This window comes from Sus scrofa, chromosome 3 (genome assembly GCF_000003025.6).
Source record: "Sus scrofa isolate TJ Tabasco breed Duroc chromosome 3, Sscrofa11.1, whole genome shotgun sequence".
Taxonomy (NCBI): domain Eukaryota; kingdom Metazoa; phylum Chordata; class Mammalia; order Artiodactyla; family Suidae; genus Sus; species Sus scrofa.
In genome coordinates this window covers 49,055,477-49,328,859 of record NC_010445.4, presented here as the reverse complement: position 1 = coordinate 49,328,859, position 273,383 = coordinate 49,055,477, and the positions used below count along the sequence as shown (strand labels likewise).

General features: G+C 48.4%; 1 protein-coding gene and 1 long non-coding RNA gene across 18 annotated transcripts; one reads left to right on the top strand and one right to left on the bottom strand.

Moving 5' to 3' along the window:
* Positions 106,586-265,047, top strand: NCK2 (NCK adaptor protein 2). 17 transcript variants are annotated; one of them, XM_021085591.1, is made up of 5 exons: positions 106,586-106,607; positions 193,118-193,303; positions 219,664-219,905; positions 241,653-242,362; positions 263,632-265,047. In XM_021085591.1, the coding sequence occupies exons 3-5, from the start codon at positions 219,680-219,682 to the stop codon at positions 263,824-263,826; spliced, it is 1,131 nt and encodes a 376-aa protein (XP_020941250.1). In that variant the 5' UTR covers positions 106,586-106,607; positions 193,118-193,303; positions 219,664-219,679; the 3' UTR covers positions 263,827-265,047. The 17 variants fall into 17 exon arrangements, with proteins under 17 accessions (XP_020941250.1, XP_020941249.1, XP_020941238.1 ...); XM_021085590.1 differs by lacking the exon at positions 106,586-106,607 and adding an exon at positions 129,744-129,766; XM_021085579.1 differs by lacking the exon at positions 106,586-106,607 and adding an exon at positions 130,013-130,067.
* LOC106509743 lies at positions 250,199-251,923 on the bottom strand. The gene is made up of 2 exons (XR_001307565.2): positions 251,780-251,923; positions 250,199-250,858 (listed from the first exon to the last, which is right to left on the bottom strand). It is a non-coding gene; the product is annotated as an uncharacterized LOC106509743 (long non-coding RNA).

The window sequence follows — 273,383 nt, the reverse complement described above, 5'->3', positions numbered from 1 at the left end:
GCAGGTGGGTCCTGGGCCCACCACTGTTTTTATTCTTTTTCTTTTTTTTCCCCTTTCCTTTTCTTCCTTCCCTCCCTCTTTCACTCTTTCTTTCTTTCTCATTTTATAGCCACACCAAGAGCATATAGAAGTTTCCAGGCTAGGGGCTGAATCAGAGCTGTAGCTGAGGCCAGGGTTCGAACCCACATCCTCATGGATACTAGTTGGGTTCTTAACTACTGAGTCACAACAGGAACTCCCTCTTTTTCGTTTCATTTTCCTTTTCCCCCATCATCCTGCAGCTGCATCTCTTCCTTGAAGGCAGGGAAGACATCTGTCAGGACATGCTGGGCGATGCTCTTTTCATCAGGAACTGTCTCACTCCACAATGGAGAAAGCAGACAAAGGCATCCTTTGGAAATAAGAATCACCTGGAGCAAATTTGACAAGATTAGTGGGTTTTCCACACTCTGTCCCTTTGTGGGTAAAGTTTTGAGGGAAAAAGCGCTGTGCACTGGCAGCTGTTGCCTGACCCAGGGATTTGCCTCTGGTTGCCTTGTTTTTTTGTAGGGATTTTTGGCTTTTTTTTTTTTTTTTTGTCTTTTCTAGGGCCACACCTGCGGCACATGGAGGTTCCCAGGCTAGGGGTCCAATCGGAGCTGCAGCTGCCGGCCTATATCACAGTCACAGCAATGCAGGATTCGGGCCATGTCTGCAACCTACACCACAGCTCACGGCAACGCCAAATCCTTAACCCACTGAGCGAGGCCAGGGATTGAACCCAAAACCTCATGGTTCCTAGTTGGATTCGTTAACCACTGAGCCACGATGGGAACTCCCTGGTTGCACACTGGGGCGCAGGCTGGAATCCGCCCTCTTCTTCTCATTCCTCACATCTCATCCGACACCGATTCCCGTCTTTCTAAGTCCTAGAGGTCTGTTGGTCTGTGCCATCTCTCCACCCGCCCTATGAGATCAGAGTTAAGGTCCGAGGCCCAGTGCTTGCCCGTGACCCTGCCGCCACAACTTGGAAGCATGGATAACAAGACACTGAAAAAGCAGGACGAGAACCATGGACTCCGTGACCCACCACGAAGGCACCTCTGGGAAGAAGATTTCCTTTGCTGCGAAAGGCTGGCTTTCAGATTCCCCCATGTAGCTAGCTCTCCTGGGAAGTGCAGACCCGAAATCTTACCTCCTTCAGTCATCACCACCCACAAGGCATACACACTAATCGCAGTTGAACAATGAGAGGGTGGCTCCCTGGAGGCTGAGGCTGGGACTCTGGCAGTGGAGATCCACCCCCCGGGGGTTGGGGAGGACCTGGAGCCTCAGCCCCTTCTCTGCCTGTGTGGTCAGCATGGCAAAGGGGTCTTGGGATGCAGTCAACACAGGGGCAACGTGTAGATCAGGGCGGGGCCCAGAATGGACACTCGGTAACTTCCTGCTTGTTATCGCTTCTAAACAACCCAGATAGATTTGGGTGCAGCAGGCTAGGAGCCAAAAACACCTGCCCTCAGCTTGGTGCACAAACCTGATTCAAGACATAGAGCTGAGTGAGCTCACCTCAGGGCAGTGAGAGGCCTGGAGCTAAAACCACTGTATCCCCTTGCATTTTACTTAGGTGGAAAACTTTTCTCCTTGGCTGCTAGGAAACTCCTTGGACTTGTGCTTAATCAGGAACACAGTTCCTGTGGGGAACACCAAGAGTTTTTGCTGCACTCATATCTTCATTGCGTTCCTTTTGGCCACACACATTCCCCCTCTTGCCTTGGTGTGTTGTCATTGCTACATGAGGCAATGAGCTGGGACATTTCATCTCTAATATATCTGATGTGAAGTACTACTAAAAAATGTTGGAATGCTTTTAATTCCCTATTATCTCTTTAGATGGGTCCTTTATCAAGTTCCTGAGTGTCTTCAAGACATTCTTAAAGGATGGAGACAGCGGAGGGAACTAGTTGGGATTCTGGCTTCATGGCTGCTTCTCAATCATGAGCACTTGGGCAGCTCCAGCTCAGGACACCGCAGGCCAGACGCTGAGGGTACAGAGAACTCATGTGTAACCCCCAGTACAGCCCTTGCAAGCAGAATGTCCTTAAAATGATAACATCGTTACTTTTCATAAGCTTTCTGACTCTACTATTTTGTTTTGTTTGTTCGTTTTGTCTTTTTAGGGCCGCATCCACGGCATATGGAGGTTCCCAGGCTAGGGGTGGGATCAGAGCTGCAGCTGCCGGCCTACACCACAGCCACAGCAATGCCAGATCCTTCACCCACTGAGCAAGTCCAGGGATTGAACCACGTCCTCATGGATACTAGTTAGATTCGTTTCCACTGAGCCACCACGACAGCAACGCCCCTATTTTGTTTTTCTTGTTATTCTTTCAGTCTCTCTAAATAGAAGGAGCTAAGTTGTGGAGGGGACCCTGAGGCTGTTGTCTGAAGCCCTCTCACCCTATGACACACTTTGATTCTTTTTCTTCCTCCTTTTTCATGATTCAGTTCAGCCCCTGCCTGGAGCCTTCTCTGGGGAGCAGATTTGCAACATTGACGTGGGTGCCATCTCCTGGCCATCTCAGGAACAAGCAAAGTCAAGCATTCCTGCTTCCTGGCTTTTAGAGCAATAGGCAGGGTCCCAAATTCTTTGTATCTTGGCATCTTTGTTTAAACTTACTGCAATCCCATGGATGAGAGAGGAAAGTTTCCTGGACCAGAAAAAGGCATCAGGAGAAAAAAAGTGGAGGGATCGGGGCAGAGTCCGTTGTTTATTTGATGGTGTTGTAGCCATGTTTCCCTCTTGGTTTTGACACTTGGACCGTGGTTTTGTGAGCTGTTCGCATTCAGGGGCTGAGTCAAGGAGGCATGGGATTTCTCTGTATTATCTTTGCAATTCTAAGTCTCAAATTATTTCAAAATAAAAAGTTTTTTAAAAAATCAAGCAGTAGACACAGAACCAAAGGAGAGCCAGATACTGCAGTTATTCTGGTTTTATTTTTACTTTTTTTTGGTCTTTGTGTCTTTTTAGGGCCGTGTCTGAAGCATATGGAAATTCCTAGGCTGGGTTCGAATTGGAGCTACAGCTGCCGGCCTACACCACAGCCACAGCAACTCAGGATCCGAGCCGCGTCTGTGACCTACACAACAGCTCACAGCAGCGCCAGATCTTTAACCCCCTGAGTGAGGCCAGGGATTGAACCTGCATCCTCATGGATGCTAGTTGGGTTCATTAATTGCTGAGCCGTGACGGGAACTCCCTGCTCTGGTTTTAAAATAACCAGGAATAAAATGTCATGAAATTAGAACATAAGATGAAGAACATAGACAACTGGAAGCTATAAAAAATGAATTAGACGGAAACATCTGAACTGAAAAGGACAGGAGCTAAAATGAATGAATAGCTAAAACTCAGTGGATGGATCTGACAATAGATGAGACAAATGTGTATAAAATCATTCAGGAGAGAGAAAAAGGGACAAAAAAAATAGGAAAGAGATGTACTATTTCAGATGTAGTAGGAAAACAACCGAATGTATGTGAAGTTTCACAAAACAGCCTTCCCTTCATCCCCACAGTCCACCTTCCCCACCCCCACCCACATAGGGACCTGTCTTCAGTCATCCTCAATTCCAGGGAAAAATTAGAATTTAAATATATAAAAAAAATGTGCACACAGATAGATGCTATTTATTAAAAATGTTCTGTGGAAGTTTCCGCTGTGGTGCAGTAGGTTAAGAATCTGACTGCAGTGGCTTGGGTTGCTGGAGGCGCAGGTTCAATCCCTGACCAGGCGCAGTGGCTTAAAGGATCTGGCCTTGCTGCAGCTGCAGAGTAGGTAGCAACCGTGGCTCAGATTCGATCGCTGGCCCGGGAACTCCGTGGGTATGGCCAAAAGAAAGAAAAAAAAAAGAAAGAAAGAAAATGTGCTGTAACCTGGGTGGAACTAGAGACTCTCATACGGAGCGAAGTCCGTCAGAAAGAGAAAGACAAATATCACATGATGTCACATATCTGGAATCTAATATATGGCACAAATGGACCTTTCCACAGAAAAGAAACTCATGGACTTGGAGAACAGGCTTGGGGTTGCCAAGGGGGAGGGGGAGGGAGTGGGATGGGTTGGGAATCTGGGGTTAATAGATGCAAACTATTGCCTTTGGAGTGGATAAGCAATGGGATCCTGCTGTATAGCACTGGGAACTCTATCTAGTGACTTATGATGAAACATGATGGAGGATAATGTGAGAAAAAGAATGTGTATATATGTATATGAATATATGACTGGGTCATTTTGCTGTACAGCAGAAATTGACAGGACATTATAAAATCAACTATAAAAAATTTTAAAAAATGTGCTGTAAGTGCTGGGCGCTTTTGGGAGGTGCTTAATGTGTGAAAGCTAGCAATTATTGAGCACCTACTGTGTACCAGGCACTACTGGTAAAGCCCTTTGATTCTCTTGGCAGCCTCAGGATGTGCCCTGCCCCTCCGATGTCACAGGGGCCACCAGGCCAGGGAGATTTGTGCCAACAGGAAGACTGGTCACCCCCACGTCTCAGAAGGAAAAACGTAGAAGTCAAAGCCATCCAGCTATTCACCCCAGAGAGCACCGTTGGTTGTAGGCTACGCTGGCTCCAGCTCCTACTCTCCACGGCACACGGGGTATCTGAGCCCAAACCTATGACCGATGCTCTGGGCTGGAGCTGAATTAAGCTCCTGGCCATCCTGCTACCCTTAGTGGATGGATAGCATGTTCTTGGGGCCTCTCGTGGAACGAATGCCTACATGGGGGTCTAAACGATAACCCACACAGGGAGGAAATGGGGAGCTGGCAACAGCAGCAGAGCATCAGTTAGATGCCTGGAGCATGTGGGGCCTCCCTGGGGGAGGGGGTGAAGCGACCTCTATTCTCTCCTGGAAAGGCCTGGCCACCACGTAAAACCAAAGCCTCGGACAACACGTGCTGCTGAGACAAAAATCGGGTTCACTGAGGACGAAGGAGGTCCTGGGGCTCCCCCTTTCCCCCAGCCTCTCATGAGGCCCATCTTCGGCCCCTTCCATCTTAAGCCCCTTCCATCTTAAGCCTGTTTATTGAATTTTGCTATAACAACAGCAAAAGCCACCCTTCACCCTTAAATAGAAAGTGATTTCTCAGCAGCCTCAGGCTGAGTTCTTTTCTCCAACACATCCTTAATAAAACGTGTGCTGCAGCCACGCAGTCCTCTCACCATCCCGAGTGACTTGTTTTACAGGTGGAGGGAGGACTCTGGCCTTTGGGCAAGTAAGGTGTGATGGTCTATGGTTATGCACACCTGTCGGAGCACAGAGAGCTCACTCACCTTGACGGTACAGAGCCAGGGCTAATGTCCTGGCTGGACCAGGTGAGAACTGCTCTCCCAGCTGCAGAGTTGCCATGAGCTTCTGTCTGGGACAGGGGGTGTGGGTTCACTTGGGAGGAACAGAGACCAAGACAGTGGGGGCTACGGCCCCATGGAAACAGCTGGTTTGCTGACTCTGCATCACCAGGGCCTGGCAGGCCTAGGACCAAGGCTCCCAAAATTTAGTGCACCTTGGAATTTCCAGGGAAGCTCATTCAAGTGCACTGTGTGTCCTACCTTCAGAAATGGTGATGCCGTCGTTCTTGGGGGAGGCTCCCCTTTGGCGATGCCCAGGACCCTTGGCCGGGGAGGGGTTGGGGGTGTCTGCAGGAGGGCAGCAATCTCCCATGGGTGTCCAGCAGAACTCTGTCTTCAACAGGGCATTCTGAGCACAGGGCCCTGTGTGACTGCATAGGTTTCCTACCTGTTAAGACAGCCGACATGACCAGGTGCAGTAAAAGAAAAATGGCCAAGTAGAAATTTACTACTGTCAGCACATCAGACCTAAGTTCCATGATGGCTCGTCATTGAGTAAAGCTCACACAGCCAAATCAATGCTTGTTGGATGTCAAGATGACCATAGCTTGTCAAATCAATTATTTACCAATTTGGTTTATACTCTAAAATTTGCTCAGAGCAGTTTCTATAAAAGGAGACAAAAATAACAACCAAAATGTAAATTTATTCCATTTTAGTCTCTTGTATAATTTTACTGTATGTTCAGTGCCTCAAACAGATGATGCAGCTATCGTAAAAATAAAGTGGGTGTGTATCGGTGCTTTTTCTCTGGTTGGAATTTTTAAAACTTACTTGGACATAGATTTCCATCAAATTCTTGAAAATAATGTTTTTCTTCTTCTAAAGAAAAACACGAACACCCTTGATCAACACAATACAAATGAAAAGTAAGATGCTGGTTTTTAGAGTCACCTTGGCTCTAGGAAAAACAAAACATTTTTATGGGGGCAAAAATCATCTCTGTTAATAGAGGGAAAAAAATCCTTATCTAATAATATTTAGTAGGAAATGGAAAATTTCTCATTTCCCCCTGTCAAATGCTATTGACAGCTCTTCAACAAAAGGAGAAAAGCATGTCTATGAAGACTACGTGAGAATTTTCACCAGCTATTGTCTGAGAATTGCCCTGGTTCACTGTAGAACCCTCTTTCAAAAGGCAGAAAAATGGTTTTCAGGGGTGAGGCTAACCCAAATTTGGAATGCCCTATTCCTCAGTCAGGTGAACTGACTCCTTATAATAAAGATGGAAAAGTAGTTTTCCTAGTTGAATAAGCTTGAGAAATGCTAGGTTGGATAATGGGAACACTCTTGCTGCAAGACTTTTCAGAGACTTCAGGACATCAATGGGTATTATTTTAGCCTTCCCAAACTTGGTTGACTAAGATCTACTTTTCATGCACTGTCACTTAGTCCAGCATCCTTAAGAAGCACTTACCCACAATGTGCAGGGGTCCCCTAGGGGTTTTCAGGTTGGGAGACCCATGAGAAGTACCTGGCTGAACCTATACACTCAGAACCTGTAAAGCAAGCCTGAGCTCAAAGACTGAAGGGCTGAGGCCATCCTTTGAACTAGTGCTGTGCCTGGGCCCTGGGCTTGGGGGCTGACTTAAAGCTTGTGTTGAATGCACAGCTGGCTGGGCTTCATGGAAATTTCCAAAAGCACAACTTAGCCGTTATAGCTCATCCGTGTTCCCAGGGAATTGAAAACTGAGGACTCAAGGCTCATTCCTTGATTTCCAGAAATCAAGGAAATGTCTAGCAATTTCCAGGAATGTGCTATGGAATGACACCATTGTCAGACAAGCCTTTTCTATAGAAGTGGCTGCACATGGAAGCTGGAGCTCAGTAGGGGAGTGGAAGGTCGAGTCGAGAATGTCTTTTGCAAAAAGCAGCATGGAGGCATCAGGCATTGGTGGGAGGCAGGGTTCTGGGACCATCAGTCCTGCAGGAGGCAGCAGAGGGGGAGCAGTGTGGACGGAGGGAAGATCAATCAGCTTGCGTACCTTTCAACTATTAACGAAAAAATTGAAATCATAAAATCAAAAAAAGAAAAAGCCTGCGTGCCTGATGGCACTGTCTTTCTCAAGGGAGCTAGCCTCAGTCTTGTAATATGTCAGTTTACATATCTTATCTCATTAAAGCCGCAGAACCCCTCTCTGTTCCATGATGGGAAAACCGAAGCTCAGAGAGACAGTGTGACTTGCCTAAGGATGTAGGAAGTTTGGATGGCATGTTAATAAGCTTGATCTGTTAAATAATGTTTACTTTTACCGACTCTACCACCTGTGTCAGGAAATAAGAAACAGATGGCATTCTCAAACTAGGGTAATTCAAGGAGGTTTCTTTACACAGAGACCACCGACAATGGGGCAGGTGGGCACAGCTCCTGCTTCATAGCAGCCAGGCTATAATCAATGAGACAGGCTGAGGACAGCAGCTGCCTGAGCCCAGAAGGAGGGGGCTGCACAGAGCAGCTGCCTGCAGAGGAGACACAGCAGCCCTGCAGGGTTGGGGGTGGGGAATGGAGGGTGGGAGGTGTGGAGAGTGGGGTGGGGTGGGGATGGGGGTGGAGGAGCCCCTGGGACCCCCCCTGCCTTCGCCCTTCCAGCTCCCTCTCCCCACCCCAAGCAGAAGCCAGGGAAATGGGCGCCCTTCAGGCGGTTCCCTGAGGTCAGCCCTGGGGCAGAGTGCAAGGTGGAGGAGGGTGAGAAGCAAAAATTAGCCCAGACCCAGGACATAAAATCTGCCTGGCTGGTCATTATTCTGGGGACTATAAACAGACGTGGCAGCCGAGACATTGGCAGGGTTCTTCCCAAGAACACACACTGCTACTCCATGTTGAGAACAGGCTGCACAATCGTCTTTGTCTTGCCCAAGCCAGGGACCCGACCCAGGAGGCCGCTAGTGTCCTTCACTGCCTTCCTGCTGTCTGGGGAAGGGGAAGCAGCCCTGGAACCCTGCTCGGGGTGTTGTGCCTAAGTCTTGCTGCGCAGTGGAGGCTGGTTCCTGAGGTTGGCAGGCCGCCTCTCCCCCCCCGCCCTGACCCACAGCCCTCGACCAGCGCCCTTGTGTTTCCTTATAAATCAGTGGGATTCTAACTCCTAAACTCTCAGAGAAATTGTCCCTTTCCAGTGCCTGCTATCAGAGGTACTGATTCTGTCCTGCAGGTTTAAGCCCAGCCAATGGCACATCCAGGTGACATCTTTCAGCTTGGATGCCACGAAGCAAGAGCCTCCCTCTCTGCCCCCTCGCCCCTGCCCTGGGAGGTAGCTGGGCAGCCCAAACCCCGGAGAATGAGGGACACAGCCAGAGTTTCCCAGGTGGCTGTGTGGACAGGAAGGCCACAGTGCAGCTCCAGACCATCTCTGCGTGCCTGGTAGTTCCAAATGCTCGTGATAGGGGTCTGAGAGTGCTCCCAGATGGGGGCTCCTCAGGGGGCTTCAGAGGGTAGCAGTTGACTTGATTTTAGTTAGTTTTATTTAAGACTATTGTGGAAACATATACATAATATTTACCCTCATTGATTTTCAAGTGTACATTTCAGTAGTGTTCAGTACACTCACCTTGTACAACCACCCCCACCCCCATCCCTACCCCCACCCCATCCCTACTGTCCATTCTCACCCCCATCTCCACCCCCATCGCCACCATAATCCCCACCCCCATCCCCACCAAACATCCCCTTCAGAACTTGTTCATCTTCCCCAACTGAAGCACTTGTCCCCATTAAACAGCAACCTCCTCCCCCTCCTCCAGCCCCCAGCCCCACCATCTACTTTCTGCCTCTGGATTTCACTCCTCTAGGGACCTCACATGAGTGAAATCATACAGTATTTGCCCTTTTGTGTCTGAGTTGTTTCATTGAGCATAATGTCCTCAAAGTCCACCATCCATGTCATAGCAGGTGTCAGAATTTCCTTCCTTTTCAAGGCTGAATAATATTCCATGATGTGGATGGACCACATTTTGCTTATCCATTGTCCATCAATGGATCCCGAGCTGCTGCCACCCCTGGGCTGTTGAGAATAAAGCATCTGTGAACCTGGGTCTGCATGTATCTCCTTGGTGTCGAGTTTTTGACATGTGTCAATCAAAGCACATCCCCCGATGTCTATAGATCAGAAGGGACTGAATGAGGAGCTCGTGCATCAGCAAACTGAAGAGAACTTTCCAGTGGCGTGGGAGCTGAAGAACCCCAGTCTCTGAGGGTCTGATAGAGCATGTTTGTGGGGGAGGTTTCTATTGTATGACCCTAAAGACAACCAAAAAAGTAGGCAAGTCAGCGCCCTTCCCCATAGAAACCACAGGAGCTCACTCAGGCTGGGGATCCCGGCTTCCTGCTGCGTTGCCTTGGGGAGCTGTGCAACTGTGCTAATTTCTCTAAATGGCCTTTGCCATCTCAGCAGGAAGAAGTGAGCCTGTCTGTCTCCTGTCCATGACTATCCCAGGGGGTCCCGAGCTGCCATGGGAATCTGTGATGGGATTCCTGAGGGACGTGTAGCCTCAATAGCAGCCCATCAACGTCCTGGCAATCTGTGATGGTTTCTGGCTGTCACTGATGTTGGTATTTGAGATGGACCCTGGTACTTGACCCGCGAGGGGCCCCTCTCTCTCCTTCAACCACTGTTCTCAGCCATCCCTGGGACTAGAAGGTGTGGAGCCCACAGAAAAATCCCATGGCAGCTGCACCCCGACTCTGCATTGGCTGCCTGATGTGCCCCCACACTGTGCGTCTTCTCTTGTGTGCTCTGAGCCCTCATGTGGGTGCAGGCATCGCAGACCACACCTGACTGCCCGGCAGGAGGGCAGGCTATTTTGGAGAACGTGGCAACAGGCTCGAGTCATTCAGCTCAAAGGCAGTATTAGAACTCCCACTATTCCTGACCCTAAACAGACACCTTCCTTGCCTATCCCTGCGGCCTGGCTCTGCAAGGGAGTGCTCATCCTACTTCCCCCTTCAGATAGCTCTGCCCTGATTTTGAGCCATTGAAGATGAAACGAAGCCAACTGTGAGAAAATGACCCAGAAGGGGAGACTAGGATGGGGCAGCTGATCCAGCTGCACATGTCCCATGGGTGTGCTATGGCAACAGCAGCGCTGTGGCTTATTTTAATCTAAAAGGCCAGAGTCAGTGGGGCGGGGCTGTTTTCTGGGGCTCTTAGCACAGAAGTATAGACCATGACAATGCGCGGAGATCCTGGGAAACCCTGGCTCCTCTGCTCATGGGCTCTGAGACCTGAGGCTCGGTAATGACATTTCTGGATGTTGGCCAGCCCATCTATCAAGTGAGGAGGATGCCTGCCTTGGGGATTGCTCCCTCCAGTGGGATCAGGACTCAGGTGCCCAGACAGCGCCTGGCTTTCCCCTGGCCTGGTCCACCAGCCCATTCTGATGAGCACATGCTACTTCCCCACCCCTGGTGTCCCCCACTCCCTTCATTTGGCTGTCCAACAGCCAACATCCCTTCTGGCCACAGACGCTGCAACCGCAAGTGCCCCGGGATGATGTAGATGGATCAGGGATTCAGTCTAGCCATTTCCAGAGCGTCTGGGCTGGGAATTGGCTTGAATTGTCTTTTTGATCCAGCCCCACCCCCCGCCGACCAAACCAAGCCAAACCCCATAGGGAAGGCTCCCCTCCCCCTCCCCACACCCTAGTCTGCCCCTATTCTTGGTCAGGACTTCAGGGAAGCAGCCTCTGCTATGGGAGGAAGGCTCCCCACACAGCCCCTAAGGGCAGCCCTCTTGCCTGGGTGGGTTTTGTTGCACTAGGTGCTCAGGCCAGGAGACAGGGCACCAGAGCTGATGCCCATGAACACAGCAGCCCCTGTGGGCTGGATGGACCTCAGAAAAGGGCCCCATGCCCCTCACTGCCCACTACACAGTGTCTGAGACCAGTTGTATACATCAGGGTGATACTCCTTCCAAAGAGCTGACTGCCCTGCCTTTGAGTCTGCCTGGAAAACACATTGACGGAAGGCTTCTCATTCTCTCTGGTGGCTCCTAAGCACTTTGGTGTGTTGTAGTGAACAGCAGAGAAAACAGTGCCCCTGGGGCCCAGCCCAGAGATGCTGAGCTAATCCATCAGGTTGGCTCCAGCTCCTGGACTGGTCCCCGCCCCCAGCATCTCTAACAAAGACCAAGGTGGGGACTAGTACATTTGATAGACTGGACCTCAAAGTCCCAGTCCTTGGCTAGTTGTGGAATCTTGGTGAAATCATTACACTTCTCCAAACCTCGATTTCCTCGTCTGTGAAAGGGTGGATGTAATATTGACCCCAGAGCCTTGTCCTGAGGATAGAGTCAAGGTACAGGAAGTGTCTTCCATGCCTTAGAAGGCAGGTATATGACAAAGCTGAAAGTGATGCAAGGTGATGCCTGTGATGCTGGTGGTGCAGGTGATGTAAGTGATGCTGAAGGTGATGCAAGTGATGCTGCACGGTGGGTGACAGGTCCTCTGGGAGGAGTGGTCAGGAGAGCCTTCGGCATATTTAGATTGGAGCCCATTGGTTGCCATGTCTAGTGCTTCCCCATCCCCTCCTACCCACCCCTCACTGCTCTCCCCCCATCTCCAGGTTGAACCATGCATTCTGCACCACCTGCATCACCAGCATCACCTTCATCATCTGCATCGCCTGCACCACTTGCACTACCTGCATCACCTTCAGCATTAGCATCACCTGCACCACCAGCATCACTTGCAACACCTTCAGCATCAGCATCACCTGCACCACCAGTATCACCTGCATTCAGCCTCACAGGCTGGAGAAAGATGGAATACTTTGAGGGGCTGAGTTCATTGTTTCCAAACAGTTCAAGTCCCTAGATCTCCAGTTATTCATCTCCTCAGGGTCATGTACCTTCAATAATCTGATGACCTTCCCAAGAAAAGGCACCTCAAAAGCACTTGGAATACAGCCTCAAGCCTGTGTATTGGGCCACAGAGCCCGTCACTAACCCCATGCTAAGAGGGCCAGAGCTGAAGGAACCTAATGCAATTCTTAGGCGGAGAATAACACAATCCTGGTCAGAGGTGGTGGTGGAGCTGGGAAGAAGGTTCAGACTTCCTCTCCCGTTTCGCTGGACTGAGGATTCATGTTACCCTGCCCTTCGCAAAGGACGGAGATAAAAGAGAGAGCTCAGAGCACATTGTACTTGATCTTTTAATCATGAACTAGGGGTACAGGAAAAATGCTTACAGGGAGACCCCCAGCTCCGGTTAACTGCCCCATCCACATGTTCCCAGGGACCCCTGGGGTGCCCCCGGGGGCAGTCCACTCCCCTGGGCCATTTGCTGTCACTAGTCTGTCTCCAACATTGCAAGGCCCCCTGAGGGCTAGGGACACATCTGTCCTGTTTGCCACGTGGCCCTGGGGACCTGGCCCAAGTTAGATAATCATAAACATTTATGGAGTGAATGAATAAATGGATATAAGACCAAACAAACAAGGGCAGTTAAAATACATATGTATGGTTAATTGAATTAAGCATTCAGCACAGTATCTGTCCAAATTCTGAATTTTCATTGAATTTTTTTTTTTTTTTTTGGTCTTTTCAGGGCCATACCCGCAGCATATGGAGGTTCCCGGGCTAGGGGTCAAATTGGAGCTGCAGCTGCCAGCCATAGCCACAGCCACAGCCACATCCACAGCAACACCAGATCCAAGCCTCGTCTGTGACCTACACCACAGCTCAGAGCAACACCAGATCCTTAACCCACTCATCAACGCCAGGGATCAAACCTGCAGCTTCATGGAAACGCATAGGATTCTTAGCCCACTGAGCCACATCGGGAACTTCCTTGGAAATATTTAAATAATTAGATGTAAATCAGCTTCATTTCTGCCTTCTCTCATTGCCCCCATGTCTTCTGTTTCCCAGGATGAAGTGGGAGCCAGAGAGTTCAACATAGACATGAGCCTGCCAATCCCAACCCCAGGGATTCAAGCAACAATATGGGGGGACGACGACGGGCTTCTGGAATATTTTTAAACTCTCCTCCTAGGGAGCATCACCTGCCCAGCACTGGGTGGCGGAGAGCTTGTCTTTGCGCTCTCTCCAGGAGCTGTGCTCATGAATACTCATTCTCCAACCTCAGAATAAATGACACCCCTGTGGACTTTGTCCCCAAACCACAGAGATGCCGGCGCCTATGCAAGGCCCATGGATGTGGAAGGGTCTGGACAGTGCAGAGCGGGAGTGGGGCATCTTTGAGACTCAAGCAAACACCAGGATTTGAGAAGCGCTTTTGCTGTTTGGAGATGAGAAGGGAGGCCAGGGAAGCCAGGAAGCCCAAAGCAAAGTCCAGACAAGCCTGCAGAGAAGCCTCTGCGCCCTGTGCACCCACGTCCACCACCAGCTCTTTCTCAGAGCGGAGGCCGCCCCTTGCAGACGCTGTTTGTCGTGACTGACCTACTTTTTCAGTTGAAAGAGATGCTCACTGAAGTGTTCCCCCGCCGCCCCCAGCTGAGTGTGGTTGTGGAGTCTTCTTTTTCTAGCTCTGACATAGCCCTGCTGGAGACTAGGACACACCGACCAAGGAGAGTGAACTACGCCAGGGCGGTGCCCTAGAACGTTCTGTGATGATGCGATGAATACACTGGACCACAGGACCAGCCCATGTATCTGCTGGACCCTTGGAATGTGGTGGCTAGCACGGCTGAGGAACTGAATATTATCCCTTTTAAAACATCGAAATCTAGTTCATGTACAATATTCTGTAAGCTACAGGTGAACTGAATTTTAGGTTTAATTTAATTTAATTTAATTTAATTTTTTGTATTTTTAGGGCTGTGCCCATGGCATATGGAAGTTCCCAGGCTAGGGGTCAAATCAGAGCTGCAGCTGCTGGCCTAACTACAGCCACAGCAATGCGGGATCCTTAACCCACTGAGTGAGGCCATGGATTGAACCTGCGTCCTCACGGATGCTAGTCAGATTCGTTTCCACTGAGCCACGATGGGAACACCAGTTTTATTTAATTTTAATTAATTTATTCTTAGCCACACATAGCTCAGGGCCATAGACCAGATCAATACATACTGGATCGAAAGAGTTCCTGGTTGAATTGTCAAAGTGAAAAAAAAAAAAGAAAGAAAGAAAGCAAATTTCAGTACTGTGTATTTAGTGTAACCCCTTTATGAAAACACAGTCATCTCAAATAAAACACATTTACATTCGTGCATTTAAATGTTTTCGGGAGTTCTCTTCATGGCTCAGCGGTAATGAGCCTGCCAGAGATGAAGATGCAGGTTTGATCCCTGGCCTCGCTCAGTGGGTTAAGGATCTGGTGTTGCCTCGAGCTGTGATGTAGGCCACAGACTTGGCTTGGATCCTGAGTTGCCATAACTGTGGCGTAGGTTGGTGGCTGAAGTTCCAATTCGACCCCTAGCCTGGGAACTTCCACATGCCGCAGGTGCAGCCCTAAAAAGTAAAAGGAAAAGAAAGGAAAAGAAAAGAAAAGAAAAGAAAAGAAAAGAAAAGAAAAGAAAAGAAAAAGCTTTCAAATGCATAGAAAATGGCTGAAATTATACCCAACAGACCAAGAGCATAATCCCTTCCCTAGAAGAGGAAAGGAAAGAAAGCAGGGAGGTCTGTTGCTTCATCAACTTTTGAATTTTTTAAAATGAAAATGCATTCATGTGTTATTTATATAATGCAATATAGAAAGGAGAACACTAAAGAGATGTTTTCTTGCCTGATGTATTTGAAGTTATTTTTTCTTTCAGTCTAGGGCTGGTGGTAAGTCCACCTGAGTCTGGTACCTTATAGCAGAGGAACCTGGGAACAGGTGGAGGAGCTGCAAGATGCTCTTTCTGACGAGCCCAGGACTGGGGGGCAAGTGAAGAAACCCACAAACCACATGGTGTGCACCAAGGAACACGGAATATCTACTCAAAGCCCCGAGTGTAGACATACAAGCTCCAGATCCCTCCTTTCTTTTTCCTGAGCTGGGTTCCCCCACTTGTAACCAGAGTGTTGTTGTCAGAGGCCCCCTGCCATCATCATCACAGCTCTGTGCTATGTACCTGGGCTGCCTGACATCCTCCCTGAGCCCCGCAAGGGGGACCCTCAGCACCGGGAGTGACAGGAGACTTATGCTGCTGAGCCGCCACCTAAATAACTGCTTGGTGATGTTGCCCAAATCATAGCCTCTTGGAACAGCTCATGTCTTTTTTTTCATGTGGTTTCCAAGCAGGGAGCAAAGTTGGCACCTCTGTGCTGGGTGACTGACTCAGCAGGACCAGGCCAGGGGCAGGAGGGGGCGAGGGGGTGAGGGGGCTGGGGCCCTGCAAGAGCACCCCCTACCCCTCCAGGTTTCAATGCACCTCCCAGAGGAAGTGTCCCACTATTTCTCTAGGCCAAGACTTTGCCTCAGAAAACTGGGCAGGGCACTCCTGGGGGGATGCGGGGAGGGGACAGAAATTATGTTTGCAAATTAATCTGGCAAGACCTTGCTCCTAGGGCAGCAATTAGTCCTGCCTAGACAAGGAAGCACATTATCTTCTGACGCATAACCCTTGATCCTGATGGAAAAAAATTAGATTGTTGGCGAACTTTGGAGTTTCCAACCCATGCACTGTGGAACCTGTTTCATCTCTCTGGTCCCCTTAAAGCCTCGTGAGGATTCCTGCAGAGTTTGTGCTCTGCCCTAGCCTGAGGGCTCACTTGTAGGGAGACAGAACACACATACACCCCTCATTTCCTTTCTCCTGCAAACTGCCTGCCTCCACCCGAACGAGGAGGTGCCCTTCCAGCCAGACTCGGGCCCCCTCCATGTGCGAGGACCCCGCTGCCCGACTCCCAGGAGACCCAGAAATCCTTTTCTCAGCCCCCACCCTCTTTTTCTGACACTTCCCTGCAGAGGGTTGGGTGTCAAGCTGGCAGGTCCAGGATGCATCCTTGAGAATGGCTGCTAACATTGGCTGCCTTTCATAGTGTGACTTCAGCATGTATGTTTGGGAAAAGGCCAGAGCTCCTTTAGGGGTGAGGGTGGAGAGGGCAAGGGTTATGGCAAACCCTTGCAGAAAACCCGTCCCGCCCACTGAATCGGAGCCTGGGGACAAGGACGTCTCTATCATGGCCTCACTTCTCTCCCAGGCCTCAGTGGACCCTACAAAAACTGTTCATGTGCTCAGCCCAGGCTCCTGCAGCTGCAATGCTGATCACAGGGCAGGCCAGTGGCTCCCAAAATGGGCACCTCAGTGTCACCTGGGAGCTTGTTAAAACCCAGACAGCTAGACCCCACCCCGAGCTGCTTCTTCCTTTTTGGTCTTTTTAGGGCTGCTCCCTCGGCATATGGAGGTTCCCAGGCTAGGGGTCAAATCAGAGGTGTAGCCACCGGCCTATACCACAGCTACAGCAACACAGGATCCTTAACCCACTGAGCGAGGCCAGGGATCAAACCTGTATCCTCATGGATCCTAGTCAGATGCATATCCACTGTTCCACGACAGGAACTCCCACCCTGAGTGGCTGATTCAACAAGCCTGGGGGTGCGGCCCAGGAATCTGCATGGTTAACAGGAGGCCAAGTGGTGCTGATGCTGCAGGTCCAGGGACCTCCCTGGGACAAGAGGTGATGCCCAAAGTCAGTGAGCTAAAGGGCTGGGATGTTTGACCCCTGCTTTGAATTGTCCAGTTGGAGGCAGCTCACTGTGGCTGCTCCTCCTCCAGTCTCTGGACCTCCCACCTGAATTTCCCTTTGCTAAGAACTGTGGGATCTGAGACTGACCTTGCTTGCCAGCTCACCTGTTAGCCTGCCAGGTTCACAGACGCTGGCAGGAGCAGGATGTCACGTCAGAGGTGCAGGAGGTTTACAAGTCACAGCTAGAGCCAGAGCTGAGCATCAGCACTGTTGCCAAGTCCCTAAGCACCTCCAGCTACAGGCCGCTCCTCCGTCTCCTTCTGAATGTCACCTTATAAGGACACCAGCCATACTGGATTGGGAGCCCCCAGCACTCCACTGAAAAGGAGCAGCTTGGGATGGGTTTCACTGTGCCCTCGCCTCGACCAACCCCCTCTGCAAGACCCTGTTTTCAAGCAAGATCCCAAGCGGGGGTCCTGGGAACAAACATTTCCACATAACTGGGGGGGACATGATTCAACTCACAACACACAACAAAAGGGACTTAAAGTGGCTAATTAACTACCTTAAACAGGCAGATTATCCTAGGTCACTGGGGCAGGACTGGTGTGAGCACAGATTTCCTTAAAAGTGGAGGAGGGGGAGTTCCCGTAATGGCTCAGTGGTTAATGAATCTGACTAGTATCCCTGAGGACTAGGGTTCGATCCCTGGCTTTGCTCAGTGGGTTAAGGATCCGGCGTTGCTGTGAGCTGTGGAGTAGGTCACAGATGAGGCTCGGGTCCCTAGCTGCTGTGGCTGTGGTGTAGGCCGGCAGCTACAGCTCTGATTCAGCCCTTAGCCTGGGAACCTCCATATGCCATGTGTGGCCCTAAATAGACAAAAAGACAAAAAAAAAAAGTGGAGGAGGGAAGCCAAAGAGGAGGTCAGAGTGATGGTAAGTGAGAAGGATTCAACCTGCCATCGCTGGCTTTTTTTTTTGGCCACCCTGCTTATGGAGTTCCTGGGCCATGGAACTCCAGATCCTTTCCTTGAACCCACTGTCCCGGGCAGGGGATCAAACCTGCATCCTAGCACTGCTGAGACGCCACCTATCTCCTGCCCTTATCAGGAACTCCCTGTCATTGCCGGCTTTGAAGAGGAGGATGGGGTCATGAGCCAGCAAGAGGGGCTGCTCCCTAGAAGCTGGAAAATGCACAAAAGACCTTTCTTTAGAGAGGAACTCAGCCCTGCCTCTGCTGGACTCTAACCTTCAGAAAGGTGCGATGACGAATCTGGCTTGTTTCTGGAACGTGTTGCGGCAGCGGGAGGCAATGACAGAGCCATCCGGCCCCACACACTTGACAGGACAGGACTTCAATGCCCAGGCTATGCACTTGTCATGTTGACACACTTCCCGAGGTCACTGTGGGCCACTTTCTATCCTGGGATCCCGTGTCGATAACTGTTTCTGAATCCTGGAAAGAAGGGCTTTTGCTCAGAAAACCTCTTTCTATCTGGAGCCCTCTTTCTGTTGGGTTGGGAGTTTTGTGCCCCTTCCAGGGTACCGGCTTCACAACGCCCCTCTGTATGAGGCTCTGGCTGTGTTATTCAATTAAAATTTTCTGTTGGCAGAAAAGAGAAGGAGAGCTTTCTTGTTGAACGTCTGTTTATCTAGCTTGATGAGGCCGTGTTTGTATAACAGCTCAGAAGATGAGTCAATATTTCTGATGAAACGACACCTTTCTCCTCATTGTGACTAGGAGTGACTGGGGCAGTCGAAGGCATTTGCCTGTGACAACTGCTCTGGCCACTTATTGTCTGTGTCAGACATGCCTTGAAGGGAGGCCCTGGCTCTTAGTCACCCAGGAGTCTCAAACCGGTGGCGTCTTCTACAGGGTAAACGCTCGCTAAATAATGGCAACATTTCCACACGGGGATATTTGCTTTCTGGAGATGTTTCTTCATGTTCCTGCAGCTTTAATATCCTGTGTCTCTTTATTGTTTTCTGCTTCCCTGGCAGCCCTCCATCCCTCGCCTCATCCTTCGGTAACTGCGCTTCCTGAAGCGGGACAAAGTCTGTCAGGTTTGGGCAGCTCTGAATCTCTGAGCTGTGAGGTCAGGCTTCTCTCCAGAACGATGCCTTGTTCTCACCTGGCAAACGCACACCCTTCACTCCCTTCCAGGGCGCTGCCAGCTCCTTCGGAAAATAGAACAAGAAACCCACCTAAAGGCACCATGTGTTTCTACCAGAAGCTAAGAATATTCCCTTGGGGCTTCAAAGTTCTCATGCTCTTGGATTGCAAAACACAGATGGACACTTGAGTTTATCTTGTATTTATTAATGTATTTATTTGCTTTTTAGGGCCACACCTGCGGCATACAGTTGTTCCCAGGCTAGGGGTTGAATCGGAGCTACAGCTGCCGGCCTACACCACAGCCACAGCAATGCAGGATCCAAGCCACATGTGCGACCTACACCGCAGCTGGAGACAAAGCCAGATCCTTAACCCACTGAGCGAGGCCAGGGATGGAACCCGCGTCCTCATGGCTACTTGTTGGGTTCATAACCTGCTGAGCTACAAAAGAAAGTCCTGAGTTTATAACATTCTCCTGGAACAGCACCCCTACTTTTGAATGTGACCCATTTCAAGGCAGGATGCTTCTGGAAAGAACCCCCCTCCCAGAGGGCGAGGCTTTTAAAAGGGCATCCAGAATGACCTCAGTGAAATCGGACTGGGAAATGTTGCCACTCCAGGGTCATTTTTCTGGGAGACTCAAGTAATTCCTGGCAAATATCAGAGGACAAATGTTTCCTGAACCCTGAGGATGTGGGGGTGTCAGTGGAAGCACCCCACTTAGCATGACCCAGAACCAGGCAGGCCAATGGCCTGGAGGCACATGAGGGAGGAGAACCAGCTTGGCATTGAAGTTTCCAGCAAAGCTGAGGAGCTAGGCTCAGCCTGGAGTGGACAACACTCAACTGCTGAGGCTGCAACATTGTGAGAAAATTCCTGCGTACATTCTGGCAGGGAACCTGAACCCGGGCTGTCTTTCATCTGGGTGTGAAGGCTGCCTGGCTGTTGCTAATGCCTTCAACACACTCTGGGGGTGCCCTTGGATCTGAAAACACCAGTTTCAAGGCTCCCTTCTTTGTCCTGCGGGCACAAGCATATGCTTTTTAACTCATCAGAGTCTTCCAAAGAGCTGCTCGTTATGATGAAGGAAATCCCGCTGGCAGGACATGTGGGAAAGGACACTGGGCAAGGCAGGACACTGGGCAAAGCCATGAGCCGTGCGCTAGGCAGACACTTAGTTTGAGATTCAGGCCAGGCTGGATTCAGCCCTTCTTTCTTGGATGTTCAGATGCCTTTGCACGACAGACAAGTGAAAACATAATTTGTAGCCTCTTGTGACCTTGACAGCCTGATGTGGCCATGGAGGATACCAAGGCTAGCAGGACTGGTTAAAGGGAGTGGGTTGCCTCTTCGCTGTGCCAAACCGTAGCAGAGAACGAGGTGCCAGGAAAGTCAGTCAGACTGTCCTACCCGGTCTTTATTTAAAATTGTCACATTTTTGTTCACTGTGGACTTCGGCATTCACTGTGATTTTTTTTTTTTTTTTTTTTTTTTAGGGCCGCCCTGGCAGCATATGGCAGTTCCCAGGCTAGGGGTTGAATTGGAGCTATAGTTGCCGGCCTGAGCCACAGCCACAGCCATGTGGGATCCAAGCAGTGTCTGCGACCTACACCGCAGCTCACGGCAACGCCGGATCCTTAACCCACTGAAAGAGGTCAGGGATGGAACCTGAGTCCTCATGGATGCTAGTTGGATTCATTTTCACTGAGCCACAAGGGGAACTCCCTCATTCTGATTTATTGAAAGAGTGCATTGAACATTATTTGTCTTGATGATGGAGTTTTCAGTGCCCCTTAAATTCTGCCACCAAGATGAGGTGTCTTCATCTTGGCACAGGACTGGACATAAGCACAGGATCTGTCCTCTCTCTTTTTAAAAAATAAATAAATAAATTTCATTGTCATATAGTTGATTTAGAAAGTTGTATTAGTTTCAGGTAAAGAGCTAAGTGAATCAGTTACAAACACATTTCTTTTCAGATGCTTTTCCCATGTAGGTTATTACGCAGTATCGAGGCGAACTCCCTGTGTACAGGAGGTCCTGGTTAGTTATCTACCATATACAGTAGTGTGGGTAAGTCAGTCCCAGCCCCCTGGTTAATCCCTACTGCCTCACATTTCCCACCGAGGCATCTTTGCTGGATCCTTCAAGGCCATGAGCTCACAGAGACAGAGCATTGGAGATGAGCTGCAGGGGCCTGAAGGGGACCAGGCAGATGCCTCCTTTAAGAACCAGCTGGATCCAGCAGCTGCTGGAGGTTTACTTTCCAGAGAGAGTAACCGGGGGCTGTCTGGACCTGGAGCATGGGGCACAGCTGAGGGAAGGGTCTGGAACCCAGGAGAGAGAGGATCATTCACAGGTAAATATTCAAAACTCCAGCCTCTTTCCCATTTAGAATGAGGACACTGACAACCAGCCATAGACCCTCCAAGCAGAGGATTGGAGGGGATGAGAAATATCTATTGAAGATGCTGACCCCTGACCCCAAAGGAAGTGGCCTGAGCATCTTACAGTGGAGACCATGGTAACAAGCCCTACAGCTTCCAGTCTGGCCCCAGCAGGACCAGTGTGACTGACCCGACCACCACTGGGCGAGACGATAGGGGAAAGTACCTCCCTGCGCCTCCCTCACCTGTGATGGAGAGCAGAGCCATCAGGAAAGGAGTGGATTGCCTAAGCTGAGACCACTCAGAAAGAAATGGAGAATAAGAATAGCCTCCAAGTAGTTCCTGTCGTGGCTCAGTGGAAAGGAATCTGACTAGCATCATGAAGACAGAGGTTCAATCCTCGACCTCAATCAGTGGGTTAAGGATCTGGCATTGCTGTGAACTATGGTGTAGGTCACAGAACAGTTCGGATCTGACGTTGCTATGGCTGTGATGTAGGCTGTCAGCTGTAGCTCCTATTCCACCCCTAGCCTGGGGACCTCCATAGGCTGCAAGTGTGGCCCTAAAAAGACAAAAAACAAACAAACAAAAAAAGAATAGCCTCCGAGAGATAAGAGAAGATGCTGCACCTGTCAAATAACAAGAGGCTCTTATATGAAAGGATCTTTGAGGGGCCAGGAAAATCTTAGAAAATAAAAGTGTGAGTGCTGAATCAGAAAAGCCAGTGAGAAAGTTGAAAGATGATGTTGAAGAAATCTTCCAGAAAGTGGAGTAAAAAGACTGAGAAATTGGAGAGGAAAAAATAAGAAAATAAGAATCCATCCAGGTACTATGAAACCAACAAGCAAATCATAGGAGGGAAAACAGGACTCAGTGGGGAGGACACTACTTAAGAAATAGCAGAGGGCTGTTTCCCAGAACTGAAGGATAGTGTTTTCTAGATTAATTTCTAGTATTTTCTAGACCCTGTCCAAAATATGAAAATGAGCCACACCGAGGACATTGCTGCAGAATTTTAGGACCCCTGAGATAAGAAAAGACCCCAAACACTTCCAGGGACGAGCAAGTAGTTCCCAGATACATGGGACATTTAAGGACAGATTGTTGCTGATTAGAGAACCTTTGTCTTGATCCTGGAGGCTGGGAGACACGGAAGCAAAGCTTTTCAATATTCTGAGAAGAAATGATGTCTATCCCGGGCTTCTGCCCCCAGCCAGAAAATCAAATCAACCAAGTGTGAGGATGGGATAAAACCTTGTCAGGACACGCAAGATTTCCAGAAATGTGTGTCCAGAAGAAATAGGGCAGGAAGCTATTGTCTAAAACAGAGAATGGAACTGTGGAAAGAAAACTGGGATTCAGAAAACCAGGGTAGGACCAGGGCATTTCTTAAGAAAGAATGAGCAGACAGATGCCCTGGCATGTTTACTATAGAAAGGGGAGATTTTCACTCCAGGGCAAAGTTTGAATGCACAGAAGTAATAAATACAGAGAATTAAGCATACACACACCTACACACACACACACACACTCACACACACACAACCCTGGTGCATTGCTAAGCAGCAGGGAAAATAAAATGTTGTACAAGAAAGGGAAGGAAAACATACGATTGTGCAAACAAGAAAAAGCCACTGTGCTTCACTGTGACTCGGCTGTGAACAGCCTTTACGAGCGTGATTCTGTAAACACTCCATGGCAGTAACCAAACCATGTGGTGACTTTATTGATCAGCATCTTCAGGAAGGGGAGCCGGAGACGGCGCCTGGAACGGGACCCTCTGGGCAGAGGCGCCGAAACATGCTGTTTGGAGATGGGAAAGGAAACAGCCCAGTGTGTGCGAAGCTGGTGCCGATGGGCTGACCCCCGAAGCGGAAAACGCCCAGGAGGCTCTGCTACTTTTCTTTTCCTAAAAAGCCAGTAAGAGGATGTGACTTTACAACCTGTGCATACGTGATTGGGATAGGAAAAGCACACAGCTAAATTAGGAAAGAAAGAGGACCTTGCTCTCTGAGCTCGGCCACAGGGAGGAGGCGAGGGCTGAGACAGGGCAGGTGTGGCAGGTGACTCAGGTATGGGCTCCACCGTCGAAGCGACAATGTCGCCTCCTTCCCCCCCGCTCCCCCCGCCAGGGTCCTGCAGACAGACCTGCTCTGGGAAACTGGACATTCTGCTGAGGAACAGCTGCTTTCCAACCGCACCGCTGCTCTCCTGCTGCAGTAAAAGAAAAGGCTAACGGCATGTTTCTAGGGTAGGATCTATGGATAATAATTTGAATTAACAAGTGAAGATTCTGACGTTAGCCTGGGTAGCAGGAGAATTCATTACCCATTTGATGAAAGAGATTCGAGTTCATTAAAAGTTAAATGGTTCTCATTCCTGCGGAATGATCTCAGTCAGTAAAACGATGGTTGCTGTTCCTCGGCGCGTCCTGCGCAAGGTCCCTGGGCTGAAGCTAAAGCAGGTTAAGTACCGCCTCTGTCTCCCTGGCTTTCAGGCATCCTAGGAGTCATGCTCAATTTTCATGGTGAGATCGTATTAATCTTCCCCTTCCCCGCAGGCCTGCTGCGAATTTTTAATTAAGTCAAATGGATGATTGTATATGCATTTCTATGTTCTCTCAGATTCAGATGGTTTTTCTGTGTCTCTTTGGACGGTCTTTTCCATCCAGGCCTGGGGTAAATCTCTGTGAGAGATGAAAATACAAAAGAGCTGTTCCCTTTGTGGCTCAGCAGGTTAAGAATCCAACTAGTATCCATGAGGACACAGGTTTGATCCCTGGCCTCGCTCAGTGGATTAAGGATCCAGCATTGCCATGAACGTCTGTGGTGTAGGTTGCAGATGAGGCTCTGATCTGGTGTTGCTGTGGTGTAGGCCAGCAGCTGCAAGTCTGATTCAACCCCTAGCCTGGGAACTGCCATATCTATGCTTTTTAGGGTGCAGCCCTATAAAGACCAAAAAAAAAAAAAAGTATAAAAGAAAGTTCACTACAAAAGAGGTGTTTGCCATAGTCAACATTAACAGAAACCAGGGCTCCGGGACAAAGCCGAGTTTTAGCATTTGCTGGTTATTTCCAGGTGCCCCATCCATAGCCTTGTTTTCTGCTTTCCCCCACTCTTTGTACTCCAGGAGCTAAGCTTTCTTGACCAAAGCCCTTGACCTCCGGAGAGGCTCTAGGGTCAGCAGAGGAGGCCAGGTGGGCAGTGGTTGCAGGTCTCCAATGGGAGTCCCTGCATATTCCCTCCCCCATCCCTCCAGCTCCCAGACAGCAGTCACCATGGCTGTTGTGTCCACAAAACCCCTCCACCCCCTCTGAACATTTGCTTAATTAAACCCACTTCACCTGGACTTTCGAATTGTGCCTTCTGCTTTCTGCCGAGACCCTGACTAATGAGATCTGGTTTTAGCCCTGTCATCTATTTGTTTCCTGGTCTCCCCACCAACTTATGAGTCCCTGACTTGCAGTGGCTCTGACTCACTTCCCTGAGGGTCCCAGGATCCGGGAGACAGCCTGGTTTCCACGAGCATCCAGTGCACACTTGACGAATGAAACAAAGCACTTGTAAGTGAACTTCTGTAGGTGGTGCTGAGTTTCAGAGAAAACCTGCTGTTCTTTCCCATGTATAGACAAGGAGACGAGTCGAGACTGTGTCTGGGAGAGGAAGCTCCACCACTGTTGCTGGTTTACAGCCATCGGTTATTTAAGTCGAGCCCCCTCCCGCATCTGACATGAATGTCAAGCTTAGAGGCCTCCAGAACCTCCTTCCCAGACGCTTTCATCTGAAGATACAGTTAGACAAACAGAAGCTGTAACACATGCACCTGAGATGGTTTGGACGGCAGGTCATCATTGCAGATGCTCTCAGCCATTAGCAGGATGTTCCACTTCTAGGAGCTTCAACAATGAAGTTCCTCATTAGCTCATACACATCTGGGGGGCTCCGGGTCCTTCTCTGCCACCTCATGAGGTTGGCTTTTGTCCTTGCCCCCCGCCCCTCCCCCTCCCCACCTGCACCCCCAGCCACAACACAGCAGCCACTGGCCCAGGACCATCTTCACACAGTCCACCCAAGACAGGAGAGGAGGTTCTTCTCACCGGCTTGGTTTTCTTGGGGGGCCTTCAGCAGATGCAGCCTCTTGTCCATGGGCCTTGACTGGCTCTCGGGCCCAGGCCTGGCTGCAAGACAGGCAGGGGAGTGATGGCCTGGTATTTTTAGCCTCCACGAGGGGAAGCCACCTCTACCAGCATGAAAGAAGGGGCTGAGGCAAAGCTGTTGGGTCAACAACCAAGTGTCAGTAACAGAAACCAAAGAAGCAGGAGAGAAAAGATGCCAGCTTCTTGGAGGGTTTGAGGGAATTATTTTGTAGACACGTTTATGTCTGCTCTTCATGTGGGTTGATTTATTTGAGCAGAGACACTCCAAGGACAGAAGCACGCTGACTTCAGTCTGTCCCTCCTGAGGGATGGGCTGATATTCACCTGGGCTCACAGGGAAACGCAGGGGACAAGGACATGGTTCTAAGGGCTTTATGAGAACCACAGCTGAATGCTGTCACAAGTCTGAACACACACACCTGACATGCTTCTCACTTTATTCCCAGTTGTAGTTTCATGGTTTGTTAAATGTACTTGTGTTTTGTAATAAAGACACCAGACACACCAAAAAAGGGAATGGTTGTCAGCGATTTTGCTGTAGGTCTTCTTTTAGCTAAAGAGCTGCTTAAGCAATAAAAGTGGTCTCCGGGTTAGAGCTTATGGTAAAATGTCACAAAAAGTGAGGCACTAGTATTCTTTCCATTAATGAAAAGAAACTTTAAAAGAAACGGAGGGAGGAGAGAACAAACATTTGTCAGGTTCCAGGGAACATCTATCAGGTCCCTTCTGCAGGCTACACATTCTTTTTTTAAATTTTTTTATTTTTTTACTCTTTTTTTTCTTTTTGTCTTTTTGCCGTTTCTTGGGCCGCTCCCGAGACATATAGAGGTTCCCAGGCTAGGGGTCCAATCGGAGCTGTAGCTGCTGGCCTACACCACAGCCACAGCAACGCGGGATCCGGGCCACGTCTGTGACCTACACCACAGCTCACGGCAACACCGGATCCTTAACCCATGGTGAGCAAGGCCAGGAATCGAACCCGCAACCTCATGGTTCCTAGTCGGATTCGTTAACCGCTGTGCCACGATGGGAACTCCCAGGCTACACATTCTAACACGTAACTACACAGGCCCTCATAGCAACCCTGTGTGGAGGGTGTGTGTATGTGTGTGCTATGTATGTGTGTGTTGTGTATGGTATGTGTGTGGGCTGTGTATAGTTATATATGTATGTGGTGAGTGTGTATGTGTGTGTTATGTGTATGGTGTTTTTATGTTGTGTGGTGTGTGTATGTGTGTGCTGTGTATTGTGTGTGGTGTGTGTATGGTGTTTGTATGTTATGTGGTGTATGCATGTGTGTGATGTGTGTGTGTGGTTTGTATGTGTGTCTACGTGTGCCATGTGTGTGGAGTGTGTGTGGTGGGAGGTAGGTGTGTGTGTGTGTGCATACATGTGCTTTTCTTACCGGTGCTGTGCTATTTCCCCAGCACCCAGTGCTCACGGGCAGGTAGCCATCTCCATGGCATCTCAGGTGCAGCCAAGCCAGCCTTGCAGGTAGCCATGGCCCCTGAGCCCTCACACCACACTCCATGTGCACAACCCCATTGAGTGCTTTTGGAAACATGGGGATGTGGTGTTGTTACCTGTGTCCTACAGACAAAAAGAGTAAGGACTGGAATATAGAGCCTCTCACTCTCAAATCTTCGGGTTTTTCCCTCATTGTCTTTACAGCCAGAGAGGTATTGCAAAGGTGGGAAGTAACTGAGGTGCCATGGGGCCCACGAGGAGCTGGACACTGCAGAATCAAACACAGATTTAGATCCAATGTTTAACAACTGCTTTGCGAATGTAGCCAAGATTGTTAACTCATGGGTCCTCTGACTCAGCCATGCCACCTTTAGGAATTTATCCTACAGAATACTCTGAGGGGTTATCAATCAGATACTGGCTGAATAAATGTTGGTATATCTGTATAAAGGATTACTATGCAGCTATTAAAAAAATGACACGGCTTTTTTTCTTTTTTTTTAAACCTGATTAAAAAAAGGGCAAAAGACGTGAATGGACATTTTCTAAAGAAAACATACAGAAAGCCAATGGGTACATGAAAAGATGCTCAACATCACTGGTCACTGGAGAAATGCAAATTAAAACCACAATGGATATCATCTCACACCTGTCAGAATGGCTATCCTCAAAAAGAACACAAATAACAAATGCTGCTGAGGGTGTGAAGAAAAGAGAACCCTGAACACTGTTGGAGGGAATGTACATTGGTATAGCCGCTGTGGAAAACAGTATGGCCATTTCTCAACAAACTGAAAATAGAGCTACTCTATGACTCAGCATTTCCATCCCTGGGTAGATATCTGAAAAAAAAATGAAAACACTAATTTAAAAAGATAATGCACCCCAATGTTCACAGCAGTACTATTCACAATAGCCAAGATATGGAAGCAACCTAAGTGTCCAACAACAGAAAGACAGATACAGAAGATGTGGTACATATGCACAATGGAATATTACACAGCTATGAAAAGATGATGGTTTTTTGTTTGTTTGTTTGTTTGTTTTTTTGCATCTTAGGGCCACACCTGCAGCATATGGAAGTCCCCAGGCTAGGGGTCCAATTGGAGCTACAGCTGCTGGCCTATGCCAGATCTGAGCCCTGTCTGTGACTTACACCACAGCTCACAGCAACACCAGATCCTTAACCCACTGAGCGAGGCCGGGGCTTGAACCCACATCCTCATCGGTACTAGTTGGGTTTGTTACCTCTGAGCCATAGTGGAAACTCCCCAAAAAAGATGAAATTTGGCCATTTGCAGCATGGATGGACTTGGAAGACATTAAGCTGAGTAAAATAAGTCAGACAGAGAAACAAATACTGCATGAGATCCCTTATATGTGGAATCTCTCTGGTCCCCCTGCCTTCCCACTGTGACATACCCCAAGGAACCAGAGCTTGGGATTTGAACAAAGTCATCAATGCTAAGAAACAACAACAAGAAAAGAGAAACAAGTGGTTAAGAACCAGCATAAGGTGCTACTGAATGACAAAGCTCAGGCCAAAAATGTCCCTGGGCAGGTGACATTCGGTTGGGCCTTGGCAGCATCACTGTGAGAAGGATGGACAAGGAGGCCTCAGAATTGTCTCCGTGGGGTCTCTCCCCTTTGAGCAGCCCCCAGATCTGGGCACACCCGGGAGCTGGCTGCACAGAGGCCACTGGAGGGAACCTCAGGTGAAACAGCCCCCAGATACTTTAGTGCTTAAGGCCATGGGCCACTTTGCTTGGCAGGAGGGCCTGGGGGAAGGGCTGTGGCTGTCCCCACCCCCAGCCCCAGGACATGGCAACGTGGTGCCAGATGAGGGCTGGTGGTTGGAGGCTGGTCTGTCTGGCCCCAGGGGAGTGAGCCCACGCCCCTCACTGGCCGGGTGGCTGTCTCCCTACTGCTTTCTTCCTCCCTTTGCTTCTGAAGCAGGTACAGTAGAAGCTGAACCAGGGTCCCTCTCCCCTCTGCACGCCCGGCTCCACCACGTGGAGGGCCCCACAGAAGCTACCAGAACAGTGAAATGGATCCGAACTACAGCATACTGGCCCTGTTCTCTCTTGGGGACCTGACTGCTGTCACAGGATTTAATGACAACAGCGCGAGGCGGCAAGGCAGAGGGTCACATGTGATGGGATGAACTTCCCTGCTCATTCCCTGAGTGGCGCTGTGCTGAGGATTCCCTGATGTGTGTGAGGACTTGGTCTCCTGGATAATGCTGGACCAGGGACTGTCACCTGGGCACGAGAAAGCCTGATGGGCTGGTCATATGTGCCTTGGATACTCAGCTCCCTGGACCTTAACTTCCTCATCCATAAAACCATAACGTGATACTCTCTAAGGTTTTCCAGCCCCCAAATTCTAGAATGTTCTAATGAGATCATGTACGAAAGATGCAAAACATCACGGGCTTGGATCCTAGTTGGTTGGTTACTGCTGAGCCAACATCATGTGTTATTATTTTTCTTTTTTGTAAATTGAAGTATTGTTGATTTACAATGTTGTATTAATTTCTGCTGTATGGCAAAGTAATTCAGTTACACATATACACATTCTTTTTTAAAAATGTTCTTTTTCATCATGGTTTTTCATAGGACATTGAATATGTTTCTCTGTGCCGTAGAGTAAGACCTTGTTTTTTTGTTCACTTTTTTTTTTTTTTTTTTGTCATTTGTCCTTTTAGGGCTGCACCCGCAGCATATGGAGGTTCCCAGGTAGGAGTTGAATCGGAACTGTTGCTCCTGGCCTACACCACAGCCCACGGCAACGCCGGATTCTTAACCCACTGAGCAAGGCCAGGGATTGAACCTGCGACCTCATGGTTCCTAGTTGGATTCATTTCCACAGCTCCACGACAAGAATTCCTGTTTGCCTTTTTGTTTTTGGTTGTGCCTACGGCATACAGAACTTCCTGGGCCAGGGACCGAACCCGTGCCACAGCTGTCATGAGAGCCACAGCAGTGACAACACCAGGTCCTTAACCTCTAGGCCAGCAGGGAACTTCAGGACCTTGTTCTTTATCCCTTCCACGTAGAATAGCTTCCATTTGCCAACCCCAGTCTCCCAGTCCCTCCCTCCACAACCCCCGCACCCCAGCAACCAGGAGTCTGCTCTCTAGGACATTATTATGTGATTGCTACCTCCGGCAATCAGGATCTCATAGAGGAAGTGGAATTTGAACCTGGCCTTGAAGGACCAGCAGGGCTTGGATGGAGGCAAAGCTGGACAAGGGCAGCAGGGGGAGAGAACGGTCAGGGACCCCAGCACTTGCTGGAGGAGGAGCCGATTCCAGTGGGGAAGGGGTGTGGTTGTGACATGAGGGTTATCCGGACCTGAGCCAGGCTCACAGGGGGTCACCTCCGGGACCCTGACCGAAGCCTCAGAGGCCACGCTTCCCTGTGGCAACTTGTTGTCGTGAAGGGAGCTAGAACACAGACTGAGGTCCATCACCAACCCCGCCCCCCCAACCCCTGCCAGAAAGAGTCTGAAAAGAGACTGTGAGGTTTGGGCTGCCTGTGTTGTTAGTTTTTGTTTTGGGTTTTTTTTTTTTTTTTTTTTGCTTTCTAAGGCCACACCCGCAGCATATGGAAGTTCCCAGGCTAGGGGGCAAATCAGAGCTGCTGCCGCCAGCCTATACCACAGCCACAGCCATGTGGGATCCGAGCCATGTCTGCGACCTACACCACAGCTGAGGTCAAAGCCGGATCCCCAACCCATTGAGTGAGACCATGAATCGAACCCACATCCTCATGGATCCTAGTCAGGTACATTACTGCTAGGCCATGATGGGAACTCCCTGTGCTGGTTGCTTTAACCTTGAGCCATGCCCTCCCCCATGTCTGCTAGGGCTCTGACTTTTTGGGATGGAAGCCACTTCCCTGAGTGGCAGTGGCCATGGCAGAAACGGCCGTGGCAGAAATGACTGCTTTTATGGAAGTCCGTGGGCCTGAGAGGTTCCGGGGCCTCGCTGCATTGAAGAAGTCACCAGCCACATTGCTGACGCTGCCTCATGAATGTCACTTGAGGGAGGCTGTCCAGCCCGGGAGGTACCCACGTGTAATTATCATCCACAGATACCCTCAAAACTTTGCTTGTTGTAATTATCATCCACAGATATCCTCAAAACTTTGCTTGAGCTCTTGCTTCTGGCTGCTTCTAAAACAAAGTCTTGTGATGATTTTGTGTGTGTGTGTGTGTACCCATCTTGCTTTCATGGAGCTAGTTTATCTAAAGAAATGAGTGGCATGGAGTGGATGCACTCTTTTCCTGGCCCGCTGTGCAGTTACTCGTTGGGGCGATGGGGTGGTGATCACACTTGGGTGAGCCTGGCAGGTCTCAGGCAGTCACTGTGCACTTCACACCAGACACCCAGAGGCATGGGCTCCAGGATGCTCTCTAGCCTGGGACCGGGAGGTGTGGTGTTCCCAGGATCTCAGGCCCCTTGGTCATCACCTCCGAGCTGGAGCTGTTCGAGCCGCAGCTGGTGTGGTCCAAGGAGGACACATGCAGAGTTCAGCCAGTCCTGGGGAGGAGACAGGCAGGATGTAATGACCCACCCTATTCAGGCCATTTCTTCCCAACATCATCCTACAGATGAAGCTGTCACGGGCAGAAGGGCCACAGGTGCCGGGTAGTAACACCCCTTTTTTTGTCTTTTTGCCATTTCTTGGGCCGCTCCCACGGCATATGGAGGTTCCCAGGCTAGGGGTTGAATCAGAGCTGTAGCCACTGGCCTATGCCAGAGCCACAGCAACGCGGGATCTGAGCCGCGTCTGCAACCTACACCACAGCTCATGGCAATGCCGGATCCTTAACCCACTGAGCAAGGGCAGGGATCGAACCCGCAACCTCATGGTTCCTAGTTGGATTTGTTAACCTCTGAGACCCTCCAGGGTCTCCAGACTCTGCTGGGATGCACAGGAGCGCAGTGGTGCCTCCAGAGCTGTCAGGGCAGGGACATGGCAGACATGACACCTGTACCAAGTACCTCCTTCCCAGGATGTTAATGGAAAGGCATTTCCTGTGACGTCATGTTCCTGTTAAACCATAGAGACACTGTGAAAATGGTTTGAACTGAAAATGCACGAGTTCTGGAGTTCATATCGTGGCTCAGCCGTAACGAACAGACTAGGAACCAGGAAGATGTGGTTTCGATATGTGGCCTCGCTAAGTGGGTTTAAGGATCCAGCATTGCCGTGAGCTGTGGCATAGGTCACAGACGTGGCTTGGATCTTGTGTTGCTGTGGCTGTGGTGTAGGCTGGCAGCTGCAGCTCCAATTGGACCCCTAGCCTGGGAACTTCCACATGCTGTGGGTGCCCGCAGTGCTGCCCCAAGATAAGAAAGAAGTGAGAGAAGAGGAATGTCAGGATGAGTGTCTAATCCCTAACCTGGGCGCCCAGGAGCACCTGCGTCCTGGCAGGGCAACCCCATGGAAGGTCCTGTGCTGTGGACACAGATCATTATGAAACAGCCCTCCTCTGTCAGGTCACTGCCAGCCTTTAATTTGTGATTTGGTGACTGTCAAAAAAGCAGATCTCTGTGGAGTGTTTTCTAGAACCCGGTGCCAGGGAAAAGCCTTCAAGATGCATGCCATCTGTCCCTTTTTGGGTCCTTCAGCAGAGGGACCACCTGCCACTCAGAGGGCCAAGCCCTCCCCCAATCCATCTCTCCACTTCTGCCTTGTGACATGCTGTCACCCTGGAAGCTTCTACCATCCGAATAATCCGATTAAGTTGTCCCCGGCCAGCCATCATTAAAGTGAAAGCCCAGTACCTGGGAAGAAACGAATGAATTAATCCATCCGCAGTCCCCACAGCAGGCATGGAGGGGAGGATGGGGCCACCCTGAGGCTACAGGACTGGGAAGGGACACCGCTGGAGAGGTGAGGGAGGAACAGCAGCCATCAGGGAGACAGCAGGAGAGGGAAGCAGACTCACTGATGTGACAATTTCCCGGGAGCCAGCCCTGCATCTCACTTTCCCAGAAAAGATCCTGTGGCCAAGCAGGCAGGCTATTTGTCATTTGCGGGGCTTTGTAAACACTTGTGGTTGTGGCTGTGGCTGGGCCTTTTGCCCTGGAGTCACCTCTCTTTCCAATGGAAAACCCCTCTGGCTCCAGTGGGTGCTGAGATCCTCTGAGACTCAAGGTGTGGAAGCTCCATTTCTGCCCAGTCCCACGGGCTGACCATCTGAGCAGCTCAGCTTCCCCGAGGACACAGAGGCCTCTGCAGTTTCTACCTCTAGGACTCTCCCTTTACTGATTAGAACTCTACCAGTTTATCTCCTTACATTCCTGTGTAATTTTTTCTTTTCTTTTTTGCCCTTTTTTTGTTTTTTTTTTTTTTTGCTATTTTAGGGCCACACCCACGGCATATGGAAGTTCCAAGGCTAGGGGCAGAATTGGAGCTGCTGCTGGTCACAGCAATGCAGGATCTGAGCCGTGTCTGTGACCTACACCACAGCTCAAGACTGTGACACAGTGGGAACTCCTTATTTAATTTTTTTCTTGAAGGGGAATAGGGGAAGCCATCCTGTCAGTACCTCAAGCTGCAAGTGAGAGGCCAGGTTCCTCTTCCTCCCAGGCCCTCTCAGCTCCGCACCCCAGGCACACTGGAGGGGCTGGGCTGACTGGAATAGTTCTGCGCTGAGTGGCATCCTCCTGGTGAGGGAACCCCCTAACCCCCACCCTGGGTGTCTGTTTTCTCATTTATAAACTGAAAGTGCTCACTCAGATGCACTCCCAAGTTGTCTCATGTTTTGAAATTTTATTTCAAGATTGGGGGAATACAGAGTTTCCGTCATGGCTCAGTGGTAACGAATCTGACTAGTATCCATGAGGATGCAGGTTCAATCCCTGGCCTCGCTCAGTGGATTAAGGATCTGGTGTTGCCACGAGCTGCAGTATAGTCAAAGACTCCCCTCGAAACCTACATTGCTGTGGCTGTGATGTAGGCCAGCAGCTGCAGCTCTGATTTGACCCCTAGCCTGGGAACTTCCATAGGGCGCAGGTGCAGCCCTAAAAAGCAAAAAAAAGAAAAGAAAAGAAAAGAAAAAGAAAAAGTCAACACAATTGAGTCAAAGAAGAAAATAAAAACGATCACCCTTGTTTCTCTTCACAGCTTTACAGGGTTCACTGGTCGAACCAGGGACGAATCTTGATAATCCCACATGGCACTGTAACCAGTGGATAACAGGTTCTCCATTTCTCACCCCTGCGGTGGAGATGGACGCCTTGGTCCATGGTGGCCAAGGCATCTTCTCTCCAAGGGCACCCTGGTCCTCAGAGCAGTTCTTGCTGAAGGGAAGGCAAGCTCGGGGAACGGCACGATCGCCACGTCAGGACGGAGGTTTGAGGCGTTAACATCGTTAGTGCCGAGGCTATGATTCTATAATTTGAAACATCTTCAGTCAGCGAAATTCCTCCTCAAACACAATCAGATGCAGAAAGCCTGGGCATCAAGTAGAAAAGTGTAGAATCTCTGATGGAAGGGACCTTGTGGAGAATGGCCAGGAGGGGAAGAGGGTGAGTTCCATGCAGTTCAGCTTGTTCCCTGGTTCCCCGGGGGCACTTGGGCAGCCCTGCCTGGATCCTGTCATCAGAGGTGCTTATCCTGTGCTGCCCACTCTGCTTTTGGGGAGCAAAAGAGAAGGCAGCTGCCTTGATTTGCTCTAGCTGGAAAGCTGAGAAGTGACAGGTCTTTTTGTTTTGTTTTGTTTTGTTTTGTTTTCTTGCTTTTTAGGGCTGCACCTGTGCCCTATGGAGGTTCCCAGGCTAGGGGTCGAATCAGAGCTGCAGCTGCTGGCCTACAGCACAGCCACAGCAACGCCAGATCCAAGCTGTGTCTGCAAACTACATGACAGCTCATGGCAACACCGGATCCCTAACCCACTGAGTGAGGCCAGGGATCGAACCCACATCCTCATGGATACTAGTCGGATTCATTTCTGCTATGCCACAATACGAACTCCTTAACAGGTCTTTTTATATAGATAGAAACTGATATTATAGAGAAGCAGAGGGATGATGCTTTTATTCTTTCCTAGAGTTTGTTGTTTTTATTCTTTTTTTTGGTCTTTTTTTCTAGGGCTGCTCCCGGGGCATATGGAAGTTCCCAGGCTAGGGGTCTAATCCAAGCTGTAGCTGCCGGCCTTCACCACAGCCATAGAAACGCGAGATCCCAGCCGTGCCTGCAACCTACACCACAGCTCACAGCAATGCCGGATCCTTAACCCACTGAGCAAAATCAGGGATCGAACCTGCAACCTCATGGTTCCTAGTCAGATTTGTTAACCACTGTACCACGACGGGAACTCCTATTCTTTGTTTTTAAAAAAAAAAAAATTGAAGTATACTTGATTTATAATGTATAGCCAAGTGATTCAGTTAGATAGATGACTAGATAGATTCAGTTAGATGTATAACTGTATATATATTAATATATGTACCTATACATCTAATCCAAAATTTCTAATTTATCCCTCCCCCCTACCTCTTTGGTAACGATAAGTTTGTTTCCTATGTCTGTGAGTCTTTCTGTTTTGTAAATGAGTTCTTTTGTATCTTTTTCGTAGATTCCACATTAAAGTGATAGCATGTATTAGTCTTTGATTTACTTAGCATGATCATCTCTAGGTCCATCCACATGGCTGCAACAGGCATGACTGAAGTGTTTTTTTATGGCTGAGTTCATCAGTCTACTTGTTGATGTTATAAACCCACTAGCACATATGCACACCGAAAACAAAAGCAGCTTTTTAAACACTATGTCACCAGGAGACTTGAGTTAGAGCCACCCAAGAGCCCAAGTTTGTATTTGTATGAAGTACAATTTAGACGGACGGTGGAGATGCCAGGACAGGACACCAGTCTGCTAATGGAAGCTGCTCAACTTCCAGGAACTTGCCAAGACAACCTTAACCAGTGACATTATTAAAAATTAAACTGTGTATCCAGCCACCACACCCCTTGGCATTTCTCCCACCGAGCTGAAAACCTGTGCCCAGATGTTTACGGTTGCTTTATTTATAATCACCTAAACTTTGACGCCCCGCACCAAGAGGCCCTTCAGCAGGTGTGACTAAATAAAAATGTGGAGCATCCAGACAATGAAATATTCTTCCGCACTAAAAAGAAGTGAGTTTCAAGCCGTGGAAAGACAGGGAGGAAACCTAAATGCATTTTACTAAAGGAAAGAAGTTAATACGAAGAGCCTGCCAGCTATGTGATTCCAACTCTATGACATCCTGGAAAAGGCAAAACTAGGGAGACAGTAAAAAGGTCGGTGGATGCGGGGCGAGGGGGAGGGAGGGGTGACCAGACAGAGCAGAGGATGTTCAGGGCAGTGGAACTCCTCAGTGTGACACTGTAGTGGGCGATCCATGTCATCTGTATGTGTCCAAACCCAGAGATTACAAAACACAAGTGAAGCCAAAAGTAAAGTATGGGCTTTGGGTGATGGTCTGTCCATCCAGGTTCATCAGTCCTAACAAACATACCCCCTGGTGGAGGATGTTGACAGTGGGGTGCTGTGAAAGTGGGGTGGGGGCAGAGGATGTATGGGAATCTCTGTACCTTCCTCTCAGTTTCCCTGTGACACTAAAAGCGCTCTAAAAAATAAAGCCCATTAAAAATTAAACGATATAGGGAGTTCTTGTTGTGGCTCAGCAGGCTAAGAACCCAACTAGTAGCCATGAGGACGCGGGTTGCATCCCTGGCCTCGCTCCGTGGGTTAAGGATCTGGCGTTGAGGTGAGCTGTGGTGTAGGTCATAGATGCGGCTCGGATCCCCTGTTGCTGTGGCTGTGGTGTAGGCTGGCATCTGTGGCTCCAATTCGACCCCTAGCCTGGGAACTTCCACATGCTGCACATGCAGCCCTAAAAAGCAAAAACGAAACAAAGCAAAAATGAAACAAACCAAAACACCCCCCAACTATATACATTGTAATTAATAGGGCATATTAAAATCAGAGGCGATAAACACCCAAACTCATCAGGTCCTCCTTATTTATTACGTAAGACTACTATGATCTCCATTCTTAGTTTACTCACATCGGTGGTATGGGCAGAGTGGAATTATCCTGTGATGGATGCTACTGGGCTGCTCTTTCTAAGTCTGTGATAAGCGGCCTCAATTTGGGAGCTTGAAATTACACTGGCTGTAGTGGAAATACTTAGACAATAGAGATCACTAAGTACCAGGACTTTATCCCCAGGAGAGTTGGTTATTAAATATCTCCAGCACACCACTAATACCGTGTACCATTATGGGCTCAACTATTAGGACCAGGAACACACAGACATCTGAGGATGTTCATCAAAGTAAAGCTTTTGGAAAAAGATGATGGAAAAAGAGATCTTCGTATCTGATTATGTAATTCACTCTGAAGTCGTCCAAACACCTCGTTAAAATGATTCCAAGAATTCTCTTTCTTGGAAGCCAGGAAATCTAACCAATCTAAAGAATTAAATCCCTCCAATTTGAAGAAGAAAAATATGCCTTGGGAGCAGCTCTCCTGCCATCAGGATCACTCAGATCTTGTTCTGAGTGATAGAATTTAATTGCCAAACTGTTTACCGTAATTAAGTCTAGCAGCATGGTTTTCTCCTGATGAAAATAAAGATTGGTATAGTATATCTTTTGCAAAAGGGTCTTTCATCTCCCTTAAATTAGAAATCTATGAGTCAATCTAAACATGATTTTCTTCCTCGAGAATATGAAGGACTTAAAAAAATTAATATTGCCCACGAGAGAGAAGCCAGTGGCAGGCACCATTATTTGGCTACCAACACTGTCATATCCTGGGACATCTCATCAAGATTATTTAAGGATGTCTGCAGAATACATCTTTCACCAGCCTTTCCTTTCACTGATAAACTAAGCAATTGTGAAATAGAGTTGAGTCGGCAATGCCTCTTCAATTAGTGTGGTGGTACCACCAGGGGAGTGAGAGATGGGGGGAGGGCTCTGACCTAGAACTGATGGGAACACAGCTGCTCCCTCTTAGTCCAGCACCTCCCCGCCCTGGCTACCCATCAGCATCACTGGATGGGGCAGGAGATGTGTGTTTAAGGAAGTTCTGAAGGTCAGGCCACATTCCCAGAGATTCTGATTTCACTGGGCTGAGGGCATAAATTGCAAAAGCTTCCCAGGTGATTCTCATACACAAGGAGGATTAAGAACCATTATTTGGAATCTAATAAAAAACGATACAGGAGGTCCCACTGTGGCTCAGCAGTAACTCAATTCCTGGCCTCACTCAGTGGGTAAGGATCTGGCATGGCCGTGAACTGTGGTGTAGGTTGCAGATGTCGCTTGGATCCCGTGTTGCTGTGGCTGTGGTGTGGGCCAGCAGCTGCAGCGCTAATTGGACCCCTAGCCTTGGAACCTCCATATGCCACAGGTGTGGCCCTAAAAAGACAAAAAAAGATGCGAAAGAACTTATTCACAAAACAAAAACAGATGCAAAGATTCTGAAATCAAATTTATAATTGCAGAAGGGGAAATTTTGCGAGGAGGGAAAATTAGGAGGTTGGGATTAACATAGACACACTATTATATATAAAATAAATAACAAGCACCTACTGTAGAGCACAGGGAAATCTACTCAATATTGTGTAATAACCTATATGAAAAAAGAATCTGTAAAGAAATGGATACATGTATGTATGTAACAGATTTACTTTGCTGTACACCTGAAACTAACACAACATGGTAAGTCAACTGTACTGTCCAATGAAATTGTTTTTCAAAGGAACCACTCTTGGAACCAATATAAAAAGTATTTGATATGGTTGGTGTGGATTCACCATTTGTCCACCTGATATACAGGGAAGCAAGTCATCCTTCACGAGGTCATGATTTCACCATGTTCTTGTTTGTCAACTGGCTAATGAAAACAGGAGTGGCCATGGAGCAGTAGGTAAAGACTCTGACTGTAGCAGCTCAGGTTGCTACAGAGGCACAGGTTCGATCCCCAGCCCAGTGCAGCACGTTAAGGCTCTGGCATTGCTGCAGCTGTGGCATAGGTTGAAGGTGCAGCTGGGGTTCAGCCCCTGGCCTGGGAATTCCATATGCCACGGGTGCAGCCAAAAAAACAAAACAAAACAAAACAAAAAAACAAACAAACCCCCAATGTCTACAAACCAGTAAGATGTAGACATACCAAGAGAGAAACAGGCAAAGGGTATAAATGGGAAAAACACAGAAAAGGAAAACTGTTGTATGGATATATACACATATTTTTTTCACCAGTAATCAGGAAAATAATTAAATCGCGAGTTAGTTTATAGTCAAAAAGAATTGATGACCATGTAGAGAAATGGGAACTCCGCCGCTGCTGGCAGAAGCCTAAGTCAGCTTATCAACTTTAAAGAGCACACCTGGGCCAAGTTTGGTCCAGGTGAAGATGCATAAATATTCGCCCAGCCAGCAATGTTGCCGGTAGGGTACTATCGTGGGGAAACTCACATGTGTGTGATGGAATATGGGTAAACAGGGTCATTGTACAGTGTCTATATCAGCAAAAGAAAGGACAGATCTCAGTGTCTGTCAACAGGAAATGGATAGTTTGCTGTATGTTTACGTAGTGGAATATTACATATCCTCCATGGGAGTGAAAGCTAATGGAACATGCATCCATCACTAATGAATGCCAAAACAATAATGCCAAGTTCAAGATTACATCACTTAAATCAATACCAATGACTCCAAATCACTCCAAACAATAGTTTTTATAGGAAAAAAACCCACAAAAATGTAGTCAGGAAGGGCAGTCCCTACACTGGGGGAGTGTTTACCTCCAGTGCGGGAAGGACGGGAGTGAGAACAGGGAGCCACAGGCAATTAAATTATGTCTGTAATTTCTGCTCCAAGCTGGCGGAGGCGGGGATGTTATATTATTGCCTGCACTGGTCCTGTCACATTTTAAATAGTTTTTGTTAATAAGAGCCCCACCTTGGCTCTCTTCCCCCTCAGCTAAGATACTGCTTTGAAAGTTCTCATGCCCAGACGTGTTATTATTTCAGGGGCCACCCTGAAGCTTTTCACTCTGTAATCTTTCTTGCTTCAGGTAGGAGGCACCCGCCCCAGCCCCTGTAACGCCTGGCCAAGCGGCCATGGGGGCAGAGCTCATGCCATGATTCCCAGCCTGCCCCCTCTTCCTCATCCTGGTAATCCACAGAGGCCGAGGTGTCTGTGGCAATGGCAGCCCGTGGCTTCCTCATCACCTGTTTGCTCAGCCCTGATACTGTCTCTGCACAAGGACTCTCAGCTGAATGTGCTACCTGCTGGTGTTTGCCCCACCTGTTTGCTCACTCTCTTCTTCCCTTCATCCAGCTGACTTTCCTGCCTTTGGCTCCTCTCTCTCCTGGCATTTGGTTGCCCACCCTCTAATATTATGAACATGTTCTGTTTTATTATCCATGTTACTGAGGATGCTGTCCACAGAGGATGGAGGATGGACATCTCAGTGACCCCCTCTCCATCCCCAGCCTTTCCCAGAACAGGTGAGTCATCACCTACTGAGAATATTTCTCAGATATGGCCATCATTTGTGTGCCTCTCATAGTTGTGAAACACAATATATTGCTGTATTTACATCTCTACTGTCTGTCATTATCCATCCATCCATCCACCCATCCATCCATCTTAGTGTCACACTACAGTAGCAATCAAAAATAATGATTTTCGAGAAGAGATAGATAGTAGAAATAGCTTTATTTAAAGGATAATAAAGGTCACATATTTTTGGTGACCATATTTTCAGCAGCACTTGGAAGCTGGAACAGGCAGGAATGTCCCCAAGATGGCATCTCGTGTCCCTTGTCATCTATGGGCCTCTCAGGCATTCCCCTCCCAGTGCTTCTGCCTGGTGAGGCAGCCACAGCTTGGTGTGGGGTGGGCGGAGTTTGACGTGCAGGCTGAGCATACGTGTGACGTGCTCAGGCTTTGGACTTGCTGAGGCAGGGCTGGGGGTGGAAAGAGATGGGAGCAGCGGGCTGTCCCTTCATTGTCATGTGCCCGCACCGATGGCTGAGGAAGCCAAGCTCTCAGGGTGGAAAGTGGCCTCCCAGGTGGATAGAGAGGTGAAAGACTAGCATCAACTTCACAGCTTGATTTAGGAATTAAGTGTGCAGACATATGCCCATGCTCATGGTCCCCTGGACCAGCAAATAGAAAAGGGAGAATGACATCCCTGTGTGTTCAATGTTTGTGCCTCTAGTTCCCTGGCAAGATTTGCAGATTGACTGGGAAAGTGTGTATTTCCAAGGTCAACTTTAAGATTTGCGAGTTTGAGCACAACCCTGTGTTTTAAATACCTGTACTTGAATCACACTTTGCAGATTAGGAAGAGTTTTCAAGTACAGACGACCCCCTTAAATAACAGTCTCAACTGTGTGGGTTTTTCTCACTAAATCTGCACTGCGGTAGGACACGCTCCTTGGTCGGCCAAACCCAAGGACACCGCACTGCAGATAAGGAGCTCGGACCGTAAGGTTACACTAGGATTTTCGACTGCACAGGGATTGGTGCCCTAACCCACAAAGTGTTCAAGGGTCAACTGTGTATCAACTTTGTATCAGCAAAGCTCTTCTGCATCTTGGGAAGACAGTCGTTTTCTCTCTTTACACAGAAGGCATGTCGAGGTTCAGCCAGGTGGACGGGCTGTGCCCATCCGTCCTCCAGGGTCCCTCTGAACATTCCCCATGTGGCTTTTTACTGCTGTTGTTTAGTACCATCCTCACGATAGTGGTCCTGGGGTTTTCATGATGGTGAGCCCTTCTGAAATATATTCTAGGATGGCCTGGTGGGAATTGCTAGCAGCTGTTTCTAATTGTACCTTTACTTATTACTGCTTGTAGCTGTGTGACTCGTGCAAATGACTTTACTTCTCAGCATGAGTTTCCAGGTAATCCAGTCCCCCTCAGATCCATTCCATTGGGCTGCATTTTCTCAGAAGACCCTCTCCAAAAGCAGGTAAGAAGCTGAGGGGTGATTCTCCTCAAAACTGATGGTAAGAAGGGGACACTGAAACACCATGAACTTCCCAGGTCCCAGTAACATTGAAATACTAACAAGCAAATAATGCAGACATTTAATCCCCCGAGTCCTTCACTTCCTGCCAAGTGATGGGAAAGGTGTTGTGATCTGGCACAGGCCACAAGGGAACTCAGGAGTTTGTCTTTATTTTTAGGGCTGCACCTGTGGCATATGGAAGTTCCAGGCTAGGGGTTGAATCGGAGCAACAGCTGCCAGCCTACACCACAGCCACAGCAACACAGGATCTGAGCCACATCTGCGACCACAGCTCACAGTAACGCTGGATCCTTAACCCACTGAGCAAGGCCAGGGATCGAACCCACATCCTCATGGATATGAGTTGGGTTCTTAACCCACTGAGCCGCAAGGGGAACTCTGTGACTTTTTCTTTAGGCCTTTTTTTAATCTCACCTCCTCCTCCTCAATCAGGGTTTCCTTCCCTTCTTGGCCCCAGGCCCCTCGTTCCTAGGTTACCCAAGCTCTGACATTCTCCACCTTTCCATAAGACCAGCAGATCCTATGCCTCTGCAGCAAGGACTGTGGGAAGGGCCTGTGCAACAAATCCATCAGGGTGGGCACAGGGGCCAGAAGCTCACGCGGAGCTTTACCCTCGAGGCTTTGACTCCCCACTGTCAGAGAGAACCACAGGGAGCAGTGTCTTCCTGAGTCACCTCTAGCCCTGCCCTTTCTCCTGAACATGGGGAACATCCCTGTATAATCCTCTTAACCCATCTGCAGCAACATGGATGGAACTAGAGACTCTCCCACTAAGCCAGGTAAGTCAGCGAGACAAATACCACATGATATCACTTATATCTGGAATCTAACATATGGCACAAAAGAACCTTTCCACAGAAAAGAAACTCATGGACTTGGAGAACAGACTTGGGGTTGCCAAGGAGGAGGGCAGGGGGAGGGGGAGGGACTGGGAATCTGGGATTAATAGATCCAAACTATTGCATTTGGAATGGATAAGCAGTGAGATCCTGCTGTCTAGCACAGGGAACTCTATCTAGCCACTAGTGATGGAGCATGATGGAGGAGAATGTGAGAAAAAGAATATGTATATGTGTGCGACTGGGTCACTTTGCTGTACAGTAGAAATTGACAGAACACTGTAAACCAACTATAATGGAAAAAATCATAGAAATAAATCAAACAAAGAAGTAAAAATAATGCAGAAATGTAGCAGAGAAGAATAAGAACGATAGAAATTTTAAGAAACAAAGAATAGAACAGGAAGGTCCATACCATGTCTAGCAGATGTTTAAGAAGAAGAAAGAAAGTGGGAGGAGGTAGTATTTAAAAGTATAAAGACTCAGCATGTTTCCACAATTGATAAAAGAAGAATCTATAGATTCATAAAACACCAATATTAGGTTTGCTAATGAAATTACGATATTTAATTAAATCTAAGACACCATCTCCCTATCATCATGTAACACTCGGTGAAAATAAACTGATGATTAGCTAACAACAGCAACAACAATTCTCTTAACTCAGGGCTACATTCTTTTCGCAGAGGTTTTAAGCAGGCTTAGTCCCCCAGCGGCTCCCTCCTCCCCCACAGCAGTGGTCTCTGTCTTTATTTAGAAAGGATGCATGGCTGCCTCTCCTTGGGCCTCAGGGACCCAGCCCTGTCTCTGGCTGGAAGCGGCCCGGGATGAACCGGCCGGGGGAGGGTTCGAACAGCGCTTAGGAATGAGACCAAACACCATGTTTTTCTCAAGACATCCCGGAGACCTTGGAGGGGGGAGGGGCTGCTGACCTCTCTGTTCCTGAGGAGGCCCAGGGCTGTCCCAGGAGGGACCACTGCCCCATCATCACCCCTCCTCCTCTGTGCTCCCCGCAGCCCACTCCTTGCACACGATGCTACTCCAAGTGCCCGTGGCCACAGACCCCGAGGAGGGCTGAGAAGAGACCAGGGATGTGCATGGGGTGGCCCTGGGAGGGGCGAGGTTTGGGAAGCAGCCAGATTCCTGTGTGAGTGGACGCTGTTTGGCTGACTGGCCACTTGACCTTGGCCCGAGCCCCTGGGAAAGCTCACCCTCCTCTCTTTCATTTTATTTCTGGCTTCATGCACGCTTCCTATTTATGTTAACTTTCTGACAGAAGAGGGCTTTCGTTAGGGCGGATACTGAAACCCGAGGATCCTAAACCCTCTGCGTGACCAGCTGTCGCTCTTGCAGGCCTGTCACTCTGCCTGCATCTCACCCGCTTTCAAGGTCTTTCCATTTGTGCTTTTAAATTTTAAATATGCTGGGATATCTGGTGCTCAAAGCCTTCTGTGATACAGAGTCCCACCCATTTGGATGACTGTTAATTATGAGCAGGATATAGCTGAACCCATGTAATGGATATTTCCTCCTGCTCAGGCTTTGTACACAGCCAGGAAAATAGCAATGTGTGAGGTGGGCTTTGTGACTTTCCTAGAAAAACAGCGAGTCTAAAACCAGCTTCACTGAACCCTGGATCACTGAGGTGAGATTTCCAAAGGACAGGTTTTTAACTGTAACCGGCAGAAACAGCGAGAGGCAGGAGTGGCGGAGGCTAGCGTGCAGGACAAATCATGATAAAAAGAAACCAAATTCATACAGGATGATAAAGGCTTCTGTTTGAAATGGAAATGACCTTGGTCTGAGCTTCGCTCCAGCCCTGTGAGCAGAGGGGCCTCCAGAGGCACCAGAACTGCGTGGCACAGGAACACGTGGCCACAGAGGTGAACTCAAGACACTGCCCTCTGATGAAAAGTCCCAGAGGCCAAATCTGAGGTTCCCATGTTTCATTTTCGAGGAGCCGCTGAGTGTTAGGAGGGGAACGTGGGAAGAACGTGGAACCTCAGCAAAGCGCCGAGGCCACCCTGGGGACGGAGGCCCCAGCGCTGATCGTGCTCCTGGGAGACGAGGGTCCACAGGCAGAGCCCCTCCTCGGGCAGGTGGCCTCCTATGCCCACAGACGCGGTGGAGGACAGCGTTTCCCCTGCAGGGAGAGTTTGGTTGACTTGAGCATTTTGTCGCGAGCGCTGGGCAAAGCGGGGGGTGGTCACATGGACTCAGGTCCTTCTGCCCCTGTGCTGCAGGGAGGGGCACCAAGGGAGGAGGAGCCTGCCTCAGTGTTAAATTAGAGACACAAAGCACCTGGGCAAAGAGTTCAGTGAGATGCGTGAAGTCTTCAGGCTGTGTGTCCTGGATGTCGCTCCTGGTCCCTGCCCCACCTTGGTTCTTTGCGCCTGCGCGGTGGTGGACGCGCAGGGTCTAGGGATCAACCCTTTAGATCCGGAAAAGCATTGTCTACATCAACCTGTCAGACTGCGCCTTCCATCCCTCAAGGTCTCCAAGAAGAGAGTCAGAGGTAAATAGAAGGAAAAAGATGATGTAAAGACCAGGAAAAGTGTCTTCAGAGCTGGTCATAAATGAATGCAATCCAACGCAGGCCAGTCTGGTTACCAGGGCAAAGAGAGCCACATCTAAAAAGCAAAAAACAATATCCAAACCCCACCAATGAAGGACATACCCAAATTTCTTAGCCAGGCGACATTTTTGAAACACAGACCGTGGAAGCATTCCTTTTCAAAGGAAATAGAATGCCCCCTTTTTTTTCTTTTTTCTTTTTTTTTTTTTTTTTTTTTTTGGTCTTTTTGCCTTTTCTAGGGCTGCACTCACGGCATATGGAGGTTCCCAGGCTAGGGGTCTAATCCGAGCTGTACACCAGATCCACAGCAATGCAGGACCGGAGATGCATCTGTGACCTACACCACAGCTCACTGGCAACACTGGATCGTTAATTCACGGAGCGAGGCCAGGGATCGAACCCGCAACCTCATGGTTCCTAGTTGGATTCGTTACCCACTGAGCCACGATGGGAACTCCTCATATTTGACTTATAAAATTTCCATATGTTTTAGCAATAATGTAATACTGAATCTCTTGAAGTATACAGGGGTTCAAGAGTTTTCAGTAAGGGTACAACTTTTTGGAAAACAATTATTTCATAGGTTCATCTTTAATCTTCAGGTGGCCCTATTGGTTGTAAGGAGGCTGCTTGTCAAGGCTGATAGTTCCATGAACTTGCAGGGGGTGAGACCTGCTTTAGTCACTCACTGACCCGCAAACACTGGGGCTGATGAGGCCCAGACGGCCTTAACTTTTTTCTTAAATACCCAGTGGCATTTGGGCAAATGATTTCAGATTTTAAACCTTAGGCTGGTGTCCCCAGGAAACATGTCTCCAAGGCAGGCTTTGACAATCTGGCTTTGGAATAGGACACATGCTTCTCAGGCAACTGTGTTAAAAAAGAGAGAGTAGAAATCAAGATGGGATGAACAGGAGTTCCTGCTATGGCTCAGTGGGTTAGGAACCCAACACAGTATCCGTGAGGATGGGGATTCAATCCCTGGCCTGGCTCAGTGGGTTTAGGATCCAGCATTGCCAGAAGGTGCAGTGTAAGTCACAGACGAGGCTCTGATCTGGCATCACTATAGCTGTGGCCTAGGCCAGCAGCTGCAGCTCTGATTTGATCCTTAGCCTCGGAACCATGGGGGTAGCCATAAAGTTTTTTTTTTTTAAAGATGGCATGAACAGTTTTGATTTTTAAGGCTGCACTCAGACATTTAAAGGCTATGCAGGAACCACACCATTCTTTGTTGGGTAGGATGTCCTTTGGACAGTGATTCTTAAACTGGTCAAGTCCTCCTAATTTGGTGACATCCTGCTGTGGCTCAGAGGTTAATGAACCCAACTGGTATCCATGAGGATGTGGGATTGATCCGTGGCCTCGCTCAGTGGGTTGAGGATCTGGCATGGCTGTGGCTGTGGTGTGGGCTGGCAGCTACAGCTCTGATTCGACTCTTAGCCTGGGAACTTCTATATGCCACAGGTGCAGCCCTAAAAAGACAAAAAAAAAAAAAAAAAAAAAATCCTCCTAATTCACAAACCCCAGGTAGGGATGGCAAGGTTGATGAACCCTCAGAGCGGGAGGCATTCTGTGCTCAGCTCCCTGAGGTTTCCCACGTGGAAGCTGACACACGGGCCTACCACCTTCCCCAGTGGTTTCACCTTCTCCCCCAAATCACAGCTTCCATAGATCTTTAGCCCATAACTACATCTCTAGCTGCTGAGGACCTGAGATCTTGGTTGGATGCAAATCCAGGTGCTAGAGGCAGTCCTTTGGGATGAAACTCCTAGTTGGTTCTCAGGATCCTGAGGGAGTAAGTCAAATAAGCCCAACACTGAGATGCCACCAGTCACGGCCTTCTATTTTTCTATAGTATTTGCAGCTATACAGACTTGGCGTGATTCTGTCGCAACGGTGAGCAAGGCCATCATGGAGCAAGATTTCTAGGTCGAACCTCAGGTCATGACAGCCTCGCCCATGGACGTGGACATGGACATGGGCATGGGCAGGAAGCCTGGGCTGTGCCTTCTATGAAGAAAGTCTACAGTTGGCTGTTTTTATTCTGACACTTCACTCCGAGCCTGCCCGATGTCAGTGTTTAATGACTGTTCACACGGAACTGGGGGCTCCCTGTCTGGTCTTGTTGTGGATACTGCAAAAACCATGGCAGCGGAAGGAGGCAAACGGCACTCGGAGATATGGAAAAGCAAGGTTTATTCAGCACCGCTGTGGGCTCAGAGGAGTCACCTCTAGAGTCTGAGCACCAGGTCTTTGTTCTCAGCAACTTTTGTACATTACAAGGTCTCGATTTTCCCATGTAAGCATCCTGGACCTCCCCCCTTCCCAGAGAAGACAGTGCTCCTCCCTAAGAAATGGAGCAAGTAAGGTTACAGAAGCCGAACTGATAAGCAGTGCTGGGGACATGATTATCAGGGCTGCTGGCTTGGACATAGGGCACACAGTTGCTACATTATTACAAGAAGGGTGGTATGAGGCGAGCATAGCTGGAAAGGTTTATGGCTGCCGTGGGGGGTTGTTCCTTAGTTAAAACTTATTTCAGTATAACCTGTTCCATGTCTCTTCCTCCATCACCATGCTTGTTAATCATCCTGACATGTCGCAGATGAGAAAGATACAGTCTCTCAACCTGGCCTTGAAAGCCCCTATTTCAAGCCTTAGAACCTGCTCTTCTCCCTGACCTGTTTTGTCATTAATTCTGCAGGTGTATCCGAGGGCCTCCCACACACCTGCAGGGGCACCTCCTGATGAGGGCAGCACTCCCCACCTCCATGGGCCCCACTGTGGACTCTTAACCTGATGCTGCAAATGGCATGAAAAGGGCACAAAGGAGGGCGGGAAGGATAAAGGGCTTGGACCCCGAGTCACCCACCTCAGAGATGCCCCTTCTTTCACTCTTGGACTGAACTCACATCTGTTCCTGGCCTTGCACAGCATGCTGTGAGGATAACAGTGCTATGTACAGAGGCAGCTCTGGTGAAAAAGCAGAGTGGTGCCTGGATGTTACAATATGGTGGCTTCTTGGAGGAGGCTGAGCAGAGGGGCACAGATTCCACAGTGCTGGCAGGGACTTGGAAGTTTTGGTGGTGTACACATGTGGGCACTGTGCTACCCCCAGTACCAGGACTGCGTCTTAAGACACCCACCATCAATGTGCTGTTATGAGATGAAGCATGATGGAGGATAATGGGAGAAAAAGAATGTATATACGTATGTATGACTGGGGCACTTTGCTGTACAGTAGAAAATTGACATAACACTAAACTAACTATGATGGAAAAAATAAACATCTTTTAAAATAAAAATAAAAAAGTCACATCAACCCCCAAGGCTGTGTGTCCTGCAAGTGCACCTTCATGCCGGCGGCGGGGGGGGGGGTCCCCTCCCTCCGGAGCCCGGCTGTCTCAGCCATGCGGGGTGGGGGGCTTTGCCTTTTCTGCTTATGTCATGTCTACCTTGGACTCACAAAACACCCTGGGAAAATGAAGTAGACAACAGCTCATGCCTCTTCCACTCTGTTCTGAGCCAGTCTGGAAAGATGGCCTGACAGCCAGGCTATGCCACTGTCTAGTCACAAAGCTGCACGGCACTTTTAAGAAAACTGAGGGGGTCGGGCCTCCCGCTGTCAGGCTGGAATCTGCTTGGGGTGTGTCTGGGCTTGTTTGCTGTCTGGTTCAGGAGGCAGTCCTTTTGTTTCTTGATTAACTTCTAGATTGTTTTCATTTCCTTACTGTCGGGAGGGACAGAAGCAAGTCTCCACACACATCCTCACGAATCACAGAGAAATGTACAGGCGTGGGGGGTGGGAGGTGGAGAGTGGGGGTTGGCTTTGTAGTTTCACCCCCTGCAGTTTCTGGGCTTTGGCTTCACATCATATCAGGCTGAGGACTTTAGGGGCCAGACAACTTGTAAAGGTTTGGGTCTTCTCTCCTTTAACAGCTCCAAGCTGAGCTGTCACCAAGGTACCCTTCGTCTTTTGTCTTTTTTTTTAGGGTCGCACTCACAGCATATGGAGGTTCCCAGGCTAGGGGTCTAATCAGAACTGTCGCTGCCAGCCTACACCATAGCCACAGCAACACCAGATCTGAGCCGCATCTACAACTTATACCACAGCTCACGGCAACGCCGGATCCTTAACCCACTGAAAGAGGCCAGGGATCGAACCTGCAACCTCATGGTTCCTAGTCAGATTCGTTTCCCCTGCGCCATAACAGGAACTCCCCAAGGTACTGTTTAGATTGCATTTTCTTTAAGGCTAGTCTTAGCTCAGGCCTCCCTAACAAAATACTATGGACCAGGTGACTTAAACAACAGGCAGTTATTTCCCACAGGTCTGGAGGCTGAGTCCCAGATCAAGGAGCCGGTGGATTTTGTTCCTGGTGAGACTGCTCTTGCTGGTTTGCCCAGGTCTGTCTGCTGTGTCCTCATGGGGCCCAGAGGCAAGTTCTCTGATGTCTCTTCTCGTAGGGTCGCCAGTCCCCACATAGGGGCCCCACGCTCACAACCTCCTCCAACCCCAGGGACCTTCCAAAGGCTCCATCTCCAAATCATCACATTGGGAATTAAGGTTATAATACACACATCTGGGGAGACCTCATTTAACTGGAGCAAGGCTCAGAGCACCTTGGAGAGTTACAGTTTCAGTGTGCAGGCTTTCACGTTGAACTCAGCCAATCAGAGCATCCACATTAAGATGTGTCACATTGAACTCAGCCAATCGCAGCATCCACATTGAGATGGCGTCACATTGGACTCAGCCAATCAGAGCATCCACATGCAGATGGCTTCTTTTGCCCCTTGGAGGAGGGAGCCATGCCTTTCCTTGCCCGATGATGTATAGACAAGGAGATGACTAAGTGTGACCAGGTTCTTCCTGATTTCATCAACACTGGCCTTTCCTCCTGCTCCTTGGTTGCCCTGCTGTGTGTGTGCCTTCATTCCAGGACACGGTCAGAGCAGGCCTCTGAGGCCCATCTCCCCCCAGGTCCCAGGAGTGACAGGTGTGGGAGAGGCTTCCAGCCCTAAGGGGCTGTTGAGTTCTCACACCAGCAACTGGCCCTCGGCTGCCGTCCTTCCCAGGGTGTCTGCACCTGAGATGCTCAGTATAGGCTGCCGGGTGGACCTGGCCCCTCACCTGGGTTTAGAGCACCTCCAAAGCGCCCCCCACCCCAACCCGCTCTGCCCTGAGATCCCTCTGCTGCCTGATCCCGCCCTCACTCCCCACAGACATTGTTCCCCAGAGCACCCCCAACAAAGCCTCTCAAGGAATCTGAGCCTGGGGTCTGTTTCCAGGGATCTAGACCCATGACAACCACTAAGTAGGCTTCCCCTCAGCCTCAGCTGGGTCCCCACCCCACCCTCCACAGCCTAAGACAAGAGATTAGCAGAAGTAAGCCAGACTTCTCTCCACCAAGGCCGTGACTTCAGTAAAACATACTTCAATTAAATCTGAAGGTATTTGACATTTGAGCGAGAAAGAGATGAGATGGCAGGTTGCACCCACACATTTTATCTTCTCTCCTTGCAGAGACCCCAACACAATGATAGGAAAAGTATAAACCATATGTAAATGCAAAATTAAGGAAGAGCATCACTAACAGACAAGACACTTCAACAAAGTGCTGGGAGAAGGGAAACAGAGGCGGGGGCGGGTGTGGGAGCAGGAAGAGCAGGCTGGCCTGTCCCAGGAAGGGGGAGGAGGAGAAGGGCACCCAGCAGACCAGGCTGCTCAGGGGTGGCCCCGGCCAGAATGGAGCAGATGGCACATGGCCAAACACCCGAGAGGGTCTTGGGGGCTGTAAGCGAGTTTGTTCACCCATTGCCCCTTTCCATTACAACTTCCCAGTGCTGTTTGCCTTTTATTTGAAATTGTCTGCATGTATCCCAGTTAAATAACAGCACAACAGCCAGGGAACTCATCTCACTTCCCTGGTGGTCTGGAAGGCCTCAAGCAGGTGATAGAGAAGCAGGGGCCATGGTGTCTCCACTGCTGGATTCTCCCTCTCCACCTGCCAGACTCCCCCAGACAGTTCTGTGAGACCCCGGGGCTCCGGCAACCAGAGTTTGAGAACCATGGCATAAACTAGGAAACAGAAATGCCACCTGCCTTTAGGAGGTTGGGTTCCTTGGGGGCAGTTGACAATTTCTCAGCCCTCTGGTTCCTGGGCCCGCTTCTAACCCCAGCAGCCCCCTAATCACTGTCTCATCTGAAACCAGAGGCCTTAAGGACCCACGTGAAACAGCACATCACAGCCCGAAATAATTCTCAGACGGAAATCGCCTTGAGATGTGCCTGGGGTTTGTGAAGCTTGTGAGTTTTTTTGTTCTGTTTTGGGGGTTTTAGGCCACACCCTCGGCCTGTGGAAATTCCCCTGGCCGGGGATGGAACCCACGATAGAGCTGGGACAACTCTGGATCCTTAACCCACTGAGCCACCAGGGGACTCCTTGAGAGTATTCTTCAAAATCAGTGAAACCAGAAGCCCTGGCCACACTCCAGAGGACACTGCTGGAGGGACTTTCCATCCCAAACATCCTTCGCTCTGTGGAGAGCTGTGCTGGGCAAGGAGCTGGTGAGAAAACAGCGCATCGATGGATGAAGACATTCAAAATGATGACAAGGGGCTGTGGAGGTGATTTCCTGAGAGCCAGTTTACCGACGCTCTGGAACCACACAGGGAAATTTGGGGCTGGGAGCAGCCAGTCTGTCACCCCCAGTGGGTGTGGGGGAAACAAGCACAGTCCTTCTGAGCCTCCCGGGCAGGCAGAGGTGGGCGGAGAGGACGCTGAGGGAGACAGGGAGAGAGGAGAAATGCAGGCGATGCTCAGTGAGTGGAGAAATCCATTCTCTGGCTCAGCCAACAGCACCTTGGTCGACTTAAGGCATCTTTTCATAGCCTTATTCCAAAGAAACCATCAAGGCTGGATGCAGCAAGCTACCCGTGACCTTTCGAGGGGCAGCAGGCCTCGGTGAACCTGTCACCCCCCTCCCCCACTCCCTGGGTCCTGCGCTGGGCAGGGAGTGACACGTTTTTACTAGGTTCCCTGACTCCCAGGGAGGTCGGCCTGGCGGCCTGGCGGGTGGTCTCCTTATCTTAGTGGGGGAGGGGAAGCAGGATAGTTTAGTGACAGCAGCAGGCAGGGAGGCCAGGTTCTTCCCCCACCCCGGCTGCAGGATTGGTGCTTTAACAGCCTGCAGCTGACTGTGACACCACCCAAGCTGGGGAGTTGTCCCCCCATCCCTGCTCAGATCCCTGCGTGGGGGGGGGCGGTGCGGCTGGGTTAAAGGCCCTCCAGGTGATTCTAATGGCACTTAAGGCCAGAAGGTCCTGACTCTGGCTTGAAACGACAAGCCCTTCCAGAAGTTGGATGGAGGGGGATCAGAGGAAGCCGGGAAAACAGAAAGTTGTTTTAAACACACCCAGGATTTTGTTCTCAGCAGGACTGGTAAGATGACAACCAGGAGGCCAAGGGACGAAGACAACTTATTACTCACAGTTCCCAAGGGGGCGGGGGCCCCACGGGGAAGCACCAGGGCCCAGTGGTGGCAGAGGAGCGGGGGCAGGGCAAAGGGCCAGAGACTTTTCTGTGGGTTTCTTGGTAAAAGGTGGGCTAGGCTGGGTTGGTAGGCTGAGTCAGCTCAGGAATGGAGAATCTGAATAATGTCAGTGGGTTCTGGGCTACAGGGGTGGTCCCTGGCTATCTGGGACTCTGGGGGCTTCAAGGCAGGGGGCCTATTGGCCTGGGGTTGTGAGTTTGATGGAAGAGGTGGTTGGACTGGTTGGTTACTCATCAAGCGTTTGCTTCTTTAGGAAATAACTAAGCAGGGCAGGGGCAGTCCCTTCCCAGATCCACAAGGCCCTGAGATGTCAAAGCATCACAAAATAGTTCAAAACCTAAAACAGAATCAACACAGAAGTCAAGCACCACAGACCAGGTTGGCCCTTCCCAGCTTCTGAATGTGACTTCTCAGTGTCTCTAAATCCAAGAGGATGCACCTGTTTCAGGTGGCAGAACCAGCATTTAAGCAGGGAGAGGAAAATGAAAACGCACCACAGAGCAATGGACTTAGAACCGCATGGAGCTTAGGAGCAGTGGTCCCAGTAGAAGTCACAGAAAGCTACAGCCTGGGACAGAGGTGGGTACAGGCAGGGAATAGAAGGAGCAGTAAAGGTCACATCCCAGAGGGAGCCCACCAGGGGCCGGAAAAAGGGATGCAGTAAAGCAGAGATGGTGAGTGTCTGAGGCCAGAGAAAGGAGCTTCAGGGAGATGGGGACAGAGCCCTGGTCCAAGGAGACCCCTCACCGTTCTCTGAGCACCTTCGAAACAAATCTAAAATGGTCTGTCTCCCTCCTCTCAAGCCACCTGGCTGACTGAGTCCAGGTCGAGATGCTCTTATTCCCTTTTGCATTTACATGATGAAGCCCAACAGGATGCAGCATTCGGTTCTTGATTTCTAACTGAATTAGATTGGGACTCAGACCCTCTAGGCATTTTGCTCTGCTTAGGAAAGTGATTTAAACTGAGGGGCAACATTAAAGCAAGCTTTCATTCCTCTTCATTGTCTGTGTGTGTGTGTGTGTGTGTGTGTGTGTGTGTGTGTGTGTTAGTGGGTTTACAGCAAAAAATATAACAGGTGCCATAGAAGCCATGGACAAAACACACAAAAAGGAGGCTGGGCCCACCTTCCCCAGAAGCACAGTCTGACAGAAGCCACAGGCCCAACTTCTGGAGCAGGGGTGGCATCTAATGGTGGGGCCTGGAGTGTGCCCCCCCATTCCATCATTGTGTTAACATTCTCCCTAAACAGATGCTCTGGGAATAGATAGGCTGTGCTGAAGCTGCTGGGCTTGGTGATGAAAATTGGAATTGTCTCAGCTGTAGCTATTTGAAAAAAATCTTATGGCGTGGGCATTATTAATTTCACTTGGGAGGGCCATGTTGGTTTCCTGTGGCTACTGTTGGAAATGAGCCCTGGAGTTCCTATTGTGGCAAAATGGAAACGAACCTGACTGGTATCCATATCTGGTGTTGCTGTGGCTGTGGTGTAGGCCAGCAGCTGTAGCTCCAATTCGACCCCAAGCCTGGGAACCTCCATATGCTGCGGATGCAGCCCTAAAAAGACAAAATAACAAAAGAAAGCAAGATAGAAAGAAATGGGCCCAAACTTGGAGTTTTGAAAGAACGCCTCGTTATCCCCCAGAGTTCCCCGGTCCGTCCACCGTGGGTCTCATGGGAGAAGAGCAGGGTGTCGCCTGTCCTTCAGAGCATCGGGGGAAGCATCCACCCCTTGCCTCTTCCAGCCTCCAGAACCCACCTGGCTCCCCCCGCTAATGGCCCCTCCTCCACTGTCACACCCCTCCTTCCCTGTCACTTCCCTCAGGCTCTGACTTCTGCCTCCTCCCCCTCAGGACTCATGCAGGGCACAAGGTGACTACGCTGGGACCAGGCAGGATTGTCGCCCCGCTTCAGTGTCTTTAAGTGACTCACACCACAAGGTCCTTACGCCCCATAAGGTACCAACTCATAGGCTGTGGGAATTAGCATGTGAGTGTCTTTGGGGCTGGCGGGGGTGGGAGGGCACTCATTCTGCCTTCTCGGAAGGAGGAAGACACACACACACACACACATAATCTTTAATTTTTCTTTGAAGTTCTTAGCTAGCTGGGCATTCCACGCACCACTGTTGATGTCATCTATGATGTTGTGAGGGTGGTGGCCATCAACATTGCAGCCCACAGACTGGGCAGTCCACAGGATTTCTTTAAGAGTTCCAGAAAGTTCTCTAGCTAAAGGTTGATGCCGCATCTGTTGGGCAATGAAAGCCCTGGAGCCCAGAAGGGGTGTGACCCCAGCCTTGAGGCCTCATTGGGAAAACCAAGGCCAGAGCTGGGTGAGAAGCCCGAGAGTTTGGGTTGAGAGGGGGGGTTCGTGGGCAGGGGGGCAGGTGGTGGGGAGAGCAGTGCACTTGGAAGCCTCTCTGCAGAGTGAAGGGGATGAAAGTCCATTGTGCGTTGTGGATTTTTGCTGCGTTGCCTCGTGCCCTGTATCCCAGGAGGACAGCCCACCCACTGCCATCACTGGGCCACCCTTGCTCTTCCTGAGGGTGACAGGCCCATGCTTCCTCAGCCTAAGGATGCCCCCAGGGATGAAGGCCAAGGTCAGGCCCTCTGTGTACAGCTGAGCTGCTGCCCAGGGCATCCCTGTGTCTTGGCTGCATGTTTCCTGCCCCCAGAGCACCAGCATTCCACCTGCTCTCCATTGGGCTAACATTATCCTCTTTGGGTGGCACATTTAATATATCCGAAAAGAAAATTAAAACCAATGACACTGCCTGCATTGGAAAGCAATGGCCCTACCTTGGGAAGGAGGTGGGCACCTTGTCTCTGGGGACTAGTGGGGAAGAAGAGTGGAGATCAGGACAAGGAGCATCCAGGACACCTAGTCCCTGAGAGTCTTGTGCTGGCTGGACACTTGCTTCACACACTCATTAAGTCTCTTCCCCAGCCCTGGGCCTGGGTGTTGCTCTTCCCAGTTTTCAGACAAGAACCAAATCTCAAGAGGCCTCAACACACACACATGAGGCATATTTCCTGGTTCTGTCCCAGACCTTCTGTGGGGATGAGCCTGTCACGCTGCCCATCTCAGAGAGTCTGTAACTCCTGAGTTCAAGGAGCTCTGCCACTCCCTCTGGGTGCCCAGGATGAGGCCAGCAGAGGTTAATAATCTAACTCCAGTCCCTAGGACTGGCTGGCTGGCCTCAGAACCTGAAAAACCCCTTGTGTAGAAAATGCAAACCCAACCTGTGTGGTATAAGTAGCGCCTTTTGCTATTTGAATGTTATTCAAATAAAGGATTAGGAACCCCAGGCAGCTTACATTACCATCTCCACAGGCAAAACAAAAAAGATCTATGTTTAGGACCAGGGATTTGTTATTTGACCACAAAGAAGAAAAGCCTCTTTCTCTTTTAATGTAAAATAATGGAACTCCAGTGTGGCCGGCATGGCTGGGGACATTCTAGACTAATCCCTCACCCAGCCCCACCTCCCTCACTCAGAGCCCCCACCCCCACCAGGCGGCAGCTCCTAGTCAGATGGTAGAAGAAAATGATTAACATTTTAACAGTGTGGGGAGAAGCTGCCTAGGCTGACTCCTCATCCCTCCGCTCTGGCCCTTCTCTTCCAGGAAGGTCATCTGTATTATCATCCTATTGCTGCTGTAACAAATTAGCACCAATCTAGTGACTTACCAGTTTCTACCTTACATTCTGGGGGTCAGAAGTGCAGGATGGGTTTCACAAGCCACAGGTAGGGTACCTGTAGACTGTTTCTTCTGGAAGATCCTGTCCCTTTGCCAGCATTTAGAGGCCCCCTCTGTCCTAGCTCATGGCCCCTTCCTCCACCTTCACAGCCAGCACTGTAGCACTCACCAATCTCTCCGACCCTGCCACCTCCCTCCATCACCTACAGGGGCCTTTGTGGTGACCTTGTCCCACCCAGGTGACCCAGGATCATGTCCCCAATCATGCCTCCAGAGTTCTTTTTTCCCTATAAGGTGACTTATTTATGAGAATATTGTCCCCGTCTGTGCATGTGGGTTGGAAGAAGAATTTCCAGTCACAGAGTGAGGTGAAGAGAAAGAAGAGTTTATTGAGATAAGAAATGCTGCTAGTGCAGCAGGAAACGCCTTCCTGATGATCAGGGAGAGCTACCCTGGGCACATGGTCATGTCTGCTTCTACGGCCCAGGGAGAGGGGAGGTCTCAGGATATATCGGCTGACCTGCTGATTAGTTGGGGAAAGAGGGGCCTTATGATACACTTGCTCATTTGTTGGGGACATGAGGAGTGGGCCTCATACCTTTCCTCGTAGGGGGCAGGTGGCTCAAGGTGGGGGAGGGGCATTACAATGAGCCAGGTGGGGCAATGTTAAGGGTCTGGTCATTCTTGGCTTGGCCAAAGGCTTTGAGTTCAATCTCCTTGAAGAGGCTCTGAAGCCCCACAAACACATCCAGGGATTAGGCCCTGGATCTCTTTGGGGGCCATGACTCTTTTTACTGCACAAGCTCAACCCTGGTTTGAAAGGCAAGCTGGGGGAATTCCAAGCAGACCTCCAACCACCTTACCCCCTGTGAAAGAGACACTAGGCTTCTCTCAGATTTATGGTGATTTCATGTCACTTCAAACTAGCTATTTTCTCACGGTTCTGGTGTATCTGTGGATATGTTGCCATTTAATTATGTGCCACACCAACACCTTGAGCCTCTCACCCAGTGCAGGGAGGGGAGTCAGGCAAGGTCTTCTTGCAAGAGACATCCAGAGACTTGGAGCAGGTGAAAGAGACGAGTCTTTCCCCATTTAAGGAAAGCAGTGAGCTCCACTTACAAAGGCTGCATTTCCCTTGCAAAAGAGTCTCATCACCAGCTTCTTTTATGATTTCCTCTCAGCCAGAGTGAGCTGCTTTCTGAGGCACTGCCTCCTTGCAGACAACTGTCTGAGCCCTGAATTAGGTTCTCATCTCGAGCCACATTTAATTAGGAGGTTTGCCGGGAGGTTGTGAGTGAGCACGATGAAAGGAGCTGTCAGGTCCCCTGAGGTTTCTCTCAACTAAATATGTACCCTGGATTTATGGAAAATATTCTTTTAACCTATTTTATTTATCCTCAGTATTAAACCTATTCATGCCAGGCTTGTAATTATTAAGAAACTTTATCAAGTGGCTTGGCTCAAGCTAAAATCAAAACCAAAGAATGGAAAAGTCTGAGTCTCCTGAGGGTATGTGTGACTTGGTTATTAAAACACCACTCTGGACAGACATCATTCTACAGAATAGCTCATGTGCTTAGGGGAGTTTCTTTTTTTCCTGTTTTTTCCTACAATGAAATGGATAGAAAATTTGTTTTAAATTACAACATTTTCAAGTTTCAAGCTGTCTTCTTCTGTATACCCTCAACATAAAAATAGATAATGAGGGAGTTCCCATTGTGGTACAGTGGAAACGAATCCATGAGGATGCAGGTTCGATCCCTGGCATCGCTCAGTGGGTCAGGGATCTGGCGTTGCTGTGAGCTATGGTGTAGGTTGCAGATGTGTAGGGTTGGATCCCGCGTTGCTGTGGCTATGGTGTAGGCTGGCAGCTGCAGATCCGATTCGACCCTTGGCCTGGGAAATTCCATATGCAGCAGGTGCGGCCCTAAAAAGCAAAAAAAAAAAAAAGTGCAAAAAAAAGATAATGAGAATGTATTAATCGTTTACTAAATAAGAAATTATCAATAAACATATATAGCAAGACCAAAGTCACCCATAAGGAAGTCTCATGCAAATCTAAACAAGTGACAATTGTCCATCCATTAAAGTGATAAATAGTATTCGTGGTGTAATATTTAACTAATGTTGAGAGAGGAGCATGCAAAGAGACACACTCAGAGTTGCTGGTTGGTGAGTGAATGGGATGTTCTTGTGACGGGAACTTTAGCTACATGCGGAAGCACCTTGAGTGCTTTATGTCTTCAGAAATTGATCCTGAGGCACTTCAGCAGCTGCTTAAGTCAAAGAATTCTACGCAAGGATGGTCAATGAAGATTTTTACACAGTGAACAATTGGGAACCCAATGTCCCATCGTAAGGGAAAAACAATTAAATGGAAATTAGGTGAAATACTATTAGGGCAGTTTTTAAAACTCGTGTTTTGGGGAGTTCCCGTTGTGGCTTAGTGGTTAACGAACCTGACTAGGATCCATAAGGATGAGGGTTTGATCCCTGGTCTTGCTCAGTGGGTTAAGGATCTGGTGTTGCCGTGAGCTGTGGTATAGGTTGCAGACGTGGCTTGGATCTGGCGTTGCTGTGGCTGTGGTGTAGACTGGCAGCTACAGCTCCGATTCCACCCCTAGCCTGGGAACTTCCATATGCTGCAGGTGCAGCCTTTAAAAAAAAGCAAAAAAATAAAAATAAAATAAAATGTGTTTTGGAACAATGGGCAAGATTAATCAAACCACTGTGATATACTCTGTTACCCACCAGACTAGTAAAAATCTAAAACATCTCACAGCAGTGATGTGAAGCTATGTGAATTCAATGCACAACTTCTGGGAATAAAGCTGTACAAACACTTTAGGTGAAGTTGGCAAGACAGCTGTACCTGCTTATCCTTGGGGGTTTTGGTCCAAGGCCCCCAGTGCAAGCCTGATAGTACCACACCCTCCCATGTCAATATGTGTACACACAAGCACACACATACACACACACACACAACACATAGTTTTACTCATTACCTCTAAGCACTGGGATTATGAATGATATTCATTCATTTCTTCTCACATTTGTGCCTCTCTAAATTAAACATCCTCTTTCTATCACCGGAAAATACAATTTTTATTGAAATATTTTGACTATTTGATGGAGTTCCCATTGTGGCACAGCAGAAACAAATCCGACTAGGAACCATGAGGATGTGGGTTTGATCCCTGGACTCATTCCGTGGGTTAAGGATCTGGTGTTGCTATGAACTGTGGTGTAGGTCGCAGGTGTGGCTTGGATCTGGCGTTTCTGTGGCTGTGATATAGACCGGCAGCTCTAGCTCCAATCAACCCCTAGCCTGGGAACCTCCATATGCTATGAGTGCAGCCCCCTAAAAAAGAAAAAAACAAAAACAAAAAAAAGCAAAAAACCCCGGACAAATGGAAAAGATACATTTCGACTATTTGAAACATTTATTGAATATTGAAATATCCTATGGGGCGTTTGATTACCGTGTGTTTTCATCACAGTTTCAGGTTAAATTGCCTTCTTCCTGGGAGCGCTCTGGAGAGGTCTATTAGGGTAGAGCTGGAAGGTTGCAGAAGCATCTTGCAGGGCCTCAGTTACAAAGTAATCTCCCCTTGGAGAGGAAAATCATCCTTGTGGTCAGAGCCAGTGCGAGTCTCCTGTTAGTAGTTATGAGCCGTGGAAAAGCCATGCACTGAGCAGAGAGACAAGTGTGTCAGAGGGAGAAGGAAAGAAGCTGATGTGTTAAACACCTGCACATGTTCCAGGAAAGACGCTTCTGAAAACTGCCTTGCCCAGTTCATATTTGGGACTCTACCAATTGAAGGGAGTATTTTTTCTATTAATTAATAGTTGATTAATTAATATAAATTTTTATTTTTCTATTATAGTTGATGTACAATATTCTGTCAATTTCTGCTGTATAGCACAAAGTGAGCCAGTCATACATATATATACATTCTTTTTCTCACATTAGCCTCCATCCTGCTCCCTCACAAGTGACTAGATGGAGTTCCCAGGGCTATACAGCAGGATCTCATTGTGCATCCACTCCAAAGGCAATAGTTTGCATCTACTAACCCCAGACTCCCAGTCCATCCTACTCCCTCCCCCTCCCTCTTAGCAGCCACAAGTCTGTTCTTCATGTCTGCGAGCTTGTTTCCTTTCTGTAGATAGGTTCATTTGTGCCATATATTATTCCAGATATAAGTGACATCATATGGTATTTGTCTTTCTCTACCTGGTTTTCCATTTTTCTTTAACATCTATTCTCCAGAAAGCTTTCACACATGGGAGAATTTCAGAACACAGAGGAAACTCACAGTCGGGGGCTCTGTGGGGTGAGGGGAGGGAGGCCTGGAACCCCATCTTGGGAGCAACATGGATTCGGATGCGGGAGGCTATGCTCAGAGGCCTGAGATGCAGTGATTCAGTGACCTCCCGCATCTGCTGGTTCAGCACCAAAACCTTCCTCCAGAATTCTGTCTCAGACCACGTGGGCCACGCAAACGAGCAGAATAATAGGATTCCGCTAGCTCTGCTTATCAACCGCAGACATTCCCGGCAAGCAAGAAATGTGCCATAAATAATTGAGTGCTTTGCTTTAAAACCTAAGCTAGTGATACCTGAGATTTATATTCTTGGCATACTGACAGTATTCCCCTTGAACTGGTCTGGTGTGGTCCCCTTTCTCTGTGACCTTACCTGTGGTCCCAGTGGGCTTTACCTTGGGTTCACTGGGAGCCTGGGTCTGAACTTTGAGATGGGGCAGCCAGCCGTGCGTCCATTGACACAAGGGGTCCAGCTAAAGAACAAGACAGGAACCAAACAAGATTTTCATGAATGCTGGTGATGCTCTAAAGGTAAAAGTGACACTCTGTTTATTTTTCTGCATCTTATTGAAGTATAACAAAGTGGGCAATGACACATATCATTACTACACAGCTCAGTTCATCTTCACAGGGAGGCCCGAGGGTTTATGTGAGGCTATATGTGATGAGGCAGTATTCATCTTTCCCTTTTTTTCTTCCTGTAAAAGCACAAACTCTTTTAAAATCATACCCAGGAAGCATAAGCTAGAGCTGAGATCAAAGTAAAACTCTAAGTTAGATAAGCTTAGAGCAGCCTAGATGAAAACAGATCCACAAAACCCTTCTCGGTGGTCTGGGTGCAGAATGCCGAGCCAGCCGCAGGGACCCACGCCTCTCGGCAGATCCCACAGCCCTTGCAGGCTTCCCCGTGGTTGCCCGGCCCCCCTCCACTTCAGCCCTGCCTGGGAGACGATGGCTGCAGGGAGCAGGGTGGTGACCTGACTGTGCAGCAGCCGCCCAGGTGTGGTGGAGGTGCTGGGGTGGGCGGTTCCCTGCCCAGCCTCCTTCCTCGGTGCCTGTCTCCTCCCTGCTGAACCTCCCCCTTTCCTGCTGGCCTGAGTGGGAACAGCCATGGGACGACGTGGCCTCTTGAGTCTGTGGTGACAGTCTTTCCATGAGATGTCGAAGGTGGCAAATCTCTTTATTATCATTTCCCCAGCTGGACTTTGGGCAAATAGAAGTGGTCAAAAGCAGAGAGGGTGGTGGGATGGTAGAGCCATCAGGAATGAAGGAATGAGTGAGTCAAGGAATGAGTGAGTGATGGAATGAGTAAGTGAAGAAATGAGTGAAGGAATGAGTGAGTGAATGAGGAATGAGTGAAGGAATGAATGAGTGAAGATATGAGTGAATGAATGAATGAGTGATGGAATGAATGAGTGAGTGAATGAAGGAATGAGTGAAGGAATGAATGAGTGAAGATATGAGTGAAGGAATGAGTGAGTGAAGGAATGAGTGAGTGATGGAATGAGTGAGTGATGGAATGAGTGACTGGAAGCAGCACAAGCCTAAGCCATCTGGGAATGTGGGGGTGGGGGGGGGTAGGGGCGGGGTGCTGAGGCGTGATTCTGCCTAACCCTACACTGCTGTCTGTAAGAGACACTGAGAGCTCCACCCTGGTCCCCTGACCTGGCTCCACTCAGGGCTGCGTGAGCACCAGCCCTCAGCAGACGACCGACAATGAGAGGGTATCAGCGCAGCGCTAGCAGAGATGCTGGCGCTGATGCTGGTTGTGGACCATGCTCAGTGAGGAGGTGCTGGCTTATCTCTTGCTGAGATTGCTGCAGGGTGTGATGGCTAAAACCTGAGAAGGAGGACCCTTGAGGAGTAAAGTGACACCAGCTGCAGTAAGAGGTAGGTCCTGAATCTCAGGGGCTAAACAGACAGAAGTCTGTCTCCTCATGCTGTGAAGAGCATGTGGGGCGGGGGTCCAGGGGGTCCTTCAGGGACTCAGGCTGATGGAGACTGTGGGCTCCTTTACACGAAGCTGTCAAGCAGCCCTGGGCCTTGAGGGGTGGGGCAGCTGGGGAGGAAGCGCTGGGAGGGGCCCAGCAGTGGCCTGGGGGTGACATGCCTCTCTTCTGTGCCTCCGTCAGGAACCTGTCTGGTGTCTGCCTGCTGCCCTTGTGTAGAAGTGAGATCGTTTTTTACACCAGCAGGACACTAGAGAGAAGCGGACAGTGTTAGGAAGCAGGATTCCAAAGTGTGTTTGGACAGAAGCAAATATCACCCACTGTCCTAATTTCATGCTCGGAAACCTTGTACTGCGTTTTCACACTCGGGTTCTGAGCTGTGACTGCCTGTAGCAAATTCTCCTTAAAGGTTTTGTCTTCAGAGGGCAGATATCACCCCCCTGATATCTGCTGAAAGGGGAATTTTCTCGGAGCAGACCACCTGAGGAGTTGGGGGGGGTGTGTAAGGCTGAGAGCAGAGCCCCCTTGGGGGCTCTGCTGCCTATTTGGAGCTGCCTGGCCCCCTGGTCATCCACGGCCAGTAGTGCTTGAGAAGGACTTGTTTTGCGTTCTGTTTTATAAATGTGCTCTTGGTTTGCAATGCAAAAAGTTATTGCCTTCAGTGCCTCCAGATCATTATTTTTTTCTCCATTCTCTTCGCCCAACTTGTTTTTCCACTAACCGCCCCCCCCTTTTTAATCCTGCTCACAAATTGATATCTCTGGTACCAAGTCTTCATTTCAAAAGTACATGAACTTACTAAACTTACAGCCAAAATACGGACACCCATGCACCTCTCCCAACCCCCACATGCCATCATGGTGAGAGGGCCACAGCCTTATGGCTCTTTTCCGGAGGAAATTTCCAGAGTTCCCGTGGTGGCGCAGTGGTTAACGAATCTGACTAGGAACCATGAGGTTGCGGGTTCGATCCCTGCCCTTGTTCCGTGGGTTAATGATCCATTGTTGCGGTGAGCCATTGTTGCGGTGAGCTGTAGTGTAGGTCGCAGATGCGGCTCGGATCCTGCGCTGCTGTGGCTCTGGTGTAGGCCAGCGGCTATAGCTGCGATTCGACCCCAGCCTGGGAACCTCCATATGCCGCAGGAGCGAACCCCCCCAAAGAAGAATATGGAGGAAATTTCCTCAGCCGTCAGTCCACAGACTGTCAAGGGGCCTCTGAGAAATATGTTCATCTTCTAGAAGGATAATTTTGCCATAGTTATAGCGCAAACATCCATCTTTGGGTAGTAATTGTTGTGATTTTTATGATGAACATTTGGCAGCTCATCCATTTATTCATTTGCTTACTTATTCATCCCAGACGTTAGGGTTTCTGCATCTCATTATGAGACTTCGCTAATGCCTGTCAAAAGTGCAAGCCGTCTTGCTGGAGCAGAGCATCAAAGAGCCATAGAAAAATAAACAGAGTGTGAAAGAATGGCCTTTCTAATGCGGAGGGTCAACAGAGAGTTAAAGGGAGGAAAGAAAAACTGAAGAGAAACCTGAAGTCAAATTCCTCTTCAGATGTGAGTGATGGAAGACCCCCAGCCCGGCCCCACTCACGCGGCTGGCTGGCTGGACCAGCCCTCACTCTCCATCCCCTGTAAAACACACAGGCTTAGGCCCAGGGGCGAGGGCTTGTGCTGAAGGCCCCCAGGTCTCTCTGGGGTCCATGGTATGGTTGCCCCACCAGTGGACCAGATGTGCCCCAGGAGCAAGGCTTCTTTGTTTCCAACCTTATTTATGTCCTTTCCTAAAACTGTTCCTGTACGTTCAGCATAACATTGTATAATTTGCTTGAACATTAACTAAACCAAGGGACTACGAACACAAAAGGAAAGAAAGTGGTAGCTTGACTGCAAAGGAGGCTGAATGCTTTGGAAAGCATCAGGGCTGGAACCTTCCGGAACCCACGATTAACTTATATTTACAATTAGGAGATATTACAAGCAGACAGTCCAGAGTCTTTTATTAAAAAGTCAACTAAAATAAATAAGTAAAGAAATAAAATTAAAAAGTAATTTAAAAAAGGAGTTCCCATCATGACTCAGTGGTTAACGAACCCGACTAGTATCCATGAGGACACGGGTTCGATCCCTGGCCTCGCTCAGTGGATGAAGGATCCAGCATTGCCATGAGCCGTGGTGTAGATCGCAGACATGGCTTGGACCTGGCATTGCTGTGGCTGCGGTGTAGGCTGGCAGCTACATATCTCATTCAACCCCTAGCCCGAGAACTCCATATGCCACCAGTAGGGCCCTAAAAAGACAAAATATAAATAATAAAAGGTTTAAAAAAAGTGTTAAGATCTTTTAAAGGGGGTAAAGGTTAATAACATTCATAACATATGCAAATGACAAGAACCAGTTCATAAAAGGAGCCTGCATGTACAGCACATGGAAACGTTCATCCTAAGTGGTTATCACCGATATGCAGATTAAAACTGGAATTTACTGTTCCCCATAAAATTGGCAGATGAAAAATCAAATAAGATTCAGTGCTACACATGATGATGACAGGGTCATTTTCATTCACGCTCCAGAAGAGTCTGTGCTGGAAAAGTTTCCTTAAAAACACTTGGTTTATATGCATTAAGAGCCTCACAGACTGAGAATTCTGTTAAACTTAGTGTTACCACTTCTAGTATTTTATTCTAAATAATCAGATAGATGGTATGCACATAGACATTACCATAGCATTATTACAGTAAAAGATTTGAATCCACCTAAACATGCTAAATTAGCAGAAATACTAATTTAATAGTAGTATCTATTAGTATTAGTATTATCTATAGTATCTAATAATTAGCGATGTTGAGCATCTTTTATATTTGTGTGCATATGTATATGGAAATTATATAACCACTAAAGATCAGATGCTTGAACAACAGGACATGATATGTGGAGTTGCTTACTTTATAATTTTGAGAGAAAAAAGCTTACAAAGTTACATATAAAATGATGATTTTTTTGGTTTAAAAATTATCCAACATATTCATATTTATGAACTGGATAAAAAAAGAATGAGGAAATACACCAGACTGTTGACTAGGCTGTTGAGATTATTTTCTTCTTCAATATTTTTATTTACTTTTCTAATTTTCTGCAGTGAAGATATGCGTATCATATTACATTTATAAGAAAAATATTTTTTATATTTTCCTTTTATTAAAGTATAGTTGATTTACAATGTTGTGCCAATTTCTGCGTATAGTAAGATGACTCAAGCGCATATATATACATATATATTCTTTTTAAAATATTATTTTCCATCATGGTCTATTCCAGGTGATTGGATATAGTTCCCTGTGCTGTACAGTAGGACCTTGTTGTTTATCCATTCTAAATATAATAATTGGCATCTACTAACCCCAAATACCTTGTCCATCCCACCTCCTCCCCCTCCTGTTTGGCAACCACAAGTCTATTCTTGATGTCTTGTGAGTCAGTTTCTATTTCGTAGATAGGTTCATTTGTGCTATATTTTAGATTCCACATATATCATATAGTATTTGTCTTTATCTTTCTGATTTCACTTAGTATGATAATCTCTAGTTGCACCCATGTTGCTGCAAATGGCATTAGTTTGATTTTTTATGGCTGAGTAGTATTCCATTGTAAATATGTACTACATCTTCTTAATCCATTCATCTGTCAATGGACATTTAGGTTGTTACCACGTCTTGGCTATTGGGAATAGTGCTGCCATGAACATAAGGGTGCATATATCTTTTTGAATTATAGTTTTGTCCAGATATATGCCCAGGAGTGGGATTGCTGGATCATATGGTAGTTCTATACTTAGTTTTCTGAGGAACTTCTGTACTGTTCTCCATAGCGGTTGTACCAATTTACATTCCCACTAATGGTGTAGGACAGTTCCCTTTCTCCACCATTTGTTGTTTGTAGACTTATTAATGATGGCCATTCTGACCTGTGAGGTACAATGGTACCTCATTGTAGTTTTGATTTGCATTTTTCTAATAATTAGTGATGTTGACATCTTTTATAAGAAAAATATTTTACATTTTCAAAGGTACTAATAAGAAGCAAAACGCAAAATGTCACACATGCACACTCCAAGAATCCCAAATGCAGCCCTGGCACTTTAAAATGACAGGTGTCAGAGAAAAGGCTCATTTGTGTGGCTCTAATCTAGGTGACCACGTGATTTGACAAATAGTTCCAAAGGTTCTTCCAGCTGAATTCATGTTCTATAAAGAAAAACACATATGACTGGGTTTATAGAACAACATGTTTAAAGCCAGTTATTTGATGGTTGGGTAGGTGAACACTACCTCATATTTCACTGGCAGCGAGGGCTAAATTCCACCAGATGCTCCAGCATGGACCTGATGGTGGGCACACTTTTCCTTACAAACCACGCCACCGCGCCTCTGGTCCTAATGACGTCAGCTAGCCAGCTGGAGGAAGAAGGCCTCGCCATGCTTCTCAGGGTTAAACCCAGCCTAGGGCTGATAATGAAGTCCCAGGATGACTGGTTTCTATTTAAATCCCTACAAATCCCTAAATAAGCAGTGTACCAAAAAAGTACAGATGGATTTGAAAATGTCTGCAAACCCAATACTGCAAAACTTCATCTGTAAATCTCATAATTAACTTTGTTTCCAATTAAGCGAGCAGAAGGCACCTGAATGATCATCCCAACCAAAGTCTTAATTACTCAGAGTTCCTTTGCTCAAATTACCCCAGTTTTCCCAAACACCACAGTCCGATCTATTTGGAATAATCTACACACTAGAGAATGAGAAATGAGCAGGCAGAATATAGATTCATCCTTTTTTTTTGGGGGGGGAGGGTGCACCCACAGTCTGTGGAATTTCCTGGGCCAGGGATAGATTGAACTGTTGCCACAGCAGTGACAATGCCAGATCCTTAACCTGCTGAGCCACAAGGGAACTCCCTATAAATTTGTCTTTAATTCAGAGTTCTAAAGATCACAACTCCCACTTCTCCGTATAGACAATACATTGTTTTAAGAAATGAAAGTACTTAAAAATGGTTCTTTTTTATGAAGTTAAAGTATTATTCAAGCAACTTAATATTGAGAAGTATACTCCTAATAAAATTTCCTGTTTAAAAAACACACGCTTTTAAAATTAATGATCTGTGGGAATTAGTCAATGTGATTCAATAAAAATTTAAATTAGCTAAAATAATGTTTGTTGACAGAACTGAGGAAGCAACTTGGCTTTCTCTCTGAAAAGGGAAGGGTGGTTTTAGAAAACCATATGTTTATTTGGAACTAAAAATGGGTCATGGCTGCCCCCCCAAAAACTGGTGTACTTCTAAGCTGCATTAATAAGAGGGCAGTGTTCTTTGCAAGGGCGAGAATTGTCCCAACTGTTCTGTGCTCTGGCTGGGGCACAGCCCATCTGGGGCATTGCAGCTGGGGCTGACCAATGAGGTGGCCTGGTGTCTGGACAGCACGGAAAGTGACCAGCAGATTGGGGCTGCACGAGGCTGCCAGGACGTGGGGTGGCCAGTGAAGTCGGTCTTCCAGCCTCTGAAGAGGTGTTCTGGGAGAGGCAGAGTCAGTTGAATAGGTGGCTTCAAAAGGCAGAGCTTAAAGCCACGGATGGAATTTACAAGAGGGGACGATTCCAGGTCCTGGGGTTCAAGAAGCACCCCCCATCGGGGGCAGGATGGGGCAACGCCAAGTTCAGGTGACAGGACTCTTTTCTCACAAGAAGGGAAATACAAGTGCACAGCAGCAGAGTTTTGGTGTTTCAGAGACCTTCATGGGCAGTGACAAGGAGAGGTGGCTAGAGGCTGGCCCTTCCTAGTGGTGGGGACAGTGTCCTTGCACAAAGACAAGGCTTCTCTGCTTTATTTGCGCTGGTAATAGACACTGTATGTATCTCCACCTCAAGTACTGATGTGGGAAGTGGGTTGGATGGCAGGTTGGAAGAGGAACAGATTCCCTGGTTGGGTGTGGTTGGAAAGTCTCTGAAGTTCCTGATATTTGCAGAGCAGTAACATGACAAGAAAAGGTCACCAACTCCTGACACTGAAGAGTTTCTCTCTGAGTGGAAAGAAGAGAAAACACATAAAGCGAAAATAATCCCATGGTGAGGCAATTATGCGAGTCAAATAGTTGGTGTGGGTCCATCTCTCTGGGAATTCTGAGGAAGAGAGGCTGTGCCAGAAGATGCAGGACCTGAAGGCCAAGTAAGATGCCAGGAGGTGAGAGGGAGGGAGGGGGAAGTGGCCCACCCTTCCCAGTCAGAGGGGCTGGTGTCAGTTGGACACGCTCCTGGGAGGCAGCTCACTCTGGGTGTAGACCGCTGAACAAGCAGTCCTGCCTTCCACGTTGGCCCCTTCCCAGCATGGCTTCCCTGAGACCCCTGGCAGAGGGCTGGCACTTTGCCCAGGATGGTTGGACAGCTGGGGATCCCATGGGGGGCGTGGGGAGTGGGTTCGCTTCAGGGCAGGAGAGAGAGGGGTTCCTGGTCACGTTTTCTGGGAAGAGATTGCTGCAGGATGCTTTGTGAGACTTCAGAAACTCAAATTTCCCACGTTGTTGCTTCGTGGCAAAACTCACAGAGCCCATCAGACCCAGGGCCCCTGAGGCTCAGTCAGGGAAAGCCACAGAGGGGCCACCAGTATGTCTTAGTTAGAAAGAGCCTCGGAGGCAAAGGAAAGAATAAATGACAGTCTGAAAGCCAGGTAGGTGGAATGACTGATCAGGAATGTAGCTCCCTGCTTTGCCCAGCTTCCTTCTGTCTCTGCGTAATTACAACAAGAGCAGAGCCCATGAGTTTGGGATCACGCAGGCTGCCTCTCTTATGGGGTTACATTTTCTTTTTCTTTCTTTTTTTCTTTCTTTCTTTTTTTTTTTTTTTTTTTTTTTTTTGTCCTTTTGCCTTTTCTAGGGCCGCTCCCGCTGCATACAGAGGTTCCCAGGCTAGGGGTCTAATCCAAACTGTAGCCACCGGCCTACACCACAGCCATAGCAACGTGGGATCCGAGCCGCGTCTGCAACCTATACCACAGCTCAACAACGCCAGATCCTTAACCCACTGAGCAAGGCCAGGGATCGAACCCTCAACCTCATGGTTCCTTGTCGGAGTCATTAACCACTGAGCCATGACGGGAACTCCGGGTTACATCTTCTTTATTCCCAACCGAGGGCACAGGGACCGCCCCCTCCACCTGCCCAGCATCAGGAGGAGATCGCAGGAATCATTGATCAAGGTTTCAGCTGGTTTTCAGAGCAGAAGGCCCGGTGACTGTAAAATAGCTGCGAGCGGGAAGGGAGGTCCTGCCAACGAACACCAACCATCCAGGGGCTCGGATGAACAACGTCCCCTCCCACGCCCCTGCCTGGCCGAGCACAGGTGTTCTTCAGGCAAAGGTGGCATTTTTAGTTCCAGAAACACATTTTTGAAAGACAGGGGTCTTGCTTACAACCCCGCGTGGTGCAGACTCAGGCCCCCTAGCCTGAGTCTCTATGCAATGCACTTCGTGTTAATCCTCTAAGGACACAGCGATGGTTTATTCAGGGACAATCGAAACCACAGTCCCAGTAGGGTCCTGAGTCCAGGGAGAGAGAGCTCTGTTCTGGTCCCCTGTCCGCAGGCTGACCACAGCAGGGGAAATTAATGACATTTCTGCAAACTCCGGGGAGGGGAAATTTCCCGTTTTTGCTGCACAGAAAGCTCTGCTGGGAGATTTCTTTATTGCAAATGAATCCATTCTGCCCCAGGAATGCTGCTTTAGCAAGCCCGGGATGCAGACAGCCCAGGAGGCCAAGGAGAGGGGCCCCGCGTGCAAAAGTCTCTTTGTGCCGTGTTCTTGAGGACAAAACAAGCCAGCCCAGTCCTGGCAACCTGGTGAACTGGATGCAGATCCCACCTGCTCATGCCCTAAATGCTCCTGAAGACTCCATGGGCTTCCCTGTCTGGGGTGAGTTACAGCCTGAGACCGGGCAGGAGGGCAGAGCGGGTCAGGGACGGCAGCTGGGCCCCAATGGAAAAGGCCGGATCCCCACCATGAGACCCTGGTACAGAACAGCACCTCACGCACAGCAGGTGTTTCACTCAAACAAAATAACATCAACCAGGAAGGCAGAAAAAGTCATATTTTTAGAGAAAAGCAAACAAAATACCAAGCCTGAGGACTCCCCGACTTGGCTTCTTTCCTAAGAGAGGTTTTCTCTTTCTGCAGCTGTCCCCAGTTTGGGGCACATGTTTCTGGCCTGTGGCCCTGGCTCCCCTCAGCTGAGCCCCCCAGCTCTGCTGGCCACCCCCACCTAAGGAGCATCTCTTCAAGCCCGTGAAACATGGGACTCGGAGGAGGAACAGGCTGGCTGGTCCAGGCTGCACCTTGTACCTTTGGGCACAAGAAAAGCAGCACATTTTATTTGTGCCCATGTCTTTCAGGAGGAGAGGAGACCCAGGATCCCGGACCCTCCTCACCCTCCCTGCACCCTCATCTAGAGCTCACCTATTGTTTACAAGGGCTTGTAACAGAAGCCACAGTAGAGCGGGCTGAGCTAGGCCTCCCACCCCTCAGGGAGTCGGAGTCCGAGGCCTCCCCTCCCAGCGCAGGGAGCGCTGACAGCCCTGTTATCTTCAGCATTAGCCATGGCATCGTTTCCAAGCCTTGACACAATAGAAAGCCCCCCTCAGATGGGGTACATGGCCAGTCACCCCCTCCACAGGGCGCACTTGTCACCCCCACACCTGTCAGCTGTTCAGGGACCTGCATCTTTTTAACTGTCTCGGGAGAGAAAGGAAATGTGTTAAGAAAGCAGAATTCTGTCCTCACCATCTGTAAAAACTGGGGAAGAAATTATTCAGAGATGCTGTCTTTTGATCAGACAGCTCTCATCTTTTCCTTAGCTTTTAAAATCAGCACCATGGAGTTCCTGTTGTGGTCCATCAGAAAAAAATCCAATTAGGAACCATAAGGACGCAGGTTCCATCCCTGACCTCACTCAGTGGGTTAAGGGTCCGGAGTTGCTGTGAGCTGTGGTGTAGGTTGCAGATGAGGCTTGGATCTGGTGGTGTTGTGGCTGCGGTATAGACTGGCAGCTGAGGCTCCAATTCAACCCCTAGCCTGGGAACTTCCATATGCTGTGGGTGCAGCCTTAAAAAGAATAAATTAAATTAAATTAAATAAGCACCACAGTCTCACGTCTGCCTCCAATGTCAGATGAGAGACGTGAGTTCTCAGACACCTGTTATTCTGGGAGCAGAGTTTCCAGGCCCAGCACCCTCCCTAGAGCATCAGTTCCCAGGAGGCCAGGTAAGGAGGCAGGCTCAGGCATCTCTGGGTTTCCATTTGCTATGCCTGGTGCGTGGGAATAAATAACGAGTGACGAAATCACGGGATACACGCATGACTAGGTCGGTTGTCCTAAAACAAAGACAGAATCCAACAGCAGCGCCAACACCCTGGCCCATCAGAGACAGGAGGTGTCAAGTCGGCCCATATGCCTCTTGAACTATGCACCTACTATGTGCAGGACGAGTGGTCCCAAAAGGCTTCCCAGGTTCCTCCTCACAGTTCAGACCTAAGTTTTCCAAAAACAGCATTTCTCTCCCCTGGTTCTCACGGTGGCCTTGGAGAGGGTGTTTCTGTAACATGTGCGAGGACAGGCAAGGAGGTCAGGACAGTCACTGCCGAGTCAGTCCTCTGTTAATGGGTCTCTTCTAAAGCCTCTGTGGACTGAATACGGCTGCGTCTCCCTAGCTCTGAGCTCACTTGCTAGTACCCGTGAAATGAACATTCTTGGCTCTCCCCTCTTGTCCCTTGGGGAGACGCCTCCACGTCCGCTGTTATTTCAGCAGCAGGTGTGTAAACAGATCGATGGCGTGACAGATGCCACCGGGAGCTGTGTGCCATCCGTCGGCCTCTCAGGGCAGCAGGGAGCTCTGACGTAGCCTGTCCCTCAGGAGCCCACAGGTCTCCAGGGCCCAGATGATGGATAAAAGCCTGGAGTGTTTAAGATGGGCAGAAAGGACTCAGCAGCTTTGCTAAAATGAGAGCTGGCAATGGCCATTCCGCATCTGCTGAGAAGATCTGCCTCTGAGGAGAAAACTATCGATCTGTTTGGAGAGTGTGGCTTCCATTTATTGTCGGTCCTTGGCTGTGGGTCTTCAAGCTCAGTTCAGGGCCAAGAGGAGTGGCGCGGATCCCTAAGGCTTAGAACCGCTTGGCACGAGGGCTCCGGGGGTCCGCCTCCAATGGGGCCTCTCCACCTTCGATCTGTGTATTGGAAAGTGTCTCAAATTTCCAGATTCGTTGGAAAATGGGAAGGGGAGAGGGCTCTGCCTGCAGCACAGATGTGTTGAGCCGACAACTTACAGTCAACCTGGGTGTCCCATGCCCCTAAAGGATGCTATTTGGTCTAGCACAGTGGTTTCTAGGCTATGTGCACCCCAGGAACCATGCAGGGCCCTGTAAAAACACCAAGCGTGGGCTCCTCACCCTTGGTCAACTCAGCTGGTCTGGGGTGCGGCTGAGAGCCCACCCTTCTGACAAGCTCCCAGGAGAAGTTGCCGCAGCTGGTCCAGGACCCACTATAGAGGCACCCCAGGTCCAGGCGGTTTGGAGGAGTGAGGCCGGTGACCCTGGCTGAGGTCTGGCTTCTCTGCTCCTGGGTGTGAGCCTGGCTAGCTTTCTTTTCTCTCCAAGGCTGTATCCTGTCTGCCTCCCAGAATAGCAGAGAATCAAATGAAGAACATCAGGAGGATTGTGGAGCCCAGCTCTGCTTGGAGTCCTCACCCCCTGACCCAGCCACGTTTCTTTCCTGCCCACAACTGAGTTCTAGCATCGCTCACGGAGGTGGCTCCTGAGCCAGGAGTGGGAGGGAACAGAGTCGGGGTCTCCGGTTGGTGAGACTTAGGATAGTGGATGATAAGATGCTGGGCAGGGTGACAAAAACAGAGGGCCCAGCAAGGAGTAGGTGGGAGTCCCTGGGAACCCAGCCACATGTCCGCCAAGGACCATAGCCTCGGGGTTCAGGAGGCCGGGCTCTGGCCCCAGCCTGATGTTGGCCGCTGTATACCCTCAGATCCCCTCAAGTCTCTGGACATAATTTGCTCATTCACAAGCAGTGAAGTTGGGATGGATGACCTCTTAGCCTCTGTAGTTCTAAAAGTCAAACACGGGAGTTCCCTTCATGGCTCAGTGGTTAGCTAACCCAACTAGGATCCATGAGGATGCGGGTTCGATCCCTGGCCTGGCTCAATGGGTTAAGGATCCGGCGTTGCCGTGAGCTGTGGTGTAGGTCACAGACAAGGCTGGAATCTGGTGTTGCTGTGACTGTGGTATAGGCCAGCAGCTGTAGCTCTGATTCAACCCCTAGCCTGGGAACCTCCATATGCTGCAGGTGCAGACCTTAAAAAAGTGAAGTAAAAAATAAAAATAAAAAATAAAAGTCAAACACTGAGTGCCCAGCTGGAGCACCTGAGCGGTGTGCAGGACAGGGATGGGCAACTCCTGAGATGGAGGTGAGGCTATGGGGCAGGGAGGGAAGCAGCGAGGGGCGGGGCCCAGAGGTTGGAGGGAAACTTTCTTCTTGATACATGTGGTGGCAGCACACTAGAGGGCAAATTCAGGGGAAAGGGAGTCACAGCATTCGTGGAGAGGATTCTTTTTGTTCTTCTGCACAGGAGAAAGGATATGGTGGCCCTCACAGGTTTGCGTGGTCCCCAGAGGGCCCCTTCCATCCCGGGAGCCCCTGAGGTTAGGTTGGATGTGCCCAGAGACAACAGAGGGTTGAGACATAACAGCAGTAGAGGGAGTTCTCTTCGTGGCTCAGCAGTTAACAAACTTGACTAGTGTCCATGAGGATGTGGATTCAATCTCCGGCCTCGCTCAGTGGGTTAAAAATCCCACTGTAGGTCACAGTGCAGCTCAGATCTGCATTGCCGTGGCTGTGGTGTAGGCTGGCAGCTGTAGCTCCAATTCGACCCCTAGCCTGGCAACTTCCATATGATGCGGGTGCAGCCCTAAAAAGCAAAAAAGAAAAAGAAAAAAAAAAGCAGCAGTAGCAATTTGCGATTTCTCAAAATGATTGCCATGATGGTTCAATCTTGCCTTTCTTTCTGATGGAGAAAGACGTGCCATGTGCGCTCATAAACACACAGGCCGTGGATTAGCAACACTTCACCCTTAAGTCATGCGTAGGTGACAATAAGGCATCTTTGGGGATGAAAAAAGGACTCCAGAAAGACTTCCTTCCAATTCAAATGGAAACTGGCTGAGCTGGGTGCTTCCTCCAGCGGCTGAAACTGCTGAAGGGCTCCAGTGACAGACAGGTGTCCTTCTGGGAGGGGTGAGGGAGGGGTGGGAGGGAGAGCACCTGGCAGCTTCCACAACACCGATGGGAGTTAGGGGTCCAGATGGAGGAGGGGAAGCTGGAGCAGCTGGCAAATGGGGACGTCAGGACGGGGAAGGGTCTTCCTAAGACTGCTGTCACAGCCCACCTGGACTGACCCTAACTGGAGAGTAAGACAGCTCACCCTTCCTGTGTCGCTGAACACATACCATTAGCTCTTGAGACATAAACGGAGCCCATCTTTATTATCCCAACTTCAGGACAAGGAAAAGAAGACACAAAGAGGCTGGGAGACGTGCCCACATGGCAGGAGCAGGCTGGTTCCAGGGCCCCTGCTCTTCCTACCAAGCCAGACCCTGGCCTTCCAGGTGGGCCGCTGGGAGAAGATCACCAGGGATGCTTGTGACTGCTGACTCACTCCCTGGGCCCCTAGCCATCAGGAAGCCCCTCGCCCCAGGGCCTGTGATGAACTGGAGCCTACACGGTTGGATTATCCACGGGAGAAGCTTTTGCTATTAATCCGCTGCTTTAAAATCCTTTGCTCACACGCCAGAGGGGGGCCTGTAGTGTAGTCAGCTGGGAGCCAACTGTAGTAAAACCCAGGCTGGGCATGGGGAGGGGTGGACAGCTTATTAAAAAGCAGGTAAATCATTATCTTGCTTTAAGCACCTGCCTGCCCTGTGCACTTGATCAAGCAAATTACAGAGAAGCTTTGTTAGGGAACAGCCAGGAAAGACCCAACCTGTCCCTGACCCCGAACCTTCCTGGGCGGGGAGGCCAGAACCTCCAGGAAGGGGCAGTGACAGCAGGGGGGCCAGGACACATGCAGGCCTCCCTCTCCTGGCCCCTTCCACCCCGGGGAGGACACCTGGCACTGGGGCCCCAGCCTGCAAGTAGTTCTCCCCATGGAGCCAGATAATCAGCCTGCCTCCTTTATGGAAGAACCCGGGGCTGGGGAACGGGGGGGGGGGGGCGGGGGAGGATGCATGGGTTTCTCTCTATCCATCATCTATTTCCATCTAGCTAGCTAGCTGTCTAATCTATAGATGGTATAGATAATCAGTCATCTATCGATCCTCATCACCTATCCTCTCTCTGCCCTGGGGACCCCTCCCCCCTCCCCACGCTTCACCTCGGTTCCTGTTCCTTCGGGGGCACTGATTCCTATATTTAGAAAAGCTTCAGACGGATTCGTCACAACCAAATCCATGTGAAAGACCCTGAAACTAAATCCTGTTAATCATTTTCTCTAAAGTCTTCATCCGACGCCTTCCACCCTGTCTGCCTTCCTAGCATTCTGGGACAGATGGTTTCCCCTCCTCAGGCCTCGGGGAACTTCTACCCCCCGACCCCAGGCCATGCAGACATGCCTCCCGAGGTCCCTAGCCCCAGGCAGCCGCACGTGGCCAGCTCACCCCTTGCTCTCAGTCTCTGGGTCTGGAATATTTGCATGGACACCCAGACTACCTGTTTGCTGTGCCACTGCCACAGCAATGTGGGATCCAAGCTGCATCTGTGACCTACACCCCAGCCTCAGCAACGCCGGATCCTTAACCCTCTGAGTGAGGCCAGGGATAGAACCTGCATCCTCATGGATACTAGTCGAGTTCATGCTCCAGCCACTTTCCATCTGCTAATCACCCAGCACAGTCATCCCTGGGGAGAGGCGTCTTGGGGACACCAGCAGGTACTGTCCTTGTGCTTTTGTCTGGGAGCACACGGTTCACTCTTTGGTAAATACCGTCCTGTCTCTCTCTTTACCCAGCTCCCCGATCCCCAGCACCCTGACATCCTGGCTGGTGGAGAGGTCACTGTCTTATCTGGTGGTTGTTTCATGTGAGTGTCTGTTACTTAACCAGCGGGGCTATGAGTTCCTCTCGGGCTTTACTTTCCCAGAGCTAGTGCACATGTGAAAAATGGTGATCATAAAATACTATAGCAGCTGGATAAATAAATTGAGGTCCATCCGTACTGGAAGATTATTCAGCACTGAAAAAAAAAAACTATCAGGCCATGAAAAGACATGGAGGAGACTTCAATGCGTTTTACTAAGTAAAAGAGGCCAATCCGAAAAGGCTACAGACTATGAGATTCCAACCAAATGATATTCTGGAAAAAAGGCAAAACTACAGAGACAAGGAAAGGATGAGTGAGGGCTCATGGTAAGGAGAGGGGTGAGCTGGCAGAGCGCAGAGGGGTTTTAGGGCACTGAAACTACTCTGATTGATGAAGTAACAGTGGATACAGGTCTATATCCACTCAGAGATTGTCCCACAGAAACAGCTTTTTTTTTTTTTTTTTTTTTTTTTTTTTTTGTCTTTTTGTTTTTTGTTGTTGTTGTTGTTGCTATCTCTTGGGCCGCTTCCTCGGCATATGGAGGTTCCCAGGCTAGGGGTTGAATCGGAGCTGTAGCCACCGGCCTACGCCAGAGCCACAGCAACGCGGGATCCGAGCCGCGTCTGCGACCTACACCACAGCTCACGGCAACGCCGGATCGTTAACCCACTGAGCAAGGGCAGGGACCGAACCCTCGACCTCATGGTTCCTAGTCGGATTCGTTAACCACTGCGCCACGACAGGAACTCCAGAAACAGCTTTTACAAACAGAGACCCTAGGCTCAGAGAGGTTTAGAAACTTGCTCATCATCACACAGAAAGTCCCGGCCCCACAGGCTAGGAAAAATAGCCTTCTTTTCAGAAAAGTCCCCTGGGCCAGCGTTGAGATGGCAGGAGATCCCAGAAGGCTTTGCCCCTGCTCTGCATGTGTGACCGGCGGCCGACTGGGCCATCACCGTGGGATGCAGATGAGGCTTATTATAGAAAATCGAGAGTGTCTACTCCTTGACACCGGTAAACAGTGAGTCACTGGCTGGAGCGCAAAGCCAGTGAATCATTGGGCTCCTCTCTGCAAACACCTCCTCTGTCTGGAGGGGCTGCGAGGGGAGATTCTCGCCCCCAGACCAGACCTGGTTTTCTCCCCACTCCCCTGTCCTCTGCTCTCCCTCTGGTTAGGGTAAACAGCTCCGTAGGCGGTGTAGCCGGCTCCTGATTGTTTCTGAGAGGCGTTTTGTCCTGTGTGTCTTGGCACTGGAACTGTACCCCTAAGTGTGTTCTGCAAATGGGTCTTAGTTTTACATAGTGTGCATACGTGCATATAGGGTGTATGTGTGCGTTATAAAGTTTATATAGTCTGTGGATGTGCATGTACCCTATATGGTGTGTGTGTATGTATATGTGTGTGTGTGTGTGTGTGGTGTGTGTTATATAGTTTATATAGAGTGTGGATGCGTGTGTTATACAGTTTGTATAGTGTGTGGGTGTGTGTATAGTTTATATGGTATGTGTGTGTATATGGGTGTGCATATGGTGCGTGTTATACAGTTTATATAGGATGCGGATGTGTGTGTTATAGGGTTTCTATAGTGTGTTATACAGTTTGTATAGTGTGTGGATGTGTATGTTACACAGTTAATATAACGTGTGAATATGTGTGTTATGCAGTTAATATAATGTGTGGATATGTGTGTTATATGGTTTGTATAGTGTGTGGATGTGTGTGTAGTTTGTATGGTGTGTGGGTATATAGAGTGTGTGTGTATGTGTGTATGTGGTTTGTGTTGTAGGTTATATAGCATGTGGACATGTGTGTGTAGTTTATATGGTATGTGTATATAGAGTGTATGTATGTGTGTATATGGTGTGTGTTACATGGTTTTTGCAGTGAATGGATGTGTATGTATAATTTACATGGTATATGTGTAGGTATAGTGTGTACGTGGTATGTGTTATGCAGATTTATAGTGTGTGGATATGTGTCATATAGTTCGTACAATGTACACGTGAGTGTTACACAGCTTCTATGGTGTGTGGGTGTGTATGGTGTGGGCAGTTGGGCAGTGGGTCAGTCTATAGGGACCTATATAGGGTGCGGCTGCAGCCCCTGGGAAGTGGATTTCTGGAACTGAGAGCCGGAACCTGCTAGAAATATGCAGCAGCCTGAGGCCTAGGAAGATAAGGGGTCAAACCAAGCGTGCTCTGGGGCAGCCAGTGCAGGAAGCAGACATGGTCTCTGCAGAGGCAGGAAACCAGATCCAGACCAAATGACTTGTGAGACAGTCTGTGGGCTTAAAAACAGAAATGGCAAAGACACCGTGAGTTGGCAGACCACCCCTCCCTCCACCGAACAGTGGTAAACATCGGTCTGAACCTAATTTTTTTTTTCTTTTAGTCTTGGCATATGGAGATTCCCAGGCTAGGGGTCGAATTGGAGCTGTAGCTGCCGCCCTGCACCACAGCCACAGCAACACCGGATCCTTAACCCACTGAGCAAGGCCAGGGATTGAACCTGCAACCTTGTAGTTCCTAGCTGGGTTCTTTAACAAAGGAAACTCCAAATCCAATTTTTTTTAAGGCAAATGTTTGGTGGTTCTCTCATCATCCAAAAATATAACATTATCAGAAACAAGGATCCTTGCGTGCTGGAATGTCACATGATGGCTGAGAGGGTATTTTGTTTACAACTGTTTGCTATTTTGTTTGTTGTTGTTGTTACATCTACTTGTAGAGATTCTTCTTGATTTTGAAATGGAAGTCTACAAATGCCAAATCTATTTTTGGTGACAAATGTCAGAAAAATCTGGCTGCTGTAATTCATCTCTTAGTTGGGGAGCAACATGCAGCCTTGAGGAGGACTCAAGTGGGTAAAACCCAGCTTTGTTTATGCAAATCCACCTGGCTTATGAGATAGTCACATGACATCATGACCAGAGGCTGCAAACTGGATTTTTTCTTTTTTTTTTTTTTTTTTTTTTTTGGTTTTTAGGGTCGCACCTTCAGCATATGGAGGTTCCCTGACTAGGGGTCGAATTGGAGCTGCAGCTGCTGGCCTATACCACAGCCATAGCAATGTGGGATCTGAGCCGTGTCTGCAATCTACACCACAGCTCATGGCAACACCGGATCCTTAACCCACTGAGCAAGGCCAGGGATCGATCCTGCAACCTCATGGATCCTAGTCGAATTGTTTCCACTGCACTACAACCGGAGCCCTGGATTTCTTTCTTTTCTTTTCTTTTTTTTTTTTTAATGTCCACACCCATTGCATATGGAAGTTCCTGGGCCAGGGATTGAATCCAAGCCTCCACTTCGACCTAGGTAGGCTGCAGCTTCGGCAACACCAGGCTGTGCTTAACCCACTGTGCCAGGCCAGGGACTGAACCTGCACTTCTCCCTCTGCATCAACCCCAGATGCTACATGGGATGGGTTCTTAACCCACTGCACCGCAGCAGAAACTGCTGGAGTTTTAAGATGTATTTTTTTGTGAAAGTCTTAATATTTGTAGAAAGTCTTTGTAATTATGTGATCAAAGAAGAAAGTCCCTTTGCTTTCATTGTGGCTTTGGGAATTTTGACACAAAATTTCCAATGCCATTTTGCATCGTCCTACATGTGGGTAAAAAGAAAAATCTCATCTTAGTGTGACTTCATCATCCCTGACTTAAGTCTTTGTTCTGCGGTTGTATTTGATAAATAATATTTTCTATTAATATATCTCATTTATTTTCTGAAAACTTTACCTATGCTTTTGAATGTTAATTAAATACAAGGGTAAGCATATAGTTAAGTATTTGGAAATATGCGTAACTCATAATTATTTAAAAAAATTATTTCCATAATTTTCCTGCCACACTTTCCTTGAAGGGCATTTTAAAAAGGAATGTTATGGAGTTCCCGTTGTGACTCAGTGGGAACAAATATAACTAGCATCCATAAGGGTGCAGGTTCAATCCCCGGCCTCACTCAGTGGCTTAAGGATCCAGTGTTGCCATGAGCTGTGATGTAGGTCACAGATGTGGCTTGGATCCTGCATTGCTGTGGCTGTGGTGTAGCTCCAATTTGACCCCTAGCCTGGGAACCTCCATATGCCACAGGTGTGGCCGTAAAAAAATGCAAAAGAGGAATGAAAGAAAGAAAGAAAGAAAGAAAGAAAGAAAGAAAGAAAGAAAGAAAGAAAGAAAGGAAGAAAGAAAGGAAGAGAAAGAAGTGCTATGTTTTATTTATTTGTTTATTTATTTTTGTCTTGTTAGGGCTGGACCTGCGGCATATGGAGGTTCCCAGGCTAGGGGTCGAATCGGAGCCACAGCTGCTGGCCTACACCACAGCCACTGGCCTACACCACAGCCACAGCAACGTCAGATCCTTATCCCACTGAGCAAGGCCAGGGATCCAACCCGAATTCTCATGGAGCCTTGTTGGATTTGTTACCGTTGAGCTGCGACAGGAACTCCAAAAAGGAATACTATGTTTTAATTCAGTAAGTAAATAAACATAAAATATATTTTAAAAAAATAAATCTCCAGAATTCCCATCATGGCGCAGTGGCTAATGAATCCGACTAGGAACGATGAGGTTGTGGGTTTGATCCCTGGCTTGCTCAGTGGGTTGGGGATCCGGCGTTGCAATGGGCTGTGGTGTGGGTAGAAGATGCAACTCATATCCCATGTTGCTGTGGCTCTGGTGTAGGCTGGCGGCTACAGCTCCGATTGGACCCCTAGCCTGGGAACCTCCATATGCCATGGGAGCAGCCCAAGAAATGGCAAAAAGACAAAATAAATAAATCAATCTCCGAGATCCATAATAATGTTTTTTTTAAAAGCAACTTCTCAAATCTACTTAATATGAATTTCATGCTAGCAAAACACCATAACAACAGGAAGGTTAGCCCTTCTTCTTTTAAAAAATATATTTACCTTAACATTATAATTAAATGGGAACCCCCCCTCCCCAGATTCCGTGCTGAAATCAAATCCCCAGTGTGACAGTACTAGGAGGTGAGGTCTTAGGGAGGCGATTAGGTCATGAGGGTGGAGCCCTCAGAAATGGGCTTTTTTTTTATTACTCAGTGAATTTTATTACCTTTATAGTTGGGCAACGATCATCACAACCAAATTTTATAGCATTTCCATACCAAACCCTCAGTGTATCCCCATACCCCCCAACCTGTCTCCTTTGGAAACTGTAAGTCTTTCAAAGTCTGTGAGTCAGTATCTGTTCTGCAAAGAAGTTCATTGTGTCCTTTTTAGATTCCACATGTAAGTGATAGCATTTGATGTTGGTGTTTCACTGTCTGACTGACTTCACTTAGCATGATAGTTTCTAGGTCAACCCATGTTGCTGCAAGGGCCATTATTTCTTTCCTTTTAATGGCTTAGTAATATTCCATTGTGTATATGTACCATACCTTCTTGATCCACACCTCTGTTGATGGACATTTGGGTTGTTTCCATGTCTTGGCTATTGCATATAGTGCTGCAGTGAACATTGGGGTACATGTATCTTTTCGAGTCCTGGCTTTCTCTGGGTAGATGCCCAGGAGTGGGATTGCTGGATCAAATGCAAAACTAAAAGTAGTTTTAAAAAGAGACCTCAGGAGTTCCCATCGTGGTGCAGTGGTTAACGAACCCGACTAGGAACCGTGAGGTTGCGGGTTCGATCCCTGCCCTTGCTCAGTGGGTTAGGGATCCGGCGTTGCCGTGAGCTGTGGTGTAGGTTGCAGACACGGCTCGGATCCCGCGTTGCTGTGGCTCTGGCGTAGGCTGGTGGCTACAGCTCCGATTCGACCCCTAGTCTGGGAACCTCCATATGCCGCGGGAGCGGCCCAAGAAAATGGCAGAAAGACAAAAAAAAAAAAAAAAAAAAAAAAAAAAAAAAAGAATACCTGTCAATAATCATTAAAAAAAAAAAAAAAAAAGATAAAAAGAGACCTCAGAGAGCCCCCTTCCTCTTCCGCAAGTGAGGACACAGTGAGGAGCCTGTGAATGGGAATGTGAGCTTTCACCAGACCCCGAATCTACTGGCACCTCAATCTTGAACTGCCAGCCTCCAGCACTATGAGAAATAAATTTCTGTTGGTTATAAGTCACCCAGTCGATTTGTGTTTTGTTTTAGAGCTTGAGTGGACTAAGATAGTATTTGAATTTCACGTTTCCCTGTTCTATCGCGCAAATAGAGGTGGGTAGTGAGCAGCAGTGTGTTTGTTGGCTTCTGAGAGGAGAAAAAAAAATCAGTTCACATACTCTGGAATTACTTGCTGGAAAGACTTTTTTAAAAGGATTTTTATTTTTTCCATTATAGTTGATTTACAATGTTCTGTCAATTTCTACTCTACAGCAAAGTGACCCAGCCAAATATGTATATATACACACATATATACATTCTTTTTCTCACATTCTCCTCCATCATGCTCCATCACTAGTGACTAGATAGAGTTCCCAGTATTATACAGCAGGATCTCATTTGCTTATCCACTCCAGAGGCAATAGTTTGCATCTAGTAACCCCAGATTCCCAGTCTGTCCTACTCCCTCTCCTTCCCCCTCCCCCTCGGCAACCACAAGTCTGTACTGCAAGTCCATGAATTTCTTTTCTGTGGAAAGCTTCATTTGTGCCGTCTTTTGACTTTTCCAAAAAGGTTGGGAAGTGGTTTTGTGTAGTGGGGCCTCAGATGCCCTCACCCCCAATCTCTCAGCCCCCAGACTTGGAAGTTTTCGCCAATGAGATGCTGGAACATAATGGTCTCTACCTTCTTTGGGGTTAAATGATTATTTTCTATCTTCAATTTAAATTCCTCTGTGGGTTTTCTAATCATCTTGCCATCTATTATCTTTGTAGTTGTTTGTCCAGAGAACACAATATACACCATTTGCTTCTCACTGTCTGCAGAGAGTAATATTGTAACACTTGTCCTAAAGTGTGAGAAATGTTGAACAGTATAATTTCCCTTTTGCCCCTTTCCCTTGTGCTGTTGGTGTCATATATTTTGCATCTCCGTAAAATAAAAGCCTCAATGTCGTACTCTGATTTTTCTTTTAAACAATCTGTTCCCCCCCTTTCTTTTTTTAAGTTGAGGGAAAACTGTCTCTTTTTTCAACAAATTTACTATTTCCAGGGTTCTTCATGATTTCCTACAGAACTGAGTCCCATGTGGTATCACATCTCAATAGGCTGAAGGAATATTTTTTTTTTTTTGGTCTTTTTGTCTTTTTTTTGGTCTTTTTTTTTTGGTCTTTTTGTCTTTTTTTTCACCCACGGCATATGGAGTTTCCCAGGCTAGGGGTCAAATCGGAGCTGCAGCTGCCAGCCTACACCACAGCCACAGCAACACAGAATCTGAGCTGCATCTGCGGCCAACACCATGGCTTGAGGCAATGCCAGATCCTTAACCCACTGAGTGGGGCCAGAGATAGAACCTGCATCCTCAAGGATACTAGTTGGGTTCATTAACCACTGAGCCATGATGGGAACTCCTGAAGGACTTTTTTTTTGGTGTTTCTTATACTATAAGTTTACTGGCAACAAATTCTCTGGGTCTTCATTTTCCTAGACACGTTTTTTTATTTCACGCTATTTCGTAAAAGAATTTTTTTTGGCTAGATATAGAATGTTGTTTGCAATTGCCTTTCTTCCCCCTTTTAGCACTTAAACATGCAGTTTCACTGTGTTGTGGTTTTACTGTTACTTATGAAAAGTCATCTACAGGTGATATAGCCTCTCAACTAGCTGCTTCCAAGAGTTTATCTTTAGTTTTCAGCAGTTTGACTACGATGTGTTTGCATGTGGTTTTGGGGGTATGTTTATCTTGCTTAGTTTTCCATGACATTCTCGGGACTCTAAGTTGATGTTTTTCACCGAAGTTGAGGTATTTTCAGCTGTTATTTCTTCAAATACTTTTTTGGCTCATCTTCTCTCCCTTCCTTTGGAGGCTCCAATAATATGCATCTTGGATGGCTTCACTATGTCCCACAGGTCACCAAGATTCTGCTCATTTCTCTCCATCTTTTGTCTTTCTGTTTTTTTTGATTGGATAATTATTATTTATCTGTCTATAAACTTCTGATAATAGCATTCACTGAATTTTTTCATCTTAGATATTTTAGTTTTCAGCTATAGAATTTCTGGGCATTTTTTTGTTTGTTTGTTTGTTTGTTTTGCTTTTTTGCTTTTTAGGGCCACACCAATGGCATATGGAAGTTCCTGGGCTAGGGGTTGAATCAAAGGTATAGCTGCCAGCCTATACCACTGCAATGCCAGATCCTTAGCTCATTGAGCAAGGCCAGGGATTGAACCCACATCCTCATGGATTCTGGTTGGGTTTGCTATCACCAAGCCACAACTGGAACTCCCTATTTTTTTTTTTTTTTTTTTTTGGCCATACCATGGCATATGGAATTTCCTGAACTAGGAATCAAATCCTAGCTACAACTGGACCCAAGCCACTGCAGAGACAATGACAGATCCTTAACCCACTGTGCTACAGCAGGAATTCCTGCTCTATTTTTTTAGTTCACACTTTTCTGCTGAAATTCTCCATCCATTCACTCATCACTCACTAAGACCTCCTTTGAGCTCCTTGAACAGCTTTAGAAGAACAGTTTTAAAGTTCAGCTAAAGCTAAGCCATCCCATGTTCCCTTTCTGTTGACTAGTTTTGCTCTTGAATGTGGTTCACAATTTTCTGTTTTTGCACATGTTGAGCACTTTTTCAAATTTTTGTATTAAACATTTGTAGAGGGCACAATGCAGAGATTCTGAGTATTTTGTTCTAAAGAGGGTTGGGGGACCTTTTATTTTATTTGGGGGTGAGTTGGCTGTGTCCATGTCACGTGGAAATTCTCAAGCCAGGGATTGAACTGGCGCCACAGCAGTGACCCAAGATGCAGCAGTGACAACACCAGATTCTTAACCCACGGAGCCACGAGGGAACTCCTAAAGAGTGTTGGTTTTGTCGTAACAGGCAATTAGTGGTGAGCCACCTTGACTTTTTAAGACCTGGTTTTTGGTTCCATTGTAGTGTATCTACTATGGTTTTTCCTTTAGCACCAGGGTGAACTCTTTAGTCTTGGGACAGAGAATTTATTCCTAAGTCGCGGCCTTCCTGGGGTTCAGTGGAAAGCTCAGGCTGTCTACCAAACCAACATGTGTCAGGACAGTCCCATGGTTTGTGGTTAGGGACAGGGGAGAGTCAGTGCCTCCTTAGTGGCGGATATTATAGGAAGACACACAGAGGACATCCGGTCTTAAAGGATGAGCAGAGGGGCCCAGGGGGCAGGCTAGGAGACCTCCTGGTTCTGTCTAGATGGAGCAGTGAGCACAGAGGCAGGAAGGCCTAGGAAACATTTTCATCAACCTGCAAGCCCTCCATTGTGACCCAGATGAAAAATCAACATGGGGAGGTGATAGAAAATCATTTCAGGAGGGCAGGAGGCTGAAGAGTTGGCTCTTTCCAGGAGAGAACTGTGTTGGCCCTGAGCCATGGGGGTGGGATGGTACCTGGGGAGAGAGGACCTCAGGTGAGCTGGCAGGATGGGTGCACATGGTGGGGGGAGCTGGGATGACTGCCGTTATCATATTTCCAGGTTTCCAACCTCGGTGCCTAGAAGAATACTGACATCTCTCAGTAACTGGAGGGGAGGTCTTTTTGGTACTGGGGAGGGATAATGAAACCCATTTCCACGCTTTGAGTTTGAATGTCCAGTATCGCCAGGCAGCCCCTAGGCTGTGAGGGGCCCTGGGCCCAGTGTGTGCAGCATCCAATGCTCCTGTCCTTCACCAGTCATGTGGCCAGGCCAGCCTAGCTTCCCCTCTCCCGAGGCCAGGCCCTCCAGGCTTGTGTGATGGAGGCACATGCAGCCTCTTGCTTGGGCAGCTCCCTCCACCGTTTACTTAAGGCTGGTTCCCAGTGACCAGGAGGCCCACACTCACCTGTCCCCCACCAGATTCCACTGCCTTACGTTGGTGATGCCACTAGTTTGCAGGAAATTGTGAGTAACAGATACTCCTTTTCTGATCATGTTGAATTTGCCACTCTGTGTTTCATGGCACAAATGTGGAGCAACACAGCCCCCCCACCAGCTCTGCTCTGGAACTTTCAGGCCACCGTCACTGCATCCCTAGAGCAGGCTCCCCTCGGTGTGGACGGACCCCTAAACCCTGCTCCAGCCACCGAAACACTTGGAGCCAATGGTTCTCACTCCTGCCAGAAAAGAGAGAGGTTTTGAAAGCATTTCTTCCAGAACAGGAATAAAGCTAATAGTCTGTTCAGTCCTAGGATTTTTCCCTTGCTCCTCGGAGGTGGTTCAAAAAAAAACATTTCCATCTCACTGTAGCTCCCTCCTGAATATTCAGCTCATCATGTTCCAAATGCCGGGAAGAGGTGTGTAAATCAGCTGTGCTCCTCTCATCCCCGAAACCGATACATTTAGAATCAGCTAACCAGTTATATCTACCCACTTTCCTTTCAGAGGTGGTAGGGATGCGGTCCGCTTCCCATGCCCATGCCACCTCGGGGGGTCCTGGGAGCCTTTTGGGGGGCTTTCTGACTCTCTGAGGGTGCCTAGGTCAGGGTTACAGGGCAGATCAGGTGAGCAGCCCAGCCCCACTGTGCTGTGTCAGCGCTTCGTGGGCACAGGTGCTGCCGGCCTGTCCCCTTCTCTCTACGAAGAGTGCAGACTTTTCAGGATTGTCCTTACATGTAGTCAGGATCACCTTCCATCCAGCTCCGATGACTGAAGGACAAATACGCAGCCATGATTCCACACAGTTGCTTCTTCTGTCTGTTATAACCCAAAATACAGCGGGCCAGGTTTCCAGCTGGTGGAATAATGCCTGTGTCTTGATAGAAAGAGGCTCTGGTTTCATGTGAAGGAAACTCGGGGGAGGACAGAGCACAGATTCTGTACCTGCAAAGAGTTTGCGATCTGGGCAGGTGCTCTGCACACAGGCTCTTGAATCAGAAATTAGGAAAACTGGGAGCTCCCTTTGTGACTCAGTAGTAACAAACCCAACTAGTATCCATGAGGACGCAGATTTGATCCCTGGCCTCTCTCAGTGGGTGAAGAATCTGGCGTTGCCATGAGCTGTGGTGTAGATCGAAGACACAGATTGGATCCCACATTGCTATGGCTGTGGTGTAGACCAGCTACTGTAGCTCTGATTCATCCCCTAAACTGGGAATCTCCATATGCCGCTTTGCAGCCCTAAAAAAAAAAAGAATTTGGGAAAACTGACCAGGCTTCTGGACGCTAACACCAGAAGCAGTTCCTGAGACTGGTGTCAACTCCGAGTGGTTAGAAGGGGTCGGGGTGGGGACCCTTGCACCCTGGAACCAGCCTGGCCTCACAGCCTGGAAACCACATGCTCTCAGATCTGCAGCTGGCTCTGCTGCGCGGACTTCAACTTGAACAGAAAATTCAAACTCTTTGGCACTTTGCTTTGAAAGGTTCTCTAGTAACTACCCTGCGAATCAGGTGAATCTATAGGCACCAGGCCTCATGGTCTTCGTTTTTATGACTCTTCCTTTATCATCATTAAAGAATATGGTCTTTCACTTGGGAACATTTTTCTAGAGCCCTTGAACTTGGTGAGTGGAACCCTGGAGGCCATCCTTGCCACCTGTCTTCTTGGGATTTTTCCAGAGAAGACTCAGAGAAGGAATCTAGGGGTGTATAGTTCACCCCTAAGAGAGTCCCTGGAGAGGATGGGAACCAGGGCAGGGCAGGGAAGGTGGGTGGCTGAGGGCAGAGCTGGGGGCTGAACACCTGTCCCCCAAGTTCATGTGTGGAAGCCCTGCCCATGGAGTGATGCTGTGAGGAAGTGTGGGAGGTGGTTGGCCCCTGGGGGCGGAGCCCCAAGCTCAGGATTTGTGCCCTAGAAGAAGCAATGACAGATGGCCTCTCTTCTGCATGGAAGCCAGAAGGCGTCCACATGGGAGCCAGGCTCTCCCAGGACAAGCCCAACGGGCCAGCATCTTGAGCTTGGTCGTCCAGCCTCCAGAACTGTAAGAAACAAGTGTGTCAGGTCAGCCCCAGTCTTTTTTGTTATAGGAGCTGGAGCTGAGATGGTACGTTGTTAAGAAGTTACCAGCGAGGGCGATTGGTGCTCCATCCATCAGAGGCCTCAACTGGGTGCCAGGGAGCTGGGCCATTTGTCCACCAGTTCGGCCCGTGGGGGTAGGTGCTGGGTGCTGAGTCCCTGGCCCTTCCGGTTGCTGGGGCTCAGCTCCGAGAAGGTCCTCAGTCTGAGGGACTCCTCAGGGGTTGTAAGCTGGGCAGGGCCAGGAGGCAAGGCCATCAGGTGGGGCCTGGTGACACTGGGAGAGCATGGGAACTGAGGGCAGGTGATGCTGTGCATGTAGCAGACGGACTCAGGTGTTGACCTCTGAGTGGGGAGAGCCTGGCTGGTTCTGAGCTCAGCAGGGATGCCCCCTGACGCATGAGGTAAGGGCAGCATTTGCGTAGAACCTGTCCCTTGTGATGAGGGTGCAAGAGAGGAGACCATAGATAGCTCTGGAAACCATCCCCTCAAATGAGGGCAGGTTTGCAGCAGAGCGTAGCTGGAAAGGCCATTAGTGGACCTATTGTGGTCATGTTTTGAATAATCAGGAAATGCATCACGGGTCACACAACACGCTCCCCAGCAGAACAAGCTTTGTTCTCACTGGTGCGGAGGGGAAGGGGGGCTGGAGTTTGTCACAAGTGGCCCTCAGGAGACGTGGTTCCCCCTCCTGCAGCGCTGTAGAAAGGGGTACAGGCCCACCACCCCACCAGAAACTCCTTGGGGATGGGTTTTAGAATTTAGAATTCTGATTTCAGTACGGAACAGGATGCCTTTAGCATGTATTAGGCAAACCCCTAGCAGAATCAAAGAGACAGAATTTATAATCACCAGCATGAACACAAAGAGGAAAGAGCCTCACACTGAGTCAGGCCAGATCTTGCCTAAGAACTCAGTTTTCAAACTCTCTAGATTCCAAAATCACAGATGACTCTCAGATCCCCAGGCTACGCTTCCAAACAAAACAAAACAAAAATCAGAACAGAAACAGCCAAATTAACATTTATAATGATTCACTAAACATATTATGACATCAATTTCATTTATTATGCAGTTCAATATGCATGAAATTTTTTAATCCCCTTGAACACAATTTGTAGATTTTTCACTTTGCAAAAATTCCCCCAGCAGATTCCATGGTTGTGAATTACAAAATTTCAAAAGTAAAATGAGGAGTCCCTGGGTGGCGCAGCAGGTTAAGGATCCAGCATTGTCACTGTTGTGGCTCTGGTTACTGCTGTGGTGTGAGTTTGATTCCTGGCCCAGAAACTTCTGCATGATGTGGGCAGGGCCAAAAGAAAAAAAAAAAATGGAATGATAAAAATTAATTTTTAGAGCCAAAGCTTTGCATTTAATAAGAATGTGGATGAATGTTAAAACTTATATTTATCAAGACATAATTGATAGTTAACATTATATTAGTTTCAGGTGTACAATATAACGATCAGATATTTGTATATTTGCAGAATGATCACAATAAATCCAGTTAATATCTGTCACCACATATAGATACATTTTTTTCTTTGACAATACTTTTAAGATCTACTCTCCTAGCAACTTTCAAATATACAATCCAATATTATTAACTATAGCCACAGTGCTTACCTGACATGCCTGTGACTTATTTTATTAATGTTTTTATATATGTGAGGAATTTCAAAAAATAGTTATACCTAAAATCCATAAAGGTCTTAAAACTTCTTTTGGAAAAAGCATGCAGGAAAACATTGCCTTTTATTATAAGCTTGTTATTCTATTTCATTTTGAAATCATGTATTGTATTAAGGTTTTTTTTGGTTTGGGGTATTTGTTGTTGTTGTTTGTTGTCTTTTTAGGGGCCATACCCATGGCACAGGGAGGTTCCCAGGCTAGGGGTTGAATTGGAGCTGCAGCTGCTGGCCTACACCACAGCTCACAGCAACACCGGATCCTTCACCCGCTGATCGAGGCCAGGGATTGAACTCACATCCTCATGGATACTAGTAGGGTTCATTACCACTGAGCTATGAAAGGAACTCCTATATTAAATTTTTCTTTAATGAAAAATCCTAACCTTCTTCTATCCCATGACTCAGAGATACAACCGGGTTATTGGAGTAAATATTTTATGATCTGTTTTGATAAAATATGCTTTAACTGTTGAATAACCTGCTCTGCATGGGAATGAAGTTCTATAACAGCTCATCTGTTTTTTTCTGTGGAGAAAGGAGTTCTGGACTTTTTCTGCGGAGACCTCCTGGTCATAGAGGTAACCATGGGCTTTGGTTGGTGTGGCCACACCCCTCTACTGAGTCTTTTTTTTTTTTTTTTTTTTTAAGGGCCACTCCTGTGGCATATGGAGGTTCCCAGATTAGGGTTCGAATTGGAGCTGTAGCCACTGGCCTACACCAGAGCCACAGCAACGCAGGATCCTAGCCTCGTCTGCGACCTACACCACAGCTCAAGGCAACACCAGATCCTTAACCCACTGATCAAGGCCAGGAATTGAACCTGCGTCCTCATGGATGCCAGTCAGGTCTGTTAACCACTGAGCCATGACAGGAACTCCTGATTCAGTCTTAATCTGAGGTCAATGCCAGGTGGAGCCTGGTGGAGTTTTAGGAGAAAACTGGTAAGTTGCTACTAAATTAACTCTATTCAAACTCTTAACATTAAACCCTCACTAACCAGTAGGATGAACTGCTGAACTCCACCAAGTAGGACAGACTTTTACTGTCGTGGTGGGGCTGGAACAGCTTTGATATTTCCAGTTTATTTTAAACCACTTGAAGGCCACATTCAAAATCACTGGGATCTGTAACAACACAGAAGCCACCCGCAGAAGCCTAATCCTGACGGGAGCTGGGGTCCTCCTTGACCTCCATTCCTTCACTCCCACACCCAGTTCATCCAAATATCCCCAAAGGCAGGGAACAAAACCAAACTCTCCACGAGCGCCCCCTCCCCCCCTGCCCTGCCCCGCAGGACCTAGGTTTTGCCTTATCTGCCTCCTGTGCTCAGACTCGGCCCCCAGGCATTCCTGCTCTGCACCCTTCACCCAGAGGATGTGGGTGTGTTTACCAGTCCTGGCCTGTGAGGGGCTGTTCCCCCAGCCCCGCCCCACCTAGATCGGCAGTCTATAACATCTTTTTGATAATATGCATCTCCATTTCCTAGGGTTTAATCACTTCACTTAAATGCATATCTTTCTTTTTTCTTTCTTTCGTTTCTAGGGCCTTGGATGCAGCATATGGAGGTTCCCAGGCTAGGGGTCTAATCAGAGCTGTAGCCGCCAGCATACACCACAGCCACAGCAACGCAGGGTCCGAGCTGCATCTGCAACCTACACCACAGCTCATGGCAACACTGGATCCCTAACCCACTGAGTGAGGCCAGGAATCAAACCCGCAACCTCATGGTTCCTAGTCAGATTCGTTAACCACTGAGCCACGACGGGAACTCCACTTAGATGCATTTCTAATAAAATATTACCATTTCCATTTAATACAAAATGTACACACAATATGTTCTACTGCAAACAATTGTGTGCTAACATTGTGACAACACAACTCAGAACTTTTTAACACCTAGATGAAATCAAACAAATGTAGTTTACACAGGGCTTTTTTTTTTTTTTTTTTTTTTTGGCAGAGAATCATGGTAGAGATACTAGTAAAAGAAAGGCTTTCAAGCATAAAGTGTATTACATAATGATAAAATTCTGTGAAGAAGATGGGGTGGAAAGTTGAAGATAACAGGAAAAGACATTGAGTTTCTGCATATTAATTGAGAGATTGTCCATGTGCTTTAGTAATGGATAAAAAAGGAGGTATTAAATCATGATGTATTTCAATTTTATTGGATATGTTGAAGAGAGTGGTATAGCAGTTTATTTCAAAAGCCAATATTTATAAAATGTTGAAAATTGCATCCTTTGCAGCTATTATAATTCAATGAAAAATGAGGAACATTTAAGAGTAAAAGTAAGTCTGAGACCACTGGTACAGGTGTATGAGATCACCTCTGGGGGCCGTTTCAGCTTTCCTGTCCCCTCTGGGTCCTGGTGAGCAGCCCTTGCCAGGCAGTATGGCCAGGGCTCCCCCCACCTGCTGTTCTGGCGTCAGCTGGCAGCCCCGTCCTCCTGCCCATCTGTAACCTCCACGTTCCTTCCATGGAGCTGCCGAAACTTCTGAGTCCTCCTTCTCCAGCCCCACCCATGGAATGCGGGCTTGGTGCCACCCTGAGTTGTGGGATATGGTTGTCATCCTTGCAGGCACCCTCAACTCCAGAGGACACACAGAAAACTGTCCTGAGGGCCCTCCCCACGTGGATTCAGTGATTAATCCACTGCCTTTGCAAGAGGGAAGAAACTCCATCTTCTAAGTTAATCACGAAAGGGAGGCTGTCTGTAAGCTTAATTGGTACATAATGACCCATCTCTGGGCACCTGCTCCCCAGGTAATGTGCATGAAGCTAAAATAGCCTCTTTTAGATCCCAGGAACCCCCCTGACCAGCTCCGCCTGAGAATAGCTGCAGGTGGAAGCCGTGAACGCATCCCTCCAGAGGCTGCAGGGAATCTGGAAATGCTTTACTCCTGTCCCCCTGAGTAGAAAAGGAGCCTGACTCCTAACTTGGGGAAAGTGGTTCTTTGGGAAACAAGCCCGTCATCTTCTCGGTTTCCCTGCTTTCTGGACAACGTTGATAGTCCTTGTCCCCACAACTCTCTCAACTAAGCCTGGACTCGGTAATACTTTACTATATATTTACTTTTCCCGGGAGGTTTATTCTTTCACCTGTGTTCTCATCACTAATTAGTCTGCTTTTTCTTTGGCTTCAAGAAGTCCCTTGACTGTTTCTTGTCAGGCTGGCTCAGTAGTGATGAACTCCTTTAGCTTTCGATTGTCCCCAAATTCTTACCTCCCCGTCACTTCTGAATGATAACTTGGCCAGGTGAAGTATTCTTGGTGGAAGTATTTTCTTTCAGTACTTTGACCATAGGGTGCCTCTCCTGGCTGCAAACTCTGCTAAAAAGTCTGCTAGTCAGTCCTATGGGAGCGGGGGTGGGACAGGGGGAGGGAGGCTTGTATGTAGCAAGTTTCTTTTCTCTTGCTGCTTTTAAGACTCTCCTTGTCTCTCTCTTTTTTTTTTTTAATAATTGATTTACAATGTTTGTCAATTTCTGCTGTACAGCAGAGTGACCCAGTTATACATGTATATACATTGTTTTTTTCACATTATCCTCCATTATGTTCCATCACAAGTGACTAGATAGAGTTCCCTGTGCTATACCGCAGGACTTCATTGCTTATTCACTCCAAATGCAATAGTTTGCATCTACCAATCTCAAACTCCTAGTCCTTCCCCCTCCCTCTTAGCAACCATAAGTCTGTTCCTCATGTCTATGAGTTTGTTTCTTTTCTGTAGATAGGTTCATTTGTGCTGTGTTTTAGATTCCAGATAGAAGTGATATAGTGATATCCCATTGTGTTTGTCTTTCTCTTTCTGACTTACTTCACTTTGTATGAGAGTCTGTAATTCCATCCATGCTGCTTCAAATGGATCTTTTTATGGCTGAGTAGTATCCCATTGTGGTTTTTTTTTTTTTCTAGTCTTTTTCTTTTTGCTAGGGCCGCTCCCGTGGCATATGGAGGTTCCCCGCCTAGGGGTCTAATTGGAGCTATAGCTGCTGGCCTATGCCACAGCCACGGCAACGCCGGATCCTTAACCCACTGAGCAAGGCCAGGGATCGAACCTGCAACCTCATGGTTCCTAGTTGGATTAGTTAACCACTGAGCCACGATGGGAACTCCCCATTGTGTTTCCTAATCCATTCATCTGTTGATGGACATTTAGGTTGTTTCCATGTCTTGGCTATTGTGAATAGTGCTGCAAAGAACATAGGGGCACATGCATCTTTTTCAATGAAAGTTTATCTGGATAAAACCCTCCTTGTCTTTAATACTCAGTGTTTCACTGTAACATGTCTTGGCTCAGGTCTCTTTGGCTTCCTCTTGAGACTCTCTGGGCTTCCTAAATCTGGAAGGCTCTTTTATTCCCCAGGGTCACACCCATATTTTCTTCAGATAAGATCTGTGCCCCTTTCTCTCACGCTTCTCCTTCTGAGAGCCTATAATGTGATGTTAGTGCCCTTGCTCTTGTCCCATGACTCCCCTGAGGGTGTTTTTCTGGTCCTTCCAGATCCTACAGAGTGAGCTGGTGGATATGGTGTGTTTCCATCACTCCTTGTGTTCCTATAAGCCATCTCTTTAAAGATGCTGCAGGCCCTACCCCAGCCAAGAATGAGTTCCTGGCAATCATTTCACGTTATTGCAATCAACCATCCTCCTTTAATGACTTGATGCTATAGCCTTGGTCTTACCTGTGTCACCTAAAGTCATGAAAAGAGGCTGCTTTGCTGGCCTGGAAAAGCCTTCACATGCTTAAAGAACATAACATGGCTGGCATGTCTCATGTTGTGGTTTTGCAAGTTCTGAGCTTTTTTGCCCTCCCATGCTGCCGAGCCACCATTCCTTCCAGTGACCAGGATGAGTGATGGGGCCAGAGAAGATCCAAATTTCAAGGAATTTTTTTCTAACCAGATAACTGCAAATTTGGGGGGCTAATTTTATTTCAAATTCTCTGAGCCATGGATTGCTCACAATTTCAGAATCTGCAGAGTTTTTAACAGCTGTTTTAGGAGAAATTTCTGACTTGGTCTCTAGTTTTTTTGTTGTTTTTTGTTTGTTTTTTGTCTTTTCTAGGGCCGTCCCTGCAGCATATGGAGGTTCCCAGACTAGGGGTCTAATTGGAGCTGTAGCCACCAGCCTGCGCCAGAGCCACAGCAACACCAGATCTGAGCCGTGTCTGTGACCTACGCCACAGATCATGGCAACACTGGATCCTTAACCCACTGAGCAAGGGCAGGGATGAAACCCAAAACCTCATGGTTCCTAGTCGGATTTGTTAACCACTGAGCCATGACGGGAACTCATTGGCCGCTAGTTTAGACACTAAAATTCTAATATCTAACAAGTGTCTCTTGACCATGTTAAATCATCTCTCTCACCTTTTGGCTTCTGATCCTGGAAAGGTTCATGTGTCAGCCATCAGGTCCTGGAGTGACACTTGGTCAGATGAATGTTAGAGAGTTCCTGTGAGAAAGGAGGTGAAATGGTCTTCTTTTTTTTTTTTTTTTTTTTTTTTTTTCCTTTTGTCTTTTTAGGGCCGCACCTGTGGCATATGGAGGTTCCCAGGCTAGGGGTCCAGTTGGAGCTACAGCTGCCAGCCTACACCACAGCCACAACAACGCAGGATCCGAGCCACGTACTCGACCTACATCACAGCTCACAGCAACACCAGATCCTTGACCCACTGAGCAAGGCCAGGGATCAAACTCTCAATGTCATAGTTCTTAGTTGGATTCATTTCTGCTGTGCCAAGACGGGAACTTTTTTTTTTTTTTTTCTTAAACCTACAAGGAGAATGTCCAGACTTGAGGATCTGAGTGTGTTTTGACCCTTCACATTTTAGGTCAGATCTGCCCACCATGGAATTGGGATTTTTCCAGCATCCATGGGATTGGCAAAGCATGGAAGGTAATCCTTCTGGTTTATCTGGGCTAAAACACCACCCATTTAAAAATTGCTTTTTATTAAAATACAAAAAAGCAACTCAAAACTACACATTAAGTTTGGTTCGGAAAAAAAATTTCATTGAGAGTAAAAAAAATTTCATTGAGAGTTTGTATATGGAAATGAGGCATCTGTCTCAATTTTCTATTTTTCAAAATAAAAGTAAAGGAAGAGTTCCTGCTGTGGTGCAGCGGAAATGAATCTGACTAGGAACCATGAGGATGCAGGTTTGATCCCTGGCCTCGCTCAGTGGGTTAAGGATCCGGCATTGCCATGAGCAGTGTAGGTCGCAGATTCGGCCTGGATACTATGTTGCTGTGGCTGTGGCATAGGCCAGCAGCTGTAGCTCTGATTGGACCCCTAGCCTGGGAACTTCCATATGCAGCAGGTATGGCTCTAAAAAGCAAAAATAAGTAAATAAATAAATAAATAAAAGTAAAGGAAAGATTATTCAGTATGTTAAGAACTCTCATTTTTCTGGGCAATTAGCTCAGAGAGAGGAAATGATGTCTCACGGATGAGCAGATATAAAATTACAGAGCATTAGGGATGGAAGAAATAACCTCATTTAGCCCAAGCTCTCCTCTCTGGGGGAGGGGCCGAAGCCCAGTGAGGCCCTGCGAGCCCCCCACCCCATGACCCCTCATCCCTGGACCCACTATCCACCCTCCCCCCACCAGATCCACCTGGAATCTAGGAAGCCTGAGGGGATCAGTACTTGGGATGGCCCCGCCCCACCTCCTGTTCAATTTGTTTGCAAACTAAGCCCTGGGCAGATCAAAGACTCCTCTCTCCCCGTGGCCCACCTCACCCCGCAAGTACTGCAGGAGAGACTTTGTCATTGGCATCACACTTGTGGTTGGTGGTCCCCATTGGCACCTGTACCCAGCTCCTCTGAGGCCCCATCCATCCTCTTTCTAAATCACCTCTGTTGGGGAAAAAAATGAAAGAACAGACATGACAGCATGGGGTGAGTGGACTCAGCACTGGGGGGCCTTCTTCCTCAAGCCGCTCTAGGCCCGCTCCTGGAGATCTCAGTGCCCATGGCTGCCCAACACACCTCCGTCCACCCTACCTTCCAGGTTCTTGCTGAAACGCTTCTTTTTCCTAGTAGTTAAAAATCTTTTGAGGCAAACAGTTCCAGATACACCTCACTTTTTGACATGACCCTGAAATGGTTGGCCATCTGCCTTTCCAGTTAGTTTTTGCTTCTGTTCTGGGGTCTCAGTTGAGTGGAGGGGCTTCTGACACCTTGCTAATGGTGCCCCAGGAGGGATCCTGGGTCCCTCAGACGGCCTGAGCCCAATCCTACCCGGGTCCCTTCCCCAGGGTGCCCAGGTGATCCCCACGCTCGGTTTTAGAGTCATCTTATAACAGGTATTTGCTGCCAGCCTCTTGTGGGCTTGAGAGACGGGCAGGCTTTCTCAGAGGGCATCTTATGAAGATGCCAGGAGAACCTAGTTCCCTGGCCTCCCACCCCCTCTGTCCTCCATCTCCCCCCTAAGTAATACGAGAAAAAGTGGAGATTTGGCCAATATCCAATGGACCTGATTAATATAGACAGGCCACTTGAATAATTCAGACCTTGCTTGAGGTGTGCATTTATCAAATTAAATGGAAAAATGCCAGGACTCCATTGGATGATGTCCTGCGACGTTACAGCCCCAGAATTAGACTAGCTCCTTGAGGGGCTTCAGGTCTGAGGCAAAGGGCTGGACAAGAACTTCTCAATCCATCCTTACAACTGGGCATTGTTTGTGTTTTTTTGGTTTTTCTCCCCCCCTCCCCCCGCCCCGAGGTTTTCAAACTGAGCCTCATATGTGACATCCTTCATCCAACTACAACTTGGGGTGGGGAGCCCAAGAGGTAAATGGAAAGACCCTGGTTGGCCCCGCACAGCATGCTTCCTCCCAGCCTTGACGTGCATTCAACTTATGCTGATTTACAGAAAATTTATCCTTGAGCAAATCCAGTTATGCAATCCGTGTGGGTCAGGAAGAAAAATAGATGGCACATTCAGCTTAGGGGCCTCCCAAGAGGTTTGCTTTCTAAGGGGGAGAACGTAAGAACAGGAACCTGCAGGGCTCAGAACCTGCAACCCTTCTGAGACCCAGAGGGAGATGGGAAGGGAGAGGACATTGCAGTTTTTGGGGGTGAGGGGGTGGACAGAGCGGCTTCTCATCCAGCTCTTCACACCACCTGCAACCTCTCAGAACTGAAGGATGTGGCCTCATACAGGCCTTCCCATGGTGGAGCCAACTCCTGAAACATGGCTGCAGGAAGGTCAAGACTGGAAAGCTCCTGCGATGATCTAGGTTATCTTATCCCGCTTATGATGCTTGAACCTTGCTGGACCAGCTCTGCCGGTGATTGTAAAGCCAATGCTTTTACAGCCCTTTCCTCCTCCGGGAAACCTCTCTCAGCTCCATGGAACCTGGGAATTTGCGAGGTCGTCTAAATGATGCCCTTAATTCTACCTCCCAGAAACTTCCGCCATTTGCTCTTGGTTGTAGGGGTGCAGGGAAAACCCATTCTCTCTTTACATGAGCCTTTTCCCCCACACACTAAGACCCAGGAACCCTGTGTCTGCCTACGTGGAAGCCACCCACCTGCCCCCCTGCTGGGCGAGCTGGAGGGGGTGGGGTCCAACATCCAGGCCAACTGATTGCTTGTAGCTTTGAGATGTCATTCTTGGCGCACTAGAGGCCTCAACAGATGTTCATGGAGGAGTGAGCGCATCTCGCATCGCGTGTGTTATTTCTCCTCCGTGACCCCCTCCCATTTCAATTAAGTAAGCTAAGCAACATCAGCTGCAGCTTGGGTCCCCTGTTGTTTTACTAAACACCCAGGCTTGTTATCCTGAGTGTTATTCTGACTCCAGTGAATATAGTTACAATTTTTTTTTTTCAACATCAAATAGTAGAATCTTGGAAAGTTTGAGAGTGTTACTAGCTTCCGAAGGCTGGATAATCAAGCCTCACAGGCTGGGGGAGCTCAAACAATAGAAATGTATTCTTGCCCAGTCCTGGAGGCTGGATGTCCAAGATCAAGGTGCTGGCTGGCAGGGCTGGTTCCCCTGAGGCCTCTCTCCTTGGCTTGCCGACGACCACCTTCTCCTATGTTCTCATGTGGTCCTTTCTCTCTGTGCTTGCATCCGAATTTCCTCTTCTTACACGGACACCAGTCAGGTTGAATTAAAACCCACCCTATGGGGGTTAGGACTTGAACATATGAATTTTGGGAGAATGTAATTCATCCCATAACAAAAGGTCACCCTCTCCAACCTATGTTCTGGTTCCTTTGCGGAAATATCTTCCAACATATCAGTCCTAAACCTACACACCAGGCACCTGCGTAGGTCCCCCTGAGGATGGAGAGCTCATATTTCAGAAGCCAGCACCTCCCTCTGGGGGCTACTTTGAGTGTCGGAGTCTTTGCACATGTCGAACCCCAATGATCATTCTGGAAGCTTCTCCATTGCCCTGGGAACTGCAGGGGGCAGGGGGTTTGCTTCCTCTGCCGCAGGATAGCTCCTCTTACAGGCGGACTCAGCTCCAGGGCTGACCTCCAGCAAAGAAGGCGCCTGGACCTGGCCCCAGCTGAACACAGTCATTCCCACTTCAGAACCACTGGCTAGCGGCGGCCTGGGGCGGTCCTTTTCTCACTCGAGAGTGGAGCCTGCTCGCAGGGCCGGGATTCTCCTCCGATCATTCTGTTTTCCCAGGGAGGCTGCAGCTGGAAACCAGCCCCTCCCTCCCACATGTCCCCCAGGAAGTATCCGTTCCGAATCCCACGCAGAAACTGAGGATCGACACGCATCTATGTGTTCGCCAGCATTTCCATAGTTCCTTAGTGTTGACACGGGATGAATCCATCCCATAAATCTGGTTTCAGAACAGACGGGCCTTTGTTCCTCAGAATGGAGTCTTGCAGCAAGAGGAAGCCAAGGAGGCAGGCCAAGGTCAGGGCAGCTGCTGCGATCACCCACTGCTCTTGGCCACTGTCTCTGGCTCCAGGGGAGCCTCTGACCCTGTAGGGCAGCATACATCCCAGAACTTGCCTGTTTCCTTCTGCCCTGGATCAAGCCACATGTGGATATTTCCCCACCCCCGTTGATGTGTAATATCATGGCGCTTAAACATTGACAGCCTTCTAATCACGACTCTCCTGATCAACAGCATCCAGTGCCCACTGCTGCCTCCCAGTTCAGGCAAACCTTCTCCCATGCCTGTAATGCTATGCTGATTATATTCCATAGCCATCTTCCTCCCCACCCTCACCAGCCCTGCCTGGCTCTGGCTCTGGCTCTGGGGGGGCCTGCCCGCTGGCTTCTGGTTGGTTTTGGACCGTGAGAAGAAGCAGCAAGAGCTTGCAAAGTGGGAAAGGAGGGATCATGTTTCCCCTCCCTGCTCAGGGCGCTGCAAAGATGCCACGTCCCCCCCTCCCAGGTCTGGGCGTGTTGGGCTTCCATCCACGCCACCACCTGGATGCCCTCGTGTCTCTTTCTGAGGCCCTGACCGCTGCCCACAGCCTCCTGACCTGGATTCTGTTTCCTGTACAAGCCCTCCGGAGAAGCTCCTGAAAGTGAAAAGATCTAGTTCTCATTCTCCCTGATCTTTCCAGTTCATCCCCTGAACCTGAACTTCATGACACACTTCTTCCTGCTGCACCGAAATCACAGGCCTTCACAACTCCACTGCACAGCAGGATTGTTCAGGGGAAAATGTTTTAAGGCGTCAGTGCCTGGGCCCCACCCTCAGGAGTGGGTCTGGCTCTGTTGACTTGGGTGGGAAGGTCCGGAGTGGCCGCATACCAGCCAGGCAGGCGGATCAGACCATAAGCATCAAGTGGCCGGGGGGTGGGCGCCAGGGCAAGGTGTCCCTTGTTTCAAGTTTTCCAGGTGATGCTCACACTGGGCAGGCTCGAGCCGCTATCCTGAACCCTGGACTTAGTGGGTGATTTCCCTTCTCTGTGGGAAATACCCCCACCTGTCTCCTTCCCATCACAGCATCATCACGGACCCCCCTTCAGAGCCCGTCTCACATGGGCTTTTCTGTAAAGCCTCTCCTCAGCTCCATGCCCACCAGGGCTGATGGCTTGGTCACTGGAAGACTCCTGGTGTCTACTACTCCTCTTAGGCCTCCTGTGACAGCAGCTGTCCTGGTGGCCTGGCTGCACAGTGACCTTGTGCGTTTGCAAAGGACTTCAAGTTCATCTTGTCCAACTTGCTGCTCCGTGAGGGGGCCAGGCTCAGGCAATATTGGGTCTGGGGTCTCTGGTGTCACAGCCTGGTGTCCTGTTATCCCTTCTCTAAACTAAAAAAGGCTGGACTTGACTCCAGGTCAAATTTGAAGGCTATTCCCCTCACCCCCTCTCAGCTGTGTAACTCCACGTGGTTTTAAAATGTTTTGTAGAAAATCAAATCTATAATCATGTCGTAGAGGAGAAGGTCTTTGTTTAGATGTTACATCTGAGTATTAATTGTTACAAATCACAAATGCTGTGCTCAACATAATCCAATATTTTCGATAAAAACCCTGATTTCAGTCTCTAATGCTACTATATGAAATGCATTTTTAAAAAAATTAACCGGGGGTTCCCATCGTGGCTCTGCAGAAACGAATCTGACTGGTATCCATGAGGTTGCAGGTTCAATCTGTGGCCTCGCTCAGTGGGTTAAGGATCCAGTGTTGCCATGAGCTGTGGTGTAGCTGGCAGACATGGCTCAGATCCCGTGTGGCTGTGGCTGTGGTGCAGATTGGCAGCTATAGTTCTAAATCGCCCCCAGCCTGGGAACCTCCATATGCCATGCGTGTGGCCCTAAAAAGCAAAACCAAAAAACAAAAGCAAAAAACAATACTGCTGATTTGCTCTTGGGAGATGAAGTCAGGTGCAGTTTCCCACACTGTGCTCAGTCTTGCTCGGCTTAACAATGAATAAGCAGTCCCGTTGTTCTTTTTCATTTATCTTCTCCTCCCCAAGGGCTTCACACCCCTTTCTGACATCCCATGTCCCAGCCCCTGACACTGACAATGAACTAATAACCATGGGTGTGAATGACAACCACCAGCTCCTTCACAATGTTCCACCACACCTTGCGCATCTGTCAGTCTTCCACTTCCCAAATTTGCGCACCAGTGCTTGGAAGATGTGCCATGATCTCTGCACCACTAAGGATGAAAACATCTGGGATAAATAAACAGTCAAGCTGTTGATGGTAAGAGGCCATTGACTGTGCCACCTGGGCCAGTGTCAGAGGTGTTGGCATGAAAGGGTGTGTGTTCTAGAACTTCTGAGATCCGTGTTCCAGCCCATCCTTTCTTCCTCCTGGGATTGTCCATGTGGATTCTGGACCAAATCCACCATCCTTAACCATGGCCACGTCTCCTTCTTCCTCTTCTCACAACGATCATCTCTAATGAGGGGGCTTTGCACCCACAGAGGCACTTCCATTCTGTAAGAGGGGAGTTTTCCAATTGGCACAAAGAGTTTTATTGTAAAGCCAAGGGGCCGGAAGACATGGCCTTCGAAAGAGTCAAGTTCATGGTGTCCTCCATCAGCTCTTCTGGGAGCCTCTTCTGAAATATGGAAATCTTGTACTTCCATGACTGTAGCGGAAGGCATTTCCTGTGACAGAGAAGTTCATTACAGGATCCCATTTTGAAATGCCACATTGTTTCTCAGTTGCAGAGGAGTAATAAATAATATTACATCCATTCTTGTGCTGCTCACCCTCGGAAATCGTTTTTTAGGTTCAACTGCTTTCATCGAAACTTCGTGACTGCTCAGAATATAATAGAAAATCTATTATTTTCAATGCCTGCAATTTTTTTCTTATAAGATTTCCCACCAGTGCGAGAATACTCAGAGCCATTAAAAAGTAATACCGAGGACATAGGAATGTGTTTTCTGGGATTTAAGAGGAAGGGCCATCCCGTGTAAAAATAGAACCAGATGCCTATTCTCAGCAACGTGATGTGTTAGACGCTGGGGCAGGCTCAGCACCGAGGCCATCACTTGGCAGCAAATTTAGAGTTCCCTTTCCTAACTTAGGTCATGTTCTCTTTTGATGTTTAAAATAAACTGCTTAATTTGGTCTCTACAGTCCTAATTTCTAGTAGAGGAAATGTCTGAGAGCTTGAAAATCAAGTCCCTCTTTCCCCCCCCCCCCTCATAGAACATACCAGAGATAGCACACACAGTGGCAAGAAGCAGAGGCTTGGCTTCCATTCTGGGCTCTTTGGTTACTAGCTGCGTACCTCTCAGCAAACTGCCACCAGAGAAAGTAACAGCCACTGTGGCCATCAACCAAGCTGGGTAATTCGAAACAGCCTTCCACATTTTACACGCACCTGCTCTTTCACCCGCTCGTTCCATTCGCATCTCTATTACAGGAATTTATGTAATAGGTACACTGACACAATTGCATATGTGTGCGTGCGTGTTTACACACCTACAAGTTTGGAAATACTTAATGTACTTGTGTATGTGGAAAAAACACCGGAAAGAAAAGTAAAAAGCCAACGATAATGTGCTGGAAAAGATTAATGGCCTTAATATATGAGCGCTCCTAAAACTTAATCAAAAAAGGAACACCGTATTATAAAAAATAGGCAAAGAATATGAGTCTTCAATGAATTAAAGGGGAAACGTAAATAACTCCTAGACATGTGAATACACCTCAACATTCATCTGAAATAAAACACGTAATATAAAATAAAACAAATGTATACCATGTGTCCAACTATAAAATTGTCAAGATTTTTAGAGATATTGTCAGAAACGTAGAAATTGATTTCCCCCTCCCTGTGTGATGTAAGCTGCACACATTTCCTGGAGCTTCTCTTAACAATATGTTTCAAACACCCTAACTTTTTTTTTAAATATCTTTTTAGGGCTCCACCTGTGGGCATATGGGGAGGTTCCCAGACTAGGGGTCCAATCAGAGCTGCAGCTGCCGGCCTACACCACAGCCACAGCAACTCGGGATCTGAGCCTCATCTGCGACCTACACCACAGCTCACAGCAACGCTGGATCCTTAACCCACTGAGTAAAGCCAGGGATAGAACCTGTGTCCTCATGGATGCTAGTCATATTTGCTTCTGCTGAGCCATGATGGGAAATCCAAACATCCTAACTTTTGAGTCCCCTCAGCCAAGACAGTTCCTCTCCCAAAATGTATCCTGAGGAAATAAATATGTGTGTTCTCGGAGATGTATATACCTTAGAACAGGGTCGATAATAGAAGGGGAAAAGGAAAGGGTTTAAAGTGGCAGCGATAAGGCGTTCCCACTGTGGTTCAGTGGGTTAAGGATCTGGAGTTTTCACTGCTGTGGCTCAGGTTGGATCCCTGGCCTGGGAACTTCTGCATGCCATGGGCATGGCCATCCATACATACATAAATTGGCAACCATAAGAAAATGATCCAGTAAATTACGTAGAAGCACTATCCAGCCCTTAAGATCATGCATCAGAAAGTACTGGTAGACAGGAAATTCTTTCCTTGCCCTTCTCTCCATCCTAACTTCCTCTCTTCTCTGAGATCTGAGTTCAATCCCAAAAAGTCCAGGAAAAAAAATTCAAAAAATCTGGGAAAGCCTCCCCTCCCCCCAGTGTCACACATTCCCTAAATATTTGAAGCATGTTTTATAAATGTCATTAGAGTGTTCTCACTGTGGTTCAGTGGGTTATGAACCCGACTGGTATCCATGAGGGTGCAGGTTCAATCCCTGGCCACGATCAGTGGGTTAAGGATCAAGCATTGCAGCGACCCATGGACACACCTTGGATCTGGCATGGCTGTGGCTGTGGCATAGGCCTGCAGCTGCAGCTCCAATTTGACCCCTAGCCATATAGAACATCTATATGCCACAAGTGCAGCCTCCAAAAAAGCAAAAAAAAAAGTCATTAAATAATTATTGCATTATTTGGCTTCTGGTCTGTGGCGCCCACTGGGAGGTAAGGTCTAGAAAGACAGATGGAGAAGCTGCTGGGTCTGGATCCTTCCCCTTGTGGAGCAGAGCACCTGGGATGGTGTGGCAGGAGATAACGCTTTAACATGATTTATTTTGAGGAGAAAGCATATCTTGCTGTGTGTGGTGTAAGGTGACACATATCGGAATATTAATCATTGTGTTTTTCCTTCTTAAAATTCCTTGTATGCACATTGCTCCAAGTTTCATTTAGAGAACTTCAAATTTCCTGGAGGAAAATTAGCCTTTAAGATGGGTGCAGCAGGACCTGAAAGAGGAGAGAAATGGCCAATGTAATTTTTTGATCTCTCAAATGTTCTGGAGGCAACCCTCTGAAAGCTGCAGCTCCTGATTTGCAAGCACCAGCTTTTGTTTCAGCAAAGATTCTTGGGAATCAAAAGGGAGGGCCCAGGGAGATTAAGGCTTGAGTTTGCCTCAGTAAACTGGATGGGAATATCGCACCAGATAGAAGTCACCTGGGAATGCAGGGGACGGGGAGTGACCTAAGCGGGAGGAGGAAGGCAGCCTGGGTACCCGCCCTCCTGGAGAGCTAGTCAGTGCTGTATGTCACCTGCGTTGGGGACCGAGTGGGTGATGAACACCCACCCACCCCCACCCACCAGTGCTGTGTGGACACCCCAGCATCCCTATGACGGGGCCTGAGAGATGAACTTTCTTGGAGGTCCGGTAAGCATTACTTTGCCAAGTCTTCGTTTTCTAATACATAAAAGGTGGTAAAAATGCTTAGCTTCCAGGGCCAATGTGAAGAGTTAACTTGTGATACTATTTGACAAAACAGATGGTAGATACAATGAATGGTATGATAACCGGTATCCTGCCTATGTTTAGTTTTTATTAGTTTTGTTTTCTACTTGAGGCTCTCATTCGCTGGATTTCCTTTGCAATCATTCATGATTACAAGCTCCCTGAGGGCTAGAATCTTTTTTCCTTTCAACGATCACCAAGTCTTTTTTCTTTTTCTATTTAAAAACATTTTTTATTACAGTTGATTTACAATGTTGTGCCAATTTCTTCTGTACAGCAAAGTGACTCAGTCATACATACATTTCTTTTTCTCATACTCTCTTCCATCATTTTCTGTCACAAGTGAGACAATCACTAAGTCTTAAGGGTCATTAAACTGAGTAAACCATGGTAACTGATCTTTTTACTAGTCTCTTAGAGGAAAACACCGAAAGACCTCAAGTATGGTATTTTCAAGTCCTTATTCTGCTTGTTTTTCTTACTGCACCGACTAGGTCTTCTAGCGCAACGGAGATTAGAAAAAGCTTTCGTAAAAACTCTTGTGTCTTCCTGATTTTAAAGGAATATTGATGTCATTTCACGACTAAGTATGATGTTTGATACAGGTGTTTTTGTTTTTCTTTTGTTCTTTGCTTATTAGAGCCGCACCTTGTGGCATAGGGAGGTTCCCAGGCTAGGGGCTGAATTGGAGCTGTGGCTGCCAGCCACAGCCACAGCCACAGCAATGCCATGTCTGAGCTGCGTCTGTGACCTACACCACATCTCACGGCAACACTGTTTCCTTAACTGACTGAGCGAGGCCAGGGATCCAACCTGTATCCCTATGGATACTAGTTGGAGTTTGGCGTCTCCATGTGCTTTCTTTTCTTTTTTTTTTTTTGGCTTTTGTCCTTTTTAGGGCCGCAACCATGGCATATGGAGGTTCGCAGGCTAGGGGTTGAATCGGAGCTGTTGCCGCCGGCCTACACCACAGCCACAGCAACGCAGGATCCGAGCCACATCTGCGACCTACACCACAGCTCAGGGCAATGCCGGATCCTTAACCCCCTGAGCGAGGCCAGGGATCGAACCCTAACCTCATGGTTCCTAGTCAGATTTGTTTCCGCTGCATCACAACAGGAACTCCTCCTCCATGTGCTTTCTTTTGTGCCTAGATTTGTCCAAGTCAGGAAGGGCACTGTAAGAGGAGAGCCTGCAGACAGGGCTGTGGCGACCAGAAATGATGGCTGAGAAATGCGGGAAGGATAGTGAGCCCCCTTCTCCCCTCCCCAGCGCCTCTGCCTGATGAGGGAGCTCAGGGGGAAGCTGGGCATGCCCCTCCCTCCACTGCTTTGGCAAAATGAATTTGTCAGGAAAAGTCAGGTTCTAGAACAAAAAGACTCCCTACAGATTTCAATGATGGGGGAAGAGAATCTGCTGGTGAAGGACAGAAAAGCCCTGCAGACCTGCCTGGGGAAAACAAACCGTGATGTCCCCACCGCTGTTCAAGAGCGTCCTTCTGTTTCATGGACAATGGAGAAAATTCTGGGCTCTTATTTGACATACCTTTATGATGAGCCCATGGGCTTCGTCAGAGCGGTATTGTTTCCTTGTGTAGCTTATTCCCTTCTGCTGCTTGTTCGAGGCATGGCTTTAAAGGGGTCTGGGCAGCCTCCGGACAGACAGCACGATGGATTAACCCTCGTGTTGGAAAACTAACTTAGAGGCTCTTGGAGCCAGTCTTCACTCCTTCTCCGAATCCATCTAGTGACAGCCCTTGCCCTGCGCTGAACTCACTGAGTTGGTTGTTGTGGTTTATTTATGTGTTTATTTATTTGGTGTTAAGATACATGTAACAGAAAGTTTACCATTGTAACCATTTTTGGAATGTAGGGGTCCATGTCAATTAGAGCATTGACATTGTTATGTGACCAATAAAACCATCCACATCCAGAGCTTTCTTATCTTCCCAAACTGCAATTCTGTCCCCTAAAAACTAAATCTCCAAGCCCGCCCCCCCAGCCCCTGGCCCCACCATCTACTATCTGACTCCTCTAAGCGCCTCATCTAAGGGGAAACACACAGTTCTTGTCCTTCTGTGTCCGGCTTCTCTCACTGAGCCTAAGTGCCTCCAGGTTGGAGCAGGTGTCGGATGTATGTCCTTCCTTTTCAAGGCTAACCCTCCCCCGTGTCTTTAGACCACATTTTGTTTATCCTTCCCCGGTGGTGGGACACCCGGGGTGCTTCCTCCTCGTGGCTTTGGTGAATAATGTTGCTGTTATCATGTCAACTGAGTTGTGAGTGAAGCTAGGTAAGAATTTGAATAGTATTTTTAAAAACTCATTTGTTTAGCCAAATGGGACATGGAGTGACTGAGCTCACAGGACCACTAGGAGGGGGTCAGTCCCCTTCCCGAGCCTCTGCTCTCAGTCATGGCCGTTGACTCATCACTGGCCTGGTCCCAGTTTTCTCATGGGAACGATCCCAGGAGGGAGTTGTCTGGGGGAGGCTTCCTCCAAGGGCTGCTCACCAGGCTCCCACAGAGTTTTGTGCAAGGCCAGCACATGCCAGAATCCACTGGACACATTGCAGAGATGTGGTTACACTTGCCAGCCAGGAGTGTTGAGAACGGTCAGACCAAAGTTTTCACAGGTGACATTTTGATATGAAATTCTCCCTGTGTCTGTACTGTGATCCCAGGCCCTGTACTGGTGGGTTTGGGTAAATATCCCCCCCTCCTCCCCTCTCTCTTTCTCTCCCCACCCCAGCAAAGCCAGGGCAGAGTTCTAGCAATGGTCCTCAACCCCTCACATGCATGTAGCCCTGCGTTGTCAAGTTTGGACTTGAATGTGATTGGCAGTTCCATCTCCTCTAAACCCCACTTATAAACAGCCCGTGGTGATTACAGCAAGCAAAATCTTATATTACTTGCTGGTCAGGTCAAATAGGAACCAAAGCAAAAAGGCGATATTACTCTAAATAAGTCAGCCAAGATGTCCCAGAAACAGATGCCTGTTTGTTGAGCACTGACTCAGGCTTAGGAGTGAGGGTTTGGAAGACTTGGTTAAATCCAGTCAAGGCTTAAGTACAAGGTCTGGGGGGCAAAGAGCCTCTGAGCTAATGCCCATGGGGCCTCCGTGGACTCTGAATCCTCGCAGCCACTCTGCAGGGGAGTTTCATGCCCACGTGCGGTGAGTAAGTACCAGGTTCCTGGGGGTTAAAGGATTTGTCCAGGTTCACACCGCTGATAATCGGCAGAGCTGGGACTCCGCTGAATGCCAAAGCAATTCCTTTCCCACCCTGAAGCGAGCTCTACTGGATTTATAGAAATTAGGGAGAACTCACCGCTTGTGTTACATACACCAGTGGTTCTCAAAGTGTGGTCCGCGGACCAGCAGCATCGACACCACCTGGGAGGTGTTAGAAACGTGTGTCCCCAGCGCATTTGATGACAATGCTCTGGGGGTGGGCCTGATAGTCTGTGCTTTATGAAGAACCCCCTCATCGGGATTCCGCTGTCTGCTCAGGTGCGGGTGCCCTGCCTGATGGGGTCCCGCCGGGGGAGAGGTGGATCAGTCCATCCAGGTACCAGAGGTGGAGGGCCCAGAATGGTGAGGATGGGGCTGCATAGAGAAATGCAGATACTGCACAGACAGGATTTTGATCCCCAAGAGCCTTAGCTCATTTAAGACTGCATTGTGAGGTTCACACATGTGGCTGTGTTAACTCTGATCTAAATTTTAATTTAGCCAATTACCCTCCTCCTCCTTCCACACCCCAGCTGTCTCCACTTACAGTGGATGACCTCAGGCGTCTGGCATCTACTGAATAGACAGTACCTTCCATCTCTGAGGAATGCCGATTTCGTCATCAGCAGATACCTCCCCCCACCTCTTTTCCTGCGCTCACACACCCTGGAATTTTTGGACAAAGATTTGGTTCTTTCTGTGTATGGAGCTTGAGGCAGATTCCTAGCAAAGGACGGGGTGCAGAGGAATCGACCACCCAGGGAATCTGATTGGCACCGTTTGCCGACATCTCTCGGGCACCAGAAATGATGAGCTGGAGGGTTCGGATGTTTGAACAAGATTCAAAGGCAATTTTCAGGCAGCCTTATGTCAACATGGCTAAAACAGATGAATGGGGGGAGCTGACATTTCAAATCCTTAAAGATCTGATGGTCGTCCCTCCAGGACCCACTAAGGTATACACTGTCCCGCATAGAGTGACACCCCCCATTGAAGAATGCATGGAAGGGGCAGGATGAGGAGCAGGCGAGATGATGGGCAGAAAGTGCCAGGGGTAAAATTCAAAGGAGGGTGTCTTCTGGAGTCCCCTACGCCCACCCCCAGTGCTGGGGACTTCTTAGGTGTCAGGGGAGAGGAGAGGAAGCTGGGAGACAGTGACAGTCCTGCTGCCATGCTGGCTTCCAGGAATGCTTTGTTTCACCCCCTGTCACATGTTTGCCAGTGTCACTGTGGCGTTGCTGTAATCACACAGGATGGGTGAAAATAGCCGTGCTAGAGTCACCATGAACTGGAGGCTTTGTGTGAGGCTGGTCAGCGAGCCTGACTCAGCAGGAGCTGCCTGTGTGTTGAGGGGGCGGGAGCCCTCGATAGGCACCCTCAGGCCCTGTGCCAACTAGATAATCGGGCAGAGCCTGAGGCACAGGGTGGGACCTGCCTCTCCAGCTGCTGACCTGGCCGTGGGGGGCATGCCCCCCCCCGCCCCCAGCTTGCTTCTCCCTGAAGGGCTGCTATGGAAACACACTTCCAGTGCCTACAGCCCCGGCTCAGCCTCAGCTATGGTATAAATATCTAGCCTGGTTATTTGAGAACCAGGGTAAGAGGTAGGGCATCTCAGATTTCCACAAAGTCTTTACAAGCCACCTCAGCGTGTGGATTTATTGGATCAATAACATCCCCGATGTTATCCTATTTCAGCAAAAAGAAGGGCATTTAGGAGTGTCTGTCTTGGCACAGCGGAAACGAATCTGACTAGGAACCGTGAGGTTGCGGGTTCCATCCCTGGCCTTGCTCAGTGGGTTAAGGATCTGGTGTTGCCATGAGCTGTGGTGTAGGTTGCAGACGCGGCTCGGATCCCATGTTGCTGTGGCTGTAGTGTAGGCCGGTAGCTGTAGCTTCAATTAGACCCCTAGCCTGGGAACCTCCATATGTTGCTGGTGTGGCCCCAAAAAAAGACAAAAAAAAAGGGGGCATTTAACACTCACTGAGTGCCCAGCATTGGAGACACATGTGTGCTCCCAAGTTTCACCATCCTGACATACACACTAAACCCTGTGACATAGTTTTATTATCCCTGGCTATAAGAAAGAAACAGGGATGCTGAGAAGTGTCTGGGTCCCTAGAGGCAAGAATGTGAGCCAGGAATGCCTGCTCTCCCCATGTTGGGCTAGACATCGGGAAGTTCTGCCCATTTCCTTTGGGACTTTCTCACCCCAACTTTTCCCCAGACCTGGCCCCACCAGCTGCTTTTTACCATGTGCCCAGAATGCAGGGCAGCCCTGCCCTCCAGAGCTGGGCTGGGAACCAAGCTTCGCATCTCTTGGCCTTGCTCAGAAGTAGTTCTCGCCTGGCAGTAAATGCACTGCTGTCATTTTGGATTCATCTGTGAACTGGCTTGTTTCAAATGCAATAAGAAGTTAAATCACAAATGTGTAAGCAAAGGTAGGAAGATGATAACAGCTGACGCTCAGGACGGAGCATCACGAGCAGTTCATGTAAACTGAAAACCCAACATTTATGTGATTTTTTTTTTTTCCTTTTTAGGGCTGCACCTGTAGCATATGGAAGTTCCCAGGCTAGGGGTCGAATTGGAGCTACAGCTGCCAGCCTACACCACAGTAACGTGAGATTCGAGCCATGTCTGCAACGTACACCACAGCTCACAGCAACCGCTGGATCCCCAACCCACTGAGTGAGGTCAGGATCGAACCCGCATCTTCATGGATACTAGTCAGGTTCCTTTCTGCTGTGCTGTAACAGGAACCTCCCATGTGATATTTTTATAGTTGATGTTTCTGCAGCTAATTTTGAAGAAAAGGAAAATAATGCACTGCCACAATTTTTGAGTTGTTCAACCAGTATAACTCAACGACAGAATTTCTCAAAGATGCAGAGGAAATGATCAGAAGTCCTTTACCGGAACACAGGTCCTATCATTTGGGGATATTTGCCTTCTTAGTCCTTGAGTACTTCAATCCACCAACATGTAATGAGGAGCTGCTATTGTGGCTCAGTGGCTTAGTAAGCCATTACGAACCTGGCAGTGTCTATGAGGATGCGTGTTCGATCCCTGGCCTTGCTCAGTGGGTTAAGGATCTGGTATTATCCCAAGCTGTGGCTCATGTCACTGCTGTGTCTAGGGTTAAATCCCTGACCTAGGAATTTTCGCACACCTCAAGAGTGGCCATAGTAATAACAATAATAATAATAATAATTATTATTATTATTTTGCATCCAGCCCCCTCCCACAGCCAGCCCCCAACAGTCAGTGCGTTATTCTCTCAGCACTAACCACCTCCAACACAGTGTATTTTATTGCCTTATGTTTGCTGTGTGTCTCCCCTACCTGAACATAAGTTCTGGGCGATCAAGGCCCTTTACTGGGTTGAGTGGTATGTCCTGTGATTCTGCAGCTCTTCCTGGCTAGTAACCAGCCCTCAACAAATATTTGTTGAATAAACAGTGAATGAATTGATTTGGCAGAAGTGTGGAAGATTTATTGGAGAAGGGATAAAGCCTACGCCGGTAGAGATGACATTCTGAAATTCAGGATTATGCTGAAAAAACAGAGCTGGGCCTGACAATGTAGGCCCAGAAAGTGGAACAGTGAAATTCATGTATATACAGTTATGAATCTTGCTTTTCCCATTTAAAAAACTATCAATCTTCTTGTCATTTGCTGTGGCTTTCCTAGTATTATTTTATTTTATTTATTTATTTTGCTTTTTTGAGCTGCACCTGTGGCAAATGGAAGTTCCCAGGCCAGGGGTCGAATTGGAGCTACAGCTGCCAGCCTACACCACAGTAACATGAGATTCGAGTCATGTCTGCAACCTACACCACAGCTCATAGCAACTCCGGATCCCCCACCCACTGAGCAAGGCCAGGGATCAAACCCACATCCTCATGGGTACTGGTAAGTTTCATTTCTGCTGCACCACAATGGGAATTCCCCTCAGTATCATTTTAAAGGCTGGTACTCCTTCACTGAGTGGTTATATGATAACTATCTCATTTTTTGTTGAGCATCTTGATTCTAATTTTGTTGTTACTAGTGATTGCAATAAATATCTTTATGTCTATAGCCTTTGCTGTATTTTGAGTCATTTCATTAGAACAGATTGTCAAAGGCTAGCAACAAACCATTTTATGGCCTCTCCACAGGGTTGTACCATTTTCATCATCTCAACACTTGGAAGGTACACATTTCACCTTAATATTGGCAACATTGCAATTTTTTTCTTTTTTCTTTTGCTTTTCTTTAGGGCCACACCCAAGGCATATGGAAGTTCCCAGGCTGGGGCAGCAACGCGGGATCTGAGCCATGTCCACGACCTATACCACAGTTCATGGCAATGTCAGATCCCTGACCCACTGAGTGAGGCCAGAGATCAAACCCGCATCCTCATGGATACTAGTCAGATTCATTTCCACTGAGCCACAACAGGAACTCCCACTGTCAATTAATATACAGAAATATTGGCTTGTTGTTTTCAATATGTATTTCCTTTTCTGTATGATTTTATTTGCATCCTTTCCTCACTTCTTTTCTTTTCTTTTCTTTTCTTTTTCTTTTCTTTTCTTTTTCTTTTTTTTTGTCTTTTTGCCATTTCTCTCGCAGCACATGGAGGTTCCCAGGCTAGGGGTAGAATCAGAGCTGTAGCCGCCAGCCTATCCCAGAGCCACAGCAACGCAGGATCCAAGCCGTGTCTGCGACCTACACCACAGCTCATGGCAACGCTGGATCCTTAACCCCCTGAGCAAGGCCAGGGATTGAACCCGCAACCTCATGGTTCCTAGTCGGATTCGCTAACCACTGCGCCACCACGGGAACTCCCTTCGCTTATTTTCTTGAAGCTCACTGTTTTTATCAATTTTTATCAATTATTTACCAATCCAAGAGGTTAAGAATGCTATTTTAATTGGCTTTTTCTTACTAGGAGCAAACTGGACTTTCTTTCACATGTTCACAGGCTATCATGTCTCCTCTCCTATGAATCACTTCTAGCTTTTGTCTTTGGCCTCCGTTTTGAATATTCAATTATTCATTCAATCTTTCATTCAGTAATTACTTAAGAAAGTAGACGGTGGCCAAGGTTGTCGAGGGCCCAGGGCAGGTCAGGATAGGAAGCTCAGCTCCACAAGGTCATCCAGGGACCCAGGGTCCCTCTCTGTGGTCACTGTGTCACCAGGCCCGCCCCAGGCTCTTCTCTTCTCTTCTCCTCATGGCCACTCGGTTTGTCACCAACAAGTCTGAGCTCCAGTGTGTGGGCAGGATGGAAAATAAAGAGTGTGCCCATCTCTTTATCAAGGCTGTGCCGGAAGTTGCATGATTCACACCCACCTGCCAGGGAGGTAGGAGCACGGCTAGGCATTGACTGAGGTGTCTGGCCACAGCTCAGGGGAGTTTCCTTTCAGAAGAAGGGAGGAAGGACCCAGATGGAAACAACAGCCCAGATCTAAGTCAATTTCCTCCAGAAACACTTACCCCAACACCATTTGTTAAATAAGACCCACCTTTCCCATTGGTCGCAATGATCTTCTCCTGACATCTAATTTTTAAAAACAGACTTGAAAGGTAGATTCCTTGAAAGGTGGAAATTCCAGGAAAGGGAGGCACTGGTTGGTCTGGTAATCAGGTCATGTCAGAGGCCGCCTTGGAGCTTAAAGAGGCCGCCCAGCCTGGACCTTAAATTCACATCTTTGGTCAATTCTGCCTTCAGATCCAACCTAAGGGCTATGAAATTGTGAGTTCGGATGAGTCAAAAGATACCCGTCTTAGTTTCCCGTGGATGCTGCAATAATTACCATGAATTTAGTGGCTTAAGACAGAAATGTTTTCTCCTACAGTTCTGGAGACCAGAGGTAAAATGAGTATTATGGGGCTGAAAGCCCAGCATCAGCCAGGCCAAGTTCCCTCTGGTCACTCCAGGACAGATTCTGTTTCCTGGCCTTTTCTAGCATCTCAAGCTTCAGGCTCTGCCCTCCCTGGCTCCTAGTACCTCCCTTCTTCCCTCCTTAGAGCCAGCATCCAGCGTGCTCTGACTCTGCTTCCATCTACAGCCTCACCTCCTGTCTGTTCTCCAAGCTCCTCCCTCTTGCAAGATTACATGTGATGAAATGAGGCCCGTTTGAATAATCCAGGGTCAGCTGCCATCTCAGGATCTGTAATTCAATCACATCTGCAAAGACCCTTTTCCACACAGGGCGATAGTCCTTGTAAGGTAATGGTCTCTGGGGTCCTGGTAAATGGTGAGGATTAGGAACTAGTGGTCTTGCTTCTAGCCCTGGTAAATGGTGAGGATTAGTCTGATGACTACCTTCATTTCTCCTGGTGGGGGAGGGTTTCTTGGGTGTATCAAATTGTACAGTTGAAATGGGTGCCCTTTATAAAATGTCAATTATATGTCCATACAGCTGTGAAAAAATGAAATGCTCTTTCATCCCACATGATAAGCATTCTCTGAGAAAATATGAAAATGTCCCTTTAGAATTTGTTTTGTAGGGAGCTCCTGTTGTGGCTCAGTGGTTAATGAACCCGACTAGCATCCATGAAGATGCGAGTTCAATCTGGGGGCTCGCTCAGGGGTTAAGGATCCTGTGTTGCCATGAGCTGTGGTGTAGGTGGCAGATGTGGCTCAGATCCTGCATGGCTGTGGCTGTGGGGTGGTGTAGGCTGGCAGCTGCAGCTCTGATTGGACTCCTAGCCGGGGAGCCTCCATATGCTGCAGGTGCGGCCCTAAAAAGACCAAAAAAAAAAAAATCTATTTGTATTATTTTAGGAAGCTGGGGACCTTAGGAATCTCCCTTTTGGCACAGTGGGTTAAGGATCTGGCTGTGGCACAGGTTTGATCCCTGGCCTGGGGACTGTGTGGGTGGCAAAAAAAAAACAAAAAAGGAAATATAGTTGGGGACTTTGTCAGTATAGCTTCACATAGGACTTCACAGGCACAGGAGGTAAAAACCTGCATCCAGAAACCCAAGGGCGTCCTCCTTCGTCTATAACCGGATTTAATTCTCTTTGGAGGGTATGGGCCCCTGGGTGACAAACTTAACCTTCATGACAGCAAGTGTCCTTTCAGACATGCACACACACTGTTCATAAGACTGATCTGCATACTTAGCATCAGAGCACAGGCAGGGGCCGCGGGTAGGGATAGGGACCTGGCTTGAGGGGTTCGCCTCTCCCAGCTGGCACTCAGGACTGTCCATCTTCCTCGGTCAAGGCACGTTGCCATGGAGTCCTGCTTGAGCCCATACCACCCTCTGTTTTGGGGGCTAATCAGCTGCTCCAGCCAACCTCTGGGTCCCAGGAGTTTCTAGAAACATCTAAAGCTCCATTCAGTCGGCCTCAGATCGAGGGTCTTGGCGCCTCCCGGGACTCTTCCCCAGGAAAGGAGGCTCACGACCTCTTTAATCGCCAAATCCTTGAACCTCTGGGGGTTCTTTTCTTCCCAGGGGCCATGCTCAGGAGGAGCACGGGACATTATAAAATGTCAATTATACCTCAGTAAAGCTGTGAAAAAATAAAGTGCTCTTTCATCCCACATGATAAACATTCTCTGAGAAAATAGGAAAATGTCCTTTTAGAATCTGTTTTGTAGGGAGTTCCTGTTGTGGCTCAGTGGTTAATGAACCTGACTCCCCATCTCACACTCTCTTCCCACCCTCCCTCCCTTCCTGAGAACCGAGGGCCACCATGCAGATGTCCAAATCTACTGGGTTTGTCCAGAGTGGCCTCAGAGTTCAAGATGTTGCCCTGTGCTCTGCCCTCTGACCCACCCAGAGGTCATGGACAGGGAGTGCCCGACGCCACAGAGGGAGGCACAGGAAATAGCACAACGTTAGGCTGTGAGAGTGGTTGCGTGTACACGCTTATCCATGCCTCCTTTTACACCAGGGACCAAAACATCTAACTTCAGTAGCTTGTAGAGCAAGTGCCATTAACTGTCAACTATTGATCCATTGATCTCTGTCCAAAAGCCAAGGGTTTCCGTGGAAAGACACATCCTTAGAAATAAAAGACATCTGGCAGGGTAGATCACAACACAGAGAGTTCCTGTTGAAATGCAGCAGAAGCAAATCCAACTAGTAACCATAAAGTTGCGGGTTTGATCCCTGGCCTCACTCAGTGGGTTAAGGATCTGACATTGCCATGAGCTGTGGTGTATGTCGCAGGTGTGGCTCAGATCCCAAGTTGCTGTGGCTGTGATGTAGGCCGGCAGCTGCAGCTCTGATTGGACCCCTAGCCTGGGAACCTCCATATTCTGCAGTTGAAGCCCTAAAAATAAAAAGATCACAACACAGGTAAGCATGTCATCACACAGTACACCCTAAAATTATTCAAGTTAGGGGTGTCTGTTACAAAAATTTATTCTTTATTTTGTCAATCCTGAAAATTTAGAGTTTAGCACATCTCATTTAAGAGTGTAATTGGATTCAACGACAAATTTCTGTGCATTTATTGTTTATTACTCCTATTTTGCAATCAGAAAATGGGAAATGAGACACTTAGGAATCATTTGGGGCCTAAAGGAAGCAACCTGGATGCCAGCAGCCTGTCCACATTCTGTGGCCGCCTCCCTGATGCCTTGATTCCCTCTGTCACCAGTGTGTCCTTCAGTTTTCTCCTTGGTTTGCCCCAAAGCTTCGTCCTTGTCTTTGTGTCCGCCCACCTTCACTCCAAGTGGAAGACACATCCCCTGAGCTCGCCATCCGGGAGTAGGAGGGCTGGGTGTCTCCAATGCACTGGTGGGGCTTATAAGTCAAAAATATGCATGTCTGGAGATCCCATTGTGGCTCAGCGGGTTAAGGACCTGATGCTGTCTCTGTGAGGATGTGGGTTCAATCCCTGACCTTGCTCAGTGGGTTAAGTATCCAGCATTGCCACAATCAGTGGCGCAGGTCACAGATGCAGTTCTGATTTGACCCCTGGCCTGGGAACTTCCATATGCCAGAGGTGTGGCCCTAAAAAAAAAAAAAAAAAGAAAAAACAAAGAGGAATCTGACCGCAGCTCCAGTCACTGGAAGCACCAGTTTGATCCATGGCCTGGGAACTTCCATATACCTTGTGTACAGCCATAAAAAAAAAAATAATAATGCAGAGTTGCTATCATGGAGCAGCGGAAACCAGTCCAACTAGGAACCATGAGGTTGCAGGTTTGATCCCTGGCCTCGCTCAGTGGGTTAAGAATCTGGCGTTGCTGTGAGCTGTGGTGTAGGTTGAAGACGTGGCTTGCATTTGGTGCTGCTGTGGCTAATGGTGTAGGCTGGTGGCTACAGCTCCGATTGGACCCCTAGCCTGGGAACCTCCATGTGCCGCAGGTGGGGCCCTAAAAAGCAATAAATAAATAATAGTAATAATAACAACAATGCATGTTTTAAGAGCTGCTTTGGAGAAGAGTTTTAACACCCCTGATGCTTCATATCGAGGACCTGATTAAGGAGATGCTGCCAAGTGTTTGCATGTTAAACAGCTCATTATCATATTTCAGAAGCCATCGCATTCCAGGCCAGGAGTCATTTCTAAAGACTCAAAAAGAGGGCTTAAGGTGGAAGAGAAGGAGACACCAACTTGCTCTCCTCACCTATCTTGTGTTGTAATAAACATTTATAAATTTGGGCTAAAAATACTGCTGCCTCTTTAGTTAGTATACCAACCTTAAAATAGCTGCCTGTGTGACTCCCCCCCCGCCACCCTCCTGCAGTCTGCAGCTGAAATCTCAGGGAATCAACTGCTCTGGCCACTGCTTGCGGTCCCAGTAGCTGGATTCAGTCAGCAACCAACTCTGAGCAAGAACCCATCTGCCGTCGGCTCGAGTCTGGAACCGTCTCCATTCCAAGTTACAACATGAAGAGAGGAGAGCCCGAGCTCTCCGTGCCCATCTCCATGTCACCCTCCATGGGCATGGTCAGGAGAGCACCTCCACATTGTCCCCAAACTGCAATTTTCACCTCTTCCTGTTGACTCAGCATTTCAGGGTGTGAGTGAGCACGTCATATGGGTTTTCCATGTCGATATGTTTTCTGCACAGGCAGCTGTCCCTTATTTAACCCCATTGTGCAGGTGCTTTTTCTGTTATCAGTGGCAGCTGATAGGTAACCAGGCTTCAGCCAGGTGGCTCTCCATGCAGCTGCAGCTACGGGCAAGGCAGGGACTGGGCCACTCAGAGACCTTGGCACCCTCGCTGCTGCTTCCAGAAGCGGCTGAGGCAAGCCTGGCCCTGAAACCCGGGCACATAGCAATTAGCAAATTCCAGAAACCGCCCCAGCAGCCAGTCCAGGCAGCAAAGCCTCAGCAGCAGCAGACCTGCTGTATGTCCTCCCCAATTTGGGGAAAGAATTCTTTTAACCTTAAAAAGTCACTCTGTATGCAGCAAGGCATGGTGGCAGTCTGACAGGTGGGGACAAGCGCAGCTTACAGAGCAAGTGAAGCTCTCTGGTCCTCTCGAGGTCCGCCCTGCCGTCTCCACGGAACAGGGTTCACTTGCCACTACCAGCCCTTGGGGGACCTGCCATCAGGCTTTTGGTGTCTTTCATCCCAGAGTGGCTGTGCCTCCACCCCCCACCCCTGTGTTCTGACTCAGATGGCGACAAAATGCTGGCCAGACAAGGATGGGGAAGCTGTTGTCTCCTTTTCATTTCAGAACAGAGTGATGTTGGCCACACAGAGGACTTACTATGTGGTCTGGCCTCATGGAGGCTGCTGGCTGCAGGGAGCAGCTGGATTTGCCAGGAAAAAGGGGATGCTGATTCTGCCTCCCATGCTGTGGTGGGCAGCATGATGGCCTGAGATGAGCTCTGCGATCTGTACTCCTGGTGTTGAAGCCCTTGTATAAGGGCCTCCCCTGTGCGAGGGCACTGGGCTCAGCCCCTTGCTCCCAATGACGAGATTATGGAACAAGTGATAGGGTGTCAAGTTTAAGATTAGGTTACATGGACCTCTTGTCGTGGCTCATTGGTAACAAACCCGATGAGTATCCATGAGGATGCGGGTTCAATCCCTGGCCTTACTCAGTGGGTTAAGGATCTGGCATTGCCATGAGCTGTGGTGTAGGTCACAGACACGGCTCGGACCCCATGTTGCTGTGGCTGTGGTGTAGGCTGGGAGCTACAGCTCCGATTTGACCCCTAGCCTGGGAACCTCCATATGCTGGGGGTACAGACCTAAAAAGACAAAAAAAAAAAAAAAAAAAAAGATTAGGTTATAAAAGGGCTGCAGCCTGAGGCGGAGGCACTCTGTATGATCTGCTCCTGCTCATGCTGAGGGGAGTCAGCTCAGCTGCCAGGCTATGAGCTGACTGAGGAGTGGTCCTTATGGGAAGGGATCGAGGGAGGCCTCCAGCCAACAGCTAGTGAGGGACTGGGGCCCTCAACCCAACAGCCTATGTGACTGAATCCTGCCAGTGACCACATGGATTATCATGAAAATGTGGGGGCAGAGCCTGCTCCCCGAGGACAGACTTCATGGATATATATATATATATATGTTTTTTTGTGTTTGTTTTTGTTTTTGTTTTTGTTTTTGGCTTTTTAGGGCCACACCCATGGCATATGGAAGTTCCCAGGCTAGGGGTTGAACTGGAACTGCAGCTGCCAGCCTACACCACAGCCACAGCAACTTGGGATCCAAGCCACATTTGCAACCTACACCACAGCTCATAGCAATGCCAGATCTTTAACCCACTGAGCGAGATCAGGAATTGAACCCACATCCTCAAGGATACGAGTCAGATTTGTTTCTGCTAAGCCATGACGAAAACTTCCAGGACAGCCTTCAGATGAGACTGCAGCCCCAGACAATAGCATGATAGAGCCTCACACCCAGGCTGTGACCCACTGGAAATTTGAGGTCACACATGCATGACACTCTAAGTGCTATATTTGGGGTACTTTGTTATGCAACAAGAGAAAGCTAATAGGTAGCCTGGGCACAACATCACAAGCAGAGTGTTTCATTGTGTGACACGAGGTGTCTCCAGAATCTTACATCCTATAAATATTTCATAGGGCAGCATGAATGACTAAACTATTGTCCCAGTTAATAATTCTATTTACTCCACTAAAAGCTTCTTAGAGTTAACAAACTCCCCTAAATGACCCCCTTTCCCTTTTTGTTGTCGTTATTCATCGTTTATTCTATCCACCCCTCAGCAGAAGGATCAATGATCAGTGAACTAGAGCAAAAGCAGCTTGAGGGAAGAGAAACGAGGACTTACAAATGGAATAATCAGAAAGTTGGCACATCTGATTCAGAGAGTGATGGAAAAATACAATGGGATCATTAGAGGAGCCAAAGCTGGGACAAGAGTGTGTGTGTCTTTTGGATTTATGTCCATTTGGATTATTTCAATCCTCTTGTTCAACACTTTTGGAAAATTGAGAAATGAAAGTTTAAATAGAGGAACAGAGTCTTTAGAAATGGAAAAGAAAAAAACCTTAAAAATCAATTTGTCTAGGGATTTTCAAAGTATTTCCCCGCCGGGGGTTCCCATTGTGGCTCAGCAGTGACGAACCCGACTAGTATCCATAAGGATGTGGGTTTGCTCCCTGGCCTTGCTCAGTGGCTTAAGGATCCAGCATTGCTGTGAGCTGTGGTGTAGGTTGCAGATGTGGCTTGGATCCCTTGTGGCTGTGGCTGTGGTGTAGGCTTGAAGCTGCAGCTCTGATTTGACCCCTAGCCTGGGAACTTCCATGTGCTGTGGGTGTGGCCATAAAAAGACAAAAAAAAAAAAAAAAAGAAAAGAAAAATGGAGTTCCCGCTGTGGCTCAGTGGTTAACGAATCCGACTAGGAACCATGAGGTTGCAGGTTCGATCCCTGGCCTTGCTCAGTGGGTTAAGGATCCGGTATTGCCGTGAGCTGTGGTGTAGGTTGCAGACGAGGCTTGGATCTGGCATTGCTGTGGCTCTGGTGTAGGCCAGCGGCAACAGCTCCGATTAGACCCCTAACCTGGGAACCTCCATATGCCACAGGAGCGGCTCTAGAAAAGGCAAAGACAAAAAAAAAGAAATTCCCCAGAAGCCTAAAATAGAATCTTAGGTAGAACTCAAAAATACATAAAACAAAAAATGCAGTATTTTTGTTAGCATATATTTATTTGCATATTCGAATCCATAGCATTTACTCAAAAAATTCACTGTCATGTGAATACAGAGTTTAGGAATCAGGGCTTATGGATCTAAGTGTAGTTTTATGGCCTCTTTAGTGTGGTTAATAAAATTAAAACAATTATAAAAACAAAGACAGGATGTTTCTAAAGGTAAAAGTTTTAAAAACAGTTTTTTGGCAGTCTGGGATACACATCAATTAAGCTATTTCAGAAACTTGATAGAGAAATAGTTTTTTCGTTATTGGTGGTGGTGGGTTTTTTTTTTTTTTTTTTTTTTTTTTTTTGCCTTTTTATGGCCAAACCTTCAGCATATAGAGGTTCCCAGGCCAGAGGTCCAATCAGAGCTGTAGCCACCAGTGTACACCACAGCCACAGCAACCTGGGATCCAAGCTGCATCTGCAACCTATACCACAGCTCACGGCAATGCTGGATCCTTAACCCACTGATCGAGGCCAGGGATCGAACCTCTGTCCACATGGATGCTAGCCAGTTTGGCTAACCCCTGAGCCATGACGGACACTCCAGTATGGCAATTTTTATCTCATGGTAATCATGGAAGTGCTGTTAGCTCTTAATTGATAGTTGTTAATTTTGGAGATGGCTGATCAAATACCTCAGCCCGTTTTAATTATCACTGGGAAGGAGATACTTTACAAAAGCAGTTTTGAACAACATAAAACTATACTAATTTTTTAAAAAAAGTCAGACCCAGTAAAGCAGAATTCTTTGTCGGATAGTATTTTGAAGTCTCTAAATAGTCTAATGTACTTTGTTTTGCAGGCTGAGGCCAAACTTGAGCTTTCAGTTTCAATCCTGACACTGTACTTTAAGTCAGGCTAACACAGGGGCGGACACTGCCAAATTTAGTTCTTTAAAAATATCAGCAAGATGTGCAAACAGCATGGCCCTGCTTCATTTGAAGGTTTTAGCTAAAGATGCCTCTGTTACACGATAGAAATTGTCTGTCTCATTGTAACCGGTGAACTTCAGTACGAAAAGTAAATTCTGGAGTTTACCACACTTATCCTGGTAAATATCTGAAAAGTTAGCAATGGGAAGACAATCCCAATAAAAACTGTCAATTTATTTGACATTGGCATGTTAAAAAAAAAACACTTAAAAACAAATACATAAAAAACAAAGCTGCTTTTCTTTGTAACATCCAGGCCTTGTTATGCAAATATACTCTCACACACACAGTGGTTATAATTTTTATGGGAACCAAGGCTATCACTCATTACACAGACATTGCTCCATTTTTAGAAGTTTATTTGTGGTGTGTTATTTGTGTTCTAAGCAGTTAAATTTTTCTTCTCCTATAATGTTGGGCTTCCCTCGGTGGGTTGTGAGAATCAGAAAAAGCACTTTGCAAGTGATGAGAACACAGTGAATGAGGAACTCTGGCACTAATAGCAACTTACAGGATAAATAGCTACATACACATGGCATTAGGAAAAAAACAAAACAAAACATTGGATTTCCCGTCGTGGCTCAGCAGAAACGAATCTGACTAGTATCCATGAGGACACAGGGTCGAGCCCTGGCCTCACTCAGTGGGTTAAGGATCTGGTGTTGCCGTGAGCTGTGCACCACGAGCAGCATCATACCTTCTCATTAACATATTTGTTCTTTGGTGAAGGGTGTGATTAATGAAAGCGACAGTCTATTCACTACTCCTTGAGCTGAGGATTACTTTACACTCTACAGGTCTCCCCTTTTAAAATGTGCCTGTAAAACATGGAATAACTAGACTTTTGGTAACTGGAACCATCACTAATTGTACATCTCACTACTCAGCACTCCAACTTGGGGAGAGGAGTAGTAAATTCAGAAAAACAAATACATTTCTTTTTTCTTTTTTTTTTTTTTTTAATGGCTGCACCAGCAGCATATGGAGATTCCCAGGCTAGGGGTCGAATCAGAGCTGTAGCCGCTGGCCTACACCACAGCCACAGCAACACCAGATCCAAGCCACATCTGTGACCCTACACCACAGCTCACAGCCACGCCGGATCCTTAACCCACTGAGCTAGGCCAGGGATTGAACCCGCATCCTCATGGATATTAGTCAGGTTCATTAACCCCTGAACCATGAGGGGAACTCCCAAATACATTTTTATTAACTTTGTTTTCTTGGCTTCTCCTGAGGCATATGGGGGTTCCTGGGCCACGGATCAAATCCAGGCTACAGCTGCCAACTATGCTGCAGCAACTCAGGGTCCTTAACTTACTGTGCCAGGCAGGGGATCAAACCCATGCCTGAGTAGCAACCTGAGCCAATGCAGAGACAGTGCTGGGTCATTATTCCACTGCACCAGAGCTGGAGTTCCAGGTTTTTAAAAAGTCATTTTAGCACATGGCCTTGACCTAGTCTGAACTCCAACAAATCTTGTGTATACTTCACACCATAAAATGAGGGTTTGTGTTCAGAATGAGGAATCTCAGGTATTGTGGAAACCACCACATCAAAAAGACTCATTTTAGGAGTTCCCAGGAAACAAATCTGACTAGTATCTGTGAGGACATAGGCTTTGTTCAGTGAGTTAAGGATCTAGTGTTGCTGTGATCTCTGGTGTAGGTCACACACATTGCTCAGATCCTGAGTTACTGTGGCTGTGGTGTGGGCCAGTGGCTACAACTCTGATTCAACCCCTAGCCTGGCAGCTTCCATATGCCGCAGGTGCGGCCCTAAAAAGACAAAAAAAAAAAGAATAAAACCTCGTTTCACTTACTAGATTGTATTTTTTTAAAGGTGCAATATCAACTTGCAATACATATTTTTGAAAATTTGACTCATGTTCCAGCTAAAGGGGCTTTCTGGTTAATCCTTACCCAAAATGAAATTTTGATTCATCAGAACAGCTCCTTTCTGGGGCATCCTGATTAACTGAGGGCTTATTGCATCTTGCAGAAATGTTTCATATGTGATGTTCACCTAAAGGCAGATTTGAAAATGGAAATGTGAGTAAAATCCTCTTAGCTTTTCTAAAGTTTAGGAGCTCTCTTAAAATTTCTCCCAACTAAAATTAATTCTGCTGGGAGTTTGGTCATGGTGCATTGGAAACGAATCTAAGTAACCATTAGGTTGCAGGTTCCATCCCTGGCCTCGCTCAGTGGGTTAAGGATCCGGCATTGCCCTGAGCTGTGGTGTAGGTCACAGATGTGGCTTGAATCTGGCTTTGCTGTGATTGTGGTGTAGGCCAGCAGCTGTAGCTCCGATTGGACCCCTAGCCTGGGAACCTCTGTATGCTGCTGGTGTGGCCCTAAAAAGCAAAGAAACAAAAAATAAAAAAATAAAAATAAATAAATTCTGCCTTAATGCTAATAATCAAAAACAACTTCAAGTTTGGTCATTTTTGTATTTCATAGCAAGCAGTCTTCAAGTTCTAACATTCTGATGTGTGTATCTATAACCACAGGACGTGTTCCTTGACAAAATACATCCTCAGGATCGCCTAGCAAGCTAACTTTCTTCTAATTTTCTCTTTATCACTAACTTGTGCTTAACTTTATGATGTGACTTCATCTGTCTTTTTCCTTTGCTTTTTTTCTTTTTCTTTTCTTTTTTTTTTTTGCTTTTCAGGGCAGCACCAGGGGCCTATAGAAGTTCCCCAGGCTAGAGGTCGAATCAGAGCTATATAGCTGCTAGCCTACACCACAGCAATAGCAACTCAAGATCTAAGCCGGGTCTGAGACCTACACCACAGCTCACGGCAACACCAGATTCTTAGCTCACTGAATGAGGCCAGGGATCGAAACAGCAACCTCATGGTTCCTAGTCAGATTCGTTTCTGCTGTGCCACGATGGGAACTCCTGTTTTTCTTTAAACAATTAGATAATGCAGAGCTGTTTCCTGCATGATCCAGAACTAGGAGTAGGGGAATTGTATTGATCAGATGTGAAAGATGTCTTAGATTTTTTTGGTTTGTATGAACTTAAGTCTTTATATTTGTGATCTTTTTTTTTTTTTTTTTTTTAAACTTAATGGTGTCCATCCCTGAGAGATGTTTTCGTAAGTTTCTCGCCTGTCCCCTTGAGTTGGAAAAGGTAGTGGGAAGACATTTTGGAGTTTTGGTAAGAAATTATCACCCCATCTTAGACCTCATGTTTCTGTCCCTCCTCCCTATAGACAGAATGTGGATAAAATGAAACCTGGAAATCTACAGGTCCACTGGCATTTGTTTGGAAATTCTTACAGTGAATTCAGAAAGGGCTCTTGTAAGGCCTCTCTGCTGACTTTTAAGGTCCTCTCTTCTCTTTGGCAAACTCATAAAGGCTTGGAATTTCCATCCATCATTACAGATGGATTAAGCGTCTGCTGGGTCCCAGGTATGCAGGAAAGGCTTTGGAGCCAGAAAAGGTGTTGGAGCCACAGAGGGAAATCAGCTGTGGTCCTGCCCTCAGGGGTTTATATGGAGCTGAGATGGATGCTACAATTAAAGAATAAGGCTCATTACGCCAATGGAGTGTTAAGGGTACGGATGGCTCCTTTCCTGGCCCAAAGTCACCTGGGGGCAGGAACTGTGACTTGCTCATTTCTGGTCTCCTGTAGAGCATTCTGCATTTAGTAAGCCAACCATAAGTATTCATTAAATGTAACCGAATGTACACACACAGAATGATTTATCCCCCACAAACCAGTTTATCCAACTTTTCACTTTTGGTTGTTGCTTTTTCTTTTTTTTCTTTTTTTTAAATCCTTTCTCCTTTTTAGAGTGGTAATGCTCTTTATTTTATTTTATTTTTTTGTCTTTTTTCTTTTTGTTGTTGTTGTTGTTGCTATTTCTTGGGCCGCTCCCGCGGCATATGGAGGTTCCCAGGCTAGGGGTTGAATCGGAGCTGTAGCCACCAGCCTACGCCAGAGCCACAGCAACGCGGGATCCGAGCCGCGTCTGCAACCTACACCACAGCTCACGGCAACGCCGGATCGTTAACCCACTGAGCAAGGGCAGGGACCGAACCCGCAACCTCATGGTTCCTAGTCGGATTCGTTAACCACTGCGCCACGACGGGAACTCCGGTTGTTGCTTTTTCTTTTTTGGCCGCCCTGCGGTTTATGGAGTTCCAGGGCCAGGGATCAGGTCTGAGCTCAATTTCAGCCCATGCTGCAGCTGTGGCAATGCCAGATCCCTTAACCCACTGTGCCTGCATTCTGGTGCTGCAGATCCTGTCGCGCCACAGGGGAACTCCTACCCAACGTTTCTGTCTCTGATATGGGCACCATCTTCCTTGCTGCTACCCACAGCCAAGCCCTTAGGATCCATTGGATGTTGTTTTCCTCTGCCCTCCCCCTCTCATTCATCAGTTATCAATTCCTTTAGAGTCTCTCTTCTCCTAGACCCTTTCCTATCAGATCACTCCACCCCGGTTTGAATTATTACCTTTCTAACTGTTGCAAACTTTATTATTTTGATTAAAAAAATTTTTTTTTAAATGTTGCAAACTTCTGACTGCTCTTCCGTGCCTACCTCTAGGCATTCTTTTGTTCAGGGACCACATGAGTTATTCTGCCACTATGATGCCTACACACCTAATTCCTATATCTCCTGGTCTTATCTCCTCAGCATCCTCTGCAAGCATCCTTTGCTCTCTTCTAAACTGGGCTTCTTCTATTTCCACGGGGTCCTCACACTTTACCCTTCTCTGTCCTCAGGGTTCTAGGCTCCCCCCGCTGGGAATTTCCTCCTGTCTGTTTCCAACTTTCAAAATCCTAGCATCTGCATCTTTCAGGTTTTGGTTGTGAGAAAAGAGAGAGCCTCTGACTATCTTAAGCAGAGTGGGGATTTATCAGAAGGCTATCAAGCAGCTCGCAGGGGCCGGAGGAGCAGGGGAAAGAGGTGAGACCCGATGGGTTAATGACCTCTGTAGGGAAGCTCTGGGATCCCTCCAGCAAAAGCAAACTCAATCTCTTCCTCCCTGTCTTCAGCACCCTCTCCAGCTTCAGAGTTCTGAGTGGGAGAGTTCTAATGGCCCATCCCAGGCCAATCTGAGTTAGGTAAATACCATCTCCCCTTTTGATAGAGTTTAGATAGGTTAAGAAACACTTGTTTCACAGTTGAAGAAGCAAATAGTCAAACACTCAATTGTACTTTCAAAGTTAGACTGGCTCCAGGTACCCTCCTTAGGGACTTCTTTTGGCCAGGATATGGCCTCTTCACCTTGGGTAAATTATTACTGGTTCAATATAATGAGAAGCTAGGAGGCTAGGAAAGAATCTCATTAACATGGATCCGGGCTGTTCTATCAGGAAATCAGAATCATGTGAATAGTAGGATTTCCTTTTGGGAAAAGCCATATGGGAAGGAGATTGACGACAGACATCTGGATGCACGCGCCTGTTTAAGGAACCTTGCATCTTTTCCCTTCCTCTTGGGTTCTTCCAAGTCTGTTTACAGATAAACATCTGGCCAGGTGATCGGTCCCAGTACCAGTGACCACTCCTTCTGGGGCCCATATTCCTGCATCTCCTTACAGGATGCTGCGGTGGGCAGGGTGGGGGGAAGCCGGACACGAGGGATGGAGGCCAGGCAGAGACGCTGGGGTTCCTCTCCTGCCTTTAAGAAGTGCTTCCGACATCTTGAGGAACTCTGAAAGTGTCTGGTTGGGAAAGTAAATAGATCCCAGGCAAGTGAATCAAAATGCCCAGAAACAATTACAGAGAGGAAGTGACAGTTTTATGTAAGTCACTCTTCTGATGGACCGCAGGCCTGCTCCGCTCAGGGTGCCTTGGGAAGGCTTCCGGGAGGTAGGCGGCCGCCCAACCCCAGGGCGTCCCAATAAGAAAATCAAACAAAAAGAGGATGGAAAGACCACCCGCCGGCCTTTCCTGGCTGAAGTTGCTGCCTCTCTCGCCTCTTCGGGTCTCCAGTTCGCTCCCAGGCGCGTAGGGTCGGGAGCGGGGCCCTCCCCGCCCGTCGGCCCCCAGCGCGGCGCCGCGCCGCGCAGGGTCCCCCCAGCCCACCCCCGGCCGGGCGGCGCCCCAGGCAGAGCCGCCGGCCCCGCGCCGGTCCCGGCGCCGCCCGATCCCTGCAGCCGTGCGCGCCCAGGTGGGTCCCGGCGGCGGGCGCGCGGGCCTGGGCGGCCCCGGCGGCGTCACGGGGCGGAGCGGAGGAGGAGGAGGAGGAGGAGGAAGGGCGCGCGGCGGGCACTGCCGGGGAGGGCGGGGAGGGGCGCCGCGGCGGGAGCGGCAGAGGCCGGAGCCGCGCGGCCGAGCGGGCGGGCGCGGGGGCTCGGCGCCGGGGGTCGGCCGGGCCCGCGGGGTCCGCCCGGGCCGGAGCGTCCGCCGATCGGCGGGAGGAGCGAGCGGCGCAGACAAAGAGCGGCGCCTGGGCGGGCGCAGCGCGGCCGCCGCCCGGGACCCGTGCGGCTGCCCTGGCCTCGGCGGGTGGCGCGGAGGTAAGCGGGGCCGGAGACTGGGGACCGGGGATCAGGGGCCGGGGCGGGCGGGGGCCGCCAACTTGGGCCGCTCGCGGAGTTGCGGCGCCGGGGCTGGCGGGGCGGGGCGTGCCGGGGCCGGGGGCCGGGTCCTCGCGCGGCCTGGCTCCGCGGCCGCCGGCACCTCCCGACTTGCCCCCTTCCCGAGCCGGGCGAGCCGGGAGGCCTGCACGGCGGTCCCGGGACATGGGACCCCGCGCGGGGGCGCGGAGCTAGGACCGGGAGGCCGGGCGCGCCCCCGGGAAGGACCGCGCCGATCGCCGGCCCCGCGCGGGACCCGGGAGGCGAGCGCGGCCCGCACAACTTCTGTTTATCTGGAGTGTTTGCGACCCCGCGCGGAGCTGCTGTCACTTCGCGTCCAGGAGGGCTTGCCGAGGCCGGGGCGCTTTGTGCCGGGGCCAAGCACCGCGTCCTGGCCGAGATCATCGGCCGCAGAAACAAAGTTTCTCACGATCGCGCTGTCCTGGGCTTATTCAGGGCGATTGAACCACCCAGCGGTTCTAGAAGAATTTGGTGTGTGACTTTGAAGGCGTAGGTGGTCACTCCTTCGCGCGCGCAGTCGGCGTGGATTGTGTGGGGGGTGTGATTGCAAAACGCTTTCGTTTGCGGACAGCAGAGATGGCCCTGGAAGGGCCGTGGGTGCCAGGGGCACCTGACTCGGCCATTGCAGCAGCTTGGGGGAACAAAGCAGGGGCGCGCCCGTTGGCCTTGGCACCCAGGTCGCCAGTGTGCTTTGTATTTGGATTCATTTATTTTGCCGACAGGTTTAAGCCTGAACCCGGCAAGTTTGTGTGTGCACTTGAGCAGGCCGCGGCCCTGGGTCTGGGGAGCCTAAAACACCTCGCAGGCCGCCCCTTCCCGTGACCCAGAAATAAACGGAATCCCTGAGAGGCCGCTGGGCGTGACTTGCCGGCCCACAGGTAGGGACGTTCCTTCCAGGTCCAAGCCTGGCCGGTCTAACTGCTGGGCTTCTCAGAAGGGTTTTGGGTAGGACTGCGAGTGTTTGATATTGTTAGCAACAGTGCTTTTTAGGCGACTGAAAATGAAATTAATCTGGGCCGCTTTAACTTACCAGAGCTGATCTAAACTTTGCTTTCGGACACTCCTTAATTCACTCAGGCAATGTTCCTAGATAACTGGGTAAATTAATAACAAGATTCAAGTGCGCCCAGCGGGGCTTATGTAAAGCAGATGGCAGTCAGTGGATGTTTGGAGATGAAATGGGTTTAGCCAGGAGATTGGGTTCTAGATGTAGGTTTTTAGGGGTTTGGAGCAGGGATTTTCCCAGATGTAGGCGTTAACTATGTTTCTGAAGCAGTGACCACAAGGGAAAATCCTTCTTGGTGTTTCTCTCCTCCAGGTGGGTTATATGTAGTTTTGATGGAAGAAAGTGGTGGGATCTTAGTGGTCCCTGGGCTGCAGCTGGTTGAGGATGAAATTGGATACATCAAGCACCGGTGAGCTGGAGGTGGAGGCCTTACCTGGAGGCCTCACCTGGACTCCCAGCTTCTCAAGTATTACCTAGATACTCAGCGGATTGATCTTGGAGCATGGGAGGAAATTGGGTGGCTAGTTAGCATGCAGAGAATAGACTGACCTGGTACATTCTCTCTTGACTTAAGATGGGGCTTGATTCAGGTGCATTTCAAGGAACTGTGCTCATTGTCAGGCTTTGAGGTTTTCTTTGTTACAGAAGTTCTTTTCATCTCGCATCTCTAGGAAGTGGCCATTTTCCCCACCCCTGTTATTCGCTCTGGGGATGATTGGGGTTTTTCCAACAAACAGCAGAGTGTTCTTGCACAGTGTTTGAGAATGCAAGATCATCCCTGTTAAACACACCAGAAATTTTTCTTTCTTTTCTTCTTCTTCTTTTTTTTTTTTTTTTTTTTTTTTTTTTTTTGTCTTTTTAGGGCCCCACCTGAGGCATATGGAAGTTCCCAGGCTAGGGGTCCAATCCGAGCTGTAGCTGCTGGCCTAAGCCAGAACCTCAGCAACGCCAGATCCTTAACCCACTGAGGGTTAAGGCCAGGGATCAAACCTGTGTCCTCATGGATGCTAGTCGGGTTCCTTAACCGCTGAGTCATGACGGGAACTCCCAGAAATCTTTCTTGCATGGGCACAAACCGGATAACCTTTAAAAAGGCCCTGAAGACTTCCTGGTTGCCTGGAATGACCTGGAAGCTTTTTCCTTGGTCACTTGCATGAGCATCGTTTGCTTGGGCTGGATGAGGCTGTGTCTGCAAGCCCCACATACTTGTAACTGCCCAGGGTGGCCTGCTGGGTGCGCTGGGGTCAGAGGGCTGGGGACACATTCTCCCCCAAGAAGAATCAGGCCGAAGAGCTTTGCTGGAACTGTGGAGGGGGGGAGAGCAGTGGACCATGTTTGGGAAAGCTGGTAAAGGGAACTTTTTTTCACCAATGAACTGGAAACTCCCCACCTCTCAACTCTGAGGCTTACGAAATTGGTTTTCCCATCTGGACGCATTGCAAATGGCGCTTCCGCGTTGTTTCTCTTTCCTAAAGTGAGTGATAGAAACCCTTCAAGTGGCATGTTTTCAAAGGCTAAGAATGATATTGTAATGATAACGTTCAATGCTTGAGTTAAGGCCACTTCAAGGAGGTCAGAACAGCCTTTTAGTGGTTTCAAGCGTATGTAGACAAAACCTTTTATTTCTTTAGGCTAGTTCAGTAACAGTTTTAAAAATTGGATTATTTTTTTCTTTGACTGCTTTTCACATTGGAGGTATCCCAAAGGATGTCTATTTCTGAAGGTATCATCAACATTAGCGGTCAAACCCTCCCCCTCCAACACACACACACACACACACACACACACACACACACACACACATTTGTCACAGTCCATCCTGTGCTTTCTTGGTATTCCTTTCTGTACCCAGATGCCCAGCAAATACTGATGGAACACAGGAATACTGAGTTCTGAGCCTGTCATGTTATTGAGGCTGGGGGGTTGAACTAAGCTGTAAATTCTGAGATCTCCAGAATACTCGTTCCCCTCTCTGCTCATAACCTTGGAGACATGGCCAAAGATTTTGTTCCTGGCACCTCCAGATGTTGGTAGCATCTGGTCTGGTGGCCTCTTTATTTGGTCAGTTCTCTGCCAGATGAATCTTTGGAGTCCTAAAGCTAAACCTAAAAAAAAAAAAAAAAAAGAAAGAAAACAAAAAGCAAACTCAACAGCGTAACTTCCTGGTGGGTTGACTGAATATCTTACTTTTTCAGTAGGTTGTCGGTCTCTCCAGGTTAACCTGAACTGGAAACTCTGGATTATCCTTGCCTGGGAATCCAGTCATTTAGAGCTAACTTCTTATCCCATTTGTATTTTTTAATCTTTTTAAGAAAAGAAGTTTCAGGTACACTCAATTGAAATACTGCAATTTTCCCTTTTGAGATAGTTTTGGAAAGTGAGAGGGTTTTGCTGGTCAGGGGGTAAATAAAGATCTGAAATGCCCAAGTCAGAGAAAAAGGATAGATACGAATATCTATCTTGAATGGTAGTTTATAGTTTATCAGTTGCTTTCCGAGCAGCCACCCTATTTAATATTAAAATAATGTGATGAAGGAGTTCCCACTGTTGCTCAGTGGGTTAAGGATCTGGCAGTGTCTCTGTGGCAGCAAGGGTTTGATCCCTGGCTGGGTGCAGTGGGTTCAGGATCCTGCGTGGCCACAGCTGTGGCTCCAATTCAGTCCCTGTCCTGGGAACTTCCATATGCTGTGGGAGTGGCCAGAAAAGAAAAATAAAATAATGTGATGAAATGGTCTCTGGCCCTTAGGTCTGTGTGAGAAGACTGGAACCCAGAAACAGTGTGAGGGAGACAGGGCCCCTTCCCTGTCCAGCAGGAGCAGACACCCCTGGAAGGTGCTGGATGTGGGTGGGAGGCTGCAGACCTGCTGGCAGTGCACAGGCTGAGGGTGTGGGCCTCGTGGGCGCCCCCACCCCACTGTGGAGGAGCAGGGTCAGCATCTGAGGTGACCCCGGAGATGGCTCCCTTCCTGGCTTCAGTGTCTGAGCCCCGTCACGCTGGAGGTCTCTGCCAGTTGAAAGGCAGTTGTTCTGTTGGGTGCGCATGTCTGATTGGGCTGTGCTAACAGATTCCACAGACTGGGCGGAAAAGGGAAGCTTATTTCTCGAAGGTCTGGAGGCTGGAAAGTGCAGATCCAGGTGCTGGCAGGTTGGGTTCTCGGTGAGTCTCTAGTCCTGGCCTCGAAGGCTGCCTTCCTGCTGTGTCCTCACAGGCTCAGATGCCCTCGTCGGACTTGAATCTCCGCAAAGACTCCAGCTCCAGACAGTCACGTGGGGGTTAGGGCTTCGGCGTGTGAGTGCTGGGGGCACTTCCGTTCATAACAGTGTGTAACTGTTCAAAACCAGGCTGATGATTTTTAGGACATCCTGTGGCTTCCTTCACCCTGATCTGGATCTGGTGTTTGATCCTTTTGGGGTCCAGGGATGACAGCTCAGTGTTCCCCACCAAACTTGGACGAGGGGGAGGCAGGTGCTGCGGTCCAGATGCTTCAGAGTTGAGGGGACCCATTAGGAGAGAAGCAGTCTTGCCCAGTTCTGCTCAGCCGGTGTTGGCTCAGCTGCAGTACAGTTTGGGGATCAGGATCAAGATAAAATATGACATCTGCGGAACGTCTTGGATTTCGTATGAAAATGAGAGTGTTTCCTGGCCGTGGACAGAGCTGGGGGCAGGGAGCATCTGCTGGGGCTGCTGCTGTGACCCCAGGGGGTGGGGGACCAGGCTCCCCTTGATGGGTGTGGCCGGGTTGGTGAGTCCAGCCCTTGGGCTGCCTGTGTTTCTCTGGCCTAGGCTGGTTTGAGCTGTTCCAGGTGTGACCACAGCCCTCCAGCTGCAAACCTGTCCGTTCACGACTCAGTCATTCAGGTGAATCATCAACCTCCTGATGGTCATTTCCACCAAAAATGCCCCGAATGTCACCACCTGTCAGCCCCTCCCCCAAACTTGCTTGCCTTCTGGTTAATGTCTGTGTCCTCAACCCACTAGTCACCCTGGACTCTCCCTCACCTCCCAAATCCCAGGTCATATTGTGTTTCCTCCAAGAGATCTCTTATATCCGAGCCCTGCTGTCCTTCTGTCCTGTGTCACATGGACTGGCAAACTGCCTTTCTGACCACACCTGCCTGCCCATCCTGCTCCCTGGTGGTCAGGCCTGGTCATGGTCAGTGTCCAAGTCCAGTGTGACCTGCGTGGGCCTGCACCCTGGGGCTGCTCGCTGCTTCCCCAACCTCTATATATGGCCCTTCCCCAGTACCCAGAGCCACTGCTGTCACCTATGGCTACACGCCAAGTGGCAGCCTGTTACTGGTGACAACAGAGTCCCTTCATTTATCATTAGCTTTTTTTTTTTTTTTTTTTTTTTTTTGGTCTTTTTAGGGCCACATTCTTGCCATATAAAAGTTTCCAGGCTAGGGGTCTAATCAGAGCTACAGCTGTCGACTTACACCACAACAACAGCAACGCAGGATCCGAGCCATGTCTGCGATCTACACCCGAGCTCACGGCAACGCTGGATCTTTAACCCACTGAGCAGGGGCAGGGGTTGAACCTGTGCCCTCATGGATGCTAGTTGGGATCGTTACTGCTGAGTTACAACGGGGACTCCTCGTCAGCTTATTTTTTAGAGACTTCTATACTTTGGGGTGGATTCAGCGTTACCCTTGTCATAAAAGCATCATAACACACATACAGCTTTGTACCCCAGGACTGTGCCTGAGGCTTACGGAAGGAGAAGAGGCTGGTGCGGAAAATACTGTGTGTTTTAGTGTGGAGCGTGTCTTGCAGACACCCCTTGAAGAGATTGTCAGGAGCAGTGCTGTTCCTCTGAAATAGAACGCGAGCCGCAGATTGGGTTTTAAAGGTCTAGTAGCCACATTAGAGACATCAAAAACAAAAACAAACAAGAAGTGAAAATTTCCCAATATATTCTTTTACCCAGTAGAGCAAAAGTATTTTCATTTCCACGTATTCAACATGCAGCCTTATTAATGAGCTAATTCATATGCTTTTCTTTGCGTGACATCTTTGGAAGCTGGCATGTTTCTTACATTTGGGGGTTTGGGGGCCCATGAAGCTAGTGGCTCCATATTGGAGAGTATAGGTCTGTACTTTCATGACTTAAGCCAGTTTGAGTCTGTGTTTTCCTAAGTTGAGTTAGTTAAGAAGATATAGTGGAAACAACCTGGAATAATAATAGTGGTAATGATTATTCGTTACTGGGAAGGGTGTAATCTCTAGTGATAAGGAATACTGTAATATTTCACAGACTCTAACAATTTTAGAATGCTAAAGCCAGATTTGGTTACCTATAATTGGAATACTGGTACATGTTACAAATGTTTCAGAATGGGTTTTGAATTCTAGAGGTTAAATTGCCATGCAAAATAACTTTGGGGGCGGGTGTTAGTATTCAGTGTATTTCTGATATATGTTAAGCATTTAATTTCTTAGAAGCACAGAAGGCAATATCATATTTCTTTAGTGATCACTGGCTTCCAAGGGGATGCGCGGACATAGCAGCTTAGGCTGCCTCAGGTTGCAGAGCTGGCCAAGGGTGGATGTGGATTCCCACTCAGCCTGCCTGACTTCTGACTCTCTGCTCTCCACCCACCTAACCAGGCCACTGCCTCTTCATTAAGATGTATCTGAAAATGCATAAACAGAGCTGTAAACTTTTATTATGCTGTGGGATTTGAGGAGCATAATGGAAAGTCATGGATAGAGAGTGGAGCTGGGATGTCGCTCATTCTGGGGACCTCTTATCAGCCAAGCTGTGCAGCAGGCGCTGGACTTTGGAAGGGTGGCAAGAACATGCCCCAGCTGCTCTGGCGGTCCTGGCAGGGGTGCCACGGGGGTCACAGAGGCACATCGGTGAGCACCACCTGCTTTGCTGCTTCTTGGCCCCAGCCCTCCTGTGCCACGGGCCAGCGGGCCCCATACGGGCACACCCCCTAGCTGGGCTGGGCATCAGTGTTCCCTGGAGGGCTCCTTCGAACCCAGGTGACTGGTCCCACCCCAGAGTGTCTGCCAGTGGCGGGGAGTCCTGAGAATTTGCTTTTCTGATGAGTTCCCTGGTGATCTAGAGCCCTGGGAGGTGGCTGTTCCAAGGTCCCAGGGTGGTTGCTGACATTGGCTGTCCTCGCTGGCAAGGCTGGTGCCAGACTCCCCTAAGCTGACCTTTCCCTTGTCAGAAGACCCTTGGGGCCCCCAAAGCATCAGCACCCACCTCGAGGCAGACGGAACTGACATAGCATGCTGTTGGGGAGACTTGTCTGTTTCCCGGGAACACGGGGGTCTCAGATGGGCTCCAGTGTGGGCGGGCTCCGAATGCACACACTTAGATCTGCAGTCTAGCTGCTTCTCCTGCGGCCAGTTCTGCATGCAACATGCTCCAGGAGGGGTAGCGGCAAAGATTTATTTACTGAAACAAGCTTCATAACTGTCCCGGCCTCAGTGGGGGCAGCCAGCTAGGGAGGAAGGTGAGGAGAGGAGGGACAATCAGGAGATGCTTGAAAGGCACCAGCGGCCAGCTCAGTGCTCGGAGCCGTCGGTGTCTACATCCATCTCCCTTAAAGGATGTGCCTCAGTTTCTATCCTCTGGGTTTTGGCCGAGTCTTTAAGGATGTCTGCACGTCAACAGATATTTTAATGATGTCACTGTGAGCCTGGCTCCAGAAGAGGAGAGTGGTTCTCTTTCCCTCTCTTCCAGCTGTGTTCGGTTTAAGGACAGTCACTTTAAAAGCTTGGGTCCCTGTTTTCAAGTCTGGGCATGTTGGGGGCAGGGAGACGTTGGGCTTGGTGATAAACAGCTCTCTTGTTGCTCTGAGTGATGGAAGCCAGCTCGGAGGCAGAGACTTAAACGGCGAGCTGCTCGAGTATTTTTAAGAGACCATGAAATGACAAGGGATTCGGGGAGTTAACTTGAGAAAGAGTTTCAGGAAATTTGCTACCAGGGACTAGTGTATATTTTCATCACACTGCTTTTTTTGAGAAATGTATTTAGTAGCAGTATCTGGCCAGACAGATATAAAAAGACTTTTTTTTTTCCCTTTCTTTTGGTTCTTCTCTTTGTTTCGAGTCTGTGGGTGATTCCCCAATCCTGACCCTGTGTCTTAAGTCACCCGCCCTTGTCACCCACCTTCGTCAAGGATGGTTTTCCTTTACGTGTTCAGTTACCGCCTCCTTTGAACCAGCCTGGCTTGTGTGTACAAGTTCCCCTCCCTCTATTAAGGCATCTCTGCTGCCTCATTTCCCTTCCTGTGTCCTCTCTAGGTCTCTTTCATGTGGTTCAGGAGATAAAGCCCAGTGCTGACTCTGGGGAAGGGCTAACAGACCCTCGGCTGTTGTTGTTTTTCGTTTGGAAGGGTGCCTGGGTGGAGTGGATCACAGGTAAGAGCTCTGGTGTCGCATTGCTGCTGCTTCAACTTGACTGTGCCTTGCACCTGACCTGCTGAGCCAGATGGAAGGCGCTCCCTTCCCTGGGAAGGAGAGCTTCCCTTCCTGAATGTCTCAGGTCAGATAGGGTGCTGCCATCCGAGGAAGAGAAGGTTTTCGACATACTGCATACCTGCAGAGTCCCATTCATTTCTGGATTTTCCTAGCTGATAGGTTTGGATGACGAAATAAAAGCAATTCACCTTTATTGATATTATTTTTATAATATTGTTATGTATGGGAGTTCCCTTTGTGGCCCAGTAGTAACAAACCCGACTAGGATCCATGAGGATGCGGGTTCAATCCCTGGCCTTGCTCAGTGGGTTAAGGATCTGGCATTGCCACGAGCCGTGGTGTAGGTTGCAGATGCTGCTAGGATCTGGCGTTGCTGTGGCTGTGGTGTAGGCTGGCAGCTGTAGCTCCCATTTGACCCCTTGTCTGGGAACCTCCATATGCTGTAGGTACAGCCCTAAAAAGCAAGAAAAAAGATTATTTATATTATATTTTATAAGCAGTTAAAAAAAACCCCTTTTCAAATGTAAATGTTAAAAAAAAGAAAATCCTTGAGACTTGATGCTCTATGCTTGTATGGAAATTAGTGGTTCTCAGTTGGGGGCACTTCTGCCCCTCTGGATAATTGGCAGCGTCTGGAGACATTGTCTAGTTGTCGTGACTGGGGAGCGAGCGTCCTGGTACCCAGTGGGTGAAGACTGGGGATGCTGCTAAATCTTCTGCAATGCACAGGACAGTCCCCCCATCAGAGGGTTAACTGGCTGAAAACTCCGTGTTTCAGCTGTCTTGGTATAAGCGAATGTTGATCTGCTTTGCTTACATCTGCCCATGAGTGGCCCATGTCTTCTTTCACACAGTTGCCCTCTTGGAGATCATGTTTTTTTCTTTCATTTTTATAAACTTGGAAAATAATACCTATGTAGAAAGCTAAACCCTATTTGTACATCTCCACAGTTAAATATATAAAGGAGAAACTTTATAAGTGATTTAGCTGTGGTTTATCTGTAATGCTGTTGTTGGTAAAGTATGGCCTGCACTGTTTTTAAAATTTTCTACTTCTGGGAAGTTCTTGTCGTGGCTCGGTGGAATCTAATCCAACTAGTATCCACGAGGATGCGGGTTTAATCCCTGGCCTCACTCAGTGGGTTAAGGATCCAGCATTGCTATGAGCTGTGGTGTGGGTCACAGATGTGGCTTGGATCTGGCATGGCTGTGACTGTGGCTGTGGTGTAGGCTGGCAGCTGTAGGTCTGATTTGAACCCTAGCCTGGGAATTTCCATATGCCCCAGGTGTGGCCCTAAAAAAGCAAAAAAAAATTTTTTAATTTCTGCGTATTTTGACCATATAGATATGAAGTGCTGATTTTGTAGGAAGCATTTTGCTACCTGGCTGGACATAGATGATAATAACACATTCGGCTTAGAATGTCCACGAACAGAGAAGTAATGGGGGTCCCTTATCAGTTACTTTTAATATGTAATTGAATTTCATGATTTGGTTTAATCAAACACATCTGTTTACATAGCTCAGCATCCTTACAATTGGTGCTTGTTTATAGAAAAAAAAAATTGGGTTTTGTTGTTAGGAAAGTTGATAAGATTCTAGGCCCAGCCTGCTAATCTTTGAGCAGGTCACATCTGTTAGCTTTTGAGTGTTTTGAGTTCCTTCTTTGTGCAGTTCTAAAATAAACTCTTCAGGGGGAGAGAGAACAAAAATATCCCAAATTAGCCCTTAACCAGGGAAAAGGAAAGGGAAAATGATAATTTGGCTGTTCATCTCTGACTCCCGGCGTCTGGGGTGGAGGCAGGGCTGCCTGCTAGCTGGCCTGGATTAGATGTCCTGTACACACTTCTTTTTTCTTTATAAGCAGCTCTTACTTGATAAAATCAGAGAAGCCTAGAAATTAAGAGGGCTGCCCATTAGGAGTTTCCTTGGTTTTATCTAGATCTGTTTTCTGTAAATCATTTCCTGTTGTGTTGCTTTTTTTTTTTTTTTTTAACTTGATTGCTTCTTATCTCCTCTTCCTGTTCTGTTACTAGGATAAACACCAAATCAGCACTTTGTACAAGTTCGAACTTCTCTTGGGGGAAGTGGTTAAAAACCCAGTCTTGTCTTTCCTTCACGTCCTGTCCTCGTGCGGACAAAGACCTCTGAAAAATTAATAGCCACTCTTAAGACAGATTGGAGATTTTGTTATGTGCTGTACAGAGTGTATATTTCTTTTTTGTCTTTTTAAGGCTGCACCCATGGCATATGGAGGTTCCCAGGCTAGGAGTTGAATCAGAGGTGTAGCTGCCAGCCTACACCATAGCCACAGCAACTTGGGATTCGAGCTGCATCTGCGACCTACACCACAGCTCATGACAACGCTGGATCCTTAACCCGCTGAGCGAGGCCAGGGATTGAACATGCGTCCTCATGGATGCTAGTCAGATTGGTTTCTTCTAAGCCATGGCGGGAACTCCAGAGTGTGTATTTCTAAATGTTCTGTGTGTGTCACTATGTCATTGATTTCTTACAGTGGTAGAGGGAGCATGTGTTCTTACTCAGCCACTGGGGAGTGGAAGAGAGTGAGCAGCAAGGACTGGCTGCTGGGGTCCTGCTGGCAAGTGGCCAACGGCTGTGTGTCACGTGATGCCCCAGACCTGGAGCTGCAGGCGCCGGGCTTCATTAGGGCTTTGTATGTGTGTCGTTGAAATATCCTCCTCCCTCAAAATCAAACATTTGCCTAAATGCAATACCTTCTTGATTTTTAATTATTATAGGTGCTGGATGAAGACAGCATCATCCTGAACTTCACTAATAGCTGGTCTTAAGTATAAACTTGAGATGACCGGCTTCCCCTGCGGAGGCAGGCATGTGTGCTTCTTCCCGCTTTCCCGAGCTGCTCAGCTCATTTCTAACTTCCCTCCACCTGTTTGGTCTCATGTGAAGCAGGGGCGCACATGCTTTTTATTCTATCTTTATTTTATTTATTTATTTATTTTCTTTACGGCTGCACTTGCGGCATATGGAGTTTCGCAGCATGTGGAGTTTCCCAGGCTAGGGGTCGAATCGGAGCTGTAGCCACTGGCCTACACCACAGCCACAGCAACTCGGGATCTGAGCCGAGTCTGCAACCTACAGTACAGCTCACGGCAACCTCCTTTAACTCACTGAGCAAGGCCAGGGATCGAACCTGCGTGCTCATGGATGCTAGTCAGATTCATTTCTGATGAGCCGGGACGGGAACTCCTCTAATGCTTTTAAAGACCTTTTTCTTGCACTGCCTTTCTTGTCCAAACATTGCAGCTGTGTGGTTCCTTGTTCGAAAGGAACCACACAGCTTCAAAGCAGAGAGGACAGTACAGGCTTGCGTGGTGAAGTGAGGCTGCAGTCCCCTTTTGGTGAGTCTGGCTGGAGGACTGAAGGACCCTGATGTGGGGATGAAGCAAAAGCTGCTTTCTTTGCCCTGATCTGACCTGCAGAGCAGACTGTGCCCGTGTTTGTTGTCACTAAGTTGTCACATCTTAATAGTTTGGAGTGCCAGCTCCAGGGAGGGGCACCCTAGGGGCTAGGGAGTTGCCCAGGTGCCCCAGACAGAGCCTGTTCTCGGGAAGCTTGGGAACCAGCCAGAGTGATTTACGGGCTCACGGTCAACTCTTGTCTCAGTGATCAAGTATACAGAACGGGTGCCCGTGCTTAGCGGGGAGGCCCTGTGGGACATGCAGGGATAAGCATGGAAGGTCCCCAAGGTCAGGTGGAATTCACATATGCCAGAGAGAGCAAGAGCATTCTCTTCAAGATCCTCAGAAAGTCTTGTGTCAGGCAGCCTGGGGATCGTGGGCTGCCCGCTGAGCAGGGATGGCCCTGCAGGTCCTGGCTGAAGGTCTGTTGCGCTGTTTTCCAGGGCCTGCCCGAGGCCACGCTGTTGGTTCGCTTAGGCTGAACACATGGTTTTGGGGTCAACTACTCCATAATTTTCAGATTATATAAACTCTGCTTTCATGTGTTTATTTGCTTAAGACTTTTAGATCTTAAACAATAGCAAAACTGCTTGCACTTTTGATAGAATGCTGGTGTTAAGTAGCCCACTGTTATTTCTGATTCCCTTGTTTTTAATCGCTAATGGGGTAAATGCATTATGCCAGTCCATTTTTCAATCGTAGTATAGTTGATTTACGGCAAAGTGATTCAGTTGTACATGTATATACATTCTTTTTTATTCTTTTCCATTACGGTTTATCTCAGTGTATTGAATATAATTCCGTGTGCTATATATATAGCAGGACTTTGTTGTTATGCCATTACATTTAAAAAAATTTTTTTTATTATAGTTGATTTACAATGTTCTATCAATTTCTGGTCTACAGCAAAGTGACCCAGTTATTTATATATATATATATATATATATATATATATATATATACACACATTCTTTTGCTCATATTATCTTCCATCATATTCATTCCATCACAAGTGATTGTGCTATGCTATACAGCAGGACCTCATTACTTATCCACTCCCAATGCAATAGTTTGCATCTGCTAACCCCAGACTCTCAGTCCATCCCACTCCCTCCCCCTTGGCAACCATGAGTCTGTTCTCCATGTCCATAAGTTTGTTTCTTTTCTGTAGCTAGGTTCATTTCTGCCCTATATTAAATTCCAGATATAAGTGATATCATATGGTATTTGTCTTTCTCTTTCTGACTTACTTCACTTAGTGTGAGAGTCTCTAATTCCATCCATGTTGCTGTAAATGGCATTATTTTGTTCTTTTTTATGGCGGAGTGGTGTTCCATTGTGTATATATACCACATCTTTTTAATCTGTTCATCTGCCGTTGGACATTTAGGTTGTTTCCATGTCTTGGCTATTGTGAATAGTGCTGCAGTGAACACAGGGGTCCATGTATCTTTTTCTTTTCTTTTCTTTTTTTTTTTTTTGTCTTTTTGCCTTTTCTAGGGCCACTCCCATGGCATATGGAGATTCCCAGGCTAGGAGTCTAATTGGAGCTGTAGCCGCTGGCCTACACCAGAGCCACAGCAACGTGGGATCTGAGCTGCATCTGCCACCTATACCACAGCTCACGGCAACGCCGGATCCTTAACCTACTGAGCAAGGCCAGGGATTGAACTTCATGGGAACTTCATGGTTCCTAGTTGTATTCGATAACCACTGAGCCACGATGGGAACTCCGCGTGTATCTTTTACAGTGATAGTTTTGTCTGGTTATATGCCCAGGAGTGGGATTGCTGGGTCATATGATAGTTCTATGTTTAGTTTTCTGAGGACCCTCCATACTGTTTTCCATAGTGGTTGTACCGATTTACATTCCCACCAACAGTGAAGGAGGGTTTCCTTTTCTCCACACCCTCTCCAGCATTTGTTATTTGTAGACTTACTAATGATGGCCATTCTGACTGGTGTGAGGTGGTACCTCATTGTAATTTTGATTTGCATTTCTCTAATAATTAGCAGTACTGAGCATTTTTTCATGTGCCTGTTGGCCATCTTTATATCTTCTTGGGAGAAATGTCTCTTCAGGTCTTCTGCCCATTTTTCCATTGGGTTGTTTGTTTTTTTGCCTTTGAGATATATGAGTTGTTTGTATATTTTGGACATTAAGCCCTTGTCAGTTGCATCATTTGAAACTATTTTCTCCCATTCCGTAGGTTGTTTCTCTCTCTTCTCTCTTTTTTTAATGGTTTCTTTTGCTATGCAAAAGCTTATAAGTTTGATTAAGTCCCATTGGTTTATTTTTGTTTTTGTTACCTTGGAAGACTGACCTAAGAAAACATTTGTACGGTTGATGTCAGAGAATGTTTTGTCTATATTCTCTTGTAGGAGTTCAGTGGTGTCATGTCTTATAGTTAAGTCTTTAAGCCATGTTGAGTTTATTTTTGTGCAGTGTTTTATGCCATTACGTTTTATCTAGGAAAGATTTATTTAGTCAAATTACTGCTCGTCCTGGATTAGTAATGAATATGATAAAACCAGTCCTGTTCAGACATTTTGCAGGTTTGTTTTTTTACCCTGTTTTTTAGTCTAGTTCCAAATGTTTCCTTTAATTTGTTTCCTTTGAAACATAAACTTTTTAAAAATTTTTCATATTTTTGTCTTTTTAGGGCCGCACATGCAGCACATGGAGGTTCCCAGACTAGGGGCTGAATCAGAGCTGCAGCTTCCAGCCTACACCGCAGCAACAACAACTAACCCCAAACTCCCAGTCCATCCCACTTCCTCCCTCTCCTTGGCAACTACAAGGCCAGATCTGAGCCTACACCACAGCTCATGGCAACACTGGATACTTAACCCACTGAGTGAAGCCAGGGATCAAACCTGTGTCCTCATGGATGCTAGGTAGATTCGTTTCCACTGAGCCACAATGGGAACTCCCATAAACTGTGTTTTTACTCCATTACAGATGTTACTTTTTGTATTTTTCAAATGCCATGTTTTGAGTTGTTGACCTCTGCTTAATCCAGTACCCAGCTCATTGTGCCATTTTGACAGCAAGTTGGTGGACCAGTTTGGGCGGTTTCTCTTTGGCATCCAAAAATAATTTGATGCTAGCATTCAAAACAGTTCAGATCGCACTGACTTGACTTCTGTTTCACACTGAACCAGTTGTCAGTTCCTTTAACTTTGGATGATGTGGATTCGTGTAACATCGCTTTTGTGATGTATACTGTAATTGATTTGTGATACGCTGTAATTCATGCTTAGTGTTTAAATGAACTTCATTTGAGAATAATGAGAATTTAATTTGAGATAGGAGTTTTGTGTTGTAATTTTAAAGATTGATTGGAATACATTGATTCCTGGCTCTCAGGGATCTTAATAGGAGAAAATTTAATGCATGCTAAATGGTTGTTTTGGGTCTTATTCAAGGGAGTGAAAAAATTTTTTTTTTTTTTTTTTTACAAACTCATGTAGTATATTTATTGTGTTACGTATGTAGATCCACGTATTGTGTTCTCTGAAGAAATTGTACTGTTTCAGCTATATTCTGTTGTGTTACGCTCATCAGTAAGTGTTTATCATTTTGTTACGTACAGTTTTTTTTCTAACTTTTTCAAAGTACAGTTGATGATGTTTGAAAGGCATTCATGTCATGCTTTTGATATGTGTATTTATACATAGTATGTGTAGTATATGTCTATTTCGTTTTTCTTTTAGGGCCACACCTCTAGCATATGGAAGTTCCCAGGCTACGGGTCGAATTGGAGCTGCAACTGCTGGCCTACACCAGAGCCACAGCAACGTGGGATCCAAGCCGCCTCTGCAACCTACATACACCACAGCTCACGGCAATGCCAGATCCCCCAGCCACTGAGCAAGGCCAGGGATCAGACCCGAGTTCTCATGGATGCTCGTCAGATTCGTTTCCTTTTTTTTTTTTTTTTTTTTTTTTTTGTCTTTTTGCCTTTTCTAGGGCTGCTCCCGCAGCATATGGAGGTTCCCAGGCTAGGGGTCCAATCAGAGCTGTAGCCACCGGACTACACCACAGCCACACCAATGTGGGATCCGAGCCGAGTCTTCAACCTACACCACAGCCCATGGCAACACCAGATCTTTAACCCACGGAGTGAGGCCAGGGATTGAACCCACAACCTCATGGTTCCTAGTCGGATTCGTTAACCACTGAGCCACGATGGGAACTCCCAGATTCGTTTCTACTGAGACACAATGGGAACTCCTATATATATCTATTTTTAAATAAACCTTTTAGAATTGTCTTAGAGTTATAGAAAAATTCCAGAGATAGTGCAGAGAACTTGTGTACTGGGTCTGGGCTGCGTGGGAGTGGGCTCAGAAGCTGGCTTGGGAGGGCCGGCCCCGGGGTGGGGTGGAGGGGGTCTTTTCTCTAGAGGGGAAGGGGTAGCTGAACTTTCTCTTGGGTACAGAGAGAGAAGGTCAGGGTTAAAGCTGTAGCCTAATTCACTTTCCTTTTTTTTTTTTTTTTTTTTTTTGTCCTTTTTTGCCTTTTGTACGGTCGCTCCCACGGCACATGGAGGTTCCTAGGCTAGGGGTCTAATCGGAGCTGTAGCTACTGGCCTGCGCCAGAGCCACAGCAGCGCGGGATCCAAGCTGCGTCTGCGACCTACACCACAGCTCACGGCAACCCCAGATCCTTAACCCACTGAGCAAGGCCAGGGATCGAACCCGCAACCTCATGGTTCCTAGTCGGATTCGTTAACCACTGAGCCACAACGGGAACTCCTCACTTTCCTATTTATACCTCCCCTCTCCCCAGTGACGGTGTGATTCCATAGGGGCCCTTTGCAAGGCCCTCTGGAGACACCCTCCCCAAAGCTACCTAGATGAGCTTCAGTTGTATCCATTCCCATAAATATAATTTGCCTTAGTACATTTTGTTTATGAGAATTGCCTTGCATGTCAACATCTACAGTGGCTTCTTTGAACATTATTTTCTTGCCAGCCAGGCCTTTGTGTTAAAGTATAATTTATCATTTTTGTCCTGACCTGTGGGTTTCCAATAATTTTTTAGAAATTTTTTTCTGGAGTTTCCGTTGTGTCTCAGGGAAAACAAATCTAACTAGCATCCATGAGGAGGCAGGTTCGATCCCTGGCCTCGCTCAGTGGGTTAAGGATCCTGCATTGCCATTGAGCTGTGGTGTAGGCCGGCAGCTGTAGCTCTGATTTGACCCCTAGCCTGGAAACTTCCATATGCCACATGAATGGCCCTAAAAAAATAAAACAAAGCAAGAAAGAAATCTTCTCAATTTTTGTTTTGCCAGAGGTTGTTGATGTGAGTTTTTGTGTCTGTGTATAGCAGAATCATGACCTGAAAGCAAGCACTGCAGCTTTCCTGGGAAACATTTAAGGACAGTATTTTTGGAATTGGCTGGGCTTGGGTTTTTATGACCAGTTGGCTGGAAGCATCATTCCCAGTGTAAGAGCAGCGCTGAACACCGTGATCTCTTAAGCGTCCTCCCCATGCTCCCTGGGAGAGGCCTTGCTGGAGGAAATGTGGTGGCAAAAACGTGGCAGCACGTGGGCAGCAAAGCATCAAACCAGGGGCTGGTCCATCCCAGGCTCTCGGGTCCACAGGTGTTCCTGTTACAGCATCAAAGAGCCCTCTGCTGAGGGGGTTCCTTCTGCGGCCCCCGGAAGCTGGAGACAGCCTGAGTCTGGAATCTAGGCATTTGTGGAATCTGATGGTTCATGACATCCTGTGAAGGTCTGAGTGGTTCCCCAAAGTTGGTCCTTAAGCCAGGGGCCCTGCCAGGAGAGGATGGGCTTCAGGGAATCTGTGACCTGGGGGTGAAAAACATAATTTTTTTTTTCTTTTTATAGCCGTACCTGTGGCATATGGAAATTATTGGACAAATTGCATCTGCAAGCCTACATCATAGCCACAGCAACACCAAACCCAGGCCGGCACCTGTGACCTACATCGCAGCTTGCAGCAATGGTGTAGGATCCTTAACACACTGAGCGAGGCCAGGGATTGAACCCACATCCTCATGGACACTCTATCAGGTCTTTAACCTCATGAGCCACAATGGGAACCCCCAAACCACAACTTTTTTTGGCCACACCTGCGGCACATGGAGTTCCTAGGCTAGGGGTCGAATCGGAGCTACATCTACTGGCTACACCACAGCCACAGCAACACGGGATCTGAGCCGTGTCTGCAACCTACACCACAGCTCGCAGCAGCCCAAATCCTTAACTCACTGATCAAGGCCAGGGATCGAACTCACATTGTCAGTTGGGTTTGTAATCTGGTGAGCCACAACAGGAACTCCCAAACCATACATTTTTATCTTTACTAGCTGTTAACTGAAATAGTGTTTATTTCCATTGGTAAGGTAGGCGGGACAACCCGTGACATTCTCAGCCATCAGACATCCTTGGCCATTAGAGAAATGATCAGGCTCTCCTAGGACATAGCAGTGGTTGCAGGTGGGTTAGAATTTGGGTTACTCTCACTTTCCTTTGAAATTAGGGTGATTATTAGATCTGCTAAAATAACGAACATATGTTATTGCATCTCAAATTCGTCTTTTAAATAATAATTTTCATATTGCATTTTAATCCAATTGCCTAAAACAAAAACCATTTAAAAGCATCCTGAAGAGGCATCCCGGGGTCTCCCCTGCTGACATGGGGAGGGGATGTATGGCACGGAGACTGGGTGCTGTCACATCTGATGATAGAGCTGCTGGGAGCCAGGCTTCGGGCCAGAAATGGTCCACGCAGGCGCCGCAGGAAGTAATTTAATTCTGCTGCCTCGCAGAACTTTGCAGTCATGCAGTGGTGACGAAACATCCCCCAAGTGCCTAGAATAAAATCTTGTCTGGAAGAGAGCTCTAAGAACAATTTTATTTAAATTGGATAAAAGCGTAAGCATTATTTTTGTAAATTTAATTAATTAAACGGTCACCATGGGGAACCATACACATCAGTTTATTATCTAAAAAACACTAATGTAAACAGTGTTCTGGGATTTGTGATTCTTTAATATTTTAGTGATGGGTTTGGGTTGTGGATTCGGTACAGGGGTTTGTAATAATGTTTAGTATCACAAAAGTGTCAGTGACTTTTAAACATCTCTTGCATAAAGGAGCTTGATTTTTTTTGGCTCTCGGGTGTCACAGCAAAATGCCCTCTGGAGTTTTGGGACTGCATCTTTAACTGAAAGATGGTATAAAATAATAGTTTAGAAAAAGCATTGGTGCAGGGAGCTATAAATACCAGCTGCTAGAACTGCCCTTCAGGTGATGGCTGTGGGGGAGGAGCAGTCCTCTAGTATGGACTTGGCTGGAATAGTCGTGATGTTTACCTAATGTCTCAACTGCGACATCTGATCTGCTCTTCGCTGCGCCCCTGCAGCTGCCTTATTCCCGTGGAAACAACCTATTGCCAGCAAAATCTACATTCGAGGAGCTCCCGCTGTGGTGCAGCAGGTTAAGGAGGTGGTGTAGCCACAGCTATAGCATAGGTCACAGCTGCGGCTCGGATGTCATCCCTGGCCCAGAAACTTCCAAATGCCCCAGGTGTGGCCAAAACAAAACAAAACAAAAAAACAAAACAGACAAACAAAAAAAAACAACCAACCTGTGGTTCCAGTGTCGGCACAACAGTGCTCCCCAGCTCTGGGGTTTCCCTTCCACAGAGGCTGAATAATCCAACTCACACTTGCTCACACCTTCCCAGGTGCCCAGGGTTGTCGGGCTCTTGACTGCTGGGTAAAAAGATCTGAAAGTGCACACCAAACACACGACCTGGCTTCCAGAAACTTCTCTTTTCTGGCACTGCTCTTTGTGTCTTTTTTGGTGGAGTTTCTTTCAGTGACACAGGCAGCCTACTAACGAACACTTAGAGATAGTATTTAAAAAGGCAAACAGGGAGTTCCTGTTGTGGCGCAGCAGAAATGAATCTGACTGGGAACCATGAGGTTGAAGGTTTGACCCCTGGCCTCGCTCCGTGGGTTAAGGCTCCGGTATTGCTGTGAGCTGTGGTATAGGTCACAGACATGGCTTGGATCTGGTGTTGCTGTGGCTGTGGTGCAGGCCGGTAGCTGTAGCTCCGATTCGACCCCTACCCTGGGAACTTCCATATGCCACAAGGTGTGGCCCTAAAAAGCAAAAAGACAAAAGGAAAACTCCTCCTGTAATCTTATCATCGATAAAGAGCAACTCTTCATGTTTGTAATTAGTCCTTGCACGTATATGTAGCCATTTGTACCGTTTCAGACTCTTCTAACCCGAGCACGTCCCCACCTTATTAGCTTTGCGATGTTTTCATGTTGCTCCATTGCTGCTGTTGACTTGCCCATTCAGCTCTTGTTCCAGTCGGTGAGGTACCTGTGTGTGCCTTTGGTATTTCTTTTCTTCTGCTGAATCGTCAGCGAAAGGTGGCAGAGCTGAGTGGGTGGTGCCTGTGCTTCTCATACACCTGCCTTAACGCCCTTCTAAGAGGCTGCGCTGGTTCTCAGGGATGTGCAAGTGTCAGTTTCACCCAGAGTGTAAGGACCCTCCCTGCAGGCCTTTGGGAGCCATGTGGCTAAAGGACCTCATCTCATGGAGCAGGGCCAGGCTGGGCCCTGTGGCCAGGCTTGGAGCTTACTTTCCATTGGGTGACCATTCTCTTTTTTTGCCTTTTTTTTTTTTTTTAAAGGGAGCACTGCGGCATGTGGAGTTTCCCAGACTAGGGGTTGAATTGGAGCTGCAGCTGCTGGCCTACACCACAGCAGCGCAGGATCCGAGCCGTGCCTGTGACCTATAGCACAGATCACAACAACACGGGATGCCCAACCCACTGAACGGGGCCAGGGATCGAGCCTGCAACCTCATGGTTACTGGTCGGATTCCCTTGTGCTCTGCCACAACAGGAACTCCAGGGTGGCCATTCTTAAGGGACTCTGTGACAGCATCTGAGCTTCTGGAGTGTCCTGAGCATGTTGTCTCTTTGAGGGTGAATTTGGTTTCTTGGTTTTTGCTTTTGTTTTTTTTTTTTTTTTTTTGGTTTTTTTGTGGCCGCACCCATGGCATATGGAAGTTTCTGGTCCAGGGACCAAATCTGAGCTGCAGCTGTGACCTGTGCCATACCTGCAGCCACACCAACTCCTTAACCTGCTGCACCACAGCGGGAACTCCTTGAATGTAGTTATCGCTGGTAACAGATTGTTCTTTGGAGCCTTGTTTGGGACACAAAGGGGGAGATGCAGCTGGATTAGCCTGGTTTTGGTCACTGGCCAAGTGAGACGGAAGTGATGGGACACCTTGTGTTTTAAAGAGTAATTTGGGGAGTTCCCGTCATGGTGCAGCCGAAACAAATCGGACTAGGAACCATGAGGTTGCAGGTTTGATCCCTGGCTTTGCTCAGTGGGTTAAGGATCCAGCGTTGTCATGAGCTGTGGTGTAGGTCGCAGATGGGGCTTGGATCTGGCGTGGCTGTGGCTGTGGGGTAGGCCAGCAGCTGTAGCTCTGATTGGACCCCTAGCCTGGGAACTTCCATATGCCTTGGGTGCAGCCCTAAAAAGCAAAAATAAATAAATAATAAAGAGTAACCTGATCTTGAAGGGTGTTTTGGGAAAGAGTTGCAAGTATTTTTAGTATGTTTGCCATGCCTAGGAGAAGCAGATGGGAGGGTGTGAGGCTCTGTCTGTGTGTGAGCTCATGGTTGTCCAATAACAAATCTAGGGGCGTTCCCATCGTGGCTCAGCAGTTAATGAACCCAACGAGTATCCATGAGGATGACAAGTATCCCTGAAGATATGGGTTTGATCCCTGGCCCTGCTCAGTGGGTTAAGGATCCAGTATTGCTGTGAGCTATGGTGTAGGTCGCAGACATGGCTCGGATCCCGTGTGGCTATGGCTGTGGCGTAGGCCAGCGGCTACAGTTCTGATTTGACCCCTAGCCTGGGAACCTCCATATGCTGCAGATGTGGCCCTAAAATAGCAAAAAAAAAAAAAAAAAAAAAAAAAAAAAAAAAAAATGTAGGGCCCAGGTGAGCTGTGCAGACCTGGATCGCACACCTGCGTGGTCTGAAGCTTCCGTTTTCGGTATTTGTTACCTGGTTGAAGGTACTGGTGGCATCAAAGCCTGACTGTTCTCATGGTCCCTCAGTTCCCTGTGCTCCCAGCCAAGTAGCCCCTTGAAATCGCAGCCCAGGTTTCCGTGGATCTGGACAAAAGAGAGATCACAGTGTACCCTTCACAGAGATTTCCCAAGAAAGTGGAAGACTGAAGGGGGGCTGCAGGGGTGGGGGAGGAGAGCAGGTGCAGGATGTCCAGGGGGCTGGGGGTGCGGGCACCTCCTCCAGCTGGGAAGTGTCTGCCTGCGGGGGTCTGGGGGGCCACAGGGATGTGGGCAGACCTGGCGGTTTCTTTCTCCCTCTCCCGGGTCCAGGGCTCCTTCCCTAGTGCCGAGTCCCTGGGGGTTTATGCACCTGCCCCTCCAGGGTGGTCTAGGCAGAGAAGCCAGGGGGCCGGTGTCCCTGGTGCATCACCTGGTCCCCTCGGCCAGTCCCCACATCTCCCTTCATTGGCCTTCCGCCTGCCTCTTGGAACTGTGGGTTTTCCCCCCAAACCATTTCCATCTGTAGTGAGCCTTACATGCATGAGTCAATATTTTTTAAGTTTTCAAGTTAGTTGCATAACTAACCGGAGCCTTCTTGCTCCTTTTCCTCATTGTGCCATGAGGGTTGGTCAGAGGTGACAGAAGGCTGGCATGGGCCTCAAAGAGCACCTGGCAGCTGAGTACAGCTGCTCCCACCTGGCGCTGGGCCAGGTGCGTGACGGCCACATGTGAAGCCAGCCAGGCCAGGACACATGTGGAACCCTGGTGGGTGCCCCTCCCTCTGCTGGGGCAGGGCCCCTGACTGGGAGGCCTCCTTATTCCCCCTCCAGTCCTTAGGTGTCCATTTCAATTTTATTTTTGTCACACGCCTCATCCACATGGTACTGAGTGTAATGGGCTGCGAACTTTCTATCTCTAGTGACAACACCTAAATGGCCTGCCTGTGGTGCCCCATGCAGGTGGAGGCGCCTGACACTAAGTTGCCTCGCAGAATCTCGTGTCCTCAGGCCGGCCTTGTTTCAACGATACCCTGATGAGTTTCGTGAAAAGCATCCTTTATGAATGTGGTGCTTTGGTGCATAGACCTTGGGAGCCTGCGTTGGGGATATCTGTGTCTCCTCACAGTGTTGTTACAAAATAACATTCAACTGAGTAACTGTTAAAGATTTCGTTGACTTTATCTGGCAGATCTGTGAGTCCCTCAGAAGAGGGAGAGGAGCTTGGAGGAGCTGAATAGAATGAAAGACTTTTATGGCAGGTGGGAACAGGAACAAGGAAGTTACACTGAATGAAGTAGGGTGGTGACTACAGGGTCACTTTCTGTAGGGGACGGGGTGGCAGGGGTCGACCAGGCAGGGGGCCTGATTATTGCTGGTCAGGCCATTCCTGAGCCACTGCATTGAGATTCCATTTCTGGGAGAGCAGAACTATAATTAAGTCTTGGTTAGTTGATGTGGGGCTTAGCGTGAGTGATTCCATTTGGGGTTGTGGTCTTGTTCTTAACAGCCCAGAGTGGGGCTTGGCAAACTCTGGCCTGAGGGCCAAATCCCCCTGCTTCCCTCCTCCACTCCCAGCCCCAGCCTGAGACGCTTTATGGGAAGCAGGCCTGGCCCCTTGACATGGTTGCCCTCCTGGTATGGGGCAGAGCTGATCATGGCTTCAGAACTTGGCTCGTGAAGCTTGAGATAGTATCTGGCCCTTTTCCAGAAAAAGTCTGCTGGCCCTGGTTGAAGGGAGGAACAGGGGTGAAGGTCCTTGCTCTGTCACTGTGCTGGCACTGAGGGGTTGGGGGGAACCTGCCCCCCCCCCCGCCCCTGCCCTGCAAACCTGGGTGCTCCTGGGCACACGGCCCACGCTTGGTACACGTGGGCTCTTTCCACTGTGCCCATTTGGGAGTCACCTTCTTTCTATGTGTACACCTTGGAGATGCAGAGAAGGTTGCAGTCCCTGAATTTTCAGAAATGAAAGCCTAAAACAGCATAGCTCACTCGAGCTGTAGTAGAAGCCACTGATGTGAGCTGAATAGGGAGCTTTAAATGTCCTGGTCTCCCCATGAAGAGAGAGAGATGAAATTAATTTTAGTAAAGGGTTTATTTAGCCACATATCATTTCTCCATCTGGCAAATGACCAGTGAGATATCGGGATCTTCAACTTGTCCCTTTTTCTCATGTGCCTGTCCCTGGGTTCAGGTGTGTCCTCAGCACAGGACACAGCTGGATCGGCTGTCCCAGAGCACTCAGTAGCTGTGTGTGGCCAGAGGCTAGGGGACTGGCCCAGTCTCTGATTCTCCGACCCCAGCGGTGTGTGCTGTGGTTCAGCTGGATTCCAACACCAGCTCCTTGGGGTTGGTGAGACCCCAAGGGCCAAGGGCCTAGAGCTTAGACTTGCCATGTCAGACGCGAGCCCTGAGTCCTGACCCTCCTGTACTGTGACCAGCTGGCTGTAAATTGCAGGAGTTCTTGTGACCCCTCCCCTGTTAGGTTTGATAATTTGCCGTGATGACTCACAGAATCAGGAAAGTGCTTTTTACAACCATTGATTACCAAGAATACAGCTCAGGAACCACCAGAGGGGAGAGGAGCCGAGGGCGGGGATGTGGCACCTCCTGGAGACCCTCCGCGGCCGCATCACCCTCCTAGCGCATCAGAGTGTTTATCAGCCCCGAGGCTTCTGGAATCTTGTTCTCGAGTTTTTCTGACCCGCTCTCCAGCCCGCTGGCTCCCTCGCCCTGGTGACTGGGGGTAGCCCTGCAATCTTTTCTGGCCGCATCTTGAAGCTGCAGCCACGCCACAACCTGAGCATCCGCTTGGATGAGGGCTGAGGGGCTGGGTACCAGGAATAGCTCCCACCCCTGGGGAAACTGCAAGGGTTCTGGAGCCCTGTGGGGGACTGGGGACCAGGACAGCCTTTCCTCCTGCTCCGTGGGCCACGCCCCCCCTCTAGAACCTCCCCTTCCCCTGCCAAACAGCTGGCAAGTGATTCTTTGCCGTTCTTCTCTACCCTCTGGTGGTGCTCACTGTGCTGCTCACTCCCCCAGTTACTGGTTCTCCGAAGCAAAAGGAGGAAAGATAGAGCCCCATTTCTCAGGAAGCTCAGAGGGACAGAGTGGGTGAGGAGAGCACCAAGATTGCGACTCTGCTGGTAATAACTTAGGGACGAGGAGTTCGATAAGCATCTGTGGCTGCAGGTTTTCTGAGAACTGGGAGACGCCTGAAGCCACAGGACCAGCCCCTGCGTGTGGACGCGGGAGAGTGGATTAGACCTGGGCCTAATCAGACTCGGAGCCCGGCCTTTCCCTGGCCTGGAACGTGTTCTCACCGAGGCCTTGCCAGTAAAACTGGTTTAGGAGGAAAACCCGAGAAAAGCTGGGATTTTTATCTCCCACGTAGGCTTTCTTCCTGGTAAGATGTTTCTGCATTCTGAACATTTCCTTTTTAGCTTTCTCTTGTCATCTTGCATCTAGGATTCTGGCACCACAGTCCCTGGTTCAGAGCTGGGCGGACCAGGAGGTCTGTATCTCAGCCTGGTCACCTCGCCTCTCAAGGCCTCAGTTGCCTTCACTGGAAAAATGGGTTGTTGTGAAGATGAAAATGAGAAATGCGTAAGTCCAGGAGCTGTGTGAGTGGGCATGGTTGCTAAAGGAATTTCTAAGCCTCAGAATGCTGAAAAATGTAATATTTTCCAACCTGGCCGACTTGAAGTTCTTTAAGCTTCAGGGGCATGATGGAAATTCTGTTGTTGTGACTTCAGTTAGAAGCAGACTTGGGACGAAGTTCTATCTAATGTTGAAGATCTTTAAAAGGTGGTATTTGTATCTGGCTTTTATCTTTGAGAAGTATAGCTACACCAGGGGTACATACGGTGTTTTTGTACAGCTAAGGAGTGCTGAAAGTTATTGTCAAATGTATGTGTATGGTCAAAAGAGTCACATTTAAAATAATTTCCTTGGGAGAGGAGTTTCCGTCGTGGTACAGCTGAAATGAATCTGACTAGGAACCATGAGGTTGCAGGTTTGATCCCTGGCCTCGCTCTCTCAGTGAGTTAAGGATCCAGTATTGCTGTGAGCTGTGGTGTAGTTTGCTGATGCGGCTCGGATCCTGTGTTGCTGTGGCTGTGGTGCAGGCAGACGGCTACAGCTCCAATTCGACCCCTGGCCTGGGAACCTCCATATTCTGTGACTGTGGCCCTAAATAGCAAAGTAAATCAATTAATCAATAATTTCCTTGGTATAGAATGGTATACAGTATCTGTCATTTCCAAAGGGTATGTTCCAGGAACACAGGCCACTGACCTGTAAAGGGAGAGGGGCCTGCTATAGATTTTGAGTCATGTGTTAAGTCACAGGAGGCTGCATGCCTAGGATATATAATATGGACGTGGCTATTTAGTGGTCCAAGTTATTTTTTTATCATTTTACACTCAAACGTCAAGAAAAATACTCCTGAAAAAGTATTTTATTATTAAGGCCGCGTCTGTGGCATAGGGGTCAAATCAGAGCTACAGCTGCCGGCCTACACCACAACCACAGCCATGGGGGATCTGAGCCACGTCTGCGACCACAGCTCATGGCAACGCCAGATCCTTAACCCACTGAGTGAGGCCAGGGATCAGATCTGCTTCCTCACGGATGCTAGTCAGGGTCATTCCCACTGAGCCACAGCAGGAGCTCCAGCCTTTTTATTATTTCAGATATTTGAGAAAGTCATTTTGGGGAAGTAAGCTATCGTGCATTAAATGGTTTTTCAGAGGGCTCTTAATTTCAGTGTTTAGGTTGATGGGTCTACTGTTCATATTACTGCTTTTGTCCTCTTTCATCTGATTCATTTTCACTTTATAGTAAGAAACTTGGAAACTAAGCTGTATTTTGGACAGATAGTTCCAGAGTTGTTTTCCATTCTTTCTCGTCATCTGGTTTGGGTGAAAACTAATGTTATTTTCTTGCGACTAAAGGATAACTTTCTAAAAGCTGATATTTTTTATATCGAGGCTCCAGCAGCTATAACAGATTCTCCAGACCAGGGGACCTAAACAACAGACCTTTATTTCTCATGGCCCTGGAGGCTGGAAGCTCAAGATTAAGGGAACATCTGATTCAGTTCCTGGTGGGAGCCGCTTCCTGGCTTGAAAATGCTGCCTCCTTGCTGTGTCCTCGTGAGCTGGAGGGAGGGCCCTGACCTCTTCTTCTAAGGACCTGTATCCCTCAGGAGGCCCACTCTTGTGACCTCATCGAGACTTAGAATCACCTCCCAAAGGCCTTACCTCAATGCCAGTTTTCAATGAATAAATTTTGGGTGCGGAGACAAACATTGTTATAACAGGAGCTGTAGAGCCTCGCTCCACAAACCTTCCTAGAAAGGGCCTGTGCTTTGGCTTAATGCAGCTGGCATGCCACTGTTCCGAAGTGATTTTGTTTTCTGGAGTGAAAACCCCTCTGGGGTCAGGCCCGCAGGCCCGCCCGCCCTCCGCTCTGGCTCTTCCTGCAGCAGAAGTCCCCAGAGCTCTCCGGATGACTTCCTGCCTCCCAGGACACTTGGAGGGCCTGATTTTTCCATTCCCTCCCTGCCACCCTCCAGAAGATGCACTGCGATAGAAATGTGCAGGGCTGTAGAAGTCTGGGGACTCCAGCAGGTGGGCTGTCCCGTGGGAGGCAGTGCCAGGCTCTGGCGGCGGGGAGGGGGCCCGGGGGTGGGGGTTGTGATTGCCCCTCTGGCAGTTACTTTGCAGCCTCTTCCCACCGCAGCCTCTCTGGGCGTCTTGGGGATGCTCGACCGTCTTGGCCCTAAAGACTGCAGGTTTTAACTTTCTCAAGTCCTGGCTCAGACACTCTGCTTTCTTTCTTAGACCCCAGGGAGAAGCTTCCAGCCGTGGCATGAATAGAGCCGTGTCTCCCCCACCTGCTACAGTCAGTGGGGGTGACGCCTGGAAAAAGAAACCGCATCCTGCTTTCCTGAGAGTGTGGGCAGCATCCTGCTCTTCATTTAGATCCGATGCTCCGGTCTTAGGAGTCTCCAGAGGGGCTGGTCTCCCCACGCTGGGCCAGCCCTGAGTTTGGACTCTCCCCCCCCCCCCCCCCCGGCGACCCTGCAGGACACAGGCAGGAAGCCACACAGCTGTGAGCCGCAGCACTTTGCTTCCTGAGCTCTTCTTTCTGGAATTGGCTTCTCCAAGCCTCCCACAGTTACAGGGAGGGTGCCTTGAGGCAGTCCCTCCCCACCTGTCCCTGCACTCAGTCTCTGGTCCCCATAGAGGCAGCTGGACTGTTATCCTGAGCCAGCTCCCATCCAGGCATTTCCCTCACCAGGGATGCTGGCATTCCTGTCTCCCCCCACACTGGGTCCACCCTGTCCTGGAGTTTCCCCACCCAGGGAATGTCTAGGCCTGTCCTGCCTCACCCCGCCCCCCGGATGGCAGCCCCTGTCACCTGTGCTCTGCTCATGACCACCTGTGTTGGACATGTACCCTGCAGGGCGGGTGACTCCACGTTCAGTGGAAAGACCCCTGTGTTGACTGTGATCTGTGTACACAGGTGTGCGATCCGTGCACACACCTGTGATCGTGCCTATGGTTCCCCCACCCCTGGCCTGTAATAGCAATTATTTCTCATAGTCCTAGGGGCTGGGCATTGGAGATCCAGGTGCCAGACAGACAGTCGGTAAGGGCCTCTCCCGGTGTCCTTCTGGCAGGGGCAGGGAGCTCTGCGGGGTCTCTTTATAAGGCACCATCTAGACCTGAACGCCTCCTATGGCCCACCTCCACCACCATCACCCTGGGGGTCAGGATTTCAGCATATGAATTGGGGGCTGAGTGGGGGGGGGCACTTTCAGACCACAGCAGCCTCCCCTCGCACCTGACAACTCATCACTGAATGCTGGGGCTTCTTAGCCTGTGGTATCTTCTCCTTGAAAGATTTCAAGCCTCCCCTGGTCTGTCCAGCAAATGCTTGAGACCGACTCTGTGCCCAGCTTGCATCCAGTGGCCTCCCAGAGAATGGGCAGTGGGTGGATTCCTTTGAGTCATCCGACAAATCATTTGTTTAACTGGCTTAGTTTGTTTTTTTTAAAAAAAGAGGCTCCAATACAAATGATACAATCATTAAGACCAGAGACCTGAAATGAAAGGCACGTCTAGGAAACCTGACCTGAAGGAGGTCTTAGGGAAGGTGCCCTCCCCCCAGACCCCGGCCCCTTCCCCCTCAGCCTCTGCCCTGTGTCTGACCAAGGCTCAGCGCTTTCTCTTTGAATGGAAATAGAGTTGACCTTATTGACTTTATCCACTGGCTGGAAGCTAGTGCCCCCCCCCCCCCCCGGGAGAGTATAGGGGGCGTTGGTGCTGGATCCTTGCTGCTGTATCTGGCCCTCTTCATTTGTCTATGAGGGCAGGGGTCCAAGGCTGTGCCCAGAGGACTCACAGAATTTGGGAGGGAGGTGGGCCTGAATGTGTGGGCCTCATCCCAGAAACCTGTGTCCACAAGCGATCCAGTTTTAACTCCTGTTTATTTAGCAACTTGGATGGCATCTCTGAGACTCCAGTGGAGTCACACACAATACAGTATCAATAGCGCAACTTTTCTTGGGAGAGTGTGTGTTTGATGAAACCATGGTTACAAAGTTTCAGATGCTGTATAATTGAAAAAAATACTTCCTAAAACTGGGAGTTTCCTTCTGGGCTCACCGGTTAATGATCCCGACTAGGATCCATGAGGATTTGGGTTCGATCCCTGACTTGGCTCAGTGGGTTAATGATCTGGCATTGCCGTGAGCTGTGGTGTAGGTTGTAGACATGGCTCAGAACTGGCGTGGCTGTGGCTGTAGCATAGGCTGGCAGCTGCAGCTCTGATTCAACCCCTAGCCTGGGAACTCCCATACGCCGTGGGTGTGGGGTGCGGCCCTAAAAGCAAAAAAAAAAAAGAAAGAAAAAAATACTTCCTAAAACTGGTAACAGATTTGATCGTTTAGAGGTTAAGTAATGTCTGGGAGTTCCTGCTATGGCACAGTGGGTTAAGAACCTGACTGCAGCCGTTTGGGTTGCTACAGAGATGTGGGTTCAACTCCCAGCCTGGCGCATTGGGCTAAGGATCTGGCATTGCCACAGCTGTGGCTTGGATCTGGTCTCTGGCCTGGGAACATTTATATGCTGCAGGTGTTGCCATAAATTTTTTTTTTTTAAAAAAAAGGAAGAAAGAAATTAAATAATGTCCCATTGTCTGAATACCCTGTGATTTGATTTTAACATAAATGTGTTTGATAAGAAAAGTGACCTTCGTGGTGGGGGTCACGTGCCATGTCCTGAACTAAGTAGTTTGTGTAGTGTCTGGTGTAGAGGTGGGTATTTGATGAGAACTTGCTGGCGTTTTTGTGGATTTACAACTCCTGACAGATAGTCTTGTAGTATAGAGACAAGTGACCCCGGCAAGCATGTCACTTGGCTCCAGTGGTCAGCAGCTGAGGCCTGGTCTTGTCCCATCTTTGCCCCCACTCACCCCACCAGCCTGGGCTCCCACTAGATTATTGCAGAGTGGATTTCAGGTATCTGTCATTTCTTGATATTATGTTTAACCAGAATGTCATTTTTCTGTTCTTTTTCTTTTTGGTCTCTTTAGGGCCACACCCGCGGCATATGGAGGTTCCCAGGCTAGGCGTCCAGTCGGAGCTGTAGCCGCTGGCCTACACCACAGCCACAGCAATGCCAGATCCGAACCATGTCTGTGACCTACATGGCAATGCTGGATCCTTAACCCGCTGAGCGAGGCCAGGGACTGAACCTGCATCTACATGAATGTTAGTCGGGTTCGCTAACCGCTGAGCCACAAGGGGAACTCCCAGAATATCATTTTTCAATTTAACTTCACATTGGTTTGTTTGAAATGAATTCTGTTTCCTCCCACTTGTTTATTTTTCTCAGTTGTCATCATAGCCCCGTTGTCTGTTCTTCATTGTCTTTTAAACATAATTTATGAGTTTATGGCTGAATTTACATAGCTTCTGCCTGGAGACAGAGGAGCTGTCTCCCCCTTACCTTTCAAGCAAAGAATAATCAGCTCATTAGACCCTGCTGAGATGCGCTTTTTCCTTCTTGACCTCAGTGCCAGGCTGTGTGTTAACTGGAACACCCACCTTCCACTGAACCCGTGTCAAGGGCTATCCTCCTTCACATGGATTCTTTCAGAGAGAAAGTTTTCTTCTTTGTGCTCTAGTCACACTCATGACCCCCTCATGCCTCGTGTGAAGGAGAGAGAACAGCTGTGGTCGAAGTTCCCTTTTGGTTTTGTGGTTACAACCCCCCCCCCCAACTCCCCAACAGGAGGCGTAATTGCTGACCCTGCGTAGCTTAGGGTGTTGGTGACTCCCACCCAGCAGGGAGGTGGAAGGAACTGCCCCCTTGGTCTCTTGGGTTGGCCTCCTGTGGCATTGCATAGGGAGTGTCGCTGAGCATAGGCCCCTCTGGGGACAAGTAGGGGGTGGAGGAGGCCACGTGCAGCCCTCGGCAGTCCCCAGGGAGTCCCTGGGGTCTGTGCCCCGTCTGCATCTCCAGCAGCTCTCACTTCCCTTTCCTGACCTGGGGAGGGGGCGGGGGAGACCTCTGACTTGTGTCCCAGTGTTGCCAGTCCCACCCCCTTGATTTTCTCTATCTCTCCATTCCTGCCTGTCCCCTCATTTCCACAAATATTCCAGATGTCTCATTTCAGCATCCTCTGGAAGCAGCCAAAGCAGCAGGACCCTGTGTCACTGGGCGTCTGACAGGTGGGCCCTCTGGCTGGTGTAGGGCCACCCAGCCGTGGTGGGGGCTGCTTCCTGCACCCTCCCACCCCCACCCCCAGAAGGCTGCTGCATCAGGAGTGACCTAGTTGTCCCCTGGCCCAGAAGGGAGCCTTTGATGTTTGGAACATAACTTTTCTCCTACGTTTGGTCACGGAGCAGCTGCCTCGGGCTGGTGGCCTCCTTCAGGGCCGCACAGCTGGTTCTGGCCCAGCCGTCCTGCAGGACTCTGTGGGCTCTGCTGGGCTTCTTTGCAGTCAGACCTCAGGTGACGTTGGCGGTTGCGGGGGGCGGGGTGGGGGGGGACAGGACAGACACAGCCCCTGGTTCCCTTCTGTTTCAGAGGCTCCACTGCGACCTTTCTGGTGGCCTCTGCCTCACTTGGGCCATGGAGTTCTTCCTCAGGGCCTTTTAGGACGTGGGGACCTCCCAAGGGTTGTGGACAGGCCGGATCTGGTACAGGGAACAAGTACCAAGTGGGTGAAGACCTGCAGCAGCCAGCGGGGATGACGGGTCACGGGAGGATCGGAACTATGCTGTCCTTGAGCAACCAACCCCGCCTGTACCACCAGCTGCCCCTGAGCAGCAGGCTGGCTGTGGGCCTGCTCAGTCTGCGGTCCCAGCCAGAGCCACCCCATCACGGCGGCTGACAGAAGCAGGGGTGGGGTGGGGGCAGCCTGCCTGTCTCTTCTCTTCCTCCTGCCTTTTGATGCCCCACCAGGACCGCGCTCCAGGAGAAACTCACCAGAATCCCACAGGCCAGAGCCTGGGAAATGTGGCTGGCTGGTTTCCTGTCCTGGTGGCACAGAGGGCATGGACAATGGCTGTGTCCTCATACCTGTGGGCCACACCTGGCGTGAGAATGCTGGAGAAGTGGGCAGAGGGAGTGATCCCAGGCACCTGGCCCTCTGGTCAGCAGAGATGGATGCTTGATGCTCAGGATGTCCTGCCTTCAGCCTGTCCCTGCCGGCTGGGGTGCAGACCAAAGCAGGGTCGCACGGCCCGCCTCAGCTCACAGAGGTGCCAGCATACTATGCCACTGTGGTTGGGCTTGGACGACACCGTGAGCATGCTTCTCACCAGGGTGCTGAGTGTAAGACCAGGACAGCACATGCTGGGTGGGGGGACAGCCCCTTTCTTTGAAGCCACTGAGCAGACTGTCCACCAGTGACAAGCAGGAAACAGCGAACATGTCTAGAGGCTCCTATGCCCCCAGGCTGTCCCTGAACAGGAGGAGGTGGCCTGATGGCCGACGAGGGTCAAGCGAGGGCAGAGGGCTGGCCTTGTCCATAACCTCTGCTGATCTGACGGTGGGAGGCCAGACTCTGTGTGGCTCCTAGCTTCCTGTCGCCACCTGTGCCTCTTCTCTGTCCTCAGTGAGCTCAGGGAGGTGACACATGCCCTCTCCAGCTCACTGAGCAAGAGAGGAAGTTGTCACAATGGCAGGTGTCTTGTGCAGGGGTCATGGCATTGGGCTGCCCTGTCCCCCTCCCGGCACATGATGGGATGTGGCCCCTGCCAGTGGTGGGGGGTGGGGATCTGGCACTGGCTCTGCTCTGAAGCCCACCTCCGGGCAGGACAGTCAACCTGTTGTGAAGGGTGAGGTTCCGAAAGACAGCTTCCCTCATTGTCACCTGGTGCAGAGCGTGGGGAGGTGGGCTGCCCAGAGCGTGGGGAGGTGAGGTGCCCAGGGTAAGGGTAGCATGGACTTGGGTAGTCTCCCGGTGGGGTGGGCACACGGGATTGCCCCGCTGGAGTCCCCGTGCCCTGCTCCTGAATGGGAGGAAAGGATGCCCTTGTCACCAAGCTGGTGGTGCACAATAGTTGGGATAATGGTTATTTTCAAAAGAGCTTATGAATCTGCTCCACGTGCATTGTCTCCTAAATGCAGGAATCTGGTTTTAAAAGACAAATTGAGAAATGACTGAGAATAACTGTATTAGGAATGGCTAGTGTTTATCAGAATCACTCCCGAAGATACAAAAAAGGGCCAGCATTCAGGACTTTTAATCTTTTTTGCGTTAATTTAAGGGGATACTTTCGGTCAGTCACCATCTAATCATTGTATCGTCGTTTGTCTATCAGGCTCGGCTGTTTCCCCCTACACCCTTCCAGGTGGGAGGGGGCACCATTGCGGCTAAACTTGGTTTCCTGGGACAGGGTCTGGCCCCAGAGTCCAGACACCCTGGAGGACCCTGTGGAGGACTGGGGAAGCTCAGTGCTGTGACCCACTTCTTGGGGGAGGGGGAGGGGGAGGAAGGAACTCTGGTTTTGTTCCACTAATCAGCTTTTGCATTGGGTCTCTCGGTGAGTCCATGGTATAACATGCACATGCACCCAGGCAGAAGGTTTGTTTGGGGAGCTCATAAATCTGATGGAGTTAGTTTTCATAGCTGTAAAACAGAGGAAAAAAAGCACTGGGGTAGCACCACCCACGGGAACCGGGTGTCATCAGACTGCCTGCTGCCTCCTCATGTGACATCATGCCTGTACCCACGTGCTTATGCCAGAGAATTCTCTGGACTTAGGTTTGCTGTTCTTTGATTATTTAAATTAGTCCTGCTCTGATTTTCGTCAACTCCTCCTCCTTTTGTTTATTTACTTTGGCCTTTTCCTTACAGTGTGACATGATTTTAACCAGGCATATTTTGGATGCACTAGGAACAAGATGTACTTTTTTAATAGAAAAGAATTTCTGGGTGCATGATTAATCAAGAGTAATGAGTTTTATTGTAGAATATTTAAAAGGTTTTAAAAGTGAAGTTTTCAAGGGTTTTCATCGTGGCTCAGTGGAAATGAATCCAACTAGTATCCATGAGGATATGGGTTTGATCCCTGGCCTCGCTCAGTGGGTTAAAGGATTTGGCGTTCCCGTGAGCTGTGGTGTAGGTCACATATGCGGCTTGGATCCCTTGTGGCTGTGGTGAAGGCCGGCAGCGGTAGCTACCGTTTGACCCCTAGCCTGGGAACTTCCATATGCCACACCTGCAGCCCAAAACAGCAAACAAAAAAAGCAAACAAACCAAAAAAAGGTGAACTTTTCAGTGTTCAAACCTTTGCTTCTCAGCCTCTGGGATGAGTTGGGGCTAATGGTCAGAAATACGTAGATATCCATCCCCATGTTTTCATACCTTGGTTTCCTATGTGTGATTTTATCTAAAGGACACACACCCACTCTTATTATTATAAGGGTTAAAATTCTCATATCCACCCACATGTCCTGCTTCTTCCTCACGTCCTACAACCTGTCCAGGTGGGCTGGCTTAAGATGTGCCTGTTTCTGTCTATACCAACTCACCATCGAGAATGCACAGCGGTACTGAGCAGCCTCAGGGCAGAGGTGGCATGTAGTCCCTGGAGCCTGGAGAACCTGGCCCCTCCTCTCTTGTTGCCCACCAGGGCCTTTGCCTCTCACTGGCTGTAGTCCCCATGTCTTCCTGCTCCACACTTTTCTTTCTCATCACCCTCTTCCTTGGGGTTGACTTTCTAAGGCACACATCTCACTGTTTCAGTTCTTTCCTAAGGTGCCTCTGGGTCCCCAGGTGTGATGAAGTCTGGGCTCCTTCCACCTCTGCCTCCCGGTCCCCTGCGTGGCACTGGTGCTGGTGGTACTGGTACCAAAGTGTGGCCCTGTACTCTGGGGGCAGGCTGCCATCGTGCTGGGGATCTGGTCCCCTGCCTGAAACCTGGCCCTCCACCTGGCACCCGCTGACTTGGGGCTCTTTGTGCCTCAGTTTTCTCAGCTGCAAAGGGAGGGGCAGGAGTGGTACTTATTTCCTAGGAGAGTCGTGAGGGTTATAGAGAGCAGTGTCTGCAAGTTTAGCCCTGCTGTCAGTGTGGTCCGTGGCCCATGGTGACTGTCCTCTCACTGCAGCACACCAGTCTGTGTAGCTGTGTGCCTCTCCGGCTGTGGGCTGAGCTCCTGAGTGTCAGGACTCTGCCAGCAGAGCTGGGCTCCCTGGGTTTGCTGAGTGAATTGGTGAATGTACAGGTTATCATTCCTTCCTGCAAGTTTGCTTCTTAGCAGAGACACGGGGAATCGAGGGGCCACACCTGCAGCAGCTAGTTTCTTTGCTGTCAACAGGAGTATGTCCGAGTGACCTGAAGACCTGAGTCTGCTGGGTTCCTTAAGCCGAGGGAGGGTTTCCAGTGAGACAGAAACCTGGTTTCTGGGCTGATATCTGCCCCCTTTCTTCCTGTTCTTGGCGGGGGAGGGGGGAACCTCGACTCAACTGTTGTAGAGGGCGTGGGTTGTGAGGGTGGGACAGGCTGCTTCTGGGTGGGTGGGGGGCTCACTAGGGGTCTCTCTTCCCCTCCCCCATCACTGGTCTTTTACAGATTTAATTTTTTAAATATTGGAGTCTAGTTGGTGTACAGTGTCAGGCTAGTTTCAGTGGGCAGTGCAGTGCTTCAGTTTCCACCGCCGGGTCTGAGTCGGGCAGGAGGAGTGCCTCCCCGATCTGGCCTTCGGCAGGTGGGTGGAAGGGCCTAAGAGATAGGGATGGGCTCCCCTTCCGACCAGCTCAGCAGACCCAGCCCGGGGCGCCCCCTGCTTCTCCCTCAGCCCCCAGGGTCCCTGGCTCCATGCCCCCAACTCAGCTGATGGGTGGGATGATGGCCTTTTGAGGATGGGGAAGAAAAGCACTCTTCTTTTTTAAAAATTATGGTTGATTTACAGTGTTGTGTCAACTTCTGCTGTACAGCAAAGTGATCAAAAGTCATACATGCATATACACATTCTCTTTCTTATATTATCTTCTATCATGTTCTATCCCACGAGACTGGATAGACCTCAGTGCTTATCCATTCTAAATGTCACAGTTTGCATGTACCAACCCCAAACTCCCCATCCATCCCATTCCCTCCCTTCTCCCCCCCGGCAACCACAGGTCTGTTCTCTGTGTCTGAGGGCACTCTTTGCTTAACCGTTGAGTCAGTGTAAATCCTACACAAAATCTCACTCGGATATGCTGGCTGCAAATAGTGTCACATGTTTCTGTCGTCCTGCTCCTGACTTCTGCTCATCAGTTGTGTCTGGTTTCAGTACTTTTCTTCTTGCTTTCTTAGAATTGTTTCATTTTCACAGCCAGTTTCCTACGATGTCAACTGGTAAAACCTGACTGTTTCTTAGAGCGCTGGGATCCTGTTGGCTGAAGTGGTTTGGTAGGAGCTGCCCCAAGAGCAGAAGCACCATGGGGGGCTTGTGGGCGGTGGGGGGTGGGGTGGCCTGAAGTGATGCGTCTGTTCAGCACTGAAGGCAGTACAGCATGTGTCCCCAGAACTGATTTCAGATCATCTGGACCAACACATCGATGTTCCTAATTGCGAGGCTGTTTTTGGTGGGCTCAGGGGAAGTGATTACTGACCACTGCACCCCGATATCAGGTAGGGTGAGAGCTGCACCTTTTTTTCAGGTCATAACAAGCCCCCTTGCAGCTGACCCATCAGGTGGAGGCAACCTCAGCGAGAAGAAGCTGCCTTCCTAGAAGCTGTGACAAGTAAAGGTGACAGGAGGGTGGGGCTGGAAACCCTTGGGACCTGAGACCTGCTGTGCAGGTCTGGGAGGCAGGGCCAGCCTGGGTCTCAGCAGCTGCTGGATTTGCAGCAGAGATGGCCGCTGGGCTGTCTTTAAAATATGTAGTGATTTAGTAAGGAAAAGTATCGGCGCAGAGAATGTTTTGAGTGCTCTTTAGGAGAGTCCAGGGCCCTCCGTAAATGCCCAGATCTTAGCTGGTCTCCAGCCCCTCCTCCCCTGGGGAGCCTGAGCTGTGGTCCCAGGAGCTCTGGGACAAGCTGTGATCCTGACAGAGGCTGCCCTGGCTCCTTTTTGTGTGCTGCTTTGTTGTGAAGGAGCAAGAAGGAGGATGGCTCCTGGTCAGCGTCTGCTCCAGGTAGACTGTGCTCAGAAATGCCTCGGTCACGTTGGGGATTACCCGCCTGAGGACTGTGATAGGTCCTTTCCAAACTAGGACCCTGGGTTTGTGCTTTACAGGAGTGTCTTAATGCAATGAGCAGGCAGGTACGGCCCTTTCTAGCTACTGAGGAGGAGGGTGGAGGGCAGGCAGTGGTCCTGGGCCATCCATCTCCCCACCCACTTCTCTTTCCCACAGGAGGATGCAGCCGGCTTGGGTGGCAGGACGCAACCTCCCTGGAATGCTGTCAGCTGATGACAGTTTAGGACCAATTAGGGTGCAAGGAATTTGCCTCAACCCCTAATCACTTCTCTCTCTCTCTTTTTAAAAGCACATGGAAGCATATGGAAGTTCCCAGGCTAGGGGTTGAACCAGAGCTACAGCTGCCCGCCTACACCACAGCCATAGCCACAGGGATTCAAGCCGCGTCTGCAACCTATACCATAGCTCATGGCAACGCCGGATCCTTAACCCACTGAGCAAGGCCAGGGATCAAACCCTTGTCCTCACGGATATTAGTTGGGTTTGTTACTGATGAGCCATGACGGGAACCTCCCCCCCCCCCAGTCACTTCTGCAGAGCACTTGGTGATTTGTGAAGTGTCACGTGCTTTGGGTTCGCTGTATGTGTAAGATTATGCGGGTTAGTCATTGTTGATGCCGATGTTACTGTTGTTTTGTCTGTGTTGCTACTTGGATTTTGATATGTATCCACTGGAGGTGATTTTCTATTGACTCTCCCCTATTAGAGCTTTTAGTTTATGTTAGTGATTGTGGTATTTCTTTTGGTATTTCTTCAGTATGGATTCCAAAAGAGCCCTGTTTTGTCTGGTGGCTGTTGTGATATGTTTCTTTCTCCAGAGATGGAAGAGCACTTGTCTGATCACAGGTGGTTTTGGTTTCTTGGATCCAGCTCTGAAAGAGAATCCTTTGGGTTCTGTGTATGGCTTTACAGCCCAAAGCTCCCATGTTATTAAAGCTGAAAAGGAGATCATTTGGTTCTTTATCCAGTTTTGCTCCTTGGTGCCACTTAGTTGGTGCTGGACTGTGGTGGTGTTGGCCGTTGAGGCTGGAGTCTTTTGGAAGGATGGCCACGGTCTGGCCTGGGAGGGCACCTGCCCCAGTTCCCAGTTAACTAACTGTATCAGTTTTCTTTGGCTACGGTCACAAAATGCCACAACCTGAGTGTCTTAAGACAGCAGAGATCTATTGTTTCAGGGTTCTGGAGACTGGAAGTCGGAGGTTAAGGTGCTGCCAGGCCCAGGCTTCATCCTTCTGTAGTAACCTGTGGGGAGTCAGCCCCAGCCCCTTCCAGCTGTGGTTCCTGGGTCATGGGCTCCTTGGCTGGCAGCCATGCAGCCCATCCCAGCCTCCCAGCATCATTACAGCTGGCTCCTGGGTGCCTTCTCATTAGGGAACCCATCATGTCTGGACAGTCTTTCCCCCCCCACCCGCCGTGCTCTAGTTGTGGTGGCTGCAGTTGGGAGGGGAAGAAAGAACATGAACCCACACTTTCTCAGTGGCTTCCTCAGTGACTCTGGCTCGGCTGTTGGGTGCCAGCCTGTCCCTGGAATGGGCTGGTGCAGCTGCTGGGTCACAGGTGAGTTAGAGACGTCAACGCCCTGAGCACGCAGATGGAGTGGCATCTGCGGGGGACCAGCTGCATCCCTGTTAGTAGAGAACACAGCAATTTACAGGCTTGTTGCAGAGTTCCCTTAGATATATCCCTTTTCTGGAAATTAAAATGTCACAGTAGTACAGAACAGCTGACATGGGTCCTAGAGCTGTGGAAAGCAGGCCCTGCCACTCCCTCCCCTAGGTCCCCGTTGGGCGCTGTGGGGACGCCAAGGGACATGTGTGTTCACAGGTTCTTTGGGGGCAGCATCAACCCCAAGGACTGGCTGCTCACCTCTCGGGCCCTCCCGGTGCTCAGCCCGGGCTCCAGGCAGTGTATGCGGGTTCCAGGTTTGCCTGGGCTCAGCCCGTTTGGGTTCCCTGGGAGGCATCAGGGCAGAGTGGTGGCTCCTCTCCACCCCTTCAGTTCTGGAGACGGCGCTCGGAAAAAGCACCAGGTGTGTCTGTTTCTCACCTGGACCCTCCTATCACAGTGGCAGTGATGGCTGGTGCAGCACTGCCGGCTGGCTGCGCTCATGTGGATTTCCGCCAGCACCCCGGCAGGCAGTGGACGCACACGTGTCAGCTGGTCTTGATGTTCTTGGCGGCTTGGGCTCCACTGCTGTGTTTTTGCTCAACAAGGTTGACACTAGGCATGAGAGAAAAGAGCCCATCAGCCAAAGATACATTGAAAGAAGAACCTAATATGGAGGTTCCCAGGCTAGGGGTCGAATCGGAGCTGTAGCTGCCAGTCTACACCACAGCAATGCGGGATCCGAGCTGCGTCTGCGACCTATACCACAGCTCATGGCAACTCCGGATCCTTAGCCCACAGACCGAGGCCAGGGATTGAACTCCCATCCTCATGGGTACTAGACGGATTTGTTTCTGCTACACCACAATGGGAACTCCCAACGTTTTAAAAAGACTTATATTCTAGCCTGGAAGATAGGATGGAGGCATGGTTAATGTGGCTCAGTCTGGGAACTTCCGAGTGCCACAGGTGCAGCCCTAAAATAAAGACAAAAAAAAATCAACAACAGCCTTTTCAGGCCAGTAGGTGTTGGTGCTGCTTTCATTGAATTGAAGGGACTTGTTAAATCCAAGAAACACTGGCTTTTCTACTGTGTAACCAGAAACTGTGCCAGGAATGGAAAGGAAGGATTCGTCCTTCTTCCTGCATCCTCTCTGGGGGCGAGGGGGCGGGGGTTGAGGGTACACAGTGTAAAGAGGTTTTCTGGTTTTTACGGTGTTACGTGAACCTCAGTGCACTATCCTCATTCCCGTAATAAGGATAATAATCGCTCCCATTTCAGTTGAGCACATCCATGGGTCAGCCCGTTGTGAATACTTTCTGCAAAAGATTTGAGCTTAACCTGGTGGAAATTTTTTGGTGGCGCCATCAAAATCGTGAATGAATGAAGGGCGTGGAAGGCTTGGCCTCAGGAGGGAGCACATGCTCCCCGCCCCGGGCCTGGCATCCGGCCGCCGATCGGGCCCCAGGAGGCAGCAGGTGAGGGATGCCAGGCTGCTGGTCTTCTGTACATCTTCCGTGTCAGTGCCCTGACCATTCCTCTGGGTGAGTTAGTAGCTCTTCCTGTCATGCTGGCTGCGTTGTTGGTGGGTGAGGTCAGGAGAGTATGGGTGTCGCTGGACAGCCAGAGCCGGGGGTGGCCGTGGTGTCTGGGGGTGGGGGTGGGAGGACCGTCTCCCCCTCCCAGCAAGGAGCCTGTTGGACAGTTCCTTCCCCTGGGCGTCCCGAGAAAGTCGTCACTGTGTCGTCATGGCGAGGGACCTAGCATGTTATTCCACTTAGAAAGGTAAAAGTGACTCAGTCCAAAGGGGTCAGTGGGAAACCACACGCTGGTAATTCTCATAACCTGCGTGGACCCACATGGGTTTTCCTGCCGGTGGCGTAATGAGAAAGGTCGGATTTAAAACAGCCCTGGTATGTTGAGCCGCCTGAGCCCATCTGACCCAGCTGGTCCTGGTTCCAGGGTCCCCAGCCTGCAGCACCCCAAGTCTAGGCACCCTGCCTGGTGCTGTGATGTGTACCTTTGTGCTATGTTCAAAAGAAGCCTGGAGAGCCGGGTCATATGCATTGTCACCCTCAGTAAGAGGTCGAGGTGAAACGCTCCATTCCCGAAGGACTCCATCCGGGAGGAGGGGCACATGACTTAGCCCAGACTGTCCCGTCCCTGTGCTTAGTGCCTCTTCCCTCTTTTCTCTTGGCATGTTTTCATCTGTGGGTGCCTGTCCATGCTGCCCAGCTGTCAAGTGTCTGCCTTACTGGCCTCATGCTTGAGTCCCTTCTGCCGTTCATTTCTTTGGTTCATTAATCCATTCATCCAGCCTTTTATTGCCCATCCCTTCTGTCGAGGGCACCCTGATGGGGTGGTGGGCACAGTAAATGGCTCACAGCCTCGGCACCCAATGTGGGGAAGGAGGCGGAGATGGCTCTCGTACCAGACACTGCAGACTCGCCCCGAGTCTGCATAACAGCCACCGTCATGGCTACCTGAGTGCTTAGCACCCCGCACCCCCGTCCCAGGGAGCAGGGGATGGGTTGGTCCGGGAAGGCCTGTTTGGGGGGACTTGGTCTCCCCGTCCTGCGGTTTGCCTTCAACTCCCACTGCGGTGCTGTGCCCAGCCCTTTCTGGACGCAAGCCGCTCGGGGCCGTGAAAGTCAGCTCAGCCCTTCTGCGAAGCACCTGGCCCATGCCAGCTCCTGATGGGCTCAGCGAGTGCCGTTCGTCCAGATTGACTTCTCCTTAACACAGAGAGATGTTCTGAAACTACTGTTGCTTGTCCTCCTCTCTTGTCCAGTAATAAAGTCATATATATTTTCACATGTATGTATGTATATACAGTTGGTCTGTCTACGAAATTTATATACGTCCTGTAAGGCTCTTCTCTTGGCCAATGCAGAACCCAGTAGCCTTCCTCCTTTCTATTTTTTGCCTGCCTGCCTTCCTTCCTTCCTCCCTCCCTTTCTTTCCACACCCGTGGCATATGGAAGTTCCCAAGCTGGGGGCGAAATCAGAGCTGTAGCTGCCAGCCTACACCACAGCCACAGCAACACTGGATCAAACCGTATCGGTGACCTACACCACAGGTTGTGGCAGTGTCAGATCCTAAACCCACTGAACGAGGCCAGGGATTGAACGTGCATCCTCATTGTGACAATGTCAGGTCCTTAACCCACTGAGCCACAACAGGAACTCCTATTTTTGTTTCCCCTCACTGTTCATTATCTATAAAATGCATACTTCCTCCCCACCCCCACCCCAGTTTCTTTCTTTCCTATGCTTCATTCTAAAACAGCCTAAATCTGTCATAAACCATTGTCATTCAGTTCTCTGGGCAAAAGTCATCTGTATTAATTCTGTGTGTTTTTGACAGAGGAAGACAGAGCCTTGGATCTCCTGTTTACTGGTTTGCAGTAAATGTCTTCTAGTTGCATTTCTTCTTTTCAGAGTTGTAAATGGATGTAGACAAATTCCTGTTTAAAATCTGCGGTGACTCTGATCTATTTAACACACATTCTCTGCCCGTCTCCCCTCCCCCACACCTCCATCTCCCATGCGTGGGCCAGTCCAGGGCCAGAACCTGTCCCCCCCCCCCCCACCTTCCTCAGAGACCTTTCCAGGGGCTGGTGACCAGGCCAAGGGTGCCCTTGAACTCAGATGTTTAATAAGTTTTTTCAATGAGAAAAAATTAACCTATTGCTTTTGATGCAAATAAGAGAGTTCTTTCCCATTGAAGAACTGTTTCCCTGAGTCTTTTTTTGTGTGTGTGTGTGCTTTTCAGGGCCACACTTGTGACATATGGAGGTTCTCTGGCTAGGGGTCCAATTAGAGCTACAGCTGCCAGCCTGCACCACAGCCACAGCAATGCAGGATCTGGCCGCATCTGCGACCTACACCACAGCTCATGGCAACACTGGATCCTTAAGCCACTGAGCGAGGCCAGGGATCAAACCCGCGTCTTCATGGATTCTAGTTGGGTTCATTACCGCCGAGCCATGACGGGAACTTCTCCTGAGTTTTTCTGATGAAGGTGATTGTCTTGCTAGATACCATCCTAAAATGGCCACTAGAAATATCTGAGGAACCCCAGTAAAGCTTTCTTGTCCACCGTGACCTCTTGTGAGCATCCTGTAGTTCCTGGCTCTCAATTTGAGCTTGGTCCACATTAACCAGAGGGCTTTGTAAGACACAGACTGCTACCCCCCCCCGCCCCCCACTTTCTGCCTCTGGAGTCTGGTCTGGGCCCCCATAATTTGCATTTCTAAGAAGCTCCCAGGTGCTGCTGGGTGGGCAGGGCACAGGGGAGCCACCAGGCAGCCAAGCATAGGCTGGGCACGGGTAACTCGTTAGCTGACTTTGGCTTCGCCTTCGCCCCCACCCCCGCTTGAACGAGGAGTGTGTGCATCCGAGTCTGATGTCCTAGAACCGCTGAGGATAATCTCCAATGCACGGAAACAAAACCGGCCCATTGTTAAACATCGCAGTGTGTATTGCTTTTGCCGGGGGAAACATTTCTCCTGTTTGTGTGATGGGGGGAGTTGAGGGTTGATTCCTGAGCTAAGAAGAGGGGACCCTGTTTCTCCTTCATCAGGGCCTTTAGATGGGCCCGCAGGCTTATATCTAAGTAATGAAGAAGCAGTGCTTGTGTTGGAATTTGTTGGTCTGATGACAGTTATAGACTCGCTTGTCTCACTTCCTGCAGCTTGGTACTCACCTCCTATTTTTAGTGGTTCTCGCACTGCTGACTCAAAGCGGTAACCGACGCTGGTCACCCTGCCTCTGTCCTCTAGGCTAGCCGTGGCCCGGCTCTTAAGGCAGGAGAAGCTCTGTGCCTGGGCGCTGTAAGGCGGCCTACTGGCAAGGTGCATTCCTGGGCAGGGGGCCTGGAGCCCTGCCTCCTTCACCAGCCACTTCTTGCTACCCCGCCCCCTGAGGAGCCTGGCTGGAGCCCTCATTTCTGGGCTCCTGTGCAGGTGTGCCAGGTGAGGCTGCATGGAGTGTCTCCCTGCTGATGGGGTAGCTCACTGTTGTCCCCCCACCCCCCAGCCTGCCCTCCCTCAGGCTCAGGCACAGCTGGGGATGAAGTGGGGCCAGGTGGAGCTTGTCACAGTGGGCTCGGCCTCTTTCTTTAGGACTACTGACCAAGTGGCCCTCCTGTCACCTGCTGGTGTGCACAGTGGCTATGTGGGTGGAGGAATTCCCATTGCAGTGTAGTGGGTTAAGAAACCTGATACCATCTCCTTGAGGATGTGGGTTTGATCTCTGGCCTCACGCACTGGGTTAAGGATCCGGCATTGCCACAAGCTGCAGCGTAGGCCGAAGACGTGGCTCAGATCCCATGTGGCTGTGGCTGTGGTGTAGCCTGGCAGCTGTAGCTCTGATTCGACCCCTCGTTTGGGAACCTCCATATGCTGCAGGTGTGGCCCTAAAAAGCAAAAGGAAAAACAAGCAAGATGTGGGTGGAGCATTTGGCCCTTTAGCTTTGGCCTCTGAGTTGTGTCCGAGGAGGGGTCTGGCTGCACCCTGTGGCCTGCGAGAGACCTCTTGCCCTCCAGGGGTCAGGAGGAATGAGCCAGAACCCACCTGTCCTCCTTTTTACGTGAACACCCAGTCACAAGCCCCTAGGCCAATTCTTTTGTCCTTGGAACTTGACAGGAGCTGTGGAAATACCCTGGACCATTGTGGCCAGAAGGGCGCCCGTTCAAGGTGAGCCGCCCGGAAACCAAGCGTGGGGCCTGGGGCTCCCCTGCCCCGCACCTGCCTTTGCTCCTGCGTTAAAAGCAGGGCGGAAAGCAGAGCTTGAGTCCTTCCATTTAGAAACTCAGTTCTAGTCATTCGTAAGAGGACATCGTTTTCATCTGCAGGAGCCCTGGGGACGTGGTATACCTCACAGCCACACCTATAAGGGTTTGATCATTTTTCCTCTGTCCCGGTAACCTCCTGCGCTCTCATCTCTTCTCCCCAGAAGTGAGCTGTGCAGAATTCAGGATGACTGTCCTGTCGTTTGGGGCGGCGGGGGCTGGAGGGTGTTGGGGTGTGGGTGCTGAGAAATCACAGCGTAGGACACACGCTTTCTTCTTCCCTATCCTCACCCACCAGCCTCTCCAGCAGTCGTGTCCCCGCTCAGTGTTCCTGGGCCACCCTTGCCCTTTGGTCATGTGTTTACAGATGTGGTTTGTTGTCATGTGTTCCTTTGTTTTAGATGGTAAACTTCTCTAAAACTTGGAACGTTTCTCACTGGCTTGCTTGGTACTAGAATTGATCAGTGACCTCTGTCAGGATCGGCTCAATGCAGATTTTAGTTTTCATGATTCTGTCATTCAGAGAAATTGGTGCCGCACACTCTTTCTGCAGCCTGTCAGCCCAGAGGAGCCCATGGCCTCTGATGGGTGTGAAAATGACGCAGCCGCTGTTAGTCACTGTGTTTTTACAGGACGCTGAATGTTTTAGTATCTGTTATACATTCAGCCTTTGAGTAAATTCTCCAGACTTCCGAATGGGCTGATTTCATCTTGGGGGTCAGGGCAGGGGGTGTTCAAACTGCCAAAGCAAAAGGAAGAGCCTTTAATGGCTTAGCATTTGATTGTCAACAGCAACCTTACGAGTGTGTCTATGGAGACTCCTCTACCCCCTCAGGCCTTGGTACCTGGAGAGACAGGAGGTTCCTGTCTGGCTCTGTGCTCTGATGTTGCTTCGCAGGCCTTCTTGGATAAAAGGGGATTTGTAGCCTGGAAGTTTCTAAGACCCCTTCAAGCTGGTGTATTTTCTGCTGTTCTTGACTGTGTCTAATTGTAAGATGGGATTTCTTCGTTAGCAGGATAATCATATTCAACATCGTTTTTAAAGGTAGAATCAGGAATCAGCATGAATCAGCTTCAGGAGTTATCCATTAATGGCCAATCTTGTTTCATCTAAACTGCTGCACTTTCCAATGACTTATTTTTAAAGCCAACCCCAGATACCACTTCAACTGAAAAAATTAAATATTCTAGTACCAAAGTTTCCTTAATATTACCAAATATGCAGCCAGTGTTCACTTTTCCCAGTTTTGTCAAACAGTTTAGACTTGGCTTGTTCAAACCAAGGTCCAGGTATGGTCCAGACACTGCGATTGAATCATTGATTTCTCCACCCTCTCATTTTTTTTCCCATCATGGATTGATTTGTCAGAGAAATTGGGTCTTTTAACCCAATTTGGGTTTCCCACCCCTGTGGTTTGTTAATTGAGCATGCGTCTGTGTCCCTGTGTGTCCTGTACACTGCTGGCCAGGTTGCCAGCCGATTCTGGTGTGACTTGCTGGCAAAACAATTCCATGGGTATGTGTGTGCGCATGTGTGTATATGTGAGTGTATGTGTGAGTGCGTGTGTGTGTGTGTGTGCGCGCGCGCGTGCCTGAGCACTTCCGCTGGGGACCCAGGAGAAGGCCAGCCTGGGGTTGGCAGCCAGTCTGTGACTCACCAGGGCTGTGAGATGCTGCCAGCTGACCCCTGTCTGCTCTTACAGGTGTTACCAGCCCTGGGCGGGGGAGCACTCAGCTGTGTCCCAGGCCCCATTATGTGGGAACATCGGCCCTTTATTTAGCACTTTCATAATAGACAGTGTTGGTCCCCAGCATCCTCCTAAGCCACCATGAGGTTTTCATTTGCTTTTAGAGAACTCAGGAGCTCACGATTTCAGGTGTTCCTCCAGTGTCCTTGTCCTTTGCAGCTGGCATCCTTGCTGCTCCTGGGACGCCAGACTGTGGCCAGGGCCAGCTGCCTGAGGCTGGGGACGGGGAGCTCTAGGGCTTCAGCCCCCTTCAGCCAGTGTCCACCCCAGGTCAGGGTCCCTGCAGTAGGAAGTGGAATTTGGGGGACCACAGTTTGAGGGTCAGATGCTCAGTGCTCCTGGGTTGGCCATTGCGTCTCAGCCTCTTCTGAGAGCAAAGGTGGTTTGTTTCAATCTTTTTTTTTTTTTTTTTTTTTTTTAAAGACTAAATCTATAGTAAATTCACACTGCTGGTTTTTTTTGAAGTGTCTGATTTAGCGATTTTTATTAAATGTACAGAGTTGTGAAATCACTCCCACAATCCAGTTTTAAAACATTTCCATCACCCCCAAGAGATCTCTGATACCCACTGTCTCTATGGATTGCAAGAAATATATCTCGAGTTCTTGATTTGGAAGAGGTTTACATTTCCTAATGATCACCTGTTGAGACCCTCTCACGAATAATTGAAGATACACATTTGGAAAAGTAAACATTGTTAAATAAATGGCACTGAGAATCCCCTTCTCCCTAACGAACTGATTGCCTCTCCTTCCTATCACAGCCTAAAAGGTATCATTTTGAGGTAAAAATCTAAATACCTAGATGTCTTTTAAACTTCGTCTTGTTGATTCAGCTGGATTTTCTTCTGAAAGTGAAAACAGGAAGGAATTGGGATGAACAGAGGATATGATGACATCCTAAGAGCATTCAGACAAGTCAGTTCATGTGTGGACATTAAAATCACACTGCTGTTTCTAATTCAAAATTACACGATGTTTTACTTCTTCGATTTTATAGTCGTGTCTTTTAGGCTGAACATTTTCATCCCAAGGAACGTGAATGTAATTACTTCCTTGCTTGATTATCCTACTTTATTTATGCACAACCCATATAAATGTTTAGAATGACTCTACCAATATTTTCACTAACACTGTAAAGACAGAAAACGGCTAAAGATGGTTTTGTCCTTAGGCTGGATCCCGCTAGGAGAATACAGTCAAAGGACTGTGTTTTCAAAGTCTATCCAAATAATTCCTCTCTCTATATATGCCGCCACCTCAGTGGTAGTTTGGTTAATTTATTTCCATTCTGCCTTTGACGTTTAGGATGTAAAAAACATTAATGTGTGTTTATAATTATGTTAACCATTAACGTGGTTGCACAGCCAAAAGAAGTGTGCTCTGAGAGGTCTGCTGTGTATTTTTCTTCGCTCTTTACCCCGTCCATCACTATTTCAAAAATGATTTTTTTAAATTATAGTTGATTTATTGTGTTGTATCAATTTCTGCTGCACAGCAAAGCAACCCAGTCATATATATATACACACACATATTCCTTTTCTTATATTATTTTCCATTACGTCTAGCCCAAGAGAAGGGGTTATTTTTTTCTTTTGTCTTTTTAAAAATTTTTAAAGTATAGTTGATTTACAGTGTTCTATCAGTTCCTCTGCACAGCAAAATGACCTTGTCATTCATCTCTATACATTCTTTTTTTTTTTTTTTTTTTTGGTCTTTTTGCTGTCTTAGGGGCCGCGCTTGCGGCATATGGACGGTCCCAGGCTAGAGGTTGAATCAGAGCTGTAGCTGCTGGCCTACGCCACAGCCACGCCAGATCAAAGCCGCATCTTCGGCCTACACCACAGTTCAAGGCAACACCAGATCCTTAACCCACTGAGCGAGGCCAGGAATCGAACCTGCAACCTCATGGTTCCTAGTTGGATTCCTTTCTGCTGTGCTACAATGGGAACTCCTATACATTCTTTTTCTCATATTATCTTCTATCATGTGTGTCACAAGTGATTGGATGGAATTCCCTGTGCTGTACAGCAGGACCTCATTGTTCATTCATTCTAAATGTCATAGTTTGCACCTATTAACCCCATCCCATTCCCTCTGCCTCCTCCCTTGACAACAACAAGATTCTGCATATAACTATCATATGATATTTGTCTTTCTCTTTCTGACTTACTTCATTTAGTATGAGAGTTTCTAGTTCCATTCATGTCACTGCAAATGGCATTTTGTCCTTTTTATGGCTAAGTAGTATTCCATTGCATATATGTACCACATCTTCTTAATCCATTAATCTGTTGATGGACATTTAAGTTGTTTCCATGCCTTGGCTATAAAAGGATTATTTTTCTTTTCCCCCTTTTATTTATTACTTTCTAAGGCAAGCACGTACATACATCATACCATTTTTTGTTTATTTTTAAGACTGCGGAATTCCCTTTGTGGCTCAGTGGTTAATGAACCCAACTAGGAACCATGAGGTTGTGGGTTTGATCCCTGGCTTGGCTCAGCTGGTTAAGGATCCAGTGTTGCCATGAGCTGTGGTGTAGGTCAAAGACGCGGCTCAGATCCCGCATTGCTGCTGCTGTGGTGTAGACCGGCAACTGCAGCTCCGATTTGACCCCTAGCCTGGGAACTTCCATATGCTGTGGATGTGGCCCTAAAAACCAAAAAAAAAATTTTTTAAAAGACAGCTCATCTTCTTAAATACGTACAAGCATACTCTACATACTAATCTCAAACTAGAGTCTAAAGATAGACTTCTAATGAGGGGGCATGTTGTTTCTTCGTTGATCGTGGCATTGAGTCAAACAGAGTGGTCCTATTTATTCCGTTATTTTGGAAGGCGTAATTATAGCAACTGCTGCTGAAGTATTCTAATCATCTTCCAAAAGAGTTAGAAAATGCATCAATATTTCTGTCTTATTTTTGCTATGTAACAAGCCTAAAACTTGGTCTGTGTAATTTACATGTATTCTAGCTCCGTGGTTCTTAAGCCTGCTGATTTCAACCCCCAGCGGATCTTTGGCAGTGCCTTCGATGTCTGGGGACATTGTTGATCCTTGCAACTCAGGGAGGCCGGGGGTGCTGCTCAGGTCCTGCTCAGGGAAGAATCACCCAGCCCTAGTATCCATGCCTCTGGTTGAAACCGGTTCCAAGGGGCTGTTAAGACCTTGGGTCACCTTCTTCTCTCTCCTCCCTTCCCCTCCTTCCCTCCTCCTTCTCCCTCTTCTCCCTTCCTTTCCAGGAAAACTCAATTTTTACATCCAGGACTTTAGGAAAACGTAAGCAGTGAAAAGACATGAGAGAACGTCAGTGATGTGTGTTTTACTGGCTTGTGTGGAGTGAGGGAATCCAACGCTATCCAGCTGACTCTGATGTAAACCCTGTTGCGACAAAGTTATCTTGAGGGAGCAGATCCTGGTCTATGAAGCGTCTCAGGAAGACAGGATTTCTTGCTCGGCACCTGCACAGGGAGCCTTTGTGGGATAAAGTGTGTGAAGCTGGAATTGTGATGTTTTGGCAACTCAGTGACTTCCAGGTGGATCCTGACGCGCTGTTTATGAAAGATGACCATTCAGAGTCGTAAGTGTTGGTGACCACTGGGCAGTGGGCAGCTTTGCTGCTCCCTGAAGTTCTCTTGTCATTGATGACGTTCCCCGTTCCTCTGGGGGTGAACTTTTCCCATCCTCTGTTTTCCTTGCCTCCCTCCAGTGTTTGTGAAATACCCAGTGTCAGCTAAGCAGGGGTGTCTCCATCTCCTTGTGGTTTCACACAACCCAGATGGAAGTGGGTGCCTTTTTTTTCTTTTTTTTTTTTCTTTTTATGGCCAAATCTGTGGCATATGGAAGTTCCCAGGCTGGGGGTCGAATTGGAGCTATAGCTGCCAGCCTACACCATAGCTCATGGCAGCGCCGGATCCTTAAACCCACTGAGCGAAGCCAGGGATCGAACCTGCATCTTCATGGATACTAGTCGGGTTCATAACCTGCTGAGCCACAATGGGAACTCCTGGGTGCCTTTCTCACGTCAGGGTGCCTGATGGCTATCTACAAGGTGCCTGGTGGCTCACGGCCAGTAGTGGAAGTGTGACCAGGGCATCAGAGACAGGTGTTGGAGGCGGTGTGTCTGGCCCTGTGGTGGGCATGCTGGTCTCATCTCAGCGTCCCTGGTGTCCTCAATGAAAGAGCATGATGATACAGGTGGCAAACTGTCCTTCCAGAAGCCCCCCCGCATCACTGTTCTTCCCCCTGGATCCGCCCCCACTCTGCCAGGTCGGTCTAACCAATGGGACACACACTGATCTGCATTTCTCTGAGACCCCACCGCCGTCCACGTTGGTTCCCTGGGGAGGACGTGATGTCATTAGGAAAGCTAGACACTCAGGTGACAGCTTACAGGTTGTCAGCCCTCAGGAGCTGGTTAATGGGATCGTTTTCCTGTGATCTTGGACACTGGTAGCTGTTTGATGCAGTTTGTGGGAGTGTAAGTGTGATGAAATAGACGGTCATCAAAATCCCTTTTGATTTCAGCTTCATGGCCCTAAGACATAAACGGTTATTATCATTTCTAGGCGTTTGACTGTCGTCTTGTACCACAAGCCCTTTTCTGTCGGTGGTTCCCTGCCTCCCTACTCTAAGAGTTGATGTTGCATTGAAGCCTCTTCCCTGGGAACCCAAGGACTCATTGTTGTGCCAGTATTGAGTCCAGCTTGTGGGGAGGCCCTTCGATATTGACAGGTCCTAAGCCTGGGTTGATTTTTTTTTTTTTTTTTTTTTAGGCAAAGAAATAAAGGGTTTCTGAGTGGTGAATGTTGCACCCGGGGTCTAGGGCAAGGGCTTGTGCTCTTGTGGGGGCAAAGTGGCTTCCAGATCTTTCTCAGGAAACAGAGGGGACAACCCTAGTAGCAGGTGGCCATCTGGGGGGGAGGGGGGGCAGGTGGGAAGTTCTTAAACACACCTGCGCAGGTGTGGGGACCATGTTCCCTGCAGCTTGTGGGGCTGTGGGATTGATGGAGGTAGTGGTCCTGCCTGGTGTGATTCCTGCAGCCCGAGGCAGGGAAGGCTTGCGACAGTGACAGTGCAGGAAGACGTCATGGCCTCATCGCGTGGGCAGGGGCTCCAGCTGAGATGGTATTCATCTGAGTCTCCTGCGCTCAGGCTTGGGGGCAGATGCCAAGCCTCTCATAACCATAATCAATTAACAAAGCAAAGGGCCCTGAGCCCTGGAATCCTATCAGCTGCTGCCTTCCCACAGAAATCGGATGCTTCTAGAAAAGAAAACCAGTTTGGAAATTCGGCACTGATAAACTCTTCTTAGCGATGTCGTGTAGACCCCTTGGTTTATGATTTCATAACTTTTTTTAAGATTTTTATTTTTTCTATTAGAGTTGATTTACAATGTTCTGTCAATTTCTGCCATAGAGCAAAGTGACCCAGTCATACATACATATACATATATACACACATTCTTTTACTCACATAATCTTCCATCATGTTCCATCACAAATGACTGGATATAGTTCCCAGTGCTATACAGCAGGATCTCATTGCTTATCCACTCCAAATGCAATATTTGCATCTACTAACCCCAAACTTCCTAAGTTTTTAAAGCCGCTGGCAGTAACTGCAGATTTCCAGGCGGTTTAATCACCCTAAGTCAGGTCTGACTGCAGGGTGACGATAATCTGACTCAGTTCATTTCCTAAAAGAACAACATTTTAACTCCATTTTCATTAATTTACGGTTGTGAGCCATCTATTTCAGAGCCAAAATTAAATTATCTCCTACCTCCAGCAGATGTGTATTTGAGCATAAGTATCTGTGGGATTTAATATTTTGTGAAGGATGGAGGCATTCAAGTTAGCTTGGTGTAGGTTTTATTTTCTCGTATTGTTGAAAAATTGAAAAAATTTTTATGCATATGGGTTTTTGCCTTTTTTTTTTTTTAAAAGGGGCGGTTGAAATCTAACATCAGGGATCCTCCCTCCTGCCCCAGGCATCCACCTGGCCTCCCCAGGCAAGGCCCCAGTTTCTTGTGTGCGCTTCTGGAATGTTCTGGGAATAACTGAGTTCCAGGTGACTCAAGTTAGGTTGCTTTCTCTGCGTTCCTTCTTTAAAATACAAAGAGGTCGCTTCATTACTTATTTTTAAAAACAAGTAAAACCACTGAATTGTACACCTCAGTTGATGAATTTTTATGGCATGTGAATTATGTTTCAGTGTAATAAAATGTAACCTTAGAGTTTGGAAACTGATTTTTTTTTTTCTTTCTTTTTTCTTTTTAGGGCCGCACCCGTGGCATATGGAGGTTCCCAGGCTAGGGGTCCAATCAGAGCTGCAGCCACCAGCCTACACCACAGCCACAGCAACTCGGGATCCGAGCCACGTCTGTGACCTACACCACAGTTCATGGCAACACCGGATCCTTAACCCGCTGAGCGAGGCTGGGGATCAAACCTGTAGCCTCATGGTTCCTAGTCAGATTCGTTTCTGCTGCGCCACGATGGGAACTCCCTTTTGCCAGTTTAGAACTTAGAGACGTTGCTCCTGTTTTAAGAGTAGTACTTCAGCCTGTGAAGTACTGAACGGTGTTTATTGAGCTGTTTGCCTATGGCTGTGTCCCTTTGTCTATTTTGAATGACACGTCTAACCTAGTGTTTACCGTGAAGCTGTGCCATCCTGCATCCTCCTCACCAGCATGTGGCCACCTGTGCCCACTGCCACTCCAGCTTGCTGTTTTTCAACACATTTTTTTTAATCCCAATTTTTTAGACTTACTTTTGAAATAAATTTGGGCTACAAAAGGTTGCAAAAAATAGCGTATAACAAACGTTGCAAAAAAAAAAAAAAAATAGAGGTGTTCCCACCACGGTGCAGTGTGTTAAAGATCCAACCTCAGCAGCTCAGATTGCTGCAGAGGCACAGGTTCGATCCCTGACCCGGAAACTTCCATATGCTGTGAGTGTGGCCAAAAAAAAAAATAGGACAAAGAATTCTTGCATCCCCTTCCTCCAGTATCCTCAAATATTCACCTCTTAACCAAATTACAGTGGTCAAAGCAGAACGTTAGCCTGGATGTTCTGCTCCTGTTGTCGTACTTTCTGGTCTCATAGCCAGAGCTCATGGCAACGCCGGATCCCCGACTCACTAAGCGAAGCTGGCACGTCCTAGTTCCGCTCGTTGTTGGAAGATTATAGTCTCAGGAAAGGGAGATGACACCTGCTTTCTAGTCCGTCATAAATTGCTTTTTATGTAAAACTGTTACATTCCTCTGCACACGCTTTGCTTGTCTCCTTAGCATTGTTTTTGTTAGTTCTAAGGCAGTTGGAGGCTGTACTTTTTGTGTGAAATAGCACATGTCTATTTCAGGTGTTATGTAGAAAAGCTTAACTGAATTTTATATAGGCGAATTTTCCTGCAGCAAATAAAGTGCTGCCGTGCCATCTCCCACTTGACCTTGGCCCCTCACTGGACCGAGTTCCTTACAGAAGACGACATCTGTGCTGTGTCTTCCCCGCAGTGTTTGCACAGAGCAGATCTCATCACGTTGCCATTGAAGAAGTGTGGCTGTGGTTTATCAACAAGGGGACTGAGGTCTCCGAGGAAACCCCGTGTCTGGGACTGAGTGGCAGCTTCCACACCATACAGCTGGTCAGGTGTGAACTGCATTGGACACCCAGAGGACCAGAACGCTGTGTCCTCTGTCACCTGCAGAGGCGCTGCAGCCTCCCTGCCTGGCCGACTGCTGTTGGGAGTTGAGGCTATGGAAGTGAGGGCTCCTTGACTGGCCTCTCTGCTTTTTCTCCTCTTCTCTGCCTCAGTGACTCTTCCCCAGGGCCGGTGTCATAACTGGCTCTGGATGGTCCAGGTTGGCGGGGTCAGTGGGAGGTGTGCGGTGAGCAGGCTTTCTGGTGCTAGGACCCATGGTCACATCACTCCTGTTGCAGCCCTTGGCAGGATCCTACAAGAGCTCTGTGGCCAGGTTGTAAGTCTGAGTGACAGGCCCCAAGGCGAAGGGGAGGTTTGACTCGCACATGTTTTTATAGAATGAGTTCCCTGCACAGAGGCTGCGGTGAACTTCAGGGTTTATGAATTTCAAGGTGTCCTCCATGAGGTGTCGGCCAGGGACATGGTGAATCCACAGAGGGCTTGAAATCTCTCCTTGATTGTGTTTCCTCTGTGCACACACAGCATCGTGGAGCCCACGTCTGTCCCTTGTTGGGGTGTGTGCGTGAGGACTGGCTGAGGAGGCCGGGCTGTATGGGGAGGTGGCTTTGCTTTCTGCCTGGTGGTCGTTGAAATGCGTTTCCTTTGTGCCCCATTGAAAGGCTGGGCATGTGGATTTCCATGCTCTCACCGGGTCTCGGCTCTGGAAGTGCTTACACAGCTAATCTGGCATTTATGATTATTTCCACTTTGAGCTCAGCGGGACGGACGCGCTTTGGGGATATTCAGACAGCAATGACTTAATTGGATTTCAGCCCAGACACAGTATTTGAATGGCTTTATGGACGGCATTAATTGGGCTCCTGCCAGAGGAAATCATATATATATATATTGAGCTTTAGAGCTCAGAAATCCTCTTTGATTTATTCAGTCTCTCTTATTGGCTCATTGCTAATTTACCTGAAATACTCAAGAACAAGGTAGAGCATAACGTTGAGACCTGTGGTTCGGAAGCAGCACTGTCGCCTGGTTGCACAGTTTCTGTGTTTAAGGCTCCGTGTCGATCCTCAAGGGCCGGATTGGCAGTTGTATAAGGGCTTCGGGGTCTTTGGGGTTGACGTTTGGGAGAGGAGGATTCTGGACTCAGAGGTGCTGAACGGTGCCAGGCATTGGGCAGTGACAGCTGACCTTCCACCTGTCACTAAGGAAGTGAAAGTCTATTGGACACTAAACGTCTGATCAGAGGCATTTTGTTGAGGGGCTGCCATGTGGCCGAGCCACATGGACACCAGCTTCTTCCTGGAGGCGCTTACCATCAACCTCGCTTCTAAATGGGAAGTTTATAAAAGGGCAATGGCTGCAGAAAGGGAGGGATTCCTGTAGAAAGTTCCAGAAGAGGAGAATGTTTGAGTTCATTCCTGAACCACGATTTGCATTTGGTTGGACAGTGGTTTGGGGAACCTGAGTGTCAAGCTGTTCCCTGTATGGCTGAAGAAATCACAGACGTAAAGGCACAGAATCCTGAAAGCATCTGGCATTTGGGGAAAATGTGCATGAATATACTTTGACCATTTTTGGATGATTCCAAAGCAGCTAAATATCCTTTCAAAAACACCGGGGTATTAAAATTTCTGCTTAGTTGGCATAATCATAAATTTAGTTTTTGCATGTTAGATTTTTATTATAACGATTAGCCTTTCAAATTTTTAAAAATTTTTATTTTTTTTCTTTTTTCTTTTTTGGCTGCACCCATGGCATTTGGAAGTTCCCAGGCTATGGATTGAATCTGAGCCACAGCCGAGCCCTACACCATAGTTGCGGCAACACCGGATCCTTTAACAGAAAAGAATTAAGTTAAAAGTAAAATAATATTCCCCCCCCCCCGATTCTACTCACGAGTTTATTAGTTGTAACTACTGTTAACCAGCCTGGTCTGGCCTTCATGCCTGCTTTCCAAGATTCTATTTTTTTTAAGAGTGGGGTGTGTGCGTGTGTGCGGTGTGTGTGCACGTGTGGGGGGGTGTGTTTGGGGGGGGGTGTGTGTATATGTATGTATATGTGTGGGTGTATGTATATGTGTGTGGGGTGTGTGTGCATGTATATATGTGCAGAGTGTGTGTATGTATGTGTGTGGGGTGTGTGTGTGTGGCCTCTCTTGCAGTTTCCCTCATTCTTTCAGCCCTCCGTCTCCAAAAGGTAAGGAACAGAGCTTCAGTGGAATAATGGAAACACGCTTACTCACAGTCCCAGATACACCTGTGTGCCTGAGTTGTAAGAGTCAGTGTCTGTGTGTGTGTCTGCCTCTTTCCCTCCTGGCCCGCCCCCCTCCACCTTATCTTTTTCAACAGAAGGGGTTTACAGCTATTTTATTCAATAGCGTGTTTTCATGTTTGAGTCAGCATGTTTTTTCTTGGTGGCGTAATTACCTGAACGACAGTGAAATCCTGTGGTCACTTCATCAAGATTACCTGTGACTTAAAATGTTTGCATAATCAGATTGTCTAGTTATGGTGATGAAACGAATAGCAAGACCTTGATGCTGGTTCAGAAAACTACGGTTTGGGTTAGTGGGAAGATCTTAGGCCTTTTGGAGGATGGAGGACTATTGGATTTAGGAGGCTGGCTTCCTATAGATGCATGGAATCTTCCAGACCATTAGAATTGGTGTTACTAATGGGATTCCTATCTGTTAGAATTCTGAGGCAGCGGCTGGAAAATTTAAATGGGTATTAAGATTTGCATTGTGACTTCCTTGTCATGGTTTATTAGATAAACTTTAATACATTTTTGGTGCCACATCATTAATTTCTGACAACTCTCAAGTCCACTCCCATGTGCTGAGCTCACAGGGACAGGTTGGAACTGAGGGACCCTCGTCCTGGACAAGGACACAGAGGTGCAGAACCACCAGGGCAATTGGGACCCACGGCTCCTGGTCTCAGGATGTGTGCTCGACCCAGTTTCGTTCCCTTCTTAGCCCTGGAAGACTTGAAGGCAGAAATCTTGGTTATTTTAGGCCATGGAGCCCTCAGAGCTCAGTGACTGGCCAGTGACCTCTCCTTTCCACACCTGCCTCAGCCACCTGTGATGTGTCTCCTCGAGGCTGTTCAGAGAGCTGGAAATTGGTCCTTCTTCTACCCCATTTTCATTCATCTACAATAGGATCAGCTGATAACCAGCATTCTCATTTAAAATGGGATCCAGCCCTTGCAGAAAGATTTGTAATGTTCCCTTGCAGGACAGCTTTATCTTGAATAAATACCCTCAGGTCAGCAGGGCTTTTTTTCTCTTTTTTAGGGCCACACCCGAGGCATGTGAAGGCTTCCAGGCTAGGGGTCCAATCGGAGCTGCAGCTGCAGTTGCCAGCCTACACCACAGTCACAGCAAGGCTGGATCTGAGCTGCATCTGCCACCTACACCACAGCTCACGGCAATGCCGGATCCTTAACCCACTGAGTGAGGCCAGGGATGGAAGCTGCAACCTCATAGCTCCTAGTTGAATTCCTAGGAATCCAGTTTCTGCTGTGCCACAATGGAAGCTCCTCAGCAGGGCTTTTTGAACTTTAGCTTCAGAACCCGTCTGGCTGTCAGCACCCTGAGCCCGGGTGGGAGCTGCTGTGTACGCTCCTCTTCCTGGAACCCCAAGTACCGATCGGATCCAGAAGCATTCCTAAGCTGCCCGGTGTCTGTCCACATAGAGAAAACCAGGGTTCATTTCACCCAGACCTTCCAGGAAGACTTTTGTGTGGCTCTGCTCTGTGTCTGAAACCAGCATTTTCCCACGTGGGTCAAGTTTTCCACCAAGTGGTTCGGTTGCTATGAAGCACAGCTTAGTTCTGTGGGGAGCCAGCAAGACTGTGCTGGCCTGAGCTGCTGTCACACAGTGGCCCTCATGCTCCTTCTGGCCTGGGCCACCACCTGTCCCCACAGTGCCCTCCTGGTCTGGACGGGACGTCCCATCGGGGTGGGGAGGAGACAGAAGAAGGGGTGAGATGAGGCCTTTGGCATGTGCGAGTCCCATCCTGTAATAATCACGACTTTTTTTTTAAAACAAGAAAGTCAGTTGCCTGTAGCTCTGTCTGCAGATCAGGGGTCTGCATGGTTCCCTTGTGAGTTTGGCAGAGTATGGGGTTTAGTCACCATGCCCACCTGACCTCAGCCACAAGCCTTTAGCCTGTATGCATATTTCAACAGTCAGATGATGTCATTCAGTAATTTTTTTCCCTGCATTAACATCTAAGAGCACCACCTTTGAAAATTAAGGTGGTGTGTGTGCATGAGCCTGCATCTCGGAAACCGTGTGACAGTGTCTGTCCCTGATTTGAGAGACTGAAGTTGGCCCCCAGCGTGGCAAACACTCCAGACAGATGGCAGCGACAGATGACTTTTGCCTGAGTCTCAGGGTTCCGGCCCTTTGGTTGTGACCTTCAAGGGGAGAAAGGGGAGGGTGTGCTTTGCATTCAGACAGGCCTGGGTTCGAATCCTGGCTGCGGGGCTGAGGATCTGGTGGTTTGGTTCCCAAGCTGGACCATGGGCTGTGTCTCCTGGGGTTGCTATAATGGGGGCTGAGGCTTTGGTGAAGGTGGTACCCCAGCATGGTGCCCCCAGGACCAGTCCAAGAGCCTCTACCCCTGCTTGCTTCTCTGGTCTCTGCAGTGAGCCTTTCAGGGACTCTGTGGGCTGGGCTTCAGCCAGCTCGGAGGCAGCCAGCTGCGTGTGCAGTGATGTCCTCCCCCAGGAGAGGGGCACTCAGCCTGGGCCTCAGCAGGTCAGGGTGCAGGAAGCTGCCCAGGCCACCTTGAAGACCAGCTTGATGGGGGTGGGGTTGTACCATGTGGTCCCAGGAGCTCAGACTGGGCTCAGCTTGCTGGGGCATCCAGGGTCAGGACCTGTGCAACTGGTAACTGCTGCTGGGGGCACCCTCGCCTTGTGGGGCTGCCACTCATGCCCTCCCCCGCACCGAGACCTCAGAGAGCCCCAGGTTGGGCTCCTGCTTTTTAAAGTATAGTTGAGAAAAAGAAAACCTCAGTGTTGCAAGAGAATTCAGGTAGTCCCTTAGAATTTGCAGTGGTGACACTTTGTATGATTAAGGGTCCAAGTCAGTGGCAGAGGAAGAGATGCATTTGGCGTTCGTGTTAATTCCTTTCCACTCCTTCCTCCTCCTCCTCCTCATTTCTACGGGAGATGCGCGTGGCGCTGGTGCAGAAATATCTTCAAAGGAAAACGTGCGCCATTCCACGCGTCCCCAGCGGGCTGTGCTGCGTCCCTGAGTGACCTTGTGCCGGGCAGTGCTTGCAGTCAGAGGTGGTTTTCTGCACAAAAGCGTACGCTTTCCAGATGGGTTAGGTCACAGTTGTAATTAAGACCTGATTTGAAATGTTCATCCTTATGGGAGGTTTTGAATGAGCTCATCACCCATGATAAACCCGGTCCCTGCTGTGAACCCTGCAAGAGAGGGCCTGGTCCCTGTGTTCATTTCTAAGGCATGTGCTTCCTGCATTGACGCTTTGTCTGTGAAATGCTTTTCTCAAGGAAAACCCCGCTTCTGTTTCTCACACTTGCATCCCAGATGACCAGGGCACCTTTAAATGGACGTAGAGCGGGGTGTCTTTGGTTGGGGCGAGTCCACGAGCTCAGATCCCGCCCTCTTCTGTCTGGCTTGTCCGCACAGCCAATGTCACTGGACTGGGCTTCCAGACCCAGGCCCTGTGCTCCTCACTCCGAAGCCTTCTAAGGGGGGGCTTTAACCTCTCTGAGCCCGTTACATCGTGTGTAAAAGTGGGTACCAGTATCTAACCCAGGAGATTATTTGGGAGGGTTATATAACATCCCTGTGGGACCACCATGCTCACAGAAGGAGGCCCCCCCAGCAGGCAAGCCAACAGCCCTGCAGATGTCCACTGGCACTGGCTTGGGCAGACCTCACTCCAGGCACAGTCATTTTTCAATTCGAAATTTAAAAATTTTAAATTTAAAACTACAACATATGGGGGTTCCCATTGTGGCTCAGCGGTAATGGATCTGACTAGCATCCATAAGGACGTGGGTTCGATCTCTGGCCTCACTCAGCAGGCTAAGGATCCAGCGTTGTTGTGAGCTGTAGTGTAGATTGCAGACACGGCTCGGATCCCGTGGTTCTGTGGCTGTGGCGTAGGCCGGCAGCTCCAGCTCCAGTTCGACCCCTAGTCCTGGAACTTCCGTATGCCGCCGATGCGGTCCTAAAAAGATGAAAAAAAACAAAAAACAAAAAACCCGAAAGACTGCAAACAAATACAAACAAACAGAAAACTATGACATATGTCCAGAAGAACCCCTGAAAATACCAACCCGGAGGTGGCGCTTGCTGGCACGCTCTGTTGAGCTGGTGGCTTTTCTCCAATAAGCAGAAGGCCAGCATGGAGAAAGCAGAATCCTTGGACAGGACTTGAGTCCAGATACCAGAACTTCTGCTGGTGGAGAGCCTGTGGTGTTATTGCAAACACTTGGCAGGAGGATAGCGCTGTCATCCTGGTGCGCGTCTAACATCTTGTCCAAATCTCATGTCCCCAGCATCTTTTCCTTATGTGAAAGTTTTCTTTGCATGCAGTTTTTTAAAAAATCATGCACACCTTGAAAATAATGCCAGAGAACGCAGAAAGAGGAATTCATTTTTCAATCAAAATTTATGAACATTATAAATTATAACATTTTTATGCTAGCCCTACTTGAATTAGCTTTTTCTATGTGACTAAAATAGAATGCCACTTTTCTGTGGGGTATTGAACGCTTGGGGCCATCATGCCAAGGATGAATTAATAGATCCTCTCTGAGAGAACTGTCAGGATAGATCCCTCCTGGATTTGAAGCATAATTAAAGATGTCCGTGAACTCCCCCCAAAAGTCCACAGAGCTTCAGGGTCCCCTCAGGTGGTAGGCCAGGACTGAAAATAGTCACCCAGGTGTCGTGGCCAGGAGGTGACAGCAGGCGAGGAGGGAGGGGCTACGGGTTCCCTCTGGCAGCTCCTCGTCTAGACTTCCTTGTAAGTTGGGGATGTTGTGCTCAGGTTCCTGCAGGGATGTTTCTAGAACAGAGCCCTGGGTTGGGCAGGTGGCCTCTCTCCTTAACAGTTAGCACAGGAGATGGAGGAGTCTAAGAATATCTGTACTTTGCAATTCTTCTCCCTAATTAGGCTCCCAGCCGGGCTTCCTGGATTTCCACTTGGCAATTTCTCTTTATTTTTGGCCGGCTTTACGGCCATGGGCCAGGCGTGTGGGGAGGTGGCTGGAAGAGACCTGGGAATTTATTAGGTCCCTTGTTATACCTGAGGGTCCCCCTCTCCCCCGCTTCCCTCCTGGCCTCAGGCTCCTTGTTGACAAGGGGACTGACAGGTGGAGCAGGGCGAGAATGTTTGTTTTTTTTTTAATTTTTTGAGGTATTCATTTTATTGAAGTATAGTGGATTTACAGTGTTGTGTTAGTGTCTACTATACAAAGCGCTTCAGATATATACATTTTTCATATTCTTTGCCATTATGATTTATCACAGGATATTGAATATAGCTCCCCCTGCTCTGCAGTAGGTCCTTGTCGTTTATCATCTGTATAATAGTCAGATCTGTTAATCCCAAACCCCTAAGCCATCTACCCCTCCACCTATCTCCTCCCCGCCCTGTACCCGGCAACCACAAGTCTGTTGGGAACATTTTTGTGTGGGTCAAGGTCAGTAAATATAAAGCACCTTTTTTCTGAGGGTCTGTTAAAAAATACTGGTTTCAGGCCAATACGTAAACAGTTATTTCTCAAGCACTTAACTTGAAATCCAACAAGCAAGCAGCCCCGGAGTTTCCATCATGGCTCAGTGGTTAGTAATCCCGACTAGCATCCATGAGGATGCAGGTTCGATCCCTGGCCTCGCTCAGTGGGTTAAGGATCCAGCATTGCCTTGAGCTGTGGTGTAGATCACAGACATGGTTCGGATCCTGCATTGCTGTGGCTGTGGTATAGGCCGGCAGCTACAGCTCCGATTGGACCCCTAGCCTGGGAACTTCTATATGCCGTGGGTGCAGCCCTAAAAAGACTAAATTAATAAGTAACAAGTAAGCAGGCCTAATAGGTGGTTCTTTCTGTTTCTTTTCAGACTTCCTATGTTCCTTTCATACATGTGGTTTCCTGGATCCTGATTATCAGCTGAGATTTGAGTTGGAGGGCAGAATTTGGAGAATTCCTGCAACTTTGTGACTCGAGGGGGGCAGTCAGCTGAAGAAAATTCACCTTTTGAGGAGTTCTGCATCTCACCATCATCTGCCATCCCTGAGTGCCAAAGGTGAGCATGCGTTTCTGCCTACAACAGGTGGGAGGTGTGGCTGCTCTTGCCTCGAAGGTTTGATTTGCACAACAGGTTGGTTTTATAGTAGTAAAATGGTAATAAAAGTAGCTGTGAGTAGTTGAGCCTCGTAAAATGAAAGTTTGCAGGGGATCTGTTTCGAAAATTAAGCTCACCATTGCTGCTTTGGCATGTGAAGGCAGTAGGTAGCTAGGATGCAGGGCACTGGGCACCTCTGACCTGTGAGACACCCAGCGCCTCAGCTCTTGGGCCGGACAGGTGGTCTTAGGTCTGCAGGCGCTGGGCCTCCTGGTGCCATGCTGGGACAGGGACCCGGGGAAATGGGAATTGTCTTCAGGGTGAGTTCTATCTAGTGAAGGCTTCCTTCCAGCTTGGATGCTGAGAAGGTAAGTCCACATCAAACCCTGCAAACAGATGAGGATCTGTTCATATGAGAAGTCCTCTTAGGCGTATTAAAATAAAATCGTACCTGGGGTATATGGCATGTGTATTGAGATCCAGGCCTCCTTTTGTAACGGATACTGGACAAAAGCATGTCTCTACAGCAGACATGTTAAGAGCCCTAATAAGTGGTTTGGGACATTTGATTTGCATGATAAGAGGCGCTGTGTGGTAGTGTACCTGGGGTCCCAGCTCCGGCCCTGGCAGGAGGCCTGTTTTATGAGAAGGTCCAGCTTCACCTGCAGAGTGTTGGTCTTGGGTACGGTAACACCCAGTTCAGGAGCTTTCCTTCAAAACCATATTTTGCTTCTATTAGTCACAATTTTTTTTTTTTTTTTTTTACTTTTTAGGGCCACACGTGCAGCACCTGGAATTTCCCAGGCTAGAGGTTGAATTGGATCTGTAGCTGCTGGCCTACACCACAGCCACAGCAATGCCAAATCTGAGCCACATCTGCAACCTACATCACAGCTCATGGAGACGCCAGGTTCTTAACCCACTGAGCGAGGCCAGGGATCGAACCTTCGTCCTCGTGGATCCTAGTCAGATTCGTTTCCACTGCGCCACAACGGCAACTTCCACAGATTGTTTTAAACTCTTCTTGAACCTGTAACTTTGGACTATAAAATGTCTTGGTTGGGTTTCTGCAGATTTATTAGTTTAATATACAATAGGCTACAATAGGTAGTTTCTTTCATTTGGTCTAAAACTACTGCTGAAATTTTTGTAAATCAGTTTTCTCTTCACCCACTCTTCCCCCACCCCCACCGGGGGTAGGGACCACTTTGATTTCAGTTGTGTTTCCCTCTGATGCGTGGTGGGCATGGATAGGTTGATGAGCGCCATACCAGAATCCTGATTTACTTATTAAAAATGACTTTTGTGGTTTGGAAAAGTGTCCAGTGGGAAAATCACTTGGTCTCCCCATTCATGTAATAAATATTGACTGAGCACCAGCTGGATTCCAGGCTGTTTTTCCCGCAGTGACTGTTTTAGCTCTGTGTCTTAGCAGCTGCAAAAATAGATGAAATGCAGAACCAGACTCTCTTCTTGTGGCCTCATGGGATGGGACGTGACCCTGGCCACTCGGGGGCTGTGGGGAGTGCTGTAGCAGGTTCTTAAAGCAAAGCTCAGTACCCGAGGCAGGTAAACGAGTGGGTTTTAAACAAGGGGGATTCGAGGTGGAGGCGTAATGGATCTGGAGGCACAGAGCAGGCTGGGTGGATTTGCTGGTGAATGAGCTGGTCATTGAAGCAGTAATGGGGATGGATCAGCACACGCTGTTGGGTCAGTGGCCTTTGATGTGCCTGCCCAAGAAGTGGCAACCTAGTCAGCCTGTCCTGGGACCGACCCGGTGAAGGGCTAAGTGAGGAGCCGGCACTACCTGGTTACCAGGCACCCCATGTTGGCACTGCCTCAGCCAGTGTATACCTGGGGCTGTGCCAAGGGGAGCAGTCTCAGCAGGGGGATGTCCGAGCTGCATCTCAGGGGGACCCGAAGGGGTCCCCAAGCTCCTGTGTTGGGGGCTGCATTTCCCTGCCGGGTGTTCGCATCTCCCTTGGAGCCCCTCCCCTACCCCCCATGCTGAGGTTAAGGAGCCAGGTCTTTGGCGCTCCCTGGCTTTGGCCCTGCCTGCTTTGGGGAGGGGTGCGGGGTGCAGGTGGTGGAGACCATGGAAGGAGTGTGGCAGCAAAGGCTTTCCTTTTCCACGGGAATGAACTGACCCACGTATGGTCATATTATCGGCACTCATTTCTTGCCTAGGTACTGGAACTTTGTTGTATACTGTTGTCAGAAGCTGACTGGTGTTTACTGGGGATGGAGGACGTGAACAGTTTCCTATGCTGTGCTGAAGATTGTTTATCTTTTGAAAAGCTACTTGAAGCCTTTTTCAGGAGGGAAGCCTTACTGGTGGCAGGACATGGGTATTCTAGGGGGGAGGATGGTGCTTAGGTGACGATATTTACTAGTTGGGGAGAGTGAAGGAGACCTGGATTTTACGCTGTGTCAATTGCTCTGGGAACACCCAGATTAAATGTCAGCATAGGCATCATGTTCTTTTTTTAAGCTTTATTGAATATAATTGACACATTGTAAGATACTTAAAATGCACATTGAAGTGATTTGATACACGTATACATTGTGAAAGGCTCCCCCATCTAGTTAAGTACCACCTGCCACCTCCCATATTTATCCTTTTTTTAATCAGAAAAGTTATGTTCTGCTCTCTTAACAAATTTGAATTATGTAATGTTGTTATCAGCCGTAGTCAGCATGTTTTACATTAGATCCTCTGACCCTGTTCATCTTAGAGCTGAAATCTTTTTACCAGCTTCCCTATCTCCTCTACCCCTCAGCTCTTGGCAGCCACTTTTCTACTCTTTTTTGGTCTTTTTAGGGCCGTATCTGCAGCATATGGAGGTTTCCAGGCTATGGGTCAAATCGGAGCTGCAGCTGCTGGTCTATCCCACAGTCACAGCAACATAGGATCTGAGCCGTGTCTTCAACCTATACCACAGCTCACAGCAACACCGGATCCTTAACCCACTGAGCGAGGCCGGGGATCGAACCTGCGTCCTCATGGATGCTACTTAGATTCATTTCCACTGTGCCACAACGGGAAGTCTGACTCTTTTTTTTTAAATTCCACATGTAAATGCGGTGTGTCTCTGTCCAGTTTATCTCACTTAGCATGATGCCCTCAAAGTCTATCCATGTTGCTGCAAATGGTAAAATTTCCTTCTCTTTCATGATTGAACAGTATTTGTGTGTGTGTGTGTGTGTGTGTGTGTGTGTGTGTGTGTGTGTATACACCTGTATATCACATCTCTATCCATTCATCTACCGAAGACACTTTTAGGTTGTTTCCATATCTTGGCTATTGTCAATGATGCTGCTATGAACATGGGGTGCAGATAACTCTTCAATCTCCCGTTTTCATTTCCTTTGGATAGATACTGAAAAGTCAGATTATTGGATCACATGGTCGTTCTTTTTTTAAGTTTTTGAGGAACATCCGCACTGTTTGCCATAGTGGCTGCACCAATTTATATTCTCACTAACAGTGTACAAGGGTTTCCTTTTCTCCACACCCTCATCGCACACTGTTGTCTCAGAATGGCTGACAGATGTGAGGTGATGTCTCGGGGTGGTTTTGATTGTCATTCCTCTGATGATTAGTGATGTTGAGCATCTTTTCATGTGTCTGCTGGCCATCTCTGTGTCTCTCTTCTTTGGAAGAAGGTCTATTCAGGTTCTCTGTCCATTTCTAAAAACAGAATTACCATATGAACCAGCAATCCCACTTACAGGCATATATCTAGACAAAATTTTTCTTGAAAAAGATACATGCACCCGTATGTTCAATGAAGCACTATTCACAATAGCCAAGGAAACAACCTAAATGTCCATCAACAGATGAATGGATTATGAAGATGTGGTGTATATACTCAATGGAATACTACTCAGCCATAAAAAAGAACAAAATAATGCCATTCGCAGTAACATAGATGAAACTAAAGACTCTAAGTGAAGTCAGTCAGAAAGAGAAAGGCAAATACTATATGATCACTTATATCTGGAATCTAAAAATGGCATAAATAAACCTTTCCACAGATAAGAAACTCGTGGGCTTGGAGAACAGACTTGTGGTTGCCAAGAGGGAGGGGGAGGGAGTGGGATGGACTGGGGATCTGGGGTTAATAGATGCAAACTATTGCCTTTGGAGCGGATAAGCAGTGAGATCCTGCTGTATAGCACTGGGAACTCTATCTAGTCATTTGTGATGGAACATGATGGAGGATAATGTGAGAAAAAGAATGTGTATATATGTGTGACTGGGTCACTTTGCTGTACAGTAGAAAATTGACATCTTTTCATGTATCTGTATGTGTCTTCTTTGGAAGGTCTATTCAGGTTCTCTGTCGTCCATTTTTAAAATCTGATTTTGTTTTTGCTGTTAACACCGTATGAGTTCTTTATTTATTTTAGATATTAACCTCTTGTCAGGTATATGATATACAAATATTTGCTCCAATTCTTTAGTTTCAGTTTGCCTTTTCACACTGGTGATGGTTTCCTTTGCTGCGCAGAAGCTTTTTAATTTGATGTAGTCCCACTTGTTTATTTTTGGGTTTGTTGCCTCTGCTTTTGTAGTCATATCCCCCCCCCAAAAAAAAATCATCATGAGCTTAACTGCTATGTTTTTTTCCTAGGGATTTTATCTTTTAGATCTTGTGTTGAAATCTTTAATCCATTAAGACCTGATTTTTGTGTATGGTGTACGAGATCCAATTTCATTCTTTTGCATGTGGCTACCCAGTTTTCCCAACACCATTTATTGAACGAACTGACCTGCCTCATTGTGTATTCGTAATTTTTTTTATTGTAAATTAAGTCACGATATAAGTATGGGTTTATTTGTGTTTTTTTTGTTTGTTTGTTTGTTTGTTTGTTTGTTTTCTGATCCATGGGTCTGTTTTTATGCCAATACCATTCTATTTTGATCATTATACTTTTGTGCTATACAATTGACCCTTGAACAACTTGAGTTTGAACTACGAGGGTCTACTTAGCCTTGGATTTTTTTCAGTAGAAAATGCTACAGGGCTACATTATCCATGGCTGGTTGACTCCATGGATATGGAACTGTGGATACAGGGGGCCAACTGTAAGTTATAAGTGGATTTTTTACTTCAGTGAGAGGCAGTGCCCATAACCTGTATTGTTCAAGAGTCAGCTGTAGTTTGAATCAGTGTGTGATACCTCCAGCTTTGTTCATCTTTCCCAAGATTGCTTTGACTACTCAGGGCTCTTTTGGGGTTCCATACAAATTTTGCCATAGTATGTCCTATTTCTGAGAGAAATGCTTTGGAATTTTGACAGGGATTGCATTGCCTCTGTATATTACTTTGGGTAGAGCAGACATTTTAATAATGTTAATTCTTCCAATACATGAGTATGGAAAAAAATCTTTCTATTTATTTGTGTTTTCTGCAATTTCTTTAGCTAGCATCTTACAGTTTTCGGTATGCAGGTCTTTCACCCCATTGGTTAAATTTATTTTAAGGTATTTTGTTCTTTTGATACAGTCATAAATGGGATTGTTTTTCTTAATTTCTCTTCCTGATAGTTAATTTTAGTGTATATGTACAACTTATTTTTGTGTGTTTATTTTTGTATTTTTCAACTTCACTGAATGTTTGTTCTCATAGGGTTTTGCAGAGTCTTTAGGTTTTTGTATGCATAATATGTCATCTTCAAATAGAGATAGTTTTACTTCTTTCTTTCTGACTTGGATCCCTTTTATTTCTTTTTCTTGTCTGACTGCAGTGGCTGGGGCTTCCAATACTATGTTGAATAAAAGTGAAGAGAGTGGGCATCCTTATCTTGTTCCTGATCTTGGAGGAAATGCTTTCAGTGTTTCACCTTTGTTGTGATAGTCACCATGGGCTTGTTATATGTGGCCTTTATTATGTTGAGGTCTGTTTCCTCTATACCCAGTTTGTTGAGAGTTTTTTTTTGTTTGTTTAATTTTTGTTGAGCTATAGCTGATGTGGGCTTTTATGATGAAAGAATATTGAATTTTGTCAAATGCTTTTTGTGCATTTGAGATATCTTGTTTTTCATTGTGTTAATGTGCTCTATCACAGATTGATTTGCAGGTATTGAACCATCCTTTTATCCCTGGGTTAAATCCTGCTTGAGCATAGTGTATGATGTTTTAAGGTGCTGTTATAAGACTGGGGGGTGGGGAGGGTGCACTGCACTCATAGCATGTGGAAGTTCCCAGGCCAGAGATCAAATCTGAGCCATAGCAGTGACAACTTCAAGTCTTTAACTTCTAGGCCACCAGGAAACTCCTGTTGATAATTTTTTGCATCTATTTCATCAGGGTTATTTGGCTGTAATTTTCTTGTGGTACTTTTCTTGTCTGGTTTTGGTGTCAGGGTAATGCTGACCTCTTCAAATGAATTTAGAAGTATTCTCTCCTCTATTTTGGAAGAGTTCAAAAAGGATTGGTATTAAGTCTTCTTTAATTGTTTGGTAGAATTCACCAGTGAAGCTATCTGGTCCTGGATTTTGTTTGCTGGGGGGTTTTTGATTATTGCGTCAACCCGCCAACTAATAATTGGTATGTTCAGATTTTTTATTTCTTCATTATTCAGTGTTGATAGGTTTTATGTTTCTACGAATTTATCCACTTCTGGGATGTCCAATTGTTGGTGTATAATTGTTTATAATAGTCTCTTATGATCCTTTTTATGTCTGTGGTAGCAGATGTAATATCTCCTCTTTTTTTCCTTCTGATTTTGAGTTCTTTTTTTCTTATGAATCTAGCTAAAAGTTTATTTTCTTTATCTTTTGAAAAAAAAACAACCTTAATTTTCCTTCTGATTCTGTTTAAGTTCTCTTTTTTTCTTATGACTCTAACTAAAAGTTTATTTTCTTTAGCTTTTGGGAAAAAAAAAAACCTCTTTTCTATTATCTTTTTAGTGTCTATTTCTTTTATTTCTATTCTTCCTTCTACTAACTTTGGGCTTCATTTGTTCTTTTTCTAGTTCTTTGAAGTGTAAAGTTAGGTTGTTTATTTGAGATCTTAGTTTTTTTTTCTTTTTTCTTTTTTTGTCCAAGTAGTGGCCTTTATTGTGTGAGTGCATCTTTAAAAATTTTTTTTTATTAAAGAATAGTTGATTTACAGTGATTTCTGCTATACAACAAAGTGACCCAGTCATACATATATATACATTCTTTTACTCATATTATCTTCTATCATGTTCTATCACAAGAGATTGGGTATAGTTCCCTGTGCTCTACAGTAGGATCTCAGTACTTTTTTTTTTTCTTGATGTGGTTTTTTAATCACTCTAAACTTACCTCTTAGAACTGCTTTTAATGCATCCCCTGAGTTTTGATCGATTGTATTTCCATTCTCATTTGTCTGAAGATTTTTTAAATTAAAGTATAACTGATTTATAGTTTTATATTGGTTTCAAGTATACAACTTAGTGATTCAATATACTCCATTTAAAATTACTGCGGAATAATGAGTGTATTTCCCTGTGCTGTACAATATATACATCCTTGTTGCTTATACATAGTGGTTTGTATCTCTTTATGTCTCAAGATATTTTTTGATTTCTTCTTTAATCTATTGGTTGTTCAATAACATGCTATTTAATTTCCATATATTTGTGAATTCTCTAGTTTTCTTCTTGTAATTGGTTTCTAGTTTTTATACCATTGTGATAGGAAAAGATTCTTGATGTGATTTTAGTCTTCTTAAATTTATTAGGACTGTTTGTGGCCTAACATATGATATATCCTGGAGAATGTTCATGTGCACTTGAGAAAAATATGTATTCTGCTTCTGTTGGATGGAATGTTTTGTCAATGTCTGTTAAGTCCATCTGGTCTAGTGTGTAGTTTAAGTACAAATTTCCTTATTGATCTTCTGTCTGGATGATCTATCCATTGTTCAAAGTGGTATAGTGAAGTCCCCTACTGTTATTGTATTGCTGTCTCTTTCTCCCTTTAGATCTGTTCATATTTGCTTTATATATTTAGGTGCTCCTATGTTGTGTGCATAAACATTTACAAATAGTATTTCCAGTTGTTAGGTTGTTATCATTGTATAATTGACTCATTTATCAGTACATAATCACTTCCTTTGTCCCCCAAAGTGAAGCGAGTCTCTTGTAAGCAGCATATAGATGGATCTGGTTTTTTTATTCATTTGGCCACTCCGTGTCTTTTGATTGAAGAATTTAGTCTGTTTACATTTAAAGTGGTTATTGGTAGGTATGTACATCCTTTTTAAAAATTGTTTTCTTGCTGTTTTGTATTCTTCTGTTCCTTTTTTCATCTTTTTGTCTCTTTCTTTGAGATTTTTTGAGCTTCTGGAATGGTGTACCCCCTGCTGTTTTCCTTATGAGATTGTAGAACTGAATTCATACCTTTGCAGTCATTTCTCTGCTGGTCTCTGAATTATAGCTCATTGTTTACAAAGGAATTTGTGTATAAATGCTCTGCAAGATCAGGTGATGTGGGAGTTAATGCTGTGGAGCGGTGGGATCAACGTGTCTCTGCAGGTTCCATCCCTGGCCCCACACAGTGGGCTAAGGATCCAGTGTTGCCACAGCTGCAACATAGTTAGCTGATCCCTAGTCCAGGAACTCCACATGCCATGGGGCAGCCAAAAAAGAAAAAAAAAAAAAATCAGGTGATGTGGGTATGTACACCATCACCCCCCCCCCATTTTATAAAAGATGAAAAAGAGCCAAGAGGTGTTGCTTTACTTTCCTTGATGGCCCTGCAGACGGTGACCTGTGACTCGGGCTGCATCTTGGCTGTGGTGTGCTGCCTGTGCATGCACTGTCCTGCCCTCAGAGTCCCTGGACCAGGCCTGTGGGTGATGAGATGCGAGAGAAGGATACTGAGAAACAGGCCACACTGGCCACGCAGAGCTTTAAATAGAGTGTCTCTGCACTTGAGGTTGCAGAGAGCTCAAGTGTTTTTCTTGGCCTCTTCCTCCGGGAGAGCAAAACACATCCTGCTGAGTATGTGTGTGTGCTTGGGGGGGCGGGGGTGGGGTGCAGGCTTTTCAAAAGCACACTAGACCTTGAGCAGGTGAATCTCCCGGTGGTGATGGCTGTGTTGGTTACCTCGTTTGTGGGCGATGATAACAAGGCTGTTTGCTTACGTCTAAACTTATCCAGTTGGACACATTTAATGGCACAACGCCTGGCCTGGTAAGTGCACCTCAGTGAAGCAAAAGAATGCTGAACCACCATGGCAGGTTGTGAAGTCCTTTACAGACCCACCCACAAGCACCTGCCAACCTGGAGGTGTGTGTGTGGAAACTGCAGTAAGCAGCTTATTGTTCCAGGACCATTGCCGACAACTGGTGGCTCCAGGCACCCCGCCTTCTCCTGTCACTGGCCCGTCTCAGTTCAGAGAGTAGAAGAGCATCTTGAGGAGTTCTTGTCTGGCGCAGCAGAGATGACTCTGACTAGCATCCATGTGGGTGCTAGTCAGATCCCTGGCCTTGCTCAGTGGGTTAAGGATCCAGCATTGCTGTGAGCTGTGGTGTAGGTTGCAGATGCAGCTCGGATCTGGGGTTGCTGTGGCTGTGGTGCAGGCTGGCAGCTGTAGCTCCAATTAGACCCTTAGCCTGGGAACCTCCATGTACCATGGGTGTGGCCCTAAAAAGACAGAGAGTGTGTAGCCTTAAAAAGAGAGAGAAAGAAAGAGAGAAAGAGAGAGAGGAAGAAAAAAAGAAAGAAAGAAAGAAAGAAAGGGAGGGAGGAAGAGGGAGAGAGAAGGAAGGAAGGAAGAAAAAAGCAGCTTGAGTTTTAGGTTACCAAGCTTGTCAGAATCAACTCTCTGGTTGGCTTTTACTTTAATGCTACAAGTGTGTTCTTTGGGAACCGTACTGTTCCCAGATGCTGCAGTGGTTATAAGACAGTTTGAATAAATCATACCATGAAAGATCAGTTTAATGGAGGCATTTTTTGGTGCCGTGTGGACAAACAGGATAGTGACAGACACACTTCTGAACAGAGGCCGGTACCCCCTCCATGCTTGTTGAGGGGGGAATGTGACTAGCAGCTGACTCTGCCTTTTGCTCTGAAATGACATCTGCCCCCTGAGCCTCTCCGAGTTGAACTTGACCCACAGTCACATGGCACGTCCATTGGTGGGATTTGTGGAGGCATCCCCCCGGCACCTGTGGTGGGCAGGCGGCAGTCAGGCAGACCCTCGCCGATGGTGGGGACAAAGAATGCTTCGTCCACAGGTGGGTATTGCCATAGAAAGCTGCTTTCTCTTTTGGTGCCCCCAGAACTTAGGGACTGCAGGGGATCTGAGACCCCTTCCCCTAGCTGGACCGCTCTGGTGGAGGGTTCGGGGACTTGCAGCCTAGGCTCTTAAGCTGGTTCTTGCCGGGGATTTTGTTGTGCTTTTGAAGGGCCAGAGGGACAGCCATGCCCAGATCAGAAGAGCTGGGAAAACCCTGATCCCAGGAGTCTGGGCCGGGATGTCTTCCCTGGCAGCAGCCTGGGTCTGGCGGAGGCTTCTTTTGTGGGAGAAGCTGGACCACCACGTCTTCTAGCCCAAAGCACACATCAAAGACAGTTTTGCAAAATCTTGGTCATCTCTTTCCAGTGGTTAGTTAGATCCCAAGCCTCATCAGCCTGTGCTCAGAACAGCAGTGTGTGGAGGAAGCGTTGTGCCCCCAGGTGGCAGGACTGGCTGCCCAATTAGGTGAGAAGCTCTAGGCCTCGGTCTCGTGATAGGGATTTGGAGAGGCCAGGTGAGTGCGAGATCCATGACCTGAGCACCTGGGTGCATCTGTTTCTTCTCCCCCTTTGGTTCGCTTACTCAGCCACTGTTCCCTTGGTCCTGTCCCATCACTCAAGTTCCTGGCCCCTCTGTAACCAGCATAAGCAGGGCTGCCCTGGGCGCGGCTGTGCAGGGCCAGACCCTTGGTCTCCATCTGCCTTGGATGAGGCTGGGAGCTGCTGTCCTGAGCTGTCACCGTCCCATTTACAAGGGGACCCTCCTCGTCTTCCCTGGCAGTGCTGCCATTTTCCTGTTTCAGCAAAGAGGAGGATTCCCACTGCCTCACAGACCCCCTCCTCCCGACGTGCCCACCATCAGCTGGGCCATGGCTGTCCATCAAGTGAGGATGGCCTCAGACTGTGGTCTCTGATCATGAATGCAAGGGGGCTTTTCCCGTGTTGATTCATCACCTGGGCTGTCCTTCTGGGCAGTGACTGCATCTTCCCTTACTTTCCATTGGCTTGTGGGTCTGTGTCCTTGAATTGTAAGACTCTCCGTATATTCCAGGTACCAGTCTTTGGTCATGAAATGTACTGATTTCTTGACAAGTGTATTTCATCACATTTTGATCTATGGGGATGGATAATTCCCATTTGAGACTTCAGACTTTGAACTAGAGCAGTCTTTTACTCTGCCAGCAATGCTTTCCTATAAAAAGGAATCTTATACCCTTTAGCTGAAAGGGCTATATATAGCTTATATTGTTCATTGTCCAGCAACCTATTTTTAAATTGAGAGGCTAATAAAGATAAATACAGAGTTCTCATTGTGGCTCAGTAGGTTAAGAACCCGACTAGTATCCCTTGAGGATGCAGGTTCGATCCCTGGCCTTGCTCAGTGGGTTAAGGATCCGGCGTTGCCATGAGCTATGGTGTAGGTTGCAGATGCTGCTTGGATCCCGAGTTGCTGTGGCTGTGGCTAGCGGCCGCCGTTCCGATTCAACCCCTAGCCTGGGAATTTCCCTATGCTGCAGGTGCTGCAGTAAAGAAAAGAAAAGAAAAGAAAAAGATAAATACAAAGTTTTTAAATGATGGAATTTTATAACATTACTTGAATTACTTTTACCAGGTATATAATCTAGTCTGAGATGGTTCCTTCTCATTAGTTTAATGAGCTTTGCTAATCTCTCCTTTTCTGTGGCTGCTCTCATCAGCCACCAGAAAAAGTTAGATGCTCTCTTTATTATTGACCCATATTTCATGAATATTTATGTATATTCCATGTACTTTCCCCCTTTTACTTGAAGTAGCTGAATGACATAAATTTTAAATTTTTAATTGGAATTCTTCCATAGCTCCCATCAAGAGTAAAGAGGCTCCCTAAAAAAAAAATAAAAAATAAAAATAAAAAATAAAGGAGTTCCTGTCATGGCACATTGGAAACGAATCCGACTAGGAACCATGAGGTTACAGGTTCAATCCCTGGCCTCACTCAGTGGGTTAAGGATCTGGTGTTGCTGTGGCTGTGGTGCAGGTCATCAGCTACAGCTCCAATTAGACCCCTAGCCTGGGAACCTCCAGGCAAAAAAAAGAAGAGAGTAAAGAGCCCCTATCATGTAAGACAACACTGAGGGTATCAAAAGGTGACATTGTCCTAAATGATGTATCTTTTTTTTTTTTTTTTTTTTTTTTTTGCTTTTTAGGGCTGTACTTGCAGCATATGGAGGTTCCCAGGCTAGGGGTTGAATCGGAGCTGCAGCTGCCTGCCTACACTACAGCCACAGCAACACAGGATCTGAGCTGTGTCTGCGATCTGCACCACAGCTCATGGCAACGCTGGATCCTTAACCCACTGAACTAGGCCAGGGATCAAACCCGCATCCTCATAGATGCTGTTTGGGCTCGTTTCCACTGAACCACAACAGGAACTCCCAAATGAAGTTGCTTAAATTTGAATCCAACCGCAAACAGGACTTGAGCACAGGGTGCAGTGGACTGTCTCAGTGTCTTGTATCCACATGGGGGTTCTGGTGGCCGAGGCCATCACAGCCACTGGCAAGGAGCATCCGCTGCGAGTGCTTGCTGGCACCTGGGCTCAGGCCCTTCCCAGTGCTGGGTGTGCAAGGAGACAGAGTCCTCACCTGCCAGGAATCCATTCAAATATGTGTGAAGTCCCTCCCGGTGAGTGCCAGAGAAGAGAGAAAGCCGAGTGAGGATCTGGCAGGGCTGGCGGGGCTGGGTGGGGACTTGGGATTCATCAAAAGTGGGGTGTAGATGCGGGCAGGAGAGAGGGGCAAGGCGGCCTTGGAGCAGTGGCCTGAACACCGTCACAGAGACCAGAAGCCAGAGCCAGCCTGGGGTTTTGAGGGTGTAGGGGGTGTGAGCTTGCAGTGAGAGCCGGCTTCAGCTAAGGCTTCCAGCTGTGTGCTTGTGTGCCAGGGAGCCATGAGGACGGTTGAATGGAGGAGGCACTCCAAGCCCTGTTTTACAGGCATCACAGGCAGCTGCTGGGGAGATAGGCTGGGAGCGTAGAGACAGACCAGGAGGGAGGAAAAGCCACGTCCTCCCTCCCTTGAGGTGCTGGCCCAGAGCAGGGCGGTGGTCTGATTTGGCCCGTGGGCAGCTGGGTGTGGGTCGTCTGATGTCACGAACTCAGAGGGGACACCAGGGGTCAGGGAGGATTTGTAGCTGTTTGATGAGTTTTTGTTTGGTTTTGGATCAGCAGAGATGCTGAAGGGCTCTGTTTGGATGTGTCTGGAGCACAGTAGGATGTCCACGTGGAGTGTCCCATAGTTGAGGTGGGGGGCAGCATCTGGGAGCAGCCGGTAGGGAGACGGTGCTTAGAGCCAGGAGGGGGGCTGGACTTGTCCAGGGCTGGAGTGTGGAGGGGCAGCCCCAGACAGCCTGGCTGCTGCATCTCTGGGTCCAAAACAAGAGAAGCCAGTGAGAGATGAGGAAGGAAGCAGAGCAGGGCTATGTGACCCCAGGAAGCTGAGTGAAGGGTGACTCCCGGGAGAGCTGACAGAACAGGGTCAGCTGTCATCAGGCAGGGAAGGTGTCCCACAAAGAGGGGGACACTCAGGACACAGTGGTGAGCTGGAGCTTCTCCTGATGCCGGAAGGTCAGGATGTGTTCACACGTGTGCACACAAACACACACACGCTCTCACACACATACCCTCACACACACAGATACCCTAACACACACACACATACATTACACACACATACACACTGTACACACACACACAACACACATATATGTGCTCACACACACATACGTGCACACACACACAGTACACACACATACAACACACACACACGTGCACACACAATGACGGGGTGTGTCAGAGGAACACAGGAGCCAACTAAAAGAGCTCCCAGTAGCCAAAGTTAGAGCAATTTGAACAGCAGAATAAGATTTGCTTGTAGCCCAAAGTGGAAAATACCTGTAAATTTATACTAATATAACTAAATGACTGAATACATCCCCAAACGGGGGCGGGGGGACAGGGAGAGACAGACCTCCCAGGGAGAGTTCCAGAGAATTGCCATAGATCCTCTCCCTCGAGGAGGTGGGGCACCAAACACCCCCCCCTTTTTTTTCCCCCAAAGCACAGTGTGGAAAAGGAGAAGGAGGACTTCATAGGGAGAAATGGGACAGACAAGACCTGGGCCAAGTGACGGGTCTGCACCAGCAGGACAAGGCAGTGACTGTGGGCTTCATCCCTGTGGTCCCCTCGCCAGAGCCCCACTGTCACGGGGGAAGGACATCAGACGGATCCCAAGGGAGGGACATGGCACAGAATACCTGGCAGGAACGCCTCCAACGAGAAAGGTCATCAGAACAAGGAAAGCCTGTGGAACCAAGACGAGCCTCTGGAGGCCTGAGGATTCGATGCAAGGTGGGGCCCTGGACAGGATCCTGTGGCGGAAAAGGGCATTAGGGAAAAGTTAAGGACGCCTGAATACAGCATGGACTCCCGAGCACGTATTGATATTGGCTTATTAATTGTAACCATGGTATCATAGTAATAATGTAAGACAATAATAGGGAAACTAATGAAAACAGTTGTAAAAAATAAAATTATTTCTAAAAAACTGGGTACAGATGCTAGAAATCTCGATGTCCTCTTCTGTTCTCTTAATAAATGGTAGGGAAGATTTCCTTTAAAAGTGGTACATTCGGGGAATTCCAGTTAATGAACCCGACTAGCATCCATGAGGACGTGGGCCTTGCTCAGTGAGTTAAGGATCTGGTGTTGCTGTGAACTGTGGTGTAGGTCGCAGACCCAGCTTGGATCTGGTGTTGCTTTGGCTGTGGTGTAGGCCAGCAACTGTAGCTCCAATTTGACCCCTAGCCTGGGAACCTCCTTATGCCGAGAGTGTGGTCCTAAAAAGACAAAAGACTGGGGGAAAAAAAAAAAAGTGGTTTCCTGGGGATTAGTGTTAGATTTGTGTTTCCCAGAAGCATCTGTAGAGGTGTCTGTGTGGTGATTACCCCAGAGCAGCCCACGTCCCCTCTCAGGTCCAGGGTTCCTGTGCTGCCCTGGGCCAGGCTGTATGCTGAGCATCATAGGTGAGGGTCCCTGTCCCCAGGGTGAGGTTTGAGGGGCTTTTTATAATTTCCTTTCTCATTAAATAGGAGAATCTAAAACAATGTCTAGGGATGTGGGTGTAAATCATACACATTTGAAGAACTAAAATGATTTGGCAGCTTCGTCATATTGGATCACTACGATCCGAGATCATGGGGGGTGTTTTTTAAATCACTCTACTTGTATGTTTCAGGATAAGAATGAATAATAAGGTGCTCAGGAAAAAGGTCAGATATCCATCAGTGTAGTCGAATTCATTAGCCAGAGCTAAGGAAGCTCATGACATTTATATTTTGATGTGTTTATGAAATAGATGTCTCAGTTATGAAAGTTACAGCTAAGTTTATGGTGTGGGAAAAAAATAGCAAGGCTTTATAAACCCCTAAACATGATGGCATGTGACTGTTTGTCTGCCTTGGTAGCAGTGGTGCACTGTCTGAAAATACTTTACACTCTGGGCGTTCTAGAGAAGGGTCATGTTTGATTTTCAAAGATGGGTCGTTTTCTTTTTTAAATTTCAGCTCTGTTGAAGTATCATTGACAAATGAAACTGTGAAACAGTTAAAGCGTCCCTGGTGGTGGTTGGATAGACATAAACTCTAGGAAAGGATTCCCCTGTCACATTAATTAGCACATTTTTCTTTTTTCCTTTTTTTTTTTCTTTTTAGGGCTGCACCTGTGGCATATGGGGGTTCCCAGGCTAGGGGTTGAATCAGAGCTGCAGCTGCCAACCTCCACCACAGCTCACAGCAATTCAGGATCCCAGCCATATCTGTGACCTACATCACAGCTCAAAGCAACGCCAGATCCTTAACCCACAGAGTGAGGCCAGGGATCAAACCCACATCCTCATAGATCCTAGTCGGGCTCATTACTGCTGAGCCACAACGGGCACTCCATGATTAGCACATCTGCTATCTCATATATTTCTATATTTCTATATATATATGAGAACATTTCTACTGTCTTAGCAAAGTTCTGTCATACACACAGTATTATCTACTGTAGTCACGTGACTTACCTTAGCTCCTCAGACCTCATTCATCTTGGGCTGAAAGCTTCTATTTTACCCCTTTACCATCCTCTTCCTGTTTCCTCTGCCTCCAGCCCCTGGCAACCACTCTTCTACTGTCTGTAAATTTGCCTTTGGGGGAAGCATTTTTTCCATGGATGGTATTTTCCCCATCACTGCACCGCTGTAATGTCTTCCAGGCTGGCATACGGCAGTGTTGCTTCGAAGTCCAATACAGTTTTATGGACTTTCATTTATTTTACAATTAATACTATATACTACAACTGGCTTATTAAATTGACAGCGATTCTCCAAAATGAGGGTCCACGGCCATTATTTACTGTTCACAGCCATTTTCCCAGTGTGATGAATGTCAGAGACAACCACAAGGAAACTGAAAATGCTTAGCAAAAGTTGGCAGAACGAGCACTCCGTGGCCTGAGCAGTAAATTTTGTGTAAATAAATAGTATGTCCCAGATTCTACCTGAAAAGACAGCACCCCCAGTCTTATCTCTTTAGAATTTCCTAGGCGCTAATGCATCATATTGACTTGTGGTCTGGTCATTGGAATAATGCATTGGTTTTGTCTAGGCATGTCACGTAGTAAAATGAGTTGCTGAGTGATTAGCTCTTGAAAACTGGTTGATAAACACACATTTTAGGTATTTTTCTTATGTTGCTTAATCTGGAGGGAGGGACTGATCCTAGCAGTCAGGATGAATTAATAGTAAATACTTTAAAAAGGTGGGGAGAGGAGGTGCAGCAGAAACACTAGATTTATCATAAAATATAAAATTTTGTCTTTATTGAAAAGTACCATGCACTAACAGATCCTGCTTAAGACCCAGTAAAAAGAAAGTTCACTTAGAAAATTATGTGTACTTCACACCCAATAAAACATCTGCTATCAAAAAACCAGAGAAACAAGAGTTCCCACTGTGGCACAAAGGGATTGGTGGCATCTTGGGAGTGCTGGGATGCTGGTTTGATCCCTGCCCCGGCACAGTGGCTTAAGGGTCTGGTGTTAAGCCACAGCTGTGGCTTAGGTAGCAACTGTGGCTTGGATCTGATCCCTGGCCAGGGAACTCCATATGCCACAGGGCAGCCAAAACAGAAAAAACAAAAACAAAAAAACCCAGTCTTGATGAGGATGTGGAGAAATCAGAACCTTATGTACTGTTGGGGGGAATGTAAAAGGGTCTCTGGAGATCAGCATAGAGATTTCCTCAAAAACTCAGACCTAGAACTATGGTCCAGTGAGACCTGCCACTCAGTGTCACATGGAGGTAGGTAGAGTGGTGATGTCTAACATTTATCCAGCACTAACCAGGTAGACCAGTATCTGGTCTCTTTTCATCCTCACATCTGCAAGCAGCAAGGTCAGAAGTTAAGTGACTTGCCCCAGGGTCGACTGTCTGGTGGGACCTGAGCCTGGATCTCCATCCATCCTTGACTTTCTCCAACCAATGAAATGCATTCCCAGGAATGGCTCCCATGGTCGCCCACAGAGGAAACTGTCACAGACTCCCAGATGGAGACTTTACAGCTCATAGGCTCCAATATCCAGCAAAATTAGAAAACATCATAAAAAAAATTCTTCTCCAAAGTAACCCATGGAGTCAAGGTCACTGGAGTCTTAATGACTCAAAAGCCCTCTGCCCTGTACTGTCCAGCCATGCCCAGCAGGTGCAGCTGCAGGGAAGTGGCCGTCTGCCCAGGGGACAGCAGTACAGACAGGCCGGCCCCACACACATACCCGGAGGGCGGGTCAGGAGGAACTCAGCTCTTGGACCCTGTGTTTTGAAATCGGAAAACTTTTACCTTTCAACTCAGCCTAGCCTTCTTCTGCGCCTCCTCAAATAAAATATTAGAACAGCAGCACACCTTCCACATCACACCTGGAAGATCGGGAGCACCTGCTGTGCCCCCAGGTGTTTTCACTGATGACCAGTTTATCAAAATGAAACTGACATTCTGTTCTTGTTAATGGGCATCTGCCTGGGGATCACTCTTTTTTAGCTATGCTGCAAAATGCTGCTACTCAGGACACTACCAGGTCGGAGAGCGTATTAGGGAGAGCTCAGGCTTTGGGATGGGACAGTTCCAGTGGGTTTGGGATGGGGCGGTGCCAATGCGTTTGGGTTCTGGCTCATGTTCTTTCTAGCCTGTGGATTTGGATGAGCCCGTTTCATCATTCATTAAACCTATCTTCGGATCATCTCTATTTCAGAGGGTAGTTGTAGACCCCTGATGAGCTGACACTGAGGAAACAGCACCTTGAACATGAGGGGACTGTTAGCGACTCATCCTGTGACAGTCTACCCATCACCGCTCAGGTGCGGCACTGGGAAAAGGCATTTTAGCCTGCTCAGTTGTTTGTTTTCTCTCCCGCTCAGAGTGTATTTTTGTGCCTTAGGGAAGTGGTAAGACCTTGACTTTTGTCACTCTCAGCTTAATTAACTTGCTGAGCGTTGGAACAGCCACCAGATCCCATGTTGTGTCCTCCTTAAAGTTGAAGTATATTAGCTGTAATTAGTGATCCTGCTTGTAAAAAGCCACCAACTGGCCTTTCTGTTCCCCTCAGGATACCACAGGTTTCCTGCCAACTCCTGTCAAATTAGTTGGCATCTGGCAAGTCTTTTATCTCCAACACAACTTGAAACTTTCATAAGGAATTTATAAGGTATTGTAACAGCTTCTGAGACCGTTTCTTTGACGAGGTCTCCTTAATGCAAATGTGCTATTTTAAAGTATTTATAAATACAACCCAAGGGAGGAAAACATTGTGATAAATAAACATAGACAGTGTTGCTTTTTCGGACTGACCTTGGCATAATTACTGCATTGGTTTTCTGCTGGAGCAACTTGCCACAGACTTAGTGGCTTAAAAACAGCCCAAGTGTATCCTCATCCATTACTGGAGGTGGGAGGGTACAGACATCTTTGGGGGAGCGGGCTGCTATTCTACTGCTTCTACTGAAAACCTCTATTTGCTTGAGTTTCCATAATCATTGGTTGACTGCATTGAAGGCATGAGATATGACAAAACTCCTTGAACCTATATCGAAATAGATTGTATTATTGGAGTAATTTAGATTGTATGTTGAAAATCAAGGTAAGGATTTCTTTTCATATAGTCATTTTCTTTTCCTACCTGGCTACTTTATAAAATCAGTTATTTGCTCATAGGTAAATATTTTGCTATATTTCTATATTCTCGTGTACACACAGGTGTTTTTTTTCTGAAATTCCCAGAGGTAAAATGTTATACCTATTTTGTCTGTCTGTCTGTTTGAATTGAATTCAATAAATCATATCCCATCCATGTAAGGTTTACATTACTCAGTGGGACTGGCAGTTTCTTTTTTTTTTTTTTTTGACTTTTTGTCTTTTTGGGTCCGCACCTGCGGCATAGGGAGGTTCCCAGGCTACGGGTCCAATTGGAGCTGTAGCCACCAGCCTATGGCACAGCCACAGCAACTCAGGATCCGAGTCGCGTCTACAACCTACACCACAGCTCATGGCAATGCCGGATTTGGATCTTCAAACCACCGAGTGAGGCCAGGGATCGAACCTGTGCCCTCATAGATGTTAGTCAGATTCGTTTCCACTGAGCCACAACAGGAACTCAGAGACTGGCAGTTTCTTAAAGCTGCATGACCCTGGTCATCTCTGAGGTTGGCTGGATCGGTCAGTCCCTAGAAAGATGACCAACTGAGTCGGGTGTATATTACCCTCCGAGTTATCAGTTTGTCTCATTGCGCTTCCCATTAAACTGGTGGCTGAAGCCTCAGCAGCCACTATCAGCGCAGCACAGGGCCTCCCACTGGTGACCAGGTGAAGAGGTAATGCAGGTGCCCTTAGGGAAGGAAAACTGTAGGTCATATACAAATGACCTCTGGGGAAGGGACCCCAGACAGTGACACTTAGATGGGGAGGGAAGAGAGGAGTCTCCTGGGAGGTGCCCCTGTGCCTAGGGCCTAAGTCACAAGAAAGCAGAAGCTGGGATGGCTCAGTCTCTAGGGAACCCTGGTGCCCCAGAAGAGTGTCTGCAGATCCTGACTGGTGGAAGGAAGGGGTCACCAGAATGGGTCCACCTTCCAGTCACCAGGTTTCTGCAGCACACAGAGGGCGTTCATTCTGACCGTGGGTCCTGTTCTTCGTCTCCGGGTGGACAGGATGCTCAGATCTTTTCACACAAGGACCCAGGTGAGGCGCTCTTCCTACCCCACGTGAGAGAAGGGCATCCGGGCTGAGCTTCACGGCCACACCTGAATGACATGAACCCTCACCCTCTGAAACACCATGCTGTCGGCCTGAGCATCCAGAATGCCTCGTGAGGCGAGGCGAGTATTGCTTCCCATTTTACGGAATAAGCTGCAGGCCTGGGTGGATGCACAAAGGGCTCCACTAAGCGTAGCATCCCAGACTCTCGACTCAGGTTTTCTGTTTGCAGTTATTATCAAATGGTTCATCTTGATCCCTGCGACCTCTTTGGAAGTATCTGTGAGCATTTGGGGGGTGGGGGTGGGAGGTTTTTGGCTACCATAAGAGTATGTAACACAGCAAGAAACCAGCAAGATGCAGTTAACAGGATCCTTTTTAGAAAGAGAGTCCCAGACTAGGATTGTGATTATTTTAGGAGTTGGTGAAAACTGCTGGGCCAAGAAAGTTTTAATAGCTAGTCTAGTAGGGTGGGTTTTTTTTGTTTGTTTGTTTGTTTGTTTGTTTGTTTGTTTAAATCTTCTACCTGAGACTTGAAAAAGCAGTTTGGCACCTTAAGTTTTCCGAGAATTTCTTTTATTTATTTATCTTATTTTTTGCTTTTTAGGGCTGTACCTGCAGTATATGGAAGTTCCTAGGCTAGGGGTCGAATCGGAGCTGTAGTCACCACAGCCACAGCACTGTGGGATCCGAGCCACGTCTGCAACCTACACCACAGCTCACAGCAATGCCGGATCCTTAACCCGCTGAATGAGGCCAGGGATCGAACCCATGTCCTCATGGATGCTAGTTGGATTCATTAACCACTGAGCCACAGTGGGAACTCCTGAGAATTTCTTTTGTTCAGTATAACATGGGGTTCTTGCTAAGCTCTATTCTAGACAGGTCACAAGGCATTAGAAATGAGCTGGTATAAAATATCAGATTTGTGGCTTTTCTTTCTGTTGGCTGGGTGATAACTAGCTTAGTTAACGAAGGCAAAAATTAGATTTTCTTGAACTGCCCAAGCTGGAGGGATAAACACGCATTATGCTTTGGATCTGACCTCTATGATTCTACCTTATCTATTGATAATAATCCCATTTCTGACTTAAAACCTCAGTAGTCAGGTAGAATGTACTTTTTCAGAACTTCTTCTTTTACGGTTTTTCCATGTTAGGAGTAAGTCCCTCTGTATGATTTCCTTAATTGTGGAATAAACCTGATTCAGCTCCAGGCTGTTCCTATTGTAATCGGTCCTAAACCCACAGCAAATTACTCTTCCATGGGAGTTCCCATTGTGGCTCAGGGAAGCAAATCTGACTGGTATCCATGAGGACGCAGGTTCAATCCCTGCCCTTGATCAGTGGGTCGGGGATCCGGCATTGCCATGAGCTGTGGTGTAGGTCACAGATGCAGCTCGGATCCTGCATTGCTGTGGCTGTAGCATAGGCCTGTGACTACAGCTCTGATTTGATGCCTAGTCTGGGAACCTCCCTATGCCACAGGTGCGGCCCTAAAAAGACAAAAAGAAAAAAAAAAATTCTTCCATGAACGAAACTGCTTCTGCTGGGCTCCTGGGACAGGTTCCCAGGCCTCAGGTGGCACTGGCCTCTCACCCACCCGCGACTCCCTCCAGGAAGGTGTCTGGTGACCCAGGGGAGGCGGAATGAGGTCTTGGCAGGGGGTGGGCCCTACTGTGCCTGCGCACTGATTGTCATGGGAGCAGGAGAAGAAGCATGTGGAGTTTTATTCTAAGGGGCTGTCTGGAGTCACCTACTGCTCATCCTCTTGCTTAGCCCCTGGTCCCTGCTCCATCCTGTCCATCTCTGGGCCCCAGGCCGGCCTCCCCCACCCCCATCCCCTAGCAGTGCCCTGTCTGACCCTCAGCCGGCACCCACTAGGTCGTGTAGCCATCTGCCCTTGTCCCTGTCCACGAGGCTCTGCTCCCCTGGTCCATGGGCGGCCGAGAAGGACCCTTCACTCAGGATGCTGTGCGGTCCAATCAGCCCCATGGGCAGCTCCTCACAGGAGCAGTGTGCGCCGCAGGGCCCCTGGGGGTTGAGTTTCTGAGGCCAAAGTTCTCAGGCTTGATTGACCTTAGACTGCCTTCGCCTGGTTACGCCCATGGGGCTGCTGTTGATTGGCCGACACGCCAAAGCGCCGAAGTGAGCAAGGTGGTGATTGGTGTACTTGAGTGGAGTGAGGATTGCCATTGGCTGGCCTCCTGCAGCATGAGGGAGAGCGTCTTGTCCGCAACCATCACTGGGTGGGGTGGTTGTGACCTTGGGAACTGTGATCACTGGGTGAGGTGACTGTTGACCTGGGGACTGATCACTGGGTGAGGTGACTCGACCTGGGGACTGTGATCACTGGGTGAGGTAGCTGTTGATGTGGGGACTGATCACTGGTGAGGTGGCTGTTGACCTGGGAACTGATCACTGGTTGAGGTGGTTGTTGATTGGATGGCCTCCTGAAGCTTTTTTATTGTTGGGAAGCTGTCATAAGTCAGCTACAGCAGATGTGAAGCCTGTCGCTTTGGGCAGGAAACAGCCAGTCATGTTTTAGTTGCTTGGAAACTTAAATTTCTTTTGTCCCAGAATCACAGATGCTGGATGGAATAAGCCTGTCCAAGGATAGACCCCACATCAGTTCTCACCCCCTGCCCGCCCCCGGAAGTGAGCCTGTGAGCACAGTGCTGGGCTCCTGGCTCTGTTGTTGAGCAAGTCACTGAATCTCTGATCCTCTATCTCCCGAAAGCTCCACCTCCCCGCAAGGCAGGTGTTTGGAGACGGAATGATTGCCCCTTGTGCACCCGAGTGTCCTCCCCAAGACTGAGCAGTCACCTTCCTATGTCTGTGCCCTGGACCCAGGAAGAGCACCTGTGAGGGGGTCTGTCACCATCACTGGGGGCCCATGAGACTCTTGGATGCTCATGCCGCACTCCTGGAGGGTCCACTATGATTGATTGAGGGTACAGCTTGGCACTGCAGTTTCTAGGCTCTCATACGATGTTCAGAAAGTTTATAAATTGCTTTGATTTGTCTTAGGGGTGGGCTGTTCTTGTTAAAAACTCTTTTAAAAATTGCCTAATTAAGTGGGTTAAGGATCCGACGTTGCCGTGAGGTGCGGTGTGGGTCAAAGATGTGACTCGGATACCACATTGCTGTGGCTGTGGTGTAGGCCGGGGCTACAGCTCGGATTAGACCCCTAGCCTGGGAACCTCCATATGCCGGGGGAACAGCTCAAGAAAAGGCAAAAAGACAAAAAAAATTAAAAAAAAAAAAAAGTGGGGATTTCCCGTCGTGGCTCAGTGGTTAACAAACCTGACTAGCATCCATGAGGACTTGGGTTTGATTCCTGGACTCGCTCAGTGGGTTAAGGATCTGGTGTTGCCATGAGCTGTGGTGTAGGTTGCAGACACAGCTGGGATCCTGCATTGCTGTGGCTATGGTGTAGGCTGGCAGCTGCAGCTCCGATTTGACCCCTAGCCTGGTGCTGCAGGTGCAGCCCTAAAAAGACAAAAGACAAAAAGAAAAGAGAAGAAACAGTGTGGCATTCAGACAAACTCTTGTGTGAGCCCCATTGCTATGACTTCCCAGCCCCTCCCTTTGTATTGAAAACAGAGAAAGGACCTTCCTGACTTTCAGAAATCTGACCTGACAGTAAGGTCAGTATAGAATATGGTGTGGACTTGAGATTTGCTGAAAGTGGGTAACATTATTGCCTACAGTTTGGAAATGAGCTTTGTATAAACACTCTCTTCTTGGATATTGTGTATGTTCTGCATAAGGTTTATTAAACATCTCCTTCCCAAAAGGTTTCCTATCTCTAAATTTGGAGGTTAATTCATGAAAGAGGAGAACATGCATTATTTATAAGTGTCTTTAGCATCAGGTAGGAAGTGTCATGTTATTTAAAAATGGGAATTCATGCTTCACAGAGTCAGTGCGCTGGTCCCCGCTGTCATCCTGAAGTCATCCTGTAAATAATGAGAGTGCCTCTCTGTCAGAAAAGGAGAGGGTTGGAGTCAGGAGTCTTTCCATTATTCATTTCTTCCTCATTTTGAGTAAACTTCCAGTCATTTAAAAGACAGAATGTTGAATTTTTCTGCCTGAAAAATACTGGTCCAGCTTCTACCTGAGAAGTAGGGAGTTGCTGAAACTAGCTTATAACTGTACTCATTTTAGTTATTCAGATATGCCTGAGCCATTTATTAATAATAGATAATTCCATAGTTAACTAAGTATGCTCTATACTCTGTTTTTTGTTTTAAAGATAATTGAATTTTGGCATGATTTTACAATACTTTTATTCCCAGTATTCCACGTTTTATGGGTCTTGACAAGTGTGTCGTGACACATACTCACTCTTATAGTATCCTTTGGAGTTGTTTCGTTTCACTGCTCTAAAAATGCCTGCACTCCATCTCATCATTGCTTTCTCCCCTTTCCCGGCCACCACTGGTCTTTGTAACATCTCCGTAGTTTTGCCATTTCCAGAATGTCACATCATTGGAATTATTAAAGAAAAAATGACACTCATTAAAGACCAGTCCAGCAGACTTTACTAGGGGGAGTACAATAAGGGGTTTTCTCAGTTGGGGGGGGGAGAGTTTGGGCTCCATTCCACATACAGGAGGGGAAGTGAGACTTTATAGCTGGGCAGCAGGTTGGGCAGCAGGTGCATGCACAACCACTACGAGGAACCAGCAGAGCTAAGGGGGGTTCTGGCTACATGGACCTCACAGGATCCCTCCTGAAAGCAGCCCGGGATGATCAGACACCACTTGGGCAAGGGTGGAGGCACCTGGCTGAACTAGCTTAGCAGGATTCTTGCTAAAAGTGGGCACTGCAAAGACAGACTCAAGTACCGAACTCGTTTGGGAAGAGAAATCAGAAGAGCCTGACTACCATTTGATCTAATAGCAGAGTCTTTGTGCCAGTCATACAGTCTGTGCCTTTTCAGATTGGCTTCTCTCACTTGACCATAAGCACTGGAAGTTTTTCCATGTCTTTTTGTGGCTTGACAGCTCATTTCTTTTCAATCACTGAATAATAGTCCATTTTCTGGATGTACCACAGTTTGTTTCTCCATTCATCTACCAAAGGACATCTTGATGGCTTCCAAATTTTGGCAATTGCGAGTGAAGCTACAATAAACGTCTGTGTTTCAGGTTCCAGGAATGCTTTTTTACTTAAGGAAGAAGGTACAAAGATAGCCTTCCCAGGTATCCCGGACTCAGTTTTCCTTAGTGCTAACATCTTAGGTGTTTAGGGACCTTCGTCAAAACAGTCAGGGGTAAAATTAGTCAGTGGCACTGTTGGCTAGACTTATCTGGATTTTACCAGTGTTTATATTTCAGGATGCAATCCAAGATACCACATTGTAGTTTGGGTGTGTCATGTCCATTAAATATGTCCATAAAATTAAGCATATCCTTAGATAGTAGGCATCAAGAGATCAGCCAGAAGGATCTGGTGTTCCTTCATCCTGTAAGCAGGTTTCCTTTTCGTATGGTTGTCTAGAACTCTTGGAAGGTTTTTTTTGGTTGCCGCTTGTTTTTGTCAGAGCATGCAGAATTCCTAGTGTGCAAACTTAAGATTTGTTTCACGAGGCTGCCGTTTCTAAACCAAGTATTCCCATGTGTTGAAGGAAGGTCGCTGAAGGTTATTTGGAGACCCAGGCAACATTCAGTGGCCAAGTTTTTACTAAAAGCTGTCAGGGCATCATCTTCCAAGTGGGGACAAAGGATGAAGCTTTTGGCTTGGTCTCTAATGAGCCTCTCGCCTGTTTTGCTGACAGAAGGACTCCATGAAAGATGACAGAAGAAGTCATCGTGATAGCCAAGTGGGACTACACGGCCCAGCAGGACCAGGAGCTGGACATCAAGAAGAACGAGCGCCTGTGGCTGCTGGACGACTCCAAGACATGGTGGCGGGTGCGGAACGCGGCCAACAGGACGGGCTATGTGCCTTCCAACTACGTGGAGCGGAAGAACAGCCTCAAGAAGGGCTCCCTCGTGAGGAACCTCAAGGACACACTGGGTGAGTGTCCTTTCTCGGGATGCAGGGAGGAGGGGTCATCGTTTTAGTTGGTGTAGGAGAGGAAAAAAAAAAAAAAAGGATGTTTTAAGTATTAACATCTTTCTTCGTGTCTTTTTCTGAAATTCTGGAAATGGGGAGAGATCCAGCGGAGAAATCCACTGTGTCGTTTCTTGGAGATTCTAGAATCTGGAGTTCCATGTGAGCGGACCCTTCTGTGTCCGGGGCCCCTGCTCATTTCTGTCTCCTGGCATCCACTTTCTGGAGGGTCCCGGGATGGAATTGCCATCCCCTAGGGATGTCCACAGCTCCACCTGTGTCATTCCACCAGAGCTTTTCCATCTCACAGAATCCTGCACCTGTGGCTTTTGTGCATAGAGAAGCAGACAGCGAAAAGCGCTTTGAACCAGGTGAACTTTTCCCCTCTTTTAAATTGGTGGCATTTCACACTGCAGCCCTGGGCAGTGCCAGCTAAGTGGGGACAGGAGTGGCGGTGTGATGCCAGCTGACCAGGGTGACTCGTGGGGGCTCTCTATCTGCCCGGCTTTCTTCCTGCGATCCTGTTTCCCCTCCCTGGTATCCAGCCGTGGGAAAGGCCACCTGCATCCCCTGATATTGATGGTGTCCAGTATTGCTTCAGTGTGGGTATCAGACTTCTGCACAGTAGTTACTGCTGCAGAGTGTGGGTGAGAGCGTGGGCCCTGCCACCTGAGACCACTGCTTATCACAGAAGAGTTTGAGGTTGAAAACATGAGTGTTATCACCCACGTGACATTTCCTTGAGGTTTTCCTTTTCATTTCTTTGGTTTTTTTGGTGTGATTTCCCCTAATTTTTATTAATGGCCATGTCCTCAATCTTGGCACAGTTGTTGGTATAACAGAGGTGCCTTAATTAAAAAAAAAATAATTGAATAAATAATTAGTTATTGCATCTAAGTTGATAATAAGAAATTATGTCTAACCAGTCTTTAGGCTGAATAAATTGAGTATTAAATAATAAGAAAGCAGTTCTTGCTATGGCAGATGGAGAAGTCCATCACAATTAAGTTCACTGGGACAAAATGACTTAAGTTGATACTTTATTCTTGACTACTTGGCAGTAGTCTCATAATGTTTTTTTTTTTTAATGATTTTTATTTTTTCCATTATAGCTGATTTACAGTGTTCTGTCAATTTTCTGCTGTACAGCAAAGTGACCCAGTCACACATACATATATATGTTCTTTTTCTCACATTATCCTCCGTCATGCTCCATCACAAGTGACTAGATAGAGTACCTTTTCATTTCTAACAGAATTTGTTTCATTTGCGGGAGGGGAACAGGTAGGAAAACCAGAAAGAAAATGTTAAACTCTGCATGTGACAAGACTTGCAACCTACCCACCTTTCATTTTTCTGCAATCTGAACGCATCCACTGCTCTCATCGAAACCATTTAGAGCCTTTATCCATTGGGTAGTAATTCTATGTTACATGTTAGGTTATTTCCACAATTTGAAGGGAGAAATGAGACATAGTCCTGTGTGTGATTCACACTGACTACTGTAGGTTCTGCCTGATGGAGAAATTCTGTTTTTCATGAGTAAGCTGATTATTTTTCACAAATCTGACACCCTTTTATCTTTTTTATCCTTTTTTTTTTTTCTTGATGATCATGTCACTTGAGAAGAATATTGTTGTCCAGTGTTTATAACTCTTCATTAACTATAAGGAAAGGCAGGCAGGAGTTCTCGTCGTGGCTCAGTTGTTAATGAACCCAACTAGCATCCATGAGGACATGGGTTCAATCCCTGGCCTTGCTCAGTGGTTTAAAGATCTGGCATTGCCATGAGATGTGGTGTGGGTCACAGATATGGCTTGGATCCTGAGTGGCTGTGGCTGTGGCTGTGATTGGCAGCTGTAGCTCTGATTCGACCCCTAGCCTGGGAACCTCCATATGCCACAGGTTCAGCCCTAAAAAGACGAGGAAAAAAAAAAAAGAAAGAAAGAAAGAAAGAAGCATGAATAGGTAAATACTTTGAGTGCCCTGACATAATTTTATTTATTTTTTCCAATTTCAGCCTCTCATTCACTGAAGTACCTGCTTTTGGAGATGCTGAACATTGTTGACTTATATTCTTACTGTTTTTTAAAAAAATCTATTCTCAGGATTCTAGTAAAGAACGAAATACTCAGGGAATTCCCTGGTGGCCTAGCAGGTAAAGGATTTGCATTGTCACTACAGTGGCTCCGGTCACTGCTGTGGCATGTCTTCAGTCCCTTTTCAGTTCCTGGCTTGGGACCTTCTGCATGCCGCAGGCGTGGCTGAAAAAAAAAGAAAAGAAGAAGGAAATGCCCAGAAACTGAGCAGAATGCTAGGAAGTAACCTAAGACAAAGCAGGCACTCGCGTTATCTCCAGATTCCTTTGAACAGCTTGTCACTTTTTCCTTTGGTTTTTAGAACAAAAAGACAGCTGAGTGATGAAGCACCCCTCTCTCTAGGGTTCAGGTTTTCATGAGCTGTGGTCAGTCCCATGTGTCTGCATACCCTGGACTCTAGAACTCAGGGGGCCTGGCTCAGCCAGTGCATGCGCGTGCTGGGTGCCAGGCAGCTCCCCCCCACCCCCGCCCCAACAGATGGCCACCCAGCTCTGCTGGAACACGTCTCCTTGTGTAGAGTCAGCCAATTCCATTTTTGGAGAACACAGATTGCTAGAAAGCTCTTCCTTAAATAGAATCCAAGTTTGCTTTTCTTTAACTTTCTCCCCTCGGCTCTCCTTTGCCCTCCAGAGCTGTGCCAAGGATTGGGCTCCTTTCTGTAAAAGGGCCACTCCTCTTCGGCTTCCTCTCCCCCAGGCACACACCGCCTTGCAAACGTTTGAACCAAGCATTATTTATTTTATTTTATATATTTTTTTTAATTTTTATTTTTTGTCTTTGCCTTTTCTAGGGCCGCTCCCACAGCATACGGAGGTTCCAGGCTAGGGGTAGAATTGAGCTGTAGCTGCCGTCCTACACCACAGCCACAGCAACGCGGGATCCCAGCTGCTTCTGCAACCTACACCACAGCTCACGGCAACACCGGATCCTTAACCCACTGAGCAAGGCCAGGGACCAAACCTGAAACCTCATGTTTCCTAGTCGGATTCGTTAACCACTGCAACACTATGGGAACTCCAAGCATTATTTATTTTAACAATACAAATAAAGCTATGTGCTGAAGGCCGTATCTATTAGAGGCAGTTGACATTCATGAGCTAAAGGCTCTCAGGGGTCAGTATTCCCATTGCAGGGAAAAAGTTCCCCCTTTGTTGTCCATTTTTGCTTCGATGTGTTTACTGTGCTCAAAGCCCTGCTTAGTAGTTGGCCAAAGGGAGACCTTGCTATCTTGGCATGAGTGTTCCATTGCCCTCTTGAGCCGTGCTGAGGAGAAGGGAGCAGCCCCACAGGAAATCACCACGGGGAGTGACTGACTTCTCCACAGCCAGACTGGCCATGGCATCTCTGTCAAGAAGGGAGGTGTAAACCACTTCCGCAGCCTCTCACGCCTCCCACTAGACGGTCTCTGCCGCAGAAAAGTTGGAGCTAAAACATCCGGGGCTTCCTATTCAAAAGGTTGTGACCCGTATGTTGTTGGAATTACAGTGTGATTTAGATCGATGCTCAGCCAACAGAAATTCTCTCTGCTGTGTATCAGGAGGAGTGAACACAACATCAAAGGAATTCCCATCGTGGCTCAACGGAAATGAATCTGACAAGCATCCATGAGGACACAGGTGCAATCCCTGGCCTCGCTCAGTGGGTTAAGGATCCAGCATTGCTATGAGCGGTGGTGTAGGTTGCATATGCAGCTCAGATCTGGTGTTGCTGTGGTTGTGGTGTAGGCTGGTGGGGTGGCCCTAAAAAGCAAAAAAAAAAAAAAAAAAAATTAAAAATTACACCACATGTGTTGACCGTCTAGTAGCTACTCCTGACACCATCCACATTTGTCATTTATAGAAACACACCTAATTTCTAAATCCATGGTTAAGAGTTCCCTGGCAAGGGAGTTCCCATTGTGGCACAGCAGAAACGAACCCAACTAGTATCCATGAGAACGCCGGTTCAATCCCTGGCCTCGCTCAGTGGGTTAAGGATCCGGCATTGCAGTAAGCTGTGGTGTAGGTTGCAGAGGCAGCTTGGATCCCATGTTGCTGTAGCTGTGGTGTAGGCCGGTGGCTACAGCTCTGATTAGATCCCTAGGCTGGGAACTTCCATATGCCGAGGGTACAGCCCTAAAAAACAAACAAAAAAACAAACAAACAAACAAAAAAAGATTTCCCTGGCAAATACCTGGCTGGAAATAAAATAGCACCAGACTCCTCAGCAAAGTCCCTGTGTTCTAAACCTGGGTTGACATCCCAAGTCGCAGGTAACCGAGACTAGGCAGCGCTCTGTTGAGGCTGGTCACAAATTTAGCTTAATCACGTGGAGTAGTTTGTTAGAGTGACTTCAAGAAAGCAATGCCTTTCCCCCGAAAGATCTCTCTGTTGGGAAAGGATGCACATTCTTTTTCCTTTTCCTTTAATAATTTGTAATGAAATAAAACATCACGAGCTCTTCTTTTCATTAAGGCAGCCCATTGATACCATAGCTCTCCTCTCGTAGTCACTGCAGGATTAGGACGCGTCAGAGACAACTTTTCCACAGATAGAGCCCAGGCCATACTTTGAAGGGCTTGGAGTGTTCCTGGGTAAAGGTCTGACTGTGGTGTTTTATGCAGAGTGACTCATAAAGTCACGCGGGGCAGATGTTTTCAAGCCTTGTGCTAAATCTCTAGAGATGGGAAAGCGTCTCCCAGGGATGTATTGTCCTGAGAATGGTTTCTGTGACCACTTGGTGACCGTAGCCCCGGGACCCACCAAAGCCCCAAAGTTGCCTTGTTTTCACCCTGCTAACCTAGGGCTGACTAGGGCAGCCCAGGAAGCCCCAGTTCCGTTTCTAATGGTCTGGTCGACACCTGAGGAGGGCTTATTCCAAGGTGCACTCAGTCATTGCTGGCCGGCTGCCCCCAGGGTTGCACCTTTGGCATTTGCTCTCGTGTGACCATACCTGAGGCCAGGTGGACACCTGCCAGCGATGACCCCACCCCTGCAGCTCCAAGCCCGACCTGGGAGCAGAGCATGGCTGCTGCGGGGACATTCTTGCTCACCGTTTGGGGGAGTGCTTTTGGTTGGAGAAGGGTGACTTCTGTGGCTGAAATTCCCAGGTTCCTAGAGGCCATATCCACATGGGGTTGATGGAGCCACAGTGACGGGACTTGAAATTGAACTTGGGTTCTTTTACTGTACCACCTTGAATGTCGGGGTTTACTGGGTGGGCATTTGATAGGAGGACCCAGTTGCAGAGATGGGCAGCTGGAATGTTAGAGGAAATGCTGGTGATACTAAGTTCCTTATTTTAGAGATGAAAAACTCAGCCTTGACTGACGGAACTTGATGGGGGCCGAGTGTGGTGGTGATGGTGTGACAGTGTTACTGTCCTGGCCTTGATGGTGGGTTGTGTTGTGGAGGAGGATGTCCTCGTGTGTGGCAATGCATACGAAGTGGGGCAGTGATGGGCCATGGCATTGGCAGCTTACTCTCAGCTCGAGGAGAATAACGTCCTTGGGACTATTCTTATACCTTTTCTGTCCATTCAACCAGGCAGACAGACACAGAGTGGTTTGGAGACCACCCTGGGCCAGGATGTTGGCTCAGAGCCGAGGGAGTGTTGTGACTTGGGCTTCTGTCCCTCCTGGCATCCTTGGTGTCTCGAGCCTTACATTTGTGTCAGCCTTTCAGAGATGAGAGGATCACCCAATAAACACTGAGATAGGTCCTGAAACATGATGCCACCCAGTGTGAACTCGCTAACCAATTCTCCATCAGGATGGTTCCCCAGGACTGGTCAGAATTTCCCATGATAATCCAGCAGGTCCCTTCTGTGTTCCTGGCAAGCAGGTGAGGAAGCCCCTGCTTCCTGCTGCATCAGCCCAGGCTGCTTTGAGCCCATTCAGTGTGTGCTCTTTTGTCACAGCAGCGATGGGGACGGGGACAGAAAGGACCTCCTGGGCCCTGGCCTGCGCCATCATGCAGGCTGGGGAGGGATTTCTTTCGGGCACCGCAGGACTGTGGTCTTGGCAGAGGTTACAGGCACTCTCAGCAGGTCAGAAGCAGGGCAGGCAGATGAGATGTGGCTCATGCTCACAGTAGTCCAGGCTGCCTGGGAGTCGCCCCTCCCCTTCTCTGTCCTTGGAAATCCCTCTAAGCCACTTCGTTCCCGCTGGGTGGCCTCTGAGAACAGTACCCAGAGGCTTTGAATCAGGGATGCAGACATCATGTTGGGATGAGTGCCTTGTAATAGGGAATGTTCGCATCAGAAGCAGGAGCCCTGTGGGTCGTTACTTCGCCTGGCAGTATATGAGGAAAGGATGCAGTTCAGTCCCTGACTTTCTGAAGCTTGGGATGTAACTGGAAGCATAACAGTGGCCCAGATGTGCAGAGCTCAGTTCAAAGGGGGCACCACCCCTCCTGTCCCAGGAAAACAGTGAGGGACCTTGCCGTGTGGCCTCCTACCCATCAGGATGCAGTACCCAGAGTGGTTAGGAGGGCGACACTGGCTCCCTACAGCCCTTTTTCAAGTCCAGGCTTGGTGCTCACCATTGAGTGATGGGGCCAAGCTGTTGAGCTGCTGACCCTCAGCTGCTACCCCTGTGTAGTGATGACAGTGATGATCAGTGATGACATGTAAGGTGATGTCATTCACAAGAAGGAAGCTCGGAGCTGAGACGTGAGGGGAGGTGGGCTCAGTGGGGGAGGGGCATGCAGAGTTGCAGAAGGACGGCAGGCCAGCCAGCAGCCTTGAGGAGTCCTGGGCGATCAGTGCCCTGTGCCAAACATCAGGCCTGATGCCATTTGCAAAGGGGAACCCCAAAGGGCCTCCCATGGACAGAGGGGATGGCCGTCGAGGTTTAGACTAAGCATGGTCATTGCTGGCCGGCTGCCCCCAGGGTTGCACCTTTGGCGTTTGCCCTCGTGTGACCATACCTGAGGCCTGGTCCTCATGGGTGGAGTAGAGGGGGCCAGTCCGTCTGTGGGAGCCTGGGATGAGGCCTCAGAGTGACGGGGTGGTGTCACCAACCCTGAGCTGAGCAGAGGGGTTGGGAGGCGAGGGGCCTCACGGGAAAGCCCACAGCCCTGTGCTGATGGGTGTGAACCAGCAGGGAGTGCTAGTCACAGATGAGCCCGAATGAGTAACCAGCAGAAAGACCAGAGAATTAGGGCAGCAGGCAGAGAAACTGGGCAGTGATGACCAGACCTGTTGGAATGGATGGCAGGCTGGTGGTGGAAGTGTGGCCTGCTTCAGGCATGAATCTCAACTCGTGGCGACAAAATTCAGATTTTTGTTACCACATACTCCATGTGCCAAAGTGAAGCTTCGTTTTTGTTTTGTTTGGTGTTTTTAGGGCCCTACCTGAGGCATATGGAGGTTCTCAGGCTAGGGGTCAAATCAGAGCTGCAGCTTCCAGTCTATACCACACCAAATCCACGCCTCGTCTGCCCCCTACACCACAGCTCACGGCAACGCCGGATCCTTAACCCACTGAGCAAAGCCAGGGATCAAACCCATGTCCTCATGGATACTGGTCGGGATCATTACCCCTGAGCCACGATGGGAGCTCTGAAGCTTCATTTTTTACCTGTTTAAATGGTTTTACCTTGGCCGCAGGAAGCCTTGGCGTCTCTCAGGCAGCTCGAAAGCTCCCAATCCACTGTGGTCCCAGGGACTGGTCCCAGGCCACCAGCACCCCTCCCCTGGCAGGAAGGCCCCCAGGGGCCCTCGGGCTCCCCAGCCATCACCCCTGTGCTCCTGCTGCAGAGTGTGTCACGTCTCACCCGAAGCCAAACAGAAAGCTTCATGCAGCAGAAAAATTCAAACCAAGACCCCAGAACAGATTTGGTGTGTGTTTTCCAGTGAGTGGGCAATAATAATGCTCTCTCTGTCTACCTCACTGCCAGATACCACGCCAGGTGCCTGCAGATCTTCTTGTCTAATCTCCCCAGTAACTGTACGAGGGATATAATAATAGTAGCCCCACCTTTCATGCAAGAGGAAATGAGACCCAGAGGTTAACGGATGTATGTGCCCGAGAACACACAATAAGAGATGGGTTGAAATTCATACAGGTCTGCCCGCCCTCGGGCTCTGCTGCTGATGGTCAGCCTGGAGTTGGACATTCAGATCTGGGTGGGGGATGGTACCTGCTTGGCTTCAGCATCGGCATTGGTGCAGCCGGTCTCTCCCCAGCCCCACGGCACAGCTGGGTTGGTCTCTGCTGGCCTCTCTGCAGCCCCTGGGATGCTAGGGGACCAGCTGCTTCCTGAGCATCATTTTCTCCCCGACCCCAAGGGATTCACTTATCAATACCTTTGCCTGGTCTCTTAATGTTGAGGTGAGCAGGGGACTTGAATGTAAACGATTCAGAAGCCGAATGTCGCAGGAACACATTTTCTTTCCCTTAAATTGATTCTTATTTTGGCAGCAGTCTTGTGAGCACCAAGCATGTTCTGCCGGGGCCACGCGCACAAGATCTCAGCCGTCTTCGTCATTCATAGGTTCTTTGTGTGACTCAGACTTCTGCCCTCAGCTCTTCCTCAGCATCATGATCTCTGAAATGCCCGTCTTTTATAAAAGCACTCACTGAAGACAGGCATACTTTAAAAATTTGAAAAATAGAAAAAACACAAATCACCTATGAGCTTCCCACCCTAAAATAATTGCTGTTGGCATTTGCATCTGTTTTCTCTGTAGTTTTTGCACACACAGACTCAAAATCAGGTTGCACAAGTGACTTCCTGTTGACCTCCCTACCAGCTGTCATGGGGCAGTTAGTCCTAAAAAGATCTCCCCTTTCTGCAGAAGCCAGAACCCTATCATTTTGAAAAGGTTTCCCAAGTGAGTTTGGTCCTTGCCTCCTGGCTCCTCAGCAGTGTTTTTTGTTTTCTGTAAACAATCAAAGAGGAAAGGCTGATTATAGTGCATTTGTCCCAGAAGTAGTTGTTTTTCTAGGTTGACTGTCCATAAAGAAAAAGACAGTGATCGCTAGTTTCTACACATCACTTAAACATACTTCCTGAACTAAGTCACCCTCTGAGGAGCTAGGATAAAAAAGTACAGAGTACTTTTTTTTTTCATTTAAAAAATGTGCAAAGCCAGACCACACCCATGAAAAGTTCGTGTGTGTGACACATGCAAAAAAGATAGAGGAGTTCCCATTGTGGCAATGAATCTGACAAGTATCCACTGAGGATGCAGGTTCGATCCCTGGCTTCGCTCAGTGGGTTAAGGATCCAGCATTGCCATGGGCTGTGGTGTAGGTCACAGATGCGGCTCTGATCCCAAGTTACTGTGGCTGTGGCGTAGGCCGGCAGCTGGCAGCTCTGATTCATCCCCTAGCCTGGGAACTTCCATGTGCCGCAGGTGTGGCCCTAAAACAAAAAACAAAAACAAAAAGAAGAAGATTGAGATCTTAGATCTCAATTTGATTTTTCCTTTTTTTTTGGCTGCACCCGAGGCATATGGAAGTTCCCAGGCCAGGGATCAAATCTGTGGCCAACACCAGATCCTTAACCCACTGTGCCCCAGTAGGAACTCCCTCATTTGGTTTTAAATGTTCAGCTTCTCCAAGGAATTATCATCCATTCCCCAAATTCAAGCACGGACTTGGGTTCAGAGCTGCATCTAACACTCGAGGTTTATCTTTTCAGTCTCTGTCGTGTGATATACCATTGTACGAACCTGAACTACACAGAACAGGTCATAATTTAGAACTGTAGATTTCTGTCTTGTGAGATTGTTCACGGGACACACAGCATGCCAAATGTAATGCCCACAGACTATAGAAACGTCTGCAGCCGTTGCAGTGCCAGCCACTCAAAATAAACTTGGATTTGTTTTTGTATATCATAAGCGTCCAAGTATTTAGAACAAAAAAGTGTAAAACAACTCACAACAGATTAGTGGGAGGATAATTAGAGAGAAAATAGACACAGATTGTTCCAAAGAATGCTAATGGGAGAACAGCCAGCGGAGGGGGTGGGGAGCGAGCCGGGGTCTCTGCCCTCAGGAGAGTAGGGAGAAGCGGGTGTGCGGGGACATGGGGTCTCCTGCGCCCCCTGTGTCCCGAGGATGGACAAGAACATCATGTAAGGCATTTCCCAGTTTCTGTCCCAGCGACTGGCACCTGGGTTGCATCTTATTAAAACTGTCATCTTTCTAAAGAGCATCAAGAACACCCTTACTCCACTGAAGTCACTCAAGTAGGAGCCTTCAGGTTGAGAGTAGAGACCCTCAGCTAAAAATGCTGAGGAATATAGTAAAATCTTCTCGCCATGTTTCTAACTACACTGCCCCCTGTAGCCTGCTCTCGTTTTTAGATCCTGTCCCTGTGGCTCAAATGTTCCTCTTCTCGATTACATGTTCCTGTCTGTCCCCCAGGGGCAGATGTGGGGGCAGAGGGTGGAATTGTTCAAGGCAGGTGTGTGGTGCTGAGGCAGAGCGCCCAGTGCTGGAAGGCCACCACGGGCCCCACTCTGGAGCCATGCATGGGCTGGCAGGTTGGCAGCTAGGGCTCCGACCTGACCCAGGCTGGGTGTCTCCCTGTGTCACCAGCATTTGCCTCTGTCATCTTTGTCTAGAAGCTGGTCACCTGCTTGAGCCCTCCAGGCTGCACCACTTTCTCACAACCCTTTTTTTTTTTTTTTTTTTAAGGGCCATACCTGCGGTTATGGAGGTTCCCAGGCTAGGGGTCCAGTCGGAGCTGTAGCTGCTGGCCTACACCAGCTCCCAGCCTCCCTGCAACCAACACCACAGCTCATGGCAATGCTGGATCCTTAACCCACTGAGCAAGGCCAGTGATCAGACCTGCATCCTCATGGTTACTAGGCAGATTCATTTCCGCTGAGCCCAAACAGGAACTCCTTTCTCACAACTCTTAACTTCCTTCCTCTGCTCACAGATGCCATGAAGACCCGGTCTCACAGCGGGAAGCCCCTGGAGGGCAGCACTTTGTAGGGGTGGCTATTTACAGGGAACCTCCACTAACGGTGTTTTTGAAGCAAAATGGTTGAGTGTCAGACTTGGAACATTGACCCCAGGGGCATTTACAGTGGAGCAGGAATTAGCAGTGAAATGGGTCCTAATAACACTGATTTAGGTTGCCAGAACCTGTAGTGTTGAACCCAGTGTGCCGATAGGCAGGACACTCGTGATAAGAGCGGGCCGTGGGATCCGAAAGGACTGCTTAGGGTTCTTCCATGGTGGTTTTTTCATGGCCTGGTATATACAGTTAAGTTTCACAAGTGTAATTCATTTAATAGTGGGGCTTTCGGTAGAACTCTAGGATATTCTGGAAAGGGCCTTGGAGGCAACCTGGTCCAAACCTTTTCTATGAAAATCAGGCAAAGTGAGATTCTTGTCCAAGGCTGCCAGCCTCACAGCAGCAACAGGAGCAGGCCTCTGACCCCAGGCTGGGCGCTGCCACTGTAGCTGGCGGGGAACCAGGGCCTGGAGCCTGCAGGGCTTAGGCGCTAGCCTTTGCCTTGTCCAAAGCAGCCTGTGGTCCCAGGAGCCTTTCTGTCCAGCCTTGGAAAGTGGGGCGCCTCCTTTATTCGCTACATGAAAGCCCATTGGCGCTGAGGAGCACTCTCTCCCGAGACTTCAAGGGGACCCTCAGGTCTCAGGTGCTGCTGACCCAGAGAGCAGGACTGAGTGAGGCTGCCTCGCAGGAGCCCTCGGGGGCAGCGGGGCAGAGGGGGCTGGGGAGCAGACGCGAGAGCACATCTCTGGAGAAAGTCCCACCACTGCCTGTGCCCTTGAGCCAAGAGGAAACCAGCTCATGCAGCAATAACAGTAGTAAACGCCCTGACCATCGTCGGAGCTCCTGCTGTGCACTGGATGCTGCCTTCCTTAGGTTTGGGGCTCCTAAGAGCCCCTCCAGTGACACTGATATCCTCGTGTTACAGATGAGGAAGCTGAGTCGGGGAGAGCACAGAGCTACCAAGGCCAAAAGCTGGTGGGGCGAAAGCTGGGTTTGAAGTGTGAACGGGACTGGGGTTGGGCCGTCTGCCGGCCACTCGCCCCCACCAGCATGTTATCCCTCTACTCACTCTTTTCTTTTTAAGCTTATTTCGCTTCTCTGAGCAGATAGGGTCTCAGAGAGTCGAGCTTGGCCCAGGGACCGACACTGAGCGATGCTTCTTAACTTCCCCTCCATCAATTCTTTGCTGTATCCTGTCCTCCCTTTTGCATATTCAGAAATGCTCGTGCTAATGGATCAGGATATGTGCTGAGAGGTGCTAAATATGTATTTTTAATTACAATTTACAATTTTAAAAATGTTTAAATGCTTTTCATTGGCATCTGTGCTACCATTTGACTTTCGCCTTTGGTAGAAGATCCTATACTTGTGAATTATTTTTTTCAGGCTTAAATGTTCTGTCATATAATTGGCCTGCCTGTTGACAAGGGAATGGGCTTTCTTATGAGCAGGGATGCGACTTCTGGTTCTGGGCAGAAGTGAACCCGTATGGTGGTGGGCTTGGCCCTCCCACCCCTCTCCCCCTGTGCTGGCTCCTGGCACGCCCGCCCACTGGAAGGGGGACCATCTGGGCACATGGATGGTGAATGGCGCCTTTGTCCCTCCTTCAGCTGGCAGCCCAGCCTGGTGGGTGTGGGTTTGCTGTGGGCAGGGGGCTGGGGGGGCAGCTCTCTCCACCCTCCGAGTCTCCTTCCTCCCTCCCTCCCATCCCGGACCACCCATCCCTGAACGTGGGGGTCTCATGTGGCACACAAAGTGTGTTTCATCCTAGGGCACAGGGGTGAGGCGTAAGCAGCTACGATACATGTGCCTGGGAATAAAGACTAAAGCTCCTGGGAGTTCCCATGGTGGTGCCGCAGAAGCAAATCCGACTGGGAACCGTGAGGTTGCAGTTTCGATCCCTGGCCTCGCTCAGTGGGCTGAGGATCTGGTGTTGCCATGAGCTGTGGTGTAGTTCACCGACACAGCTCAGATTTCGCGTCGCTATGGCTGTGGTGTAGGCCGGTAGCTGTAGCTCCGATTAGACCCCTAGCCTGGGAACCTCCATATACTGCTAGTGCAGCCCTAAGAGGACAAAAGACAGAAAAAAAAGAAAAAAAAAAGTAAACCTCCCGTATTCATTGCAGTTTTCGGGGAGGCACAGAGGGCAGGGGCATAGGGAACCAGCGGACCTTCAGATCCCTGGCTAGAGCAGCACCTTCCAGCCCCGGTGTCGGGCCACCCAGTCACACACCTGGCATGGGAGGATCTCAGGGTTCTGCGGTGGGCTGCTCCTGGCAGTGTCGCTGCATCCCCCTGGAGAGATGACTCTGGAAGGACTGATAAGGGAATGAAATCATGCTGGGTGCACTAGGAGGTGGAATTATTAACTGAGCAAATATTGGTCGAGTGCCTGCCCCACGGCCACAAAGGATCAAACATGAACTCGGGGAGACGGGACTGGACAGGTGGGTGAGCGCGCCACGGGCTTGGGGGCCCAGGGTCACTCAGGGAAGGCGATGTCATGGTGTCCCAAGGCTGCTTACAGATCTGGGTGCTCAGAGATGCTGGGACCCAGCCCTGGAGGAAAGGTTCTCATCCTGGAGTCCTTGCCTGCAGCCCCTGGTGTTGCCCACAGGCCCTGTTGCAGTGGTTTTCATCTTCAAAAGCTAGTTTTAAACTACTAGCGGGAGAAAGATTCCAGCCCGACTTTCTCCTCAGCCCTTAACCCCCCATGTCTGGCAGATCCTGCTTATCAAAAGGTTGTGCCCCCCCCACCCCCAATTCCTGGTCAGAACCTTCAGGGCCACCGTCTGCTTTGCTGGTGCTTACATGGCCCCGGCTGCAGCAGCAGGGCCAAGGTTTATGCAGGTGAAATCAGTGCCCGAAGAGGATGTGAAGGCCAGCCAGCTGCCCAGGGCTGCACATAGCCCTTGGTCTCAGATGTGGCCAGGAAGGTCAGGTTTCTTCTCAAAGCAAATCCTGTGGGCAAGGCCGTGCCCCAGTGACCCTGGGATGCGGGTTCGATGGACCACCTCTGCCTCCCCGGCCTCAGTCATGCAGCATCCACAGATGCCTCTTTGCCCCTGTCCCCTCACTTCCCGGGCCAGCCTGCCAGGTCCCCTGCCAAGGTCCCACCTGTCCCAGGCTCAGGGGTCCAGCAGGTAATAGTGCGGCTGTGCCTCTGGATGACAGTAGGGGCAGGTGCTGCCTGGAGCACCCCTGGGTGGCACTCGTACCCTGGTTTGCTCTGCCTGAGCCTCAGCCCTGCCTGAGTTGGTCTATGCCGACCAGCCCATATGCTCTCCAGAGCCCACCCCAGCCCCAGGTGTGGCCGGTGGTCCCCGTGTGCTCATTCAGTCAGGCCTGAGGTCTGCGCCACCCAGGGTAACAGACCTCTCATGATGGTTCTTTGCAGTAAACACTCAAACCCAAGGCTCTCTGGGGTTAGGAAGGATGGGTCCATCTGGTGGCTGATCGTGTCTGCTCACCCCCACCCGCCCTCACCCCCACACCCACGCCAGGGGCTCCCAAACTTTCAGTCTGTCTGTCTTTAAGTGGGACTCGACAGTTTGACTTATTTAATTAAGGAGATGAGATGGGAGGGGAGGCGTGAGAGCAGGGGAAGGGTAGTTTTATTTTTCCCTGAGCTCTTAATAGAAGTGACAGAAATCAACTCAAAAATAGCTAAAGAAAAAAAGCAAATCAAAAAATGAAGAAGAAGAAGAAAACCTCCAGATGCAGGAGGTATGGTTGGACCCTGGGGCTCCCAACATCTGGACCTGCCTCTGGGCCTCCTTCCCACTCACCTCTTCCTCCCTCACCCAGACGCCTACAGGTGGGGGCCCTCTGAGAGCGGTGGGGGTCCTGGTCTGACTCACAGGGACAAGCCCACTGAAACCACAAGAGAGGAGCCCTGTGGAATAGAGATGGGCTGAAGGTGCTGAACAGATCAGAACAATAGAGAACTACCGCATTAATCCGAAATGGGCCCCCTTCCAAAAATCCTAGGTTCAGTCACATGGAGAGTCTTTTTCTTTACCTATTCAAATACTCAACAGATTGTAAATTTTGGCACTAGATATTTTCTGAGTAGTGGAAGCTATTCTGAAAATCTAGATACAACTTAAGTGAGCATATAGTACCATGAAGAGCTATTAGGAGCCAAATGTTAAATATATCCTCTTCTATGAAAAGTTACTATAGTTGCTTTGGACCTGAATCAAATCTTGTCAGATCTCTTGAGCATTTAATGATAAAGAACCTTCTGTAATTTTCAGTTGACATTCGTAATCCTGATGGGGGAAAAGCCTTACAAATTACTAACCTCTATTCTTAATATAAATGACACTTTAAGTACAAGGAAATTTTCTAGTTAAATCTGGTTTATGTTATGAATCTGATTAGTGATAAAAATAAAATGGCTTTCCCAGAGAGCTCCTGAAACTCAGGTGTGCTGTGTCTAAAAGGAATGGGCTGGAATATATGTCTGAACTATCAAATTTGTCTGACGTGTTACCTGAGATCTCCAGAATTCCAGCTAGAAGATGACAGAATATAGTTTAGTCATCTGCTGTAACATCCCTTTATCTTAAAAGGAGTCTGTGAAAGATTTTGACTTGAAAATCACTGACATTAATAATGTATGATGTATTCAAGCTTTATTAGAACTCTTTAATGTATGTAATTTTATTCAAGAAAGTTAAAACGTGCTTATTACTGTCAATGAAAATGTAAGTGGATCAGAGATCCAATAGCTTGATGCCAGGAAATTGTCCCCGAAGCCGAAAAGTATAGTTTACCTTTAAATCCAGCTCAGCTCTTTGCCATTTAAAATTATGCTGTCTGAAAAATAAAATTAAATAAAATGATGCTGTCTGCTCACAGGATCAAAAACACCATTCCTGAAGGTACCCGCCTTTTTTTATGATGGTTCTTAAATGCACATGAAGCTTATTGCACAGCCTGTGATCCGTCTTTAATGTGCCGGCTGTGGAGGTGGCTCAAACCCAGCAGCTCTGTGCCCGGGGTCGCTGCTGACCCACCTGGACCCCTGGGAGCAGCTGTGGGGTGGCTCATGCCCCAGACCCCAGGTGGAGCGGGACTCCCTGGAGCTGCTGGGGGTGGGGCAGAGGCTCTGTGCCCCCCCAGGGAACAGACTCCCCACAGCAGCCAGAACACAGCTGAGCAAGCCCTTCTGTAAGATTCCTTCTCCATCCAGAGCCTCGTGATCATAGATGCACGGTGTTCTCAGAGCCTGCTCTTCACCGTAGAATGAAAATCCTGAGCACGCCTGAGCACGCACCACCTGAGACAGCATTGTGCCTTTTTTTTTTAGACATCAATTTCCACTCCTTCTTATTCTTTCTTCATAGAAGGTATTGCTATTTATACATTATTGAACGAGCTGTAGAGAAAGTCATTTCTTTGCGGGAAAAAGTTCCTTGACATCCCCGACTGAAGCGTGCCAGCACTTAGAAAGGCTTTCTAATGGCCCCGTTCTTCATGTTCTCATGCTCGGTGTGACGGATCCAGGGTAGGCTGCACAAAACCACCAGCCAAAATGTCCAAGCATCAAACACCCTGCGTAGTAGGGGGAGCAGGTTCAGGATTAACTTGAGAACCGAGGGAAAAGCCCAGCTCTTGACCTCATCCCAAGTCTTGCTCCAACCCTCTAGTCCTCCCCTGGCCTCAGTCTCTCTCCATTGCAGACCAGTGGGACCTGCCTGGTCCCCTCCTTCCCCCCCCCCCCACACACCCCAATCCATGCCGGAGGGCAGGGTGTAGTTCCCAGGGCAGTGCTTCTAGTCACTTGGCTCAAGCTGCACCAGAATTCATGCTTGGACTGTACACAGGCCTCGGAAAAGGCCAGAAAGTGCGTTCTCCCAAATGGGGCACCGAGAGGGGGTGAGGGTTAGCCCTGGTAAGCAAGGGTATCTGTTGGTTGCTGTTCAAGTAGGCAAATGTGGACTAAGACTTTGCAAAATGTGTGTGGGGGTTTGCCTCTCCTGCCCAGAAAAATGTGTACAGAAGGAGAATAAGCACATCATCCTTGTTAAAATGAAAACACACATTGGAGTCAGATGGCGTTTTTGCGACAACCGGGAAAAGTAGATGGTATATCTTTAATGAAAGCAAAAGGACCAATGGAGAAGATGTATTTCTTAAAAAAAGATCCCCAGAGAGAAAGTGGAGAACAATGGGATTCCCATGCTGCCTCTTTCCCTAAAAAGTAATGGATTTACCTTTGAATTAGAACCCGGATGCTGTGGGGCTCCTGGGAAGGATCTGGGGCTTGCATTCGGGTCTCTACCCCTCTGACTTGGCATCTCATAACTGTCACGTGACAGTCACATGATCTCGGGTGAAGTCCAGATGAGGGGAGATGACAGTGGCCTTGTGTTCCAGGCCACCTGAATTGGGTGCAGCTTGCCTGATGGTCCTTGCTTAGCAAGCCCCCCCCCCCACTGCTGGTGGGTCCCTTCCCTCTCCCTCCTGTCCACCACCCCCGCTGCTCCCAGGGCCCCCAGCCCTTCTGTTGGGCACCCCTGGGCTCTGGCATCCTGCAGAATCAGGGTCAGGGGAAAGGGGGATGGGGGGGCGGGGGAGGAAATGGAGACCTTTCTCAGCAACCCAAGTGACTATTCTATTTACACATTTCCAGCTGACGTGCCCTCCCAGCTGTCTAGTCACTTGTCCTGGGGCCCTGGCCTGCTACTCCTGATGCACTTCTTAGCCCCAGCCTTCATTCCCTATGCCCCAACACCCCCTTCACCAAGAATCAGAGGGAGGGTTCATTCCAGTTTGAGAGGGTGTGTGGGGTTAGATCCTGAGACCCTGCTTCAGAGCCCTGGATGCTCTGGGCACAGAAATCATGATACCAATAAGGATGCTTCACAGGAGCCTCTGACAGAGCTGTGCTTCTGGATTATTACAGATCAGATAGGCTTGGGATTATTAGGATCAGATGGGTCATGGGTCTGTCTCTGCTGCTTCCCTGGCTGTGTGTTGGGCCAGTTCCCTGATCTCTTGCAGCATTGGTTTTCCCATCTGCAGAAATGGGGGGAGGTCTGCTCTGTCACGGAGCTGTTGTGAGGTTCAGGTCATGCAGACGTCAGCGGTGGGGGCCTCCTTTGTACCCCAAGACACTCATCTGCCTCCCGCATTTCACTGCACCAGAAGCCGTCCATGATGTTGTTCCCACTGTAACGTTCCCCAGGTGCCAAAAGCCAGACAGGCAGACTTTCTGTCCTGGTGGCCACCAGCACATAGGGCCATGGCCAAGCGTGTTCACGGAGGACTTTGGGCTCCCAGTAATATTGTTCTGAGAAAAAAAAAAAGAGAAACCCCGCTCAGTTAGTAAGAGTAACAATTGTTATCATTCAGAAAGCACTTTCTGGGAGTTCCCATCGTGGCTCAACAGTTAACAAACCTGACTGGCATCCATGAGGACGCACATTCAATCTCTGGCTTTGCTCAGTGGGTTAAGGATCCGGCGTTACCCTGAGCTGTGGTGTAGGTCACAGATGTGGCTCGGATCCCGTGTTGCTGTGGTTGTGGCGTAGGCTGACAGCTACAGTTTGGTTGGACCCCTAGCCTGAGAGCCTCCATATGCCGCAGATGTGGCCCTAAAAAGACAGCCAAAAAAAGAAAAAAAAAAAATCAATTGCAGTGTTTTCTCTGTATAATCTGAATTTAGTATCTGTTTGGGGCTGAATTGTCCCCTTGAAATTCAAATGTTGATGTCTTGTGCCCCAGAATCTCAGAGCGTGACTGTCTTTGTCTAGGGCCTCTAAAGAAGTAATTCCGTTTAAACGAGGTTTTTTTAGGGTGGGCCCTAATTCACTGAGACTGGTGTCCTTGTAAGAAGAGGAAACTAGGAACACAATGCAGACGCGGTGAGAAGGCAGCTGTCCACACGCCAAGGGGAGAGGCCTCCGAAGGGCCCAGCCCCACTGGCCACCTGACCTATGACCTGCAGTCTCCAGAACTATGAGAAGATTTCTGTTGTTTAAGCCCCCCCCAGTCTGTGGTACTTGGTTGTGGCAGCCCTCACAGACTGATACAGCGCCACTGCTGTCCACACTTTATAGGTAAGAAAACAAAGGCCCAGAGACTCTAAGTATCTTGCCCAAAGGCACACAGCTCATTAGTGGCTGGCTCGGGATTTCCCCCTCGAGGCTGTGTTCTCAGTCACTCCGCTTTGTCGCCCCCGCCATCCCACCCCAGAGTTGCCTCAAAGACTGTTTAGGTCACATTAAGAGCAAAACAGGTTGATTTTTCCGGGGGCGGTTGTATGTGGAATGTTCCAGTTTTGATAGAGAAATGTGAGTCCTGTGTAGGCGGGGAGTGTGCCTGTCTCATTTATCTCGCTGTCCCCAACATCTAGGAAGGTGCCTGGCAGGAGCTCAGTGGCTGAAGTCATTGAATTGTTCTGAGTTTGCAAAGAGCAGGCTAAGTAGGGTGTCCATAGGTCAGCAGTGAGGTCTCTTCAACGTATTATGAGGTCTAAGGTCCACTAGGGTCCACCATTGTCTTTTCTGCTGCCCTTGACACCTGTAAGTCTTGATGAATATTCTAAACCCCGTTCTTCCCTGGCTCCTCAAGTAGCTTTCATTGTTCACAAATTTGGAACGCGCTCTTAGAATGTTATTTTTAAATGTTATTTCTGGAAATCTTTGTTACCCATAAACACGGCACCCTGCCTGCCCCTTGCTGCTCCAGCTGAGGGTTTAAGGCCTTTGTGCCTGAGCCTTCTAGACAGGAGCTTGCTTTCAAGGACCGTCCTGTCTGCCTTCCGGTTTTAGGAAGCTGTCACGTCATCACAGTGCTGGTTGAACTGCCCTAGGTTTGAAATCAAAAACTGAGAGGCTCAGCGTTCCCGTCATGGCTGAGTGGTTAACGAATCCGACTAGGAACTATAAGGTTGCAGGTTCGATCCCTGGCCTTGTTCAGTGGGTTAAGAATCCGGCGTTGCCATGAGCTGTGGTGTAGGTTGCAGACTCAGCTCAGATCCTGAGTTACTGTGGCTCTGGCGTAGGCCGGTGGCTACAGCTCCTATTAGACCCCTAGCCTGGGAACCTCCATGTGCTGCGTGGAAGCAGTCCTAGAAAAAGACAAAAAGAGAAAAAAAAAATTGAGAGGCTCACGTGTTCAGGTGAAAAGCAAGTGAGCGCCTAAGGGGAAACCTGAGTTTCACTTGGTCTCCTGTCCTGGCCTGCTCGTCCGTCTCCTGCGCTGGACAAAGATGCTGCAGCGCAAAGAGAAACAGCAGAGGCTCTTAGCTTAGAGACCAGGCTCTTTGCCTGAAGGCCCAGTGAAGGAGCACTTGTCATTTGCATTGGTGTGCTGTCACCTATTGCATGCTCCTTGCTCAGCTGGTGGCCCAGAGCAAAGCACACGTCCCAGGGCTGAGAATCTCAGGCCCGGGGCAGGTCTGCTCTGGAAGTCAGAGCCCAAGCCTCCATGAGCAGAGGTGATCACAATGCCTTTTCTTCCTCTGATATCCCCTCACCCAACATGGGAATAGAAACAAGGGTAATTCTCTGACTCAGGCTGTCTTTACTGCAGGGAACTAGGGAGAGGGAGCTACAAGCTACCCATAAAAGCACTTTGGTGTCATTTCCTGGAAAAAAAAATGGACACCTGCCAGTGGTCACAGTTTCCAGATGGTGAAAGCCCCTGTGCTGCTGAGGTTGGGAGGGCTCGTGGGTGAGCAGCCATCTCTTAGAACCAGCCCCCACCTCCACCCCGTCCAGGGGCCTGTCCCCCGCTCTGGAGCCCTGGCCTTCCTTCCCTAGACCCACCTAGACCCACTTTCGACAAAGGTGCCAAATTCCATGCATTTTAACCGTGTTAAAGCCTATTTCCCTTAGGGCTTTTCAAACCGTTTGCACAGGAAGGAAGAAGGCTGGCGTTACAGCTCTGCACTGACTCACATATGTAACCGAAGCAGCAGTTCTGTTTGATGCTCTCTGAGATTCTCCAACACATACATGCAGGCTGGTGACACCTTATTAAACTGATTTCTGATCCACTAGTGGATTTTCAATTAGAATATGAAAAGTCATGTCTTAGATGTACTGTATCAGGTATGTTTTTCTCATTCACTCATCACCACCTGTTGTGGGAAATTGCTGCACTTTTGAAAGAAGTGAAGAGTTGAAAGAAGGAGATGGGTTTCTGCCCAGTGGGGCCGCTCCACTACCAAGGAGCCCCTGGAGGCCCTGAGTTGGGGTGGGTGCTGGCCTGAAGTTGGCAGGTGGGAGCAGGGCGGTCCTGAACCGTATGAGAGCTGGGACGGGTCTTTGAACTCATTTCCTCCAGCTTCCAGTCCAAAACGCAGAAGACGTTTTGTGTTTTAATACCTTATTTGTGTTGTTTGAGTGGCACTTGGATGCTTCAATCACTTACACTGTTTTGTCTTGGTTTGCTGGTGTTCTGGCGATTTTGTTTGAGGAAAACAGAGAGTGGGCTTTGGTAATTTCCAGTTTTTAAGCATTTGGCCATTGCAGGATGTAGCTGTCACCTTCTCTGCTGGTGCCTGAGAGGCAGGCCGTCTGTCCTGCATCATGTGCAGGCGCTACTCCTCGGCCGGACCTTGCCTGGAGCCCCTGCCGGGCCCCTGTGCATTGAGCCCCATCCGCACGCTGAGCCCTTGCCGTGTCTCCGCAGGCCTCGGCAGGACCCGCAGGAAGACGAGTGCGCGCGATGCCTCGCCCACGCCCAGCACGGACGCAGAGTTCCCCGCCAACGGGGGTGGCGCCGACCGCATCTATGACCTCAGCATCCCAGCCATAGTCAAGTTCGCATACGCGGCTGAGCGCGAGGATGAGCTGTCGCTCGTGAAGGGCTCTCGCGTCACCGTCATGGAGAAGTGCAGCGACGGCTGGTGGCGGGGCAGCTACAACGGGCAGGTGGGCTGGTTCCCGTCCAACTACGTGCTGGAGGAGCTGGACGAAGCGGCCGCTGACACGCACGGAGGCCCAAGCCTGCGGCCCGGAGCCGCACTCAGCAATGGCCAGAGCTTGCGGGTCCTGCACGTGGTGCAGACACTGTACCCCTTCAGCTCGGTCACCGAGGAGGAGCTTAACTTCGACAAGGGCGAGACGATGGAGGTGATCGAGAAGCCTGAGAACGATCCTGAATGGTGGCGTTGCCGCAATGCGCGTGGCCAGGTCGGCCTAGTGCCCAAGAACTACGTGGTGGTGCTGAGCGAGGGCCCAGCCCTGCACGCAGGCTCTGGCCCCACAGGGCCCGCTCGTGCGGGCCGGTTTGCAGGCCGGGAGTGGTACTACGGGAACGTGACTCGCCACCAGGCCGAGTGCGCGCTCAACGCGAGAGGTGTGCAGGGCGACTTCCTCGTCCGCGATAGCGAGTCCTCGGTGAGTGTGGGTTGAGCATGGGTGGAGGGGTGTGAGTCTGAGCGTGCACATCTGCATGTCTGGATGTGTGCAAGTGCGTGTCTTGGGTGTGCATGCAGATGTGCAAGTGTGCACCTGGCGCATAAGGTGGCTTCCTCATTAGGGACAGCAAGTCTTTTTGGTGAGTGGGGTGGTGAGAAGGAAGCAGAGCATAGTCCGTGTATGCAAGCGTGTGTGTGTGTGTGTGCGTGCACATATATGTGCACGTGTGTGCAGTTCCCTTCTCAGATGTGTGAATAGTCTCAATTAGGGTGTTTAAGGCTTGTGTTACGAGGGATGAACACAGAGGATCTGTGCAGCCTGTGTACTGAACCCCCTGCTCTGCCTTGTGCTGAAATCTGCTTGGAGTGCAGTGATTGCCCTCCCAAGCTGCACCCATTCTCTCTAAGATGCATTCTTGCAGATAGGATGGTAAGTAAAGTGTGTTTTAGCTTCTGAGGGTTTACTGACTCGCACCTGAGATTACCCCTCTTCTGTTCTGCAGGCTCAAAAGTCATTTTCTCTGTTGATTTCCCCCTGTGAATGACCTTGCCTCGGCCCTGGCAGTTGACCTTGTTTCCTCTCTGGGTCTGAGACACAGCAGATGTTCTCAGCAAGACCCATACTCTGTTTCTGACACAGCCTTTTCTTGGTTGGTTGATTTTTCTTTTTAAATCCTATAATCCTTGGGTCATCTCTGCCACAGGCACCACTGAGTTTATCTCTGCAGGCACCACTGAGTTTATCTCTGAAAAGCCTTTTAAAAGAACAGAATTGAAAAGAAAAAGACAGTTGTTGAGAGAGATGAGTTTGTGTGTGTGAACTGCATGGGAGGTATGAGGCCTCTTGACTTGGAGCAGATCCATTTCCATCACAAACCAGTGTTTGTGTTTCAGGTGTGTGGCTGAGCCAGTCTGAGAGAACTGGGCTGGTGTCACACGAGGTGGTCTTTTTGATGTTCATTAGGGACATACTGCTCAACTGGTTTAGTAGATCCCTGCAGATACATCTTCCATGGTGTTCCCGTCTAATGAACCCGACTAGTATCCATGAGGACTTGAGTTCAATACCTGGCTTCGCTTAGTTAAGGATACGATGTTGCATGAGTAGTGGTGTAGATCACAGATGTGGCTTGGATCCCATGTTGCTGTGGCTGTGGTGTAGGCCAGCAGCTATAGCTCCAATTCAACCCCTAGCCTGGGAACTTCCATAGGCCACAAGTGCGGCCCTAAAAAGCAAAAAAAAAAAAAAAAAAAAAAGAATCCAGTGTGATTATTTTGTATTAGTTTTTACAGGCTTTGGTTTAATTTTTTAAATGCAATCTGTAAGGCTAGTAAGCACATGCTATGTACTATAATTATTGTCCTCTGAGGAAGTTGATACCACAATAAGTGCATTTCAAGATCCCTGTTGATGGATCTGAAAGCATTTGGAGGCTCCGGAAATGATTTTTCCCTTCCGAGAAAGGGGCAGTTGTTATCATGGTGGAAACTGGCCCCCTTGATGGTGTCGGCAGCTGGTGCAGGTGGCAGCTGCCTATGCTGTGGCTGGATGAGCACTCTGGGCCTGAAGGTTAACTGCATCTGAAGTCAGAGTGCTAAGGTTTTCTTATCCAGGTGCCAGAGCTGATCGTTTCTAGCTAAATATTGCATTAAATTGTTCTCGCTTGAGGTCAGCTCCATGCTCAGCTGCTGAGATGAGGGCTGGGGCTTCAGAGAACCAAGTACAGAGCTTTTTAACCCTCCTGAACAGAAACTCAAAGGAAGCCCCAGGAAACCACACTCTGTGGAGGGTAATCAAGAGACAAGTATAAGTCCTTATGGAGAGGTAGCCTCTTGATTTAGAAATGCTGAGTTTGAAGAGATTTCTTAGAAGGGGGAGAGGTGAGAGCAGCCCCACAGTGTGGAGATGGTGCCTCAGTCAGTGTTGTTCTGTCCAGGACTTGGGGAGAAGAACGTTCTTGGCTGGAGGCAGATGAGTATTGTTGGCTTAGGGAAGACTTGTTCCTTTTCTGTAGGATAAGCACATCCAGGCATTTGACATTGTGATCTCAGAACCCAGTCCTTTTGGAGGGGAGAGGGTTGCTTGCATTATCTGGGCTCCATCCCAGACCTTGAAGAAGTTGAGTGTCTTGTCTGTCTCCAGTTATAAGAAAAAAAACCAACTTCTAAATAATTGAAGGATCCTTTATATTTTAACCATTTTTATGGGAGCCTTTATGGAGTTTTTCCTTGTGTTTTAACTTAGAAAACTGAGCTACGACAGCTCATAGGATGTTGGAGCTATTGATTTTAGGGTTTGAGGGAGGGGTTCCGCTGGGACTTGGTCAGCTTTGCACCCACAGCATCACCAGCTTGGTCTGAAGGCTGCCGTGTGTCCTGAGAGTATGCAGGGCTGCTTGCCCTGATAGAACTTGCCATGACATGTGAGTTTTCTGCTGTTCATATGCCTGCTTTGTGCCAAAGGCTGCTCAAGGGACTCTCAGGCGTGTGGCTGCTTTTCTCCTGACAGCAAAATGAGGCCAGCTGTGCTGTCTTGCTGCCCATAACCAAGTCTGTCCTCAGTTGTCCTCTGCAGCTGTTGAACTGGCTGGATGGACAGACAGATGGACATGTCCATTGCTTACTTCTTTTCCACCACCATCCACTGCCTCTGGTTCTTGCCAGTGTCTCCCCAGCTTCTCTCCTCCCCTCCTTTGTTGTTTTTCCTGTTCACGTCAACATCTGTAAGATGCCAGCCTGGCTTTCAAAGCCACCGCCAGACCAGAGTGAGCCCTTAGCTTCCTAATCTGGCACAGCACCTGGTCACCATTCCTGTGGGACTCAGAGGTGCCCTCATTTAATTTCCTCTTCCTTTCTTGTGGTCTTTGGGCCCAGGGCTCCCCTCTGGTTGAGGTGACCATGGACCTGTGGTTCTTCCATGCACAGCTGTTTTTTTATAGTACACCTTCAAGACACTTATCATATTTAAAATATCCTGAGTGATTCCAGTATAAATAAGCTAGATTCTTGCTTGACTTTTTTTTTTTTTTTTTTTTTTTGAATGGCTGTACCCACATCATATGGATGTTCCCAGGCCAGGGATTGAATCCAAGCTGCAGCTGTGACCTACAGTGCAGCTTCAGCAACACTGAATCCTTTAATCCACCACTCCAGGCTGCGTATCCAACTTGCACCTCCGCAGCAACCCAGGCCACTGCAGTCGGATTCTTAACTCAGTGCATCACAGCGAGAACTCTTTGCTTGCTATCTTGCGTTTAAAAATATTTAATATTTCTTGGTTTTGTAAAGTAAAACTATACCCAACTCTGAGACCTGGAAAATTTGTGCTGTGGGGATGGGGGAGAGATGCAAGTATTTTAGAAAAGCAAGCAAGCTATTGCTACATCCTATGATACCTACTGTCAGTGATGTGCTGGGTATTTCAGAGGTGCCTGCTAGACAAGTTTTCTCGATGAGCAAATTAATGAATGAGCCAGAGGGCCCTGCTGGGGCTCATTTTCCTGTCCTGAATCTCAGAACCGACTACCCTCTCACTCTTCGCCTCCTCTCTCCCTCCCTTGCTCCTCCCTCATCTGTGACTGTCGTTTCTCCTTCACTCCTAAAGACCAAACAGTATCAGTTCTTATTCTCCATATTTAATCATCATACCTCCACTTGCTCATCCGTCGCTCCATAAATCTAGAAAATTTGAAATTCCTACCTGCCTTTTTTTTCTTTCTTTCTTTCTTTTTTTTTTTTTTTTTTTTTTTTTTTTTTTTTTTTGCTTGTTAGGGTCTCAAGTGTAGCCTATGTTCATTCCCAGGCTAGGGATCCAATTGGAACTGGAGCCACCAGCCTACACCAAGCCACAGCAATGCCAGATCTGAGCCATGTCTGTGGCCTACACCACACCTCACGGCAATGCCAGATCCTTAACCCACTGAGCGAGGCCAGGGATCGAACCTGCATCCTCATGGATACTAGTCAGATTAGTTTCTGCTGAGCCACAATAGGAACTTCCCTACCTGCTTTCTAATGCACATTATAAATCCTTATATATTTGTTCAAATGGAGACTATGGATACAGTTAGGAAGCCATACTGCACTGAGGAATAACTAGTAACTAGATTTCTCTGAGCTCTGTAAGTTGTCAGTATTTCACTTTTTCAATTGCTATAGAAAGTTACAGGTTACAACTAGGGTGAGGCCTGCAAAGCATCAGCCTGTGGTGTGGGAAGGCCTTTTTCTTTGTACAATGTTAAAGATCCCAAAGAAATCATGTTTCCTCATATTTATTATGGCCCATGGTAATATTTACATACCGATTTTTTTGTCATACAGCACATTTTCATATGAAAAAAAAACTTGCTTAAAATAATAGACATATTAGCCACGCTAACTGTCTATGTGGCTTTCATCCCTTATTCTTTTTAAAAATCTAGTACACAAGAGTTCCTGTTGTAGCTCAGTGGTTAACAAACCTGACTAGGATCCATGAGGATCCGAGTTCGATCCCTAGCCTGGCTCAATGGGTTATGGATCTGATGTTGCTATGAGCTGTGGCATATGTCGAAGACACAGCTCAGATCCCGCATTGCTGTGGCTGTGGTGTAGGCCAGCAGTTGCAGCTCCGTTTCGACCCCTAGCCTGGGAACCTCCATGTGCCATGGGTGCAGCTTTTTTTTTTTTTTTTTTTTTAAAGGCAAACAGCCATTCTTTGGTGCCCATCCTTTAAAAAAAAAACACTAGTGCAGTTATTTGGCTGGGGAGAAACAAAATAAAAGGATTACCTTAGTTTCTTGCCATATTTTTCAAATTTGTATTTCTTACAGAAATTGTAGTTTTTAATCAAAACTCACTTTTCAGGCATTTTCATCCCTCATCTTTCTAGATCATTGATGCCTGAACTGCAGATGGGTCAGAATCTCTGGAGGGCTTGGTAAAATAAAGGTAGCTGGGTTCCAACAACCCACAAAATGCCTAAGAAGTTACATTTCTAGCACCTTCTCTGGCAATGTTGATGTTGCAGATTGAGGGACCGCACTTTGAAAACCCCTGGTCCCTATTATGGCATCGTAATGGTTTTATACATAATTACAGCATCATTTAAACCCCATTTCTGCTTAATACTACATTTCAAAGAACTACGAACATGCTTAAAGGTGAAAATTATAACTGTCAGGAGGTCTAATTTCTTGTAGGTGGGTAGGTTTTGTTGAGTGGAATTCATCTCCTAGAAAGTGATTTTCTGTTTATTTGTTATCTGCTTAGGGTTTGGTAACAAACCAGCTGTGTTAGTCGTGTGTTTCTAATAAGAGCGTGGGAAGGAGTTCCGTATTGGGGGCAGTGAGGGCTGCTCCCACACCACTCAGAACAGGTGCATCCAGGAGAGGGCTTCTCTTGCAGTGACTTGCCCATGAGTATCCCAAATCTGTGGTTAGACGCCATGATTCCTAGCTATTTCCTCATCAGTGTGTTAATATTTAGAAAAAGCATGAATGCAGAGTTCCTGTTGTGGCTCAGGGGTAACAAACCAAACTAGTATCCATAAGGACAGCTTCGATCCCTGGCCTCGCTCAGTGGGTTAAAGTTTCGGTGTTACCGTGAGCTGTGGTGTAGGTTGCAGAAGCAGCTTGGATCCTGAGTTACTGTGGCTGTGGTGTAGGCTGGCAGCTAGCTGTAGTTCCAGTTAAACCCCAGCCTGGGAAATTTCATATGCTGCAGGTGCAGCCTCCCCCACCCCCCAAAAAAGAAAAAGCATGGGAGTTCCTGTCATGGTGCAGTGGAAACGAATCTGACTAGGAACCATGAGGTTGCGGGTTTGACCCCTGGCCTTGTTCAGTTGGGTTAAGGATCTGGCGTTGCTGTGAGCTCTGGTGTAGGTCGCAGACTCGGCTTGGATCCTGAGTTGCCAGCATAGGCTGGCAGCTACAGCTCCGATTGGATCCCTAGCCTGGGGAACCTCCATATGCCTCAGGTGCGGCCCTTAAAAAAAAAAAAGAAAAAGAAAAAAGAAAAAGCATGAATGGTGCCCATGTGCATCTTTCCAATTGCAAATATAATGTTACTTTTTATCTTTTTGCCTGGGACCTAATGGAAGTTTTAAGCCCAGCTGTTTATATAATATTTCAAACTTCAACTGTATGTAATTCTTAAACCTGGAAGGGCCTTTGGGTACTTTCCTAAGGATTCACTCCCCATCATCTGATTCCCAGACCCCACCCTCATTGGTTTGCTCTTCCATACTGCCTTAAAAAAAAAAAAAAAAAAAAAAACTCCTGCACCACTTACTGGGATAGGTGAAGACGACACAAGTCTTATTTAAAGTTATTTCCTGAAATACAAGCAATAGCAAAACAGCTCAGTGTGTCATTCGAAATTTCATTCTGCCCCAGAGGACCTCTGAGCCCTCAGCCTCATTTAAAGGTGTGGCCCTGGTTCTTCCCAGAGGCAGGGAGGTCCTGGGTCCATTCAGTGTGTACTCACCTCTGGGCCCTGTATTAGCACTGGGTTTCCTTCCTGGTGCTTGGGACCAGCAGCCAGAGAATAACCGGCCTTTGAGTAGCACAGAAGGTGCTTGAGAACCTTGAAATTTCAGTTGAAAACTATCATTTATTAAGAAAGCCTTTGGGTGGAGTTTCGTCTCTGCTGTGTTACATGTAAAAGACAGTCAATAGCATGAAAGCCCCACTTTTTTTGGATGGAGATGATGTAGAAAGAAGAGAGAGCCGCTTGTTACCTGGAACTCCCCTGACTTGTGACACCTGCAGAGGGAGGCGGTGCTGGCTGGCCGGGCTTGGTCCCCGGGCACTGCGGCAGAGTCCCAGTCACATGGCTGATGGCTGGGTGGCTTCCTGCCCACGCCCAGCAGCCCCTCACCCTCTCCCTCCCACACCTGCCCTCCCGCCAGGCCATGTAGACTCTGCCCTCTCTTGTGCAAGTGCAGAAGACTCCAGAACACACCTCCCTGCACCCCCTCCAGTCCACGTACACCCCCTTTCACGTGTCACTCTACCACCTCCTGGTCCCCCAACAGGTGCTATGCTCCCAGGTGTCACCACTTATGCCCACAGCACGCTCCCCCATTGCAGCCGGGGCAGCATATGGTACCTGTGAGTCATCCTGTTGGCCTTGAACTCCTATCCAGGAGATGTTCTCCACCTTAACTGATGATCGACTGGTCCAGGGTGTGTGTGTGTGGATTCAGTGTGACTGGAACTGGCCAAAGCCAGAATGGCACTGGGACTCCCATCCCTTCTCTGCACCTGCTGTCCCCACACTAAGAGCTCAGGTCAGACCCCATGACCTTCGGATTGCTGCCCCTACGAGAGGCCCAGAGACCCAGGCCCGCACCTGTGACAGGGAGCGAGCTGGTCATCTGGTAACCACTGGCAACCAAACTTAAAACTTTGTGAAAGTAATCCATTCACAACATTATTCAGGAGTTCCCATCATGGCGCAGCAGAAACAAATCCGACTAGGAACGATGAGGTTGCATGTTCGATCCCTGGCCTCACTCAGTGGGTTAAGGATCCAGCATTGCTGTGAGCTGTGGTGTAGGTCACAGACGTGGCTCAGATCTGGCGTTGCTGTGGCTCTGGCATAGGTCGGCAGCTACAGCTCCTATTAGACCCCTAGCCTGGGAACCTCCATATGCCTTGGGTGCGGCCCTCAAAAGACAAAAAAAGAAAAAGAAGAAATAAAATAAAAATAAATAAATAAAAACACCCAGATTATTAGCTCCCTTGATCTAAACACGTCACGCTTGTGTAAATTCACTAGTCCCTCTTAAATGTTTTCCCCTTAAAACTACTAGAAACTTTTTTGAAACTGGATCTGACGTGCATTGGGTACTTTTAATACATCAGAAAGGCTGGCACAGCTGGGTCTTTTTCCTCGGTTTCTCTTTGTCTGTGACTGTAGAAGTAGCTTACGTAATACACTCGTCTTCTAGACGGAGCACTCTCTTTGGTCAACAGAAGCAGTGAAAGGCTTAGCTCAGTAATCTGATGATCACCACACTCACTTACCAGTGAGAGAAAGAAACTGCCTGGGTTTCTTTGAACAGTACCTGTTGTTTTTAACAACGCACAGACACAGGCAGACCCGGACTAGGGCGGGGGAGCTGCAGCCCCTCCGCTGGGTGTTTTCAGTTGGGGATGTGGCTTCTCAGCTGGTGAAGGGGAAACACCTCGTTGAGTGAGGCGAGAAGCCTGGACGGATGGAGGGATGTTTGAATTGGGTCCCTGGTGGGCGCTCGGTAGACGTTCCTTTCTCACAGGCAGGCAGATCCACATGTTTCTTCCCTGCTGCCAGGGGCTTTACCGCACGTCCTTTGAAAACAACTCCTGCTGCAAGAAGTATTTACATTTTGGTCTCAAGGTGCAGGCGAGGAAGGGGCTTCCCCAACGAGAAAGCTCTGAGGATCTCGCTGGCATTCCCAGTATCCTACTCTGGGAGGCCCCGTGGATGTGCCAGCCAGGGCCTGTCAGTATCACTGTCAAAACAAACGAATGTAAGGTTCATGGGTAATTGGTGTCCGACCCCAGGCCAGAGGAGAGCAAATCTCTTTGGTTTCGGAGCTGGGTGTGTCTCCAGCAGTCACGTGCTCCATCCCCCACCTCCCTGTCAATGGATGTCACCAGTGACTGAGGGGTTCCTCTGCACCCCTGCCCAGCCCTCCCAGAAGGCAGGGCCCCGGCCCCCTCCAGCGTCAGGCCACCCAACCTGATTCTCACAGGCAGGAGAGCCTATGTCCTCACCGCTCCTGATACTTCAGTGTCCTCTGTCGAGGTTATGTTTCTACGAGGGTCTAACAGATCTCCATAGATTAGCGCAGACTTTTTAGAGAATGTTTTTAGGAGTTCCTGTTGTGACTCAGCAGTAAAGAGCCCGACTAATACCCATGAGGATGCCGGTTTGATCCCTGGCCTCGCTCAGTGGGTTAAGGATCTGGTGTTGCCATGAGCTGTGGTGTAGGTCACAGATACGGCTCAGATCTGGCATTGCTGTGGCTATGATGTAGGCTGGCAGCTGCAGCTCCAATTAGACCCCTAGCCTGGGAACCTCCATATGCCACAGGCGAGGCTCTCAAAAGCAGAAAAAGAAAAAAAATTTTTATTTTCTTACATACTTTTTTTCGTGGTAAATTATATAAGACATAAAATTGGACCTTTTAATCATTTTCGAGTGCAAGTTGAATGACGTTAAGTATATTCACATCACCACCCCCCATCCTTCTCCAGAACTCCTCATGTCCCTCATTGGAACGCCATACCCACCAAATGATGACTGCGCCCTCCCTCCCTCTCCCCCAGCCCCAGCCAACCTTCTCCTGTCTCTATGACCTGGACTAAGTACCTCGTATAAGTGGCATCACACACTGTGTGGGCTCTTGGGACTTCCTTATTTCACTCACCATCATGTCCTCAGCATTCCTCATGTTGTAGCAAGTGTCAGAATTTCCTTTTTGAAAGCTGGGTGATAGTCCATGGTATAGGCAGATCCATCCTCTGTCACAGGACACTTGGGTTGCTTCCGCCCGTGGCTGTCGTGAAGAATGCTGCTGTGAGCAGGGCTGTGCCATATCTATTTAAGCCCCTGCCTTCAGGTTGTTAAAGTTCATACCCAGAAGCATTGCTGGAGCAAACGTTGAGTCATTGTTTCATTTTTCGCGGGGCCGATCTCTCTTTTCCACAGCTGCTGCACCGTTTTACCATCCACCTGCTATACACAAGGCTTCCAGTTTTTATCCATCCTTGCCAACAGTTGTTTTGTTTTTTTGCGAGTTTGGGTTTTTGGTTTTTGTTCATAATAACCTTCCTAATGGGTATGAAGTGGTATCTCATTGTGGTTTTGATTTGCATCAGCACACAGCCTCTTCATCTCAGCTGCACTCTTTGCCTGTCTGCCTGTGTTTCTCGGGGCACTGTTGCTAAGCACTTCCTCAACGTGGCCTGGGTCACACGGAGTAATGAAATAGAGTTACCCCGCAGAGCCTTCTACACACAAAGCTGTTTTATCCGTTTCGTCATTCTCTCAGCTCATCCTCCTAGTTGTCCAATAGGAGATGGTCTTTTAGTAAGTTTTATGACTCACTGTCTGACTTTTGCCACAAGCTACTAGTTGATATGTGTGTACACACATACAGTGTCGTTTATTAGTGATTAGTCACACCAAGCAGTGTGATCAGTGACCTGGCAGAAAGAGAATGACCCGGACGGTATTCTCAAAGCCTGTCCTCTGAGGCATTTACATGAACTTGAGGGCATGCTTTAGGGGAGGCAGAAGAGGATAAACTCGTGTCCACGTACTAACTAGCATATGGACAGGAAACACTCCCTTTGAAGGATTGGGTCGATGGGGCTTGGAGGGCTGGGCTGTGGTGGACGACTGAGTTCATTTATGTCAACAGCTTCCTGGCAGAAGCTAATGAGAATGATCCTATTTGCTCATGTCACCTGTGGATTGGCTTTAGGCCTGTGGGTTAAATATTGCAGAGTAGGAGAATTGAAAATATCAGTCAAAAGATAAACGGATATAGGAGTTCCTATCGTGGCTCAGCGGAAACGAATCTGACTAGTATCCATGAGGACTCAGGTTCCATCCCTGGCCTTGCTCAGTGGGTTAGGGATCCAGATCCAGCATTGCTGTGAGCTGTGGTATAGGTTGCAGATGTGGCTCAGATCTGGCATTGCTGTGGCTGTGGCATAGGCCAGCGGGTACAGCTCCTATTCCACCCCTAGCCTGAGAACCTCCGTATACCTTGGGTGCAGCCCTGAAAAAAAAAAAAGATAAATGGATGTAAAAACAAAGAGTAGTATCAGTTGATAGCTGGTGACATAAATATAGACAGGGTGTCAATCTTTTTTTTTTTTTTTTCTTTTTTTTTGGTCTTTTTGTCTTTTTTGTTGTTGTTGTTGTTGTTGTTGTTGCTGTTTCTTGGGCCACTCCAGCGGCATATGGAGGTTCCCAGGCTAGGGGTCCAATCGGAGATGTAGCCACCGGCCTACGCCAGAGCCACAGCAACGCGGGATCCAAGCTGCGTCTGCAACCTACACCACAGCTCACGGCAACGCCGGATCGTTAACCCACTGAGCAAGGGCAGGGATCGAACCCGCAACCTCATGGTTCCTAGTCGGATTCGTTAACCACCGCACCACGATGGGAACTCCAGGGTGTCAATCTTGATTTGAAAAAAAAAAAAAAAAAAAATGGCTACATTGAACACCCAGAGAGGATGCTCTAATAGGATGATGAAACAGGAAGGCCGTTTTTCTGAGATAAAAAGATCAGTGGATTACAGTCTGCCTTCTGCCCACTGACTCTCAGGGTTTTTCGGCAAGGGAACTATTTCTACAGACAAAAGAATACCTTTCGTAAAGAAGCAAGAGAGAGAGAGAAATATCCATTTAACAGCTTTTGATAAGAAATCATCACAGCGACCTCCTTTTGGGGGTAGAGAGAGGATTAAATGTCAAAGACCAACATGACAGACATCCATCGGGTGTCTACCTGGGAGGCTCCGTGGACCACACAAAGGACACTCTTTTTTTTTTTAGCGCTGCATTCGCGGCATATGGAAGTGTTCAGGCTAGGGGTCGAATCGAATCTGTAGCCGCTGGCCTACACCACAGCCACAGCCACAGCAATGCAGGATCTGAGCCACGTCTGTTACCTATACCACAGCTCACAGCAACACTGGAGCCTGAACCCACTGAGCAGGGCCGGGGATGGAACCTGAATCCTCATGGATACTAGTGATCACTGAGCCATGACGGGAACTCCCAAGAAGGGCTTTTCTATTCTCATCTTGCTGTAACTTCCAAGTGAAAGATAAGCGGATGTTTTAAGGTTATAAAAGACTCAGGAGTTCCTGGGAGCAAAGTCCCGTCCCCCCCACAATAGCCATGTGCTTAGAAAAATCATATTAATACTCAGGCTGTCAGGGATGGAGGAAGAGGATATTATGGGCTGATCTCAGTGTTTTGTTTTTTGTTTTTGTTTTTTTTGTTTGTTTGTTTTTTTGGGTTTTTTTTTACTGGCAGTCAGAAAATTGTGATCAAATCTTGAGAAAAGAAATATTAGACCAAGACATCTACTTTATAACAGGGGTGTTTTCAGCAAGTATTTGAAGCATTGGATCGAGTTGGTGAAACTGTCAAAAGAGGGTATAATTTGGTTTTCCTTTTTGAAAGTAGTTAATTGTGAGCAGAAATTGCAAAGAGCTGAGATGTAAGAATTACCTGCAGCAGGAGTTCCCATTGTGGTGCAGCAGAAATGAATCTGACTAGGAGCCATGAGGACACAGGTTCAATCCTTGGCCTCGATCAGTGGGTTAAGGATCCAGCATTGCCCTAAGCTGTGGTGTAGGTCGCAGAGGTGGCTCGGATCCCATGTTGCTGTGGCTGTGGTGTAGGCCAGCAGCTATAGCCCCGGCTCAACCCCTAGCCTGGGAACCTCCATATGCTGCAGGTGCGGCCATAAAAAGACAAAAGACAAAAAAAGAATTAACTGAACGAGCAAACAGTGGACGAGGCGGTCACAACTGGAGATTCTCCCGTTGAGCCCTTGCTGTGATCCCAGTGCGGAGACATGCCTTAAATCAGGTTCTCCTACCTGGAGGGATTATATTCAGATGGGGACCTAAAACCTAAACAGAAATAATGGTAACAAAATAATAGAAGCCCTGAGAGAGGGTGGTTTTCTACCAGTCCTTCAACCGTCCTCACACTCCTCTTGTGACTTAGAAATGACTTCCTAAGAAGTCAGGTGAATGAATGACTTAAACCATCAAATAATCCTTCAGAACCCCTGGCTCAAAATCTGTGAGACTAGGAGTTCCCGTTGTGGCTCAGCGAAAACGAATCTGACTAGCATCCATGAGAACACAGGTTCGATCCCTGGCCTCGCTCAGTGGGTTAAGGATCTGGCGTTGCCATGAGCTGTGGTGTAAGTGGAAGATGCAGCTCGGATCCCGAGTTGCTGTGGCTGCCCTAAAGAGACCAAAAAAAAAAAAGAAAAGAAAAGAAAAGAAAACGCTATGAGACTAGAAAAATCATCCCTTCAAGGAATAGTCCAAGAGAAGGAGAGAACAAGAAATGATCTTATGTGTGAATTAAATTTGAAAAGTTAGTGCAGTATTCGGCAAAGAGAAATTGTACCAAATAAGAAGGGAGACATGGGGAAATTCTTTCTTTTTTTTTTGGTCTTTTTAGGGCTATATCCACGCCACATGGAAGTTCCCTGACTTGGAGTCTAGTTGGAGCTACAGCTACGCCACACCATGCCGGATCTGAGTCTTTTCTGCGACCTGCACCACAGCTCACGGCAACACCAGATCCTTAACCCATTGAGCAAGGCCAGGGATCCAACCTGCATCCTCATGGATGCTAGTGGGGTTCATTAATCACTGAGCCAGGATGGGAACTCTGAGACATGGGGAAATTCTGACGGTGGGAAGAAGCATGAATATGGGATGGCGAGCAGACATTTCAGAATCATGAAGAGGGTGCAGGACTGAGTCTGGGTTTTAGTCCAGCCAAAGGAAGTTTTAATGAGAGTGGTCCTTAACTTAAAAAGACATCAGAGTCCCTGCTGTCCCTCCTTTCAAAGGGTGGAAGCTGATGGCAGGACCCGTACTTAGTAACTCACATCCAGGGGATGGCGTGTGGTGGGTGACGTCCAGCGTGGGGTTGCAAAGGCTCATGGCCCTGCCACGTCTCGGACCACTTGACGGTGGGGAGCCGATTGCCTCATGCTGTGAAGACATGCGGGCAGCCCTACGGGTGGCCACGAGACCTGGGGTGGAGGCCTCCTGAGCAGCTCCTGTGAGCGAACTGCCTCGGAAGTAGATCCTCCTTCCCCACTTCAGCCTTCAGATAATGCAGCCTCAGCCACTGTCTCGGCTACCACCGGCTAGGAGGTTGGTGGCTGCGGCTCAGTCAGGGATTCCTGAGCCACAGAAACTGCAGTTATAAGTGCAGGTTGTTGAAGCCACTGGGAGTGGGGAGACTTATTCCACAGCAGTGTACAAATACTCCAGTAGCCCAGAGAGAAAACAGGACTAGAGTAAGGTATAGATGGTGGGAACTGAAAATTAAAATTCAGGAGACCCTGCTTTGCCATCTTTGAGAGCAGACACACAGCTTTCATGTTGGCAATGTTCCTGCTGAAGTCCAGGAGGTGACCTCAGGTACCAGGGGCCCGTACCAGTCACTCCAGGGCCACTTAGCTCAGCAGCCGTCTTTTGAGTGCTTGTTCTGTATCTGACCCAGTTTTTCTCCCAGGTATAAAAATAAGATAGAAGGAGCCTCTCCCTTCAGAAACTTACAGCCTGGTAGGAGAGACACGGATAAACAAGCAATGATGACAACATGATCCTGATGCCGTGAAGCCTGTTGCTTCAGTGAGAGGATATTGGGCTTCTTCCGTTTAGTACACAGAGTGCATATTTTTTAGGGATTTTCACTGGGAGACATCTTTTAAAAAAAGAAATCAATGAGATGCTGATTGCTGTCTTTACCAAGTTTCATAAAAAGAGCTTAAAGAAGGGCCACTGGGTGATAGTTTTGCTTAGTATCTCCCCAAAGAACGTTATGCTCCTGACATTACTATAGTTTTATTAAATTGCCCCCAGGCTCTTCCCAGTAAGGAGTTGTCTCTATTTTGTAGTCATGGAAACTGAAGCCAAGAACTGTTGGGACATTTGCCCAAGGTCTCCAAGCCAGTTAAGTAAAGGAGCCAGAAGATGAGCCCAGGCAGCCTGGAAACAGCCAGGAATTCAGCTCTCCTGCTTCTCTGCTGGAGAACTAAATCCTGGACAGGCCTGCCCTGGGTCACGTGACCATCTGGTCATGGCAGGCTAGTTTCTTATAGACAGGCACTTCTGCTGAAAACAGCTAGAAAAGCTGGACAAAACATTGAGACAAAAAGCAGTATGGCGTTCCCACCATGGCTCAGTGGTTAACGAATCCAACTAGCATACATTAGGACGCAGGTTCAATCCCTGGCCTTGCTCAGTAGGTTAAGGATTCCGCGTTGCTGTGGCTGTGGTGTAGGCCAGCAGCTGTAGCTCTGATTTAACCCCTCGCCTGGTAACCTCCATATGCCACAGGTGTGGCCAGGAAAAAAAAAAAAAAAGGCAGTAAAGAAGTAGACTTTTTGGGCCCCCCCCAAAAAAATTCAGACCTTCCATGTGGGCCCCCAAAAGTATATTCCTATACTGGGAGCAAAGGCAAACTAGGAATACACCAGACTATTGAGTTCTAGGCCTCACTGAACTAAGATGCCCCACCAGCCCTGGGTATAGAAGCAGAGCAAACCCTCCCAAGAGGATGGCAACACCATTGAGAACCTCAAAGTGTCTCTTAGATTTTTTTTTTTAAACACAGTATGCAGTATTCAAAGAAAAATGCCAGGAGACAAAATCAAAGGGGAGACAAAAAGACAGTCGAACAGACCCACAGATACTGAGTTTTTAGAAGCAGTCTTGGAGTTCCCATCATGGCGCAGTGGTTAACAAATCTGACTAGGAACCATGAGGTTGCGGGTTCGATCCATGGCCTTGCTCAGTGGGTTAAGGACCTGGCATTGCCATGAGCTATGGTGTAGGTTGCAGACGTGGCTCAGATCTGGCATTGCTGTGGCTCTGGCGTAGGCTGGTGGCTATAGCTCCGATTAGACCCCTAGTCTGGGAACCTCTATATGCCATAGGAGCAGCCCTAGAAAAGGCCAAAAGACAAAAAAAAGAAGAAGAAGCAGCAGTCTTTAAGGTGTATAAATTAGCACAGGGAACTGTGTCCACTCTCTTGGAGTGGAACATGATGGGGATGATATGAGAAAAAGAGTGTATATGTATGACTGGATCACTTTGCTATATAGTGGGAATTGGCACAACATTGTAAATCAACTATAATTTTAAAAAATACAAAAAAATAAGGTAGATGGATTAATAGGTTTGAGAAATTCATCAAGTTGAACCTGAGCAGAGAATTGGAAGTAGTAAGAAAGAATCAAGTGAGAATCGTAGGACTAAAACAATACAATAACTGAAATTGAGAACTCAGGGGAGTTCTCATTGTGGCTCAGTGGGTTAAGGACCTGACGTTTTCTCTTGTGAGGATGGAGGTTGACCCCTGGCCTCACTCAGTGGGTTAAGGATCTGGTGTTGCCGTGAGCTGTGCATAGGTTGCAGATGCAGCTTGGATTTAGTGTTGCCATGGCTGTGGCATAGGCCTCATGTGCAGCTCCTACTTGACCCCCGGCCCAGCAACTTCCATATACTCCAGGTGCGGCCATTTAAAAAAAAAAGAACTCATTAGGTTTATAGCAGATTAAATACAGCTGAAGAAAGGATTAGTAAACAGGAAGATAGCTCAGAGGAAGAAAGACTTTAGGATACATACACACAAATATAAAAGGACAGAAAATGCAGAAGAGCATAGAGCTTTGCTGTGCACAGAATATGTTGGTCCATTCCCACCCCGGCGCCCCCCCCCCCCGCCCACCCTTGCTGGATTCCTAGGTTGAAGCCTGGTCCCCAGTGTGATGGGATTAGGGGTGGAGCCCTCACAAATGGGATTAGTGCCATCGTAGCAGAGACCACAGAGCACTCTCCGGGCCCTGTGCCATGTGAGGGCATAGAGAACGCAATCTTTGAACCAGAAGGCAGGTCCTCAGCAGCCACCAAACCTGCCAGCTCCTTGCTTGTGGACCTCCAGGCTCCAGAAGGACAAGGGAGGCCTCTGATGTTTTTAAACCACCCAGTTTATGATATTTTGTTGTAATAAACAGAACTGAGATTCACAGGATCCAGTGTGAGATTTCACATACATGTAATTGGTGTCCCCAAAGCCAGGAGGGGGAGGGGTGGACAGGAGCCTGGAGCCATGTTTAAAGACAGATGCCTGTGCCCCGTGACTAGTGAGGGGCCAGGCCAAGTCTTCTGGCTTCAAGTTCAGCACCTTTAGATCATCTTTTATTATGACACTCAGCACACAGAAACCTTCATTTAAGAAGTGCTTGTTTAACCCAGGTCCGGAGGGTGGAGAAATGGGGCCCAGGTCAGAGTCACTGGGAGATGCTTTCACGCCCATGTCTGCCTTCTGGTTACACCTCACTGCCCGCTGGAGATAACTGCTACCTTTAAGCTTGTGCTGATCATCTTCTTTGCTGTGTCTGTGTCTCTGAATGGTACATTTTGGTTCCGCCCACTGCTGAATTGCCTGGTTGGTGAGCTACGGTAGCTGTTCTGTGCTCATTCTCTTGTCTGCCCTTGGGGAGATTTTTCAGTCCCCGTTGACGCATCTATTTTGTTGCTCAGTGAAGTGTCCCCTCCAGTGAGGAGTGTTGGCACTCGGGGCCATCGTGACTGGTCCTGCTCTGAGCCCACCCCCGGGAGCACCTGTGCAGGCTCTTCTGAAACCAAGGGCATCGGTTGAAATGGTTCAGTCCTGGGGAAAGCGGGTCTTCAGCTTCTCAATCCTGCAGACACTCCTTGACCATGTGGCAGTGCTGGCTCACTCCCCCTCACCAGGCCTAGCCCTTTGCAGACAGCCCCAGGTAGCTTCCTGTCTCAGCTCCGAAGGCCCCAGGTGCTGGGCTGCTGTGAGCCTCGGACCTCTGCAATTCAGGGGGGCCAACACACAGCTGTCAAGTTTCTCCAACAAGCTTAGGTTGGGGCAGGGGACCGGATCCTCCTGCCAGCACCTGCCGCCAGTGCAGTGAGCGTGGCTCGCGTGACTCCCCCAAGGAGGTTTCAGGAAGCCAGCCTAGGAGGACCACAGCACCTGGGGGACCACACTGGTGGCGGGACTTCTTGAGGGTCCTCTGCTCATGGAGCAGAGCTCTCCTGGTCTGGAGCAACCCCATCTCCATCAGGTCCAAGGGACTGGCTCGATGTGGCAGGGAGAGTGTCCCCACTGTCCAATCCGGGGCTTCCCCAGAGGAGACATCTGGAGGAGAGCCTGACTCCTCAGGACGGCCTCCCCCAGGCACCTGCAGTCTGGGGCTCAGCTTGGCCCCTGAGCTCCCTCTTTCAGGGGCTGCATAGCTCACAAATCACATTCATCTTTTTCCTCCTGGCTCCGAACATTAGCATCTCTTGTGTGGTGGCAGGGTCGGGTTTCATCTCTCAGACTGCGTCAGGGCTCCCCAAGGGCTCCTAAAGCACAGATTACTGGAGGTTAAAACACAGACGGTCAGGCCCCACCTCAGAGTTTCCGAATAGGGGTGGGTCTGGAGCGGGGCCTGGGAATATGCATTTGTGACGAGTTTCCCGGTGATCAGGTGCTACTGCCGTTCTGGGAACCCCACGTGAGAAGCGCCCGTCCAGCTCAGCATCAGGCTGCGGTGAGAATGTCTGGCAGTAACACAGAACAGTGCGGTTTGGTGCTTCGACTGGAAAATGTACTCACGTTGAACTGAGAATTCCCCAAAGCTCCAGAACCCCAGCTTGACACAGACTTGGTTCGTTCTACATTCTTAAGTTCCATGTTTCTGCTCAGGAGCCCACTAACATTAAAAACCACCTCTGCTGCAGCAGTTTGACTGCCGTAACTCACATACACGTGACACACCAGGACATTCAGTAGAAGAGCTTAAATTAAAAGCAAATTCAGAAAGTCCTCTTGATCATGGGGCTTGCTGAATATTGAGTCTATGATCTACCAGCTCTGAGTCACCTACTCCCTCCATATGATGAACTGATTCAAGTAGCTGTACATACAACTACCTCAGTGCCTGGCTTGTGCTAAGCTCTAAAACCGAGATCACCCTCGACCTTTATCTAAAGGCACAGAATGCATGTGCTTATAAAAACGAGCAGGAGCTTGGCTTCCTATCGTGGCTCAGCAGTTAACAAATCCGACTAGGATCCATGCGGATGCAGGTTCAATCCCTGGCCCCGCTCAGTGGGTTAAGGATCCGGCATTGCTGTGAGCTGTGGTGTAGGTTGAAGATGTGGCCCAGATACTGCGTTGCTGTGGCTGTGGTGTAAGCCAGTGGCTATAGCTCCGATTCAACCCCTAGCATGGGAACTTACATATGCCACAGGTGCGGCCCTAAAAAAAAAAAAAAAAACCAAACGTCGCTTCAAGACAACACAAAGCCCCAGGAGAGAGCTGAGCAGGTCCTGGCATGTTTGTGCTGCTGGACACAGGGCTTCCCCTCGTCCACCGAACTGACTGCAGTGTGACAGTGGTGGCAGGGCTTCCACGTGCAGAGCACCTGTTGGGTGATACCTGTTTGAGTTTGTTCTCTTTTCAGAACCACACACAGCATCTGACCTGGATGGTGATGCTGAGGCCAGCTTGCATTCATCTCGTTTGTCAGTCCTGTGATAATCACAGTGATTTGAGAATTGTGCAAACAATTACTGAGAGTACCCTTCTGTGCTGTTTAGAATATGATGTTGATAGGGCTGGTTGACAGGATCATCTGTGACATCAGGATCCCTGATGGGTCATTTCTCTTTTTTTTTTTTTTTTTTTGAGGGTCCACCCAAGGCCCCCCACACCCCATCCCCACCCGCCCTCCTGGGCTGGCTCAGAAGATCTCTGCCCCATGAGGGTTCCTTCCTTAGACATCTGGTTGGGGAGATAATTTTCAGGTTCTGTGTCCCCCTCCCCAGCCTGTGCGGGCCCCCAGTCCTCTAAGGGCTGTGATTCTGAAAATAATACGTAGCCCAAGACCTAATCAGAGCCAAACCTTCCTGTCTCTTGCTTCGGTATCTTGGTAATTGTAATGGTGCTGCTGTGAATATGAACATTAAAGTACATGTATCTTTTCGAATTATTGTTTTTGTGGGTTTTTTTTTTTTTTTTTTTTTTTTCAGATAACACGCCCAGGAGTGGAATTGCTGGATCATGTGATAGTTCTGTTTTTTGGTTTTTTTTTGAGAAACCTCCATACTGTTTTCTGTAGAGGCTTCACCAGTTTGCAGTTTGTATCCCCAGCAACAGTGTACGGGGGTTCCCTTTTCTCCACATCCTCACCAACATTTGTTATCTGTGGTCTTTTTGATGCTAGCCATTCTGACGGGTATGAGATGGTACCTCATTGTGGTTTTGATTTGCATTTCCCTGATGATTAGTGATGTTGAGCATCTTTTCATGTGCCCGTTGGCCATCTGCACATCCTCTTTGGAAAAATGTCTGTTCAGTTCTTCTGACCACTTTTTAATTGGGGTTGTTTGTTTGATGTTGATTTGTATGAGCTGTTTGTATATGTTGGATATTAACCCCTTATCAGTCACATCATTTACAAATATTTTCTCCCATTCAGTAGGTTATCTTTTCGTTTTAGCAATGGTTTCCTTTGCTCTGCAAACACTTTTAGGTTTAATTGGGTTCCATTTGTTTTTGGGGGGGGGTTTGGTTGGTTTTTTGTCGTTTTAGGCCTGCACCTGCAGCAAAGGGAAGTTGGCAGCATAGGGGTCAAATCAGAGCTGCAGCTGCCGGCCTCCACCACAGCCACAGCAACGCAGTCTGGGATCCGAGCCACATCTGTGACCTACACCACAGCTCATAGCAACACCGGAGCCTCAACCCACTGAGTGAGGCCAGGGATACTAGTTGGGTTCATTACCACTGAGCCACAACAGGAACTCATTTGTTTGTTTCTGCTTTTATTCCCTTTGCTTTAGGAGATGGATCCAAAAAACTATCGCTGCAATTGATGTCAAAGAGTGTTCTACGTTTTCCCCTAAGAGTGTTATGGTCTTATATTTAGGTCTTTTCATTTTGAGATTTTGGTGTGTGTTTATGGTATTAGAGTCTTGTAATTTCTCTGATTTACATGTAGCTGTCCAGCTTTCCCAGCACTTCTGTCCTTTCTCCATTACATATCTTGCCTCCTTTGTGGTAGATGAATTGACCCTAAGTGTGTGGTTTGCTTCTGGGCTCTCTGTCCTGTTCCTTCGATCTGTGTGTCTTATTTTTGTGCCACTACCATGCTGTTGGCTGAACTAATAATAGTGGTAGAAGTGAAATTTCTAGCTGCTGCCACTTTTTCCAAATCCAAGGAATAGCTTGGGCACCAAAAAATTAACACTGGTGAACCCTGGTGCTGTACATTCCATAAGGAATCTCCAGTTTTCAAATAACTAAAATACATTTAGCACCAAAACTGCACTAAGCACAAGGTAATTTTTCCTTTGATCCAGAGCATGAGCATCTCCATGGCCCCCGGGCCATTCTGCACACCGGGGTGGAAGCGGAGCCCGGCGTCCCTCCGAGCCCGGGGCTAACCCGTGTTCTCTTTCCTCCACAGCCCAGTGACTTCTCCGTGTCTCTCAAAGCATCAGGGAAGAACAAGCATTTCAAGGTGCAGCTCGTGGACAATGTCTACTGCATCGGGCAGCGGCGCTTCCACACCATGGACGAGCTGGTGGAGCACTACAAGAAGGCGCCCATCTTCACCAGTGAGCACGGGGAGAAGCTCTACCTCGTCCGAGCGCTGCAGTGACACCACCGGGTGCTCCGCGCTCCCTGAGCCCGGCCATGCACCCCAGAAGAAGCCCACATCCTGGGCCCTCCTACCAGCCGGCCCCCGGGGTTCGTCCTGCACCACTCTCTCCGCCTGGTTTCCCTTCTGTCCGGGTCGGTTTGTTTTCCATCTGCCCCCTTCGGCATCCCAGGCCCCCCCAGCCGGCTCTGGAGGCGGGGAGGGGGCCATGGGCCCAGGGCTCACCTGTTCCTTCTCCATGGAAACAGCCTTAGTCTGTGGACATCGCTCACGCCATGTGGCCCCCCTTCAGGACCCGGGCGCGGTTTGAATGCACCGAAGCTGCCCTTACTCCTGAGCTACAGCACCCTCAACGGCGGGCCTGGCTCTGGGCGGCACCTGCCGGGGCCCTGGATCCGGGTGCTGGGTGCTCACACAGCCCCAGACTCCGGGGGGCGACCCCACGCGCTCCTAGCAATACTGGGCCCCCCGGTGAGACAGGAGGGAAGAAGCTGTCCAGTGCCTTTGGGGCTGCGCTTGCAATAAAGAAAAGAGGTCCTGGGAAGTCGGCCCACAAAGGCGGGGCCAGAGACGTGGAAAGATGGAGGTTTTGGAAATTTCCCCCAGACGTGCCATCTGCATAGTGCTTTTTCCTCTTGCCCTTCAGCTTGCTTCAATTTCACAGTTATGTATTTAATTCTCAAAGTTATATGTATCTGTAGCCATTTGTTGACACTAATCCAGATGATTAAGGAGAACAGCTGATCTTTGGGGGAGGGGCGTGACAGACACTTGACACACACACACACACAAATATATATATATTATTTGCTTTATGGGGAAATTTTTCAGGGTTTACAAAAGAATATGTGATCGGTAGTGAGAGACACAGAATGTTTATGAAGAAATTGCGTTTTCTTTTTTTCTTTACATTTGAACTTCTTTATAGGTGAAATATATACAGTCTTGAGGTGGCACATTCCTACAGTTGAGGAAGGGGTCTTGGGACCTCCTAAACTTGTATACTCAGTTTTTTGGATATTGTAATAAAAAAGTATTATGACAAGACCCCGTGTGTGCTGATCCTTGGCGAAGCTCTGACTCAGCAGCCTTGACTGAAGACCCGGTGCCTGGAAGGGAGCGTTTGTAGAGAGGAATTTGAACAACTTTATCACTCGTATGTTTTCTTTTTTTACCATTTTTGTATCTTGAAATAATAAATTTTAATGCCTGCAACTCCAAGAGATCTAGAATCTCAAACTTCGTGTTAACTTTGCTCTTTGGAAATTATCTGTTCAAAACTATTTCAGCAAACCGCAGTCAGGTCAGCTCACCTCCCCACTGCCGTCTGCCTTCCCTGTGCCCAGGAGGCCTGCATGGGCACTCGCAGGCCGGGCACTGGGAGTACAAAGCCCAGGGCAGGTGTCGTGCCTCCGTGGGCTGACCGCAGCTGATGTGTGCCCAGGGTGCCTTTGGTGTATCCTTGTTCCTGCTCCGGCAAGTGGCCCTGTGGCATGCCCATAGCACAGATGGAGAAGGCACGAGGTGACCGTGGAGGGGCTGGGCAGGGGCTGGGGGTGAGGAATGGCCCTTCTGGCAGCAGAAAAGTGGGTGTGGTTTGAGTCAGCACTGCACCCGCCAGTCCTGTTTTGTCTTTAGTTGGGGATTTGGTTGTTACCTTTGAATATAAAGAAGTTTGACAATGAATTAGAAGTTTGATGTCTGGTCCGTGAGGTGGGGAGCACCCAGTGACATAAGAATAGAGGTCCAAGCAGGTGAGGCAGACCCATCACCTTAGACAACACAGGTGGGTTCAGACCTCATCGTGGATCACATTCCCTCCCAACGCTCCATCTCCCTGTCATGGGTTCCACGTTGACCTTGTGTGGGAATTCCGGTAGACCACAAGTGCCCAGGGAAGCGGAAACACTGAATTACACAGTAATTAAAGGACACGCTACAATCACACATTTTGGCCTCAGAAACTTCTTTAAGGCCTCTAGTTGTAATTGACAATGACAATGATTTTTTATTTTTATTTATTTATTTATTTATTTTGCTTTTTACAGACCCATGGTATATGGAGCTTCCCAGGCTGGGGGTCAAATTGGAGCTGCAGCTGCCAGCCTCCACTGAGCCCCAGCAACTCGGGATCTGAGCCATGTCTGTGAACTTATGAAGCTTGCAGCATCGCCAGATCCTTAACCTGCTGAGCGGGGGCCAGTGATTGAACCTGCATCCTCATGAATACTAGTCAGGTTCATTACTGCTGAGCCATGGCAGGAACTCCTGATGATTTTTTTTTTTTTTTTTTTTTTTTTTTTTTTTTTAACCTCAACAACATGGAGGGAGACTCTGGCTGCCTGGGGTGGATCAGAATTCGGATCTGTGAGGTTCCACCTGGCCATCCAGCCACCAGGTTGACAAGGGCGAATCGCTAATCCCAGTATAAGCGTGTTGATGGGTTCGGGCTGAGGCAGGGTCCCCGTGTGGTTTGGAGTGTGCATCACCCGTTCTCTGTCCAGGTGGCCATCACCTTCCTGCCATCACCTTCCTGCAAGTGCACACATTTCCTGGACAAGTCTTGGTTTGCTGTTCCCTCACCTCTGCAGAGACAGCGGAGGACACAAAAGGTCAGGCCTTTCAGGAGCTGTGTGACTCTTCTCATTTGTCTGTATTAAATGTGCCTTCATTTTCCATAAGCAGCCTGTGACTTACAGTCTGGAGGTACCAAGCTCTTGACACGCAGCTTATGCCAAATGCCCTTAAGCCCTCTTTCCAGGGAGCTAAAGCTGTCTGTCTTTTATAATTAGAATCTTTATATCTGCCCAAACTGGCATTTCCAGACAAAGCATTTTTGGTGCTGTGTTTGCTTTCTGTGTGCTGACTAGTTTATAACCTACTTTTCTACTATTTTTCCCACCCAAGGCCAGAATGCCCACATAACTTCTGAAGTCCAAAGTTCAGAACGGAGAGGATAAAAAGGCTTGAACATGTTTTTTTAAAATACTCCTTTTCAATGATGGCAGGTCTGGTTTTCTCACTAGAATGCAGCATTGTTCATCGGCTAGGGGAGGATTAGCGGGATTGATGTCATTTCTGCTCTGACAACCTGGCCCAGGTGCTGTCTGCTGTCCCAGGAAGCAGCCTCCTCGTCCAGACCTTGGAGCTCCTGGCGGGAGCGCTGGGTCCTCCTTCTTGGATGTCAAGCAAACCTCTGGCTCTCCCGACTGTTCGCTCAGGAGTCAGTGGGGCTGTGTCCCTCTTTGAAGTTCACGGGCATGTACATGGAATCACACAACATGCCCTCGAGCACAGCAAGTGCCAGCCAGCCTCTCGGGATCCGTGCAACATGGCCCGCCCTCCTCCTGTGTCCTCACCCCAAGTGGCTGACATTCCACATCCCTGGGAAGCATTCTCTCTCAGGAAGCCCTTCCTTTCTCAGCCCGAGTGGACGGCATGGCTGCCATCGGGCACTGCGCCAGCACTGCACGAGCCACAACCAACACCCCGAAGGCCTTTGCCCCGACTCAGCTCAGGCTGCTATGACAAAATACCATGACTGGACAGCATAGAAAGGATAGATTTATTAGAGCTCCCCCTGTGGCGAAGCGAGTTAAGGATCCAGCACTGTTTCTGCAGTGGCTCGGGTCACTGCCAAGGTAAGGGTTCGATCCCCAGCCTGGCACAGTGGGTTAAGGATCTGGCATTGCTACAGCTGTGGCTCAGATTCGGTCCCTGGCCCAGGAACTTCCATATGCCGCAAGGCATGTGTCAACCTGGAGGGTGACAGCTCCAGCCTTGAGAAAATGCTCCTTGACACGACTCTTCAAGTGCTCAGATTCCACCGTGGGGGCGGGGGGCTCCCTGAATCTTCCGTGGGTTGGGGGGCTGCATGGCAGGTCCTAGCTGGGCCCCCGCCTATGTGTACACCTCCTGCAGCCTATCCCAGCCTACCATTCCTTCAGATGGTCTAGAGAGAAACATCCGATTGTGAAGAACTACAGTGTTCTCTTTTTAAAAAAATAATTCTTGTTTGCCTGAACCTCCGCTTGAATTTCTCCTACCATGGCTCCCAGTCTCACAAGCTAACTGGAAAGATGTTATCTTCCATCTTTGGGGGATCCTGTTACTTGACAGTAAGTCACTATTGAAGATGGATGAGCCCAACAGCTGGTATAAAAAAGCTCACTGTGGGAGTTCCCATCATGGCTCAGCAGAAACAAATTGACTAGTAACCATGAAGATGCAGTTTTGATCCCTGGCCCTGTTCAGTGGGTTAAGGATCTGGCATTGCCATGAGCTGTGATGTATGTGGCAGACTCGGCTCAGACTAGTGTGGCTGTGGCTATGGCTGTGGTGTAGGGCAGCAGCTACAGCTCTGATTTGACCCCTAGCCTGGGGACCTCTATATGCCCCAGGTGTGCCCCCCTCAAAAAAGCTCACTGTGACATCTTAAAATGCATGGCCAGGGAGTTCCCCCATGGCCGAGTGGTTAAAGATTTGACATTGACACTGCTATGGCAAGGGTTTGATCCATGCCCAGGAAATTTCACTCACCACTGGCGCAGTCAAAAAAAAAAGGGGCTTGGCCAATTCCCCAGCTCATCTCGGAGACCGGGTTCTGCAGCCAAATTCAGGAACCAGAGGACCAGAGCCTTGTACTGAGCTTCCACTGAAGGGTAAGGGCCCTGGCCTTCCAAACTCCAAGGCCAAGGAGGCAGTGATCCTCCCTTCCTGGTTGTCAAACCCTGCGACTTTGGCATCCATCCAGGACTTAAGTCTGAACCTGACCCGGGTCCCTCCAATGGCATGACCTCTGCCGAGTCCAGAAACCTCTGTGCCTTCATGGTCTGAGAAGCACCATGCAGAACTGAACGGCCGTTTAAGGATGATATTATAATTGTTAGAAGCTGTCACCGATGTAGATACGGTGAACCGCTTTGCATTATAATGTAAAATGCTTAGCACTTTTGCACAGCCTGTTAAACGATCCTAATAAAAAGGGGGAAATAGATTCATATGCCAAATTATTATCTAAACGGAGCCATTAGTAATCTGAGTTTCCGGATCACATCCCCCAGTTGAACCACAGAGCCCCATATTGAAATGATTTCAATCTAGATCTCCAGTGTCCTCACAGACCGAATTCAGACGTAAGCATAGTCTTCCTTTCTTCAAAGACCAGGAGCTCCCTTCCATTGCTGTGAAGAGTAGAGAATTATAATAAGGCATGGGAGTTCTCATTGTGGCTCAGTGGAAACAAATCCGACTAGTGACCATGAGGATGCAGGTTTGATCCCTGGCTTCGCCCAGTGGGTTGGGGATCTGGCATTGCCATGACCTGTGGTGTAGGTCGCAGATGCAGCTTGGATCTCAAGTTGCTGTGGCTGTGGTGTAGGCTGGTGGCTACAGCTCCAATTTGACCCCTAGCCTGGGAATCTCCATATGCTGCAGGTGCAGCCCTAAAAAGAAAAATAATAATAATAAGGCATGACTTTCAAGTAATAAAACCAGTGAACACACTTGCCAAACCATAGTGCAGATGTCCAAACAGATGCCAAGGTATCATCAAGGTCACGTTCCATGGAGGCTTGGGGGCGTCGTCTTTGCTGAAGTGCTTTGGAGAAGGCCCATCTGTTCTGTTGGGGCATCCTCTGACTCCAGGGTAGGACTTTAGGGCTGCCTTCTTTTTTCAGGTGGGGGCAGTGATCCTGTAGAAATCGTGCCAAGGAATTGCAGACTTTGTTCTCCACACTTTCTAATATTTCCCAAATTTTCTTTTTCTTTTTTTTTTTTCTTTTTAGGGCTACACTCCTGACATATGGAGGTTTCCAGGCAAGGGGTCTAATCTGAGCTACAGCCACAGCAACTCCAGATCCAAGTTGCATTTGCATCCTACACCACAGCTCACCGCAATGCCGAATCCTTAACCCACTGAGCAAGGCCAGGGGTGGAACTTGCATCCTTATGGATACTAGTCAGATTCGTTTCCACTGAGCCACAGCAGGAACTCTTTTTTTTTTTTTTCATTTTCTTTTTTTTTTTCTTTTTAGGGACGCACTTATGGCATATGGAAGTTCCCAGGTTAGGGGTTGAATTGGAGCTGGAGCCGCCAGACTATGCCACAGCCACAAAAATGCAGGATCCAAGCCACATCTACAGCTTGCAGCAATGCCAGATCCTAAACCCACTGAGCAAGGCTGGGGATAGAATCCATATACTTGAGGATACTAGTCAGGTTCTTAACACACTGAACCATGACAGGAACTCTGAGTTCCCAAATTCTCTACAGTGGATATGAAATAATCTGAATGAAAATACATTTTAAAAATTTCTTATGGATGTCACAGACCAAAATGGGTGAATAAAAAAAATCATTTTCAATTGCTGCACTAGTTGAAGAAAAATATTTAGGAGGAAGGTTTCTGCTGTTGACTTAGCTTGGTTTCTGGTGATATTAGAAAATAATTTTCTCTTTAGGCAATATTTTCATCAAAAAAGCCTGCTAAATGAGTTCTCATTGTGGCTCAGCAATAACAAACCCGACTAGCATCCATGAGGTTTCAGGTTCAATACCTGGCCTCTCTCAGTGTTTTAAGGATCCAGTGTTGCTGTGGCTGTGGTGTAGGCTGATAGCTGCAGCTCCTTTTTGACCCCTGGCCTGGGAACTTCCATATGCTGCAGGTGCAGCCCTTTAAAAAAAGCCTGTTAAAAACATGATTGCTAAATTTTAAAGTGTAATGAAGTCAGTTAATACCACAGTGGATGTTGCATTGTACTGAATAGAAATTTTTCATCTAGAAAATGTCTTGAGATCCTTCTCCATGTAGCCTTCCCTGTTATTCTGCTCTTATTTTTCTCCCATAGTACTTAGCAATTTGTAACATCTGGGTAATTCACTAATTTCCTATGTTTACTATTTACAATCTGTACAGAGATGCCTGACAAGGCAGGAAGTTAGTTCCTCAAGGGCAGGAGTGTTTGGCTAACACTATTTGGCACATAGTAGGTGCTCGATGGCACATAGTAGGTGCTCAGGCAATACATGTATTATAGCACTGCCTGAGTCAGCCTGAGAGGGAACAGCCGTGGTCTCTGAGTCCTCTGTACTAAAAGTGCCTTGGTAATGCCCCTGAAAACGAGCGCTTGCCTGGCTGGATGTGGTTCATGCATTAAGTTTGCTTTCCTTCGAGTTCTAAGAGAAGTTCTGTCATCTTGGAACCCATTTCATCAGCCCAGCTCCACCTCCACCTGTGCCTCCATCCTCCCCACCTGTGTCACCTGTTCTTGCCTTTCTCAGGTAGCACCTCCCCCCAGCACCTCCTGCTCCATCCCTGGTACCCGGTCCTCTATTGTCACCCACAAGCAGGGATGGGTCTGTTTCTACCACACTCACGCTCTGCTTTGCTGATCAGTTGTAACTTAGAACCCGCTCTGCCTTCCCTAACTCCTCCCTCAGCCATCCCTCCTCCTGAGCGGCTGCTTCCATCTCCTCCCATGCTGAGTTCCCACAATCCTGCAGACAGACCCTGCCCAGCACACTTGCCTCCCTCCCATAGCTGATTTTGTCATACAAGTGACTTTGCCCACCCACCCATCTCCTCCCTGTCTCATGGCCCTTCTCAGAACCTCGGCCTTCCTCTGGCTCACCTGCTGCTGGCCAGCCTCTCCTGCGACCCTCTGCATCTCTTCTCTCCCATCAGACTATCAACAACTCTCGTGTCAGTGAAACAACATGAAAGTGTCCTTTTTTTGCCAAGTCAGAATAGTTGCATGCTGACGTTCTCTTGTGATGCAACCTGAGGACTTCAAAAAGTTTTTAACTCCATGCTTTTGGCACCTGGCAGGTGCTTAGCAAATATTTGCTGATTAAAACCTGAAAACAAGAGCCTGTAACATAAACAGGTCTCAGCCTTCTCTCTGGCTTCATCAGAATTAACGGGGACCCACCTTAATACATGGAAAGGAGGCCTGGACATAATAAAGCGTTGGCCCTAGGGTTTGTTCTAGGCCCGGGGGGGGGGTGCTTTGATTTACATGCAAGCCTTGGAGTGTCAGAGCATCGGGCCCTTGTGTCTCCATCTCTGATTAAGATCGCGTGTCATCTGGAAATGAGCCAGGGTCTCATTGAGTAGAGCTGTTATTTCTTAGCTAACCTACCACAGAATTTCTGGAAAATTATTTAAACTAGACAGCAAATGTGGCCTGTGAACCTATTACGAGTTTTTAAAAAATTGTAAAATACACACAACCAACGTTTCCAGCATTCTCATTTTTAGGTGGACAGCTCAGCAGCACTAAGAACTTTCCCGTTGTTGCGCAACCATCGCCGCCACCATCATTTCCAGAACTTACCTTACGAAACTGAAACGCTGTCCATTAAACCTTCACTCCCCATCCCCCGCCCCCAGCCCCTGGCCCCCACCATCTACTTCCTGTCCCTGTGAATTGAGTGGAATCTTAGAGTCTACTCTTCTGTGTCTGGCTCATTTCACCGAGCATCATGTCCTCAGGGTTCATCCATGTTGTAGCAGGTGTCAGAATGTCCTTCCTTTTTAAGGCTGAATAATAATTCTGTTGTAGGTATATGCTATATTTTATTCATCCATTTATGGGTCAGTGGCCATTTGGGTGGCTTTCACCTTTTGGCTGTTGTGAATAGTGCTGCTAGGAACGGAGGTATGCAATATCTCTTAGATGCCCTGCTTTTCATTCTTTGGGGCCTGTACCTAGAAGGAGACTCCCTGGGTGATGCTAATTCTACCCTAATGTCTGCCACCATGGCTGCACTATTTTACATTCCCACCAGCAGTGCAGGCAGTTCCTATTTCTCCACATTCTCGCCAACACTTGTGATGGTCTGTTTCCTTGGGAGCAGCCACCCTGATGCATATGACTACTGTGACATTTCTATTTTTTTGTTTGTTTGTTTTTTTAGGGCTGCACCTGTGGGATATGGAGTTCCCAGGCTAGGGGTCTAATCGGAGCAGTGCTGGCCTACACCACAGCCACAGCAACGCCAGATCCGAGATGCATCTGCAGACCTACACCACAGCTCACGGCAACACTGGATCCTTAACCCACTGAGCAAGGACAGGGATCGACCTCATGTTCCTAGTTGGATTCCTTTCCACTGCGCCACAACAGGAACTCCTACTATGACATATCTATAAAGCCTGGAGAAAGTGTCAAGTGATTAGAACTCAGTCTTATGTACACAGCTGCATGTGGGAGCTTAAATGTCAGTGTCTGCGAATCCTCATTGGCAACAAGTACCTTCAAGTCCCATTATACTGTCTTGAAAGGTTTCTTTTTTGCTATTTTAGTGCCGCACCTGCAGAATATGGAGGGTCCCAGATTAGGGGTCAAATTGGAGCTACAGCTGCCAGCCTACACCACAGCCACAGCCTCAACAATGCTGGATCCTTAACCCACTGAACGAGGCCAGGAATCGAACCCATATCTTCATGGAGCCTAGTTGGATTCAATAACCACTGAGCCACAAAGGGAACTCCAAAAAGTTACTTCTTTTGTATCTTAATCAATAGGTCTAACATATGGCATAGCCTTTACCC

Excerpts from the sequence above, each read along its gene's own strand:
- NCK2 (XM_021085591.1), top strand. The coding sequence starts at position 219,680 with ATGACAGAAGAAGTCATCGTGATAGCCAAGTGGGACTACACGGCCCAG. Across the intron at positions 219,906-241,652 it reads GAACCTCAAGGACACACTGG|GCCTCGGCAGGACCCGCAGG; the intron begins GTGAGTGTCCTT and ends GTGTCTCCGCAG. Across the intron at positions 242,363-263,631 it reads TCCGCGATAGCGAGTCCTCG|CCCAGTGACTTCTCCGTGTC; the intron begins GTGAGTGTGGGT and ends TTTCCTCCACAG.